Source organism: Lygodium microphyllum, chromosome 11, assembly GCF_053477565.2.
Source record: "Lygodium microphyllum isolate KBCC chromosome 11, Lygodium_microphyllum_v1.1.10, whole genome shotgun sequence".
Taxonomy (NCBI): domain Eukaryota; kingdom Viridiplantae; phylum Streptophyta; class Polypodiopsida; order Schizaeales; family Lygodiaceae; genus Lygodium; species Lygodium microphyllum.
This window is the reverse complement of record NC_141145.1, coordinates 114,116,555-114,404,912: the sequence shown is the minus strand read 5'-3', so window position 1 is coordinate 114,404,912 and position 288,358 is coordinate 114,116,555. Positions and strand designations below refer to the sequence as shown.

The following is a 288,358-nucleotide window of genomic DNA, read 5'->3' as shown; positions in this document are numbered from 1 at the left end:
TATCAACCCGGTAAAGAAAATGTAGTGGCCGATGCATTAAGTAGAAGACCTGCCATTCATAATATTTCTGTTATATCATTTGATTCTTTGATTGCTATGAAAGATACTTATCATCAGGACATTACTTTTCATGCTGATTGGAATAAATTAGTTCAAAATAACTTGATTCTTATTGATTCACTATCTTATAATAATGGATTCATGTTTTATAAAAAGAGATTATGTGTTACAGTTCCATTCAGATCTTTTGTTTTGAATGAGATTCATTGTCCCCCATATCAAGGTCATAGAGGTATGATATCTACTTTACGTACATTAACTGAAGATTTTTATTGGCTGCATATGGACACTGATGTATCTAACTTTGTTTCTGAATGCTTGATTTGTCAAAGAGTTAAGAGACATCATGGTAAACAGTATGGATTACTTATGCCTTTATCCATTCCGTCAAGACCATGGAAAAAAATTTCTATGGATTTTATTACTGGTTTACCTAATACTAAATCTAACCATGATATGATTTGGACAGTAGTAGATAGATTTAGTAAACAAGCATATTTCATTCCATGTAAGAAAACTTTAACAGCATCATAGGCAGCACAATTATTTTTGAAAACTGTTTTCACTAATCATGGATTACCAAAAGTTATTATTTCTAATCGTGATTATAGATTTTGTAACAACTTTTGGATTACTTTGTTTGCTAACCTAGGCACAAAAATTGATTTCTCATCTGCATTTCATCCTGAAACTAATGGACAAACAGAAGCCACTAATAGTACTATTCTAGATCTTTTACGTGCTTACACTATTTCTAAACCACAGACATGGGACACACATTTTCATTTATTACAGTTTGCATATAACAATACACCACACACATCTACAAAGAAAGCACCGTTTGAAGTGATTTATGGTTATAGATTGTCTACACCTGTTGCATCTTTGTCAAATAGAATTCAGAGTGCTGATGATATTGCTAGTATGCACAATACTATTTTTGATGAGGTTAAAGACATGATTGCCAAAGCCCAGCAATCATATACCAAACAAGCCAATAAGAAAAGACAAGCAATGAATTTCAAAGTTGATGACTATGTTTGGTTGAGAATAGAAAAACATAGACTACAAAGTGTAGATAGACACCCAGTTGTGAAATTAGCACCTAGATCCTATGGACCATTTAAGATCATTCACAAAATTAATGACAATGCATTCAAGTTAGAATTACCACCTCACTAGAAAATTCACAACACATTTCACATTAGTTTATTAAGACCCTTTAGAGGCCAATTACATGTACACCCTGTTTATGAAAACCTACCTTTGTTAGAGGAAGAGACTGAACTACTTGAACCTGAAGCTATCATAGATACTGATTTTATGACCACTAGAACTGGCCGAAGAAAATCTAGATATCTAGTTAAATTTAAGAACCATCTTGTAGAAGAAGCCCAATGGATGCACGCTAGAGACTTAAATGCTTTCCCCACTCTGCTAGCTCCACATTGAGCTAATAGCAATTGAGGTCAATTGCTATCCCACCCTAGGGGTATGATGCCAGAAGGCATATTTCACGGTGGATTCCGTGCCACAGTGGATTCTGTGAGTTTTTACGGTGGATTCCATAAACTTTGATGACCGGGACTCATACACAAAGTGGATTCTTTGTGCGACAAGTTGATGGGGATGCCTATCCTTTTCGGGCATTTCATTAATTTAGTATGTACTTGGGTGATTCTATAGCGGGTGATTCTGCAAAATGCATATTAAATTAATAAACATTTATGAGTTTAGAGTGCGCACTCGTAATAAATTAAGGTTAGGATTGATTTACCAGTTGATTTATTTATGTAGCTGAAGACTGCTAGGTATTCACTTTTGTCGGTTTAATTGTATTATTTTACTAACGATTGTGAATGCTTCAGTTGATGTGTAGAGATAGCAGCAGTGGCGGAGGAAAGCATTGGAGGATAGCGAGTATTTGATTTATCATTTATATTTTGATGGGCGCATACCTTAGGCATGGCACCTATATTTTGTCGCGCCTATTTATTGAGGTATTGGATATTTATTTATTATTTTGTATACGCATGGGCGCACGATTATGTTATTTGTACTTGGACATTGTATTGGGCATGCCAGACTCTTTGGGACACCGCCCGTTAGCTTTATTCCTATTTTGTGCTAAAGCAAACTCAAAAACTAAAAGCTTGCTATTTTGTAATTTGGGCTATTATTTGAGCTTGAAGATGATAAATACATAAAAAATACATGCTTTGTGAAGCGCTCACACAAGGCATGGGGGGAGATTGCACCCAATTGGTCTCTTCTTCATGTCGTGCATGCTTTTTACCTTGAGTTTTGTGCAAAAAGTAGAGTTCTTTTGTTCTTGGGGACCTTTCGGCATTCACTACGCAAGCGTACAGCATCCGATCTGCGCACCATTCTCCTAACTTACTGCTTGTGGCACCAAGACCACTAGATCCACTCCCTCGTAAGGGTTTAGCACCGCTGCGCTTAGGGGAATATCTCCTAAAAATTTCAGCACGTCGCCTAGCTCTTTCGTCTCTCTCTTGCTTTTGGATTTCGGCTCGACGATGCTTATCGATGAATAACGGGTCAATCTCAGTATCCTTTGGCATAAACTGCTAACTGGTCCCTAGACAACCAGGATTCGAGGACCGCCACTTCTAAGCGGCTCCCGGCAGACACACCACTGATGGAACCTAAAACGGGCCGACATTGGCTCATGCACTAGCCGGACCTCTATCATGCGCTCAACAACCCCATAGCCTCGCGGCCAGGGCCGTGGATGACACATACATCATCTTCCTAAACATCTTGCGTTTGTATCACGTCTCGTAGTTCAACTCTAACCCAATTAACACTCCTCAGAGGGAGTCCCAGCACATTGCCAAATAGCACGAAGTACAAACACAGGAGGTCCTCCCACGGCTAACTGCCGCTACCTCACTGCGACTCTCCTACACCTTGGGGATTGGCCCCTCGATGCATCGCTAAACATATATAACATAATATCGCACACATTTCCACTCAAGGTACCAATTGATCGTATCCAGGAATGTACCATTCCTCACTTTCTTTCCCCTTTAGACCCAACGCCTAGCCTACAGCTTGGGATATCCTTACTCCCTCAACGTTGGTCATATTTCTCTAGAAAGCAATTGCTATGCATCCGGGAGGTATTGTCTGATACCTTTTATCATTTCTTTATGATTTATGTAAATTGTGAATGTCCATGTGCTCAAACAATTAAGAAAATTAGCATTTGTGCACATGTGGAAAACATTTCTTTCAATGAATTTGACTATTGCTAGCCAATGCTCAGGGGTTCTGGCATTGTTAGCCACACATGCTACCATAAACTCTGCTACATGAAGATCGGGGTCTTCATTGTACTCTCCCTTAAAAACTGGCAATGGAACTACATTCGCTGGCCTATCATCAATATTTCCAGAACGGATCTGGCTTGGAAGTGGACCTCCAGCAGGAGGAGGAAGGGCTTGGTGTGCCATTGGGACTTCTGCAAAGAGTTCCGCAAGGGCGTCAAAGGCGGCTTCTGCTGCGAGCTCGTTCTCGGCTCTGATTTTTGCTTTCTTTCTTCTCACGTACCTTTGGACTCGTTCTAACACTTGCCTCTTTATTGTGTCATTCATCAGGGGGTTGGCTCCACTATGTTGTTAGTGCTCTACAGAGGGTTAACAGAAGGCTTCAGTCTCTAGAGGACTGTCTTGCCAACATTTCTTCTACTTCTTCCTTTTCAACGTCCCTGAATTCTACTTTCATGCCACTACACAGAGGAAGGTATTCGGTTCTGAAGGTGTCAAAATGCATACGTCTGAGCATTGTGGTGGTGCCATCATCATAGTAATGCCAACTTCTGATGGTTTCAACAGTGTATATTGTGAAGAACACTCTGTCTACCAACTTCCAGTGGGTTGCTAATTGAACAAACAGAAGATTATCAGTGCACCAAGCATCCCATGTATCTTGCTGTTGAGCATCCACGAACAAATTCCAACTCTTTTCCTTCTTGTCTTTGTGAACCTCTACAAACCAAGACTCCTGAAGCTTCTTCACAATCTCCCACTTGATGTTGTCTGGAAACTTCTCAATGAATGCCAAATCTTCCATGGATGGTCATTCTCTCTGTTTTTACTCTTCAGTTTATTCCCAAACAGTTTGCCACCAAGATGCAAGTTTCTGCTGCTTCAACAGGAAGAGGAAACTGTCCACTACATAGAGCATGCATCATGATGGTGATGTGTTTCCGCCATTGTGGGATGAACTTCTTGTGGAAAGTGGCTCTGATTATGAGAAATTCCAACTCTTCAGTGGAAGAAGGAACTTTACAAACATCCATTGAATTCTTCTCTTCTTAGCAATGCCGTTTCCTTCATTTTCAGCCTCTTCTGGTGCTTGTTGATGGCAAGTTTCCCCGGCTGCGCACCAAAAACATGGAGCCCCAAGAGGAACACCAAGGAAAAGGGAATTCTCTTGCAAGAAAATCTATCTTGTAACATCAACAAGCTTTTTTATTATGTTTCATATGATCACAATGAAGAAAAGAACACCAGGCACAACAAATCTTCATGCAGCATCATGTAGATCTCCCACGAATTTGATAGAATCAACCATATTATTCAATATCTTCATAAAATCCATCAATAGAACAAAGAAAGCAAAGGAATACACCATCTTTGAATGGAAATACATCACATAGTATTCATCTTCAATATCTTCATTGTCTTCTCTCTCAATCTCTCATATACAATCACTCTGTTTAGTAGAATTGGCTATCTCTGACTCTCTCTCTCTCTCTTTCCATCAATAATACATCATATCCTCACTACAATCTCTCATAATCACTCTCAATAATCCCTCTTAGGTCGTGGACACCCCTCCCAAGAGGTATGTCTGATATGAAGAGTCACCAGAGCCACTACAGTATCTTTTCATAGCTCACTACTGTCACTTCACTCCAGTCTTCACTTGAGTCTTCAGCAGCCACTTCTTTCAGCTCTTTTGCACTTGTATTCACCTCTTTCCAAGGCTAGAAAACTTTCCAAAGCTACACTCTCATCCAACAGAACACATACGGAAGCATACAGAATAGTCTACAGAACAATACCAGAACAGCTACAGTACAGAACAGAACAGAGACAGAAGCTCTACAGAAGACCTACAGAAGGTTACAGAAGGTCATCAAAACCTCATAACTCATACTCAAACCATTCCAAACTCTCAAAAACCATTCAATAAGCTTTCACAAGATCTCAATCTTCATCAATCATCAACCCATACCTCCTACAGAAGACAATCAGAACAAAACAGAACAAAACAGAAGGTATACAGAACCAATCAGAACCTATCAGAACATCATAGAACCTCATATCTCCACTAATAAACATCATGAACTTCCAAAACACAATCCATATCATCCAAAACACTCTCAAACCACTTCCAAACCAATCAATCATCTCATAAAATCAACCATTCAGCTCTCAAAAATAACAAAAATCATCCAAAAAACAAGCCATTTCAACACTCAACATTCTAACATCATTTTTTATCTATGCATGTGACATTTTCAGGATGAGTCGAGGGATGAGTGATGAGGAGTTACAGGACATCTTCGCACGCATGTCTCTAGATTAGATCGCGAGATTCAAAGAGATGGTAGACCAGGAGCTCTCTCGGTCTTCGTCAGGGCGCTCTGCTAGATCTGCTTCAGGGCGATCGGATGCTTTGGCTTCGAGCAGACGAGCTCGACGCTCACGACTTGGGCCAGAGGGAGGGAGTGCATCGGGATCAGGGGGATGCTGCAGAGATACAAAGCCAGTGAGCCCGCAGTCAACACGGGATACAGGTGCGACTCCTCCCTCTCGTGGCCCTTCCAGGGAGCGTGGCTCAGGCTCAGGTGGATGCTGTGGAGACACGGACGCGGTGTCTTCGTCTCATCGTTCAGCTGGAGCTGCATCACCTCAGTGATTTGTCACACCTGTGGGAACGTCTACTCCAATTACTCCGGCTTTTGCTTAGCCGTTAGCAGGTGGCACCCCTGTGGGTGCCACTCCGAGAGATATTACCTTGGTCGGTACACCGGATGCACAGGGGTCTCTTGGATATGCCCAGGAGCGTGGACAAAGATGGGAGAGGACCCATCTTAGGTAGACTCCAAGGGTTATGGATATCTAGTCGATAGTAGATTAGGAGCCATCATCATGAATGATGAGGGGAGGAGGGTGATGGCTCGCATGAGAGAGTTGTGCCAACAAGTTTTTCGGCACAACGTCTTGGATCATTGGAAGAACATACTGGAGAGGATCAAGGACTACATAGTAGCATTCTTGCACGAGGAGTTTCCGATGCCAACCTCAGTAGATAGATTCTCTACGGGCTGGATGATGGATTGCATGCATGCATACATGTCACATAGACGATCCGACACACGCAAGGCAATCAAGAGTAGGGCTGCAAAGTCCGAGTGGTTAGATGCAGACGACTGGCGCCGACTGAGGAAGGAGGCTACAGATTCTCTAGGACGTTGGAGTCAGCAGCGCGAGGCGGGGAGGGCACCACTCGAGGCCGGAGTGGTCCATCATCTTGGGAGTGGCGGCCCCACAGGACATATTTGGAGGACTTTGTAAGTTTTTATTTTGTTTTACTTGTTTATTTTTTTAAAATATTCTTTGTACTGACAATCATATTTCTAACAGTTAGCATTTTGTTTTCTTTGCAACACTCCATTACAAATCGCGATCTGACTGGCCTTGAGACTCGATACGCAGAGAGGCACGGTCTCACTGCATTGATCGACTGATTGTATAGATGCAGCGGTCCTGTAAGTCACTCATCTTTCTTATCCATAGTTACCATGAGATATTTGAATGCATTATTGTGTGGTGGACTGATGTGTTGTTTCTTTTTCTGTAGAGTCCGTTCGATGCTCCTTTGCGGCGGGACGAGCTTTCGGGGGACGAGGATATGTAGCTCGCCATTAGATCCATGGAGCTCACACATCTTTATTTTTGAGTCGCCTAATCTATGTAGACACTTTCTATGTATTACTAATATCCTGTCATGATTGTACCAATCGCTTATTATGTGATCATGTATTTATTTCATGTATCAGTTTTATGATATCAGTATACATTGTTTTTGTTTGCAAGCGCATTGTACACAGTAGTGCAGAAACTATTTTGTATGGCTCTCATAAAGCACACAGTGCTATATCTGCCCTACCACAAATTTTTTTTTCCCTGTTACCGTCGCTATTAGCGTCGCAAATTTTACTGCTCGTGTCGTTATTGGCGTCGTTATTTACGTCGCAAACCGTCGCTATCAGCGACCCTGATACCGATGTCAATATCAACGGTGATATCGACTGTTCTATGGCGTCGCCAACAACGATGCTTTTTGCGACGACGGGGGTAAATTTTTTTATTTGCATTTTCGTCGCTTTAAAGTCGGTATAAGGCCTATATCTTGTAGTGGAATGGGGATATTTTGCCACAAAGAGTTTGAGAGAGAGTGAACAAGATCATGGCTTTGGGAGGGAGAGGGCGAGGAAGAGAGAAACAGAGAAGGTGAGCTTATCATTATTGCCGCCATCGTTCCATGAAGAAGAGGGAGAAGTGCACGAAAAAGAAAGAGGGGACATCGTGAGGAGATGAAGAATCCATCCTCATGCATTTGTTGTAAGTGCATTACCTTCTCTTGGTTTGTTCTTGTTTTTTCTTCTTTTCTTTTGTTTGTTTTTCTTGATAATGAGGTGAATTGAGAGAGAGAGAGAGAGAGACAGAGAGAGAGAGAGAGGGAGAACAAACATGAAAAATAATAAAGAAAGAGAGAAAGAGAGGGAGAAAGGGAAGAAGAGAGGAGAATGAGGTGAGTTTGAGAGAGAGTGAACGAGATCATGGCTTTGGGAGGGAGAGGGCGAGGAAGAGAGAAATAGAGAAGGTGAGCTTATCATTATTTCCGCCATCGTTCCATGAAGAAGAGGGAGAAGTGCACGAAAAAGAAAGAGGGGACATCGTGAGGAGACGAAGAATCCATCCTCATGCATTTGTAGTAAGTGCATTACCTTCTCTTGGTTTGTTCTTGTTTTTTCTTCTTTTCTTTTGTTTGTTTTTCTTGATAATGAGGTGGATTGAGAGAGAGAGAGAGAGAGAGAGAGAGAAAGAGAATAAACATGAAAAATAATAAAGAAAGAGAGAAAGAGAGGGAGAAAGGGAAGGAGAGAGGAGAATGAGTGAGAAAACAACGAGGGAGCAAACATGAAATGAAGAGTGCAGAGAAAGGTGGATAAAAGGGTAACACAAAGAGGAGAAGAATAGTGGAAAGAGAGAGAGAGAGAGAGAGAAAGGAAGGAAAAGAGGAGAATGAGTGAGAAAATAACGAGGAGGCAAAGAGAAACAAAGATAGGGGCAACAAAAGAAAAAGAAAGAGAGGAGAGAGAGAACATGAAACAGAGAATGAAGGGAGAGGTGGATAAAAGGGTGAACTAAAGAGAAGAAGAATAGTGGGGAAAAAAAAGAGAGGTAGAAAGAGAATTGGAAAAAACGAGACAAAAAGAGGCAGGAAAAGAGAGATAGAAAAAAAATAGAGAGTGAGAGAAAGAGAGAGAAAAATGGAAAGAATGAGAGAATTAGAGAGAATAAAATTGTAGAAAGAGAATGGTAGAGGGGGAAGAGAGGCATGAAGAGGGGTGGGGAGACAAAGTCTTTCAATGCCTTGTTTTATGAGTTTTTTATTTTTGATTTTGATTTTAGCGAGATGCATTAAGTATGAATGGAAAGGTAAAGAGAGAAGAAGTGAGAGTGGAGTGGGAATATGGAGGGGATAAAGAAACATTTATAGAAATAGAGGGGGAGAGAGAAGTAAAGAAAGATGAAGGGAGACAAATAAACAAAGAAAAAGTGGATGAGAAAAAAAAGCAATTGTTTGTCGTAAGGTAGAAAAAATGAAAAATGATGATGGTTGTGATGTCCAAGATTGCGAGGATATCTTAGTCAGTGTGTCTCGTGTCCTTGCTCTCAATGCAAGCTGGTAATCAGATGAAAGCATCGCTTCTTTATAGAACATGTTGTCGGTGTGTTTGGGGTCGAAAGTCTGCTGTGGGGGTAAGAGATAGCAGGGTGAAGGGAGATTTCAAGAGAGGAGAAGACAAAAGAGAAGGGGTTGAAAGAAATAGAAGATGTAGAAGAATATTCATAAAGTTGGAGCATGTCAGTTTATTTCTGCATCATGAGAAGACAAATCTCTTGTAGACAAAAACGTACATAAAACAATAACTTCCTCTATGCTGCTCAGACCGACAATCTGATGCTTCCATTGGCTCTGAAAGGGGATAAAATACCATGACACCTAGCCAAAATTTTGCCAAATCACTCCGTTTTCATCTCCCACTTCTTTGGAGTGATGTTCACTGCCTGAAAATAGCGATCACGCATCGTGCGATTTCACAATCCTTCATTTTACATAAAATCCTCTCAAAATGGCTGAAAGCTACCTACTTTCGTTTACATGTCATCCTACTCTAGAAGTTATCTATAGTTCTCTGATTTTTACAATAGATAATATCTAAAATATCAAAAATTGGCTAAACTTGTCCAAAAAGCTAATATTTTTGAACCATCCATACTATGGACATTGACACTAATGTCTAAAATGACATTGGCTCTCTAGATCAATAAGAAAGCCGCACTCCAGCGTTTTTTACACTGTGACCGCGTAGTAACACGATAACGTACGACGCTTCGACGAGTTCCAATTAGAGATCATTGATCACGTGATCTGAGAGTTTGAGTGAACGGTAAAAAAAGTGTGTATCAATCATTTTTTACATTTGCAAACTAATTGCATATCATATACAAAAACATTAGATGTGGCCATAAAATTTATATAGGGAGGTGACATCTCATCCCAAGAAGGAATGCAGATATTGCGGATATTTAGAAGAGTTCGTGGGCATGCAATGGATGGAGTGCCTGAGCCAATCCACCACTTTGAAGGCACGGCTCAGTCTATACAGTCAATATTAGAGGAGAAAGGCACCCTTTCAGACCTTCCTCCAATCTTGAAGCCTAAGATGGAGGCAATGTTCGATGCATTGATGCCCATGGATGTTGAGGCATATGATTCGCTAAGAGAGAAAGCATCCATACCATTATATGATGGGTGTTCATTATCTCACCTGAAGACGCTGCTTACACTCCTAAGTGTGCAAGAAAAATACGTGTGAAGTGATGCAAGTGTGACTGAGTTGTTTAGGTATATTCCACGTATGCTCTCTTGATTTTTTTCGACACCATTATAAAAAATAATTTGTCCTTTTTCAAGGCGTTTTATGACTTTTTTTCAAGTTCTTGAAGTATCATATATTACCACTTGGAAATACCATGCCTGAGTCTCGTGATGATGCACGATATGTTTTACGAAAGCTTGGTATGGACTAGAAGAGCATCCATGCATGTGTCAACGATTGCATGTTCTTTTGAGGAGAGTATGAGACTATGGAGACATGTCCTAATTGTGATGCTCACAGGTATCAATAGGACTTGCAAGGCAAAACCATCCCTCAGAAAGTTCTTAGACACTTTTCACTTATCCCGTGTATACGTCACATGTTTTGTATGTCAGGCATGGCAGGTTTGACAACATGGCATGTGTAGAATAGATCCACAGATGGAGTCCAACGAATATCAGCGGATTCACGCGCATGGAGTCACAAGAATCTTTGGCTCAGTCTTGCTATGGATTTTGTGAACCCATTTGGTCTCCACTCAACTTCTTATAGTGTGTGGCATGTAGTCCTTGTTATCTACAATATGATGCCATGGCTTTCTACGAAGAAAGGACACCTAATCATTAGCTTGCTCGTTCCTAGGCAATACAAAGTCAAAAATATGAACATCTATCTCTGCTCATTAGTTGATGAGCTTAATATTTTGTGGGAGTAGGGGGTCACCGCCGAGGAAAATATGAGGAAGTGTGATGGTCAACGGTCTGCCAATATATGTGCCATTCTCATGTGGACCATGCATGACTTTTTGGGATTCAAGAAGTGCTCAGGTAAGTAGGCTTCTGTTCTTATTGGTGATATCTAACATAGCTCATTCAAGTTTGTGTTGACTAAATAGGGGCGTTGGGATAGGTTTGGTTACCTTAGGTTATCATGCATGTCCATTATGTGGGCCAAAGTTAAGCTCTCGAAGGTCACGAACCATGAAGAAGATAGTATATCAAGGACATACCGCTTTCTTGCTAGAGGGTCATGAACTAAGGGAAGGTTTTCTTAGATGAACTCCAATACGAATGAACACCCAAAGGTGGTAGTAGTTTAAAATGATCCACATGGAATCACATCCAAACATAATGTGACAATTATTAATTTCCTACGAGTTGTCATATTGGACCCACTTATAAATCAACCACTTGTTGGATCCCATGCATATTTTCAAGAATGTGGGCAACTTACTATGGGACCACATCACAAGAAGGAGAGACACTGCAGGGGCATGAATGGATTTGAAGGAGGTAGGCAAGATGGAGGCACTTTAGCCATAGTCGAGCGCTGATGGTCACTTGCAACTACCTTGCACTCCTTGGATTTTGTCCACTAAAGAAGAGTGCATTGTGAAGAAAATTATGAGGTCTATCCGCACCCCAATGAGTGTGATGCGTTCCCTCAGATGCACCTTTTCTAAAGACGACCAACTATCACGGCTAAAATCCCATGATTGTCATAAGATATGTCAGGTTTGTACTGGGCTCAATTGTAAGTGACTTGTGTATTTTGCTATTTAGTGTCTAGTCGATGTTCATAATGCTTCTTCATTTATGGTAGTTTGTACTATATGGATCACGATCGCAGGATACCTCACTCTAGAAACACGTAGGGTGATTTACAAGTTGTTGAATTTAGTGCAATGGATCTCACAAAAGGACATCCTCTATTGAATCCGCAAGGCGGGGAGCAGTGGAGATTGTCTATCTCTTTGAGAAGTACATATCCACTAGCATGCTCATGATACAAACCCACCTCCTAGTGCATCTTGTAGATGAAGTGGAGATTGTGGGATCCATCCATATGCAATGGATGTTCTTCTTGGAGCGCTTCATGGAAACCTTGAAAGGCTTTGTGTGACAATGAGCTCGACCGTGCCAGAAGGTAGCATGACTGAAGGCTGGCTGGTGTTGGAGGTGTTAGTACACATTTCACAGTGGCTACCAATAATGGATTCAGACAACAACAATATGCTATGGTCACTAAAGAACGATGATAGACTGATCGGAGATGCGGTGGTTGGAAATGGGGTATAAAAAAGGATGGATGCTGCAATGGAGGAGAAAGTGGATCATTTTTGTATGTTGCACCATGTATCCATGGAGACGTGGCTTGTTAGGTACAAGTAAGCACCATTATAGATGAGATGGAGTATTTTGGGAGCTTGCAAAGTATTATCTCAATGGATTACCATACCTTCTCCATGATCATATTTGATGTGCAGTGGTTCAAATTGGTATTGGAAGGAGTTGAGAAACCATTTGGCTAGGTCTATCTGGATTTCTTTGAAATAGATTCTAAGAAAAGATAGACGGATCTACGAGACATGTTTGTCTTGCTGGCCCATTGTGAACAGGTACATGAACTATTTTTTAAATTTTTTTAACAATACAGCTATGCCACATATATTGAATCTCTCTTGTATGTGATTTGGAACATGTAAATTTCTATCCAAACCCTTGACAACCTCAATGGTGGTATGTTGTGCCTTCATCTCCTCGAAGTGTGAGAGTATATGATAAAAGCAATGTTCCCAGCATAGATGAGGAGAGTATGCAGGTGCAGTGGTTGATATTGCAAGGGATAGAGATCAAAGATGGTTTGGAGCGTGTAGAGAAGGCAGATTCAGGTAACAATGATGAAAAGACAGGAGGCCAGGAATTCGTTTAGACCAAGGTGGATTCTTCCTTTTGTGGTGACGTCTCTATCGACCTTCCAATGCATGTAGAGTTGCGCTAGGAGATTGATATGGGACCATAGGCTATGTCATACTTGCAGCATTCACCTACTCAATTCGTTGATGAATCGCTAATAAGGATACTCTAGAATATGCATTTTAAGTAACATTTTTTTAAGAGTTATTTTACTGTGCTTTGCTTGAATCTTTATATTGATTATGCTAACATCATTTTTTGTTTATGCAGGTAAACTTGACGATATTTGGAGACATGGATGAGTCGAGGGATGAGTGATGAGGAGTTACAGGAGATATTCACACGTATATATCCAGATCAGATGACCCGATTCAGAGATATGACAGAGTTGTCTCGAGCACCATCATGCCATTTTGTTAGATCTACTTTGTTTCACTCTGATGCTTTAGTTTCTAGTAGACAAGTTCAACGCTCCAAGAATGGGCCTCAACGAAGGGAGTGATTCTAAGGGGTGTTGCGGAGATGTGGATATTGTGAGCCTATAGTCTGCTCGAGATACTGTGCTACTCCTCGTTCTCGTACAGGTTCGAGAGAGAGTGGCTCATGTGGGTATTGTGGAGGCACCGATGCAATGTCTCCATCTCATTGTTCTGGTGGAGGTGTGTCACCTGTAGGATTTATCACACTTGTGGGGATATCTACTCTAGTGACTCCAGTTTTTTCTCACAATTGTCTCTAGAGGTCTTAGCAGGTGGCACCCCTATGGGTGCTACTCTGAGAGATACCACCTCCATGGATACAATAGATGTACAAGGGTCTCCTGTTTATGCCCAGGAGTGTGATCGTAGGTGGGAGAGGACACACCTTAGACATACCCCAGAGGGGTATGGATACCTCATCGATGATAGGACAGGAGCCATGATTATGAATGATGAGGGGAGGAGGTTGATGTCTGATCACATGAGAGAGTTGTGCCAAAAAGTTTTTTGGCACAACGTCTTGGACCATTCGAAGAATATACCTGAGGGAGACTCTATGCATGTGGCGGCCTAGTAAGCCAATCATTTTTCTTCTCCGTAGTTACTATTTTTATTAAAATGCATTATGTATGATGGACTGATGTGTAGTTGTTCATTTTGCAAAGTCCGTTCGATGCTCCTTTGCATCCGAATGATCTTCGGATGGCCAGGATCTATAGCTCACACTTGGATTTGTGGAATGCAGATCCTCTTCTTGTCATGTGATTTATGTAGGCATCTTCAATATACTATATTCTTATCATCATTTGTATATTGCCATAATTCCATGAGTGTTCATCAACGATCTTGTACTTATTCTATGTTGTATCAGTCTTGTGGATTCAAGTACATTTTGTGCTCATCTTGACAACCATCGCACCTAACATGTAATTCATTTATAGAGTATAAAGATATCACATAGTGTTATATCAATTTTTTTTCTTTGTAACCATCGCTATTAGTGTTGCAAATTTATTGCACGCGTCCTTATGGGTGTCGCAATATGCGTCACAAACTGTTGCTATATGCATCAGTATTTGTGTCGCAAAACAATGCAAATACTGACGTATATATCGATGGTTCTATGGAGATGCTAATACCAATGTGTTTAGTGATAACATAGGCAAATTTTTAATGAACATTTCTATCCCTTTGAATGTTGGCATGAGGCATGTATATTGTAGTCTGAGCTATTGAAGTGGCTTACACTCATTTTTGTGGCAAATTACATGGCTAGTATTAACCCAAACCTAAGGATCATATTATCAAGCATCATTCTCAAACTCTTATTCATACACAATTGAAAATGGCAGAAAGCCTCTTGCAATTAACGTGTAGACATTCAACCCATTTTGCAATTAATGTGATTGATAAAAACTACAATATGAACAATTGCTATCTACATTTTGAAATGTAGAAGTAAATAGAAACATTGCACTTTGTTGAAATGAGGCAAATTTTAATTATTTGGGATTAAGATCTATCTCAACCAACTATAACAAAGTGAGTTTATTGAAGTTAGATATCAAAGGACATTGCTATAACTTGCATTGTTGCTATTTTCGTGGGTAGTAGTAGATTATATAATGATACCTCTGTTGGTATATAGTAATCTATATATTGATATGATATTTTTTTCTAAATGAGACCAATTTCAATTATTTGTGATTGGGGTTCATCTTAACCCAGTACAACAAATAAAGAGTTTATTGTAGCCAGATTTCAATGACCATGCTTATCACTTTTGTTATTTTATTTTTATGGCTTTTAACAAATTATATGTCACTAAAAATACTAGTATATAGGGACATGCATATAAAGAAAAAGTTTCACATATATATTGATGGTCATTTGGACGTATTTTCCAATGCATGTGTAGAGCCTTAGATTGGCATTGGTTTGGTAAGAAATACTTATAATCAAAACTTTCACTTTACTCATTTTGGGATGAACAATATACCAAGAGCAATGCGAACATGAAAAAATGATTGAGGTAATATCTTCCTATAATTGTGTCCAAGCCCGGATTATGGTCACCAAGTGCAAGTGAATTGTACCAGATTTGTGAGATGATAGAGCCCTAACATGCTCACACCTGACATAGTGATATGCTTGCATTACATGCATAATAGTCACAACATATTGAAAGAAAGAACACAAAAATGGAAAATTAGATACATTGCTCATATATTCAAATAGCATGAGATGATCATGTGTATAAATAAGACTTAGGAAAGAGAATACATTCCAAAGTGTTACCATTCAAAGCAATACAACTCTTGAATTACTTATGTACTCATACCAACAACAGACAAGTGAGACCCTCATAACTTCCTTTCTAGTCCTTTTATAGCATTTGTTGCATGCAATGTCTTGAAGTTCTTCTACTACTATCTTTGGCTAGACCATTGTCTTTTATTATTATGCCATTTCCATCAGTATTGATTGCTACTTTTAGTTGCTAATCTGCCATGTCCTAGTTTTAGTTGCTAATTTGCCTTGGCGGCTAGAAGTATCATTGATTGCTACTTTTAGCTGTTAATCTATCCCATTTGTTTTGTGCCTAACACATGGTATGCATGTTAGACTTGAAGTCATAGGAGGTTGTTTTTCAATATTTGGGCATCTTCGAAAGTGGGTGTATAGTCCTAGGGTGCAACTATGGTGCTGGTGCTGACCAAGATTGTACAGATCTAGTTGTGGTAGATTCAAAGGGATGGGTAGAGTCATCAAAGAAGAAGGGGGCTAGGGTTTGAAGGGTACTAGTGGTAAGGGAGAAAGTGGGTTGTAGTTTAGATGGCACCACTGGAGCTAGATGTCCATGCACTTCTAGTGTAGCGGCGAGAAAATGTGATGGGTGAAGAGTTTTGCAACTAGGATTTTCATGTACTAGGCTTCCATTCAAATAGCCTATAAAAGATTATCTCACTCCCCAACAATGGTCCCAACCAATTTCCTCAATGCCAAATCAGCAGCAACAGTGGAACCCTACCAACTGGAGCCAACAGCCAACAGTTCAAACAAGAGCTCTGAATCAGAATCAAAACAGAGATCCCTCTGCACCAGCCCAACCTGTTTATGCAGTGATTACAGAGACTCCTCAAAACTCTACTGCCAGTACCTCAGGAGGAGAAAGCTTGAAGGATTACTTATCCAACTCAGTTGTAAATATTAAAAAGGAGCTGATGGATGTGATTACAGAGCAGCTACAGACGCTGAAAGTGAATACCGCTAGCATATCCAACGTTTCAGGAGCAGGAAGAGATGTGATGTGGTCAAATACTTGGTGTGGTAAGTGTCATCAAGCAGGCCATTTAGCCACTGAATGCACACGAAAACCAACCATTCCTGGAGCTTTATGTTCCTACTGTTTGCGGAAGAACCATACAGAGGATATTTGCTCTCTGAAGGAGATGCATGATAGGAGAATGAAGGAAGAAGACGCACGATTCAACTTGCTGGAATCGAAAATGACAACACAGGATATTGGACCCAAGCCTAGAGAGTTTGGTCCTAATTTTGGTCCAAGGAGGTTTCCATCCCAAAGTTATAGAGGAAGACAGTCTGGTGGTGGTCAGAGATCAGAAGTGGAGTGTTACAGATGTGGAGAAAAAGGACACATCTCACCAAATTGTCCAAATCCCAGAAGGTCAGTGGATTACAAGCCCTTATGCAGTCGATGCAAAGGAGAAGGCCACACTGCAAAAGATTGTTCAAGCCCAGCCCCAGTGAAAAACAGTGCTACTGATAATCCGGTCAAGGCCCAAGAGCCTACCTCCAATTTAGTGGAATTGGAAGTTGCTACCATCACGCGTGCAAAGAAGAAGGAACCACCTATCCAGAAAGAAAATAATCCTCCTGCTAGAACAGTGAAGTTCACTCTTCCACCAGAAGAACAGAACAGAACAGAGCGTGACAGTGCCGTACAGAGCACTACAGTGCCACAGAGAGTCACAGAGACAGTTCCAGAGACAGGACCAGAGGTCCAGGAGATAGAAAAGGAGGAAGTGCCACAAGTGGCAGAAGAAGTTCTCATGATTCCTCTGTTGGAAGAAACAAGGAAAATGAAAATGGGTGTTGCCCCATTCCCTAACCGGTTAGAGAAGCCAGTGGATCCTATTAAGGAATACGATCTGGTCAGAGATCTAGATACCTTTAAACCAAACCTCACATTCCAACAATTATTGATGTTGTCTCCCAGTTGCCAAAAACGGTTCAAAAGTATACTGACAAGACGACGTGGCTTAAGGATTGCTCCCTCAACAGCAACAAAGTCCAATAAAGCTCCAGAGCCTATCAAAGAAGTGGACGTAGCTAACGCCTTCCTAGATCCGGGTAACCCAGAGACTGGCATGTGGATAGAAGGCTGCTTCATTGCAAATGCACTGATTGATGGTGGTTCATTAGTAAACATTATGACGGATGTGACAATGAAGGATCTAGGCCTACAAGGTGTGCAACCAACCCAATGGCTCATCAGATTGGCGGATCAGAGCAGAATCAAGCCTTTGGGCATTCTCCCATATGTGAAGACTACAGTGGCTAGAAAAGATTATTGGCTAACCTATCTGGTGGTGAAGCCAAACTCTTATGGTACATCCTACCCTTTGTTACTGGGCAGACCATGGCTTTTTGAAGCCCGAGCAAGGACGGATTGGTTCAAAGGAACCTTGACCTTGGGACGAGGACCCAACAAAGTGGTGCTGAAGCTATATGGTGCTCAAAAAGGGCATGGATCCACCTCCTTGGAATTATCTTCTAACTCCCCTAATGAGGCTACGGATGGAACATCAGCAGATGAAGATGCTGTCAAATAGATCCTTCCCAAGAAAACAGTGACACGTTCCTTAACAGTGAATACTGTAAGCCGACTTCCAAAATATGCAAAGCCATTATCAATGGGTGAATACTTCCTGCCTGAACCAGGAACGATTTCTGAAATCACTTCTGACAGTGAGATAGAAGCATGGATGTACTGCTCTCCCTGTTACATGGCCATAGCAGAGACAGAGACAGAGGCAGAAGAGGAAACAGAGAACCTGTTCTTCTCCTACAGAGCTCCTACAAAGATAGAAGCAGAAACAGAGACAGAGACAGAAGCAGAGCCAGAGACAGAGACAGAGACAGAGACAGAAGAGGAAGGAGATGATATTGAAGAAGAAGGTTATGAAAGCGAGACGGAAGAGTCTATCCCACCTGCAGAGGATACATTTGGAGAAGAAGTTTCAGAAGCATCAGAAGGAGACGAGCTCATGCTATGGGACAGAATGGCGATGGTACCATTTGGTCTGGTAAACGAATCTTCTCATATGCAAAATCTTTTTAAGAAGTGGATTAAGAAGATTAAGCCGTCCTTCAGCAGTGGCTCTTGCCGTCCTCACCCATCCTTGCCAAAGAAAGATGATGATGATGCACCGTGCCAACAAGCACCAGTCTCATAAACCCAACAGAAATCAGAGGGTCCCTGTTATGTGACATTCCTAGATGTGTCATTAGAAAATGAGTCTTCAAGCCAAGAGGTAATTAATTTTGAAACCAAACCCGAAACGGCTCTAATCCCATTCCAACATCTCAAGGAGGACCCTAAGTCTCCACCAATAGAAGAAGTTGGTTCTAGTAGGACATAAAAAGAGGACATCACTCCCTTGAAGGAGTCAGATCTGTACCCAAAAGCAGTCCGTGGGACCTTCATCCGTGAAGTAGAAGGTGAAAGGCAGTTAACCTTTGTGGATGCAGATGGCACTGAATGCCACTTGAAGGTGGGTAGCAGCCTACCAGAAGAGGAGCTGTCAACCTTGTACAACTTGTTGAAAGAAAATTTGGACGTGTTTGTGTGGTCCTACAAAGACCTAAAGGGGATTGATCCCACAATATGTCAGCATCATATTGACTTGGAGCCTGATGCCAAGCCAGTACAGCAACGACAGAGGCGAATGAACCCGAATTATTCCACACTGGTGAAATCAGAGCTACTGAAGCTTCTGGAAGCCGAGTTCATCTATCCAGTGGCAAATAGTGAATGGGTTTCACCCATCGTGGTGGTACCCAAGAAGAATGGAAAATTGCGAATCTGTGTGGATTTCCGCAAGTTGAATTCTAAGATGAAGAAGGATCACTTTCATATCCCTTTCACAGACCAACTGTTGGACACAGTGGGGCAGGACATGAGCTTTACTCCCTTCTAGATGGATTCAGTGGATATCTGACAGCACCCACCAACCTCAAACAGTTGAGGGGATTCCTAGGCCATGTGGGTTACTACAGAAGGTTCATAGCTCATTTCGCAACAAAGGCAACCTCCTTGCACAAGCTTCTGAGGAAAGATACAGAGTTTACTTGGATAGAAGAATGTGACTAAGCCTTCACCACTCTGAAGTAGTGTCTGATTGAGGCACCCATTCTGCAACCTCCTGATTGGACGAAAGAGTTTCATGTACATACTGATGCATCCATTGAAGGCTTAAGCGCAGTCCTATGCCAAAAGGGCTCCTCGAAGCTGGATTAACCCATCTATTACGCAAGCCGAAAAGTCACTGATAGGGAACGGAACTATACAGTGACAGAGCTGGAGTGCTTGGCAATGGTGTTTGCCTTAGAAAAGAATTCGACTTTGAGGTGATTACCAAACCTGGTCGTTCCCATGTTCTGGCAGATCATCTGTCGCGTATCCCACAAATTGCAGATGAGGATCAGGATGATCCAGGCCTCCCTGATGCTTCCCTATTATCTGTTATGAGAGAAAAGGAAGAAATTCCTTGTCATAGCAGGCCTCGTTCCAAGAAAAGGTGGCAAACACCCTTGGGCGGGAAGCTGGCTGTGGAAAAGGTGGCAACACCCAGCAGTCCAGAAAGTGGATTCATTAATTGATATCCCCAGGATCTAGTTCCGAAGCTGCTTCCCTTGGTACGCTGTGTCCTGGGTCTCTGTGCAGAGCATCTAACTTTCCTCTAGCAGACGACATGTCCTATCTAACACAACGTTTGATTTGATGGCTACCTCCCTGGGTATGCCTCTTCAACAACTGATGACGTGATCTTCATCGACAAACAATCGAGTGACGCGAGCTTTCATCCTAACCGGATGGGAAAGTGAGTATGGGTTGCCCTCTGTAACTATCAACAGAGAGTGAGACAGAGGGTGGGCTGAGAGACCAGTCTTTTCCCTTCAAATCAAATGAGAGGTGAGAAGTGTGAATGAAGTGTTGCATGCACGGGATGGGCCTCTCAATGCACAAAGCACAATTTGTTTCTGTGCACTGCACCATAAGGCTCCTTGGCCTTCCTTCTCGCACCGTATGCCGGCACAGGGCGGGATGCACAGTTGCACCATCCAATGCACACAAGGCATACAACCTTTGCACAAGTGATCATGAGGATTACATCAATGGGTTTCAGGACATGGCTGCCCTCCTGTATTTATCAATAGAGCGTGAGACAGAGGGTGGGCTGAGTGTAACTGGAGTTTCTTCAATCAATTACCGAGAGGTGAGATTGAGGGACGTTACGACACTTGGAGTCATGTATGTTCCCGTTTCCCTATGCACCCACGGGAAGGGTCTCTACCGTCGTCAACACAAAACACATCACCTTGTTTTGTACACTGCACTGTAAGGCTCCCTTGCCTTCCTCCTTGCACTTATGCCAGATGGGTTCGACGCACTAATGCACCATCAACTGTGCACCCTGGCATACTCCTTCTGCACCATTCCCCTTTGTCGATTTCTAAACCGGATATGAGAAATGGGTGTCAATCATTCTTCCTCGAGTGATATTAGTTATGGGGCGAGTGACAGTTCTTTCATTCCATTTGAGTGCCTGTGAGTTGAGTGTAGTATCCCTCATCATCGACGAATTTCCTGCGATTCCTTCAACCAGCTACCTCCCTGGGTGCTGCCACCTGGTCCCTGCAATGACGGGCATGTGCTGTGAAGATGGCTTGGTATCTCCAGTAGCCGACAACGATACCGGACGTGCCATCGATAATCAACCTTGATTCTCGACAACATGGGCCAAGTTTTTCTAACCCTACACCTTTTGTTTCTCAGTGACGTTCAGGTTTTAAGTGTGGGAACGTTAGGGGATGGTCTGTGGCGTGGTCCTAGGTCCCTGTTGCTCGGTTAACCCTATCTGTTAAGGTCTTAAGTGTGGGGACGCGTCCCTACGCGTCTACATTGCCTATCCCTCTGCATATGCCTCAACCTGCTAATGCCTCTATGCCATGACTTGTTTTTACCCTGATGGGGTCCCTTCCCGCCCATCCGTCCATTTTCCACCTACCCTTGGGGCTGTTCCCTTGTAGTTTTCCTTCATTCCCTGATTTTGCAGCCCTGCCATGTGAATGCACCCTAAGTTCACCGAAGTCCAAATCCAACCTTATAGCCATGTTCTTCCCTCTTAACTGACCATTTTTTCTTTTTACCTATCCCTATTCTAGTGCATAGTTTTCGAGTTATTAATTTTTGTTTTTCCTCCACCTTCTTTCGCATTCTGGATTTATTATTATTAATTTTTAAATGTGTTTTCGGGTGTACTTTTGGTGTTTTTTGCATATGAACCCCTCCTACTTTCGCCGGACCTGCGTTTTAACATGACAACCCTGTGCCATCCCTTCCTGCGGACATTTTTCCTTCTTACTGCATGTCATTCCGGTGAACGGTTCGTCCCATATTAATTTCTGATCCCATTTTCGGGTCTGTTTTTTGGATTTTTCCCAGGTGAACGCATCTTATCTCAGTCGGAACTATGTTTTGATGTGATAGGATTGTCGGGCACGTCTTTCTGCACATTTTTCCTTTTTCCTGCACCTCGTTCCGACGCACGGATCTTCCGATATTAATTTTTAATTGTGTTTTTTGATCCTTTTTTGTGTTTTTTGCATGTGAACGCCCTGTCTTTCTCCCGGAACTCCCGTTGCACATTTTCCCTGTCTTTCCCTTGCTATTCTGCCCACTTTTTGTTTTTATGCCATTTTGTTTTCACGTCCGGATTGGGAGATATTAATTTTTCTTTATTTTTCTATGTTTTTACGCGCCCCATCTCGCGCGTGAACGCGTCTGTTTTCGATTTTACGCGTCTTAACGCGCCCCCGGTCGCATCCGCATGCCTCGTCCCCGCATCCGAACGCCTTTTCACTCCCGTCACGGCAAATTTTTTTACCCCCGCCCCGCGCACGTGCGCGGGACGGGGGGTACCCCTCCTTTTTGGGCATCCCGCCCACTAACCCCTACCCCACCCCTTGGGCACCCCCCTATGGACCCCCCTGCCCCATCCCTTGGGTACCCTAACCCATGGGCATAACCCTCCCACCCCTTTCCACCCCCCCCCCCCCCATGTCCTTTCCTATCCTCCCCCCTCTCCCGACCCCTCCCCACCCCAACTGCTTCTCTCTCTTCCCGTTCCCTTTGCGTGTCCGCTCCTCCCTCCATCTCCATCTCCCTACTCCTTCCCCTTCATCTTCTTCTTCACTCTCCCCTCCTCCTCCATTTCCTCCATTCTCCCTCTCCACCCTCTTCTCCATCCCCTCCTCCTCTGCTCCTCTCTTCTTCCCCTCCTTCCCCTCCACCTCCTCCTCCCTCTTCTCCTGCCGTCCCCACCCTGTGGGCCGCCCCTCTGCAGCGCCCCGCCGTGCCGCCGCTGAAGTCACCCCCTTCGCCCGTCGGATGCCCTTTGCCACGGTCGTCGCCGCCCCCTACAGCGCCCTCTGCCCGCCGTCCTCCTCCCAGTCGTGACACCAGCTCCCCGCCCGCTCCTCGCCCTGCTCCAGCCCTGTGGCCCGTGACGCCCGTCCGGGACATCCACGCCTGCGCCGCCCCTGGCCCTCCTCTGCAGTGCTCGTCGCCGCCCCCTGCAGCGCCTCGCCCCGCCTCGTCCCACCTGTCACCTGACGTGCAGCTCTGGCCCGCTCGCCCTCCAGCCCGCCTCCTTCGCCCCGCACCATCCTCCAGGTCACCCTGCCGTTGACCTCCTCCCGCCCTGTCCGCGCTGCCACGTGCCACCCTTCAAACACTCTCCCCCCCCACCTCCTACCTAGCCCCCATTCCCCCCCAGAAAACCCACTACCCCCCACCTCCTACCTAGCCCCCATTCCCCCCCAGAAAACCCACTATCCCCCACCTCCTATCTAATCCCCATTCACACCCCCCAGCACACCCACACACCCACCTCACACAAGCCCCCTTTCCCACCATAACCACCCCATCCCCACCCAAGCCCCCAGTTCCACCACCAACCCACCCTACCTCCACACAAGCCCCCCTTTCCCCCCCCAGAAACCCGCAGAACCGCTGAACCGCAGAAAACTCCCCGTAAGCCCCCTGTCACCCGCAGAAAACCCTCTTTACGCCCCCCTTTCATCTGCCGACAACCAGCAGTCCCACGCAGAACCCGCAGATACCATTTTCCGTCCTTTGACATACGCGCGGGTGTGTACGCGCGTGTGGGAGCTTGCGATTGTTCGTGATTGATCGTGCGCGAGTGCGGGACTTTGTTCGTCGGTTGCTGACACGCAGCTGCCACGCAGCTTATTTCTGGGTATTTTCCCTTTTATGAAGAGCTGATACAGTCTAAGGACCAGTTGCATAAGGCAACATCCGAGTTAGCCTCTGCTAAGGATACCCTAGCAGATTTGTTTAAGCAGATGGAACAACAAACCCAACTGGTTGCAACCCAACGAGATGAGATCTCTTCTTTGAAGATTCAGTTACTAGAGGCTCAATCAGAGGTTACTAGCCTTTCAAAGGAGAAGGAGAGGATGTCCAGAGAAGCGCAGGAGTTCCAAACTCTTTTAGATGACAAAATTTCAGCCTTACAGACTGCTCATGACACAGTGGAATCCCAAGCTTCCCAAATCAAGCAGTTGCAAGATCAACTGGCAAAGTCACGATCTGTTCCTCCAAGCCCTAATGTTCCCTTGATTCCTTCTCTCTCATAGCAGGACTTGGCTGCTCTTCAGAGACAGGCTACCTTGTGTCCTCTATTCCAAGATAAAGTGGAAAGATTGCAATCCAGAATGGATTTGTTATGGTCTACATTTGAGCAGTTTCAGGAATATGTTCCTCCAGACCATTCTTTCTTTGTCCACTACCACTTACAGAAGTTGGCCTTCTACATGAAGCTTTCCACGATGGATTTACCTCTTCCTAAGGATGGATGGAGTGGGACTTGGTCTGCTGAGTTGCTGACGGAGGTGGTCAGGATGGTGTTTGAAGATTATGTCACGACAGATACCATGTTGATGTCATACATGTATCTACGAGGGGACTTGTTAATTCCAGATGAGGTGGATATGGCATGGTATGTGGGAGACGTGGTTCTACAAGCTGTTTTGTATGTCAACCATTTGGAGTTGCGCATAGCTGACATGTTCCAAAGTTACTCCTCCAAAGTGACTAATTGTCCTGATAATTCCTGGCATACCATGATTGATTCTGTGGTCCTGAATCAAAGACAGAACACAGCCCCTACCTATGCCCAGAGTACTAATCAACTGAGGGTGGATCTCTTAGCTTATCTTTCAAAACATAATCCATTTGATTCTACCTTTTTTTATGCCTATCATAGAAGATCTCTCTTAGGACCTTTTTGTTCCTACCCTCTTGTATTACCAACAAATGGCTCATCGATACCATATATATCTTTCCCTTTGTCAAACTAATTCCACAACTATTTTACCCATTCTTTTCCAACCTTCATCTTTCCCTCAAATTTCCATTTTTACATACTGCTCCTTTATTGAGGATAGAGTATTTTCCCCTTCTCCACCATGTCCTTCTCCATCCATTCATGTACCTTTCACCTTTCCTATTTATCAGTTAACACCCTTCTTAAGTGATTCCCTACAAATTTCAGCCACTCCTTCTTTAAATCATTATTCTTTTTATGATTTTGCCTACCCCTCACTTCATCCCCTTTTCCTTATTCCACTTCCCTCTCCTAACACTTCTATATCTCAACCACCTCAGTTGGTTAGTGACTATGACGGGTTTGATAATCAGATTTCTAGAAGAAGGGGATGGAGCTCGAATGATTCCCTTACAGGACCTCAGATAAATTGGCCAGTAATTGCAGGAGAATGGACAGCTGCGAGTCAAGCTTATCAGAACTATATTCATTTTGCTTAGTAGTATTCACAGTCTGCAGATCCTTCAGTGTGATTAACTGCTCACTTTGCTTGGTACATAGGCACTCTCATAATGATTCTAAGCCTATTACAAAGTTGTGCATGAATGTCAATGTGAGCATTGATTCCGAGCAGTTGGATATATTGTATTTTCATGCCCTTTGTTTGCCTAGCAGATACCTGCTCATGTTGGAAAGGATGTGCTGTCTTCAGTTTTTTCAAAATCCTCCCAAAACATTTGTAGATGAATCCTTGTCTATGGATCGTTTCCGAAATCATCAATCTTTCAAGAGGGGTCATCTTCATTGATACCTTTCCAATGTATGGTGGATGCTTTTTAATGAAAATATCTCTTTTTGGAGGAGTCATTCAGATGGATGTGTTGTATGTAGTGTTTGTGTTGTGAGTTACTTTATGTAAAAAGAACGTATTGGATTGGATTTCGTGCAATTTGGAGAATTGTGGTGATGGGGTCGTGGTTCGAGGGTTGAGGATGCTGATGTAGAAGATGAAGCAGAAAACTCTTATATCCTTTACAAGTTTGTTATGATTTTTAGTTTGATAAGAAGTGTTAATGTATAAAGGGTTTTCCTTTCGTTGTATTTTTATCTCAGATACAGGTTATAAGTTGGGGTCCTGGTTGGCTGGATTGTTTTTGAAGAGATATTGAATATCAAAGTTGAGCTTTTAAATGACCTTGTATTCCCTTTTTTCTGGGTCGCGAGGACGCTTCCTTATTAAGTGTGGGGATATGTTGAGTGTTGAAATGGTTTGTTTTTTGGATGATTTTTGTTGTTTTTGAGAGCTGAATGGTTGATTTTATGAGATGATTGATTGGTTTGGAAGTGATGCACAACATGAAAGTTGGCACCTTTTGATCCTTTTTTAGTCTCTCCTTCTTTCCTACACAATATGTGTAGGGATCTTGTCTTGGAACTTAATTTCAGCAGAGCTTCTACAGCACTTGCACCTTCTCTTCTCCTCTTGGAACTTGATTTCAGCAGAGCTTCCACACCACTTGCTCCTTCTCTTTTCCTCTTGAATGCATGCAAAGTGATGCTTCCTTCACCTCTCCCACACCCAAGGAGAGCCAGCTCTTTTATAGGCTTCAAGAGCTTCTCTTTTTGGAGAGAGACTTGAGTGCCAAGTTTGGAAAGGTTGATCTTCATGCAAGATGTGGCTGTTCAAGGACCTACTCTGCACCACCAATTTTAAAATATCTCTATGTACATTGATCGGATGGAAAAACGTCCAACACAAAAGTTGTAGATCTCACAGTTTTCGATAACCCTTGCAAGATGTTTTTAGAGATCGACTTTCTATCACGAGATATTTTAAAAATGGATTCACCATGCAACCACCTTGAGCCATAGATAAGGAGAGCTCATTAGATTGCATTGGGCCTCAACCTTAAGATTGACTTCCCACAAAATCTTGTGTCATCTTAGACCTTAGAAAGAGAATATTACTTCTCTCCTCACTTCTAGAGGATGACATCTCTTGTCTTTCTTAGTGAGAGAATTACCTCTCTCATTTTTCTTAGTAAAAGAATTACTTCTCTTCTTAATTCATTAAGAGATAAACCTTGACTTATAAGAGAGAGGATGGCCCCAAATGAATGTAATGCTCATTATACACAAGTAAATGTTCCCAGGTGTCTCCAAATACAAACATAAATACATATACATAATGCTAATGCACTTCTTCTTCTTAGAACTCAATCCATCTTCATTTATGTGCAACTCCTTGGTTCTTGTGTACACTCTTACACTTAGCAGACACTTCCTTCCCCCTTCATAACTTGTACTGCATGTACCAAATATCCCCGTCACAGTACTCTAATCACTCCACTAAGTGATGCACTACAAATACCGCTTTCTAAATGGTCTCATGGCCATGCTAGATCATCATCAACACTTAAAGAAAAGCAACTCATTAGTTTATTGATATAAATTTACTAAATAGAGAATAGAAAAGTGAGTCATTAGTTTATTGATATAAATTTACTAAACAGAGAATGTGTAATAAGTAATCCATTTAGTGACAAAGAGAAAGAGAATTATAGAGGGAGAAAACCCTCTCTTTTAAATTCCTCTCCCCTCTCTCTCTCTCTCATGTGTAAGGCCTAGGTTCTCTCTCTCTCTCTTCTTTAATTAAATCAAACTTCTTTTTAAATCAAAATTTTCTCTCTCTCACACACAATTAGATTAAAATTTTTAATTAAATATTTTTAAAAAAATAATTTAATTTTTTTTAAACATGGTTTTTCACACACTTTGAAATGGAGATAGAAAAGAGAGAGAGAGAGAGAGAGAGAGAGAGAGAGCAGAAGAAGAAGGATAAAAAGAAGAATATGGAGAGAGGAGGGGGGAAAGAGGAAACAAAATAGTCTTTTTTAAATTAAATGTTTTTCTTCTTGAGAGTGTTTTGGATGATATTGATTGTGTTTTGGAAGTTCATGATGTTTATTAGTGGAGATATGAGGTTCTGTGATGTTCTGATAGGTTCTGATTGGTTCTATATACCTTCTGTTTTGTTCTGTTTTGTTCTGATTGTCTTCTGTAAGGAGGGATGGGTTGATGATTGATGAAGATTGAGATCTTGTGAAAGCTTATTGAATGGTTTTTGAGAGTTTGGAATGGTTTGAGTATGAGTTATGAGGTTTTGATGACCTTCTGTAGGTCTTCTGTAGAGCTTCTGTCTCTGTTCTGTTCTGTACTGTAGCTGTTCTGGTACTGTTCTGTAGACTGTTCTGTATGCTTCTGTATGTGTTCTGTTGGATGAGAGTGTAGCTTTGGAAAGTTTTCTAGCCTTGGAAAGAGGTGAATACAAGTGCAAAAGAGCTGAAAGAAGTAAAAGAAGTAGCTGCTGAAGACTCAAGTGAAGACTGGAGTGAAGTGACAGTAGTGAGCTATGAAAAGACACTGTAGTGGCTCTGGTGACTCTTCATATCAGACATACCTCTTGGGAGGGATGTCCACGACCTAAGAGGGATTATTGAGAGTGATTATGAGAGATTGTAGTGAGGATATGATGTATTATTGATGGAGAGAGAGAGAGAGAGTCAGAGGTAGCCAATTCTACTGAACAGAGTGATTGTATATGAGAGATTGAGAGAGAAGACTATGAAGATATTGAAGATAAATACTATGTGATGTATTTCCATTCAAAGATGGTGTATTCCTTTTTTTTCTTTGTTCTATTGATGGATTTTATGAAGATATTGAATAATATGGTTGATTCTATCAAATTCGTGGGAGATCTACATGATGCTGCATGAAGATTTGTTGTGCCTAGTGTTCTTTTCTTCATTGTGATCATATGAAACATAATAAACAAGCTTGTTGATGTTACAAGATAGATTTTCTTGCAAGAGAATTCCCTTTTCCTTGGTGTTCCTCTTGGGGCTCCATAGAATCATCAATTTAAATCATACAAAGCACAGTAATATAAATCATTTTAAAAAAATCTCACTTAAAATGCATATCTTATGTATCCTTATAAGCGATTGGTCAACGAATTGAGTAAGTGGATGCTCCAAGTATGAAGTATCCTATGGTCCCATGTTAATCTATTGACACAACTCTGCATACACTGGAAGGTCGATAGACATGTCACCACAAAAGAATGAGTCCATCTCGTTCTCAAAGAATTCTTGGACTCCTATATTTCCATCATTGTTAGCTTATGCTGGCTCCAAGCTTTCGACAGCCTCCACCCCTTGCAATATCGACCCCTCTATTTGCATATTATCTTCATCTATACTCGGAACATCGCTTTGATCATATACTCTCGCACTTCAGGGATCTGAAGGTATAACATACCACCATTGAGGTTGTCGGGGGTTTGGATAGAAGATTACCTGTTCACAAACACATACAAGAGAGTTCAAACCATTGTGACATAAACCATGTCGTAATACAATTAGCAAGCAAATGAGTCTATGCACATGTTCACAATGGGCCGGCAACACAAAGGTGTCGCGTAAATCCGTCCATTTTTTTTCGGAATCTATTTCGAGAAATCCAGATGGACCTCGTCAAACTGTTGCTCCTGCTCCTCCAAGTACCACTTTGAACCACTGCACATTGAATAGTATCATGGAGAAGCTACAGTAATCCACCGTAACAATACTTTGCAAGTTCCCAAAATACTCCATCTCATCCACAACCGTATTTGGATCCGTTGCTCGTCGCCGGCTCTCTTGCTCAAACCTTGCCATCAGACAATTGTGGATTTTCAGCAAACGGTAATTTGAAGTTAATATCAATCATGCATTGTACTCGTAAGCTAATTGAATACCATATACAATAAGATTGGGTCTCGCTGGCAAATTTTCTATCCAGGGAGGTGATGTCTCGTCCCAAGGGGGAGTGCACCCTTTGCGGCCAATTAGAAGAGTACATGGGCGTGTGATGGATGGAGTACAGGATTAGCCAATCCACCACTCGCAAGGCTAATCTATACCGTGAATGCCAGAGAAGACATGCAACCTTCTAGACCTACCTACAATCTTGGAGCTTGAGATGGAGGCAATGATCGATGCATTGATTCCCATGGATGTCGAGACTTCTAATCCGCTTAGAGAGGAAACATCCATACCATTATATGATGGGTGCCGAGTATCTCGGCTGAAGACAGTGCTTGCACTCTTAAGTGTGCAAGAAAAATATGGGTGGAGCGATACGAGTGTGACCGAGTTGTTCAGGTACCTTGTACATATGCTTCATTGATTATTTTTTTCGACACTATTATTACAAACATTTGTGCTTTTTCAAGGTGTTTTGTGATTTTTTTTGGGTTATTAAAATATCATATATTACCACCTGCAAATACCATGCCTGAGTCTCGTGATGATACACAACATGTTTTACGGAAGCTTGGCATGGACTACAATAACATCCATGAATGTATCAATGATTGCATACTGTTTTGAGGAGAATACGAGACTATAGAGACCACATCACAGGAAAGAGAGACACTATAGGGGCATGAATGGATTTGAAGGAGGTAGGTAAGATGGAGGCGCTTTGGCCGCAGTCGAGTGCTGATGGTCGCGTGCAGCTTCCTCGCGCTCCTTGGGTTGTCCACTAAAGAAGAGCGCATTGTGAAGCAAGTAATCAAGTCTATCCGCACTCCGACGGGTATGATACGTTCTCTCAGGTCCGCATTTTCTAAAGATGACCAATTATTAGGGCTAAAATCCCATGATTGGCATAAGATATGTTAGGTTTGTACTATGAATGGATTGTAATTAGCGTGGGCATTTTGCTGTTTGAAATGTAGCCATTATTCATAATGCTTTCTCATTTGTGGCAGTTTGTAGTACCGATCGCGATCGCAATATGTCTTACTCTAGAAATACGCGGGGCCATTTACAAGTTGTCGACTTTGGTGCAATGGATCTCACAAAAGGAGATTAAGACGTCCTCTATTGAATCCGCGAGGCGGGGAGCAGTGGAGATGGTCTGTCTCTTTGAGAAATACTTGCCCACCAGCATGCTCACGATACAAATCCACCTTCTTGTGCATCTTGTAGATGAAGTGGACATTGCTGGACCTGTCCATACGCGATGGATGTTCTTCTTGGAGCGCTTCATGAAAACCCTGAAAGGCTTTGTGCGACAATGAGCTCGGCCAGAAGGTAGCATGGCCGAAGGTTGGTTGGTGTCTGAGGTGCTAGTGTATATTTCACAATGGCTACCAACAACGGTGGAATCAGACAATGAAATGCTATGGTCGTTAAAGGATGATGATAGACTGACTGGAGATGTGGTGGCTGGAAATGGGGTAGAAAAAAGAATGGATGTCTCAATGGAAGAGAAGGTGAATCACTTTTGTATGTTGCATTATGCCTCTATGGAGACATGGCTCGCCACATACCAGAACGCTAGGCAAGATCGAGAGGAAGCGCGAGCTGAATTCCGACATAATATACGTCATCAACCGATTCAATATCCCGAAGGCATGGAGGAGATGCCGCGGTTTATATCAATGCGATGGTTGCATGGAGCTTTGACCGCAGCGTCTCGCAAAGAGACAGAGGTCTCAATGGAGGAGTGAAAATTCTCGAGGGGATATAGTCCAAAGGTGATGAGGGGTTTAGAATCTGTCGTATCTAAATTTTATATGCGACATCTAATTTGAGTGTTTCAATGTACATGACAAAATATATAGTGCAGCGTGGTCGCGCGAACGGCATTTTCACGTGGAGCGTATTGACAAAATGCGCTCCACAATGGACTTTATTTTCTTTTCTTAGATTGTTATCCTCTCCTTCCATCTCTCTCTTTTTCTATGACCTAGCATATAGTATCATAGAACACTAGTATTTAGTACCTAGTACTTAGTACCTAGCACATAATATTTCGTTTTCTCTCTTCCTCTCCCTCTCTCATTTCCTCTCCCACCCTCGCCCTCACCCTCTCTTTCTCTCTTTCCCTATTAGATTTAATGATATTTCTTTTTTTCTCTCTCCTATCTCTCTCTCATTTCCTTTTCTCTCTCCTCTCTCTCTAATTCCTTTTTCTCTCTCCTCTCCCTCTCTCATTTCCTTTTTCTCTCTCCTCTCCCTCTCTCATTTCCTCTCCCTCCCTCGCCCTCACCCTCTCTTTCTCTCTTTCCCTATTAGGTTTAATGGTTTTTCTCTCTTTTTCTCTCTCCTCTCTCTCTCATTTTTTCTCTCTCCTCTCCCTCTCTCATTTCGTTTTCTCTCTTCCTCTCCCTCTATGATTTCCTCTCCCTCCCTCGCCCTCGCCCTCTCTTTCTCTCTTTCCCTATTAGGTTTAATGATATTTCTCTTTTTCTCTCTCTTCTCTCTCTCATTTCCTTTTCTCTCTCCTCTCCCTCTCATTCCTCTCCCTCCCTCTCTCTTTTTCTCTCTCCTCTCTCTCTCATTCCTCTCCCTCCCTTGCCCTCTCTCATTCCTTTTTCTCTCTCCTCTCTCTCTCATTTCTTTTTCTCTCTCCTATCCCTCTCATTTCCTTTTTCTCTCTCCTCTCCCTCTCTCATTTCCTCTCCCTCCCTGAAAATGATCAAGTATTGAGGTCACAGCAGCTGAAAAACCAGGCCCCTGTCTTAGAAGCCCTAATTCCACAATAGCCAAAATCTCCCAAGCTCATTTTTCTCTCAGTTTCTCACTCCTGCCACTAAACCAAGCTAAAGCCTACTAAATCTGAAGTTCCCAGCATCAAATCAAGGAGGGGAATATTTGGATTTTGAAGATCTTGAAGAATTTTGCAGATTTGGAAGACTCAAGGAAGAAGATACAAACATAGTGTCCATTGACACTCATCTAGTGCTCTTAGCACTTGTGTCTTGTGACACAACCAACTCTTCTGTTGTGCTGAAATCTGAGAAATTGGTGCTGATTTGCTGTTGCCTCAGCCATCCAACATGGAAAAAGACTCTCCAAATGCTCGGTTCAAGGGAGTCGGGTTTCACACTTGGGAAACCCGCATCAAGCTCATTCTGATGAAGAAGGGACTCTGGGCCATCACCAATGGCAAAGAAAAGAAACCTCGAGATGCGGACCTTGCAGTTACTTGGCAGAAGAATGATGACAAGGCACAAGCCATCATTAAGTTGGAATTGGATGACAACTACATCCATCATGTGGATGCCTGTGACACATCCCATGACACTTGGGATAAATTGAATACCTTATTTGGTGCATAGTCAAAGTCGTCTAAGTATGGTCTATTAATTGAATTTTTCCGACTTGATATGAAGCCTCATACATCCCTGGCATCCCATCTGAACTACATGGAAAGCCTCTTACTCAACTTGCAGGGATAAAGCTAAAAATGGATGAAGATGTTTGTATTGGTGTCTTGTTAAAAAGTCTACCTCCTGCGTATGATAATGTATCAACCACTCTAACCAATATGCCTGATCCTCAACTTGTTGACATTAAAGCCTCTCTGCTAGAGGAAGAAAAGAAACTTAAAAGCAAAGAAGAGCCTAGCACTTCAAAGGATGAACAAATGTTATATGTAAAGAACATATACAAAGGTAAAAAGGAACCGCTCTTCTGTGACTTCTGCAAAAGGACCGGACACACTGAGAAGTTCTGTCATGCTAGAAAGAGGTCCCAAAAGGCCTATCTTGCAACTGTGAAAGAAGAAGAAGAACATGGACCAAAAGATGAAGAAGAAGATGAAGATGAAGACCACCAGGATCGAAAGGACAAGACTCATCAGTCCTTCTACTCTCATTACTTTGATAGACTGTTTTAAAAGCCTTGTATTTCCTTGCCCTAATGCTTCCTGCCATAAGCTTTGTAAACTCCTTATGTAACTTGGCATTACAGTCCTTGTACACTTTGTGAGGCCCTTGTTACAGCCTCTGGATGTCCATCATGTTTTGGTGCCCACACTTAGCCTTTTCTGCGACAGCCTCTGGTGTCTTCCATGTTTGTGGTGTGCCCACACTTTGTAGGTGGTTCTCATTACAGCCTCTACACACTTTGTGCCTTTCTAGTTGTGATTGAGGAGGGATGTTGAGATTCAGCAATCACACTCATTGATAGCCTCTTTGTATGGAGCTTCAGGGCCAAGGACATGCAGGCTAACCTATCCCATATGCACAATGGTGCCTACTGCAATTTCCTACTTTCCTATAAAGCATTGTACTTGCTTCCTTTTCTTAATGCAATGATAGTACTCTTTTCTTTTCAGTGAAGTGTCAATGTCATTGTCCACATACACAAGATTGTGTTTATGAGTCCAAGTCTCAATCTTGGAACCTAATTCACTTGTGTAACAAACAATTTCTTTGTCTTCTACATCATGTGATGAGATGAGTTTTTGATGTTGTTTTTGATGAGATGAGTAGCTGGTATAAACCAGTAAATGTGATTGATAATGTAGATGCACAAAACAGTAATGCTACACAGAATTCACAACAGCAGTCACAAGATATAAGTGGACCTGAAGCATCCTCTAGCAATGGTTCACATTCTTCGCCATGGACAGGCAGATTGAGATCAGGAGAATTTTCTCAAAGCAATGCAGATAGTGGTATGCACGTATCACGAAAAGGAAAAGAGAAGGTAGATCAGCCCATGTTTGATGTGAATGCAGGTCACTCTTATGTGGATGGTGAATCCAGTGGCTCAGAATAGAGCATTGATGATGAGTTAGGTATTCCTTCTATTGTTACACCTGGAGTAAGGAAGACCAGGGATGTTTTGAGAGCACCTGGGAGTGAACCTACTTTGTGCAGGTCTACCAGAGCTAGGTATCCTATAGATAGGCTGAAATATGATGGATTTACAACCATTCACTATGCATATATGGTCAAAGTGATACAGGAACCAGAACCCACTTCTTTTGAGCAAGCCATGGGAAAAGAAAAATGGGAGAAAGCCGTGGATGAAGAAATGGATGCCTTGGAAGCAAATGCTACATGGGAATTGGTACCTTTGCCTAAAGATAAGCATGCAATTGGTTGTAAGTGGGTTTATAAGGTGAAACACAATACAGATGGCTCTGTGAATAGATACAAGGCAAGATTAGTAGTCAAGGGGTATGCACAAACATATGGCATTGATTATGAAGAAACATTGCAAGGATGGCAACCGTAAGAGCAGTCATTGCTATGGCTGCATCGAAGGGATGGTATTTACATCAGATGGATGTAAAGAATGCCTTCTTGCATGGTGATTTACAAGAAGAGGTCTATATAGAGCAGCCACCAGGTTATGTGCATGTTGTTCATCCTGAGTTTGTTTGCAGGTTGAAGAAAGCCTTGTATGGCTTGAAGCAAGCATCTAGAGCATGGTATGATAAGATAGGATAGTATCTTGTCACTATTGGCTTTCAGATTTCCAAGGCAGATTTCTCACTTTATGTGAGAAAAACAGAGAAAGGTATTATGCTACTTGTCATTTATGTTGATGATTTGATTATGACAGGTGATAGTGATAAAGATATCCTTCATGTGAAAATGCTATTGAAGCAGAAGTTTGAGATGAAGGTTTTGGGAGAGCTGCGTTATTTCTTGGGCATTGAGGTGATTAGATCACCAAGTGGGATACGGCTCTTGCAGAGGCAGTATGGATTGGACATGCTGTCCAAATATGGGATGACAGGCTGTAAGCCTATTTCAGTTCCTTTGGAGCAGAATGTGAAGCTGAGCGCAGATGCATGTGAGCTTCTGGAAGACCTTACTATGTACAGACGCATAGTAGGAAGTTTGATTTATATGACTATTACCAAGCCAGATTTGAGCTATATTGTTGGATTGGTAAGTCAGTTTATGTAGGCTCCAAGGAAACCGCATTTAGATGCGGCTAGACGCATACTCAGGTATGTGAAGTCCACATTGCAGTATGGACTATTTTATGAGACTGGGGTTCAGATACAGTTGCATGGATACACTGATGCTGATTGGGCTGGTAGTATTTCTGATAGACGATCTACCAGTGGATATGTGTTCTCTTTTGGGAGTACTGCAGTCACTTGGAGTAGCAAGAAACAACCTACAGTTGCCTTGTCGAGCACAGAGGCTGAGTACAGGGGTGCAGCAATGGCTGCATGTGAGGTAGCTTGGTTGCATAAGCTACTTTATGATATGCATCAGCCTACAGATGGGCCAGTTGTCATTTATTGTGACAACATGAGTAGTATATACTTGGCAAATAACCCAGTCTATCATGCTAGAACAAAGCACATTGAGGTGCATTATCACTATGTGCGGGAGAGGGTTTTACTAGGTCTTATTGATCTAGTTTATGTCAGCACAAAGGATCAGGTAGCTGACATATTCACGAAGGCATTGGGCGCAGAGAAGCTGCGCAAGTTCAGAGACCTGCTTGGTGTGCAGGAATTGGGATTGAGCTCGAGGGGGAGTATTGAGATATCGAGCTCCACTCGTGATATGCCAGGGTGACCGTTGTGCATTTATGTCACCGACTTGTCAGTTGCAAATGCGGTTGGTACACCGCCCATGAATAATAGCTAGATGACAACTATCCTTATCTACTCTAGTTCGTGGCTCAGTTAGTATGCCACCTTAGTTAGTTGAGTTTGGTTTGAGACCCATATATAGGATTCTTCTATTTCTATGTACTTGAGTTCTTTTTGGCTTACACAACTAAGAAGAGGAAAACTTTTTTCAGCCTCCACCCTTGTGTGTATTCCCCCATTGTGCAAGCAAGAAAGCTACAAGTGAGACTCCTTCCTTCTCTCCCACAATCTTGACATTGAACACACTGGAGAGTCATCGAAATTTACTCACTATCTACTACTATTATTAAGAGAACATTTTTGGAGGTTGCCACATCTTAGCCTCCTACAGCACCCCACAAACTCTTTAATGGAGTGCTCCTTGGAAGTGCCACATTGCATCATTAGAGCTCTTGCTCTCTGTCTCTCTACTAGGAAAGTGGTTGGATAGTACAACAAACATGGAGGACGGCCTAGACGGACTGGTCATTGGTTAGTGCACAAAGACAATCGTTGGTGCTACGTAGAGAGAGAGAGAGAGAGAGAGAGGGAGGGAGAGAGAGAGAGAGAGAAGCACACACACACACACGGTGTGTGTATATGATGCACACCAAGTTACAATAGCAAACCATCTGATCTCTCTCTCTCTCTCCCTCTCTCTCTCTCTCTCTCTCTCTCTCTCTCTCTCTCTCACGTACCTAAGTTACAATAGCAAAATTGAGTCCTCTCTGGAGCAAGCCAAAAATCACCTAGCACAACCATGAAGCAAAGCGACTGGGCAAGAGAGTAGCAGGCACTAATGTCAATCTCTCTCTCTCTCTCTCTCTCTCTCTCTCTCTCTCTCTCTCTCTCTCTCTCGATAGGCAGGCCGGCCATTGCTAGTTCGAGAGGTTTCATGCCCAACCTTGGTGGGGAAGGCTGTGCATAGGACGGGAGTCAAGGTGTAAGCCACCTTCATCAAGCCACCATGCATAACCCGTACGTAAGAGGTTTACTAAAGCGGTTGCTCATTGAGTCTCTCGAATATCAAACCATGTTCTCCATCCTATTGCGCTTCCTATCAACATCGCCATGGCCTTCAACACTTTACCCTAGCTTCCTCTTTTCTCAAACTTGCCGCAACTGTATCCTTGCCATTACCATCAGGTTTTCAATCTCTAGCGCCATTGTTGTCCTCCAAATTTGGCTCGGTTGCTCGAGTTTATAATCAATAATGATCCCCTTTATCTTTTTTCTGCGTTGCACGCGGTAAGCTCCTTTCTAGAGTACTTTGGTGAAGGACATGTGTCATCAATGGCCTTCATTGTGTAAGCCATTTTGATTTCTTTGACTTCTCTTTTCGAGCAATGGTGTTCATTTCTTCAACCTTTGACTCCAAATCTGATCACAATGTTATAGCTCCTCGTATTAAAGTGTATCGTAAATGTGAGTGTCTTTCATATATTTGCCTTGGAGTCCATAATTCTCTTTTTCAATTCTTTTACCAAAAGTTCATTATGATGCATTCTTTGCAAGTATAATTGCATTTTTACTAAATTTTTATATACACGAATGATGAGTAATGTGTCATTATTTAATACATTAAAGGCAGTTAAACACTTTGTAGAGAACAAAAGAGGAAGACTCTTGATCATGTGACATTATATAAGACCTCAAGAACTTGAGAGAGAGATTGAGAGAGAAAAGATTGCTTTTGCAATCATGAAGCTAAAACTTTAGTTGTTCGTTTTCTATTGTGACTAAGTCATTGGTCGGCCCACCCACTTAATAATTTTGGGATTTGTCCTTTCACACTTAAACTTTGTTTCCCTCCTCTTTGTTTTCATGAAGTCTGAAATATCTTTTGGTGCGGACACACACACACACACTCTCTCTCTCTCTCTCTCTCTCTCTCTCTCTCTCTCTTTGCTTTTCAGTACATGGGCTCTAGAAAGATTCAAAATGTAATGATAGTATGAGATTTTAAACACCTTGATTATTTGTTGGAGTATTTAATTTTCATCGGCACAGGTGAGGTCTCTCTTTGGTGGGTATCACATTGATATTAACTAAAATAAATTCGTTGGCCATGGACAAAGATAGTTGCTCCCACACTTTGACTACGTTTTATAACTCAGTCTAGAATTTTTTTGTGTGTGTAAGCCTCAACATCATGCATAGAGAGAGAACGAGAGAGAGACGCACACTGAAGTCGCAAAATTTCTCAAATGTATTAAGTAGAATGTCTAACTTCAGTGCTAATGCTAGATTCCGGAGCTCCGGAGAACACCGGGGTACCTAGGGAATTAACTTACGTAAGGTGTGAGCGAGTGAAATTTGGCCACAATGTACTTATTTCATCCAAAATACTCGTATCCACGGAAGCTTATGCAAGCAATCAAGCTTTCCCTGGTTTGTCATAGTTGGCGCCGGCAAAGTTGAGAGTGGCCTTATAAAGGGGCAGATCGGTGGTGTAATAATTGTACAAGTATTCCCCGAATGTTATCTCTCTGAATATCGCCGGGTGCTCGTCATCAATCAAGCATGGATGAGGGGCAATCTTGGTATCCTCGCTGGGCCCGAAATTTGCAGCCAAGGAGGTTCTAGGGAGAGTGGTGTTGGTGATCACTCGATGCTCCACACTTTTGTACCTTGCATTTGTAAGTATCTGCGATCGAGAGAAACTGTACTTCAGTATGTCTACAATAATTAAAGTTTTGTCGGGGTCAAAAGTAGTAGCGATGCTATGCGAGGAGAAATGAAGTTCAAATAATCATGGTAACCGAGAGGAACCATGGAGACATTCTGGCCATCACAACAGGTTATGGGAGATAGTAATTACAGAAAATCGGTTACAGTTAAAATGGAATTCATACCTCGATTTGGTCTGCCAGGTTGATGATGAAGGCGTTAGCGATGGGGTCGACGGGGACCCATTTGTCGCCCTTACGGACCTGGAGGCCCGCGATCTCATCGGAAAGAAGGATGGTGAAGCTGCTAATGTCGGAGTGAGCACTGAGGCCGTAGGTGAGGCTGGGGTCCGGGCAGGGCGGGTAGAAGTTGATGGTGAGCACCAGGCTACATATTCTAGCCAGGAATCAGGGTTTTTATATTTACCTTACATTCAGTGCGCCAGCTGAAGCACAGAGAAAATCATTATATGCCAGTCTGATTAAAGGGAGCCTAGAGGCTGGGCCAGAAAGAGTAGTGTTATATACCTGATGACCACTGGAGCTTCCTTGAAGCCATCACAGACGCCCGGGCGGCGGCGGATGATGAGTGCGTCTTTCCAGTCCTGCGCCTTGCCAGAACCCACCCGATAGCCCGTCGTGAAGGTAACCCCTGCGTCCGCGCTGTGCGAAGGGTAGATCTTCTTCTCGGATGCCGGCAGCTCGTAGCACTTGCGGACGGCCGCCTTGATGCGCTGGATGTCCACCCCGTGATTCAGCACCTGCAACAATATCGACCACGACTATGATTCAGCCACCAGATCGTCGTCGTCGTCGACGACGATTTCAGGCTAAGCGCTAGCGTCGCAATGCGTTAATGTTGTAGTGCAACGATGTAAAGAGAGTTAGCTGTGGCGTTAACACAGAATTATGGACGTCTAGAACAGATGAAGCTAATTTACTTGGAAGAATCCCCACTCCTCGCAGGCCTCTCCGATCTGCTTCACGAGCTGCGCCCGCTTCTCCGGATCCTCGACGCCGGCGTGCGCGATCCCGGCCAGGTCCAGCACGGGGATGGCCTGCTCGGTGCAGAGAGGCTCGGCGCTGGGCCGAAGCTCGGGCGTGCACACGTAGTCCTTGGGCACCTCGTTGAGCCCCTCGTCCAACATCTCCTTCACCCCTTTCACCTGCTCTCTCCCGGCCGCGCTCCCTCCCAACGTTGATCTCTTGGCCGCCGCCGCGGCCTGATGTTGCTGCTGCACCCGCCCCGGAGCCATACCAGCCGTCAAATTCTTGACGTAATATCTTCTTTAGATTGATTGGCCGCCCCTCAGCTAAGCCTACCAGCCGTCAAACTCCTGACGTAATATCTTCTTTACATTGATCGGCCGCCCCTCAGCTAATAAGTCTACCTAAGTCGTCCTTACAAAGTTACACCTTCGCCTTTCATCATCTTTCTACGTTGGATATATATATATGTATATATATATATTATATACATATATATGCTTTTCCGACCCGTCACCAGCAGGCCACGATACGGAAGCTTTCCCGAATCCCGATGCGTCCACCGCGCTATCCAGCCCCGGAAGCTTTAAGGCTGGCTCTTGCCCCCCGCATTTGACTTTGGAAAACCGTGGTCCCTGGTGGTTTTTTACTCTTGGACTTGGAAGTTTCAAAAACCTTTCGGTACGATTAAAGAAACCCGACTCCCAATCTACAAAAGTACGGGGGTTCAAATCTGAAGACCACCCTTGGGAGTTGGGGCTCTTTATTTAAACAACATGAAAATCAAGTTTTCGGAAGACTTTTGGTGAAGTGTATCTATTGTCATGTGGGCCTTCTAGTCTTCAAGACTTCAAGACCAAAGCTTACTCTTGATCTTTACGGTCTAAGCATTACCAAGGCAGACTTATTTCCAATGCTACACAACCTTACCCTCATTACAATTTGCACCGCATGATTAGATGAAACTATGTAATCTATATAGTTGACATGCACTATGCTTCTCATGTAGCTCACGATCTCCTTTTTGTCACCATTTTGGATGACCCCACCCATAGCATTGATTTGGTAGTATGATGTTCATCTCAATGTTTGAGGAAAATATAGGGCGCTATGCATTATGAACATCTTAATCTCAATGTTTGAGGTAATATAAATTTTTAAAATATCTTTTTGATCCAATCTAATGGATGTTTCTACAGCTATATCCTTTGACTATAATATCAATGGATGGAGTAGCTTATTCTAGAAACTTCAACTACTAATAGATGTGTGCTTATTTACATATGATATTAATTCTATTGAATTGGATGTAGTTCTAACCATATATAAGAAAAAGGAAATACTTCTTTTAGATTATGCATTGGATGAACAATATTTACAAGTTTTTATTGAAGGGCCTGAAACTGTTGTGGAAAAATACCATGAATGTTTAGAGAGAGGGCATGTAAAGGAAATAGAGAGAGAGAGAGAGAGAGAGAGAGAGAGAGAGAGAGAGAGAGAGAGAGAGAGCCTAAAGGAAGAGTTTGAAGTGAAGGCCAAGGCGAGTGCCAAGAAAATCTCAAGGGAGAAGAAGAAGCCCTAAGGAGAGCTTCAAGATAGCAAGCATGCATCTTTGAGCCTCGAGGTAAGCCCTTTCCTCTCCCTCTTTCCTTTCCACATTGGGGGGAGGGGAGATGGAAATAAAGAAAGGAAAGAAAGAAATATTAACAACTTGTAAGGCCAAAATCAACCTATGAGACAAAATCAAGTACAATTTTGATCCTCACTAGATATCAAAATGTGACATGTTGGAGTATGGTCCGTGATGTAGTGTGAAAGAAGCTAAGGTGGTGTGTAAGAAAAAATAGTGCTCATGTAGGGATACAAAGCGAGGATGAGATAGTACATGTCTAGTTGTTTAGTTGAAAGATACTTGCATATCTAGTTCCAACCAATAAAGATCAGTGGTGGGTAGAGTATGTCATATATCCTGTATTAAATAATTTTAAGATAGCATCTAGTCTAGGCCTTCAACTATGTTAGTTGCCACTCATATTGTTGGCAGATCTCCCTCATCTCTTTACTAATGTATTATTTGTTCCGATACCCCTATATCCATGGACGATACGTTGCTCTAATCTCCTCTCCTCTTTGAACTTTCACCCCTCTTAGTGTACATGTCATGTGTGTGGTCACTATCATGAAGACATATACATATATACTCTATATTTTTGTTTGTGGAGAGAGAAGTTTCCTTTCTACATTGTTGTTTATATATCTCTTTCTTTTCTCTCTCATCTCTCTTTGTGTCTTCTACCCTCCCCTCTCTCTCTCTTCCATGTCCCTCTCCCTCCATTTACTCTCTTTCTTCCCCTTATCCTCTAGTGAACTCTCTTCCTCTCTTTCTTTCACCTATCCTCTCTCTCTCTCTCTCTCTCTCTCTCTCTCTCTCTCTCTCTCTCTCTCTCTCTCTCTCTCTCTCTCTCTCTCTCTCTCTCTCTCTCTCTCTCTCTCTCTCTCTCTCTCTCTCTCTCCCCATGTGTGTGTGTGTGTGTGTGTGTTCATCTCTTTCTCCCCATTCTTCGCAATAGGGTTAACTTGCTATTTAAAAATGGCATTGTAAGGGAGTTTGACCAAAAGATTCCCCCCAAAGTAGAGTTACTGTAAAAATTTTGCAAATAAACTCAAAACTTGACAGACATTGCATTTTCAGAACCTATTCTTCAATAACTTTTTATTTATATATGGGTTTCTAGGGATTGAAAATTAAACAACAAAGTTATACTAAAGATTCATTTTTACCTAGAAAAGATTCACATAGCTCTTGAAGAGTAGGTTTTTAAAATGCAATATCTAACAAGGTTCAAGTTTATTTGCAAAATTTTATTATTGCCCCATTTTTTGAGAGAATGGTTCGGTGAAAGTCTCTTATATGACTATTTTTAACCTCAAATTTTCCTTAATGGGGAGAGAGAGAGAGAGAGAGAGAGAGAGAGAGAGGTGGTTTCTTTATATGTTTTAGTTTATCATTTTTATGCTTTTTAAAAGCCAATTACTATCTCATAAATTGGAAATTTATGAAGTCTATTATTGTATGTACTCAATGAATATATAAAAATATTATAATTTTAAGTTTGAATTTTTTTATTATATTACTTTAAAAAATATCTTGATTTACTTTAATTAATTGATCTTTTATAATATTTTTCCATATTTTGAGAAGATATATACTTTCATGGAAGAAGAAATATATGATTTAGAGACATAATTTAATATGAGAGATATGTTTAAGAGCTTTCATAGCATAAGCAATATATGTACAAGGAAGGAAAGAAGAAAAAGAATAAGATGAATAAGGCTTTCCCTTTTTTTAAAAAAAATTTCCTTTCTTTGAGATGGAAGAATATAGAGTTTTGTTTAGTCCTATTTATAGTTTGTATCTAAAGGTCTTTATTTTAATATCTAGTATGATTAGGTTCTTCTTCTTTGTGTTCTTATTATCTCAGTGCGCTTAGTGTGTACCTCGAGCACTAGATTCATTACAATAGCTAATGCACCCTAATTTTCATTGAAAATGGTGATGGCATATGATTGTGCAACACCCAAATCAGTTAGCAAGCATCTAAGCCAAATACACTCAATGGTAGCTCTGAAAGTTACCCATGTACTTAGTTTCACAAATAAAAGAAGTGAGCATAGAGGGTTGCTTGTTGCTTAACAATAATATATATGAGATGCGAAGCATAAAGTAAAAACCATTTGTGGATACACTAGTGTCATGTAACTAGTCTAGTGAGAATCCAAAAAAGCATGTAAATATGGTGGTAATGATATTCTCTTGGGATCAAATAGCCCAAAATGCTGAGTATCACTCAAGCACTAAAAGATACATGTAATGTGTCCACTTGACTTTCCTGTGGGACACGTCTTAGCAGCCCATCGGGAGGGAAGTCTAGAAAGCGCCACCTAGTACTCGCAAGGAATGTCACAGGGTTTGCGATCTAGGTCTTCCCGAGCCTGCCCCGAAGCGGAAGTATTCGGCCATTCCCACTTAGGATCGACCTGAAGTCAGGGTTTTTTTCCTATCATCCAAGTCTCTAGGTAGTAGCTAGCGTCGAGCTCCAGATGAACCACTTTGCGTGGGAACAACAGAGTCGAAGTGGACTTATGCTGCACTTGGTTCATAGAGAATGGGAAACGAGAGGGATGCGAAGCTCAACCTCTCTGCCCATAAGACATAGTCCCATTCCGCTCTACTGACTCTAGGTCTTCACAGTAACATTTTCACGTCTTTTGAGAAAAGTTCCTAGCTAACCGGGACCATCCTTTTGTAGGACGGACCCAAGTCGCGTCCACCGCACTTTTCTCGGGTTACTTAGTTATCTAATTACCTACCACATTATGTTTGGCATGCAAAGGCAGATTCCTTAATTAATCAATTTAAACATGGGTTTCCTCACGTAAATTAGGCACTAACATAAAAACAATGTCAAGCAAGTTCCTTTTTCAAATATTTGATATTTATTTATCATAGATCTAGAATATATCAAGTATCTTGCCCCCGAGGGCTATCCCAGCAATCAATATGATTGCTCAGCAATCAATATGATTGCTGCTCCAAGTTTCGTGTGTAGACTAGTACACAGGCCTCGAGATCCATCTCGAGTCACGTCAGCCTCTTGTGCGGGATTCGGAGGCAAGGGTTTTACAGCCAGAGCCTCCCCTGGCACCCAAGTGTCCTCCCGATCCAAGCAGCACCCACGGAGAGACCTCTCATGGCAGGTTGGGTCCATATACCTGGCGTGGCTAACAACCCCCTTGGATAGGGCCAAGTAGGCAGTCGGAGGCAACTAAACATGCCTCTCCCTCCAGGCTTTTAACCTGAAGCATTAAGTGTTTTGCCTTGAATTAGTTCCTTGAGCAAAGAAGTTCAAACAATGTACCTAAGTGTTCAATCATGATCATTTCAGTGGTCGTTCGTACGACCAACTGCTAAGGTGTGATTCCTCCTTCCCGAATGCTTCCAGCATTCGATCCTGGATCGTTCGTGGACTTGGCGAGATTCTAGGGGCTTGGCAAGCTAGGTTGCTTGTTTCCCCTTTTCTTTGGGTTAGGGTTTGTAGGCAGTTCAAGATCTCAAGTAGTCTAAGCTAAGGGCAAACAATCCATAGTGTCCTACTTGATTAAGGAGTCTCTTTCAAGTTGAGAGGCCTACATGGTGAGAAGAACCACAAAAAAGAAAAGTGTGCCTTCAAGATAGTCCCAAACAAATATGGGTAAGGAAGAATAGAGATCATATGAGAGCATACGTGTTGGTTGTGTACCCAGAAGAGATGAACTCTCTTCAATTAGTTATTGACTCCTCCTAGGTCTTCTTTCCCTCCTTCAGTGTGAGCAACAACTAGCCTACTACTTCACTCTTCTCCTCTCCTCTCTCTCCTCTCTATTCTCCTCTTGTGTGCAATTTTAATTTATGCAATTGGGTCATCAATTTGTGGTTTAAGGTTCTATTCAACAATGTTGATATTAGAGTAGAGGTTTAATTGGTGGAGTCATCATTATTAGTCCATGGGTTCCATACGTGCATAAGAATCATCATCATCAAAAATTCATTCTTTTATCTACCAATTCAAGTCTTTATCCCTCACTTTGTGGTTCCAAACTTCTCTCTCATATTTAACTCGGGATTGCACTCCTCTTCCCAAGACAGACATCATTTGCATTCATAAAATCAAAGGCTTATCTCAAGCCTAGTAATCAAGTTTATATGGGGGATTGGTTTCATATCTATCCACATAGAAGGGGAAGGTATAAAGTCCCTTTCAATTTTTAAAAAATATTTTTTTTGAAAGTGAGAGCAACCAATGTAGATGTACTCTATGTGATTTAGCCAAATAGGGAGGGGTTTATCATTTTCAAACCCTCTCCTACAACCATCAATACTCGTGCCATCAAACTATTTCTAAATACACAACCTTTCACATAGAGAGTGTGGGAATTATAAGTTGTACCGTGTGATGTGATTTAAAACTTTCCCGAACATTCCTATGATCTTTTTAAAACAAAGCGTTCAATTTTAGTAAATTCTCAATGCGATTAAGACTACCCTATGCGAATTTATACTTATTGCACCCATATCATGTGGAAACGAAAAGGATGAATTTGATGGAACCTGAACTTCCACAAGAGGGGTATTATTGGCTTTCGCGCTTCGGGTGGGGACTCCTACATGTGCCCCTCTTACTCCCGCATGTGCTCCTCTCATGTGGTGCTTTGGGGCCATCGCAATCGGGGCTACGGCAAGTGGAGGATGTGCTGGAATTCCCTGCAACTAGCGATCCTTCCCTCCTGCAAGGGAACTCCCTTCGCAGATGAATTGCAGCCTCTCGTGTTTGCGTGAACACCCCCTAGGAGGCCTTTTCTTTTGGAAGCTTCTAGGAAGCTTAAGAAGCTTATTAAATTTGTTTGTTTTCTGAAAAAAAAGAGGGGGGGCGCTTCTAATCACCGGGGGGAGGCGCTGCTTGAGACGACGAGGGGGGGCAGCTGTATTAGATGACAAGGGGGGGGGATCCCCTTTATAATGGGGAGGAGGTGGTATATGGGGGGGGAGACGATCATCTAACGGCCGCCACCCCTCCACCTAGGGGGCTGCATGCCCCCCTCTCACTCTCTTAACTCCCTCTCTCTGTCTCTCTCTTCTCGACATGCTGTCGGCGGGGAGAGAAAAAATTTCAAAAATTTTGAAAAAAAAGGGGGGCTCTCATGGGGGAGGCATGGGGGCTGAGATATTACATCCTCTCCCCCTTAGAGGAATCAAAATGTCCTCATCTCGAGAAGATCTAGGGGTATTGTTGGTTGAGAGTATTTTCATCCATCCAGGTGGCATCCTCTTCGGGATAATCTTTCCACTGGATGAGGTATTCTCTCAAGGTCCTTGATCTCAAATATCTCTCCTCAACATCTAGGATTCTATCAGGTCGTAGCTCAAGGACTCCTTGTCGAGGCATTACAATTTGCTGATTGTCAAGTACATGATTCAGATTAGGTAGATACTTTTTCAATAGGCTAACGTGGAATACATTATGAATCTTTAGAGTTGCGGGCAGGTGTAGTCTGTAAGCACTAGGCCCTAGGCACTTGGTGATCTTATAAGGTCCACAATACCTCGGACTTAGCTTCTTGTACTCTCCCAAGGACAGTGAACTCTTTTTAGGACGTACACGGATAAAGACCAAATCACCTTCGACGAAGGATCTGTCTTGCTGTTTCAAGTCAACGTAGGCATTCTATCTATCCTTGGTAGCTTGAATGTCTTGTCTTATTGATTTGATTTGATCATCCATGTCTTTCAACATCTGTCTTGAAGCTTCTACCATCAAAGTTGGATCAGAGAAGTTCAAAGGGGTACGACAATCATGCCCATACAATGCTTGGAAAGGGGTCATCTGAATACTCTGTTGGTAAGAAGCATTGTAAGTAAACTCAACCAGTGGTAAGTACTGAATCCACTTTTTGGGTTCGCGACAGTAGTATGCCCTAAGCATATCTTCAATGACTTGATTGACTAGTTCTGTTTGACCATCAGTTTAGGGATGGTAAGCTATACTGAAACAGAGTTGAGTTCCAATAGCCTCAAAGATAGCCCTCCAGAAGTGTGATGTGAAAAGAGAGTCACGATCACTAATGATTCTTCTGGGTAACCCATGAAGTTTGAATATTTCCTTGATGAATAATCTTGCGATGTCCGAAGCTTTATAGTTTGTCTTGACAGGGGGTGAGATGTGCGACCTTGGTGAGCATATCTACTACAACCATAATAGAGTTATATCCTCCCTGAACTTGGGGTAAGCCAACAATAAAGTCCATACTAATGAACTCCCATTTCATTTGTGGAATGTCAAGTGGTTGCAATTTTCCAGGCATTTTAACATGTTCTGCATGAATGCGTGACAAGACAAACATTCCGTGATATATTTGAGTATGCCTCCCTTGAGCCTTTCCCAAAAATAGCTCTTCCTGACCGTGTTAAGGGTCTTGGCATAACCAGGATGTCTTGAGAAAGGGGAGTTATGGGCTTCCCAAAGTATCTTCTGCTTGAGAGTTTGGCTTGAAGGGATACATAATCTTATCCTAAAGTAGACAAGCCCACTACTGTTGGAGAATTCTTGATATTTCGTCTTTAGATTCGGGTCTTGATCCTTGATGGAGATCTCCCTTAGCATTTTCTGATAGACTGGGTCATGATATGCCTCTTCTTTTGCTAGCTCAAGAATCGGGTTGTTTGGCATTGATACCTTTGTGGCTAGAGACCTTGTTGTTGATGGATCTTGCAAAATGAGAGAATTTAGAAATGCCTTGCGACGACTGAGTGCATTGGCAACTACATTCTCTTTTCCAGGCCTATATTTTATTTCAAAATCATATTCTTCCAGCACTTCGATCCATCGACGTTGCCTCATATTGAGCTCATTCTGGGTGAAAATCCATTTAAGACTCTTGTGGTCTGTTACTAAGGAAAATTTGTTACCTAGCAAGTAATGTATCCAAAGTTTGAGAGCATGGACGACAAGTCAACAGCTCCAGGTCGTGGGTAGCATAATTTCTTTCATGGCTCTTCAATTTTCTTAAAGAATATGCTACGAAATGACCTTCTTGCATAAGTACACATCCTAAAGCAAGTGCACTAGCATCAGCTACCACTTCAAACTCCTTACTAAAATCAGGAAGTTTCAAGATGGGTGCTGATACTAAGCTTTGCTTTAGTTTGTCAAAGTTGGTCTGTTCAGCGGTAACCATACAATTGCTACTTGTTTCTTTAGTAGATCAGTCAGAGGTGCTGCCATCAAAGCATAATCTTTGATGAAAATTATGTACCACCCTGTCAACCCAAGAAAACTTTGTATTTCTTTGACAGAAGTTGGCGTTGGCCATTCCATAATGTCTCTGACCTTAGTTGGATCTACTAAAATTCCTTCTGCCGATACAATGAATCCCGCATATTCAATATGTCGCTTGAAAAATGTGCACTTCTTCTTCTTGGCATAAAGCTTGTGTGCTCTCATTGTTTAAAGAACAATGCGAAGCTGGGGTTCATGGTCCTTTCCTTGTTTTGAGTAGACTAGGGTATTATAAAAAAAGACGAGTACGAAGTCATCAAGATAGGGCCTAAAGATATCCTGCATTAACCTCTTGAAGGTAGCAGGAGCATTCGTCAGCCTGAATGACATCATTAGGAATTCGAAGTGTCCATGCCTTGTACTGAATGCAGTCTTCGGGATATCTTTTTCTTTGATCCTTATCTGATAATATCCAGATCTGAGATCTATCTTTGAGAAGATCTTCGCCCCTTGAAGACGGTCGAGTAATTCATCTATTCTTGGAATGGGGTATTTATTTTTTATGGTTGCTTGATTCAACCCTCTGTAGTCAATGCATAGGCGAAGTGTTCCATATTTCTTCTTTTGAAACAACACTAGAGCTGCCCATGGTGAACTGCTAGGACGGATGTAGCCTTGATCTAACAGTTGCTTGAGTTGCTCTTTCAGTTTGATAGCTTTCGGGATGGACATATTATACGGCCTCTTTGCGACCGGTGCAGCTCCTGGCACAAGTTTGATTTCGTGGTCGACTTCCCTTTGGGGAGGAAGTTCCATCAAATCTTCCGGGAATACGTCTGCATATTCCTTTAACCATGAAGGTTCTTCTCCAGATTTCTAATTCTGATCTAGCTTATTCAGTTTAATCAAATAGACAAGTAGACCCTTTTGAACACCTTTTATTATCCGTGTTGCTTTTACCAACTGTATTTTTGGCTTCCCAACCTCACCTTGAGTCATGACTAGTTCTCCTTCAGAATTTTAGAAGGAGACTTGGCCCTTCCCACAGTGAATGTGGGCATCATTGGGCATTAGCCAATCCATTCCAAGTAAACATTCGTGGACACCTAGGTTCATTACCTTGAATCTCACGGAAGTTGGCTTTCCATCCACTAGGAATTTCACCTTAACAGTTTGTCTAGTACAAGTGACCTCACGACCATTCACTAATTCCACAAGTAAAGTAGGTGCATATATTGTGGCTATCCTTAATCTTTTTGCACAGATTGGTGAGATGAAGGAATGTGTACCGCCACAGTCAATCAGGGTTTTGAAGCTTTTACCTTGATGTTCTGATGGAGTTTGAATCATCGAGAATTGGCGATTTGGACCCTTCTTGTAAAGAGTGGCGTGAATCGTTGCCCTCTCAATGTCAGTATCCATGGATGGATCTTCTTCATTATCCAGCTCCTTATTGGAAACACTGGAGGTTCTCCCTCTGGCCATAACAGTGGTTCCTTGGCCATGAGCAGCTTTGTTTTGGCAAGCTTGGGGCACTCCCTCTTGAAGTGCCCGGGCTCGTTGCAATGGAAGCAACGTGGGTTGCGATCATGCTTTGTGTTGGAACAAAGTTGTTGACAGCATTGACCCTAACTTTCTTTCTTTGGCCCTGATTCTAACCCTGTGCTCTCTTAGTCTGCGCCTTAGACATACCCTTATTCTGATCTTTGTAAGGCCAAATCCTGTTGTTCCTTGGTTTAGTCTGCACTTCATGTATTATTGGAGCAGCTGGAATGAGTGCGTCTTGTAGGTCCGTTGGGCGCATTGATTCCAATCGAGTGTTTATGGGTGGATTCAACCCAATACATAATTTTGACACCTGCTGTGTCATATCCATTGGGGGTGCATACTTTAGGAGTGAAATGAACTTTGAATAATATGCTTCAAGGGATAATCCTAGCTACTTCAAGTCATAGAATTCATTCATCTTTTGTGTGCAGTAGGCAAGTGGCAGATACCTCCCTCGTGCAGCTTCCTTAAGCTTATCCCAAGTGACTGTCCCCTCCGAGATTTCTTGGTCTCTGCACCATTGTTTCCACCAAAGTCTCGCTTTGCCTGTAAGCTTAAGTTTGGCGAGCATGGCTTGGTTAGCAGGTGTAGTTCCTGCTGCCTCAAAATAGTCCTCCATGGACTCAATCCAGATCTCGGTGCATCGGCTTGAATAGTCCTTCCCTTGCCATCAAACTCAGGTGGCTTAATTTGTTTGAGAAGGAATCACAGCTGGACTTGGTGCAGGAGTCGAATTTGGAACCTGCGCTTGGGGTTACGTCTGAACAATAAGATTCTTTATGTTAACATCTTATCATACGTTCCCATGTTATGTTAATATGACTAACACAACTTTTTAGCTAAGTGATTTAATCACTTAACACCTTAGTTAACATTTATGATCAAGGTGAACAATGGTAAAAAGTCTTATTTATTCATGAGGGTATAACCCTTTGAGTACATTTATTTGGATAAGTAGGACAGGTTGATTGATACATTAGTTTGGGAAAAATAGGATTGTGTTACAATCGGCTACAGGGACGGAATAATAATATGGAGTGGGATCATAGATTTTCAGGAAACGGTAAGTCATAGGAAGCTTGGGGTATTCCTTCCTTTGATACCCATTCTTCTCATAGTGCCCTAACACTTTGATTCTGTCAACAGAGATCACCTGGGTCGCTTCTTCATAGACATACTTGTTTTGCTTGACTTGCCGACCACTAACATGCGAAGTTGCGTTTATGCAAGCTTTGACAAAGATAAACAGCTTCACGATCTTTAAATCCTTGAATGGAGTGCTTCTTGGAAGTGCCACATGGCAACATTAGAGCTCTTGCTCTCTGTCTCTCTACTACCAGGAAAGTGGATGGATAGTGTAACCAACATGGAGGAGGTCTCGGACGGACTAGTCATTGGTTGGTGCACAAAGACAGCCGGTGCTGCTACGCAGATAGATAGACACACACACTGTGTGTATATGATATGCACTAAGTTACAGTAAGCAAGCCGAAAACCATCTGATCTCTCTCTCTCTCTCTCTCGTGCCTAAATTACAACAGCAAAATTGAGTCCTATCTGGAGTAGGCCAAAAATCACCTAGCACAACCATGAAGCGAAGCGGCTAGCACAACCATGAAGCAAAGCGGCTAGGCAAGAGAGTAGCGGGCACTAATGTCAATCTCTCTCTCTCTCTCTCTCTCTCTCTCTCTCTCTCTCTCTCTCTCTCTCTCTCTCTCTCTCTCTCAATAGGCAGGCCGGCCATTGCTAGTTCAAGAGGTTTCATGGGCCCAACCTTGGTGGGAAAGGCTGTGCATAGGGCGGGGGTCAAGGTGTAAGCCACCTTCATCAAGCCACCATGCATAGCCCGTAGCTCGATCCCTTTCACGTAGGTTTACTAAAGCGGTTGCCTATTGAGTCTCTCAAACATCAAACCATGTTCTCCATCCTATTGCGCCTCCTGTCAACATCGCCATGGCCTTCAGCACTTAACCCTAGCTTCCTCTTTTCTCGAACTTGCCGCAACAGTATCCTTGCCATTACCATCAGATTTTCAACCTCTAGCGCCATTGTCGTCCTCCAGATTTTGGCTCGGTTGCTCAAGTTCATCATCAATAATTATCCCCTTAATCTGTTTTCTGCGTTGCATGCGGTAAGCTCCTTTCTAGGGTACTTTGGTGAAGGACATGTGTCATCAATGGCCTTCATTGTGTAGGCCATTTTGATTTCTTTGACTTCTCTTTTGGAGCAATGGTGTTCATTTCTTCAGTCTTTGACTCCAAATCTGATCACAATGTTATGTCTTCTCATATTAAAGTGTATCGTATATGTGAGTGTCTTTCATATATTTGCCTTAGAGTCCCTAATTCTCTTTTTCAATTATTTTACCAAAAGTGCATTATGATGCATTCGGTTGCGAGTACTATAATTACATTTTTACTAAATGTTTATATACATGAATGATGAGTAATGTGTCATTATTTAATACATTCAATGTAGTTAAACACTTTGTACAAAACAAAAGAGGAAGACTTTAGATCATGTGACATTATATAATACCTCAAGAACTTGAGAGAGAGATTGAGAGACAAAAGGTTGCTTTTGCAATCATGAAGCTAAAACTTTTATTGTTCATTTTCTATTGTGACTAAGTTTTGGGTCGGCCCACCCAATTAGTAATTTTTGGGATTGGTCCTTTCACACTTAGACTTTGTTTCCCTCCTCTTTGTTTACATGAAGAAGTTTGAAATATCTTTTGATGCGGAGACACACACACACACACACTCTCTCTCTCTCTCTCTCTCTCTCTCTCTCTCTCTCTCCGCTTTTGTGGACATGGGCTCTAGGATAAAAATGTAATCATGGTATGAGATTTTAAACACCTTGATTATTTGGTGGAATATTTAATTTTCATAGACACAAGTGCGGTCTCTCTTTGGTGGGTATCACATTGATATTAACTAAAATAAATTCATTGACCATGGACAAAGATAGTTGGTCCCACACTTTTATGTTTCTAAGACTACGTTTTATAACTCCGTCTAGAATATTTTTGTGTGTGTAAGCCTCAACTTCATGCATAGAGAGAGAGAACGAGAAAGAGACACACACATTGAAGTTGCAACATTTCTCAAATGTATTAACTAGAAAGTCTAACTTCAGTGCTAATGCTAGATTCCGGAGCTCTGCAAAACTCAAACCCTTACGCTCCCGAGAACACCGGGGTACCTAGGGAATTAGCTAACGTAAGGTGTGAGCGAGTGAAATTTGGCCACAACGTACTTATTTCATCCAAAATACTCATATCCACGGAAGCTTATGCAAGCAATCAAGCTTTCCCTGGCTTGTCATAATTGGCGCCGGCAAAGTTGAGAGTGGCCTTATAAAGGGGCAGATCGGTGGTGTAATAATTGTACAAGTATTCCCCGAATGTTATCTCTCTGAATATCGCCGGGTGCTCATCATCAATCAAGCATGGATGAGGGGCAATCTTGGTATCCTCACTGGGCCCGAAATTTGCAGCCAAGGAGGTTCTAGGGAGAGTGGTGTTGGTGATCACTCGATGCTCCACACTTTTGTACCTTGCATTTGTAAGTATCTGCGATTGAGAGAAATTGTACTTCAGTATGTCTACAATAATTAAAGTTTTGTCGGGGTCACAAGTAGTAGCGCCGCTACGCGAGGAGAAATGAAGTTCAAATAATCATGGTAACTAAGAGAAACCGTGGTAGAGACATTATGACCATCACAACAGGTTATGGGAGATAGTAATTACAGTAGATTGGTTATAGTTAAAATGGAATTCATACCTCGATTTGGTCTGCCAGGTTGATGATGAAGGCGTTAGAGATGGGGTCGACGCCGGACGGGGACCCATTTGTTGCCCTTACGGACCTGGAGGCCCGCGACCTCATCGGAGAGAAGGATGGTGAAGCTGCTAATGTCGGAGTGAGCACTGAGGCCGTAGGTGAGGCTGGGGTCCGGGCAAGGCGGGTAGAAGTTGATGGTTAGCACCAGGCGCTCGATGCTGGGCAGGGGCTTGCCCGAGACCTCCACTGTATGGGCGTCCAGGCCCAGGCTCTCGAAGATGGCGCCATACAGCCAGCGGGCAAGCCTCTCCAGGGTGGACGCGTACTCCTGCACCTCTTCCCTGCAGAAATACGATTAGAACGCGAAACGACTGATCAAATTCCCGTTGGAGTAAGTGTGTCTCCATTACAGCTGTCTGCGTGCATCTTTGTCCGCGTCGAGCTGAATGGATGATCAGTTCACTGGATGGGATAATTAGAATGTGTCCATATTCTATACGCCAGCTAAAGCACAGAGATAATCATTATAGGCCAGTCTGAGTAAAAGGAGGCGTAGACACTGAGCCAGGAATCAGGGTTCTTATATTTACCTTACATTCAGTGCGCCAGCCGAAGCACAGAGAAAATCATTATATGCCAGCCTGATTAAAGGAGGCCTAGAGGCTGGGCTAGAAAGGGCTCCATCTACTTGATTCTCTTCAAGTTGGTTTGAAAGTACGCAAGTTGGTGGGCTGCTATGTAGTGGTATATTCCTGAGTCTCCCGTCCATCTCCGTTCCTCATATAGAGGCGAAGGATTATAGATGCGGTCCAGAATATTCATCATGCCAAGCCTCTGACGATAATTTGAAGCATGCATTGCAGTCATGAACATGACCTGGAACACCAAGAACTTGCTTCATGCTTCATGACTCCGCAACCCAGTATCCATAAGTGAGTAAAGAAATGTTTTCAACAGAAAACACTGCTCTATTCTACTCACCCTCCCCTGTTTAGCCCCTTATTCCCTTTATTTTCCTCCATTAAGTTCCCTTGTACTCACTGGTTCGCTCTGATACCAACTGTAACGTGTCCGCTTGACTTGCTTGTGGGATACGTCTTAGCAGCCCATGAGGAGGGAAGTTTAGAAAGCGCCACTTGGCACTCACAAGGAATGTCACAGGGTTTGCGATCTAGGGTTTCTTTCCTATTAGCCAAGCCTCTAGGCAGTAGCTAGCATCGAGCCCCAGATGAACCACTTTGCGTGGGAACAATAGAGTCGAAGTGGACTTGTGCTGCACTTGGTTCGTGGAGAATGGGAAACGAGAGGGATGCGAAGCTCAACCTCTCTGCCCATAAGGCATAGTCCCATTTTGCTCCCCTAAAAAAGTATAAATCGAGATTCTAGCTCTACTGACTCTAGGTCTTCACAGTAACATTTTCATGTCTTTTGAGAAAAGTTCCCAGCTAACCGGGACCACCCTTCCATAGGAAAAACCCTATTCGCGTCCACCACACTTTCCTCGGGTTGCATAGTTATCTAATTACCTACCACATTATGTTTGACATGCAAAGGCAGCTTTCTTAATTAATCAATTTAAACACGGGTTCCTTCACGTAACTTAGGCACTGACACAAAAACAATGTCAAGCAAGTTTCTTTTTCAAATATCTGATCTTTATTTATCATAGTCCTGGAATACATCAAGTATCTTGCCCAAGGGATATCCCAGCAATCAACATGATTGCTGCTCCAAGTTTCGCCCATAGACTAGTATACGGGCCTCGAGATCCCATCTCGAGTCACGTCGGCCTCTTGTGCGGGATCTGGAGGCAAGGGTTTTACAGCCAGAGCCTCCCCTGGCACCCAAGCGTCCTCCCGCTCCAAACAACAGCCATGGAGAGACCTCTCGCGGCGGGCTCGGTCCATATACCCAGCGCGGCTAACAACCCCCTTGGATAGGGCCAGGCAAGCAGTCAGAGGTAACTGAACTTGCCTCTCCCTCTAGGCTTTTAACCTGAAGTATTAAGTGTTTTTTCTTGAATTAGTTCCTTGAGCAAAGAAGTTCAAACAATGTACCTAAGTGTACAATCACGATCATTTCAGTTGGTCGTTCGTACGACCAACTGCTAAGGTGCTATTTCTTCTTCCCAAATGCTCCCAGCATTCGGTCCTGGATCAAGATAGTCCCAAACAAATATGGGTAAGGAAGAATAGAGATAATATGAGAGCATACATGTTGGTTGTGTAATCAGTTAGTTATTAACTTCTCCTAGGTCTTCTTTCCCTCCTTCAGTGTGAGTAACAACTAGCCTACTACTTCACTCTTTTCCTCTCCTCTCTCTCCTCTCTATTCTCCTCTTGTGTGCAATTTTAATTTGTGCAATTGGGTCATCAATTTGTGGTTTAAGGTTCTATTCAACAATGTTGATATTAGAGTAGAGGTTTAATTGGTGGAGTCATCATTATTAGTCCATGGGTTCCATACGTGCATAAGAATGATCATCATAAAAAATTCCTTCGTTTATCTACCAATTCAAGTCTTTATCCCTCACTTTGTGGTTCCAAACTTCTCTCTCATATTTAACTCGGGATTGCACTCCTCTTCCCATGACAAACATCCTTTACATTCATAAAATCAAAGGCTTATCTCAAGCCTAGTAATCAAGTTTATATGGGGGATTGGTTTCATATCTATCCACATAGAAGGGGAAGGTATAAAGTCCCTTTCAATTTTTAAAAAATATTTTTTTGAAAGTGAGAGCAACCAATGTAGATGTACTCTATGTGATTTAGTCAAATAGGGAGGGGTTTATCATTTTCAAACCCTCTCCTACAACCATCAATACTCGTGCCATCAAACTATTTCTAAATACACAACCTTTCACATAGAGGGTGCGAGAATTATAAGTACCGTGTGATATGATTTAAAACTTTCCCGAACATTCCTATGATCTTTTTAAAACAAAGCGTTCAATTTTAGTAAATTCTCAATGCCATTAAGACTACCCTATGCGAATTTATACTTATTGCACCCATATCATGTGGAAATGAAAAGGATGAATTTGATGGAACCTGAACTTCCGCAGGAGGGGTATTATTGGCTTTCGCGCTCCGGGTGGGGACTCCTATATGTGTCCCTCTTACTCCTGTGTGTGCTCCTCTCACGTGGCGCTTTGGGGCCATCGCAATGGGGGCTAGGGCAGGTGGAGGGTGTGCTGAAATTCCCTGCAACTGGCGGTCCTTCCCTCCCACAAGGGAACTCCCTTCGCAGACGAATTGTATCCTCTCGTGTCTGTGAATGAACACCCCCTAGGAGGCCTTTTCTTTTGGAAGCTTCTAGGAAGCTTAAAAAGCTTCTTAAATTTGTTTGTTTTCTGAAAAAAAAGGGGGGGCGCTTCTGATCATGGGGGGGAGGCGCTGCGTGAGACGACCGGGGGGGGGGGGCTGCTGTATCAGATGACGGGAGGGGACTCCCCTTTATAATGGGGAGGAGGTGGTATATGGGGGGGGAGAGACGGCTATCTAACAGCCGCCACCCCTCCACTTGGGGGGCTGCATGCCCCCCTCTCACTCTCTTAACTCCCTCTCTCTCTCTCTCTCCCTGACATGCTGTCGGCGGGGAGAGAGAGGGAGAGTTAAAAAAAAATAAAAAATAAAAACAATTGAAAAAAAAGGGGGGTTCTCATGGGGAGGCATGGGGGGGGAGAGAGAGATATTACAATGCACTTCACTACATGCCAATGCTTGGTGTTTGAGCTATGTATAAACGTACTCATCTGGAATACTACAAACTACATATTACGCCTCATAACGCATAAATTAATCAAACATCCAATAGAATACTAATAAAGAAAGAAATCTCTAATATCATGAAGGTTCAAGTTATAACCTATCTCCATAGGAGTAGCAATAGACTTGCAATCGTCAAGAATAAATATGTACAATAATGTCTCAGCACGCTTTGTTTGATACAAAGTAATACTTCCATCATATCACTTGAGAACTAAATGCCCAAATAATCATGTAAGAGGCACAAATCTAACATATTAAAAGCTGAATTCAACTCAACCTTAAAATCAATAATATGTCTCATTAGGACCAATGAGAGTAGCATGTCATTAATATAAACCACAATGATTGGAGGTATATCACCTTCATGCCCAATATATAAAGTGCTCTCTTTTTGGACTATTTTGAAAGCCACATGCACTCAAGTATGTATATATATTCTCATACCAAGCTTGAGGTTCTTATTTTAGACCATACAATACCTTTTTCAATCTACACACGGTTTTCTTACCTATTTTTGCAAATAACCACGAGACTAAAGAACATACACTTACTCATGTAAATCTCCACTTTAAAATGCATTTTAATGTCCAATTGATGTACATTCCAACCATTATGAGTTGCTAATGCACATGTGCTCTGAATAGTTGTTAGAGGGCAAGTGAGAGTAAATATCTCATCAAAACCCTTTTTTCAAGCATAACTATTTTCCAAAGATTACATTTTTTGTTATCAATGCTACCATTTGGTTTGAAGTTTAACTTATAAACCCACTTGGTGCCCATAGCCTTCTTCTAGGGGGCAAATCACATCAAAATCAAGCATTATTTTTAATAATAGAATTATAGTGAGATTGTGTAGCAAGCATCCAATTATTTGAACTTTATGCCTCTTCAAAAGACATAGTCTCTTCCTCATTATGCAAACTAGAAACAACCAATGCATAACAATTTGATTCATCAATGTCCCATAGGACTGCATTTGGTGGGTATACCATTCCAGGCATGGGAGGAGGTAAGACTCCTCTTCCTGGAGTCATTGACAGCCTTGCTTCAACTTCGTCATACAATCTTGCACCTTCCACTACAGCTTGCAGATTGACAGGTCTTCTCAATTCCACCAACTTGCGAACTTCTGGTTGTAGGCCCCTGAGAAACACTCCTTTCTGGATTCCTTCATCCAAATGATGGTTAGTCCATCTCTTCAAGATGGATTCCATTCGCGAGACATAAGCTTCTAGTCTTTCTCTAGAGAACTGACTTAGGTTCATGAACTCCTCTCGCATCCGCTCTTCAAAACCTTCACGCCTGAATTTTTTTCTAATTGTGATGGAGACCACCTCCCAATTTTATACACACCCACACTTTCTTCCCCACACTTAAAACTTCCATAAAATATCATTCATTAGACTCCCAACCCTTTCCCCTCTCTTCTCCTCTCTCTCAAGCTAATAAAACATTAGAATTGCCCTCCTAAATCACTCTCAAATCATCCTTAATTGTAGTAGTAATGTATGAATTCTCACTATTCTCTCTCCATTATTACTAGATATGACCTTATTTTATGAAGATTCTCTATATTTTTTTATAGGAGAGCTCTTGGACTCAAACTATGGGGCGGAGAATGGAGACAACTCACCTATGATGGAACTTGATTAAGTACAAAATTGGTCAACAAAACATCTAGATAGAGCTTCCACATTGGTGGAACCGTCTTAATGCAGCTTTGGGGGTGGACAAGTAATGGGATGGTGTTTTGGCAAGCATAAACCTGTCTTGGAGAATCTAGCAGACTAACTACCAAAGAGGATCACTGATCATGGAAAAAGATACTCCTAAAGTGTTGATCACTTTCTTGACATCCAGAATCTCCTTGGTCTGCTTCTGTAACAGCTTGAAAATCTCATCGTTGGAGAATAATTGTCTAGCTGTAACAAAGGGCTCTCCTTTGTAGGAAAGAGACAAAGCCTTCCCTAACCCTCGGGGTGTTAACACCATGGAAGCACCATGAACCATGCTCGACTTCTTGCTGTATGATGTAAGGAACTCATCACATAGGGATGGATCATCTGGAATCAATGGGAATGAAGCAGCCACAAAAGTCGCAAGTCCTGCTTTCGCTATAGGCTCAAAAGCCAGTAGGGAAGAATAATCCCTACTGATTAGCGGGACATACTGGATAGGAGGAGGAGTGTGAGGTGCCATTCACATGGAAAACACACACACACCAACACAGACAATCACAAAGAATGCTTGCAAAACAACCAAAGGGCTATAAAAAAGGAATCAATCAAAAGAAGGACACACACATAGACTTAGCTAACCAATTTACCACCCTAAACAACCCACATCCTAGAAAAAATTTGGCATAACCTCTACACATATGCGATGGAAAACTTAATGCGATACAACAAACAAGCACCCAAAACCTTGTATTATGCAAGAAAGAAAGAAAAACTACAAACCTTACCTGTAATCGTAGCACATAAGCAAACCATAATACCATAAAAATCTAAATCAGGACCTGACCATAACCTTGACCCACAATGTCAGCTAAGAGGACTTTACACGTCCATCCCATGAAGCGTGTTTATTTAAAGGGAAAAAAAGTGCAGTGAGGGGAAATTATTTTAATGAATGATTCATTTTAAGAAATTATTAACAATGGGTGACATTTTATTAAGTTATAAACCTTAATAAGAAACGGTTCCTTCTTAAAATTTTAATTACAAATTATTAGGGTGAAATGGTGCTTTATCAAAACTCGGACTGCGATTCCCACACTAGGGTCTCTAAATACAAATTCATTAAATAGAAATTAATGGTGATGTGGAGCACTTTTTTCCAACGCGTGCTTATTTTGTGACGGCTGGTTCATTTTTATTAAAAATTAAGGTGCCTCTTAAGCGCACGTAGCGCGTGCAAAGTGAACGGCTGGTTCATTTTTAATTATTAGAAACTGTGTATTTAGCGCAAATGCGCGTGAAAAAGTGGGTGAATATAGTTCATTTTAGCAATTAATTATGGTTAAGGGATAATAAAAATGAATTAAGCTCACAAATAAATACCTGGTAGGGGTGTGCATGCAATAAACTGAAGGCGCACAGAGTAGTCTCTCAAAGGCAAGGAATCCAGTAAAAAAAAAAACAAACACCACTGACTGGAAAAAATAAAACACCTTAGTGTTTTTGTTGATTTTTATTTTATTTTATTTTATTTTTTATTATATATTTATGATGTTTTTAAAAATTATATTTTAGGTTTGTTTGTATTGTGTATAGAGTTTCGTTTGGTTTATTTTTTTGGTTATTTTTTTAAATAATTTAATCAGGATATAAGGCACATGAACATGTTATGAAGTGTAAGTGAAAATTTTCAACAGTCCAACAAGTGTCAACAATGTGTTTGAATTTATTCATGATTTTTCAACTGATTTTTAGAATTTAAAATGAATTTTTATAAGGTGAAGTATTAAAATTAGGGTTTTTGGCTTCAAATAACATTTTTCCATTTATCGAAATATTTTTAATTGAGAAATTATTGATAAAAGAGGCAAGGGGATTTGTGAAATTTTCTAGAATTTTTTTGAATTTATTTTTGAATTTTTACTAAATTTTAATGAATTTTACTCATTTTGCATGTAATTTTGAAGGAATTTTTAATTTTTGAAATTTTTGCAACTTATTTTCTTTAATTTTCTCTTTTAAATAATATTCCAAATAATTTTAGCAATATTTTAAATTTTCAAAAAAAAATTACAATTTTTTTGAATTTTAAATGAATTTTTGGAAATTTTATGGGTTTTATGTTTATTTTTATGTGTTTTGCGGGTTGAAAAATAAAAGGCGGTACCCGATCTGCGTGTGAACAACGAAGGATAACTGCATATGAACGGCTGACTGCAATACTCCACCGCACAGACAAGTTGGAAGCGCATCCTCGCGTGTGAACGCCTGCTAACACACCCGTACACAACGGGAAAATAACGGAGGAGAAAAGGCAGAAACGGGTGCTAACTGAGTAGGTTAACTGAAGTAGGTTAGCTGAGTCTAAGAAAGTTAATTAAGTTAGTTTAGTTGGGTAAAGCAATTAGGTTAGTTAGGTTAGGTTAGTTTGTTAAGTTAGGGTAGTTAGGTCAGTCTAGTTAATTAGGTTAGTCTGGTTAAGTTAATCAGGTTAAATAAGGTTAGTTAGTGTAAGTAATATTAGTTAATTAAGCTAGGGTTAGTCAGTGTAAGTAAGGTTAGGTTAGTCTAACTAGGATTAGGTTAGTCTAACTAGGGTTAGGTTAGTCTAACTAGGATTAGTGTCAATTAACTAGGGTTAGTTGAAAGTAACTAGGGTTAGTTGAAGTGAACTAGGGTTAGTTGAAATTAACTTGGGTTAGTTGAAATTAACTAGGGTTAGTTGAAAGTAACTTGGGTTAGTTGAAATTAACTAGGGTTAGGGAGACTAATTATGGGTAGGTTAGACTAACTATGGGTAAGTTAGACTAACTATGGGTTAGTTGGCTAACTAGGGTTAGGTAAGTTAGGTTAACTAGGGGGTAGTTAATTAACTAGGGTTAGGTTAATTAACTAGGGTTAGTGCAATTAACTATAGTGAGGTTAGGTTAGGCTAACTAGGGGTGAGTTAGTCTAAATGGCGGTTAGGTACTTGAACTAAGGGTGAGTTAGGTTAACTAAGGGTTAGTTAGTGTAACTAAGGGTGAGTGTAACTAAGGGTTAGTTTAATGAACCATGGTTAGTATAACTCACCAGGGTAGTTAGGGTGGAGAGAGAGGGGGGGTGGCCACACACAGCGGAGGAGGAGGAGGAGGAGTAGGAGGAGGAGGAGGAGTAGGAGGAGAAGGAGGAGGACTTACGACTCTCGAGGATGGCGGCGGCAACTGTTGAGGCCGGCGGTGACAGCGAGCGAGGCGAGTGGCAGGGCGTCCACAGCAGATTAGGCAGCCACAGGTGCAAAGACGGGGGGGCAGAGGAGGTTTGGCGGCGGCGCGACGAGATGGGGGAGGAGGTTCGACGGTGGGGAGTCAGCGGGAGGAGGAGGAGGAAGAGGAAGAAGAGGGTGGAGGAAGAAGAGGAAGAAGAAAGTGGAGGAGTAGACGGGGGCGATGGCGGCCACGGCGGGCGATGGCATCCTCGGCGGCGACAGACCGAAGGGAGGAGAGGGGAGGAGGTGGTGAGGGAGAAGAAGGCGGGGGAGGAGAAAGAGGAGAAGAGGGAGAGGACCTGGAGGCAACGTGCAGAAGCGGAGGGAAGAAGAAGGAGAAGGGAGAAAAAGAGGCGCGCGGGAGAAGGTAAACAATTTAAATATATATATATATAAATTTTAATTGTTAATTTTTAAATGTTTAAATGTAGGTGCTCGTTTTTTTGTGTTTTTGTTTTGGTTAAAAATTATGTGTGGGTGGTTTTTGTTATGTGTGTGCCTTTTTTGTTTTTAAAAAAAATTTTGAAATGGTGAAATTTAGGTGTGTTTGTGTGTGTGTTTTTTTTGTTTTTTTAATTTGGAATAAAAATAAATTAAATGTGGGTGTGCAAAAGAATGCACCCCCGTCCCGCGTGCATGCACGGGGTGGGAGTAAACAAAATTGCAGTGACGAGATCAAATGGGGCAGTGACGGCGATATCGAACCACAGACGCCATGGGGGCGTCTCGAGGCGCGTAAAACCAAAAACAGGCATGTTCACGCGCGATACGAGAAACACAGTCTCACGGGAAAAATGAAGAAAATTTAATAAAACCCGAACCGTGTGTCGGATCGAAAAATCGTAAGAAGAAAGAATGTGCTGGGAGATGAGAGGAAGAGGATGGAAACATGCAACATAGGTTCTGGGGCAAAATCAGGGTGTTCACATGGGAAAAACACAAAAAACAAGCCCGAAAACACATACGTATATTAAGATCGAAAAATCTGTGCATTGGAACGAAGTGCGGAAAGAAGAAAAATTGTGCAGAACAATGTGTCCAACAAGCCTATCATGACAAAACACAGTTCTGATCGAGATAGGATTCGTTCACATGGGAAAAATCCCAAAAACAGGCTCGAAAATGAACTCGGAAATTAATACGGGAAGAACCATGCACCGAAATAGAGAACAGTAAAAATGAAAAATGTCTGGGGGGAAGGGATTCACAGGACTGACACATCAAAACTCAGTTTGGGGGAAATAAGGAGGGATTCACGTGGAAAAAACACAAAAAACACACCCGAAAACCCTCGAAAAAATTAATAACTAAAAATCCGGCAATCGAAAGAGGGGGGAGGAAAAAGGAAAATGTGGGGGAAAGGTTGACAGGACACGGCCGTTAAATCAAACTGGAATTCTGATGGAAATAGGGAAGGTTCACATGGAAAAGTATGAAAAATAGACACGAAAAGGGTCCAAAAACCCGCAAAAATTAATAACGGACAAACCGTGCATCGAAATGACAAGGACTAAAAAGGAAAAATCTCAGGGGGAATGGGTATTTGATAGGGCTGGCACATCAAATCAGGGTTTCGAAGCAAGGAAGATGCGTTCACATGGAAAACCGTTCAATTTACGGCAATTGCTTCAAAAATTAATAACTTGAGAACTGTTTTTCGGAACAGGGGTTGGTAAAAAGGAAAAGTAGGCAATTCAAAGGGAGGATCAGGACTGTAAGGTTGGATTGGGATTCCGGTGAACGTAGGATGCGTTCACATGGAAAAGTCACTAAATAAAGAATAAAGGAAAACAACCAAAGAACAGCTCCGAGGACAGGGAAAAATAGAATGGAGGAGTGGGGAAGGGACCCCAGCAGGGTAAAATGAAGTCACGGCATAGATGCATGATCATAATAGGATATATTCATGGGGGTATGCAACATAGACGCGCAGGGACGCATCCCCACACTTAGAACCTTAGCAGGAAGGGAAAACCGAATAACAAGGACCTAGTACCACACATCGCACCAACCACGAACATCCCCATACTTAAGACATGACCATCACTGAAAAACATAAGGTGTAGGGTTAGAAGAACTTGGCCCATATTGCTGAGGAGAAATATCGACTATCGAGGTTGCATCTTGTATCGTTATCGGCTCTGCAGGAGGTAACAAGGTATCTTCACAGCTCACGTCCTTCGTCCGTCATGGCAGGGACCATGCGACAGCACCTAGGTGTTGAACAGTGCGCAAGGGAGACGAGGAATGGAGGAAGAGAGAGGTGAAGAGAGACACGAGACACCGAAAGTGGAACCCCAGAAGTGTGTCAACTGAGCACACATGATAGAAATATATAGAGGGGACTTGGGGTGCTATATATAGACAGACTATATATAGCTAACACCCCCGCTCTATAGACAATATAACACATGTGGGGCCCCATGAACAGAATGTAAATAAAACAATTTGTCATCAGCTGGAATAAAGTGGAACCCTAGAAATGTGTCAACTGAGCACACATGATAAGAATATATAGAGGGGACTTGGGGTATTATATATAGACAGACTATATATAGCTAACACCAGGAAGGTAGTGGGTTGAAGGAATCACAGGAAATTCGTCGATGACGAGGGATATTGCACTCAACTCACAATCACTCAAATGGATTGAAAGAGCAGTCACTCGCCCCATTACTAACGTCACTCAAAGAAAATAATGATGAAAACCCAGAGCTCACGCACGGTTTAGGAATCGACAAGGGGATGGTGCAGAGAGAGTATGCCAGGGTGCACAATTAATGGTGCATCACTGCGCCCAATCCGTCTAGCATAGGTGCAAGGAGAAAGGCTAGGGAGCCTTGCAGTGCAATGTACAGAACAGAATGACGTGTCCTGTGCTGATGGCAGAAACCCCATCCTGTGGGTGCATAGGGAAACATAAACGTACCTGACTCTAAGGGTCGTAACATCCCTCAATCCTCACCTCTCAATAATTGATTGAAGAACCACCTGTCACACTCAACCCACCCTCTGTCTCATGCTCTGTTGAAAGATACAGAGGGTAACCCATTCCTGAAACCCATTGATGTAATCCTCACTGTCACTTGTGCAGAGGTTGTATGTCTTGTGCTCATTTGATGGTACAACTGTGCATCCCGCCCTGTGCCGGCATACAGTGCAAGAAGGAAGACCAAGGAGCCTTATGGTGCAGTGCACAGGAACAGATCGTGCATTGTGCATTGAGAGGCCCATCCCGTGCGTGCAACACTCTGTTCACACATCTCACCTCTCATTTGATTGGAAGGGAAAGACTGGTCACTCACCCCACCCTCTGTCTCACGCTCTGTTGGTAGATACAGAGGGCAGCCCATACTCACATCCCCATCTTGTTAGGATGAAAGCTCGCATCACTCAAGGGGTTGGTGATGAAGATCATGTCAGTTGTTGTTGTCATGAGGATCTTGAAGACGAGGCGTACCCAAGGAGGCAATCTACAAATCTTATACTTCAATGACTTATAAGAAGAGTCATCTGTTAAGAAGGGCAGACGAACTGATATTGCAGGGACAACGCACCAAGGGAGGTGGCTTCAAATTACTTGCTGAAGAGGTTCTGCTGGTGAATTAGCTATCCTGAACTGCGGGATGTTACCACCTTTTCCACAGTCAGCTTCTCGCCCAAGCTTGTTTCCACCTTTTCTTGGAACGAGGCTTGTTATGACAGGGAATTTTTTCATTTTCTCCCATAACAGTTTTTTTTATTGTTGTTTTGTTTTCTTCTTTTTCTTTTTTCTTTTTTTTCATTAAGAAAGAGAATAGTAGAAATACCATGTGTCAGGATCAAGCTCGCCACCGTTGTTGGATCAAACAAGAAGAGAACAAGATTGGGTTGAGAGATTTCTGCGGGGTTAGCAGAACGAGACTGCCTCATGAGGAGAATCATAAGGGCTATCAAAAGCATGATGAGAAGGATAGTGCGACACCTAAAAGGGGAAGGGTAGGTCGACTGTGATTGTCAAGATCCCCAGGGAGGGAAGTACATCTTCAAACGATAGCCATTGATCAGGAAGGGATCATTAGAGGCATCAACAGTCTGCACATGAACAGAGCCGTTAGGATTGACACCAAGTACCTTGTATGGACCCATCCACCGTTGTTGAAGCTTGCCAGGAAACTTACCAAATCTCGAATCATAGGCCAGGACAAGATCACCTTCTTTAAACTCCTTGTGCTTGATGAAACTGTCATGATAGGCCTTGCATCGTACTTGAGTGGTTTCCATGCATTTTAGGGCCATCTGCCGTATCTCATCCAAGCATTCCAAGTATAGGAGACGGCATTGCAGTGACTCATCATCTCCCAAGCATTCTTTAACTGCCACTCACAAAGAGGGCAATTCCAGCTCAACAGGGAAGACGGCTTCTGCACCATACACTAGCTGGAAAGGGGTCTATCCTGTACCTGCCTTATGGGAGGTAGTGTATGCCCAGAGGGCCTCTGTAAGTTGATCGTCCCAGTCGGGAAGATGTGTGGGAATCGTTCTTGTCAAAATCGAGCAAAAGATGCGATTGGTGACTTCAACTTGGCCGTTGGCTCTGGGATAATAAGGAGTGGACTTGCGATGGCGGATCTTATACAGCTTTGTTAGCTCCTCCATGATTTTGTTAAGGAAATGAGTACCTCTGTCACTTACCAGCTCGAGGGGACTACCAAAACGAGTGATAATATTCTCGTACATGAACAGGGATACACTGTTACCATCATCCCGCTTCAGAACTTTAGCTTCACACCACTTTGTGAAATAATCCGTACATACTAGAATGTATCTATTCTGCTTCCGTCTGGTGGGTGGATCAATGGGACCCACAAAATCAATCCCCCACTTCTCAAATGGCTTTAGGGGAAGAATGGGTTCTAGTGGCATGGCACTTGTTTTGGTGGGTTTCCCCATTCGCTGACAAGCATCAGAGAGAGAAAGAGAGCGAGAGAGATAAAACATCTTAGAAATGGAGAGGGGAAAGAGGAGAGAGAAAGAGGAGAAATGGATTATTGAATAAAGTTACCATATGAAGCTACCACGAAGCAGCCTAACGCTCCATGTGTGTGAAGTGTGCACGGAAAACTAGTTAAGAGAATGTTTTTGTGCCACATGTTAGCCTCTTGCAACACACCACAAACACTCTAATGGAGTGCTTTTTGGAAGTGGCACATGGCATCATTAGAGCTCTCTCTCTCTGTCCTCTCTATCTCTCTCTCTCTCTCTCTCTTTCTCTCTCTCTCTCTCTCTCTCTCTCTATACAAGAAAAGTGGTTGAATAGTGCAAGCTATATGGGGGAGGGCATGGATGACTGGTCATTGGTTAGTTCACAAAGACAGTCGTTGGGGCTATGCAGAGAGAGAGAGAGAGAGAGAGAGAGAGACACACAATGTGTGTGTATATGATGCGTGACAAGTTACAGTAAGCAAGCCACAAAGCATCTCTCTCTCTCTCTCTCTCTCTCTCTCTCTCTCTCTCTCTCTCTCTCTCTCTCTCTCTCTCTCTCTCTCTCTCTCTCTCTCTCTCTCTCTCACGTGACTAAGGTCCTAGTCATGAAAAACTTTTTTCCTATCCAATGGAGAAAAGGAAAAGGCTTAATCCCGGCCAGTTTTGGGAGCCAAAAAATTTCTAGTTTTCATCAAGACGAGCTTTAATTTCAACCAATTTTTTGAGAAACTTGCCAAGGAAAAATACACTAAAGTATGGTTTTCTCTTAACATTGCCTAAGGTATAATAGCAAAATCAGGTCCTATTTGGAGGAGGCCAAAAAGCACCTAGCACAACCATGAAACAAAGCGGCTGGGCAAGAGACTAGCGGGCAAATATATATATATAGATATATATATATATATATATATATATATATATATATATATATATATATATATATATCTATATATCTATATATATATATATCTCTCTCTCGATAGGCAATAGGCTGTCCATTGCTAGTTCGAGAGGTTTGATGGGCCTAGCATTAGTGGGGATGGCTATGCACAGGGCAGGGGTCGAGGTGTAAGCCACCTTCATGATTGAAAAATTGCAATCCAACATTGAAAGTAGAAAGATAAGTCATGAGAACAAAAAGCAAAAAAAAAGGTGCATGCTCTTATGGAAAATTATTGTTCTTTTGATTGAGATTAGAACTTTATACTGATATATGTGTTGATCATAATGTGGGGTCTTAGTTCTATCCAAGATTCTGGAAGATCTCATTCTTTGTCACAACACGAAAGAGTTCAATCATCTCATCTTATGACTGCTTCAGTATGTTATAAATGTTTATTAGAATATTTACTTTATAAGTAAGGATTATAACTACTAATTCGATAGATAGAAATTTTAAATTGTTTCTCATTTATACATAATGGTTGTGTAGTATAAGTTTATACTTATACTAGAACATTTATCAATTATAGATTATAAGTGATAATATTGGATTTTATTTCTTACCCTTTATGTCTCTTCAACTTATGTAGGTGGAAACATATGATGATGAAGATCAAGAGACCATACTTATGAAGTTTTTTGACATTCAAAATATTGATGAGTTTTATTTATCATTGAAATCATCTTTCAACATCATAAAGAGAGATGCCACCTTTGTAGGAGATCATAGAGAGAAAAATTCATTTGTGATTAAAAAGCTTATTGTAGAGTGGCTTATTTATACAAAAAATATTGTTGTTATGAGAAGTGCGAACAATGCACTAAGTCTTGATTATGTACTCATATTGGAGTGAAACATTTATATTAAAACCTCTTATGAAAACTTCAATTTATGATATGTAAACTTGTTTGCATCATTCCTCTTCATTGATCCTTTACTATTCATGCCTAATACAACTAATTATATTGTTACATTTAAACTATGATCATTTATGTGGTAATTAATTATTTTCATGAGCTTGAAAAGAGGAGTTTACTAGATAGATAGAGTTATATTTAGTTAAAATTGATGAAAAAATGGTAGTTTTGTTAGTTTACATATCTAGTAAAATTTATTAAGATTTTTTTACTAAATAGAAAAATTATGGTATTCAATTACTATATAGTTATTTTAAAAAGTGATAAATTATAGGGAATTACTAACTAGTAATCTTTGCAATTTCGCTACTCAATCAAATAGCTATATTGTAAATTTTCTAGATTTATTTTGCTATCTAGTAAAGATTTTACTATATACATATCTAACAAAACATCCACTTTTTACTAGTTGAGACTTTTGCTAGACATGCTCTAATTTATCTAGTAAACTTATCTTGTTTTGCTATATAGCAAATGGTTTAGAGTTCCTTATTGCAAGCATGATAAATGCTTATTGGAACTCAAGTTTACTCTCGCCCTCATGGAAGAAATCTATAATCACCTTGGGTCTAAGGCTAAAGCCCACATTGACTAGATAGTTTGTGAATAAGAACTAGTACGGCTTCATTAGTGAAAGGAACTTAGTAGACAATACACTAAACATGATAATGGCCTCGAAGTGGGCAATCTCAACTAACTAGAAGATCGTATTCTTGCAACTTGACATAGAGAGAGCATTTACAAAGTAAGATGGCACTTCATCAAGGATGTGATCCTAAAAATGGGAGTCCATGAGAATGTGGCCAATCTTCTTCTAATGCTATCCATGGACAATGAAGCTTTCATCTCCCTGAATGGTGTGCTCTTGGAACCAATTAGAATAGACAGAGGGGTTCAACAAGAATGTCCCCTTAGGCCTCTTCTATTTTTGCTCCTCGCGACCCATCCATCATTTTGTCTACTTGATAAAGCAGTAGAGTAGGGTGAGATAGTCAGGATCAAATACACAAATAGGCAGCTTACAGGCCAAGGATATGTTGATGACCTTCTTATGAGTCTGGAAGCTAGCAAGCCCAATATTGAGAAATCCTTGCAACTGGTGGAAACTTATGCACATGTAGTAGGGTTTGCCATGAATTACAAGAGATCCTCCCTCATCATAGTGACAGAGGAGGACCCTAAGCAACTAGGTGGAAGGGTAACACATTTAAAAGAGGGAATCTTTTCAGATACCTCAGACACTCTCTAGGGCTCTGAGTACTAGAAAACGAGAGGACTGAATGGATTATGAGTAAAATAAGGGCTAGGGTCAGAAGGTAGAACAGAGCCTACTGGCCCTTGCATGTCAAGCTCAAAATACTTAGCACATTCATACTCCCGGCTCTAAACTTGTACCTGCCTCTAATGTCATGGAATGTAAAGCTGCAAAGGGAGTGGGACTCCCTCATAGGGTGGCTCCTATAGCGATGAACAGACGATTGTAGGTATATGGCCCCCATTTCAACGTGTGTCCTTAAGGTGAAAAGAGAGGTCTACAATTAATGAATCCTCAACTACAACTTGTGAATCTTAGAGCAAAGCTCCTCAAAAGATAACTGGATTCAGAGACCTTCTTGGTACTCTTAATCATGTTTGATTAAATACTAGCGTGCAAAAATGTTAGGTTGTGTATACTTTGGAATCTTGGTGGTGAGGACCTGGTGCAAATGTAGGAAAATCATAAGACCAAAGCCTTAAGAATATTCAAAAATCTCATCTCATGGAATCATGGAAGCACATACTCGAGAGAGTTGAGGGCACAAAGGGAGCCAAATTGTAAGAGTTATTGTTTTGAATCTGATCTAGGAAGCCAGGAATAGCATGTGCTTCAATGGTGGGGAAAGAACAATTTCTAGAGTGAGATAACTGCCAAAGTGCACTAGTAGTGGTCACTTTTTTGTAATTTTGGTCATCTTGATCTGTAAGATCAGGGAAAGCTTCAAAGCTCTTTTGACAGAATCTAGTATGTCTTAGCGTAAGAGAGTTATCTTTAATTCAACACCATACTTTCACGTCCAAATGTAGGTATATCTACACAGATCAATCATTCCTACTAGTCACAGTGTCGGTAGAGTCGAAACATTTAGTTCAAGACATATGGAAAGGGTTAAACATCATATTTGTATCTATTACACCAAGATTTGTTAAATTCTCTCATGGAAAAATAAATTTATTGTTACAGGTTCATATATTTTAGTATTATTTTTTAAAAATAAAGATTTTTTCTTAAAATATGTGATATATAAAACATGCCTTGAATACATGTGATATACAGGATTTATACATAGTGATTCTCCCAAGTACATAGCACACTTGACAATCATACATTGCTTACCTCTTAAGCCATCTCTCTATTACTAGCTTTGATTATGCATTAAACGAGTATTAACTAGGTGCTCCATGCCTAGATTCTCCTAATGCTTCATGCTCGTGTTCTACCAGTGCTTGCTTAGCATGCACTAGGGTTCAAAAGTACGCTACATGTGGTAAGAGGGCTCATGGGAGGTTGATAAATGGAACATAATCCGAACATCAAAAGCTTTGTAAACTTAGACTAATACAATGTTGAATGTACAAAAATACTAGATATAGGGATGTGGTACCTAGCCATTGATATATAGGGAGTGAAAGACCAATATTAACAAGATCAAGCCTAAACTATTTTTCCTTGAAAGAACATTGATGACCATATATCAAAGGCAAACACATTTAATGGTGAAATCTTTTCACATTGAGCTTATCACTACATGTATATTATCCTCCCCACATGAAGCCTACAAGATTACATAAAGTTCACAACCCATAAACTATATTAAAGTATTATTATTATTATTATTATTATTATTATTATTATTATTCTTCTTCTTCTCTCTCTCTCTCTCTCTCTATCTCTCATAATTAATAACTAATAATATATATCCATAAGTATATATGTGTATTAATAATTAATAAATGTATTAATAATCAATCATTTATACTTAATCAATTACATTATTGTATCAAAATATATAATTATTCAATATACACATAATCAAATATATTATACTATTAATCATTATGATACTTATACAATTATTATTATTATATACAATATATAAATGATAAGTATATATAATAATAATAATTTAATACATTAATTAATAATATAGAATATTACTATATTTATTAATTATTATACACATATATATTATATATATTTTATTAATAATTAATTAATTATTAATAGTTAATAAATAATAAGTTAATCATATTTATACATAATATTTAAGTGTTAATACATAATACAAGTATCAATTATAAGTATATATACAGACATATGTATGCAATGAGTATATGGTATTGAGAGAGAGAGAGAGAGAGAGAGAGAGAGAGAGAGAGAGAGAGAGAGAGAGAGAGAGAGAGAGAGAGAGAGAGAGAGAGAGAGAGAGAGAGAGAGAGAGAGAGAGAGAGAGAGAGAGAGAGAGAGCATCCTCCTTATTTATCAAGGAGAGAGGGAAAAATGGAGAAAAATTTTACAAAAAGAAAGAAAAGGAGAAGTTTTGGGGTCACACATATATATTCATATACATATACATATATGTACAAAATATGCATACATATGAGATGAAGAAAGGTGAGAGACATGAGAAACAAAATAAAGGAGAGAATGAAAACGATAAGAACAAGAGAAAGGACATACATTTACAAGATCACATAAATAGATGTTCACGTATTATATGCATATGCACACATATTCATCTATACACACATACATACACACACACACACATACTTTTTACTAGTTGATCTTATGAGATGTTACCACATATTAGATGGATTAAAACACACGTACACATCCATCATTTATGACATTCTATGTGTTGCATCTTTTTTTATGTATTCACACATACATACCTAATACACTTGTCAGTCACATGTGGTTTATCTCTTAAGCTATCTCTCTTGCTAATTTTGATTATACATGCAATCAATATTAACTAGGTGGTTTGTATCTATATTCTCCATGTGCTTTTTGTGATGTTGTTTTGCTAGTGCTTAGCATTGGGATTCAAAAGAAAGCTAAATGTGGCAACATGGTTCATGGGAGGTTAATGTAAGGAACATATTTCAAACTTCGAAAGCTTTGGCAACTAAGACTAATACTATGTTAAATGTGCAAAAATGCCATCTATGGGGATGTGGCACCCATTAATATATAGGGAGTGAAAGATGAGCATTAATAGGATTGAGTCAAAATTATATCCCTAAAGTGCCCTTCTAACCATTTCTTAAAGTTTCTCAAAGGAAAACACATTTAATGGTCAATTCTTTTCACATTGAGCTTATTTTTATTATCCTCCCTATATTGCACTTACAACATTACATAAATTTGACAATCCATTAACTATATTGAGAATATATGCATATACATATTTATATATCTTTCATAATATATAAATGCATATTATGTTAATTAAAATATATTTATACATCTTTTTTAAATGATAAATTGATATATTAATAATTTATAATCTACACCTAATCAATTATATTATTGTAGAAAGACACATATTACTCATTATGTACATAATCAAGAATATTAATTAATCATTATGCTATGTATATTATAATCTTCATTAATACAAATAATTAATAAATCATAAGTGTACATAATAATAACTAGGTAAAATAATAATACAGTAATTAAAATATATAATATATAATATTATATATATATATATATATACTTTTATTAGTAAAACATTAATATAATATATTATTATTATTATTATTATTGTTATACATATAATTATAATTTCATCCATACATATTAGTAATTAGAATGAATCTGAAAAATAAATTAATAATAATTATATATAATAATTAAGTAGTAATACATAATATAATTATCATATATGAGAGAGAGAGAGAGAGAGAGAGCCCGACACCACCGCTGCCATCCATGAAGAGAGAGGAGAGCAGTGTAAAGGAGAAGGAAGGAGCTCGTGAAGGAGAAGAAAAAGGAGGGAAGTACGAAGGGTTCTTCTTCAAGCTTTGAGGTAAGTGCATTATCTATTCTCTCTTTGTTTTCCTCTTTTCTTTACTTCTCTCTTTCTTTTTGTTGATGAAGAGATGTAAAGAGAGAAGTAAGAGAGATCAACTCAAGGGAGAGAGAGAGAGAGAGAGAGAGAGAGAGAGAGAGAGAGAGAGAGAGAGAGAGAGAGAGAGAGAGAGAAAGAGAGGATGTTTCCACTGCCAATTCACCACAAAAAGAGAGGGGACAACTACAAAGGAGAAGGAGGGAACCTGTGAAGGAGAAGAAAAAGAAGGAGAGAAGTGCAAAAGGATTTTTCTTCAAGCTTCGAGGTAAGTGCATTCTCTCTTCTCTCTTTGTTTTTCTCTTCTCTTTACTTCTCTCTTTCTTTTTATTGATGAAGAGATGTATACAGAGAGTAACGTAAAGAGATCAATGTGTGTGTGTGAGAGAGAGAGAGAGAGAGTGTGTGTGTGTGTGTGTGTGCGTGTGTGCCACAGCCACTGTCATTGCCACCACATCCACTAAAAGAGAGGGGAAAACTACAAAGGAGAAGGAGAAAACCCATGAAGGAGAAGAAGAATAAGGAGAGAAGCGCGAAAGAATTCTTCTTCGAGCTTTGAGCTGAGTGCATTCTCTCTTCTCTCTTTGTTTTTCTCTTTTTTTTTAACTTCTCTCTTTCTTTTTGTTAATGAAGAGGTGTATAGAGAGAGGAGAAGGGAGAGAGATCAACACAAATACTATACATGATGTAAGTCCTATCATTCCAATGCGAATTAATCAATCTAGCAAGAGCATTTATGCCTCTTCTCTAAGTGATACTTATCTTTTAGCCTTTCCCTGCTATGCAACATTTTATCTTGGCTTTATCTTCCTTTCTCCTAAGGCAAGGAATCGCATGCCATTGATATAAAGTTCACATAATCTCTCCCATGTATGTACCGTCTATATGCATTTGCAACCCTTAAACAATATCTTCCTCGGTAAAGATTAATCAAAGACTCATCGATACTCAATACTTTAGAGTCCCATATGCTTCTTATGCTATGCATGGATTCATCGCATAGCAACTAGGTGCAATTTAACTCCCCTTGATACAAGCACTTCACAAACTTCATATTTGAATATTTGAGATGTGATTTATCCTTTTCAATGACCTATTCTAGCACAACAAAGTATAGAGCCTAAAGCATCTCATGCGAGAATCCAAGTAAGCATCTATCAATTTAGAAATACATTACTTACGATCGGAACCGCAATTGGATTGACAGTGATGCCTTTGCCCGAAGCGTCATTGCCGGTTGTAGGATTGCCATCCGTACGCGACATTATTCACTTGGAGGCCATCATCCGCAAATAGACTCAAGAGATTAAGAAGGTGGAATAGATTCAAGATGGGAGAGCGTAAGAGAAGATGGCTAAGTCGAGGATCGAGATAGAGGGAATTGTGCAACCTCTCGAGGTAACTCTCTCTCTCTCTCTCTCTCTCTCAAGCTCTCTCTCAGAATCTCTTGGAGGGGTATCCTTCTCTCTACCTCTCTCTCGCAGCCTCTTGGGATCTCCTTATGCCCCCTTGTACATCCCCGTGCCTCATATTTATAATGAATTAGAGAAGAGGGGATAAGGCTAAGAACAAGAGTGGAGGGGCTCTTGGAAGACTCAGTAATCTAATGCTTAGATCATAAATCTGATGGTTGCATTGGCTCCAAAAGGGGGGTAAAACTCCAAGACACTTGTTTAGAAAGCTCTCAGTTCACTCCTTCTTCTTCTTTCTATTCGAAGTGCTGTCTATTGCCTGTAGACTACGATCGCGGTGCGCGCGATTTCACCAATAAGTTTTTTTTTCCTTTTTATAAAATTTCCAAAACTAACTAAAACATCACTTGTCTTTCCTTTTAAATGACTTTCAGCTCTATATTTTCAAGATAATATCTAAAATATACTAGTTTTTTTGCCCAAAAATCTAATATTTTTGGACCATCCAAACTATACGCATTAATATTAGTGATTAATATAGCTCATAAGTCTAGTTCACGTTGCAACTTCCATGAAGGGTGGCTATAGTCCTTGTCACTCCGAGAAAAATATCGGATTACTATTGATGTTAGATTTTATCTTGGATTTACATGCTCCTAATAACTCTAAGCTACCAATCAACCATACATAACTACATAATGGCAAAAATGAGATATGCTACAATCTCTAACTTTTTACTACATACAATAAATTATAAAAATATATATTTTGAGTTGCAAGTTGACTTACAAAGTTATTATCATAGATCGAATAACCTATGTCTTCATATCAAACATGTATTTTGCTGCTCAAAGATTCCATATTCTACCATTTATGCAGAGTCGATAGATATAGAGCTGTCAATAAAACAAACTTGAATGAGAACACTACAAGATTATTAAAAAAAAACTTTGATGCAAAAAAATAAACAATGATAACATTTAGAAACGTACTATTTTGTTTATATTTTGCAATGTAGTTCTCGTTGTATACAAAGATTTGTTTATGAGTATAAGCATGTTGGATCAACACTTATGTTACTGTACTTGTCCCATTAAACACGTTTCTAAACTCTAAAATTCTACCTTTCCAATGTTTATTGGGGTCTACAACATTCTTAGGCTTGACATTGAAACTCCCTCAAGTACTTGAGTACATCAAAATCCAATCTAACTTATATTATTTATCAAAAATCCAATTACTATTACTATCTTTCCTTTTGAAGACCTCCATTGGAAGTTTCATATTGATGTTTTTCCACCATGAAGACATCTCTATTAATAAAATACAAAGGTTACCTATCAGTAAGTTTTTATGTGCTTTGTCATTTCAAACTTGCAATTATAATATTATGCAATGCTATGAGATTACAGCATTGATGCTATCTCATGCTATTCTATGGTTCTAGAATCTAAATAAAATGATCCCAATGAGATCAAAACTAATAAAATCTTTTCTTATTCATCGCATTTTAATTGTTTATTTCTAAATACAAGAATATATTAACTTTGCAAAATTAATATTCAAATCTATACTAGACATTTCTTTCCATCAATTCTAACTAGATGTCAACAATAATAATTCACAAAAAAAACTGAAACAAAATTGTATATCTAATCACTGTAGAGAGCAACGTACCTAAGAAACTTTGTAGCCCTAAACCCGAAGACTATGAGAAAAGAAGTTGAAGTCTGAATAATAGATGTATCTCACTGAGATGGAGGCCTAGGATATAATAGCAAAAGGTAGTTTAACTGAGAATATGCATAATTTACAAATGTTTTTTCCAAATGAAATGAAATTTAACCATCGATAAATTTTAAAAAAAGGGCATTGTACCTGTAATTCTTTTCACAAAGAAGTCCAAAGATATTGAACAAAAAGTTCAGTTATTACAAGAACATTGTTTCTTCATTGTGAGATTCCAGATGCTATATCAATCTTAAACAACAACTCCATATCGCTTCCTTCCACCAAAGTCTCTTTTGGCTCCCATACAAAAACAAAAGAAATCTCAGGTCAAAGCATGCATACAACTTACATAGGCTTTGTCCAAATGAGTTGAAATTTAACCATGGAGCAACAGAAAAAAATAACACTATACATGTGGCTCTCTTTGCTGGGATGCCCAAAGATGTTGAAGAAGATGAGTTTTTAGAAAATCATTATTCTTCAGTATGGGAGATTCTTGGACTACAAAAACAAAGAAAAGCTCGGTATGCATATGACTTGCATAGATTTTGTCCAAAAGAGATGAAAATTAACCATGGAGCAGTTAAAAAATAAGACAACATACCTAATTTTGTTTACAAAGAAACCCAAAGATCTTGAAGAAGAAGCTGAGTGTTTAAAAGATCATTACTCTTGACTATGAGAGACTCCTAGAGTACCAGAACAACAAAAAGTTCATGCCAGAGTGTGCACATAACTTATATAGATTTTGTCCAAACAAGATAAAACTTTACCATAGAACATTCATGGAAGAGAACAATATATCTATAATTTTTTATGAAGAAAAACTCAAGGATTTTTTAGAATAAGCTCCGTAGTCATAAAACAAGTGAATCTCACTCTATGTTTGTGTAGAGGAAATAAAATTTCACGAGGTTATAGATATGGAAAGCAAAAATGAGGTTGTAAAATTTCATTAGGAATAAAGAAGCAGGGAAAGAGAAATGATAAATTTGAGTTCCGCCTAAGAAAGAGGGGGAGATATTTGAGTTCCACCTAAGAAAGAAGGGGAAACTGAAAAGGGGAGATATCAAAAGTCAAACATAAAAAAATAAAAAAAGGAAAAATTGAGTCACAAACTTTCAAGAAGTGATAGTCTTATTTTATTATTGAGGGAAGAATTGGGTCAAGATGTAACATGCCCAACTATCGGTTTTCCAGAATGTTTTTAGTGGTCCATCGAGAGACGAATCTAAGAGATTATGCCCGGCACTCCCATGGAATGTTATTGGATTTGTCGCCTAGGGTTTCTTGAGTCTGCCTCGCAATGGAACGTTTGCGGCCGAACCCACTAGGATCGACCTGAAACTTGGGTCCTGAAAGTAGATGAGAGATTCGATGGGGATGAACAACGAAAGGTGGTTGAGACAAGGAGAGGCTCCAGCTTTCTTCATTCTCTTCTTCTTCAATATTCTCCCACCATATCTCCAACAGTCTACACACTAAAATGGTATCCTCAAAAGATAGATACCCCAAACTTAAGGACACTTTACATAGACTTTGGCTTATTTCTCAACACTCCCCCTCAAGCTTAGAATGAGCTTGCACACATAAGACTCCAAGTGCACTCCTGAAGTACTCAAACTTATCTTTACCTAATGCTTTGGTAAAGATATCAGCAACTTGGTCATTGGTTTTCACATGGACCAAGTCAATCTCTCCATCAATGACTTTTTCTCTAATGAAATGATAGTGCACTTCTATGTGTTTTGTCCTTGCATGGTAGACTGGGTTCTTTGCCAACATAATACTGCTAACATTGTCACAATACATAATAACTCCACCATCAATCTCTATCCCCATGTCATATAGGATCAATCTCAGCCATGTCTGCTCACATGCTGCCAATGCAATGCCTCTATACTCTGCTTCAGTGCTTGATAGAGCAACTGTAGGTTGCTTCTTACTGCTCCAACTTACCATGGCTGATCCAAATGAGAATGCATAGCCACTAGTAGATCTTCTATCCATAGAGCTACTTGCCCAGTCTGCATCTGAGTATCCAAACAATGTAGGCTTGATTCCTTTTTCATAAAACAACCCAAATCCAGCTGTCTTCTTCACATATCTAAGAACTCTTCTTACTACATCCAAATGTGATTTGCATGATTTCTGCATAAATTGACTTACCAATCCAACATCGTAACTCAAGTCTGGTCTTGTAATGGTCAAGTAGATAAGACTACCAACCATCTTTCTGAACATAGTAACATCCTCAACATAAGATCCATCATCCATCAACTTAGCATTTTGATCCAATGGTGTATCAACCGGTTTGCATCCTATCATGCCATATTTTTCCAACATCTCCAATGCATATTGCCTTTGTATCAGCCATATAACATGATGTGTGTCAATAACCTCAATACCCAAGAAGTATCTCAACAAACCAAGATCCTTTATATCAAACTCTTTATGTAACCCATGCTTGACTTCAGTAATCTCCTTCTCAAGTGTACATGTAATAATGAGATCATCAACATAGATGACCACAACAACCATACCATCTTCTATATGCCTCACATAAAGTGAATAATCAGCTTTGCTCTGCTGAAATCCCATATTGCATAAGAATTTGTTGATTCTATCACACCATGCCCTTGGTGCTTGCTTTAGTCCATATAAAGCCTTCTTCAACCTGCATACATAATGTGGGTACTTTGGATCCACATAGCCCTCTGGTTGATCCACGTACACTTCCTCTTCTAAGTTGCCATTCAAAAATGCATTTTTCACATCCATTTGATAAAGCCTCCAACCATAGATAGAAGCCAAAGCAATTATCGATCTTACTGTCATCATTTTAGCTACTGGACTGAATGTTTCTTCATAGTCCAAACCATAAGTTTGTGCATATCCTTTTGCAACTAGCCTTGCTTTACACCTTTCAAGAGAACCATCCAACTTACATTTGACCTTGTAAACCCATTTACATCCAATGGATTTCTTGCCATAACGTAGTTTCACCAAATCCTAAGTCTTGTTTTTCCTTAGTGCATTCATCTCTTCATCCATTGCTTGTCTCCACTCTTTGCTCTCTACTGCTTCTTCAAAGCAAGTAGGCTCCACATGTTGTACATAAGAAACCATGTATGCATAATGCATCTTCATGAACCCATTATAAGTCAATCTATCAACTGGATACCTTACTCTTTTTGACCTTCTCAATTGAGGTGCACTACCATGTGTCTCATCTGATCTAGCATGTGGTGGCACATACTTTCCTGCACTTCTAGTGCCAGGTGTTTTAACATGCGGAATGCCATACTCATCATCTATAGATTCATCTTCTGAACTTTCAGTCATTGGTCTCTTACCTTTTTTAATTTCTGCACTCCTTTGTGCATTTCTCAATCTACCACTCCATGGACGGTAGCTACCACTGCTTTCCACATTCTCTTAAGGTCCTGAAGCATCTTCCACATGCTGATTTTCAGCCTTGCTATTTGTTGAAATTTTCCTTCCATAGCCATTATCATCATTGCTTTCATAGGAATCAACATCCACTGCAATTTTTGGCTTGTACCATGATTCATATTCACTGAATTTGACATCCCTGCTTATGTATACTTCCTTACTCACTGGATCATAGCATTTGTATCCCTTCTTCTCATCAAGATATCCAAGGAAAATGCATTTTATAGCCTTAGGTTCCATCTTCTTCCTCAAATCATCCAGAACATGAACATAACAGACACATCCAAAGACTCTAAAGTATGCAATAGTGGGTTTCATGCCATACATTCTCTCATATGGTGACATATTATGAATCAAGGATGTAGGTTGTTCTATTCATAATGTGAACTACAGTATGCACTGCTTCTGCCCAATATGACAATGGCATGTTCATTTGGTTCATCATTGCCCTTGCAACCTCTGCAATAATCCGATTCTTCCTTTCAGCCACACCATTTTGCTGAGGTGTATACCTGCATGTCAATTGCCTTTTGATACCATGATCTCTCAAGAAGTCACAAAACTCATATGACATGTACTCTCCATCATTACCTGACCTCAAACATTTTATGTAGCATCCAAACTGCTTTTCAGCCATAGATTTAAATTCCAAGAACTTTTCAAATGCTTCACTTTTATGCTGCATAAAGTACACCCAAGTCATCCTGTTGAAATCATCAACGAAAGTGATATAGAATCTACATTTTCCGCTCATGGAAACATTTTGACATGGGCCCCAAATATCTGAGTGTATTATTTTCAAAGGATAGCTGCTTATTCTCCCCCTCTTTGGAAATGGCAATCTGGACTGCTTGCCAAATTGACAAGCCTCACATACATGATCAAAATTTACATATCCTAAATGTGGTAGACCACGGACTATTTGTTTTGATTGCATTTGCTTCAATCTTTTCAAATTAACATGACCAATCCGTCTATGCCATAATTCCACATCCTTATCTTTCCCATGTCCTCTCTCAACATACATAGAGTTTTGAATCACTGGAGTACCTGCATCCAAAGCAAACAATCTCCCTTTCTTTCTACCATGAGCAATCACCCTGCCAGTTCTCCCATTATGGAACTCTTCAATGAAACATCCAAACTTATTGAATCTCACCTGCAATCCTTGATCTATCACTTGACCAACCGATCCTAGGTTCTTAGTTAGTGTGGGCACATAAAGTACATCACCAAGCTTGTTCTCAATCCCATCTTTAGTAACAAGCGGCACACTACCAATATGAGTAATTTTGTGTAAAGTATCATCACCAGTGGCAACATATTCATCATTCTGTACTTGCTCCTTGCTATCAAACCACTCAGCATGATGAGTCATGTGGTTTGTAGCTCCTAAATCCAAAAACCAGTCATTCTCACAAGGAGGATGAGTCATGCTCCCAAGCACATGCTCCATAGCAAATAAATGACCTCTAGGCGATCCACCTCTAGGTCCATAACCTGTACCACCATAAGTGCCTGCATAGTGGCCATATTGGGTCCTTCCACGACCCCTAGACATAGCATTCTGTTTTTGATAACAATCCCTCTCAAAGTGACCAAAATGCCCACAATAATGAAAAGTGCCATCTCTTTGTGAAGAAGGACTAGACCATCCTCTAACTCTAGGGAAAGATCTCCCCCTGCATCTATGCATGAAGTCACCACGACCAAAGTTACCTCTTGCACGAGCAAAACCATAATTACTATGACCAGGTGAAGAGCCTCTAGCTCTAGATGAGCTGCCACGACCTCTCTGGTGATAGAAAACACTATCTTCACCTGCATTTTTGCCATTGCTAGATGCTTTCAATCCCAACTTGATTTCTTCTGTAAAGTAGCAATCCAATAAGCTCCTCAAAGTCAGGCATAGAGCCTCCCCTAACAGAAATAGAGGTATCCAAAGATTTAAAAGCTGGTCCAAGCCCATTTAGTGTCACTGACACTAAATCATCATCATCAACATGTGCATTAATGGATGTAAGGTCTTCTGCAATTTGCTTGATTTCTGCCACATAGTCACTGATACTACGATTGCCTCTCCATGCACCATGTAATCTCTGCTTAAGTTGTATCTTACGAGCCTCTGTACATGTTCCATACATTTTTTCTATGATTTCCCATGCCTCCTTACAAGTACTTGCCTTTTTGATATGAGGAATCAATGTTTCTGAAATACATATGGAGATCCAATGCAAAACGTTCCTGTTCTTCCCAGTCCAATCCTTGTATGCTTTCTTTTTCTCTTCAGTTGGATGTTCGGGAAGTTCTGGACATTCATCATCACCTGTTATGAGATCCCATAGACCTCTACCCATCAAAAAATTCTCCATCCTATAGGACCAAACACTATAGTTGTCTTTGGTCAATTTGTCCCCCATGATCTGAGTGATCTGTGCCATGTCAGACATTATGACTGCTGCAAATTCAGAAGAAAACAACAATACAATCTGTTTAGAAATGGTATTCAGCAATATGACTATCATACATGTGTCCAAAAACTGTCATATACATCCATCTGCTATAAGATCAAGTAAGAGCCTCAAAAGTTAAAGAGTGAGAGTAGGCCAGCCAATGCTTTGGCTGTGTGACTGTTCACAACATGAAAATTATGTCACTACGTCTTTCTCTTGCATTTCCTCTACTTCTGCCACCCACAGAAATCTTCTCAAATTCTGCAACCAACTCAGCTGCAACATTCTCAAAAGGCTCCCATGTAGGTTTTTCTGTATCAGCCCATCTCACCAAATACTCCACTTTACCATTCTCTTCTCTCTTCTCCAATTTTTTTTTTGTAATGCCATACTCCAATCCTACAAACGCTATGCCCAGACCACTGCTGTAAAGGCCTCTGAAGATAACTCAGCACTAGTAGTTGCAACCTTGCATGAAGTAGTTCCCTCAGCTATAAACCCTTCTTTGACATCTGGACATTCCTTTAGAAGTACAGCAACCTGCATTTGGAGATCAGAAGACTCTTTGTTTGTAATTGCCAGATCATGCGCTTTTTTCCTCAGCTTAGCCTTCAATTTTGTAAGTGTATTTCCTAACATTGCGCAAATCCTCTCCACGAGCTTCAGCTATCGCTGGTCCATTATTTAACTGGAATAGACCTCGAGCCTTGATCTCCTCTGCATAAAGTCGTTTCTACATACCAACCATCCCTTGAAGTGATGTTATGAGCTCAGTCTGTTCCTCAGACTTTTTTAGAATTGCAGAAACTTTTTGAGTAGCCTCTTCCACTCGCTTTTTAAGTTCTGAATCAAATGCAGCCTTTAGCTCCTTCTCACACTCCTCATTTTGACGACTAAGAGACCTGACAAGGGTACGAAGTTGACTGTTTTGCTCAACCAATCCTCGAATATCAAGATGATCCGATATAACAGCATCTGAAGCTGTAGTTGCTGAGAAGGAAGAAGTGGAGACTTCTTGGTAGGATGATGATGATGACGATGACTGTACTGGCCGCAAGAAGAAGGAGGCACTCTCTTTCCTCGTCATTTGAATCGGTTGTATCCATCATAACCATCACCACAAAGCCCGAATGAATCAATTATGCTGGCAACAAGGTCATGTAGGCCCGTCTGAACGGGATTTTCTTCCTGAAAGGCTATTTGGTTAAAAGCTTCTTATGCCAGTCTTCAAAGCACGGTCGGATTAGACATCAGGAAGCTAAACGATCTCCAGCTATCGCGTTCTGAATCAGTAATCAAAATGTGTTTTCTATATGTGCATTCGTCTATTTTAGAACCGTTTTGTGAACATCACAAGTGAAACCTCTCTACCAATAGGGCATAGTCCCATTCCAGTCCCCTAAAATTGCATGAATCGGGGTTCTAACCCAACAATTTCCAAGGGTCAGATGTGGTAAAATCTTGTGAGAAGCCTCCCAGTCCTTTGGGACCACCCTGTTGTAGGACAAACCTATAAGGGGGTCTGCCCACCTGCTTCCCTTGATAAATTTAGTTTTCTTATTAAGTTGTATCACATTTATGTGTGACATTTAAAATTAGCTTTCTTAATTAAGCCCTTTAGGGAACATGGTTCATTCACGTAACTTATAGCATCGACATGAAAACAGAGGGAGCAGTCCTTTTAACAAACAAGCCACATACATTGGGGCCATGGTAGTCTTCAACTCCATTCTCGACGGGCAAGGGATGTCCAGAGTTCCACCTGACGAGCAAGGGGTGTCCAGAGCTCCACATGTGCAAAATATCTTTTTCTTAATTAATCCATTTAAGAATCAAGCACAGACAAGGCAATCAGCCCTAGTATCATCTTTCAAGAAAACATTCCTTTATCCTCATGGCAATTTGTCATCACAGACCCTTGCCATGAATTTACCATCAATTACAAGCACTTAGAATAATCGTCCAATGACAATCCAAGAAGCAGTTGAATATAAAAGCATTTAGGAAGTTTTTTGATCAACCAAAAAACCCAATTGTATTTCCAAATAATGCAAGAATAGACACGATAACAATTGGATTGCATATTCACTCTCCCCCTTGGGATCAAAGAGTGATACTATGCACAATTTTACTTAACACTCCCTTCCGTCAGCTAGCATATATGTCAAGGTTTCAAACAGTGTACAAGATGTAAGTTCTATAGATCACTTACATTGATCGATAACCCAACCTTCTTCTCAAATAAGTATAAAAGTATTGGTCTCTTCTTTGACTTAGGGTTTCCTATTCCTAGAGCTCTCTACTTGCCTTTGAGACCTAGAGTTGTTGTTTGTACCTAGCCTCACCATGAATTGGATTGACAAACATAGTAGTTATCCGCCGACAGATCTCAAGGCATCTTAATTTTAATTCTTACGACCATTGTTGTACTAATTACGCACATCATCAAGATCCCAATGAACTAGTAGTTCATGATATTAGCAAGAGCTTGGCCAAGGATCTTAGAGTTTTGAGATTGAATTTCTTTTAGACTAGGTTGCTTGCTATGCAATGCATCAGGTGTGCAAGTTGTAGCATATACCTTCAAAGTGATGAAAACGCACCTACTATTGTGAGGACGAGAGGTTGACAATGCTTGAAGCCTTTATATGTTGTTTATGAATTTAGCGCATAGCATATAAATGCAATTAACTTCTCTTGATACATGCATTAGGGAAACCCATTCCTTGGAATAATCGAGACGAAGTTTATCTGTTTTGACAAACTATTCTCATGTGGTATAGTTTGGAACCTAACATATCGCATGAGTGAATCAAGCAAGCATCTATCAACTTGGAGATTTATCACTTATGATTGATACCATAGTTGGATTGAGCGTGATGCCCTCACCCAAAGTTTCATTGTCGGTTGTAGAATTTCCACCCGCACTTGATATTCTTTGCTTGGGAGACCATTCTCGTGCTTCCTCTTTAAATGTGATCCCCACAAGATATCATCTGCCTCTTTCTCAAATAGCAGGAAGAGGGGGGGGGATTAGGCTTGCGGATAACCTCGCGGGAGAGGGGAGAAGAACAAGTGTGTGTGGTCACCCTCTAAGCAGGGGAAGAAAAGGATAACCTTCTAGAAGGTTCTCTCCTCCCTCTCTCTCTCTCCCTCTCTGTTAGTGTGTCAAGGCCTTTCTTCCTTTGCCATTGGGAGAGGGATGGATTTATATGGGAGAGGTGAGAGGAGGTGGAGTGGTGAATGGTGGCAGGAGTTCTGGGGCCTTCAAGCTAGCACTGTCCGTTATGCCCAAAGGGGGGTATTTGGCCGCGTGGCCTCCCTCCTCCATCATTGTCATCATCAACTCCTCATTCTTTGTCATGTCATCTACTCCCTCTCCTTTGTTGGCATCGTCTTCTTCCTTCCCCCGGACCAGCTGTTCGATGCGACTACGAGGGGAAGCTAAAAATTTTTGATTGTTTTAAATAAAAATGGAGAGTGGTGTTCTTATGCGGGAGTGGGGATATTAAATCCCTTCTCCCTTAGAGAAGTCGAGATGTCCTCATCTCGAAAGAACTGGGGATTTCATTTTGGAACCTATGGGATAGGACCGCATTCGTTGCAACACTCTGACCACTCATAAGCATGCAGTCTTTTAAAACAACAATTTATTGTATTTGATATATCCGAGTTTGGATTACAAAAGTTTATTGTAGTTACATCTCATGAATATCTTGTAGTTTTTTCCTAAGTCTCTTATAATTTCCTTGTAGATTCTAGATCACTGAAGCTTGTACAAGTTTATTTCTTGTAAGTACAAGTTCTCCTTGAGTCATGTTGGGACAATTAGCGTGGATGAGAGCGGAGTTTTGATGCCGAGAAGTGCTTAAAAATAGCTAAAAATTACGAATATCAAGGGAAAAATATTCAACGTCGAAGGCGGCGGCTCAACCTAGGACGATTTTAAGCGTCAAGTGCTTTAAAGGTGCCCGAGCGACACTAGTTGATTTTTGATAATTTTTCATACTGCCGTGCGGGTTGTCAGGAGTTGCTAGCCGATGCGGGATGTCAAGCCGGACGCCCAAGATTTTTCAGAGCTCGATTCGGAGTCCGGACGGGAAAATGGCCAAGGAAACGGTCAAGATGCGAAGAGGTGGGCAAAACTTTGGTCAAATGGGCAATTGACCCTTGGGAGCCCAAATTTTAGATGTAGCATGAAACTTCACATAAAAAAGAAGCATGAAATCGTGATGTAGGCATGGAGGAACAGGGCGCTGATTTTTGCGCCCCATTCTTGGGGAATCCATCTTCCTGCCTGCAAACAACCCCCCCAATGATCATGGGAATTCATTCCCCTCTGGATGCTGACTCTATCGCCGTGCTTCGCCCGTCAAATGGTGGCCTCAATGGAGATCTCTGATTTCAGTCTTTCTCTCTCCTCCCTCTCTCTCCCTTAAGGGGCTATTCTTGTGTGGAAGAAGACAATGAAGAATGATGGAGGAAAGCTTGTCCGGATGAGACCGAATTGCTTCCCGGTGGATGAAGACATGAAGATTGCTATTCTTGAAGATGTTGGACATTGAATGAGGGCTGACACGCAGTCTCATAGCAATACCGAGATCCCGAGACACAAAGCCTAAGCAGTAATTCAATTTTTATAAAGGAAAAATGAGTTTTTATGCTATTTGGGTGATGAAATATTGTTCCCATGGGCTGATTATGCATTATGTTTTTGTTTGTTATGAGTTTGATCAGTTTATGCTTAGAAAATCAGAAAATCATAAGTGTTATGGCTGAAATTAATGGTATAAAACCCGTAAAACACGCGTTTAAGAGGCAAAAATGGGGATTTTTTTACAAAATAAAGGGGAAACATGAGATATAACATCAATAAAACCTGAAATTTTGTTGTCAAGAAACCTAAGGGCCACAGCCCACAATCAATCTCAATTTCTAGTCATTTTTTATTGAAGATAATAGAAATACACATAAAACGACTCTTACACCTATCAACGATTGCAAAACATTAAACGGTAGGGTGAGAGGGGAGTTTGAGCTTCAAAGTACAATCTTAAATCTGATTTATGTGTTGCATCATGGCTATAGGACATTGTTTTAAAATAAAGGAAAAGGTAGCATGAGCGTAAGGCTCGGTGTCTCTCCTCGTTTCAATACATAAACGTTAGCATGGAAATCATGAAAAGATTGGTTTCGCACGATGCACAATGCTGATTTTCTATTGTTTGTGCACTAAACCATTCACATTATGCACTATGCATGGTTCATGGTATCGAAGGCAAATCTCCTGGACTGCATAGCAATTGTTTTCTTAGGAATTTGACCCACGATTGAGAGTGTGAGGTTATCCCTTGCCGTAGGGTAGAGGGTCGGTTGCAGCAGCGAGGCTCCGACTATTAGTCAGTGGAGTGCCTCCTAAATGTGTGTGATCATGGCATTGCCAATGTGTAAGGGTTCTCCCTTTGAGGAGTTTAAGGAAAATGTTGGACTGTAAACTATAAACGCAGGAATTAAGCTTTAGGGCGGTTTGTCCTTCAGCCTTATATTGACACTCCTGGTCCGCGAGGCCGAGGTCCGGCTAGTGCTATAGCCAGTGCCGGCCCATTTTAGGTCCCATCAGTGGTGCGTCTGCCGGGAGCCACTTATAAGTGGTGGCTTTCGGATCTAGGGTTTCTAGGGACCAAAAGAAAGTTGGTTTATGTCCTCTGACAAGGACCGTCAAGCCGAAATCCAAAAAGCAGAATGTGCTGGGAGGGCTAGACGGCGGTTAGAGATTGTAAGCCGTTATTCTCCTCAAAGGAGTAGCCCAGTACGTATACGAAGCAGTGGTCTCAGTCATTTAACTACTCCACCTATTCCATTAGGTGCAGGAGGAAGCATAATTTCTTCCTCTTCTCCACCAAGTTTACCCACTTCAAGTGGGGGGGGGTGAATTCACCCATTCAAGCTCCTATTGCTAATCTGATTGTCACCATGGCACAACCTATTGCGATTCCTGCAGGGACGTCGGATTTACCAGCCTTAGGAGTTCCCTTACCCATTTTTAATGGGTTAGCGGAAGAGGATGCAGAATTTCACATTTGTGATTTTCAGAGATTGATGTTCAATTATCGCATCCAAGATGAGGGACATCTCATGATGTTCTTCAATATGACGTTAAAAGGAAGGGCTGCGGTATGGTATCACAGCATAGAGTCTGGAACCATAACCACCATTGATCAATTCTATGCAGCTTTCTGAGTGGAATATGCCCCTGAAAGAGGTGGCCAATATTGGTTGTGGGCCTTGAATGTAACACATCAAGATCCTCATGAGAATGTAAAAGCATATACCAAGAAGTTGAAGGAAGTATTCCGTAAGTTGAAAACTTACATTCCCATTCTGCCGGTTGCCCAATTGCAATACTTTTTGCATGGGTTGGATTTTAATATCCAAGTACAATTGAGCAGTGTGGCCTTGGCAGACATAGACACCGCTATTACGCGGGCACAGGGAGTAGAAGCACGATTGCAAACGGCCTACTCCTCTCGAATGAATGTTAATGGGGGTTTAGTACCTAGCAGCAATCCATCATTGACGAATCGAAGTCAAGGGATGCCTACGACTAAACCCTATTGGGAGAGGGAGTATGGTTTCGAATGTACCTTTATTACCAGCTCCCCCCAATGTGACTATGCCTATGGCAAGTCAGTTGGCTCCATCAAATGTTGGAGGCCAAGTTTCGAATTCTAATGTTGTTCCTGTGGGTCAACAGCCAATGCCATAACAGATTGTTAGGCCAATGGAATGATGAGTTGACGATCGAGGCTATGAGTCGAGTGCATCTAATGTCCTTGGAAAAGCTAAGGACATGATGAAGCAATATACCGATATGATTTCTGAACAATATCGACAAATAGCCGTCGACGTTAATTACTTGAAGAAGCAACAAAATTTGATAGGGAGTTGATGCCCTGAAGAGGGTGAACCCTCTAGATTCAGTTGTAAATGGTGTGGTGGACAGCACTTCCCTAGAAACTGTCCAAATGTGAAATGTGACATTTGTGGGAAGTCGGACCATCTAGCTGCTACCTGTTGGAGTAAGATTAGTTCTCTCCAACAAGGGAGTAAACAACTGGGCCCAGTGAATCATAGAGCACAAGGAAATAACTTGCAATAGAATGATACTCCAAGATAAATATTACAGAGGGGAAAAACAAATATAGAAGAGTTGCCACAAGGCAACGGAGTCAGCCTTATTGAGGCTGTGCGAGTCAATGATACTGAAACCTCTAACTTGAGAGCCATGACAAGAGGCCAAAAGGCTAAAGAGGTTGACAAAGATAATACAAAACTGGTCGAGGAAAACCCTAAACAAGGGGATAAGGGGACGCAAGTCCAAAATCCTAGCATAGAAGGGGGACCGCTAAGGCCGGTTGACATAAAAGGTGACCCTAAGAAGGATGAGGTAGTACCAAGAAAGAAGGAAAGAGCCAAGAAAGAAGCACCAAAACCGGTCCAAAGACCAAAAGAGAGGATGGTTTGGCGAGAAAAGAGAGCTTTGGCTACTTATCGTGACTTTGATTTAGCAAGTTCTCTTTGCGAAGTTAAACCAGATGTAAACCTTCTACAATTGATCAAATTCTCTCCAGGAGTACGCAAGGAATTTAAGAAGATCTTGCATATTGGGTATATTGTAGAACCCTTGGACATAGCATGAGTAGGGGAAGATTGGTTTGACCATGCTGAAAAGAACTGCCCTAGGGTTCCAGCTTATGTGGATGGAATATTAGTGGAACATGCCATTGTAGACACTGGATTCTCCGTCAATATCATGAGTTCAGAGTTGATGGAGAGGTTGGGTCTAGGCGTCCAGAAAGACAACTCCACCCTTCTGAGAATGGCTGATGATAGTCTAAGACAACCAGAAGGTTGCATTACTAAGGTCCATGCTATAGTTACAAGTGTAGAATGTTTTTGGAATTTAGGGTGATAAGATTTGCAGGACGTCCTAGTATCGAGTTTTGCTAGGTAGGCCTTGGATCTTACGAACAGACTGTCAAGTTGATATACCCGTCGGTCGAGTGGTTCTAGGTAGAGGTGCTAATCTAGGATTCACTAACAATATGGCAGAGTATAAAGCCTTGATTATGGGACTGCATATTGCCAAACAAGGTGGTATTCGTCGCTTGTTAGTAAAAGGGGATTCCCAGTTGATCCTGAATCAACTAGATGGGACATACACAGTGCAGAATCCCATTCTCTGTATGTATCATCGATTTGCGATGACCCTACTTGAAGAGTTTGAGAGAGTGTCTTTTCAGCTGATTCCACGTTATTGGAATCAGTTTGCAGATTCATTGGCAAATCTTGCTTATGAGGAAGACCTTTTCTTTAACTGTGGTCCTAGTTTGGATATTGTTATCAATGATGAAACAGGACCCGGCCGCTTGTGGGGAATGTTATCAGAGCATGCAATATATGGCAGATGATGGTTGATATGGGTGATGCAAAGAGTAGCCGAGACCAATCTACCGTTATTATCCTGGACCCATAGGTTGATTAGACAACATGTTATGCGTATGCCTCTTGCTATATATGCAGGAGGGATGGGTCATAACCTTATGCATTTAGTTTAGGGCTACGAGCTATTTTTTCTCCTTGGAAAGGAGCTTATTATTGTATATCTGTGCTATTCCAGGGAAGGATGTGTAGGTGTTATTCTGTTTGATCTCGTTAGGCCAAGAGGGCCAATTTTGCGAGGTTTTACTGTTTTATTTCATTAGGCCAAGAGGGCTAGTTGTCTGTTTAGTGTAGGTACAGTTAATGGTTTCTTGTTTTAGTTTTGTGCTATACAGGTTCGGAAGAAGAGCTTGGAAGGAGCCTTTTGTTGCGTGGAAGCTTCTCGTGGCCCTATCCAGGTGATATCACTCCTTTATGAGTACTGTGGTTTTTATGTTATATGTGTCTATGTACTTGTTGGGGGATTTTTCATTTCTTGTTGGGGACCGGTGTCCAAGGCATGAAGTCCCAGGTTTAGGTTAAGTATGTTTGAGGGAGGTCTAAGTAGTCGTTGCCTCCTGTAAAGACTTTGTCAAGCATCAAAAGACCTGTTTTAGACGGGAGTCCTAATGACCCTATTCTACTAGCCGGCTAGGCAGCCGTTCTAGGAGTTCTTATTAGTTGTGAGGTAGTTAGAGAAGCCTGCCAGAAGAAAAATAATGATGATAAGGGAAATAAAATCCTGAATATTTGAAAAGACCATAAATAAATACAAAGGTGTGTAAAAAGGGGTTCTAACCCCCTATAAAAAATAAAAATAGAAAAGAAAGTAAAATTTATAAGTAGTTGATCATTGCCTTGCGACGGCCTGGTAGGTTCCTGGAGACAAGTCAGACCCAGGGCCGATGCCTTGTCTTCCTAGGGGTGGCATCTTGCTGGAAAAGACGAAAGTTAGGAAAGTTGGAGCGAAAATAAAAGTGAGCGTCAGAAAAGGATTAAGTGTTGCCTTGCGAGGGCTTGGTAGGTTCTTGGGTACCGAGACAGGACCTGAGGCCGATGCCCTATTCTCCTTGGGTCACTACGCTCAGCTCCCTCCTTTTTACATGCCCAAGTATGTCAATAAAATAAAAACCCTAAAAGAAGAAATGTGCTAGAAGAAAATACTTCTTGATTAGGCTATAGGAGTCCTCGCCTAGTAGGAGCTCCTAGTTGTGTTGTCCTTAGTTAGGTAGGTAGTTCAGACCACCACTTAGGGCAACCTCTTTGACAGTTCTTTTTAGTTTGGCCGTGTTGGAGCAGTGGGTCAGTGATGACTAGCTTCGGACCTTCTATCAGATTATGCTAGGCCTACCCCTTGTGGATATCATGCCTTGGTTCTGTCTCAAGGGGTAGGGTGAGCATTGTGCTGTGTTTTAATATGTATCTATTTTGTATCCGCTTGATGCTTCCTTTGGTTGTTTTGTGCAGATCTACTGTGGGATTTGACGGGCTGAGCCGCCCTATCCCGTGGTCGCTAATGAGAGCGGAATTTTGATTCGAAGAAGTGCTTAAAAATAGCTAAAAATTATGAATATCAAGGGAAAAATATTCAACGTCGAAGGCGGCGGCTCGCCCTAGGACGATTTTAAGCGTCAAGTGCTTTAAAGGCGCTCGAGCGACACTTGTTGATTTTTGATAATTTTTCATACTGCCGTGTGGGTTTTCAGGAGTTGCTAGTCGATGCGGGATGTCAAGCCGGATGCCCAGGATTTTTCAAAGCTCGATTCGGAGTCCGGACAGGGAAATGGCCAAGGAAACGGTCAAGATGCGAAGAGGTGGACAAAACTTTGGTCAAATTGGCAAGTGACCCTTGGGAGCCCAAATTTTAGATGTAGCATGAAACTTCACATAAAAAAGAAGCATGAAATCATGATGTAGGCATGGAGGAACAGGGCGCCAATTTTTGCGCCCCATTCTTGGGGAATCCATCTTCCTGCCTGCAAACAACCCCCCCAATGATCATGGGCATTCATTCCCCTCTGGATGCTAACTCTATCGCCGTGCTTCGCCCGTCAAATGGTGGCCTCAATGGAGATCTCTGATTTCAGTATTTCTCTCTCCTCCCTCTCTCTCCCTTAAGGGGCTGTTCTTGTATGGAAGAAGACAATGAAGAATGATGGAGGAAAGCTTGTCCGGATGAGACCGGATTGCTTCCCGGTGGATGAAGACATGAAGATTGCTGTTCTTGAAGATGATGGACATTGAATGAGGGCTGACACGCAGTCCCATAGCAAAACTGAGATCCCGAGACACAAAGCCTAAGCGGTAATTCAATTTTTATGAAGGAAAAATGAGTTTTTATGCTATTTGGGTGATGAAATATTGTTCCCATGGGCTGATTATACATTATGTTGTTGTTTGTTATGAGTTTGATCAGTTTATGCTCAGAAAATAAAAAAATCATAAGTGTTATGGCTGAAATTAATGGTATAAAACCCGTAAAACACGCGTTTAAGAGGCAAAATGGGGGTTTTTTGCAAAATAAAGGGGAAACATGAGATATAACATCAATAAAACCTGAAATTTTGCTATCAAGAAACCTAAGGCCACAGCCCACAATCAATCTCAATTTCTAGTCATTTTTTATTGAAGATAATAGAGGAAAAATACCAAAAAAGGTGGAAAATGGGTTTTAAATGGGAGAAAATTAGGAAACGATAAAAAGAAAATTCCAAAAAATCACATAAGTGTTTGTGCAATGTATAATGAAGGTAGAGCACGAGGTTAGCCTCGGTTTACCCTCGTTTTTATGTTTCTGTTCATGTTTATTGCTTTCTCTACAAAGAAATACACATAAAACGACTCTTACACCTATCAACGATTGCAAAACATTAAACGGTAGGGTGAGAGGGGAGTTTGAGCGTCAAAGTACAATCTTAAATCTGATTTATGTGTTGCATCATGGCTATAGGACGTTGTTTTAAAATAAAGGAAAAGGCAGCATGAGCGTAAGGCTCGGTGTCTCTCCTCGTTTCAATACATAAACGTTAGCATGGAAATCATGAAAAGATTGGTTTCGCACAATGCACAATGCTGATTTTCTATTGTTTGTGCACTAAACCATTCACATTATGCACTATGCAAGGTTCATGGTATCGAAGGCAAATCTCCTGGACTGCATAGCAATTGTTTTCTTAGGAATTTGACCCACGATTGAGAGTGTGAGGTTATCCCTTGCCGTAGGGTAGAGGGTCGGTTTCCTAAGGGACTGTGAAGTGAGGAAGCATGGCATATCTCCTGGAAATATGAGAAATATAAAAGAGAGGAGTTTGTGCTCGTATGTGTTATATGTTTAGCAGTGCATCAAAGGGCCAATCCCTGAGATGTAGGAGAGCGGCAGTGGGGCTCCGACTATTAGTCGGTGGAGTGCCTCCTAAATGTGTGTGATCGTGGCATTGCCAATGTGTTAGGGTTCTCCCTTTGAGGAGTTTAAGGGAAATGTTGGACTATAAACTATAAACGCAGGAATTAAGCTTTAGGGCGGTTTGTCCTTCAGCCTTATATTGACGCTCCTGGTCCGCGAGGCCGTGAGGGTGTTTGTGTGTCATGAGCATGAGGTCCGGCTAGTGCTATAGCCAGTGCCGGTCCATTTTAGGTCCCATCAGTGGATATGTCCAATGTTGTGGCACTAGGAGCATCGTTGTTTAGGGTTCTTTGGACATTTCCTTTTAAAATGACCTAACTCCTTACAATAGAAACATCGCAGAGCTTTATCACTTGGGGTCACAATATTCTTGGTTGTCCTTGGCAGTATTTTCTTCTTTAGACCAAATTGTCCTAGGATCCTTTTAGCGAACCAAAGTGGTTCCTTGTCTTGGAAACTCTATTTCCAAATTTTCCTCTTTTTAGATCTGAACTGAGCTCCATGGACGATCAGCTTTGCTTGTAATACCAAAGAATACTCCCAAGCTTCGACATTCTGGTAAGACCCAATCTATATTAGTTGAGAAGAATACAACTTAAGGGAAATTCATTGCAAGTTTTAATTGTCATTCCTTGCTAAATTATCTCTGATCACTTATAAGTTCTAGGTTCAAAATTGAGGCAACTCATTTTACTCGGTTAATTGTAGTTACGAGAGTCAGGTTTATTCTGATAGAAGTTGTATTACATGTCAACAAAATTTCTAGGACTTCTAATCATTCTAAAGAGGTATGGTGGGTTCTAAGTCTTCATCTTCATCTGATTCCTCTATATATTTGAAGATTGCAATTGTGTAGCTTCATTTTCTTGGAGGCTTAGTATCTTTTAGACTTAAGTTAGGGCAGTCTTCTTAGATGTGCCCTAGCTCATTGCAATGGAAGCATTGATGGTTGGGACATCTCGTACGGATGTGCCCTATCTCTCCACACGTGTAGCATCTTTTGTCCTGATCTTAGGAAAATCATATTTGTCACAATTTCCTAAATTAAGTTCTTGGATGATTGGCTTTGGTCAAAGTAATGCATCTTGTAAGTCTATTGAACACATTGCTTCAAGAGGGTGGTTGAAAGGAGGGTTCAGGCCATGGCAAAACTTGGATACTTGTTGTGCAATATCCATAGGTGATGCGTGTTTTAATAGGGTTACAAACTTTGAGTAGTAAGCTTCCAAGGTTAATTCTAGTTGCTTAAGCTTGAATAACTCATTCATCCTCAAAGTCTGGTAGGTTGGCGAAAGGTATGATCTGCGTACAACATCTTTAAGATGAACCCAAGTGGCAGTAGCTTAAAAAATACCTTGATCTTTGTACCATTGCTTCCACCATATCTGAGCCTCTGGACAACTATGGCTATCATTACTTGATTGGCAAAAGTAGTTCTTGCGGTAGAGAAATAATCATTCATCGACTCAATCCATATCTCCACCTCTGCTACGACCTCTATCCCTTTTCCACCAAACTCAAGTGCCTTAATCTGCTTGAGAAGGAATTTGTTCTCTTGCATGTCAATATTGGTGGATGCAGAAGGTGCCTGAAAATCAAGTCATACCACTTAGATTATTCTGTTTAGGATATGTCTACGAACCATACACTAATCAATCACATATCGTTACGAAGTTTCGCTCTCATACAAATTCTAACGTGCCTTGTCCAGGCACATTTAGCGGTCCATCACGAATCTAAGTGATGATACCCGGCACTCCCATGGAATGTTACGGGGTTTGTCACCTAGGGTTTCTTGAGTCTGCCTTGCAATGGAATGTTTGTGGCTGAACCCACCAGGATCGACCTAAAACTTGGGTTTCTAGTGGTGAAGGTCTCTTGACAGCATTCTAGCATTAGGTCCTCCACATCCTACTTTATGCAGAGATACCCAAGCCAAATTAGATCCATGCCACACTAGGTTCAAAGGGAATGGGAAATGAGAGGGATGTGCCGCTCAATCTCTCTACTCGTAGGGCGTAGTCCCATTTTGATCCCCTAAAATTGCATGAATCGAGGGTCTAACCTAACAATTTCCAAGGGTTGGACATTGGTAAAATCTTGTGAGAAGAATCCTAGTTCTTTGGGAGACCACCCTACTGTAGGACAAACCCGTCAGGGGTTCTGCCCGCCCACTTCCCTTGATAGCTTTGGTTTTCTAATTAGGTCCTATCACATTTATGTGTGACATTTAAGATCATCTTCCTTAATTAATCCTTTTAGGGAATAGGGTTTGTTTGTGTAACTTATAGCACTGACACAAAAATAGAGCAAGTAGTTCTTTTGATATAAAAGTTCCTTAACTTATCTTCAAGTTAATCGTTGTCTCATGCTCATACAGGAGAATTATATATCCCTTCTGCCCTGCAGAAGTAACTAGTCCAAATCACATGGCACCACAAATTCCATCCTCTATCTAGAATATGATCTTCCAACGTCACAAACATTGGGGCCACAACAATCTTCAACTCTGTTCGGAATGGGCAAGGGGTATCTAGAGCTTCACCTGACCCACAAGCTGCCTAGGAGTGAAACACCATTACCATGGTTGGCCTTTTCACCACTCGACCTTCGGCTCGTGAATCAAGCAGTGCCCTTCTTGAGTTAATCCATAGTATGATCTTGGAGGTGATCCACATGTGCAAAATATCATTTCCTTAATTAATCCATTTAAGAATCAGGAATACTCACTACAATCAGCCCTAATATCATCTTTCAAGAAAACATTCATTTATCCTCATGGCAATTTGTCATCATAGAACCCTACCATGAATTTACCATCAATCACAAGCACTTAGAATAATCATCCAATGACAATCCAAGAAGTAGTTGAATGTAAAAGCATTTAGAAATTTGTTTGATCAACCACACAACAAGCCGAATTGTATTTCCAAACAATGCAAGAATAGACGCAATAATAATTCCATCACATATTTGCTCTCCCCCTTGGGATCAAAGAGTGATACTATGCAAAATTTTACTTAATACTCGTCAGCTAGGGCATATGTCAAGGTTTCAAACATTGTACAAGACGTAAGTTCTATAGATTACTTACATTGATCGATAACCCAACCTTCTTCTCAAACAAGTATAAAAGTATCGGTATTTCCTTTGACTTAGGGTTTCCTATTCCTAAGGCTCTCTACTTGCCTTTGAGGCCTGGAGTTGTTGTTTGTACCTAGCCTCACCCCGAATTGGATTGAGAAACATAGTTATTCGATGGATCTCAAGGCATCTTAGTTTTAAATCTTACGATCATTGTTGTACTAACTATGCACATAATCAAGATCCCAATAATGAACTAACAATTTGTGATATTAGCAAGAGCTTGGCCAAGGATCTTAGAGTTTGGAGATTGAATTTCTTTTAGACTAGGTTGCTTGCTACGCAAACCATCAGGTGTGCAAGTTGCAGCATATGCCTTCAAAGTGATGAAAACGCATCTACTATTGCGAGGACGGGAAGTCGACAAATGATTGAAGCCTTTATATGCTATTTATGAATTTAGTGCATAGTATCTAAATACAATTAACTTCTCTTGATACATGCTTTTGGGAAACTCATTCCTTCGAATAATCGAGATGAAGTTTATCTTTTTCAACGAACTATTCTCACATGGTATAGTTTAGAACCTAACGTATCGCATGCGAGAATCAAGCAAGAATCTATCAACTTGGAGATTTATCACTTATGACTGTTGTTGTGCCACTACGCGAACACTGTGTGAAAAACTTTGGATTGCATCATTATCCAAATTTCTTATTGATCAAGAGAGTCAATGTCATATGAGTCATTAGTGCTAGTGTGAGTAGCATGGATGGTCCAAAAATAGTAGATTTTTGGACAATTTTAGCCTATTTTGGATATGTTGGATATTAAGTATTGTAAAGATCCTAAAAGTCTAGAAAACTTCTAGATTAGGGTAGCATACAAAGTAAGTTGATTTTTAAACTAGTTTTGGGATTTTTTATAAAAAATAAAGATGGGCAAATTTGTGCATGTTGCGATCACAGTTAATAGTCAAAAAAACACTTTGAACAGGAAGAGGAAGAAGGAGTGATATGGGAGATCCCTAAACAAGTATCCTAGAGTTTTACCCCCCTTTCGGAGCCAACGGAGCCATCACATTTGGGTTTTGAGCAACAGAGAGGAAGCTATTGTTTGATACATGTTGTTGGTCTACAAGGAAGCTCCACAAGATCTAATGCTTGGAGATTGCTTCTGAGTAGTGCTAGACAAGGGATTTCAGGTTCTATCAATACATATTGATTCAATTCAGCAGCTAGTGTAAAATATAAAAATGCTTATGCGGGTACAACAACAACAACAGGTGATGCATGCTTCTACTCAAATAGAAAGTGTTGCGATGAATGCTTTGCAAGCAATTGAGCATGAGATGAAGTTGTTCAATGGCAAGAATGTATCTGTATATGTACATACCTATGCTCAAAAGATGGAATTGTTTGGAGTTGCTCAACTTGCATGGATCACTCTACATGAACTAAAAGTGCAAATTACTGAACTGTACATGCAGGATGCTGACTGGGTAGCTTTCAAGAAGATACTAAGGGAAGAGTTTTACATTGAAGATACCAGTTTGATTATGCACAAGACTTTTGAGGAGTGGGTTATACAACCCAATAAGGGTCTTATGGTGGCTACAAAATTGTTAAGAGAATTTGAAAGTCAATTTGAGCAGTTAGATCTTGCAGAACAGCAAGCTCTTGCAAGTTAGAAAATTGAATTGTTTCTACAAGTAGCAGATCTTGAGCTTCGAGAGAAGCTTGATGATTTGCTAGAGGATCAGACTACAGAGACAGGTCTTAAAACAGAGTGGAGACATGTCAAGGAAGCTGCTACTGCACTTGTGAAAAAGCATAGAAGAAGAGAGTGATTCTTGAATGTGAGTCCTAGTATGTTCAATGAAAGTTATTTTGCAATTTATCATGCATTTTGATCTTAACAAGAAAAGTTAGGGTTATTGAGAATCTAGTGGTACGTAGAAGCAATGAATCGTGTGTTTACATGAATTGTGACATGTTGCAACTAGTTTTCTCCTTTAGATCAAGTTAACATCTCTAGGAATGGTTCGTCCTTGTCGCAAGACAAGTAGATCGAATTATCTAAATCACCTAACCCGCAAGGGATTCGCATAGGCATGGTTCAAATGATATGATAAATACCCCAAGCACTAGCTAAGGTCTAGCTCGTTAAGGATTTAGCCTAGCTTCGAACTTGTTGCCAAATCAAAAACCCCTCATACCCAAAGGTCCTACCCACATTCACGGAATGTAGGGTCAAGAGGACGCTTATGCAAGTAACGATCTAGGGTTTCTACCCTAAGGATAATTCGTTCAAATGTTAAATCTCGGTTTGAGTTTGGAATCCCAAGGACCATTGTTGGCCTAGTGCAATTAGGAATGGGTTGGATAAGAAGACACCCTAAACCCTGCTTCTCGTCTAGAGATAATTCCATGACCAGAAAATGCCGTTCAATGGGTGAAATGATCCCATGGAATAGATGCGACACTTGTGCAACAAGTTGCAACGTCGCATGGACTTGTGATTTGATCACAAGAGAGTTTTGTGTAACGTGTCCACTAGTATCATCCAGGACACGTCTTAGCAGTCCATCGGAAAGAATGTCTAGAAAGCTCCGCCCGGCACTCCCATGGAATGATACGGGGTTTGCGATCTAGGGCTTTCCGCGTCTGCCACGTAGCGGAAGAATTCTGGCCGTTCCCACTTAGGATCGACCGAAATTAGGGTTTTCCTGATTGGTCGTTCCCTAACAACAACTAGCGTCGGACCCAAGCGAACTACTTTACACAGAAATGCCAGGTCCGAAGCGGATTCACGCTGCACTTGGTTCAAGGAGAATGGGAAACGAGAGGGATGCAAAGCTCAACCTCTCTGCCATAAGGCATAGTCCCATTCTGTTCCCCTAAAACAGCGTAAATCGGGTAATACATAACTCTAGGTCATCGCTTTCGTTGTTCCTGTCCTTTGACAATCATCCCGCTGTTCTTCGAGATTTGAGAAAAGTTTTCGGCCAACCAGGACCACCCAACCGTAGGACGGACCCATGGCCCATCCTCCGCACTTTCCTCGGTTTGTTTTAGTTATGTAATTATCTAACACATTAGTTGGACATATAACAATCAGCTTCTTTAATTAATCCGTTAAGCACTGGTTTCTTCATGTAATCTTCTCACATGACATAGAAAAACAATATCAGACAAGTTCTTTATTAACATGTCATCATATTTATCTTTGAATTACAAGGAGTTCCGCCCATAGGCTTGTTCACAATTAGCCCGAAGGCAATCCACAACAATCCACAGGGATCACTAGTCCAAGTTTATGCCCGTAGACTAGTATGCGGGCCTCGAGATCCAATCCCGAGTCACGTTAGCCTCTTGCGCAGGACCCGGAAGGCGAGGGATTTACGACCAGAGCCCCCCCTGGCACCCAAGCATCCTCCTGCTCCAAGTAGTGCTCAACGGAGAGACCTCTCACGGCAGGTTCGGTCCACGTTCCTGGCGTGGTCAACAACCCCCTTGGTTAGGGTCAGGCAGGCAGTCGAGGGTAATTGAAGCTGCCTCTCCCTTCAGGCCTTCAACCTGAAGTATAGATATTCATTTAATTTGTAATTCATAAAATCAAATAGTGCTCTAAAATCTCTAGCAAGCACAAACATTTCCATTAACGATCTTGTTGTTGGCAAACTGCTAAGGAAGGAGTCTTTCCTTTTGAATGCATCTAGCACTCGATCTGGGGTACCTTGCAACTTGGCAAGATCCCTTATATTCTGGGTTAGGGCGTACCCTATTAACCCAACTTGGTCAACCCTAAAGTTCATTGGTTACTTTAGTTTCTGGTTTTTAACCTTCCTTATTTAGAAGGATATCAAAGAATACATCCTTTTGCAAGATAACTTGCATAAGGATCCGCTATCCTTTTTGAGGGTATTCAACCTTTCTTCTTATGAATCAATCACAAGACCATATGACTTTGTACTTGCAGCGCAAGTCCTGCATCATATTATGCGATAATGGAGTTACAAAAACAATCCGTTTCAGTTTCTTTAAACTGATGTTTGTCAGTCCTAGGGTTTCTTAGCTTGTATTATTTTCTTTAAGAACCTCAGGGACAAACCCTAGTTCTTTTACGTTTACGATTTATTGACCCTAAAATCAGGGAAGGTGGGCAAGTATTTAAGGTATAAACGTTTCTTGGATTTTAAATCATTCCCTGTGCATATTTTGCAGCATAGGTATTTCTAAGTTTATATTAATTCGGTTAACTTTTAGAAGGTAATATCGAGATCACCTCGGCACGATTTGTTATCTATGTGACAATTGATTTTTCAGTCCTAAACTTTATTGCTTTGAGGTTAGATAAATTCAATTAATCTTCCTTTTTCCTTGCGAACAAAACTCATGCCAACTAAAAACTCTTTTCCTTGCTAAGATATGCAGTTAGCAATGATAACTTCCTAGAGTTTAAGCAACATAAGAAACCTTTCATGAATTTCACCTTCTATGATGATTCGTTGCAAAAAAGAATAGGGGTTAATGGTGCAAGATGCAATTTTTATACCTTCACGATTTAACCGAAATATACTACTATAGTGGGTAGATAATCTTGCTCGTAATTCGTTTCAATGCATAATGCTATTTGAAGGAAAACTATGTTTTATACTTTATCCATTTTGCATGTTCAACTAAACTAAATTCCTTCATCGTAAATAACTAGGACAAAATATATCTTGTCCCTAACAATTCATCTAGCATGATTGAATTTAAACCGATATAAAACCAAGAAGGGAAAACCTGGTTTTGGGGTGAGATATCCACATGGATACTGGGAGATGACCCTTCCGCAGCTACTCCTTGGACTTTCTTAGGTGGCATCGCAGTTGTAATCCTTTGAACGTGAAGGCAGCTTTACACTCCTTTTCGGAATTCACCATCGCTTCAATATTCCTCTTCTCTCTTTCGAATCAAGGAACCGTCAAGGGATTGACCACGAGAAAGGGGTAACAAGACCTTTAAGGTCTTAGCTTCTTTGGAGAGGGAAAGGTTTATAAAGCCTAAAAGAAAAAGGCCCTATAGGGATTTATACGCGGTGAAAATGGTGTGTGTGAGTGTGGTTTCAAAAAACATATAAAGGCCTTGGGAGATCTTTGGCCTTGAGGTAAAAGGTATAGAAGGGGGATTTTTGGAGAGGTTTTGGGACATGGAGTAGTAAAGGTGTTAGGGATTTTAACCCGGGGTGAAAGGGGAAAGGTGAAGGGTGAAGGATTATAGCACGGGGGAGAGGGAAAAGGCTGTGTAAGGAAAAGGGGACACGGGGGTTAAAAAGGGGCTTAGGGGGGTGTGTTTAAAAAAAAAATATGAGGGGGTGAAACACGGGGTTTCAAAAAACACAAGAAGGGACTTATAGATTTAAGCACCGGGGGGGGGTTAATGGTTTTTGAGGCCGAGGGGAGTGGGGGCTATGGTGGCTTAGACACGGGTTGGGGTTTAATGGCTCCACGGGAAGGGGTTAAGGGTTAAAAAAAAACCCGCAGGGGGGGGGATTAATGTAAAAAAGGATATGAGGGGGTGAAAGGGGGCTTAATTAGCCCCCCCTTAAGAAGCTTCCTAGAGAAGCTTCTGGGCAGCACGTGGCGGCGTGGAGACGGTGACTTGGAGGTGTGATGGCGGCTGAAAACTCCCTGACAGCAGGTGGCGGTGCTCTAAACCAATGTCTCCCTTCCCTCTACGGCGCATCATGGCGTCCCGTCACTCCCCCCTCCTTCCTCCACACACATTACAGTCGGCACAGCACATCAAATCGTCCTCCACACGGAGGTAGTTGTCGCGATGTAGCTCTCTTCTTCTTCCCTCCACATGGGCAGCAGCACCGTTCACTCTCTCCCTTCCTCCACACAATGGTCCTCCCACTGTCGTCGTCACAGTCTTCTTCTCTCCCTCACGGTCTATCAACGTCACGACCTCCTCACGGCGAAACCCGATTATCACAGCCTTCCTCCTCCTTCACAGTCCCCATAGTCCTGGTTTTATAGGGAGAGGGAGAGGTACCTCCCCTCCCCCACGCGGTGTGAATGCATGGCCGTGAAGCCAAGCAAGCTCCAGCGAGGAGCTTGGTGGCTCCTCTATCCCCTTCCCTCCTTCCAGCACGACGCGCCGCTGAGAAAGGAAAAAAAAGATAATATCTGAAATATTACATTTTGCCATTCCTTGGAATGAGGTTGGCAAGTTCTTGCGCAAGTTTATCTTGCACGAGAATGAGTAGTCATCTTGTTACATCACCTTTCTTGGGGAAAATTTGCCAAGTTAAGGGAAATTAGGTATCTGCTTGGAAGCAAAGGATCAGTCAACAATTTGGAGTGACATGGTCACCAGGATTTATTGTTAATGTATGAAACCTAAGGTATTGGTTAAGTTGGGTTAACATTGTATGGCCCTAACCGAAGGACAAAATGGTGAACAAACAAACCCTTGGGGGGGATCTTACCAAGTCGCAATTGATCCCGGATCGAATGCTGGATGCGTTGAGAGAGAAGGATTCACTCCTTAGCAGTTGGCCAAATAAACAATTGATTGTGCTTGTAGCAGTTTAGGAGCACTGTTTGCATTGTTTTCTCAAGGAACTAAAGGATGGAAATATATTTAATGCTTCAGCTTGAAGGCCTGAAGGGAGAGGCAGTTTCAGTTACCCCCAAATGTCTGCCTGACCCTAACCAAGGGGGTTGTTAGCCGTGCTAGGAATGTGGACTGAACCCGCCATGTGAGGTCTCTCCGTTGAGCACTTCTTGGAGTAGGAGGATGCTTGGGTGCCAGGGGGGCTCTGGCCCTAAATCCCTTGCCTTCGGGGCCCTGAACAAGAGGCCAACGTGACTCGGGATTGGATCTCGAGGTCCGCATACTAGTCTACGGGCGGAATCTTGGATTAGTAATCCTTGTGGATTGCTGGATAGACTTCGGGCTAATTGCCTTCGGGCGGATTATGGATTAGCTTGTGGGCTGGACTTTATGGATGTATTCCAAAGATAAATATGATAACCTGTTGAAAAGGAACTTGTTTGAGATTGTTTTTCTATGTCAAGTGCTAAGATTATGTGAAGGAACCAGTGTCTAACTAGCTAATTAATAAAGTTGTTTGATACGTGTCCAACTAAATGTGGTAGGTAATTAGACAACTAAAGCAACCTTGAGAAAAGTGCGGTGGATGTGGCCATGGGTCCGTCCTACGGATGGGTGGTCCCGGTTGGCCGGGAACTTTTCTCAATCAAAATGGACAGAAAGGAGCTCTTCTCAAAGGAAATGAATAACAAGGGCGTTGAACTAGGGTTTAGGTTACCAGAATCCCGATTTATGCTGTTTTAGGGGAACGGAATGGGACTATGCCCTATGGGTAGAGAGGTTGAGCCTTGCATCCCTCTCGTTTCCCATTCTCCTTGAACCAAGTGCAGCATGAATCCGCTTTGTCCTTGGCATTTTTGCGTAAAGTAGTCTGCGCTAGCTACCGTTTAGGAAAGTGATCATTAGGGGAAACCCTGATTGAGGTCGGTCCTAAGTGGGAATGGTCTGAATACTTCCACTACGTGGCAGACTCGGGAAGTCCTAGATCACAAACCCCGTAACATTCCATGGGAATGCCGGGCAGAGCTTTCTAGACTCTCTTTCCGATGGACTGCTAAGACGTGTCCTGAAAGGGAATAGGTGGAGACGTTACATGTATCGTCTTCACGATAAAATGAAGACAAAAATGAGCGTCTGTTTGGTATGTGGCATATGATGAATGCAGTTACAGGAAAGGGGACACATGATGATGTATGGCATATCGATTCAGGTGCATCTAATCATATGACCAGTCATGTTGAATGGTTTGGAGAGATGCAAGACTTACAAAATCCAGGTTATGTGCAGACCAGTAATGATTCATGCCACCTAATTTCACAAATTGGAAAGGTTCCCTTGTCCTTGTATGATGGCTAGACGAAGAGTCTAATAAATGTATTACATGTGCCATCAATCACAAAGAATCTAGTGTCTATTGTCCAAATGGTAGAGCAAGGGTTGCAGGTCTGATTCAATGAAAAAGGTTGTTTTGTAGAAGACTTTAATGAAGTGCAGGTTGGTCGCAAAAGGAAGTAGAGTTGGCCGTATGTTCACTTTAGATGCTGGAATTCTTGCAATGGATGTTGCTATGTATGCTAAAGGAAAAGGAGTAGTTACAGATATTGAAATATGGCATAAACATATTGGATATGCAAATGTGCAAAGGCTGAAATTAATGCAGTCTAGAGGATTGGCTACAAGGTTGCCTTCTTTTAGAGTTGCAGAATTGCATAAAGTTTGTGAAGCATGCCAGTTTGGTAATAAGCAGACAAGACATCCCTTCTCGTATGATAGAGAAGTGAGTAGAAAAATACTTCATATAGTGCATAGAGATGTTTGGGGGCCTACACAGAATGTATCTCTTAGTGGGCAATAAATACTTTATCACATTTATTGATGACTGTTCAAGGAAGCTATGGGTATACTTCATGAAGAAAAAGGGTGATGTGTTTGAGCACTTCAAATCTTTTAAGGCAGTTGTTGAAATAGAAATATACTTAAAAGTGGTGCTTGAGATCAGATGGAGGGGGAGAGTACCTCTCTGATGAGTTTAGTGGCTTCTTGAGGACTCATGGGATAAAGAGCCAATTTACTTGCAGGTATACCCCATAGCAAAATGGGGTTGCAAAAAGAAAAAATAGGTATATTGCAGAAGTTGCATGGGCATTAATGGATGAAAAGAATATGCCAAAACATTTTTGGTTTGAAGCTGTCCATACTACTGTCTATATTATGAACAAAACCCCCAGAGCTGTAGTTCATGGGATGACTCTTGAAGAATGCTTTACTGGCAAGAAGCCCGATGTATCACACTTGAAGGTATTTGGATGTGTTGCATATGTTAATGTGCGAAATGAGTTATGAAAAAAGCTTGATCCAAAGGCAGAAAAATGTATTTTTATTCGATACTCTTTAGAGTAAAAAGGGTATCGATGTTATAACCCTGTCCACAGGTGAGTTGAGAGTGAGTAGGGATGTTATCTTTGATGAGATGGGCAGTTGGTATGCACCTGCTAGTGATATATTAGATGATGATAATGATTAGGACAGCTATGTGCAGAAAGAAAAACAAGAATCAAAGAGTCTTAGTGGACCATAAACATCATCTAGTACTATACCTACAGTGAGCCCTTAGTCTGGGAGACTAAGGAGTAGCCCCACATCTTCAGGTGGATCTATAAGTGTTGCAGGGAAGGACAAAGGAAATAAGAAAGTGCTCGATGGTAATGATGCATCTACCAGTCATTTGGGATTTTATGGAGATTCTAGTGGTTCAGAGAGTTTGGATGATGAGCTTGGTATTCCTTCAATCATGACATCAGGTGTATAGAGAGCTCATAGTAATGTAAAGACTCAATTGAGTGATCCGATGGTACTCAGATCTAGTAGGATCAGATACCCTGCTCAAAGATTTGGTTTTGAATGTTATACAACTCACCATTATACTTATATGGTGAAACTAGTTGAGGATGGTGAGCCCACTTGTTTTGAGGATGTTGTTGCTCATGCTCATTGGGATGCAGCAATGGATGGGGAGATGGCTGCATTAGAAGCCAATAAGACTTGGGATTTGGTACCCTTACCTAAGGGTTAGAAAGATATTGGCTGTAAGTGGGTTTAAAAAGTCAAGCATAATGCAGATGGTTCAGTTAGCAAGTATAAGGCTAGGCTGGTTACAAAAGGCTATGCTCAAACATATGGCATAGATTATGAAGAGACATTCAGTCTAGTTACTAGGATGGCAACTATGAGGTGTGTAATTGCCTTGGCAAAGCTAAAGGTTTCAGGGAATGGATATTAAGAATGCCTTCTTGCATGGTAAATTGCAAGAAGAAGTGTATATGGAACATCCAGCAAGTTATGAGGATTTAGAGCATCCCACATATGTGTGCAAAGTTAAAGAAGGTGCTCTATGGGCTGAAACAAGCACCTAGAGCATAGTCTGACAAGATTGGAGAGTATCTTGTCAATATTGAATTTTGTATTTCTGATGTTGATCACTCACTTTATGTAAGAAAGGGAGATGCAGGTTTGGTCATTATAGTCATCTATGTGGATGACTTGATTATTACAGGTGACAATGACAATGGGATTGCTGAAGTTAAGGACTTCTTGAAGAAGAAGTTTGAGATGAAAGATTTGGGTGAGCTAAGATACTTTCTTGGTATTGAGGTGATCAGATGTGATAATGGTATATGGCTATCCCAAAGGTAGTATGGCTTGGATATGTTATCCAAGTATGGTATGATAGCATGTAAGCCTCTTTCAGTACCATTGGAGCAAAATGTAAAGTTGAGTGCCGATGTTGGGGATGAGATAGAAGACCCTACTATGTTCAGGAGGATAGTAGGGAGTTTGATTTACATAACTATCACAAGGCCAGGCTTGAGCTACGTTGTTGGCCTTGTCAGTTAGTTTATGCAGATGCCTAGAAAGCCTCATTTGGATGCAGTTAGACGTATATTGAGATATGTGAAGTCCACTTTACATTATGGACTTTTTTATGAGACAGGTTAGGATGTACATGTTCTTCAAGAACCTTCTTGAGATCCGTGGTTGTCTCAATATCAAACCACACCTTATATCCTATTTCTTTTTCTACCCAAACTCTTTCATTACATGCTCAGGAGGTGGCAGATTCATAGCTTTTGGTTGATCCACACTTCTTCTTATCACTCTCTTAGATGTCCCTTCACTATCTTCATCTCTCTTCCATTTCTCTTCCACAAGTATAGCTTTGTTGGGTTCCTAGCATTGAGCTCTACTACTTAGGAAAACTCCATCTCGCGACCATCTGCACTCGTTCCATTTTTCATGAGAAATTTGTATTTTATGTCTCCCAGCCACTTTTGAGCTTCAAAACGGGTCCCAAAATTTAGCTCTCACCAGTTATCCGAGTAGCTACTGCAAGTATAGCAAGGAGTACTACAGTTAGCATGTAGCTTTCATAAAGACAAGCAAGAACTATGGTTGGAGTTCTTGACATATCTAGAGGTAAAAATATTAAATTAGCAGGTCATCACCCTTCCTTATGCAAATTTTGGGGGTTCTAGGACAAATTTGGAGCCTCTCACGAGTTAGATAAGGAATTTGTTCAAGATGCCATGGATACTAAGTAGGAAAAACTCAATTTCTTTTCAAGGGTAGCCCTCAAGGTCAATCAATGAGCTCATAGGAGCCTTGCTCTCTTGCCCAAGACCAATCCAAGCACCATTATGAAGTGTTGCAATTGAAGGAGTTCCCCAAGATGTTGTCCACATTTTTTGTCACATTTTGCACTGGTCATTCCTCCCTAGTCTCTTCTTGCTCCTCTCCCTTTTTGTTGATGCCTAAATCTTGCTCTTGTAGCTCCAATGGCCTCTAGAATTATTTTGATCTCTCTATTATCTACTCTTGGCATTTGTCCACATGCTTGAAGGACCTGTTGTGGACAATGAGGCAACCATAGCCACTCAACCAAAGCTCTCATACCCTCAAAAATCTCTAAAATCTTAGTCCTTATTATCTTCTTCAACCATCTTTTGCCAAGTTGAATGGGATTGAAGACATGGATCTTCAAATGCAAAGGTTTCTCATGGGCAGCTATGGAAGCTTTACCTAAAGCTTTTAACTCTAGAAGGATAAGCAGGTCCAAGGTCACAAGAGCCTCAACCATTAAGGCATGCATCAATTAATTGAAGATTACAACTCATGAAGATATTTATCTTTCTTGAGTTGTACTAATGGAGGATCTAGGCCTCATTAATCATTCAAGCCTCATTTATCTACTCCAAGCATTGAAGAGATATGCTAATTGAATCTTTTTCTCTCATTTTAATCCATTTGTTGAGCTAAATCCTCTTATTGGAGAGATTTAAGGATTGCATGTTGCCTTGTATTTAGAGTCCTTCATTGAGTGCATGGTGTCCAATTGAAATTAGTAGCTTGATTGTCTTTCCTGCTGCATAAGAAATGCAATTAGTCATGGAAACTTTTATCACTTGGTTGATGCTTACCCTAAGCCCCTTTCCACCCAAACTATTGTACATTCCTTGCACTTCATAAAAAGGCCCAATGTTTCTTTTTTTCACATGCATCTCATGCTAGTTGAGTAATTGTAAATTTCTACCATGTATACTCCAACCGAGAAAAACGGCTGATGTTAGGCAAGGTGGTAATCCAAAAGAGAGGTGACCCTCCCTTATCACTTAAGACCTTGAAGCAGTGCACCACCTCACCTAGGGGGAAATTTCCCCATCTCTTGATGAACCAAAGCTTGATACTTGTATGCAAGTGTGTAGGTACACTCTATGATTACTCCACTTTATTTGGCAAATACCCCAACATGAGACACATCCATTGATAGAGACATTCTTTCATGGCACTTGACATATATGCAATCAATGTGGGATGTATGGCACAAGGCATCCATATGTAGTGTTGGTAGAGTAAATTGATGCTTAAATGTACTCATGATCATGCTCATTGTCCTATGTATTCTAGTTACCCTGATACTTAGTCTTCTCAACCCTTGAGCTACTAAAACAATGGAAAATTGGGCCAAGACAAATAGTGTTCTAGTTACAAGAAAGGATAGTCACAAAAAGCTTGATAAGTAATACCTTCTATACTAAATCTATGAAGAAAAGCTATAGCTCACAATCAAAGAGTAGAATGTCCCCTTGTTGGGTGTAAAGGACTTTTACCCTCTCCCTAGTATCTCCCATGTATATATTACTTCACACATGTGAACTCACCCTAGCAAGTGTAAGTGTACGATACCCTAAGTATAAATACATTCTTTTATTCTTTGTGTGTACCACACTTGTACACACCTATCCGTCAACTCTCACTCTCACACTCTCTCACTATTTAGCATCTTGACTCGTGTGTGCTCTCTATGCTTCCGCTTGTACCCATCAAACTGGTATCAAAGCATGACGGTGTCGTGCGGCTACACACACACCATGTAAAAAGATCTAGAGTGTGGCTTTCTTATTGATTTAGAGAGCCAATGTCATCTTAGACATTAGTGCTAGTGTCCATGGTTCAAAAATATTAGATTTGTGGACAAATTTTACTCAATTTTTGATATTTTAGCTATTATCTCTGATAAAAATCCATAAAACTATAGATAACTTCTAGATTAGGATGACATGTAAAAGAAATCATGTAGCTTTTAGCCAAATTGAGAGGATTTTATGTAAAAAGAGAGATTGACGAAATAGCGCGACGCGTAATCGTTATTTTCAGGTAGTGAACGACACTCCAAAGAGGGAGATGAAGGAGTTATCTGGCTGAATTCTGGCCACGTATCCTGGTATTTTACCCCTCTTTCGGAGCCAATGGAAGAATCACATTGGAGATTTGAGCAACATAGAGGAAGGTATTATTTTATATACGTTTTTGTCTATTAGAGTTTTGTCTTCTCATAATGCTGAAATAAACTGTCAAGCTTCATCTTTGTTAGTATTCTTCTTCATTTTCTATTTATTTTTGGGACTATTCATCTACGTCTTCTATTTATTCAAGCCCCTTCTCTTCCGTCTACTCATCTCCTTGAATCTCCCTTCACCCTGCTGTCTCTTACCCCTGTGGTGGACTTTTGACACCAAACGCTTCGACACCGTGTTAAGGGATGTTTATGCTATCATCAGAGGTGAATTCCAAAAGATATTTGGGCTGATTTGGGGTTGAAATATTTAGCCATATTCAGATAATTAGCTATAGCATTGTTCTTTTAATTCATTTCTTACTCTACAGAAGACATCTTGTCAAAATATGCAAGTATTATGTGCTCCTATGGCATGGAAATGTTTGTAGATCATTCATGATAGATGCTTTGAGTTGAATTAACATGAGGTTTTTCTCTTATTCCTTGGCTATGGTAACATATCCTTATCAGGAACTCAATTTAAAGCTCTCTTGAAGCAAGTCTCTTTGCCCTACAAGCCTTGTAATTGACTCATAAGCTTTTGTCCCTAATAGTCTACATTGAATGTAATCATGCAAAGTAGATTCATGCTATGGCATCATGTATGAATGAAGGGATGCAGAGTTGTTTATGATACATGATAGTATATTGTACTTGATTTTATAAATTTTGATTGTTCTTACACTCAAGAAAACAAGCTTGATTTGAGTTAGAACTTATGAGATAATACTCTTGTGATCTTTGCTAAGAACATGCAGTTGGAAGCTCTATCAACATCTTCAAGAACTTGGCTTGAAATCTTCAACCCTTCTCTTATCTCTACCATATCCGGAGTCTAAGATCTTGAAACCCCATACATTCTTCTCTCTCAAACCCCTTTGATTGACCGTGAAGTACCTCTTAAACCTTTAAACATTCATTGTGCTCTACTTATCTCTTGAAGACACATCTCCATCTATCTTGTCCAGTTTTCTTGCCAAACCCCTGTGGTGACCTTCAACCCTACACACTGCGACATTAATGAATCCAATGTGAAGGTCGGTGTAAGAGAATTCCAAGGTGGGGGATTCTTCAAGAGATACTCTACAACAGTTGGTGCGTATACTGCAGTAGACTCAGCAACAACAAATCCAAATGATACAACAACAACAACAAAGGCAAGATGAAGAGAAGATTGATTCCACAGCTATCAAGGCCCTAGAGGAAGTTGAGTGGGAATTAAAACAATTTAATGGTCAAAATGTTTCTGTTTTCATTCGCTTGTATGTTGAGAAAATGCTATTCTTTGGTGTACCGCAACATGCATGGAGTCACTATTTTGCCAAACTAGCCAAGCATGGTCTTCAAGAAAGAATCCATGGTCTTTTTCAGCGAGATGCGGATTGGGCTGCATTCAAAAAAGTCCTACGCAAAGAATTCTTCTTAGAAGTCTCTGGCCTAATGACGAAGAAAAGTTTCACTGATTGGGTTGAGAAACTCAACAAAGGTTTAGCTGCAACAGCTTTATACCATGAGTTTGAAAGTAAATTTGGACAACTTGATGCTAAATGTTGAGATATTTGCAATCACACCTACTTTAGTCCCTTTGTATAGGAAATCTAGGCTAGGAAGATGCAGTCCATTCTAGGAAGAGAGACAAAAATCCCATATGCACAGTGGATGTTAAGTGCTACCAAAGAACTCTATATAATGATGTACTTGAACTATTACTTCTATATAATGATATACTTGAACTATCACTTTTATATGATGATAATGCAATAGTACTTGTCTCTTTTGTCAAGTGTTTGTGTCATTGTTGTCCATACACAAGATTGTGTTTATGAGTTCAAGTCTCAATCTTGAAACCTAATTCACTTGTGTAACAATTGTCTACATTTTCATTCAACATGAGTTGTGTCTTTATCTTCCATCCTCCATAGCTTGCGCCTTTGCCATGCTCTAGATCCTGCATCTTTGACATGGTATCAGAGCACAATCAGGCATGGCACTGCTCCTCCAACTCCATTGTACTCTCATCTAGCTTAGCTTGAGCTCAGTCTAGCTCAAGTTAAGTCTAGGAGCTCATCTTCTACTCCTTCTCCATTTGACCTTGTGGCAGCCATAGCCAGCAGCACCCTGTCAACTTGAAGCTCCTGGATCTCTCTCCACAGGTCATATTTGGACCTGCTCTCTTCTAGATATTTGTTCCTTGACTCCAAGGCTTCTCTGTATCACTTAAGAGCATGACATTGGCCACTCCATAGCTCAGAATTGTGAGTTTACACAGTTGCTACTCTATGTGTTTGCCATAGCCAGATAGACCCTGCCAACTTTGAGGAGTTGGATCTTGCAATAGAGGGCATAACTCTCCCTGCTGTCTGCAAACTTTTTTCCCAACATCAGGCGAATCATTGTGGCACAACATAGCTCGAGATTGGCCAATGTATGCAACGACATTGCTGAAATTTGTCGCTGCTGTCAAGACTACGCCTGTTGATGTTCGAGCTGCCGCCGCCATCGCTACATGCCACGATCTGGACCTGATAGGCCTTGAAAAGAGCTACATTTCCATAAAAAAGTTTTGAAAATGATTAACCATAGCTCCTGCAATCAACAAAAAACCAGGCCCCTATCATGAAACCCTAAAATCCACCATAGCCAATTTTCCACTCAAGCTCAAAAATCTCATTATTTTCTCTCCTGCCACTTGGAGCAACACACTGCCACTCTGATCTATTGTCCCAGCATCAAATCAAGGAGGGGAAGAACTGTAAAAATTACACAGCGCAGCAAGCAGAATCTAAGAAAGAGATAGAGAGTACACAACAGATAAGAGGAGAATCAGTAAATTCTTTAGCTCCAAACAACTGATACAAAGATGGCTCTGTCCACCCATGCGCTTCCACTATGTGAAGATTAGATGGTGATCTAGACAGAAGATAGGTGAAGAGCTTACGGCTAGCTGGAACAAGAACTTTGACTGGGTGAAAGATGAATGATCGATGGCTGTGAAGGGATTTAGCTTTTATAGCCCACGAAGGCCGTTAGGTCGGCCTGATTGACCTACCATATGAGCCTCCACTAGCTGGCCAGGGAATATTCCCTTTATCATCGGGCTGGGGGCACTTTCGTAGCCCCTGGACCCCAAAATAGGAGCCCCTTTTAACTCCCTTACCCCGCAACTCGATGCAATGAGCCTCGCGTTGCTACCAACTTAACCACTCCGTCTAACCCAAAGATTAGACCCACAACGGTCACCTTTTTGCCATCCGGTCACATAGACCTCATCTGATATACAAGTCACGACTCAACCAATGTACGGGCTCACATTTAGCTTCTCCTCATAATGGGGGCCTTACAACTTTGAGCACCATGGATCATTGGTGGCACCTAATGAGGGTGGGGGCATTGATCATATCTAACAAGAACCTGGAAAGATTGAAGAAGGATCTACGACCCCAAACAAAGAAGATTCAAGGTCAACATCAACACAGACATAGTCTCTGCATAGTGTGTCTTCACACTGTCATTAGTTGTGTCTCTTGACACATTGTAATCTGCTCTTCCACTGATAAATCTCAAAATTATGAAGTTGATTTGCTACTGTTCCCGTAAGTCTAACACGGGCAAAGACTCTCCAACTGCTCAATTCAAAGGAGTCGGGTTTCACACCTGGCAGACCTGCATCAAACTCATCCTAATGAAGAAGGGCCTCTGGGCCATTACCACTGGAAAAGAAAAGAAGTCTCGTGATGCGGATCTTGCTGTAACTTGGCAAAAGAATGATGATAAGGTCCATGCCATTATCAAACTGGAGCTAGATGACAGCTATATCCACCATGTGGATAATTGTGAGACCTCACAGGATACATGGAAGATACTTGACACCTTGTTCAGTGCACAGTCTAAATCATCAAAGTATGGTCTCCTGATTGAGTTTTTCAGGCTTGAAATGAAGTCTAGGACATCACTTGCCACACATCTAAATTACATGGAAGGACTTCTAACCCAACTTGCAGGAATCATTATTAAAATGGAAGAAGATGTTTGCATCGCTGTTCTACTTAAGAGTTTGCCTCCTGAATATAATAATGTATCAACAAATTTAATCAACATGCCAAATCTTGAACTTGTTGATATCGAGGCATCACTATTAGAAGAGGAAAAGAAGCTAAAAACTAAGGAAGAACCAAGTATCTCTAGAGATGAGCATGCATTATATGTTGGCAACATGTACAAAGGCAAGAAGGATCAACTCTTCTGTGACTTCTGCAAAAGGACCGAACACACTGAGAAGTTCTGCCATGCAAGAAAGAGGTCCCAAAAGGCCTATCTAGTTGCAGTCCAAGAAGAAGAAGAAAATGGAGCAAAGGAAGAAGAAGAAGAAGATCACCAGGAGAAGGATAAACCTCATCAGTCCTTCTATTCAGATAGACTTTTTTAGTTTTGTGTTTCCTAGCTCTAATATCTCAAACATAAACTTGTAAAAATCCTTAGTTATCCTTGTCCTACAGCCTCTGTACACTTTGTAAGGCCCCTGCTATAGCCTCTGGATGCCCATCATGTTTGTGGTACCCACACTTAGCCTTTTCTGTGACAGCATATGGTGTTTTGCCATGTTTATGGTGTGCCCACACTTTGCAGGTGTTGCTTTCACTAAAGCCTCTACACACTTTGTACTTTTGGTTGTGATTGAGGAGGGATGTTGAGATATTTGCAATCACACCTACTTTAGTCCCTTTGTATAGGACAGCTAGGCTAGGAAGATGCAGTCCATTCTAGGAAGAGAGACAAAATCCCATATGCACAGTGGATGTTAAGTGCTACCAAAGAACTCTATATAATGATGTACTTGAACTATCACTTTTATATGATGATAATGCAATAGTACTTGTCTCTTCTGTCAAGTGTCTGTGTCATTGTTGTCCATACACAAGGTTGTGTTTATGAGTTCAAGTCTCAATCTTGAAACCTAATTCACTTGTGTAACATTTGTCTACATTGTCATGTCAACATGAGTTGTGTCTTTATCTTCCATCCTCCATAGCTTCCGCCTTTGCCATGCTCTAGATCCCGCATCTTTGAAACTAAAGACCAATAAAGTATGGAGGTTCAGAAGATTGAATTATTCCTTAAGGCTGCAGATCCCATTCTGCAAGAGAAGCCTGCTGATCACCTAGAAGATGCTACCTTCAAATTAGGAGTCAAGACTGCATGGACAGATGTTACTGTGATGCAGTTAACATGATTGCTTGAAGAGAGTGGATGCAACTAAGATTGGGCTCTACTTCAACTTCAAAAAATCCATTTTGATGGAGCTTGTTCCACCTTCAAAATCCCCTATTCCTTTGAATAATCAACCAACTCCTTTTTCTTCTATTTCTTCTAAAAATGATATCATGGATGAATTAGTTAAAAGCATGTGTGACCTTCATCTAAATCGGTCACTACTCCCATACACATTGGGCAAGAGCAACAATGGAGGCATTCATCAAAATTTGAGAAAAAGAAACACCATGTATTGAACTCTTAGACCATGGTTTTGAGATAAACGTCATGGCAAGGAGTCTCTATGAAAGCGGCGGATGGTCCATAGATGTTGATCTAGGTTGGTGAATGAGAGCTGCAAACATCTCTTTTGGAGAGTTATATACTGCATGTCCTAATGTGCAGGTAACTATTGGAGACATAAAATACAATTTTCACTTTTGTGTTCAAGACTCTTATAGTTACCTTATCTTTATTGGGAAACCTTACATTTCTGAAGCCTTCTTGGAAACAAAAGCTCTTGATGATGGTTCATCCTATGCTTGAATCCGAAGCAAGGATAATGAATGAGCTGTCCAATTTCTTACTGTGTGTGTTAACCATCATCAAAATAGAGATCGACTACGTGATTATCATGTGCCTCCTAATGCTCGAGAATTCAAGGGTTTTCGGGCTACACTGCTGTAAAAGAAGGCTATGGCATAGTGTCATGTAAAAAGATTGAACCTCCTAATGCTACAGAAACTCTGTCTTTAACAAATCTGTATGTATGTACATCCAATAGTATGGGGTGTTATAAGTCTCTTCCAGCCATGACTAAAGCTGAAAGAAAATATTTATGTCATGTAAAAAGGGTGCTGAAAACTTATGACATGATGGCTGAAAATAAAGATATTTCGAGAATTTTTTTGGACTGATTACTACTGACACATTGGCTGAAATATATGCAGCTGAATTTGTTGAGCAGGAAGACATTAGTTTTACTCAACAAGGTTGAAGCGCAAGTGGAGACAAAATACATGATGGTGGATAAGAAAGTCAATCCTGTGGCAGTCCCACTGCCTCCTGAAACTGAAGGGCTACTGGCTAATAAGGCAGCAAATTAGCCAAGTCTTCATAATCCTTTCAACATTGGTCACAAGTTCACATCTGAAAGTATAAAAGAGCTCAAAAAAGGTGAAAATTATTTCTTTTCACTAGCTGAAAAACACTCTTTTATGCAAATGCTACTGAAACATGGAAAAGTTTTTGTATTTTAGCCAAGTGAAATAGGCTCTGTGGATCCAAATATTGTGCCTCCTATGGTCATTTTATGGTGTCACATGTGCCTTGGAACCTCAAGCCTATTCTTGTTCCAAGGGCGCATTTGTCCAAATTATTGGAACTTCTAAATGAGAAGATCAGAATGAAGATTTTAGAACCTTCTTCAACACCTTACTCAAATTGATGGTTTACCGTGCCCAAGAAAAATGGATCTTTACGATTCATTCAAGATTTGTAGCCTCTTAATCATGTCACAATTCGAAATGTTGGTTCGGGTCCAATTGTTGACGAGTTTCCTGAAGCTTTTGTAGGTAGAGCAATTTATTCTATGGACGACCTATATTCAGGATATGACCAATTTCAGCTTTCATTAGAAAGCCGAGACATTACCACAAAAATGAAGACAGCTCTTGGATTGGTCCGCATTGTGCACTCTACCACAAAGTGCAACAAACTCTGTAGCCCATATGATGAATGCCATGCACAAAGTCTTAAAGGGAGTTTATTCCACAACTTACTCTTCCATTTCTTTATGATGTACCTATCAAGGGATGTGAAGTCAATCAAAAGAATGAGGAGCTTGAAGAAGATGGCTGTAGGACATTTGTAGTTAACCATATTCATGATTGTGACATGATTTTGATAGGCTAGAAGAGGTATATCTTACCTTTCTGGAGCTAAGTTGATTTTTGGAGTAGAAGAAGTTCTTAATGGCCAGACATCTGTGTGGCCCCTATGGATGTAAATCTTCACCAATCAAGATATATGCCATTAAAAAATACAATAAAAATACAAAGATATTTCAAAGGTGAGAAGATTTCTTGGTGGTGCTGCATTTGTATTCTATCTCATATGGATACCACATTTTTCTCATGTAGTCGAAAATCTCTATCAATTATTAAGAAAATGCCAAAGATTCTCTTAGGGGAAAGAGCATACTCTCACTGTACGCAAACTAAAGAAGTTGTTAATTTTAGCCCCCACTCTCAAAAGGGCTAATTATTCAAATGGTGAACCCATCATTCTTACTGTGGATACAAGTCCCATTGGGATAGGATGGATTGTTGGCCAAGAAGACCTTGAAGGTAACAGGTATGCAATTCGTTGTGGAGCAAAGGTTCTCAATGATTGTCAAAGAAGGTATGCACAAGTAAAAAGGTAATTGTGGGGAGTTGTAACAGCATTAAAGTGTGATCGTGAATACTTTATAGGTGCTTTTTTAGTGGTAAAAACTGATTGTCTTCCACTCTTAGGCATGACTACCAACTACTCTACACCCGACATTGCAATGCTAAGATGGATTGCATATATTAAATCTCTCAACCCCGCATTGAAGCATATTGTAGGAAAGGTGAATCTAGTTGCCGATATGCTGTCACGTGCAAGATATGACAATGAAGAAGAGCTAATGGAAGAAGATGAAGCTGAAGAATCTATAGTTGCTGAATTTCATTCCATGGCTGCTGAAAGTACCTTTTTAGTTGTTGTTGCATATACAAACCCAAAGCTGAATCTTGTAGGTGAAGCTGATCTTTTTAATGGTATAGCATTAAGTACAGTAAGAACAAGAAAAGCTATTGCTGTAAATCAACATACAACAACAAAGATCAAAGATTTATCTATGGAAGAAGGGTGGTCAACTAGAAGCCAGCACGCTCATTGCATTGCTCAAGTTCTAGTTCATTTCCTTGAAGAAGATTGACTGAAGATTGCCAATATTTGAGCACAATGAAGAAGGAGGAGTATTGGACTAAAGAAGAGTTCAAGCATATTAAGAAGAAAGCTGATGGATTGTTTCTTAAAGAAGGGCATCTGTGGAAGCACGCAAAGAAGAAGAAAGGAGTGCATGTCCAAGTTTTAGATAACAAAAGATTGCAACAAGAGGTAATGAAGGAATTTCATGAAAGCTTGTGGGCCTACCATAGAGGTATATGGGGAACCTTTAGTAAAGTCAAAGAAAAATATTGGTGGAAAAACATGTATCGGGACATAGCACATTTTGTTGAAACCTCTTATGTGTGTCAGATGTATTCTATGGTCAAGCATCGAGATGGGTTACAACCAATTTATCCTTTGTCTATACATTATAGATGGGTTATTGATCTTATGACTATGCCTACAGGAATATGGAATATGCAATATTTAGTACTTGCAAGAGAGGATCTAACCAATCAAGTTGAAGGAAAAGCCTTAATAACCACCAAGACCACTCAAGCTGCTTGTCATTTTTTTCTTAAAGAAGTGTTTTGCAGATATGATTGTGTGGGTAAAGTAAGTGCAGATAGAGGAGAGTTGAATGTTGATGAGGCATGAAACTTCTTTGCTCAATTGGGTATTAAGTTGGCTTTAACATCAGAGTACAACCCTGAAGGCAATGGGAAAAGTGAGAGAGGGCACCATCCTATTCTCAAAGCTCTAGCAAATTCTTGTAGAGGAAAGATCAAAGAATGGCCTAAAATGCTACCTTTTGCATTATGGGCTGACTGGACTACTCACAGTACAGTGAGTGGCTATATGCCAGCTAAACTTATGCATGGACAATAAGCAATTATACCAATTGAAGAATCTATTCTCACATGGAGTCTTCCACCTTGGGAGAAAGGCATCATAGAGAAGAGTTGCTGACTTTGTGCATATGGTAGCTAGAAAGAAGGCGTGAAGATGTTCAAGCAGCTATTGAGAAGATAAAGGCAGCAAGATTAAAGAGCAAGAGAAAATTTTATCAACGACATCAACTTTTGCCAAGAGCAATTCAAGAAAATGATTAGGTGCTTGCCTATGACAGCAACCTAGACAATCAATACAGTGCTTCTAGGAATATGGTAAAGCGTTGGTTTGGCCCGTATGTGGTAAGGTCATTCATGACAATGCCACATATTCATTGGTTGAATTGGATGGGACCAGCATAAAGATAACCATAGCTGGAAAAAGAATCATGCTCTTCAAATGAAGAGAAAGTTCAACATATGAGTTAGAAGACTTGGATATAATTTAAAAGCATGAAGATATAGAGGAAGAAGAGACTGAAGATGAAGACATTGACATGGTAGAAGATACTTCTTCTGACATTGCAAATCTGTAGTAAGACTTTGGAACATGCCAGAGGATGTGCAAATTAGGAGGGGGTGGATGTCGTGCCGCTACGCACACACTAAGTAAAAAATTTTAGAGTGTGGCTTTCTTATTGATTTAGAGAGCCAATGCCATTTTAAACATTAGTGTTAGTGTCCATGGTTCCAAAATATTAGATTTTTGGACAAGTTTTAGTCAATTTTAGATATTGTAGATATTATCTCTTGTAAAAATCCATAAAACTATAGATAACTTCTAGATTAGGATGACATGTAAAAGAAATCATGTAGCTTTCAACCAAATTGAGAGGATTCTATGTAAAAGGAGAGATTGATGAAATCGCGCAATGCACGATCGCTGTTTTCAGGCACTGAACAACACTCAAAAAAGTGGGAGATGAAGAAGGAATGATCTAGCAAAATTCTAGTCACGTGTCCTATTATTTTACCCCCCTTTCAGAGCCAATGGAAGCATCAGATTGGTGATTTGAAAAGCATAGAGGAAGGTATTATTTTATATACATTTTTGTCAATTAGAGTTTTATCTTCTCATAATGCTGAAATAAACTGTCAAGCTTCATCTCTATTAGTATTCTTCTTCATTTTCTATTTCTTTTTTGGAGTATTCTTCTACATCTTCTATTTCTTCAAACCCCTTCTCTTCCATCTACTTCTCTCCTTGAATCTCCCTTCACCTTGCTGTCTCTTACCCCCGTGGTGGACTTTCGACACCAAACACTCTGACACTGTGTTAAGGGAAGCTTATGCTATTATTAGATGTGAATTCCAAAAGATATTTGGGCTGATTTGGGGATGAAATATTAAGTCATATTCAGATAATTAGCTACAGCATTGTTCTTTTAATTCATTTCTTACTCTACAGAAGACATCTTGTCAAAATATGCAAGTATTATGTGCCCCTATGGTAGGGAAATGTTTGCAGATCATTCATAGATGCTTTGAGTTGAATTAACATGAGCTTTTTCTCTTATTCCTTGGCTATTGTAACTTATTATTATCAGGAACTCAATTTGAAGCTCTCTTGAAGCAAGTCTCTTTTCCCTACAAGCCTTGTAATTGACTCATAATCTTTTGTCCCTAATAGTCTACATTGAATGTAATCATGCAAAGTTGATTCATGCTATGGCATCATGTATGAATGATGGGATGCAGAGTTGTTTATGATACATGACAACATATTGTACTGGATTTTATAATTTTTGATTGTTCTTACATTCAAGAAAACAAGCTTGATTTGAGTTAGAACTTATGAGATAATACTCTTGTGATCTTTGCTAAGAACATGCACTTGGAAGTTCTATCAACATCTTCAAGAACTTGGCTTGAAACCTTCAACCCTTCTCTTATCTCTACCATCTCTGGAGTCTAAGCTCTTGAACCCCCATACATTCTTCTTTCTCAAACCCTTGTGATTGACTATGAAGTACCTCTTGAACCTTCAAACATTCATTGTAATCTACTTATCTCTTGAAGACACATCTCCATCTATCTTGTCCAATTTTCCTGCCAAACCCCTGTGGTGTCCTTCAACCCTACACGCTATGTCAACGGTTGAAGCTGGTAGTCATGATAGGCAGCTCCAATAACACCTTGCTATAGGCATGTCAGACTAGCGAGCTCTATGACCAACAAGCGGCAGCTATGATAACACCTGCTACTATAGATGCAATAGACTTGCAGGCTTGTCGAGGCTGGTCAAGTCAACCACTAATAGACTAAACAATGGGGAGAAAACACATTGTACAACGAGTGACAGGCAGTCGTCATCTAGCTTAGGCAACTTGTAGGCTATTCGTACCACCATGTGATGACCAACATCTGTGCATCAACGCACGCGGCATCACACGATGGCCAAATGGGCAGGTGCAGTGCTAACAGAAAACCATCATTTAGTGTATTTTTTCTAGGCATGATTCTCAAAAAACCGGTTGAAATTCAAGCTTGTCTTCATGAAAACTAGCTATGTTTTTAGTATTTTAGTTATAAAGTCGACTATTTTCCTCCCAAAAGCGGCTGGGGTTAAGTTGGTCCTTTTTTCCATTGGATGGGAAAAACGTTTTTCGTGAGCACTAGGCGGGTAGGCGCAAGGTGACCAGCACACATTGTGTCGGGTGTCAAATGGAAGGAGGCCAGGTGGCACACGATAGGAAAGGTAGGTCAATCTTTTTCTTAAACCCGAAATTTTTGTTTTCTCTCCCTTTCTCTACTGGACGTTCGCACATTGTCAAAGAGTTTTCTATTCATGATATAAATCATAGAGTTCTTATGTTTGCAGAAGAACTTCATTAGGATTCACATGAGGAACTTTTATACATAATTTAGTCAATGTTACCCAACATCTGACTTAGATATCACTTAATTTCATGCAATTTTCAGTTGTACCATGTATATCGACAAAAATTAAGTCTATGGGAACCCACAACTTGATCAACTGGAGGTAATTGACAGTTTGTAGGCTAAGTCACATTGGTTCAAGAGGAAAATTTGCCTGGAAATTAAGAGAAGTGCCAAAAGTCCACTAGGTTTGTATGGGACCTGGAATAATGGACTTATATGACTTATAAGTGACCTAAATGGTCAAATTGAAGTGTGGGAGCTGAAGGGAGTGCAGCCCGCATTTTTCGGTGCAAAAATCGGGCCTGCATACCTGTGGTGGCAGATGGAGGGTGAGCTGAAGGCTATGGTGCATGCTCCAAAGCATGCAAACTCAAGGCAAACTGAAGCTAAAGAAGGAGATACAAACAAAGAAGGTGAGACCTCTTCTTGCCCATCCATTTGGTATGACAAAAATGAGTGGTATGAGAGTCTATAAAAGGGGGAAACATGAGAAAAAGTATTTAGCCTGCTCTTATGTACGTCTTCTTCCATTCTTTTACCATATTCATGGTCCAATGAAGCCGGTCTTGTACCCAAGTACTTGAGTGAATTTGGGGCAAGCAAAGGGGAGGATTTTGAAGGTATATGGGCTGTTTTGGACTGAAAAAACCAGTCATAAATAGGGCAACCCACTGTTCTTGTCTATTTTGATGAGAAAGCAAGTGATCTATGTGGTTGTAAGAGAAGGAATTGACCTCTTAACATCAGGGCTTCATTTGTGAATGATTAGAGAAGCTTATTCTTGGGATTATGAGCATTTTTGGAGCTTGTTTATGGGCTGAAAATTGCTGCTTTAAAACAAGGCTGAAGTAAATTTTATGCTTTGACAATGCATTTCATGAGTTTTTGATCTATGTCGTGGATGTAGTAGAGTCTACCACCAAAATAATTGTATCTTGGAGTTGTTGTCCATTAATCTTCATGAAATAGAAACCATTTGAGCTTGCATTTGAAGTATGCATTTGGATTAAATCTAAGATAATCCCTAGATGTATTGGCTTATTATCCGCATATGTATTTGATGTAATCAAGACAAAATCTTTCATTCCATTCATGTATGCTAAGTAAAAGAAAAAGCTTGAGGTCTTCTTGTTCAACTAAGTCATCTCCAAAACCCAAATCTTAACAAACCCCAATCTTTTCTCCCTTTCCTAACCTTGAATCCCACACTCCTCTTCTGCTCTAAACCCCGGTGGAAGACCTTCAACCCCCAACATGACGACAGTGGTGAACCCAATGTGAAGGTCAAAGTACAATGGGAGAATCATCAAGTTCGAGAGGAGATGCCTTGCAGCAGTTGGTTTGTCTGATGCAAGAGAGCCAACAACAACAATTGCAATTTCAGTAGTAGTTGCAACTGCAACAACAACGGAGACAAGATGAAGAGCGGAATGATGCCACTGCCATTAAGGCTTTGGAAGCAGTTGGGCAGGAGCTCAAGCAATTTAATGGGCAAAATGTATCCTCTTTTATCCGCCTCTATACTGACAAGATGGTCTTCTTTAGAGTTCCTCATCATGCTTGGAGCTGATACTTTGCCCGTTTGGCCATGCATGGCCTCCAGGACCGGATTCATGGTCTTTTTCAAAAAGATGCGGGATGGTCTGCATTCAAGAAGGCTCTTCGAGAAGAATTTTTTCTTGAAGATTCTGGCCTCATGACGAAGAAAGTCTTCACTGAATGGGTTGAAAGGCCCAATAAGGGACTAACCGCCACTGCTCTTCACGGCGAATTTGAAAGAAAATTTGCTCAATTAGATCTAGACAATCAACATGGTATGGAAAGCCAGAAGATTGAATTGTTTCTGAAGGATGTGGATCCTTTTCTTCAAGAGAAGCTAACTGATCGGCTTGAAGATCCTGACTCTGAGACGGGATTGAAGACTGCTTGGGGTGATGTCACTGAAGCAGTTAATATGATTGCTTGAAGAGAGCGGATGCGCCTAGGGTGGGAGTCTACCTTTGCACCAACTGAATCCATGAAGGAGACTATTCATGTATCTCGACCTCCTGTCTCTATGGCCGAGCAACCAAGAAATCCTGTTGTTCCACCTCCAAAGAAGGATGTTATGGATGAGCTAATCAAGAGTATGTGGGATCTCCATCTTAATATAATGGAGATTAATTCCAAGGTGGAAAGGCTTGATGTGAAAGTGGAAGAAAGAGGACGGACAACTGCCCAAAGGCCCGTACGAGAAGGCTTCAAAAGACGTTGTATCTGGTGTGATAGCCTACAACATGATAAGAGGGAGTGCAGTGCATTTCGTGAAGCTGAAGCACAAAAAATAGTCTTTTGGAAGGATGGTAAAATTCATGCAACCAAAACCGGGCTTCCTCTTGAGCCAAATTTCGGTAACGGTGGCATGAAGAAAAGACTGGAGGATTTGGTAACAAGAACAACCTATGCAGCTGTTGATGCAACTACCTATGGGCTGCAAATTGAGCCAACTAATGAAATTGTTAAAGCATGTAAAGCTGATGCAAAATCTAAAGTGTGGATGCATGCCTTAGATCGCATGGAGCAAGGCAAGGCAACCAAAGATGATGTAACTACTGCCAGTCAATGCATCCAAGGAAGAACCAGATGGACCGAGCCAGTTGATTCATTTTCAGCTTTCGCTCGGTTGGCTGAAATTAATAATCATGAAGCTATGATAGAAAAAAAGAGAAGAAGAGATGAAGATGTTGCCGGTCCCTCCTCTTCGGGGCCAACTAAACGTGTGACAAGAAGTAAACCGGATCAGCAGAAGGCTGCTGAAAATCCACCACCGCCAGAGATTGATATGGGAAATGCCCCACAAGCAAAGAAGACGGAAGGAAAGAGAAAAGGTAAACATCCCGGCTACAAGCTGCAGTCTGACATAGAGACTGCGTCGGATCTCAAGCGGATCCTAGAAGAAAGGATTCTAGGAAGCAGAATTAAATTTACATTGTGTGAAATTCTCAGAATTGCAAAACGAGGATTTCCTGATGTAATAATTGATGTAATTAAATGGAAAAGACAATATGTTGGTGAGAAAATTGAAGAATCCGTGCATGCTTTTTTGCAAGCACTTCATGTGTATTTGCAGGATGAAGAGAAGCTAAATACTCAAGGGATTCGATTGGAGGCAATCAAAGAATTGATTGCAGCCATAGATGCCAAAGATGAAGACATCTATGAAACAAAAATTGAAGAAGCTATTGCAGAGAATGATATGGTAGGGTCTTCTCAATCTAAAGAGCAATCCATGCAAAAGAAAGAAGCTCGTCTTCACAACATGCAAGAAGAGATTGATGCTCATTTTATTCCTAGTAGTCGCTACTCCCATACCCATTGGGCAAGCGCCCTTATAGACCATGGCTCGGAGATCAACATCATGTCAAGAAGTCTCTACGAGAATGGTGGATGGCCCATAGATGTGGACCCGGGATGGTACATGAAAGCATCCAATAATTCCTCTGGCGACCTCTATGCGGCATGTCCTTATGTATGGGTTACTATTGGTAATGTAAAAGATGAATTTCATTTCTTTGTTCAAGATTCCTGCATCTATCCTATCATTCTTGGTCAACCTTTTATTGCTGAGTCTTGTTTGGAGACAAAGGCCCTTGATGATGGTTCATCATATGCTCGGATAAGAAGTAAGGACAATGACAAAGCTGTCCAATTTCTGACTGTATGTGTAAATCATCACTGGAATAGAGATCGACTGAGAGATCATCCTGTACCTCCTAATGCCTGAGAATTTAAGGGTTTTCGGGTAGCACTGCTATAGGTGGAGGCTATGGCGGTGCTTCATGTCATAAAAATTTGCCTCCACATGTAAAGGGGGCTATGCCAAAAGCTGACTTGCAGGTATTTACGGCTAGCAGTGTGGGCTGTTATAAACAATTTTCAGCCATGAATAGGGCTGAAAGAAAGCATTTATGTCGTATGGAACAAGAGCTAAAGCAAGTTGATGTTTTGGCTGAAAATGAAGAAATTTCAGGGCTATTTCATGGGCTGATTTATAATGATACATTGGTTGAAATACATGCAGTTGTTCATGCAAAAAATCAGGCTGGAAATCAGTCCATACAGGTATGCACAATGGATATTTATGACATAATTCAAGAATTTGCAGATCATGAAGCTTTTGGACAGCCAAACAAGGTTGAGGTAAGAATGGAGCGAAGTATAAGACGATTGACAAGAAGTTCAAGCCGGTGGCAACTCCACTACCTCCCGAAAGTGAAGGACTGGGGGCAGAAAGGGCATCCAAATAGCCAAGCCTTCGTGACCCCAAAAATATTGGTCACCAATTTACAACTGAAAGTTTACAAGAGCTAAAAATTGGTGAAGACTCTTTTCTCTTGCCAGAGCTGAAAAGCAAGCCTTCATGCAGATATTAAAGAAATATGGAAAAGCTTTTTCATTTCAGCCTCATGAAATTGGCTCTGTGGATCCAAGTGTTGTGGCACGTTATTTTGTGTCCTTTATTAATGACCATTCTAGAAAGCTATGGGTTTACTTGCTTAGGCAAAAAAGTGAAACATTGGATGCTTTTAAAAATTTATATGCATTTGTTAATACTCAAAAGGGTTTAAAATTAGATTGCATAAGAACAAATAATGGGGGAGAGTATGTATCTAAAGAATTCAACAAATTTTGTGATAAAAATGGGATTAAGAGGGAGCTTATCGCTCCTTATAAGCTGTCATCTAGTGGTGTGGCTAAGGGAATGAATCATACATTATGTGAGAAGATTCGGTGCATGTTGTCCATAGCTAATCTCTCGCAATTTTTTTGGGGAGAGGCACTTAAAACCATGGTGTATATCTACAACCAATCTCCACATCGTGCATTTGAAAGTGGCATCCCTAAAAAGGTTTGGTCTGGCAAACCTACTTCATACGACCACTTAAGAGTCTTTGGCTATGAATGCTATGTATATGTATCTGTTGATAGTAGAACCAAACTTGACATGAAATTTCATAAAGGCATATTCAATGGGTTATGGAGATGAGGGTGAAATGGGCTATAGAGTTTGGGTTGCAAGCATAAAAAAGGTGTTACACAGTCAATATGTGGTATTTAATGAGTGAAATTTGTTGAAAAATGTCACATCTAATGACTTAGACAAAAAGAAAGATAAATTTCAACATGATCAATCACTTGAGCAGCCACCATCAGCCACCACTGAAAATACAACTCCTTTTGATGCTGATTATGACAATCAGCATATCATTATTGAGCCAGATGAAAATGGGCAACAAGGGGATGTTGAACATCAGCTAGAGCACCAAAATCAACATGTTGAGAATGAATCACAACAACCTAAAATTGTATTACAACAACCAGAACATGCAGTTTAGCAGCCAAACAGTGAGGTCATTGACATTCCCTTGGATGTGGATCCATTACCTGATAACACATATCATTGGGTGAGAAGGTATATATGTGTTAGAAGACCTATACAAAGATTTGATCCTTCTTTGGACTACATTTTTCTCACAGTTGAAGGTGAGCCTCTTATGTATAAAGAGGTTTTATCTGTGAATTTAAGAAAAAGTGGAAACAAGCTATGTAGGAAGAAATGAAGTCTATATATTAGAGTGATAGTTGGGATTTGGTTACATTGCTCAAGGATAGGAAAGCCATTCCTAACAAATGGGTCTATAAAATCAAATGTGTGGATGGTAAACCCAAACACAAAGCTAGACTTGTGGCTAATGACTATACACAAAAGGAGGGGATTGATTTTCAAGAGGTGTTTTCTCCTGTTGTCAAAATGGCCACTCTTCGAGTGTTATTTGCCATTGTAGTTGAACTCTTTTGCCCAAGCTGAAATATTGTAAAAGGGTAAGTACTAAAGCAATCAGTGAGTCACTAAATTGCATTGGTAAGACTCTTTCCTTATCAAAATTTTCCAGATTCCAATCAATTGCATCTCATGAAAGGGGTTGAATGAATATTTCAGCAATGCATTACATGCTGGTTGATTAGAATAGAATGCCATTGCCATGTTGATATACCCACCAAGGAAAAAGGTGGATGCCAAGGGAGATAGTGGGACAAAAGAGAGGTGACCCTCCCTCACTATTAAAGATCCCGAAGGGCTGTAACCAATCGACCCGGGAGAAACTTGGGCCACCTCCCAGTGATTCGGAGCCCGTGTGGGGAGCTTGTCATGTCATTTTATCCCTCACACAGGTACAACGAGTGGAGAATTGAATATTGAAGAGTTTTCAAAGGCTCAAGTATCTTCAAGGACCAAAACAGGGTAAAATAGGGATTTTACAGGGCACTACAGGGCATTTACAGGTTGTTACAGGTACACCCTTCATTAGTGAAGTACAGGTGTAGATACTAAGGGTACCCACAGGTCCTATTCAGTCTTCTACAAGGTTTGGTAACCATTTGGGGTTGTTTTACCTTATAGGGTCAAAACAGGGCATTTACAGGTCAAAACAAGGTGCATGCCTGGATAGTTCAGACTCAGAGATTGAGTTGCAGAGTTTTTTATCCTAAATTTGTTATAGCATTATATAGCTCATCTCAAAGAGGGAATTCTTGGCTTCTATTTGAACTAAAAAAATTTTAACTTGGAGTTCTCTAGCAAAAGTTATAGCCATTTTTTTGATAGGGGGTATTGCAAGACTGCACTATTATGACAGGGCATAAGGGTAAAAATAAGGTCCAGGATGATTATGCTCAGAAAATTAGAGATTCCATGTTGGATAATGTACTTCAAGAGAGCCGTGAAGAGCCTCAACAACAAGGGGAAATTAGTATACTCAATGATACCTTGTGCATACATGAACAACCGCATAGAGAACGTCATGAGGCCCTACTATCACTACAAGATATGGGCCTTATACCGATGTTTAAAGCGATGAAAATGCAAATAACAAAATTTTCCCCCATCATCACAAAAAGTGTCGTTATTGGCGATGCCATAGAACAGTTGGTATTACCGTCGCTATCAGTGTCGGTATTGGCGTCAGTATGAGCGTCGCCAATATTGACGCTGATAGTGATGGGACCTAAAACGGGCCGGCACTGGCTCATGCACTAGCCAGACCTCTATCATGCGCTCAACAACCCCACGGCCTCAGGCCAGGAGCATTGATGACACATACATCATACACTGCCTTCCTAAACATCTTGCGTTTGTATCACGTCTCGTAGTCCAACTCTAACCGAATGAACACTCCTCAGAGGGAGTCCCAACACATTGCCAAATGGCACGAAGTACAAACATAGGAGGTCCTCCCACGGCTGATTGCCGCTACCTCACTACGACTCTCCTATACCTTGGGGATTGGCCCCTCAATGCGCCTCTAAACATATATAACACTTTGCACATAGTTCTCTCAAGGTACCAATTATTTCATTCCAGGATGTACCATACCTCACTTTCTTTCCCTTAGACCCAACGCCTAGCCTACAGCTTGGACAACCTTACTCACTCAACGTTGGTCATGATCTAGAGAATACAGGTGCTATGCATCTAGGAGATATTGTCTGATACCTTTTATCATTTTATGCTTCATGCAAATTGTGAATGTCCACGTGCTCAAACAATTAAGAAAATCAGCATTTGTGCTAAGTGTAAAAGCATTCTTTCAATGATTTTGACTATCGCTCGTATGCGGCGTTGCATGAACCTAGCACCGAGAAACCCTCGTGCTACTAGGTTCTTAATTCTTAAGTATCGACCAACCTAAATGGTATGCATAAAAACCAGCAATCTTTTCATCATTTCATTCAGCATTTAAACACCTTTTATACACTCTACCCCCTCATCCGTTTAGGTAGTGCATTATTGACCAGTTTAGGGTTCATTTCCATGTTTTTTGTTGTATGAGAAGCAATAAAAACTCACTAAAACATATAGGTAGGGTTCTTTCAATGATTTTGACTATCGCTCGTATGTGGGGTTGCATGAACCTAGCACCGAGAAACCCTCGTGCTACTAGGTTCTTAATTCTTAAGTATCGACCAACCTAAATGGTATGCATAAAAACCAGCAAGCTTTTCATCATTTCATTTAGCATTTAAACACCTTTTATACACTCTACCCCCTCACCCGTTTAGGTTGTGCATTATTGACCGGTTTAGGGTTCATTTCCATGTTTTTTGTTGAATGAAAAGCAATAAAAACTCACTAAAACATACAGGTAGGGATAAACTGAGGCTAAACCTCATACTTCAGACCCCCCATACATATACAAACATGAATCTTATTTTTCCTTAATTTTCGGCACTCAAAATCTATTTTTTCCCTTGTTTTTCTCCATTTTCCCTATTTTTCTTGTATTTTTTGCAATATTAAATAACTGAAAATACAAAATGAGTTGTGGGCTGTGGCCCTTAGGTTCATTTGCAGCAAAAACACAAATTTAGTTGGTGTGTCTCATTATATTTTCCATTTATATATCAAAAACACCAAATTTTCCCATATTTTGCATGTTTTACGGGTTTTACACCATTAATTTCAGTCACAACACTTATGATTTTCTGATTTTCTGAGCATAAACTGATCAAACTCATAGCAAACAACAACATAATGCATAATCATCCCATGGGAACAAATATTCATGAAGCAAATTGCATAAAACATCAATTTCCTTTGTAAAAATGAAATTACCGTTCTTTGCGGGTTGCGGGTTTTTATTTGCCATGTCTCGGGATTGATTTCCAGCATCCATTAATGCTTATCACAGTCCACAATCAACAATCTTCATTCCTCTTGAACCACGGAGCAATCCGGTCTTCATTGGACAAGCATCTGTCATCCATTCTTCTTCTTCTTCTTCACCACATGAATCTGCCCATAGAGGAGAGAGAGGAAGGAGAGACAAAGACTGATTTCTGTCCTCTCTCTACAGTCCACCATTCTTCGTGTGAGAGGAGGCGATGCGGAGCGGAGAAGGAGTGGATGAGCCTTGCCTTGCCATTGATATGGCTTGCTTTCAACAAAAAAACTCATCCATGGGAGGGGGGGGCGTTTTTTCTGCGCGCTGTCTGCACACCACCCTCCTCCCATTGCGTTTGATTTTTGAGGGGTGGGGGGTCCCAAGAGGCATCCCCCTTTGGCCCCCTACTTGGCTACCCTTTCATTCTTGGCGCTTTTTTGGGTACCCTCCCGGGTTTTCCATATCTCCCGTGTCCGGCGTCCGATTCGAGCCCGAAAAAATCATGCGCGACCGTCTTGAGACCACGAACTGACCGGCAACTTCCCTCACTTGCACAGGTGTACGAAAAAATTACTAAAAATCTGCAAGTGTTGCATGGGTGTCTTTAGAGCACTTTGACGCTTAAAATCGTCCTAGATTGAGCCGCCGCCTTCGACTTTGAATATTTTTCCCTTGGTATTCGTAATTTTTAACTATTTTTAAACACTTATCGGCATCAAAATTCCGATCTCAGATAGCGACGGTTTGTGACGTACATAAAGACGCCAATAACGATGCGAGCAGTAAAATTTGCGACGCTAATAGCGATGGTAATAGGGAAATTTTTTTTTTAATGGAAGGGCAAGCTGCCCTGCCACATATAGCACTGTGTACTTTATGAGAGCCATACAAAATAGTTTCTGCACTACTGTGTACAATGCGCATGCAAACAAAAACAATGTATACTGAAATCATAAAACTGATACATGAAATAAATACATGATCGCATAAAAAGCGATTGATACAATCATGACAGGATATCACTAATACATAGAAAATGTCTACATAGATCAGGCGACTCAAAAATAAAGGTGTGTGAGCTCCAGGGATCCAAGGGCGAGCTACAAATCCTCATCCCCCGAAAGCTCGTCCTGCCGCAAAGGAGTATCAAACAGACTTTGCAGAAAAAGAAACAACACATCAATCCACCATACAATAATGCATTCAAATATCTCATGGTAACTATGGACAAGAAAGATGAGTGACTTACAGGGCCACCGCGTCTATACAATCGGTCGATCAATGCAGTGAGACCGTGCCTCTCTGCATATCGAGTCTCAAGGCCAGTCGGATCGCGATTTGTAATGGAGTGCTGCAAAGAAAACAAAATGCTAACTGTTAGAAACATGATTGTCAGTACAAAGAATATTTCAAAAAAATAAACAAGCAAAAAAAAAGAAAAACTTACAAAGTCCTCCAAATATGTCCTATGGCCACCACTCCCAAGATGATGGACCACTGCGGCCTCGAGTCGTGCCCTCGCCGCCTCGCGCTGGTAACTCCAACATCCTAGAGAATCTGTAGCCTCCTCCCTCAGTCGGGGCTAGTCATCTGCATCTAACCACTTGGGCTTTGCAGCCCCACTCTTGATTGCCTTGCGTGCATCGGATCGTCTATGTGCATGTATGCATGCATGCAATCCATCATCTAGTCCGTAGAGAATCTATCTACTACGGCTCACACCGGAAACTCCTCGTGCAAGGATGCTACTATGTAGTCCTTGCTCCCCTCTGGTATGTTCTTCCAATGATCCAAGACGTTCTGCCGAAAAACTCGTTGGCACAATTCTCTCATGCGAGCCATCACCCTCCTCCCCTCATCATTCATGATGATGGCTCCTGTGTCAATATTATGGGAGAGAAGGAAGGAGTCTCGCTTGAAGCTTTCTTGCTTGCACAATGGGGGAAGACACCCAAGGGTGGAGGCTGAAAACAGTTTTCCTCTTCTTAGTTGTGTAAGCCAAAAGAACTCAATTACAAAGAAATAGAAGAACCCTAAATATGGGTCTCAAACCAAACTCAACTAACTAAGGTGGCATACTAACTGAGCCACGAACTAGAGTAGATAAGGATAGCTATCATGTAGCTATTATTCATGGGCGGTGTACCAACCGCGTCTGCAACTGACAAGTCGGTGACATAAATACACAACGGTCACCCTGGCGTATCACGAGTGGAGCTCGATATCTCAACACTCCCCCTCGAGCTCAATCCCAATTTCTGCACACCAAGCAGGTCTCTGAACTTGCGCAGCTTCTCTGCGCCCAATGCCTTCGTGAATATGTCAGCTACCTGATCCTCTGTGCTGACATAAACTAGATCAATAAGACCTAGTAAAACCCTCTCTCGCACATAGTGATAGTGCACCTCAATGTGCTTTGTTCTAGCATGATAGACTGGGTTATTTGCCAAGTGTATACTACTCATGTTGTCACAATAAATGACAACTGGCCCATCTGTAGACTAATGCATATCATAAAGTAGCTTATGCAACCAAGCTACCTCACATGCAGCCATTGCTGCACCCCTGTACTCAGCCTCTGTGCTCGACAAGGCAACTGTAGGCTGTTTCTTGCTGCTCCAAGTGACTGCAGCACTCCCAAAAGAGAACACATATCCACTGGTAGATCGTCTATCAGAAATACTACCAGCCCAATCAGCATCAGTGTATCCATGCAGCTGTATCTGAATCCCAGTCTCAAAAAATAGTCCATACTGCAATGTGGACTTCACATACCTGAGTATGCGTCTAGCCGCATCCAAATGTGGTTTCCTTGGAGCCTGCATAAACTGACTTACCAATCCAACAGCATAGCTCAAATCTGGCCTGGTAATAGTCATATAAATCAAACTTCCTACTATGCGTCTGTACATAGTAGGGTCTTCTAGAAGCTCACCTGTATCTGTGCTCAGCTTCACATTCTGCTCCAAAGGAACTGAAATAGGCTTACAGCCTGTCATCCCATATTTGGACAACATGTCCAATCCATATTGCCTCTGCAAGAGCTGTATCCCACTTGGTGATCTAATCACCTCAATGCCCAAGAAATAACGCAGCTCTCCCAAATCCTTCATCTCAAACTTCTGCTTCAATAGCATTTTCACATGAAGGATATCTTCATCACTGTCACCTATCATAATCAAATCATCAACATAAATGACAAGTAGCATAATACCTTTCTCTGTTTTTCTCACATAAAGTGAGAAATCTGCCTTGGAAATCTTAAAGCCAATAGTGACAAGATACTGTCCTATCTTGTCAGACCATGCTCTAGGTGCTTGCTTCAAGCCATACAAGGCTTTCTTCAACCTGCAAACAGACTCAGGATGAACAGCATGCACATAACCTGGTGGCTGCTCCATATAGACCTCTTCTTGCAAATCACCATGCAAGAAGGCATTCTTTACATCCATCTGATGTAAAGACCATCCCTTTGATGCAGCCATAGCAATGACCGCTCTTACGGTTGCCATCCTTGCAACCGGACTGAATGTTTCTTCATAGTCAATACCATATGTTTGTGCATACCCCTTGACTACTAATCTTGCCTTGTATCTGTTCACAGAACCATCTGCATTGTGCTTCACCTTATAAACCCACTTACAGCCAATTGCATTTTTACCTTTAGGCAAAGGTACCAATTCCCATGTAGCATTTGCTTCCAAGGCATCCATTTCTTCATCCATGGCTTTCTCCCATTTTTCTTTTCCCATGGCTTCCTCAAAAGAAGTGGGTTCTGGTTCATGTATCACTTTAACCATATATGCATAGTGAATGGCTGTAAATCCATCATATTTCAGCCTATCCACAGGATACCTAACTCTGGTAGACCTGCGCAAAGTGGGTTCACTCCCAGGTGCCCTCAAAACATCCCTGGTCTTCCTTACTCCAGGTGTAACAATAGAAGGAATACCCAACTCATCACCAATGCTCTGTTCTGAGCCACTGGATTCACCATCCACATAAGAGTGACCTGCATTCACATCAAACATGGGCTGATCAACCTTCTCTTTTCCTTTTCGTGATACCTGCATACCACTATCTGCATTGCTTTGAGAAGATTCTCCTGATCTCAATCTGCCTGTCCATGGCGAAGAATGTGAACCACTGCTAGAGGACGCTCCAGGTCCACTAATATTTTGTGACTGCTGCTGTGAATTCTGTGCAGCATTACCATTTTGTGCATCTACATCATCAATCACATTTACTGGTTTATACCAGCTACTCATCTCATCAAAAACAACATCTCTGCTCACTGTAAACTTACGAGTAGAAGGGTTATAGCATCTATACCCTTTTTGCTGCAGAGAGTAACCAATAAAGATGCACTTCTCAGCTTTTGGATCCAACTTGGATCTCAGCTCATCTGGCACATGTACATAGGCAATGCAACCAAAAATTTTCAAATGAGAAATATCTGGCTTCCTACCAGTATACCTCTCCTCTGGAGTCATTCCATGTATTGCTGCAGTGGGAGTCCTGTTCATTATGTAGACTGCTGTAGCAACTGCTTCAGCCCAATAAAAATCTGGCAAGTCTTTTTCATTGAGCATGGCACGAGATACCTCTCCAATATGCCTGTTTTTCCTTTCTGCAATTCCATTCTGTTGTGGGGTATAAGTGCATGAATATTGCTGCTTTATGCCATGCTCCTGCAGGAACCTTGCAAACTCATTTGAGAGGTACTCTCCCCCTCCATCTGACCTTAGGCATTTTATTTGCAGGCCTGTTTCTTTTTCAACCATAGCTTTAAGAGTTTTGAAATGCCCAAAAACTTCACTTTTCTTTTTCATAAAATACACCCAAACTTTTCTGCTATAGTCATCAATAAAAGTGACAAAATAATGACAGCCTCCAAGAGATGCAGCTTTAGTAGTCCACACATCAGAGTGGATTAATTCCAATGGCTTCTCACTCTCTTGAACATGTCTAGGAAATGGTTTCCTTGCCTGTTTTCCAAACTGATAGGCTTCACATACCTTATGCATTTCTGCAACCTTGAATTTAGGCAATCCTGCAACAATATTTTGGGCTTGCATTGATTTAAGTCGCTGTACATTAACATGACCAATGCGTTTATGCCAGATATCAATATCTGCAACTACACCGGTCCCATGTGCAAACATTGCTGCACTCAATTCAGACATGTCTGCATCCAACGTAAACATTCTGCCCTTCTTCTTTCCTTTTGCTATCAAGCGACCTTTATTTTTCATATCCTCAACAAAGCATCCATGAGGATTAAATCTGACCTGCAAGCCCTGCTCAACCATTTGACCAGCAGAAACCAGATTCTTGGTGATATTCGGGACATGAAATACATCAGACAGGTATTTCTTTTTCCCATCCTGCATAGACAAGGGAATTTTTCCAATCTGCACAATAGGATGTGCAGTATCATCACCAGTCTCCACAAATCCTGGTTTTTCCATTTTCCTTGCATCCTCCATCCATTCTGCATGACCTGTCATGTGGTTTGATGCACCTGAGTCAACATACCATACATCATTGCTTTCTTCTGCACTTGTCATAGAATTGTTCATGTGCTGCACCATGAACAAATGCTCATTTCTGTCATCACCCTGTCTGCTAGAAGATGCATAATTCCCTTGTTGCAGTTTTCCATTCATGATGTCATTCTGCTTTTTATAGCAGTCTTTAGCCATATGACCCATTTTACCACAGTAGTAGCATTCAACATTACTGTTTGCATTTTGGCCTCTTTGCCATCCACCACGACTTCTTTGGCTCCCCCTGCCTCTAGAGTTACCACGTCCTCCTCCATAGGACTGGTTTTCTTGAGTTTGCTGCATATTCTGATTTCTGCCACGGCCTCCAAATCGGCCTCCTCTACCTCTGCCTCTACCTCTTCCAGCATTTGAGTAGAAGACAGCTTCTTTTGAAGTTCCTCCTGAAGAAGATGCACCACCATTTCTTTGCTCCTCAGAAATTAGAAGAGCAATCAACTCCTCAAAATCAGGAAATCTTTCACGAACTGAAATGGATGTCCAAAACTGTGCATAATCCTTTCCTAGACCATTCAAGGTCACAGAAACTAAATCATCATCTTCCACTGGCGACCCAATGGAAGCAAGTGCATCTGCAATCTTCTTCACCTTCATGTGGTAGTCGTTGATGCTCATATTTTCTCTTTGCACATTATGCAACTCTTGCTTGAGCTGTATTTTCCTGGCTTGAGTATTTGTGCTGTACATTTTTGACAAAGTATCCCATGCCTCCTTTGGCGTACTTGCATCCTGAATATGCACAATCATAGAGTCTGAAATGCTGATAGACAGCCAATACATAACTTTCCTGGCTCTCTCATGCCATGCTTTGAATGCCTGCATTTGCTGTTGATTGGGAACATCAGGAAGAACTGGTTCTTCTTCATTTCCTGCAACAAATTTCCAATATCCTTTTCCCATAAGGAAATTCGTCATTCTAAACTTCCATGCCTGGAAGTTGTTCTTGTCAAGCTTTTCAGTGACAATCTGTGAGAGAGAATCAGATGCCATTATAGAACATTGCGAAAAATTCTGTCACTGCAAAAACTCAGCTTCACCCTCACAAGGGCAAATCTGCAAAACTGGCGAAAGTGGTATTTAACCACACAGTCACTTCCTAGTGACGATTTTGCATCAACAAGCAACAGGGATGATTCTGTAACTCCCAATGTCTCTGCGCACAAGCATACGATGCGATTTCTACAGTAACTTTTCACTGACCTGTAGAACAGTGGTTGCACAGCATAAAACTAGGCCTTTTTCTGAGTGCGTGCAGAGAACTTCCGCCTCCAAAACAGGCCCCGAAATGACCTCAAATCAAAAAAACAAGGTCGCCAAGAGCTAAAGCTCTTGCCCGCAGCATATACTGCCCTCTTGCTTCACCGCGAAGGGCGTCTCAACCTGAGACAATGCACTCTTGCAATTTTCGGCTGTGCTACCTGCAGAGATCTGCTCCCAAAACAGAAAATGAAAGCAACACTGCTCCTCTTACCAGAACACCGCGAGCTTGGCTTGCTTTCTTGAGCTCCTTACCACGAACAAGGCTCTGATACCATGTCAATATTATGGGAGAGAAGGAAGGAGTCTCGCTTGAAGCTTTCTTGCTTGCACAATGGGGGAAGACACCCAAGGGTGGAGGCTGAAAACAGTTTTCCTCTTCTTAGTTGTGTAAGCCAAAAAAACTCAATTACAAAGAAATAGAAGAACCCTAAATATGGGTCTCAAACCAAACTCAACTAACTAAGGTGGCATACTAACTAAGCCACGAACTAGAGTAGATAAGGATAGCTATCATGTAGCTATTATTCATGGGTGGTGTACCAACCGCGTCTGCAACTGACAAGTCGGTGACATAAATACACAACGGTCACCCTGGCGTATCACGAGTGGAGCTCGATATCTCAACATCCTGACCTACTATCGACTAGATATCCATAACCCCCTGGATTCTACCTAAGATGGGTCCTCTTCCATCTACGTCCATGCTCCTGGGCATATCCAGGAGACCCCTGTGCATCCGGTGTATCGATGGGGGTAGTATCTCTCGGAGTGGCACCCACCACAGAGGGTGCCACCTGCTGACGGCTGCTCAAAAGCCAGAGTAACTGGAGTAGACGTCCACACAGGTGTGACAAATCCTAGAGGTGATACAGCTCCTGCTGAACAACAAGAGGAGACACTGCGTCCGTGTCTCCACAGCATCCACCTGAGCCTGAGGCATGCTCCTTGGAAGGGCCACGAGAGCGAGGAGTCGCACCTGTATCCCGTGTCGATCACGAGCTCACTGCCTCTGTATCTCTGCATCATCCCCCTGATCCTGATGCACTAACATTGAATGAGCCGATAGAGCCTCAAGATTGAATAAGAGACGCGGACGTAATTGAGTTGGACCTTGGTACGCCTAATGATTCGTAGCCAATCAAATTAGATTTCATGCTCAGTATGGAAGAGAGAGAGGACTATGTGTCCTTGATTCAGGAGTTCTGTGACATCTTCACTTGGAGCTATGACAAACTTAGGGGCATTTCCCCCAGTCTGGCTGTGCATACTATTCCTGTAAAGGAAGGAACCCACCTTGTACGTCAGAAAGTAAGGCGTATGTCTTTTGAACTAAGGGTCAGGTTGTTTGAGGAGCTACAGAAGTTGCGAAAACCGGGTAGATACGGTGTTCTGATATGTTTTGATGATGTCTTGATCGCGCTGAAGTAGATCTAGCAGAGTGCCCTGACAAAGATCGAGATAGCTCCTGGTCTGCCATCTCTTTGAATCTGGCGATCTGGTCAGGAGACATGCGTGCGAAGATGTCTTGTAACTCCTCATCGCTCATCCCTCGACTCATCCTGAAAATGTCACCTGCACAAACAAAAAATGATGTTAGAATCATCAATTTAAATCATACAAAGCACAATAATATAAATCATTTAAAAAAAGATCACTTAAAATGCATATCTTATGTACCCTTATAAGCGATTGGTCAACGAATTGAGTAAGTGGATGCTCCAAGTATGAAGTATCCTATGGTCCCATGTTAATCTCCTGATATAACTCCGCATACACTGGAAGGTCGATAGACATGTCACCACAAAAGAATGAGTCTGCCTCGTTCTCAAAGAATTCTTGGACTCCTATATTTCCATCATTGTTAGCCGATGCTGGCTCCAAGCTTTCGACGGCCTCCACCCCTTGCAATATTGACCCCTCTATTTGCATATTATCTTCATCTATGCTCGGAACATCGCTTTGATCATATACTCTCGCACTTCGGGGAGTTGAAGGTATAACATACCACCATCGAGGTTGTCGGGGGTTTGGATAGAAGATTACCTGTTCACAAATACGTACAAGAGAGTTCAAACCATTGTGACATAAACCATGTCGTAATACAATTAGCAAGTAAATGAGTCCATGCACCTGTTCACCATGGCCCGGCAACACAAAGGTGTCATGCAAATCCGTCCATTTTTTTTTCAGAATCTATTTCTTGAAATCGAGATGGACCTCATCGAACTGTTGCTCCAGCTCCTCCAAGTACCACTTTGAACCATTGCACATCGAATAGTATCATGGAGAAGCTACGGTAATCCACCATAACAATACTTTGCAAGTTTCCAAAATACTGCATCTCATCCGCAACCGCGTTTGGATCCGTTGCTCATCGCCGGCTCTCTTGCTCGAACCTTGCCATGATACCACAGTCCATTGTGGAGCGCATTTTGTCAATACGCTCCACGCGAAAATGCCGTCCATGCGACCATGCTGCACTATATATTTTGTACTGTACATTGAAACACTCAAATTAGATGTCTTATATAAAATTTAGATACGACAGATTCTAAACCCCTCATCACCTTTGGACTACATCCCCTCGAGAATTCCCACTCCATTGAGACCTCTGTCCCTTCGCGAGACGTTGCGGTCAAAGCTCCATGCAACCATCGCGTTGATATAAACCGCGGCATCTCCTCCATGCCTTCGGGATATCGAATCGGTCGATGATGCGTACTACGTCGGAATTCAGCTCGCGCTTCCTCTCGATCTTGCCTAGCGATCTGGTACTTGGCGAGCCACGTCTCCATAGAGGCATGGTGCAACATACAAAAGCGATTCACCTTCTCTTCCATTGAGGCATCTATTCTTTTTTCTACCCCATTTTCAACCACCACATCTCTAGTCAGTCTATCATCATCCTTCAGCGACCATAGCATTTCATTGTCTGGTTCCACCGTTGGTAGCCATTGTGAAATATGCACTAGCGCCTTAGACACCAACCAAACTTCGGCCATGCTACCTTTTGGCCGAGCTCGTTGTCGCACAAAGCATTTCAGGGTTTTCATGAAGCGCTCTAAGAAGAACATCCATTGCGTATGGATAGGTCCAGCAATCTCCACTTCATCCACAAGATGCACAAGAAGGTGGATTTGTATCGTGAGCATGCTGGTGGGCAGGCATTTCTCAAAGAGACAGACCGTCTCCACTGCTCCCCGCCTCGCGGATTTAATAGAGGACATCTTAATCTCCTTCCATTGCACCAAAGTCGACAACCTATAAATGGCCCTGCATATTTCTGGAGTAAGACATCCTGGGATCGCGATCGGTAGTACAAACTGCTACAAATAAGAAAGCATTATGAATAATGGCTACATTCCAAATAGCAAAATGCCCACGCTAATTACAATCCATTCGTAGTACAAACCTGTCATATCTTATGCCAATCATGGGATTTTAGCCCTAATAATTGGTCGTTTTTAGAAAATGTGGACTTGAGAGAACGCATCATACCCATCGGAGTGCGGATAGACTTGATTACTTGCTTCACAATGCGCTCTTATTTAGTGGACAAAACCCAAGGAGCGCGAGGAAGCTGCATGCGACTATCAGCACTTGACTGCGGCTAAAGCGCCTCCATCTTACCTACCTCCTTCAAATCCATTCGTCCCCCTACAGTGTCTCTCTTTCCTGTGATGTGGTCCCATAATAAGCTGCCCACATTCTTGAAAATATGCATGGGATCCAACAAGTGGTTGACCTGTAAGTAGGTCCAATATGGCAACTCGTAGAAAACTGACAACCGCCGCATTCCATTTGGATGTGATTCTGCGTGGACCATTTTCAGCTCGTACTAGCTTGCGGCGTTCATACGTGTTGGAGGTCGTCCAAGGAAACCTTCCCTAAGTTCATGATCCTCCGGCAAGAAAGCAGCGTGTCCTTGATATACCATCTTCTTCATGGTTCGTGACCTTCGAGAGTCTAACTATGGCTCGCACAATGGACATGCATGATAACCTAAGGTAACCAGACGTGTTCCAACACCACGACCTAGTGAATACTTGATTGAATGAGATAAAATATAGATATTACTAGCGAGAACGGAGGCTTGCTCACCTGAGCACTCTCCCAATCCCGAAAAGTCATGCATCGTCCACATGAGAATGGCTTGAATATTGGCTGACCGCTGACCATCGTGCCTGCTCAGATCTTGCATGGTGACCCCCTCCTCCCATAAAATCTTAAGCTGATCGACTAATGGATGAAGATACACATCTATATTTTTTACTTTGTAGCGGCCTGGGATAAGCAAGCTAAGGATGAGATGTCCTCTCTTCGTAGAAAGCCATGGAGGGATATTGTAGTTGACAAGGACTATATGCCACACACTGTAAGAAGTTGAGCGCAGACCGAATGGGTTCACGCCATCCATTGCAAGACCAAGCTGAAGATTCCTTGGCTCTCGGGCAAAGCCTGGGAAGGTAGAGTCATTGTGGCTCCATGCGCCCGAATCCACTGATATTCGTTGAACTCCATCCATGGACCTATTCTGCGCATGCCACGTTGTCAAGCTCGCCATGCCGGATGTACGAAACATGTGGTTTATGCGGGGGATAAGCGAAAAGTGTCTGAGAACTTTTTGAGGGATGGTTTGTCCTTGCAAGTCCTATTGATACCTGTGAGCACCACACTTTCGACATGTCTCCATAGTCTCATATTCTCCTTGAAACAGTATGCAATCGTTGATACATGCATGAATGTTATTGTGGTCCATGCCAAGCTTCCGTAAAACATGTCGTGCATCATCACGAGACTCAGGCATGGTATTTGTAGGTGGTAATATATGATATTTCAATAACCTAAAAAAAATCATAAAACACCTTGAAAAAGCACAAATGTTTGTAATAATAGTGTCGAAAAAAAAATCAATGAAGCGTATGTACAAGGTACCTGAACAACTCGGTCACACTCGTATCGCTCCACCGTATTTTGCTTGCACACTTAAGAGTGCAAGCAGTGTCTTCAGTCGAGATACTCAGCACCCATCATATAATGGTATGGATGCTTCCTCTCTAAGTGGATCAGAGCTCTCGACATCCATGGGAATCAATGCATCGATCATTGCCTCCATCTCAGGCTCCAAGGTTGTAGGTAGGTCTGGAAGGTTGCCTGTCTCCTCTGGCATTGATGGTATAGATTGGCCTTGCGAGTGGTGGATTGGCTCCTGCAGTCCATCCATCGCATGCCCACATACTCTTATAATTGGCCGCAAAGGGTGCACTCCCCCTTGGGATGAGACATCACCTCCCTGGATAGAAAATTTACCAGCAAGACCCAATCTTATTGTATATGGTATTCAATTAGCTTGCGAGTACAATGCATGATTGATATTAACTTCAAATTACCGTTTGCTAAAAATCCGCAATCTCCTGATCAATGATCTCAGATTGAAACTCGCCAAATCATCATACGTGTTCTATAGACAATCGGCATTTTCGTCTAATTGCCAACTTGCATTGAGAGCAAGGACATGGGACACGCTGATTAAGATACGCCTCGCAATCTTGAACAACAGGACCTTCTTCATTTTCCATTTTGTCTATGTTACAACAAACAATTTGTCTTTGTTATCATTCTTTTCTTTTCTTAGATTGTTATCCTCTCCTTCCATCTCTCTCTTTTTCTATGACCTAGCATATAGTATCATAGACACTAGTATTTAGTACCTGGTACTCAGTACCTAGCACATAATATTTCGTTTTCTCTCTTCCTCTCCCTCTCTGATTTCCTCTCCCTCCCTCGCCCTCACCCTCTCTTTCTCTCTTTCCCTATTAGGTTTAATGATATTTCTCTTTTTATCTCTCCTCTCTCTCTCTCATTTCCTTTTCTCTCTCCTCTCTCTCTCTCATTTTTTTCTCTCTCCTCTCCCTCTCTCATTTCCTCTCCCTCCCTCGCCCTCACCCTCTCTTTCTCTCTTTCCCTATTAGGTTTAATGATATTTCTCTTTTTTCTCTCTCCTCTCTCTCTCATTTCTTTTTCTCTCTCCTCTCCCTCTCATTCCTCTCCCTCCCTCTCTCTTTTTCTCTCTCCTCTCTCTCTCATTCCTCACCCTCCCTTGCCCTCTCTCATTCCTTTTTCTCTCTCCTCTCTCCCTTATTCCTTTTTCTCTCTCCTCTCCCTCTCTCATTTCCTTTTCTCTCTCCTCTCTCTCTCATTCCTCTCCTCCCTCTCTCTTTTTCTCTCTCCTCTCTCTCTCATTCATCTCCCTCCCTTGCCCTCTCTCATTCCTTTTTCTCTCTCCTCTCTCTCTCTCATTTTCTTTTTCTCTCTCCTCTCCCTCTCTCATTTCCTCTCCCTCCCTCGCCCTCACCTTCTCTTTCTCTCTTTCCCTATTAGGTTTAATGGTTTTTCTCTCTTTTTCTCTCTCCTCTTCCTCTCTCATTTCGTTTTCTCTCTACCTCTCCCTCTCTCATTTCATTTTCTCTCTTTCTCTCCCTCTCTCATTTCCTCTCCCTCTCTCGCCCTCATCCTCTCTTTCTATCTCTCTTTCCCTATTAGGTTTAATGATTTTTCTCTCTTTTTCTCTCTCCTCTCTCTCTCATTTTTTCTTCTCTCTCCTCTCCCTCTCTCATTTACCTTTCTCTCTTTCTCTCCCTCTCATTTCCTGTCCCTTCTTCACCCTGACCCTCTCTTTTTCTCTTTCTCTATTATTTTAATAAATTTTTCTCTTTTTCTCTCTCCTCTCCCTCATTTTTTTCTCTCTTCCTCTCCCTCTCTCATTTCCTCTCCCTCCCTTGCCCTCACCCTCACGCATACCCTCTCTTGCTCTATTTGCCTATTATTTTTAATATCTTATCTCTTTTTCTCTCTCCTATCATTCTTTCTTTTTTTTCTCTCTCCTCTCCCTCTCTCATTTCCTTTTGCTCTCTTCCTCTCCTCTCATTTCTTCTCCCTTCCTCTCCCTCTCTCATTTCCCTATTATGTTTTCGTCTCTCCCCCCTCTCTCTCTCTCTCTCCCTCTCCCTCTCCCTCTCCCTCTCTCATTTTCTCTCTCTTCCTCCCCCTCCCTCTCTCATTCCCTCTCCCTCTCCCTCTCCCTCTCCCTCTCTCATTTTCTCTCTCTTCCTACCCCTCCCTCTCTCATTTCCTCTCCCCCTCACTCTCCCTCTCTTTAATTTCCCTCTCTTTCTCCCTCTCCCACTCCCTCATTTCTTCTCCCTCTCTCATTACATACAAATTATACAAAAAATAAATAAAAAAGAGAGAGAATACACTCTCCCTCTCTCATTCCCTCTCTCCCTCTCTCTCTTCCTCTTTCTCTCTCTCATTTCCTCCCCCTCCCCCTCCCTCTCCCATTTCCTCCCTCTCCCTCTCTTTAATTTCACTCTCTTTCTCCCTCTCCCTCTCCCTCATTTCTTCTCCCTCTCACATTATATACAAATTATACAAAAATTAAATAAATAAGAGAGAGAATACACTCTCCCTCTCTGTCATTCTCTCATTTCATCCCTCTCCCTCTTCCATTTCGTCCCTCTCCCTCCCTCTCCCTCTCCCTCCCTCCCCCTCCCCCTCCCTCTCCCTCTCTTTCTCTTTCTCTCTCATTTCCTCTCCCTCTCTCAATATATATACACAAATTATAAAAGCAAAAGGGAGAGGGAGAGAGAGAATGCACTCTCCCTCCCTCTCCCTCTCTCATTTCCTCCCTCTCCCTCTCCCTCTCCCTCTCTTTCTCTTTCTCTTTCTCTTCCTCTCTCATTTCCTCCCCCTCCCTCTCCCTCTCTTTCTCTTTCTCTTTCTCTTTCTCTCCCTCTCTCTTTCTCTTTCTCTCTCTCCCTCTCCCTCTCCCTCTCCCTCTCTTTCTCTCTCATTTCCTCTCCTAAACAAGCAAAAGAGAAAGAGAATTAAACCCTAAAAAAGCAAAATAAGGAGAGAATGGACTCACCGATGAGATATGGCGACGGTTTGGCGGCTCCTCTTCGCGATGAAGGCTCCTCCTCTCCTTTGTGAATGACGGTGGCGGCGGCGGTGGCGCAAGCCTTTTTCCTCTCCCTCTCTCACGACGGTCACTCTCTTTCTCTCGCTCTCCCTCTCAAAACGATGGACGAAAATGTGTGAAATGAACCCGCGCTCAGTTTCGGCCTGTTTTTTTCCCTGTGGGGCATCGCTATTTGCGTCGCAAATGCGACGCGAATAGCGACGCAAATAGTGACGCTGCTACCTGCGTCACTACCTGCCGTTGCTATAGGTTTAAATCCTTGTAGTGTATTAAGAATGAAGCAAATGGTTTTGTCTACTGATCAAACGAAGTCTTCCATTGAGAAGTTAGTAGATTCAACGACTCAAATAAAGGCTTCTATTGACAAGTTGGTGGAATCCAATGCTCAAATTATGGCTTAATTCTCCCAATGGATGCAAATGCAAATGGGATCTAAAGAAGCTAAGGAGAAAACCTATTCAAACAGTGAGCCTTCAGTCCCACTTCAGCCATCTAACCAAAATGGTCATGGTCATGGAATTATTGAACGAAGAGGCATTTCAAATAGCCAATATGAAGTAGGTGAGACTTTACAAAGGCATGATGACCATTTGGGTAGTTTGAATGGAACCAACTCTCAAGCTTTTAGGCTAAATACTCAACTTCCTAGGGGTCCTCTACCAATGGGAATATTGCATAGTGGTTCTTAGCCACCTATTGGGAGATTTCCATATCAATTTGGGGGTTCAATGCATGGTACTCATGATCAGTCTATTTTGGGACAACAACCATTCCATGAAAGAGAGCTGAAGGAGAAGATCATTTTAGCCAAGCTTAATGGTCATTCATCTTCACCATCTAATTTAGAGGAGTAGACCTCTAAGATGGAATCTTACTTTGACATATTCCCCAAAACTGATGACATGAATATTCATTTTACTTCTTTGAATTTGGAGGGATTTGCCCATACTTGGTGGCGATATATAAAAATGGAAAACATACTTGTAGAGAATCGGGAAGCTTTCAAGGAACTTATGGCTGAAGTATTTGTCTTCCCTCTTGAAAAAGAGAAATTAGCATGGAGATGGTATGGTTTGGAATAAAAAGGCCTAAGTGTAAGAGAGTACACTAACCAATTTCTCAACCTAATCGTGTATATAGAAAGTATCAGTGAGATGAGGCTAAGCTCCACAAGAACATGCATGGTTTAGAGCAATCTTTATCAACTAATGTCAGGGCGAAAAACCCTACTTATCTCTTTAAGGCTATTGACCTTACAGAGCACTATGGAACAAAATATAGAAGAGAATCTTCATTTAAGTCTGGTTTTGGATAGCCAAGGACTGTTTTTAAATAGGGGCAAGTTGGTAACACTTATGGTAGCAATCATGTGACAAATGGGAGCTTAAGGGTACCAACTTATCCACCATTCAATGCTTCTAGACCTCAAAGTAATTTCAGGACAGCAAACAGCCCTAGAGTTGACTTCAAACAAGGGGACAGCAAGCCTAAATCCATTTCAGCCAACATGAATCCTAAGTCTATTTGTATGGATCTTTATAAAGAAATAAAGGAGAAAGGCTTATGTTTCAAGTGTGGGGAAAAGTATACACCTAATCATGCCTCAATGTGTGTATATAAAAATGTCAAACCCAAGCTTCAGAATAGTCTTTGAGGATCTTGAAGATGAGATGGATGAAGCTAATGCAATTGCACTTAATGCTGAAAATGAAGATCTTGAGAAAGAAGTTGGGCAAGAGTATTTCTGTGATCCAGCCGACTCTTTTCCTTTTATCCAGGTGGAAGTGTTCCTTTTGATCCAGGTGGGACTTGTTGAGCCACTTGCTGTGCCACTAGTTGCTCTATCTCCATGGATTCTTGGACAGGTTCTAAGAGTCCTAATGCATCTGATATTTTCTCCTATGTTAGGACCTTTGAACATAGAGGAAGTAAATATGGAAAATATGGAATTGCCTCTTCTAGAAATTACTTTGAAAAAAAAAAGGATATTCTTGAGCATAATTTGAACAAGGTTACTAAAGTACTTCAAGAGTGTGAATGGCAACAAAATCCTACCATGCAAGATGAAGATGATTATATTACCCAAATTTGAAAGCTGTACTTGATGCACAATAGATCACGAAGGACCAAAAAATATATACCATAAGTCTTTTCAATTTTCTAAATTTGATGGAAAAAATGATGAATTTTTTGTTTTCTCTTGGTTGAGCTAGTTTGATGATTGTTTTGATAGAGAAACTTTTCTAGAGAAGGATAAAATCAAGTGCACAACTTATTATTTGATCAATAAAGTATCACTTTGGTGGAACCTTTTTTACCAAAGACATGGACAAGTTTTGAAGAAAATTCTAAAAAATATTTCCAACTTCCTTAGTTTTATCATTAAGTGAGGCAAAATTTGTCTAATTTATCTTGGCAAGAAGGTGATAATGTGACTATCTATATGAAAAGATGTTGACAAAGACTTTTGTTGTTGCACATACAAAAAGAAGGTTTTGAGAGCACATTCTAATGAAATTATAAATATGGTCTTCAATCATGCATCCAAGCTAAACTAAAATTTCTCAAATCTTCTTCTCTTCATGAAGTTATTTCCTTTGCCCATGATGAAAAAATTGAATTGCAATCCATTGCCTAAATGCTTCTCATAGTCAACAATTTCATTTATTAGGGCCTGTTAACAATAATTACAACCAGAAGAAACCTTTTATGCCTTATTGTCCTAATTCTTTCCACCCAATATGTCTTCCAACGTTCAACCATGAAGTAGCAATGCGCAAAAGTATGCAAATAACAATGTGAATATCAAGGCAAAACCTTAAATTGCAAATATTAATGTTCAAAATAAAAATCCCAAGTTTACTTGTCATAATTGTGGAAATCTGAGACATTTTTGATTGGATTGTTGAGTTTAACTTCCATTCAATAACAATCAAAACACGTCTTAGACAATATCAAGGAGGTACTTGACTATGTTCCCAATTGGACTACGTATACATTGTAGTAAGAAAAAATGATTGAAGAAAAATAAACTATGCATATTTTTAAATATGCTTTGCTAAAAATGAAAGAATTTATGAATTATTTGGATGTTATAATTTTGCATAATGATGGTAGTTCTTATGATTTTATTTCAAGAAAATTGGTTAGGAAATTGCAACTAGAAATTAGTCTTTTGTTGTACAATGTTAAATCTACATTTCAAGGCATTAGATATAATTCTAGTTGAACCTCTTCAATCATCAAATATTGTCCTTAGTATGCCATTTAGACATTAGCTTAATCATATCATTAATTATCATACCCACACGATAACTTTTAAATTCTAAGGACAAACAATTTCTTTGATTAATGATCCTAAGATTGAATTGTTTCCACTCATTTATCACATTTAGGCTAAGAGAGCACTTAGAAAGAAGTATAACTATGCATGATTTTTATAACTAAAGTTAAAAAATTTTAATATTCTACATAGACACCTATACAAAAAAAAGTTAGTTTCATGTAAGCATTGTTTCTTGGATGATTATAGGCCTAAATTGCTACCATCTCAAGGAGAATTATATAAAAATGTAAAATTTTCCTAGATTTTCTCTGTCATGCAAAGCTCCATATAGCTCAGTCCTTTGCATCAAAACAAAATCCAAAGACAAGTAATTATATTGTTAAATAAGTGTTTGATTCATCCCACTTCTTCTATTACTTGACTTCACCATACAATTGCCAATAATTAAGAAAAAAGATAAAGAAGAACAAATTGCACAAGAGAAGGGAATTTCAAAACTTGCAAGACATAAGAATGGGTACAATCTCTCCCATTGCATAGTAGAGTGCCTCCTCTATGCATGTATTTATAATATTTGATTAAGCTTTTGTACTCAAAGCACATTGAAAGCATGTTTTTTGAGTTCTTGCTTTTCCCCACCTTGCACAACTTGCTTTTGTGCAAATAAATCAAATATACTCTATTCTAATAGCTTTAAAATAGAAATAATATTTTTCCTCTCTAATAAATACATCAAAATAGATCTATTATGCATGTGGACACATAAAGTCCCTATGCTATACTACAAGATACGAGCCGTATATTGACATTTAAAGCAAGAGAATTATTCATCCAAAAATTATCATTGTCATCGCTAAAACTGTTGATATACAAGTCTCTACGAAATCATTGCAATATGTGTCGCAAACTATGTCACAAAAATAACAACGCATATTGTGATGCATATAGTAACACAATGTGTGACACATATAGTGATGCGTGGAAGTTTATTTGTGACACTAATAGCAATCATTATAGAGGGGGAAAAAATGGATGGCAAGGTTGTAGCCACATGTGTTGAAAAATGTTCCATAAATCATTTATAGATTGAGCATATAGCTTTTGTCAAAGCACATGCATTGTGAGATGCTAGAAGAAAAGTGTTTGTTGACTTCATTTTCAAATAAGTACAACATCGACAAGTGACATCTCATAAAATTATGTGGATTGATAGGAAGGAGAATCCAAAATGCAAAATGTGAGTCCATACGAAAGATAAGAAATATATCAAAGGATGTCTACATAGAAATAAGTTGCATAGACTATAGGGCCAAAAAAGGAAGGGATATGTGCTCCATGAATCCAAGCAATTGCTACAACTCCTCACCATTTAAGAGCTTGTCCTAATGGAATGAAGGGTCAAATGGACTCTATAATATAAAATAGCCAAAGATTAATATATATAGCATAATGTATCACAAAAAAACTAGAAATTGAAAATGGAAAAAAGACATAACTAACCAGATTACCACACATATATAATCTATTGATAAGAGAAGTGAGACCATACTTCTTTGCATATCAAGTCTCTAACCTTGTGAAATTGTGATTTGTGATTGACTCTTGCAAGGAAAACAAAGTACCATTGTTAGAAATAAAGTTATTAGTACAAGTACTATACCAAATAAGAAATTGAACATAACCAAAATAAAACTTACAAAATCCTTCAAATAAGTTATATATCCATCACTCCCAAGATGATGCATGATCCTTATCTCCATTCATTTCCTTGCCTCCTCCCAATTGCTATTGCCATCATTGTGGAGAGTATGCGGCTTCCTCCCTAAGTCTCTGCCAATCCTTTGCATCCAACCACTCAGGCTTTAGAGTACGACTCTTGATTGCCTTGCGTGATTCTGATTGTTTATGTGATACATATGCATACATACAGTCTATCATCCATCTAGTGGAGAACCGATCAACCACTCTAGGTATGGAGAACTTCTCATGAGGATGCAACCACATACTTCTTGGCTCCCTCTGGCATATTTTTCTATTCATCTAGAATATTGTGCCTAAATATTTATTGGTACAACTCCCTCATGCATGCCATCACCCTCCTCCCCTCAACATTGATGATTACGACACCATTTTTCTCATCCACTAAGTACCTATACCTTGGTGGGATGTTTCTAAGATGTGCCCTCTCCCATCTACGACCATACTTTTGGGCATAACTAGGAGAGGCATATCCGTTTAGTGTACCTACAGGGGTGGTATCTCTTGGAGTAGCATCCATAAGGATACCACCTTTGTACAACTAATCAGTGAAACTTGGAGTCAGGGAGTAGACATTCCTATAGGTGTAGCAAATTCTGGAGGTGATAAGCATCCACTCGACCAATGAGATGGGTACATTGCATTGGTGTCTCCACAACACATACATGAGCCATCCTCTCTAGAATCAATACAAAAGAGAAGAGTAGCAACTGACCACGGAGTCATAGTTTCTATATATCCACAATAACCCCCATAACCACTCCTAAAATGAGAAGAATAGAAAGTTTGTGGCTCTCCGAGGCATCCACCACAATCAGCACCTCCAATTGAGTGAGACATCCTTGAGTCTCCCTCTATGTCTAGCCTTAGATCATCTAGAGTGACCTACACAACCAAATTAAAGATATTAGCATAATCAATATAAGGGTTGAGGCAAAGCATAATAATATATATTTGTAAAGAAGAATCTTAGTTAAAAAATAGGTATTAAAATACCGATAAAAGTAAATAGTCGATGAGTTTGACAAGCAAACACAAATACAATCAATCCTGTGGCTCCATAACAAGCTATTGGTATAGCTCAGCATACACTAGATGTTCTATGTATAGGTCCCCCCACAGAAAAAGGAGTCTACTTCATCCTTGAAGTACTCTTGTACTCTAGACTATTTTCTTTAATTGCTCATGATTTTCTCATCCGTATGTTGCAAGTCCTCCTCTTCCTTCACCCCTTATAATAGTGACTCCTCTATCTACATACTTTTCTCCTCTACGCTAGAACTATTTCTTTAATCATACACTCAAGCACTCCTAGGTGTCGATGGCACAACATACCACCAACAAGGCTATTGTGGGTTTGGATAGAATATGACTTATTTAATAATATCAAATGAGAGCTTGCCACAAAGAAAAAAAAAGCATTTGTGATTATTTTGTATTGTAAAAATTTTAACAAAAAAGATCATGCACCTGTTCATAGTGATCTAACAAGACAAATGCGCCGTGTAGATCATTCCATCTTTTCTTCGAGTCTACCACTAAGAATCTAGAGGATCCTCATCATGAAGAGTTGTCCTTGCTCCTTCTAATACTACTTTAAACCATTGTACGTCAAACATAATCATGGAGAAGCTATGGTAATCTACTAAAAGAACACTATGTAAGTTGCTATACTCCATCTCATCCAGTATAATGTTCAAATGCATGGCCACTATCAACTTTCTTGCTCAAAATTCACCATGACTCCACTGTCAGTCCTAGAGTGCATTTTGTCAATACTCTCAACTCAAAAAATGTCGCCCATGTAACTAGTCACGCTATAGATTTTGTACTATACAGTGAAATGCCTGGGTTAGTTTCTCCATACAATTACTAGATACAACAACAAAAACAGCATGTGGTTACCTTTAGGTTGCATCCCCTCGAGAACTCCCATTACTCCCCAAAGACTTCCACCACTTAGCATGAAGCTATGGTCAAGGCATCATGCAACCATTTTATAGGCATGAATCATAGCATCTCCTCCATGCCCTTGGGATATTAGCAAATTGGCCATTAGCATGTACTATGCCAATATTCTGATCGTGCTACTTCTGCATGGATACATGATGAACTATAAAAAAGCAATTCACTTTCTCCTCCATGGCACGATCGATTCTCTTTTCTATTCCATTTTTAATCACCTCTTATTAGTCAATTGTCATCCTTCAACGTCCATAGCATCCTGTTATCTGAATCCATCATTATTGATAACTACTCCAAAATATACACCAGTACCTCCAACAATAGCCAACCTTTAGGCTTGCTGCCCTTTGGATGAGCCCATTGTCACACAAAGTCTTTCCCAGTTTTCATGAAGCACTTTAAGAAGAACATACATTTGGTATAGGCTTCTCTTGCAATATCCACTTCGCCCACGAGATGTACTAAAAAGGTGAGTCTATATCATGAACATACTTGTGGGTAAGTATTTCTCAAAGAGACAAATTGTCTCCCCACTACTCCTTGCCTTATGCACTCAATGGATGATTTCTTCATCTCCTTCTGTGAGATCCACTAAACAAAATTCAATAACTTATAAATTGCCAAACATACCTCTAGAGTGAAACACCCCACAATCACGATCAATAGTATGAACTACCAAAAATTCAATGCATTGAAAACTATATATCAACACAAGGTAATGGAGTATTGGATGTACTTATTATCAAGGCCGAGATATCTTATGCCAATCATGGGAATTTAGTATTATTAGTTTGTCATCTTTAGAAAATGAGGACCTAAGAGAATGCATCATACCCATTGATGTGAAAATAAATTTGATAAATTACTTCACCATGCATTCCTTTTTATTGGATAGGACCCAAGGAGCACGAGGTAGTTACACGTGACTATCAAAGTATGTTTATGGCCAAAGCATCTCCATCTTTCCTACCTCCTTCAAATCCATTCATGCCTATAGAGCTCGTAGACTGTAGAGTATCTCTCTTTCCTATTATATGGTTCCATAGCAAGCTGCCCACATTCTTGAAAATGTGCATGGGATCCAACAAATGGTTGATCTATAAATGGGTCCAATATGGCAACTCATAGATAACTAAAAATTATCACATTTTTCTTTGGAAGTGACTCTTCGTGGACCATCTTCCACTCATACTAGCTTTGGGTATTCAGTCATGTGGGAGGTCATTCAGAAGAAATCATACTCTCAAAGACTCTTATGTGGATGGTGAATCCAGTGGCTCAGAACAGAGCATTGATGATGAGTTGGGTATTCCTTCTATTGTTACACCTGGAGTAAGGAAGACCAGGGATGTTTTGAGAGCACCTGGGAGTGAACCTACTTTGCGCAGGTCTACGAGAGCTAGGTATCCTGTGGATAGGCTGAAATATGATGGATTTACAGCCATTCACTATGCATATATGGTTAAAGTGATGTGCCCCTAATAGACCATCTTCTTCATCGTCCATGACCTTCAAGAGTCCAACTTTCGTCCAAAGAATGGACACACATAGTACCTTGATGTGACAAGGTCTGTCACAATATCTATATCTAGCCAATACAAACATAAATGAGCCATATGAGATGCCAAGGATGAGAATGAAAGCAAGCCTACTTGAGTGTTGTTGAATTTTGAAAATTCATGCATGGTCCATATAAGAATGACTCATATATTAACGAGTCGCATCTCAATATGCTTGCTCATGTCTTTCACAATACTCCCCTCCTCCCACAATATCTTGAGCTCTTTAACTAATTGATGGAGATAGATGTCCATATTCTTGATTGTGTAGCATCCAAGAATAAGGACAAGCTAAGGATTTGGTATCCCTTCTTTGTAGAAAGCCGTGGTGGGATGTTGTAGTTCACAAGGACTGTTGGTCACACACTATAAGAATTTGACTAGAATCCAAATGGATTCACACCATCTATAGCAAGACCAAGCCAAGTACGATACACACTTTTCTCACCATTAACTCAAATTCTAAGACCACTAGATTGATAATCTTTTATTGAAACTTGCTAAAGTGTTGCACATGGTCTATACATAAGTGATGTTTTCATCGAATTGCAAGCTTGAATTGACGAACATGCGACACACTAATTGAGATATACCTCTTGAACTCAAACGTCACGGCCCTCATCGTTATCCATTTTCTCTGTGTCATGGTAGACAATACACTTCTCTCTCTTCTTCTCTTGTCCCCTCTCTGATCTCTACCTCTTTATTCCTCTACCTTCCTAATCCCTTCCTCTTTGTTTCTCTTTGTCTATCTCATTCTCTCTCTTCTTCTCTTCTTCTTTATTTCTTTCCTTCTTTCTCTCTTTCGCCCTCTATCCCCTCTCTTTGTTTCTATTTCTTTCTCTTCCTCTTTATTTCTACACATTCTCTCTATTTTTTTTTCTCTCTCTCCCACCGTCTCTCTCTCTCTCTCATCTTTGTTTCTCCCTCCACTCTCTCTTTATCTCTGTTTTTCCTCTCTTTCTTCACATCGTTATTTCTCTCTCTCCCCATCTGTCTTTTTTCTCTCCCCTCCCTCTCTTTATCTCTCTCTTCCCCCTCTTTCTTTGTTTCTCTATCTCTATTTTCTATTCTTATTTGTTTATTTTTTACTTTTTTTATTTATCTTTTTTTTGTTTCTTTCCCTCCCTCCCTCTATTTCTTTATTTTTCTCCCCCCTTCCATCTCTTTGTTTCTATTTTTTTCTCTATCTCTTTGTTTCTACATCCTCGATCTATTTTTTTCTTTCTCTCTTCCTCCCCTTTCTTTATTTCTCTCCCTCTATTTTTATATTTTTATTTGTTTATTTTTTATTTCTTTAATTTATATTTATGTGTATTATTTCTTATTTTTCTCTCCCTCTATTTCTTTATTTTTCACTCTCCCCTATCTCTTTGTTTCTATTTATTTCTCTCCCTCCTTTATCTCTCTATTTTTTCCTCTCCCCCCTCTCTCTACCACCTTGTTTCTCTATCCCTATCCCTTTTCTTTTGGATTATCTCCCCCTCTTTCTCTCTCCTCCTTCCCTTCTCTCTCTCCTCCTCTCTCTCTCTCTTCTTATTTCTCTCCCTATCCTTGCTCTCTCTCTATTTCTCTCTCCCCCTCTCTCGCTCTCTCTTTCTCTCCCTCCATCTCTATTTTTCTCTCTCTGATCTCTTTTCCTCTTTACTTCTCTCCTACTTTCTCTCATTCTCTCTCTCTCTCTCTCTCTCTCTCTCTCTCTCTCTCTCTCTCTCTCTTTAAATTCCTCTCTTCCCCCTCTCTTTCCCTCTTTGTTTCTCTCTCTTCTTATTTCTTTGTTTTTGTTTTTGTTTCTTTCTCTCCCTCTCTCTATTTCTTTATTTTTCTTTGTCCCCTCTATATTTCTATTTCTCTCTCTTCCCTCTCTATTTTTTCTATTTCTTTCTCTCCCTCTCTCCCTCTCTCTATTTTTCTATTTTTCCCTCTCTCTACCTCTTTGTTTCTCTACCCCATCCCTTTCTCTTAGCTTCTCTCCCCTTCTCTCATTCTCTCTCTTGTTCCCTCTTTCTTTTTTTCTCTCTTGATCTTCCCCCTTTCTATTTTTCTCTCTCCCTCCCTCTATTTATCTCTATCCCTCCCTCTCTTTTGTCCCTCGCTTAATATCTTTATTTCTCTCTTTTTACCTCCCTTTATCTCACACTCTCTTCACCCTCTCTTTGTCTCTCTCTCCCCATCCCTTCTCTCTTTATTTCTCTCCCTCTCTCTCTTTCTTTCCCTCCCTCTCCATTTTTCTCTCTTCTACCCTCTTTGCTTCTCTTTCACTTTCTCTCCTCTCCCTTTCTCTCTCTCTCCCTCCCCTCTCTTTCTTTTCGCCTCTCTCTATATATTTCTCTCTCCCTCTCTTTTCCTCTTTATTTCTCTCCCTCCCTTCCTCTCTCTATTTCTCAATCTCTCTCCCTCTCTCCTAATGCATCTCTTCACAAACAAGAAGATAAAGGAAATAGAATAAAACATAAAAACAAAGAGGGAAAAAACAATGCACTCACCTCAAGGGATTGAAGAACCCTTCACTTTTATGGCTTCCTTCCTTTTCTCCTTTGCACTCCTCTCCTCGTTCCTTGAAATGGTGGTAGTGATGGCAACGATGATGGTGGCTCTCTGTCTCTCTCTCTGTCTCTCATATAAACAAAGCTTCGAGCTCTCTCTCTCTCTTTCTTTCACATTTCATTGTACTAAAGATGTCGTGCTTAGGTTTTCATCCCTATTTTTTTTCTCAAAAAGCTATCGCTATTGGCATTGCTATTTGGGTCACAAAATGGATCACAAAGCATATCACAAAACATGTCGCAAAAAGCATCACTATTAGCGTCCCAAATTGCATCACTAATAGTGCTATTTGTGTCACTATTAGCATCACAATTTGTTTTGCTAATAATGATGTAGATAGTGACACGTTTTGTGATGCTTTTAGCAACACCATCAATTTATGTAAAAAATGATCATCGGTATATATTCATGCCCTTGTAGTGCTAATAGATGTATACAAAATATAATACTTTCAATAATATGTGTTCACACTATGAAGTGTAAAAATTCCACTCATTAAAATATGCACTCCAAAATAATAATGTTGCTTAACTCCATCCAAATATCTGCTCACAACAACACAATACATATTAGTATCATCTCATTTATCTACCTAGCATAATGCGACTAGTATCATATGCACATATTTGCACGATAAGTCACAAATTATATGGTAAATAGATAGAAATTAGAATAAATATAGATCAATAAATATAAATTCATAATAGTTTTTAGGGTTAAAAATAATTATCCCTGGTTGATAACTCAAAGAAAATATACTCAAGGGTGGCCACTCACACATACAAGTGCTATCTACTACTGCGGGGAATCTATACCATATAGAGAAAGTCTTCATTTTCTTCTACAAGCTTGCTTCAGCTTTAATGGTGGATTTTCTTCAAGGTCTTTCTCCATATGCATCAAGGGTATCAACCATTGCTTCCTCTTGATTGTGCTCCATCAAATATCATGTTGATAATCATTGATGGGGGATAAAATGGCCGCGTGGATAATAGCAGCCACTTAGTGCAAATTGTGCTAGATTTCTTGGTCTTCATCTCCTGTTTCTTACTCCAAAGAGTCTCAAGCTTCATTCTACCATGCTTTCTCCTCTTGATTCTTACTCTAATGCAACTCTAATTTCTCATCAATAAGGAAGTCTATTTTCATCCTTTTACTCTCTTGGAAAAACCCTAGTTGTCATAAATAGGGCAACCATTAAAGGCTCACCTAAGCTCACCTAAGCTTTCATTAAAGAAGAGCTTTTTGGTTCTTCATCAAGCAAGATACTTCTTTGTTTCTAAAGCTTACAAAGATCTAAAGCCTTTTAATCTTAGGGATTTTTAGTTGTTTTTCTTCTTCATAGATAACATTGGAGCGTTATGAATAAAAATGAAGCATTATTGAGCTATGGAATTCAACCTTGAGCTAAGATTTGGGGAAAATATGATTAAGCTTTAATCTATGTCTCTTATGCTTTAAGATTACCTTCAAGTGTTAAAATATGCGGGATCTAGAGCATGGCTATGGCAGCTTGTTAGCATAGACTAAACTCATGATGACATTGACTGAAGACCACAACTGTTACACAAGTGAATTAGGTTCCAAGATGGAAGCTTGGACTCATAAACACAATCTTGTGTAGGACTGACAAGTACAAGACTAACGATAACTAATAAAGAAAAGCATCATCATGTATTCATTCATCTCTCTAAAGTGGTAGTCAAGTACAATGCTTTATAGTTGTTGGATGGCTAGAGTTTTCCTCTCTGTGCATATGGGATTTAGTCTGTCTACATGTCCTAAGCCCAGAACTGCATCATACAAAGAGGCTACGTTACGTGTGATTGCTAATATCTCAACACTCCTCCTCAATCACAACCAGAAAGTACAAAGTGTGTAGAGGCTTTAGTGAAAGTAACACCTGCAAAGTGTGGGCACACCAAAAATGTGGCAAAACACCAGAGGCTATCGCAAAAAAAGCTAAATGTGGGTACCACAAACATGATGGTCATCCAGAGGTTGTAACAGGGGCCTTAAAGAGGATGTAGTACAAGGCTACATGAGGAGTTTACAAGCTTATGAAAAAGACATTTGGGCTAGACATTAAATGGCTAAAAAAGTCAGTAAAAAATAGGATCAAGGACTGGCAGGCCCTTGCAGTTTTCAACATTACTTTTGACATAGATCTTCAATTCATTGTAGGTCTTCTTGTCGGAATAGTCCAGCTTGGTCTTTTTGATCATGTACTTACTGTTCACTTTACTTGGCTGCTTCAGAGTCTTTATGATTTTTATGCTTCTTCTTCTTATTCTTTTTCTCTTTGATCTTTCCTTCATAGACTTTGCTTGCATTAGTCATATGGTTCTTTTCTTTATGGTCCCCCTCAAGCAAAGGTATAATCTTTGAGGTAGCAGAAATGTCTTCAAAATCTTCAAATAAATTCATCGATTGCTCTTCAAAACAAGTAAATCCATCCATCCCTGCAAGCGAAATAAACAAGTCTTCCATGTAGTTGAATTGAGCAAATAAGAGTAATGTTACTCTTCATGAGAAGCATCTTCATAAAAGACTTGATTTTGGTCATTTCCATGATGGAAATCAACTTCAAATGACTGAGAATAAGCAACAATGAGTTGATCTTTGTATGTGTCAAAAGACACAAGCAATGGCACTAAAGTATCAAAAGATACTAGTTTGAAACACTACAAGGGAATGGGGCAATAGCGACGCCGATTAGCGACGGCGGATATCGGCGTCGCTATAGGCGTCGCTATTGACGTCGCAATTGGCGTCGCTATATGCGTCGCTATTTGCGTCGCATTTGCGACGCATATAGCGACGCCGCAGGGAAAAAAAAGCGCAGCCGAAACCAGAGCGCCGTTTTCATTTTCTTTTCTTCGCCTTTTAGGAGCGAGAGCAAGGGAGAGAGCGAGGGAGAGAGCCAAGGCTTTGTGAGAGAAGAGGAGGAAGAGACTTGCTACCACCGCCGCTGCCGCCACCGCCACCGCCATTGTTCGCGAAGGAGAGGAGGAGCCCTCGTTGCAAAGAGAAGCCGCCCACGCTCGCTATATCTCATTGGTGAGTCTCCCTCTCTCTTTCTTTTACTTGTTGAAGGTTTAAATCGTTCTCTTTTGTTTGTTTAGGAGAGGAAATGAAAGAGAAGGAGAGAGAGAGGGAGAGAGAGGGAGAGAAAGAGAGGGAGAGGGAGAGGGAGAGGGAGAGAAAGAGAGGGAGAGTGCATTCTCTCTCTCTCTCTCTCCCTTTTGCTTGTTTAATGTTTAAATTACTTTCTTTTTTGCTTGTTTAGGAGAGGAAACGAGAGAGTAAGAGAGAAAGAGAGGGAGAGGGAGAGGGAGAGGGAAAGAAAGAGAAAGAGAAAGAAAGAGAAAGAGAAATAGAGGGAGAGGGAGAGGGAGGAGGAGGAAATAGGAGAGGGAGAGAAAGAGAAAGAGAGGGAGAAGGAGGGAGAGTGCATTCTCTCTCTCCCTCCCTCTCCCTTTTGCTTGTTTAATGTTTGAATCACTTTATTTTTTGCTTGTTTAGGAGAGGAAATGAGAGAGAAAGAGAATGAGAGGGAGAGGAAGGGGAAGGAAATGAGAGAGGGATAGAAAGAGAAAGAGAGGGAGAGTGCATTGTATCTCTCCCTCTCCCTTTTGCTTGGAGGATGTTTAAATCACTTTATTTTTTGTTTGTTTAGGAAATGAGAGAGAAAGAGAGATAGAGAGGGAGAGGGAGAAAAAGAGAAAGAGAGGGAGAGGGAGGGGGAGAGGGAGGGGGAGGGGAAGGAAATGAGAGAGGGAGAGAAAGAGGGAGGGGGAGGGAGAGGGAGCGAGGGAGAGGGAGAGGGAGAAAGAGGGAGGGAGAAGGAGAGGGAGGGGGAGGGAGGAAATGAGAGAGGGAGAGAAAGAGAACGAGAGGGAGAGGGAGAGGGTGAGAGAAAGAGAGGAAGAGAGGGAGAGGGAGAGAAAGAGAGGGAGAGGGAAGGGAAGGAAATTTAAGATAATATACGTATTGATAATGGTATGCAATGTGCTTTGCATACGGCCACGTACTTCATCAAAATGAACCCAAAATTATTGTTATAGAAGAAGAAACCCTTAAATTGAGTATAGGATAATTTCTCTCAGGTCTTATGACTATGAGTAGAATTGATTGAAATAAATTTTATTACTATAGTTATAAAATTTCATAGATGACGCGCATTAATTTTAAAATGGATTACTTATACTCAAAGCCGAGATATAACAAAAAATTATCTATCGGGACAAACAAATCGTTGAGCATGATACAAGGCCGAGATATAACATCGGAAAATCTCTCGACTACTATATACAATGCAAGGTTTATGGTCAACTTGCAACTTGACGTACATCTCCATAAAGCTATCCATTTAAGCCTCGTTTGCTGTAATGTAGATAAGATGGCAAACGAAGAAGGTCCTATTGTTCAAGACCGCGAGTCGTATCTTAATCAGCGTGTCCCATGTCCTTGCTCTCAATGCAAGTTGGCAATTAGACGAAAACGCCGATTGTCTATAGAACACGTACGACGATTTGGCGAGTTTCAATCTGAGATCATTGATCAGGCGATTGCAGATTTTCAGCAAACGGTAATTTGAAGTTAGCATTTTTCATGCATTGTACTCTCAAGCTAATTGAAAACCATACACAATAAGATTGGGTCTTGTTGGCAAATTTTGTATCCAGGGGGGTGATGTCTCGACCCAAGGGGGAGTGCACCCTTTGCGGCCAATTAGAAGAGTTCGTGGACGTGCGATGGATGGATTGCAGGAGCCAATCGACCACTCGCACGGCCCATCTATACCGTCAATGCCAGAGGAGACAGACAACCTTCCCGACTTGCCTACAATCTTGGAGCCTGAGATGGAGGCAATGATCGATGCATTGATTCCCATGGATGTTGAGACATCTGACCCGCTTAGAGAGGAAGCATCCATACCATTATATGATGGGTGCCGAGTATCTCGGTTGAAGACATTGCTTACACTCTTAAGTGTGCAAGCAAAATACGGTTGGAGCGATACGAGTGTGACTGAGTTATTCAGGTACCTTGCACACAGACTTCATTGTTTTTTTTTTAAACAATATTATTGCAAACATGGATGGATTTTTCAAGGTGTTTTATGATTTTTTCAGGTTATTGAAATATCATATATTGCCACCTGCAAACACCATGCCTGAGTCTCGTGATGATGCACGACATGTTTTACGGAAGCTTGGCATGGACTACAATAACATCCATGCGTGTATCAACGACTGCATATTGTTTCGAGATGAATACGAGACTATGGAGACATGTCCAAAGTGTGGTGCTCATAGGTATCGACAGGACTTGCAAGGGCAGACCATCCCTCAAAAAGTCCTCAGACACTTTTCGCTCATCCCCCGCATAAACCACATGTTTCGCACGTCTGCCATGGCAAGCTTGACAACGTGGCATGTGCAGAATAGGTCCACGGATGGAGTGCAACGAATATCAGCAGATTCGCGCGCATGGAGCCACATTGACTCTACCTTCCTAGGCTTTGCACGAGAGCCAAGGAATCTTTGGCTCAGTCTCGCCATGGATGGTGTGAACCCATTCGGTCTGTGCTCGACTTCTTACAGTGTGTGGCCTATAGTGCTTGTCAACTACAACATTCCTCCATGGCTTTCTACAAAGAAATGACATCTCATCCTTAGCTTGCTCATCCCGGGCCGCTATAAAGTAAAAAATATGGACGTGTATCTTCGTCCATTAGTCGATGAGCTTAAGATTTTGTGGGAGGAGGGGGTCACGGTGCAAGATATGAGCAGGCGCGATGGTCGGCGGTCAGCCAACATTCGAGCCATTCTCATGTGGACGATGCATGACTTTCCGAGATTGGGAGACTGCTCAGGTGAGCAGACCTTTGTTCTCGCCGGTAATATCTATATTTTATTTCATTCAATCAAGTATTCACTAGGTCGTGGATCGCCTTGCAGGTCTCGTTACCTCAGGTTATCATGCATGTCCATTGTGTGGGCCATAGTTAGACTCCCGAAGGTCACGAACCATGAAGAAGATGGTATATCAAGGACACGCCGCTTTCTTGCCGGAGGATCATGAACTCCGGGAAGGTTTTCTTGGACGACCTCCAGCACGTATGAACGCTGCAAGCTGGTATGAGCTGAAAATGGTAAACCCGGAATCACATCCAAATGGAATGCGACGGTTCTCAGTTTTCTACGAGTTGCCATATTGGACCCACTTACAGGTCAACCACTTGTTGGATCCCATGCATATTTTCAAAAATGTGGGCAGCTTGCTATGGGACCACATCACAGGAAAGAGAGACACTATAGGGTCACGAATGGATTTAAAGGAGGTAGGTAAGATGGAGGCGCTTTGGTCGCAGTCGAGTGCTGAAGGGGGAGTGCAGCTTCCTTGCGCTCCCTGGGTTTTGTCTACCAAAGAAGAGTGCATTGTGAAGCAAGTAATCAAGTCTATCCGCACTCCGACGGGTATGGTGCGTTCTCTCAGGTCCGCATTTTCTAAAGATGACCAAATGTCTGGGCTAAAATCCCATGATTGACATAAGATATGTCAGGTTTGTGAACAGAATGGATTTTAATTAGCGTGGACATTTTGAAATTTGAAAAGTGACCATTATTCTTAATGCTTTCTCATTTGTGGCAGTTTGTCCTACCGATTGCAATCGCGGGATGCCTAACTCCAGAAATTCGCGGGGCCATTTACAAGCTGTCGACTTTGGTGCAATGGATCTCACAGAAAGAGATTAAGACGTCCTCTATTGAATCCGCAAGGCGGGGAGCAGTTGAGACGGTGTGTCTCTTTGAGAAATACCTGCCCACTAGCATGCTCACGATACAAGTTCACCTTCTTGTGCATCTTGTGGATGAAGTGGAGATTGCTGGACCTGTCCATACGCGATGGATGTTCTTCCTGGAGCGCTTCATGAAAACCCTGAAAGGCTTTGTGCGACAACGAGCTCGTCCGGAAGGTAGCATGGTGGAAGGTTGGTTGGTATCAGAGGCGTTAGTGTATATCTCACAATGGCTACCAACGGTGGAACCAGACAATGAAATGCTATGGACGCTGAAGGACGATGACAGGCTGACTGGAGATGTGGTGGTTGGAAATGGGGTAGAAAAAAGAATGGATGCCTCAATGGAAGAGAATGTGAATCGCTTTTGTATGTTGCACCATGCCTCCATGGAGACGTGGCTCGCCAAGTACCAGATTGCAAGGCAAGATCGAGAGGAAGCGCGAGCTGAATTCCGACGCAGTATGCGTCATCGACCGATTCGATATCCCGAAGGCATGGAGGAGATGCCACGGTTTATGTCAACACGATGGTTGCATGGAGCCTTGACCGCAGCATCCAGCGAAGGGACAGAGGTCTCAATGGAGGAGTGGGAGTTCTCGAGGGGATGTAGTCCAAAGGTAATGAGGGGTTTAGAATGTGTCGTGTCTAAATTTGCTTGCTACATCTAATTTGAGTGTTTCAATGTGTAGTACAAAATATATAGTGCAGCGTGGTCGCGCAGACGGCATTTTCGGGTGGAGCGTATTGACAAAATGCGCTCCACAATGGACTGTGGTGTCATGGCAAGGTTTGAGCAAGAGAGCCAGCGACGAGCAAGGGATCCAAACACGGTTGTGGATGAGATGGAGTATTTTGGGAATTTCCAAAGTATTATTATGGTGGATTACCGTAGCTTCTCCATGATAATATTCGATGTGCAGTGGTTCAAAGTGGTACTTGGAGGAGTTGGCGCAACAGTTCGACGAGGTCCATCTGGATTTCTCGAAATAGATTCCGAAAAAAAATGGATGGATTTGCGTGACACCTTTGTGTTGCCGGCCCATTGTGAACAGGTACAACTAGTCATTTGCTTGCTAATTGTAATACAACATGGTTTATGTCACAATGGTTTGAAGACGGTTTGTAAGTGTTTGTGAACAGGTAATCTTCTATCCAAATCCCCGACAACCTCGATGGTGGTATGTTATACCTTCAACTCCTCGAGGTGCGAGAGTATACGATCAAAGCGATGTTCCAGGCATAGATGAAGAAAATATGCAAATAGAGGGATCGAAATTACAAGGGGTGGAGGCCACCGCAAGCTTGGAGCCCGCATCGGCTAACAATGATGGAAATACAGAAGTCGTAGAATTTTTTGAGAACGAGGCAGACTCGTTCTTTTGTGGTGACATGTCTATCGACCTTCCAGTGTATGCAGAGTTGTGTCAGGAGATTAACATGGGACCATAGAATACTTCATTCTTGGAGAATTGTATTACTCAATTCGTTGTTTAGATCTTCCATAAAGGTAGATAAGATATGCATTTTAAGAGGGATTTTTCAAAAATGATTTATATTAATGTGCTTTGTATAGTTTAAATTGATTATTCTAACATTATTTTTTATCTGTGGAGGTATCGACATTTTCAGGATGAGTCGAGGAATGAGCGATGAGGAGTTTTAGGAGATGATGGCACGTATGTCTCCAGATCAGCTCGCGAGATTCAGAGAGATGGCAGATCAGGAGCTATCTCGTTCTTTGTTAGGGCGCTCTGCTAGATCAGCTTCAGCGCAATCAAATGCTTCAACTTCGAGCAGACGATCTCGACGCTCGCGACTTGGGCCAGAGGGAGGGACTGCGACTGTAGGAGGATCAGGGGGGTGCTGCTGTGGAGACACAGATGCGGTGTCTCCGTCTCGTCGTTCAGCTGGAGCTCGGTCACCTCCAGGATTTGTCACACCTGTGGGGATGTCCACTCCAGTTACTCCGGCTTTTGCGCAGCCGTTGGCAGATGTCACGCCTTTTGGTGGCACTCCTTTTGGTGGCACCCCCTCTGGTGGCACCCCTTTGAGTGGCACTCCGGGAGAGGGTACCCCCGTCGGTACACCGGATGTTTAGGGGTCTCCTGGATATGCCCAGGAGCGTGGACGGAGATGGGAGAGGGCCCATACAAGGCACACTCCTAGGGATTATGGATACCTAGTGGATGGCAGGTCAGGAGCCATCATCATGAATGATGAGGGGAGGAGGGTGATGGCTCGCATGAGGGAGTTGTGCCAACAAGTTTTTCGGCACAACGTCCTGGATCATTGGAGGAACATACCGGAGGGGAGCAAGGAGTACATAGTAGCATCCTTGCACGAGGAGTTCCCGGTGCCAGCCGCAGTGGATAGATTCTCTACGGGCTGGATGATGGATTGCATGCGTGCATACATGTCACATAGACGATCTGACGCACACAAGGCAATCAAGAGTGGGGCTCCAAAGCCCGAGTGGTTAGATGCAGATGACTGGCGCCGACTGAGGGAGGAGGCTAAAATTCGCCAGGACGTTGGAGTCAGCAGCGGGAGGCGGCGAGGGCACGAATCGAGGCCGGATCGGTACATCATCTTGGGAGTGGCGGACACAGGACATATTTGGAGGACTTTGTAAGATTCTCTTTTGTTTTGCTTATTTGTTTTTTTGAGATATTCTTTGTATTGACAATCATGTTTCTAACAGTTAGCATTTTGTTTTCTTTGCAGCACTCCATTACAAATAGCGATCCGCAAGGCCTTGAGACTCGATATGCAGAGAGGTACGGTCTCAGATCATTGATCGACCGATTGTATAGACGCGGCGGCCCAGTAAGTCACTCATCTTTCTTGTCCATAGTTACCATGAGATATTTGAATGCATTATTGTATGGTGGATTGATATATTGTTTCTTTTTCTGCAGAATCCGTTTGATGCTCCTTTACAGCGGGAAGAGCTTTCGGGGGACGACGATTTGTAGCTCGCCCTTGGATCCTTAGAGCTCACATACCTTTAGTTTTTAGTCGCCCGATCTATGTAGACATTTTCTATGTATTAGTGATATTGTTTTATGATTGTACCAATCACATTTTATGCGATATCATGTATTTATTTCATCTATCAGTTTTATGATTTCAGTATACATTCTTTTTGTTTGCAACGCTTTGTATGCAGCAGTGCAGAATCTATTTTGTATGGCTCTCATACAGCACACAGTGCTATATGTGGCAGGGCAGCTTGCTGCCCTGCCACAATTTTTTTTTTCTCTTTTACCGTCGCTATTTGCGTCGCAAATTTACTGCATGCGTCGCTATTGTCGTCGCTATCAGCGTCGCAAATTCTCTGTAACCGTCGCTATATAGTGACGATTCTATGGCATCGTCAATAACAACGCTTTTTACGACGACGGGGGCAAATTTTGTTGTTTGTATTTTCATCGCTTTAAACGTCGCTATAAGGTCTATATCTTGTAGTGAAATTTGATGTTTGTTGCTTGAGTTTGACTTGATGATCTTCAAAAACTCTTCATAGCTTCCCCTCCTTGCTGATTTGATGGTTGAATACTTGCTGAAAAATTCATATTAGAGTGGCCTTGGCTTGGTTTAAGTGGTAGGAGAGAGAAAATGAAGGAAAAATGAGCTTGAAGGTAAGTGCCTATGGCTGTCTTGTCAAAATAGGGACCAACGAATGAGCTCCCACGAGCTGCACAGGTGGAATCTGCTCAAACCCTTTAAGATGCAAGACCCTCACTAATGGATCTAACTCCCCCTAAGAGGGTTTGTACTCGTTTTATCTGAGTTGAGAGATATAAGCCTTCAAAGTGGTCGCTGTCAAAACTACGCCCAGATTTGGAAAAATGCAAATGCCGGGCATGGTGTGCATCAATCTCCTTGATTTATGTGCCAATAAGTTGCGGCTTGACCTAAAGAAAAACTCTTGAGAAGAAATCTCGAAGAGATATGGCCTAATTGATGAGATATGGATGCTCCAACAGATGTAGGTATGTGCTGTCCACAAACACAATTATGGCAATGACTCTGAAAAGAGGCAATGCTAAAGCTATAATTGCCCAATATCAATGATTGACGTACCAGGGAGGAGCTCTGAAAGTAGAGAAACACTTCTCTAGAAGGAAATTCAGAGATATTTGGCTTGTGGAGAGAGATATGAAAGCTTCAATCTGATAGGGTGCTGCTGGCTATGGCTGCCATGGAAGCTTCATTGAAGGTAGGAATGCAAATGAAGTTGGAGATAGGGTCCAGTACTAAAATTGAGCTGAGTTGTAAATTATCCTATGATCTCATATTATACGTATTTGACAGATGATTTTTTATGCCAAAAAGTGCTTAAAAATAGCCAAAAATTACGAATTTCAAGGAAAAAATAGACTTCGACGAAGGCGGCAGTGGCAATCAGTATGATTTTAAGCGGCAATGCCCGGAAAGTGCTTAAAAGAGCCACTGAATGGCGGTCGGAGAATTTTCAAAATTTTTTGGCATGAAAAATGAGACCCTGGGAGATGCCCGGCAGTGGAAGACTTCAAGATGAACGCCCAGGATTTTTTGGACCACGATTCGGGTACCAGACGTGGAAGAGGGAGTGCCCGAAAGGCCAAAAGCCAAAATGCCAAGTGGGAAAGGACTTTAGGAGAGTCCAAAGGGTGTCACCCCCAAAAATAAAAAATCGTGGGGGGGGGATTTGTTTTTTCTTCCACGCAGAGAAGAAAGAGGGTGCCATGAATTGAAATGGAGAAGAGATGGGTTATGGGGGCAAAGAACAACCCCCCCAACTGATCTTCGACCTGTTGTTCTTTCTATCTTTGCTCTCCATCGCTCCAATCTGCTCCTCCAATGGCTGCCTGGTTGTGGAGATGTAGATCTAGTCTTTCTCTCTCCTCTAAGCGGTGGTTTGCATACAAGAAATCAAGAAGAAGAGGGCCTGAAGGATGCTTGTCCGACTGTGATCGGATTGCTTCAAGATGAAGAGGAGGCTGAGGAAAGAGGTTTAGCACTGAAGAATGGTTGCTGGTTGGTTTGTGGGCTGCCCAGAATAATTGTTAAAAAACCCACAACATGCAAAACACGCGGTATGCTCCAATTTTACAAAGAAATTTGCTTGTTTCTGTTGTTTCATGGTCCAAATGTTGTTCATATGCGATGAATGTTTGTTTGAATCTTGTTTGCATCATGTTTGAGGGCTGCAACTACAAAAATGCAGAACCATTATAAATTTTTTAAAACCCGCAAAATGTCATTTTCAATGGAAATTTGTGGTTTTTCCCGATTTTGAGTTGGAGAAAAGGAGTGAAAATGGTTTAAAATTAGAGAAAATATTAAGTTTCAGTAAAAATAATAAGCCAACACAAATACATCAGAAAATACCTATTTTCCATGAATAATAAATAGGAAAAATAGTAAAAAATAAAGAAAATTAGGGTTTGTGCACTCAAAAAATATGGAAAAATAAGATTTATATGTGTGAATGTTTGGCGAGGTTAAAGCATGAGGTCAAGGCCATCCTTTGTGTTATAGTACGCGTTTATTATTTTTTACATACAAAAATGACACAAGACAACCATTTACACCTATACAACGCAGCAACACCTAAACGGTAAGGGGGAGATAAAGTTTGTGCAACGATCTAATTGCTGAAAAGATACAAATTATGATTTCCCTCTTTTTGCATAGCATTTAGGGATTGTTCCATAATTAAATATAGGCGACTAGTAGGACGGAAGTTCTAGTGCTAGTCCCTAAAGCAGCACAGTACGTAACACTTAGTTAAAATTTATGAAAGGGTTGTTTTTCGCACCTCACATGGCTGGTTTTTTTAATCATAAAATGGTTGTGCACAATCATCATACACCTTGCATCAAGCATGTCGCGTGGTATCTCCTGGAATGCATTGCAATTGATTGATAAACTTTGACCAACGCTGAGAGGACAAGAAACCTAAGTCGTCGGTTAGACGGGGCACTTCCGTGGGGAAAGTTTTGTGAGGCAAATCAAAATCTCCTAGAACGTTGAATTATGAAAGAGTGGAGTTTGTGTGTTATGTTTTATATGTTGGAGCAACGCATCTTGGGGCCAATCCTCGAGTTGTAGGAGAGTCGTAGTGGAGCTGCCGCAATCAGTCGAGAGGTGCTTCAGTATGTGTGTATTATGAGGCATTATGCCTATATGTTATGGGTGTGAAATATGGGAGATCTAGAGCATGGCATATGTAAAAGTGATGGAGGTTGAAAGAGGAAAAAGAAAGTCATAAAGACATTGACCCTGACTAGGACAAATTGTTGCACAAGTGAATTAGGTTCCAAGATTGAGACTTGGACTCATAAACACAATCTTCTGTATTGACAGTGACATGACACTTTACTGGAAAGAAAAGAGTACTATCATTGCATTAGAAAAAGAGTGCAAGTACAATGCTTTATAGGAATTGAGTGGTGGTACTTTCTCCTATTGTGCATATGGGATTTTGGTCCTGAGCCCTCACTACTTCTCACCAAGGGGCTAAAGTAGGTGTGATTGCAAATATCTCAACACCCTCCTCAATCACAACCAAAAGTACAAAGTGTGTAGAGGCTTTAGTGAAAGCAACACCTGCAATGTGTGGGCACACCATAAACATGGAAAAAACACCAGAGGATATCGCAGAAAAGGCTAAGTGTGGGTACTATATATTTAGCAGGGACCTCACAAAGTGTACAGAGGCTATAGTAAAAGGATAACTGAGGAGTTTACAGGTTTAAGTTTGAGACATTAGGGCTAGGAAATACAAAACTAAGAAAGTCTATCTGAATAGAAGGATTAATGAGGTTTGTCCTTCTCCTGGTGGTCTTCTTCTTCTTCTTCTTCCTTTGCTCCATTTTCTTCTTCTTCTTTGACTGCAACTAGATAGGCCTTTTGGGACCTCTTTCTGGTGTGGTAGAACTTCTCGGTCTGTTCGGTCCTTTTGCACAAGTCACAGAAGAGCTAATCCGTCTTGCCTTTGTACCTGTTGCCAACACATAATGCATACTCATCTATAGAGGTACTTGGTTCTTCCTTAGTTTTTAGCTTCTTTTCCTCCTCTAACAGTGATGCATGGATATCAACAAGCTTAGGATTTGGCTTGTTGATTAAAGTTGTTGATACATTATTATATTCAAGAGGAAAACTCTTAAGTAGAACACCGATGCAAACATCTTCTTCCATTTTAATGTTGATTCCTGCAAGTTGGGTTAGAAGTCCTTCCATATAATTTAGATGTGTGGCAAGTGATGCGCTGGACTTCATTTCAAGCCTGAAAAACTCTATCAGGAGACCATACTTTGATGATTTTGAGTGTGCACCGAACAAAGTGTCAAGTCTCTTCCATGTATCCTGTGAGGTATCACGATTATCCACATGGTGGATATAGCTGTTGTCTAGCTCCAGTTTGATAATGGCATGAGCCTTATCATCGTTCTTTTGCCAAGTGACAGCAAGATCCGCATCACAAGGCTTCTTTTATTTTCCAGTGGTAATGGTCCAGAGGCCCTTCTTCATCAGGATCATTTTGATGCGGGTCTGCCAGGTATGAAACCCAACTCCTTTGAAACGGGTAGTTGGAGAACATTTGCCAATGTTTGACCTGAGAGTCCAGTAGTAAATCAGCTTTAGAATGATCAAATTTAAGCAGCAGAAGAGTTGGTTGAGATGTGTCAAGAGACATAAGTGTTTAGATCACTAAAAATAAGTGTCAATAGACACTATGTTTCTTTTCTGAGTCTTCCAAACCTGCAAAAATCCTTCAAGTTCTTTCAGATCCAGATATTTCCCTTATTGATTTGATGTTGGGACCTTCAGTTCTGAGTGGCAGTGGGTTGTTCTAGTGGCAGAAGAGAGAAAATGATGAGTTTTTTAAGCTTGGTGAAGTTTGGCTATGACTGTCCTATCAAAATAGGGACTAGCGGACCGGTAAATGAGCTCCTACTGGATCTAACTTCCCCTAAGAGGATTTATACTCATTTTTCCCGAGTTGAGAGATCTAAGCCTTCAAAGTGATCGATGTCAAAACTGTACCCAGATTTGGGAAAATGCAAATGCCGGGTCGTGTGCATCAATCTCCTTGATTTTTGTTCCAAGAAGTTGTGTCTTGACCTGAAGAACAAATCTCAAGAAGAAACCTTGAAGAGATATGGTGTGGTTGATGAGATATGGCTGCTCCAATAGAGGTAGATAGGTGCTGTCTACAAACACAGTTATGGCAGCAACTCTGAAAAGAGGCAATGTTGAAGCTATAGTTTCCCAATATCAATGATTGAGGTGCCAAGGAAGAGCTCTAGAATTAGATAAACACTTTTCGAGAAGGAAGTTCAAAGAGATTTGGCCTGTGGAGAGAGATATGAAAGCTTCAAGCTGACAGGGTGCTGCTGGCTATGGCTGCCATGGAAGCTTGATTGAAGGTAGGAATGCAAATGAAGTTGGAGATAGGGTCCAATACTCAAACTGAGCTAAGCAAAGATGGAAAGGAGATGGTCCATGCTTAACTGAGCTCTGATACCATGTGAAATATGCGGGATCTAGAGCATGGCAGATACGGAAGCTATGGAGGTTGAAAGAGGAAAAAGAAACTCATGAAGACATTGACCCTTTAAACGGATAAATTGTTACACAAGTGAATTAGGTTCCAAGATTGAGACTTGGACTCATAAACACAATCTTGTGTATTGACAGTGACATGATACTTTACTGGAAAGAAAAAAGTACTATCATTGCATTAGAAAAAGAGTGCAAGTACAATGCTTTATAGGAATTAAGTGGTGGTACTTTCTCCTATTGTGCATATGGGATTCTGGTCCTGAGTCCTCACTGCTTCTCACAAAGGGACTGTTAGCCGTTAGACAAACAAGGTGGAAAATCTGGAAAAGCTAAAGCAGAAGAAAAAGGCCAAGGAAAAGTGAAATGGAAGACAAAGGCGCACAAGGAAAATCTAGAAACACAAGAAGTGTAGAAAAGTCCCAAATAAGGGAGAAAGACGCACAAGGAAAAGCGCAAGTCAATACTTTTGTAAAAGAGCGCAAGCGCATCATGATTTAATTTAAGGAGCGCTGCAATTTGTAAAGGTAGATGGGCAGTAGGAAGGAAGCTAGGAAGATAGGAGGACAATGGGAAAAAGGGCCTAGGCCACGGCCAGCCATGTAAAAAGGGGATAAGGGGATGACCGCCCAAAAAGGATTTAGGGTTTTCTTTATAAAGTTGAAAAGTGAATGAGAAGCTCATTCTTGTGTGTGACCAAAAGTGGCTCTCCTCTTCTTGTTCTTCTTGTTCTTCTTGCTTGCTTGAGCTTGTGCTTGAGAGAGGGAGTGTGAGAGTGTGAGGGAGTGAGTGTGTGAGGGTGAGGGACCGGGGAGGAGAAGCTCTCCATCTTCTCCTCTCTTCTTCTCTTCCCTTCTCTTCTCTTGTCTTGCTTGCGGCGATGGAGCTTGGAGCGTGGAGCTTGAGGATGGAGCTTGCTTGAAGCTTGCACTTGGATCATGGAGCTACCGGAGTGCGTGAGAGAGGAGGTAACTTGATTGGCATGGAGGTAAGCTCACTACACCCATAGATATGGATGGTGCATTAGCTATGTGAGAGGTAGCCATTAGTGCTCGGCTTGGAACGCTTGAACAATAAGCGGTCCGTGGGTCTTGGCGGTTGAGTGAAAGCTCCCACATTTTGGTTCTGTTGGCTGGGACCAACGGATTCAAGCCTTGAGCACTTGCGCGCTTCGAATCAAGCATCGAAGTAAGGGTTTTTCCCGAACCAGTGCTTGAGGTAGATAGGTAGGAAGCAAGCGAGTTTGAAGAGATATTCGATCTCCTTAGCAAGTAGGTTTTTGGTTTTTTGGATTTGGAAAAGCATGTTGGAGTAGGATAGTTATTTGCTTTGTGATTTGGGTGCATTAGGGTAGGAAAAAACAAAGAAAAATAAGAAAAACAAGCATCATGGTTTTTGCTGTCATAACAGGGCATGAGGGTTTGATTCGGTGGCTGATTTGCATTTTGGAGTTTATTGGCTATTCCAAGTATATACAACTCTTCCCCTCCATTGATAGCTTTGATCTGGAGGTGTGTGTGATAGGGCGTGACCTAAATCCTGTGATTCGAGTGATTTATCTTTGCGCCGGCAAAAAACGCACCGTGCTCGGCGTGTCCGAGTGCCGGCGATTTTGGGCCGAGTCCCAAAATCGGCCCTCGGACCGCTCAGTCATTCGCCCCTCAGTCCACTACCACTCGAACCACTTGACTCGGCCCACTCAACTCGGACACCCACCGCTTGACCCTCGGCCCACTACCACTCAGACCACTTGACTCAACCGACTCAACTCGGACACCCACCACTCGGCCCGTCGGAATTGGGCATTCGGACCACCTTCGAAATTCGCCCTCAGCCCACTTGACTTGGCCCACCGGATTCGGCCCTCGGCCCACCGGATTTGGCCCTCTTCCCACCTGACTCGGCTCTCTGCCCACACGGCCACTTGGCCCTCGGACAACCCCACTCGGACCAGTTACATTCGGCCCTTTCTACTCGGCCCTCGGACGGGCCGAATCGGGCACTCGACCCCTGCAATTCGAACCTGTTGGGCTAAATTTTGATTTTTTCAAATTTTAACCTGAAGACAGTGAAACTGACTGAGAGACCATATACAGCCGACAACATATCATAGATTGATCACTGGGCTGAAACTTAGAGCAAGTAGTTCAAAATTTGGCTATAAACAGTCTTTCAAATCACGTATGACATTTACCGTAACGGCCCTGTGGGCCGGGGGGGACTGCCCCCCTCAGACCTCCCCTAAGTAGGTTGGAGAGAAAACGTACGCCGTGACAGGTCCTTCAAATTGGACCCTGGTGTAGTAATGGCTCTACACGACCATGGATTCTCACTTGCAAAAGAGCGACCAGAAGCCCGTACCCGAACAGAGACAAACATAGACCCTAGAACCTCAATGGGCCAATCTAGCCAACAAGGGCAAAAAGGCCACACTACAAAAACACATACGTGTTACATTCGGACTGCATCTAGTCAAAGCAAAAATCAACAACATCAAGCTACAACAGCCACTATAGAAAGAGAATGCTGAGGCCCAACCAAGCACATCAACAGAGCTGACCTAGTTCAGGGTCATGAGTCATTAAGTTATGCACCTTCACTGACCAAGAAAAAGAGGAGAAAACAACGAAAACAACAGCATCTACAGGTGGCTGTAGACCCCAAGAAGATTGAAACCAAGAGTGCCAAAGAGATGAGGAATAAAGCATCAAATCCATCCACCAATGAACCCATTGATGTCTCTCCTAATAGTGGTGAAACCTCAGACACATCTGTGTGCTCTGAAAAATCAAAGTAGTCGTTACCATCAACGGTTGCTTGCAACACTCAATCCACCGACAACAGACTTCACATTGACTAATCAAAAATGGATACAACACTATCACAACAGGGTGACAAATCTATACCAGTCACATCCGAGGAGAACCATTACAAAATAGCAGCAAAACCTTAGGAAAAACACACAACCCCCGAGAGCATAAGCAATCCTAGCATTGACCAATCTTCCTCATCTAGGCCTTGAAAAAGATGTGGGATCTAGAGCATGGCAAAGGCGGAAGCTATGGAGGATGGAAGATAAAGACACAACTCATGTTGACATGACAATGTAGACAATTGTTACACAAGTGAATTAGGTTTCAAGATTGAGACTTGACACAATCTTGTGTATGGGCAACAATGACACAGACACTTGACAGAAGAGACAAGTACTAATGCATTATCATCATATGAAAGTGATAGTTCAAGTACATCATTATATAGAGTTCTTTGGTGGCACTTAACATCCACTGTGTATATGGGATTTTGTCTCTCTTCATAGAACGGATTGGCATCTTCCTAGCCTAGCTGTCCTATACAAAGGGACTAAAGTAGGTGTGATTGCAAATATCTCAACACCCCTCCTCAATCAGAACCAAAAGTACAAAGTGTGTAGAAGAGGCTTTAGTGAAGGCAACACCTGCAAAGTGTAGGCACACCATAAACATGGCAAAACACAAGAGGCTGTTGCAGAAAAGTCTAAGTGTGGGTACCACAAACATGATGGACATCCAGAGGCTGTAACAGGGGCCTTACAAAGTGTACATAGGCTGTAGTACAAGGATAACTGAGGAGTTTTACAAGTTTATGTTTAAGACATTAAGGCTAGGAAATACAAAACTAAAAAAGTCTATCTGAATAGAAGGATTGAAGGTTTGTCCTTCTCCTGGTGGTCTTCTTCTTCTTCTTCCTTTGCTCCATTTTCTTCTTCTTCTTGGACTGCAACTAGTTAGGCCTTTTGGGACCTCTTTCTTTAGTGCAGAACTTCTCAGTGTATTCGGTCCTTTTGCAAAAGTCACAGAAGAGCTAATCCTTCTTGCCTTTGTACCTGTTGCCAACATATAATGCATGCTCATCTCTAGAGGTACTTGGTTCTTCCTTAGTTTTTAGCTTCTTTTCCTCTTCCAATAGTGATGTCTGGATATCAACAAGTTCAGGATTTGGCATGTTGATTAAAGTTGTTGATACATTATTATATTCAGGAGGCAAACTCTTAAGTAGAACACCGATGTAAACATCTTCTTCCATTTTAATGTTGATTCCTGCAAGTTGGGTTAGAAGTCCTTCCATGTAATTTAGATGTGTGGCAAGTGATGTGCTGGATTTCATTTCAAGCCTGAAAAACTCAATCAGGAGACCATACTTTGATGATTTAGACTGTGCACCAAACAAGGTGTCAAGTCTCTTCCATGTATCCTGTGAGGTCTCACAGTTATCCACATGGTGGATATAGCTGTCGTCTAGCTCCAGTTTGATAATGGCCTGCCCTTATCATCGTTCTTTTGCCAAGTTATAGTAAGATCGGCATCACAAGGCTTCTTTTCTTTTCCAGTGGTAATGGCCCAGAGGCCCTTCTTCATCAAGATGAGTTTAATGCGGGTCTGCCAGGTGTGAAACCCGATTCCTTTGAAACGAGCAGAGTTGGAGAGTCTTTGCCCATGTTAGACTTACGGAAACAGTAGAAAATCAACTTCAAAATTTTGAGATTTATCAGTGGAAGAGCAGATTACAATGTGTCAAGAGACACAAGTAATGACAGTGTGAAAAGACACTATGCAGAGACTATGTTTGTGTTGATGTTGAGCTTGAATCTTCTTTGTTCGGTTTTGTTGATCCTTCTTCAATCTTTCCAGGTTGTTCCCCTCCTTGATTTGATTCTGGGACAATAGATCAGAGTGGCAGTGTGTTTCTCCAGGTGGTAGAAAAGAGAAAATAAAGAGATTTTTGAGCTTGAGTGGAAAATTGGCTATGGTGGATTTTAGGGTTTCATGACAGGGGCCTGGTTTTTTGCTGATTGCAAGAGCTATGGTTGATCATTTTCAAAAAAAAATTATGAAAATGTAGCTATTTTCAATGCCTATCAAAGCCCTATGATCCTCGTCCAAATCATGGCCTGTAGCGATGGCGGCAGCAGCTCAATCGTCAGCAGGCACAGTTCAGCCAAGTCCTCGCAATTTCGTGAATGCTGGAGTAGAGGGTAATCAATGTGACGTTGGTTTGTGCCATGATGAAACGCCTTGATATAAGGAATGATTCCTTAGAAGAAATCAAGAGAAGATATGCTCTGTGTTGGGAGATCCAAGGACTCCAATCAAGGTATGTCCTGCAGGTCACAGATTTAGGCTATGGCAGTGACTGACAATTTGAGCAATGCTCAGCTATGGAGTGGCCAATGTCAAGATCTTAAGTGATATAGAGAAGCCTTGGGAGTCAAGGAAAAAATGTCTAGAAGATATCAGGTTTAGATATGACCTGTGGAGAGAGATCCAAGAGTTTCAAGTTTACAAGGTGCTGCTGGCTATGGCTACCACAAGGTCAAATGGAGAAGGAGTAGAAGATGAGCTCCTAGACTTAGCTTGAGCTAGACTGAGCTCAAGCTGAGCTAGATGAGAGTACAATGGAGTTGGAGGAGCATTGCCATGCCCGAATGTGCTCTGATACCATGTAAAAGATGCGGGATCTAGAGCATGGCAAAGGCGGAAGCTATGGAAGATGGAAGATAAAGACACAACTCATGTTGACATGACAATGTAGACAACTATTACACAAGTGAATTAGGTTTCAAGATTGAGAATTGAACTCATAAACACAATCTTCTGTATGGACAACAATGACACAGACACTTGACAGAAGAGATAAGTACTATTGCATTATCATCATATGAAAGTGATAGTTCAAGTACGTCATTATATAGAGTTCTTTGGTAGCACTTAACATCCACTGTGCATATGGGATTTTGTCTCTCTTCATAGAACGGATTGCATCTTCCTAGCCTAGCTGTCCTATACAAAGGGACTAAAGTAGGTGTGATTGCAAATATCTCAACAAGCCTGAGCCCCCAGCTATGCTAAAGCCTAGGTAAACTCCTAGAACCTTGCATGAGATAGCAACCGAGCAAGCCCTCGTTGAACATAGAAGTGTCGTAGAATGCTTAACTGAGTTGGATGGTAAGCTCAAGGTGTTTGCACGTGTCTACGTCCTTGCAGACATGGGCACATTCCCTAAGGAGCATCTTGGAGAATACTTGCCATTTTCCCTATCATGGGAAGAGCAAGAACATCTTAACGAGCACTATGACAGGCTCCTACATGAACGCATGCAACTCATCTCTAATGAGGAAGCCGACGAACTACGCTTAACTGTAACATTCAATGATGTTCTCTACCAACCAAATCTCTTAGAGATAGAGCAACTAAAGCGACAATCCGAGGGTCAAAGTCAATTTGAGAAACGTTGGTTTGAAAACCGTGTTGCAATGGCTGAACTAGGAGCCCAAATCATGACAGTCTCAGAAGAGCGATTGGCCAAATGGCGATCTCAAAGAGACCCAACCTATATGGCGTCAATTTCCTTTCGAGTGCTAACTGCCATTCGGGGTACGGACTTAGCTGGAACTAGCCAAGAGAACTCTTTGGCTGATAAGGTTCTCACTGAGGAGGAGCTACATGTTGTAAGTAGACTCGGACAAGGTACCATGATACTTGACGTTGTAAAATACCTGATGTTATTAAGAAGGCTACCACGAGTACTGGATGCATGTGCCACACTCCAGTACAATCCCGAGTTCTACAATTGGTTTTTATCCTCATGAAGTGACATGGATTTGTAAACATGTACATAAATAAACAATGAAATTTTTGACCTTGTATAGATAATATCAACACACACAAGCAATGATAGTCAAGCGCTGGGAGAAGAGTTGGGTTTGACAAACTAAGCTCCTCAGGTCCTCCTCTCACCACACATTTAGAAGTCGTGTGACCATTTCCACCTCCAATTGGAGGGCATGCGACCCTCATTATCGCCATAGGAAGCCTTGACCAACATCTTTGATGGTGTAGATGGGGCACCGTCCCTTTCTATACACCTTTTTCCTTTTTTCGGTCTATCCTTCCAGGGATAAGCCCTGCTCCACTCTCTGTGCAACTTAGCATAAGCCAAGATCTACTAATGGCTGGAGGCAAAATGAACATCATCATGGGGGCCATCCCTTTACAACAAACACTGCATGCCTCACCTCTCCCCTCCTCATCATATGCACTTGATAACCCACTGTATAATCCCTTCCATGAGAATAGTTTTATCCTGTCTCAAGGCTTAATCCTTGGTTCGCATTTTGAAGGTCCCCCTACGGTAGCCGACATGGAGCACCTAGTGCAGCTAGCTTGCAAGGATGCTATCCACCATCGAAGGGAGCATGCAGCACAAGCTCCTCCGTCGGAACGCTACGTACCTAGCCTTAAAAGGTATGCAAAGAAACGTGGCCCCAAGCGACACCGCCCCAGAGTAGGCCAAAAAATCCCCAGGCGAGGGGAATAGAACCTCAAGGGAGCACACAGGGCGTGGCAACACCAGCCGTGCAGGCTCCTACCAGACGCTCGGGACCAGGTGCTTGAAAGAGGAGAGGGCAGCTCGAGACAAGCAAGAATTTGACGCATTGTTTAAAAGCATTCAGGAAATAGTTGCGGCCAGGGACTACACCATCCGGGTCCCAACCGACATTTTCCCTACCAACCTCATAGGATCCCCGCACCAGCACAGCCTCGGTCGCCCGACCACCCAGACTCGCCCCGCCTCGTACAAATAGAGTAGCCCCATATTGTATAAAAGGCTTATCAAATGCTACCTGGCTATGAATTTTTGTCTTTAAATGGTTAAGTGCTTACATGTTTTCCAATTGTACAAACTTTTTATATTTGCATTTAATATATTTCACATCTTTAGCAAAAGAAAAAGCTAATCAAGCGCAGGTGATAAGTATCCAAGCCAACACCATGGAATTCAGATAAGTGATGCCTCCTTGCATTGCACTGGTTTATTATAGTTGCGGCATATGCCGTGCACGTACTGTCATGAAGTGACAAGCGGATGCAGAATGATGCAGGTCTTTGTGTGAAAGTGTTCAATGCCCAAGTCACCGCAAGACCACCGACCCCACAAAGAGCTGCGACAAAGCCACGCTGTGCTGAAAGCAAAAATCACCCATGCGAGTGCCCACGCCGCATGGCCCAAAGCATGATCTTAACCACTTCCTCTTTCTGGGTTACACTCTACGCTGGGCACTCACAGCAGCTATTACCCCAGTTGCACCAATATCGCACGTTCCAAAGAGGGTTGCAATATCTCATGTGTATCTCCCTATCTCAACAACTACTTATCTAATAACGAGGCTAGGACACACTCATCACTGTAATATCCATTTCCTGAGCCTTTGAAGCTTGACGTTTCCCAATCCATTGAAAGGGTGATAGCCTCAACATATTGCAATGGTTGTGCTCAGGCAAGTCCACAAAAGAAAAAAGAACAAGAAAAAGAAACAAAAAAGAAAACGAAAAAGGAAAAAAGAAAAATTAAAAAAAGAAAAGAATGAAAATATACAAAATACCCATGATCACAGCGTAGCACCTAGGGGTCCTCAAATTAGGTACGTCCAGTGACCTTGGTCGGCTGGGTCCATCCCTAGTCCCCTAGCCCCTTAGTATCAACCACAATTGTTTAAGGCACATCAAGGGCAGGACATACCTAGGGAGCTTGTATCGCCTATGGTTAGACCTGTCACCCTGACCCACTCGCACGATTCCCTCTTGCACTCTACCTTAATATCATTGCAATCAATTGTGGTAAGCACTGCACGAATGGCCATGAAAAGTATACCGTCCTCATCAAGCAAGTCCAATAGCTCCTAGCTACCAAAAGTGCGGTGTCCTTGAGTTCAATTAGGCTATGTCGTGCAGTCACAACGCAAAGGATGTCTCATACACCTTCACGTGTACTTCTTCTCAACATGGACAACTTTGCTTCATCCACACATTATTATGAGAAACTAGCCCATGGTCTTCTAACTACGTAATATCTAAGTATGCACGAGCACTCACATAATATCTGCACTGCAGTATATACACAGTTTGGGTCCTCAAGTGCAGGACAATACTCTCAGCTTGCTTAAAGTTTGACCTGTCTCCCAAACTAATTGAACTATATCTTGTGCACGATAGAAAAGACTAGCACTACCCCTAGGGAGAGACCACCTATGAGAGGTTTTCAATTGCAGATATTGAAGATTCCAAGGACAGTGTCATTCGCTCTTCATCGACACCCAACTCTGAATTCTTATCCTTTATCGTCCTGCAAGCCCACCAAGAATCATCATGTGCCGAATCCCCAACAAACCAACACTTGAGCTGGCCATCAGTGCAATCCCCAACAATGAATAGCCCTACCACCAACTCCAACAACCCTACCACCAGCTACCTAGGCCACCAACGTGCCCCCAATGACCTTCCTCCACACCACCACCAATACTCCTCCACGACAGCCACCAATGTCCCTTCCACCCACGTCTTCAGTGCATACCAAAGCCTGCTACCTGCCATGGTGAGTGCCATGGGACTGGCACTCGTCTAAGAGGGGGTAATGTTAACCGTCAGACAAACAAGGTGGAAAATCTGGAAAAGCTAAAATAGAAGAAAAAGGCCAAGGAAAAGTGAAACGGAAGAAAAGGTGCACAAGGAAAATCTAAAAACACAAGAAGCACAGAAAAGCCCCAAATAAGGGAGAAAGATGCACAAGGAAAAGCGCGAGTCAATACTTTTGTAAAAGAGAGCAAACGCATCATTATTTAATTTAAGGAGCGCCGAGCTCTCACCCATGCAATTTGTAAAGGTAGATGGGCAGTAGGAAGGAAGCTAGGAAGATAGGAGGACAATGGGAAAAAGGGCCTAGGCTAGGGCCGGCCATGTAAAAAAGGGGATAAGGGGATGACTGCCCAAAAGGGATTTAGGATTTTGTATATAAAGTTGAAAAGTGAATGAGAAGCTCATTCTTGTGTGTGGCCAAAAGTGGCTCTCTTCTTCTTCTTCTTCTTCTTCTTCTTCTTCTTCTTCTTCTTCTTCTTCTTGCTTGCTTGAGCTTGTGCTTGAGAGAGGGAGTGTGAGAGTGTGAGGGAGTAAGTGTGTGAGGGTGAGGAACCAAAGAGGAGAAGCTCTCCATCTTCTCCTCTCTTCTTCTCTTCCCTTCTCTTCTCTTGTCTTGCTTGCAGAGATGGAGCTTGAAGCGTGGAGCTTGAGGATGGAGCTTGCTTGAAGCTTGCACTTGGATCTTGGAGCTACCGGAGTGCACGAGAGAGGAAGAGGGAATAAAGTAGGTGTGATTGCAAATATCTCAACAATGGGATCTCCCTCTGAGGAGAAGGGAAGGTGAACTTTGGACTACATATTGGATATAAACGCAAAATTGTCATAAGTATTTAGTGCAAAGTGAGTTTTAGATGCTCCTGGCCCGCAAGGCCGTGTGGTGGGGTTGCCTATCGTATGCATGAGGTCCGGCTAGTACCATAGCCAATGCTAGTCCATTTTAGGTCCCATCAGTGGTGCATCTGCCGAGAGCCGCCAACAAGTGGTTGTTCTCAAATCTAGGGTTTTTAGGGACCAAATAATTGGTCCTCTGACAATGACCGTCAAGCCAAAATACAAAAAGCAGAACGTGCTGAGAGGGCTAGACAATGGTTGGAGATTGTAAGACGCTACTCTCCTCAAAGGAGCAGCCCATTACGCATAAGTGGCAGTGGTTCTAGTAACCTAGGTGTTACGAGTAGCTCTTTGAGTGCAAGTGGAAGTCTTGATACTTCCCTATTTCCAGTTAGTTAACCCATAACAAGTGGGAGTGTAGTGTTGCCTACACAAACTCCTGTTGTCAATCCAGTTGTAGCCATGGCACAACCTATCACAATTCCAGCAGGTACACCAGATTTACTGGCATTAGGAGTACAATTTTCCATTTTCCATGGGTTAGCAGAAGAAGATGGAGAACTCCACATTAAGGAGTTTCAAACACTCATGTTCAACTATCCAATCCAAGACGAAGGACACCTAATGATGTTCTTCAACATGACGTTAAAAGGAAGAGCGGCAATGTGGTATCACGGTCTAGAAGTCGGAACCATAACTAGCAGTGCCCAATTCTTTACGGCTTACCATAGAGAGTTTGCCCCTAAGAAGGGTGGGCAATATTGGTTGCATGTTCTGAATGTAACACGCCAAGATCCAAATGAGAATGTCGAGGCATATGCCAAGAAACTAAAGCAAGTTCTTCGCAAACTTAACGTTTATATTCCTATTCCACTGGCTGCACAGTTGCAATATTTCCTACATGGATTGGATTTTAATATCTAGGTGCAGCTGAGTAGTGCTGCTTTGGCCGATATTGACACTGCCATTACCCAAGCAGAAGGAGTAGAGTCGCACTTGCAAGCATCTTATATAGCAAGGATAAATTGGAATGGTAATAATTTGGCCTTGATCAATGGGAGTCAAGGGGACCCCATGTTAAGTATGAGGGGCAGAGGGAAGATTATGTCGAATTTGCCTATGTTACCAAATCCTCCTAGCATGACTATGCCTATGGCTAGTCAGACGGCCTCACTAAATAGTGGTGGAAACCAAACAATGAATCCTAATGTTTTCCTAGTTGGTCAACAGCTAATTCCTAATCAAGTGGTTAGGCCCATCATGGGGCGACAGACTGACAATCGCGGCTATGAGTCGAGTGCTTCTAATGTCTTTGGTGAAGTTAAGGATATGATAAAGCACTACACCAATATGATCTTTGAACAGTATCGACAAATAGTTGTGGATGTCAATTTTCTTAAGAAGCAACAGAATTTGATAGGGAGCCGACGCCCTGAAGAGGGAGGCCCCTCAAGATTCAGCTGTAAGCGGTGTGGCGACCAACATTTCCCTAGGAATTGCCCGAATGTCAAATGTGATATTTGCAAGAAGTCTGGCCACTTAGATGCTATCTGTTGGAGTAAGATCAGTTCTCTCCAACAAGGGAGTAAACAACCAGGTCCAGTTAACCATCGCGCACAAGGGAATAATTTCCAGCAAGATGATGGACCAAGGCAAATACTACAAAGAGGAAAGGCTGTTGTAGAGGAGTTACCTCATGGTAGTGGAGTCAGCCTTATTGAGGCTGTATGTGTCAATGATGCTAAAACTTCTAATCTATGAGCTGTAACAAGAGGTTAAAATATTAAAGAGGGTGACAAAGGAATTGTAAAACATGTCGAGGGAAGCCCTAAGCAAGATGATAGAGAAAAGCAAGTCCCGAATCCTGATAAGGAAGGTGGACCGTTAAGACCTGTTGGTAGTAAAGTCGATCTCGAGGAGGATAAAGGATTGCCAAGAAAGAAGGTAAAGGCTAAAAAAGAGGCACCAAAGCCGATTGAAAGACCAAAGGAGAGAATGGTTTGGCGCGAGAAGAGAACTTTGGCTAATTACCACGACTTTGATCTAGCAAGTTCCCTTTGCGAAGTCAAACCAGACGTGAATCTCTTGCAATTGATTAAACTTTCTCTAGGAGTACATAAGGAATTCAAGAAAATCCTACGTATAGGGTATATATTAGAATCTTTGGGCATAGCTAGAGTGGGGGAAGATTGATTCGATCATGCTAAAAAGCATTGCCCTAGGGTTCCAGCATATGTGGATGGAATATTAGTGGAGCATGCTATTGTGGACACTAGATCCTCCATCAATATCATAAGTTTAGACTTGATGGAGAGATTAGGTCTAGAGATCCAAAAAGATGGCTCCACACTTCTTAGGATGGCTGATGATAGTCTAAGACAACCAGAAGGTTTCATTACTAAGGTCCACGTTATACTTGCGAGCATGGAATGCTATCTAGACTTTAGGTCATAAGATTTGCAGGATGTCCTAGCTATTGGGTTTTGCTAGGCAGGCCATGGATTCTACGGACAGACTGTCAAGTCAATATACTCGCTGGTCGAGTGATTCTAGGTCGAGGTGCCCATCGTGTAATAGTGGGTGCTTACCCTGAGTCTCCTCAAAGTGAGAGAGCTCCACTATCCTCCATTGAACTAGAAACAGTAGATGATCCATTTGGTACTGAGATGTCATCGAGCGATGGATCTAAGGAAGGGTCCACTATAGAGGATACTTATAAGATAACCTTGAATGAGCCGATAGAGCCTCATGATCAAATAAGAGACGCGGACGTTATTGAGCTAGATCTTGGTATGCTAAATGATTCATGGCCAATTTAATTAGGGTCCATGCTTAGTTCAGAAGAAAGAGAGGATTATGTGTCCTTAATTCGAGAGTTTCGTGATATCTTTGCTTGGAGCTATGACAAACTTCGGGGTATTCCTCCCAGTCTAGCTCTACATACTATTCCTGTAAAGGAAGGTACCCACCCTGTACGTCAAAAAGTAAGGCGTATGCCTTTTGAATTAAGGGACGGGTTGTACGAGGAACTACAGAAGTTGCGTAAAGCAGGTTTGATCTTCCTTGTTCAACATACAGAATGGCGTTCACCAGTAGTGATCAGGAAGAAGAATAATAATCAAATCCATCTTTGTGTAGATTTTAGAGAGTTGAATAAGCAGACTGCTAAAGATTACTACCCATTACCATTTATTGACCAAATTTTGGATCAAGTAGCAAGTAGGGAAATCTACTCGTTTATGGACTACTTTGCAGGGTATAACCAAATGGCGACCGCTGAGCAAGACAAGCTAAAAACAATGTTTATTACACTCTTCGGTACCTTTGCGTACCATGTGATGGCATTTGGGTTGTGTAATGCACCTGGTTCATGGCAAAGAACAGCCGACAAGACCTTTGGTGACATCTCCCCAGAGAAGCTGAAAGTATTCATTGACGATTTGGGGGTAGCCACCATAAGGGATAGACAGTTGATCATTTTGCGCAAGTGTTTTGAGTGTTGCAGACAATTTTGCATAGCTCTTAACCCACGAAAGTGTGTCTTCGGAGTCCCTTATGGGCTCTTGTTAGGCCATGTGGTCAGTTCTGTAGGGATTGCAATTGATCCTGAAAAGATCAAGGTCATAATCGCCATGAGTCCACCACGAACTCCAAATGAAGTGCATAGCTTTCTCTCATTACTAGGGTATTATCGCAGGTTTATCAATGCCTTGGCAGAAAGAACGTTGCCTCTGACAAACCTATTGTCCTTTAACTGTCAGTTTACATGGAGTGATGCTTGCAAAGTGTCTTTTGATGATGTGAAGTAGGAGCTTGCCAAAGCACCTATTTTAAAAGCACAAAAAAGGGGAAAAATGTTCTATATATTTTCAACAGCAACCATGCACAGTATCAGCTGCTATTTAGCTCAAATCTAGGAGGAAAAGTGGTATCATCCGATAGCTTTTGCTAGTCGGACGTTGGGCATATCAGAAATTAACTACACTTATATGGAGAAGTTGTGCCTTGCGATGGTATTTGCGACCAAAAAGTTCAGGCACTACATTCTTTATGAGAGGGTGGTTTTTTATATGAAGGCGGAAGGGCTTCGATTGTTTTTGAATAAGTTACAGTCGCCTGACCATTTAGCAAAGTGGTTAATCACTTTGCAAGAATTTGATTATGAGATTAAGAGCAAGCCCCCAAAGCTTCAGGGCATTGTAGAGTGTCTTCTGGATTTCGAAGAGCCAAAAGAGGTCGTGGTTGAAGGAAGTGACATGGAAACTTTGTTCAAGATTGATACGGCATCTATTCCCTCCTGGTATGCTGCTATAACACACTATCTTTCTATGGGAGATACTGGGGCTACTTTATCAAAATTGGAGAAGAGGAAAATTAAACAGCAGGCATTGAAATTTTCTTGATCGCAAGCACATTATATCGGCAGGGTGTTGATGATATCTATCATCGATGTGTGATGCTTGACCAGGCTCCTTTCATCTTGGAAGAGTGCCATGACTCCGGGTGTGCAGGGCACTTCGCTGGGCGGTTGACGGCACAGAAAGCTTTAAGAGCTGGATATTGGTGGCCGTCCATCTTCCAAGATTCCTTTGAGTACGTTAAGAGATGTGATACCTGTCAAAGGCATGACAGCAGAGAGAATAGGAAATGCCCACTTACGCCTATCATGGATATCCTTCCATTTGAGAAGTGGGGCATTGACTTTGTGGATCATATCACCCCGTTGTCTAGTACTCAAAAGAGGTACATTCTAGTAGCAACTAATTCTTTTACAAAATGGTCATAAGCACGGGTGATGAGGCTGGAGAATGCAAAAGAGACTGCCAGTTTCGCAGCACAATCATTTCTCTCATGTTGCAAACTATCACACCACATACATATTTTTCATGGCTTAAGAGATGATTCCCATCCCCTTTCATCTTGTCCTTTTTCACCCAATTTTGCAACCTTTAACTGAAGCTCCTGCATGCCTTTGACCATTTCATCTAAGACATCTTCCCTAACAGTGGGAACAATAGCAGGTATAGCCATAGGGTTACCCACAGAAGTAGGTAGCTTACTGGATACATCATTTGTTTTGCCCATAATAGTGGGCAAGCTAGAGACATACAATCTGCCGATTTGGTCCGCTAAAAGAAATAGTATCGGATGTTTAGAACCCATTTTTTAAACAAGGTAATTAGAAGCCTGACTAAAGCATGGAAAATTAAGCATAACAAGATGACCCCTTATAATCCGCAAGCTAATGGACAAGTTGAAAGTACCAATAAGCAGCTTGTGGGTATCCTATCCAAGATAGTCACCCCATTCAAATTAGTTTATGGGGAGGAGTGTGTACTGCCCTTATAAATTGAGTTTTCGACCATTAGATTCGCAATCAATCATTCTCTGGGTGATGAAGATGCCCTATTTGAGCAGTTTACAACTATAGCCTACTTAGACGAGCTCAAATTGCATAGTTTGTTGCACCAGGAGGTAGCTAAACATCGAATGAAACAGTTGTATGATCTGAAAGTGAAGAAATATACTTTTAAAAAATGGCAATTAGTTCTATATTTACGATGCATGTAGGGAGCTATTTTTAGGAAAGTTGGAACCTCGATGGGATGGCCCTTACAAGATAGTTCGGATAGGTCAAAATAAGTCCACAGTTCTATTAGCTGATCTACAAGGAGTGGAATTTAAGAATAAGGTTAATCTTAATAAGATTGAACCTTATTATTTCTTAGTATGCTAACGCGGAAAAAAATGCATTGTAGATCCATGCTGGGGTTGATTGAGACCTGCAGGAGAGCTTAAATTGGTTGATGGGGTAGCTAATCCCTTATTTGGAGCACCCATATCTCGAGCAAAGATATCATCAGGGGAGGCTTATCTGGTGGAGCAAGGGATATAAAGTGATTGAGCAAGAAGATGGTACCTTTGTGTGGGAAATTAAAGTTTTCTACCATCACTGCTTACAAATCTTGACAAGCATCCCTGTTGAGTTTAATGAAGAAGGTGCAATGGAGTATTTAGAGGTTCCTCTAAATATGTTGAACTTTGACTATCATAATTACAAATAGGGATGCTCTTGATGGCTGGTTGTGTAAACCCATTATGGACGTATACATTATACTTTAATGGAGCGTCCAGGGGCCCTAATAGAAAAGGAAGTGTTTGAGTAGTTATCCGCGATCCCCGACGTAGAGTGACAATGAAATTAGCTGCTTATCTCGGGGTAGGATTCACTAACAACATGGCAGAGTATAAAGCCCTGATTATGGGATTGAATATTGCTAAGAAAGGTGGTATTAGGCGGGTGTTAATAAAAGGGGATTCCCAGCTGATCTTCAATTAACTCAATGGGACATATACAGTCCGGAATCCTCTCCTTTGTATGTATCATCGAACTGCTATAACCCTACTTGATGAATTTGAGAGCATATCTCTTCAGCTGATTCCACATTATTGGAATCAGTTTTTGCGGATTCCTTAGCTGATTTTGCTTATGAAGAGGACCTTTTTTTCAACTGTGGTCCTAGTCCGGACGTCGTTATTGATACTGAGACACGACCTGGTCGCTTGTGGGGAATGTTATTAGACCACGCGTTATATGGCAGGCGATGATTGATATGGATAATGCAAAGAGTAGCCCAGACCCATCTACCGTTGTTATCCTGGACTCATAAGCTGATTAGACACCATGTTATGCATACCCCTCTTGCTAGATATGCAGGAGGGATGGGTCATAATCTTATGCATTTAGTTTAGGGTTGTCAGCCTTATTTTTCCCCTTGGAATGGAGTGTATTTGCGTATATCTGCCTTCTTCCAAGGAGAGATCTCTATGAGGTGGTTTGTTTGTTTCATTAGGCCAAGAGGGCCAGTAGCTTTAAGTAGTTAATGTCTGATTTCTTTAGGCCAAGAGGGCCAGTTGTTTTTGGGTTTTAATAATCTATCTCTTTAGGCCAAGAGGGCCACTTAGTTTGCAGTGAAATGTGCTATTTCTTTAGGCCAAGAGGGCCCTATCTCTATTTGGTGCAGGTACGTTTAATGCTTTGTTGTTTTAGTGATTGCACCATATAGGTTGACGAAGTCACTGGAGGGAGGCTTTGCTAACAAAGGAGCTTCTTGTGGCCATTCTAGGTGGTTTCGTCCCCTTTTTGAGTTTTTTCCCTTAAGAAATTAATGATATATGTGCCGGTGAGGGTTACTTTCTTTTGTTTGTTGGGGACCGGCACTTGAGGCATGAAGTCCTAGGTTTAGATTCTATATGTATGAGGGAGGTCTGAGTAGTCCTTGCCTCCTAGGCATTGTCAGGCATTGAAAGACCAATGACAGATTTCTTTGTGGGATTCGATGGGCTGAGTCACCCTATCCCGTGGTCACCAATGACAGATGATTTTTGATACCGAAAAGTGCTTAAAAATAGCAAAAAATTATGAATTTCAAGGGAAAAATAGACTTCGACGAAGGCAATGATGGCAATCAGTATGATTTTACGGAAAGTGCTTAAAAGAGCCACTAGACGGTGGTCGGAGAATTTTCATAAATTTTTGGCATGACAGACGAGACTCTGGGAGATGCCCCGCAGTGGAAGACTTCAAGACGGACGCCTAGGATTTTTTGGACCATGATTTGGGTACCGGATGTGGAAGAGGGTGCCCAGAAAGCCAAAGGCCAAAATGCCAAGTGGGAAAGGACTTTAGGAGAGTCCAAAGGGTATGCGGGGGGTTCGTTTTTTTTTCCACGCAAAGAAGAAAGAGGGCGCCATGAATTGAAATGGAGGAGAGATGGGTTATGGGGGCAAAGAACAACCCCCCAACTGATCTTGGGCATGTTCTTCTTCCTATCTTCGCTCTCTATCGCTCCAATTTTCTCCTCCAATGGCTGCCTGATTGTGGAGATGCAAATCTAGTCTTTCTCTCTCCTCCATCTCTCTCCTCTAAGTAGTGGTTTGCATGCAAGAAATTAAGAAAAAGGGGGCTGAAGGATGCTTGTCCGATTGTGATCGGATTGCTTCAAGATGAAGAGGAGGCTGAGGAAAGAGGTTGAGCACTGAAGAATGGTTTGTTGGTCGATCTGTGGGCTACCCGAAATAATCGTTAAAAAACCCGCAACACGCAAAACACTGTAACATTCTAAATTCTATCTTTCGCATGAACCCCCTTTTGAGTAAAGGGGATAATGAGATAGAATTTTTTTGAGGATAATGCAAATTTTTTTCCTTATTCCCCCCCCAGCCCCGACAGTTCTGCTAGAAGGGGAGAGGAATAGAAATGGCACGGAAGCTCCTCGGTTGAGCCCGCGGAAAGACACGACCATGCACGCTGACGCGATGGAGAGGGAGGATCCCCCTCCCCTCCCCTATTTAAACAAGAGGAGGTGCTGCCATAGGGGGTAGCTGGATATGAGAGGAGAGATCGAAAAGAGAGGGCTGCTGCTAACCATGAGGGAGAGAAGAATCTGATACGCAACAAGTGGTGAGCTGGGTGGGTGTCACTATGAGAGGGAGCAAACAAGGCGCTGAAGTATGCCGGGCCTAGACGACGTCGCCTTATTGTGGTTGTGCCAGCCGTCAGAATGCCAATACGGCGTTGAATTTCACCCCCTCCTGCCACGTAAGAAGCTTTCGAAGCTTCTGAGGGGATGTTGAGTGTTGAAATAACTTGTTTTTTGGATGATTTTTGTTGTTTTTGAGAGCTGAATGGTTGATTTTATGGGAGGATTGATTGATTTGGAAGTGGTTTGAGAGTGTTTTGGATGATATTGATTGTGTTTTGGAAGTTCATGATGTTTGTTGGTGGTTTTGTGATGTTCTGATAGGTTCTGAATGGTTCTGTATACCTTCTGTTTTGCTCTGTTTTGCTCTGTTTTGGTCTGATTGTCTTCTGTAAGGAGGGATGAAGTATTGATTGATGAAGAATGAGATATTGTGAAAGCTTATTGAATGGTTTGTGAGAGTTTGGAATGGTTTGAGAATGAGTTATGAGGTTTTGTTGACCTTCTGTAACCTTCTGTAGGTCTTCTGTAGAGCTTCTGCTTCTGTTCTGTTTCTGTTCTGTTCTGTACTGTAGCTGTTCTGGTACTGTTCTGTAAGTGTTCTGTGGAATGTATGTGTGATTTTGGGAAAGTTTTCTAGCCTTGGAAAGAGATGAATACAAGTGCAAAAGAGCTGAAAGAAGTGGAAGAAGTAGCTGCTGAAGACTCAAGAGAAGACTAGAGTGAAGTGACAGTAGTGAGCTGTGAAGAGACACTGTAGTGGCTCTGGTGACCCTTCATATCAGACATACCTCTTGGGAGGGGTATCCACGACCTAAGAGTGATTATTGAGAGTAATTTTGAGAGATTGTAGTGAGGATATGATGTATTATTGATGGAGAGAGAGAGAGAGAGTCAGAGATAGCCAATTCTACTGAAACAGAGTGATTGTATATGAGAGATTGAGAGAGAAGACTATGAAGATATTGAAGATGAATACTATGTGATGTATTTCCATTCAAAGATGGTGTGTTCCTTTGCTTTCTTTGTTCTATTGATGGATTTTGTGAGGATGTTGAAGAATATGGTTGATTCTATTAAAAACCGTGGGAGATTTACATGATGCTGCATGAAGATTTGTTGTGCCTGGTGTTCTTTTCTTCATTGTGATCATATGAAACATGATAAACAAGCTTGTTGATGTTACAAGATAGATTTTCTTGCAAGAGAATTCCCTTTTCCTTGGTGTTCCTCTCGGGGCTCCATGTTTTTGGTGCGCAGCCGGGGAAACTTGCCATCAACAAGCACCAAAAGAGGCTGAAAATGAAGGAAATGGCATTTCCAAGAAGAGAAGAATTCAATGGATGTTTATAAAGTTCCTTCTTCCACTGAAGAGTTGGAATTTCTCATAATCAAAGCCACTTTCCACAAGAAGTTCATCCCACAATGGCGGAAACACATCACCATCATGATGCATGCTCTATGTGGTGGACAGTTTCCTCTTCCTATTGAAGCAGCAGAAACTTGCATCTTGGTGGCAAACTGTTTGGGAACAAACTGAAGAACAGAAACAGAGAGAATGAACATCCATGGAAGATTTGGCATTCATTGAGAAGTTTCCAGACAACATCAAGTGGGAGATTGTGAAGAAGCTTCAGGAGTCTTGGTCTGTAGAGGTTCACAGGGACAAGAAGGAAAAGAGTTGGAATTTGTTCGTGGATGCTCAACAGCAAGATACATGGGATGCTTGGTGTACTGATAATCTTCTGTTTGTTCAATTAGCAACCCACTGGAAGTTGGTAGACAGAGTGTTTTTCACAACATACACTAGTGAAACCATCAGAAGCTGGCATTACTATAATGATGGCACCACCACAATGCTCAGACGTATGCATTTTGACACCTTCAGAACCGAATACCTTCCTCTGTGCAGTGGCATGAAAGCAGAATTCAGGGACGTTGAAAAGAAAGAAGTAGAAGAAATGTTGGCAAGAGAGTCCTCGAGAGACTGAAGTCTTCTGTTAACCCTCTGTGGAGCACTAACAACATAGTGCAGCCAACCCCCTGATGAATGACGCAATAAAAAGGCAAGCGTTAGAACGAGTCCAGAGGTACGTGAGAAGAGAGAAAGCAAGAATCAGAGCCGAGAGCGAGCTCGCAGCAGAATCCGCCTTTGACACCCTTGCGGAACTCTTTACAGAAGTCCCAATGGCACATCAAGCCCTTCCTCCTCCTGCTGGAGGTCCACTTCCAAGCCAGATCCGTCCTGGAAATATTGATGACAGACCAGCGAATGTAGTCCCATTGCCAGTTTTTAAGGGAGAGTACAATGAAGACCCCGATCTTCATGTAGCAGAGTTTATGGTAGCATGTGTGGCTAACAATGCCAGAACCCCTGAGCATTGGTTAGCAATATTCCCCGCCACTTTTAAGGGCGCGGCGTTTCAGTGGTATGAGAGACAAGCAGCAGGAACTTTTGGCACATGGGACGACCTGAAGTTGGCCTTCCTCACTAAATTCAGGCGTGAAGGTTTTGAAGAGCGGATGAGAGAGGAATTTATGAACCTAAGTCAGTCCTCTGGAGAAAGAGTAGAAGCCTATGTCTCACGAATGGAATCCATCCTGAAGAGATGGACTAACCATAATCTAGATGATGGCATTCAAAAGGGGGTATTTCTCAGAGGATTACAACCAGAAGTCCGTAAGTTTGTGGAGCTACAAAGACCAGCCACACTGCAAGCTGCAACAGAAGGTGCAAGACTGTATGATGAAGTGGAAGCTCGATTAGCGATGAATACAGGAAGAGGAGTCTTACCTCCTCTGATGCCAGGAATGATGTACCCACCCAATGCAGTTCCAGGGACTGTTCCCTACCCCTACCAACAGATGCCCCCGGTATCACAGTACAGTGCACCAAATCCACAGTGGCCACAATCCATGCCTCAAATGGTGGTTCACCCACAACAACAATGGTCCCAACCAATTTCCTCAATGCCAAATCAGCAGCAACAGTGGAACCCTACCAACTGGAGTCAACAGCCAACAGTTCAAACAGGAGCTCTGAATCAGAACCAGAACAGAGACCCCTCTGTACCAGCCCAACCAGTTTATGCAGTGATTACAGAGACTCCTCAAAACCCTCCTACCAGTACGTCCGGAGGAGAAAGCTTGAAGGATTATTTATCCAACTCAGTTGCAAACATCAAAAAGGAGTTGATGGATGTGATTACAGAACAACTACAGACGTTGAAAGTGAATACCGCTAGCATATCCAACGTTGCAGGAGCAGGAAGAGATGTGATGCGGTCAAATACTTGGTGTGGTAAGTGTCATCAAGCAGGTCATTTAGCCACTGAATGTACACGGAAACCAACCATCCCTGGAGCCTTCTGTTCCTACTGTTTGTGGAAGAACCATACAGAGGACATTTGCTCTCTGAAGGAGATGCATGATAGGAGAAGAAAGGAAGAAGACGCAAGATTTAACTTGCTGGAATCCAAAATGACAACACAAGATATTGGACCCAAGCCTAGAGAGTTTGGTCCTAATTTCGGACCCAGAAGATTTCCTTCTCAAAGTTACAGAGGCAGACAGTCTGGCGGTGGTCAGAGATCAGAAGTGGAGTGTTACAGATGCGGAGAAAAGGGACACATCTCACCAAATTGTCCAAATCCTCGAAGGTCAGTGGATTACAAGCCCTTATGCAGTCGATGCAAAGGAGAAGGCCACACTGCAAAAGACTGTCCAAGCCCAGCCCCAGTGAAAAACAGTGCTACTGATAGTCCGTCCAAGGCCCAAGAGCCTACCTCCAATTTGGTAGAATTGGAAGTTGCTGCCATCACGCGTGCAAAGCAGAAGGAACCACCTACCCAGAAAGAAAATAACCCTCCTGCCAGAACAGTGAAGTTCAATCTTCCACCAGAAGAACAGAACAGAACAGAGCCTAACAGTGCCGTACAGAGCCCTACAGTGCCACAGAGAGTTACAGAGACAGTTACAGAGACAGGACCAGAGGTCCAGGATACAGAAGAAGAGGAAGTGCCACAAGTGGCAGAAGAAGTCCCTGTAATTCCTCTGTTGGAAGAAAGAGGGAAAATGAAAATGGGTGTTGCCCCATTCCCTAACCGATTAGAAAAGTCAGTGGATCCTATTAAGGAATACGATCTAGTTAGAGATCTAGATACCTTTAAACCAAACCTCACATTCCGAAAATTATTGATGTTGTCCCCCAGTTGCCGGAAAAGATTTAAAAGTATACTGACAAAAAGACGTGGTTTAAGGATTGCTCCCTCAACAGTGACAAAGTCCAACAAGGCTCCAGAGCCTGTCAAAGAAGTGGACGTGGCTAACGCTTTCCTAGATCCGGGTACTCCAGAGACTGGCGTATGGATAGAAGGTTGTTTTATTTCAAATGCACTGATTGATGGTGGTTCATCAGTGAACATTATGACGGATGTGACAATGAAGGATCTAGGCCTACAAGGTGTGCAACCAACCCAATGGCTCATCAGACTGGCGGATCAGAGTAGAATCAAGCCTTTGGGCATTCTTCCATATGTGAAGACTACAGTGGCTGGAAAAGATTATTGGCTAACCTATCTGGTGGTGAAGCCAAACTCTTATGGTACATCCTATCCTCTGTTACTAGGCAGACCATGGCTTTTTGAAGCCCGAGCAAGGACGGATTGGTTTAAAGGAACCTTGACCTTGGGTAGAGGACCCAACAAAGTGGTGCTGAAACTGTATGGTTCTCAAAAAGGACATGGATCCACCTCCTTGGAATTATCTTCTGATTCCCCTAAAGAGGCTACAGATGGAACATCAGCAGACGAAGATGCTGTCAAACAGATCCTTCCCAAGAAAACAATGGCACATTCTTTAACAGTGGATACTGTAAGCCGACTTCCAAAAGATGCAAAGCCATTATCAATGGGTGAATACTTCTTGCCTGAACCAAAAATGACTTCGGAAATCACTTCTGACAGTGAGATAGAAGCATGGATGTACTGCTCTCCTTGTTATATGGCCACAGCAGAGCCAGAGACAGAGGCAGAAGAGGAGACAGAGAATCTATTCTTCTGTTACAGAGCTCCTACAGAAGCAGAAGCAGAAGCAGAAACAGAAGCAGAAGCAGAAGCAGAGACAGAGACAGAAGAGGATGGATATGATATGGACGAAGAGGATTATGAAAGTGAAATGGAAGAATCTATCCCACCTAAAGAGGATACAATTGAAGAAGAAGTTCCAGAAGTATCAGAAGCGGATGAGCTCATGCTATGGGACAGAATGGCAATGGTACCATTTGGTCTGGTAAATGGATCTTCTCATATGCAAAACCATTATAAGAAATGGATTAAGAAGAGCAAGCCGTCTTTTAAGTGTGGCTCATGCCGTCCTAACCCATCCTTGCCAAAGAAAGATGATGATGATGCACCGTGCCAACAAGCACCAGTCCGACAAACCCAACAGAAATTAGAGGGTCCCTGCTATGTGACGTTCCTGGATGTATCATCGGAAGATGAGTCTTCAAGCCAAGAGGTAATTACTCTTGAAACCAAACCCGAAACGGCGCTTATCCCATTCCAATGTCTTAAGGAGCAACCTAAGTCTCCACCAAAAGAAGAAGTTGGTTCTAGTGGGACATCAGAAGAGGACATCACTCCCTTGAAGGAGTCGGATCTATATCCAGAAGTAGTCCGTGGAACCTTCATCCGTGAAGTAGAAGGTGAAAGGCAGTTAACCTTCGTGGATGCAGAAGGCACTGAACGCCACTTGAAGGTGGGTAGCAGTCTCCCAGAAGAGGAGTTGTCAACCTTGTACAACTTGTTGAAAGAAAATTTGGACGTGTTTGCGTGGTCTTACAAAGACCTAAAGGGGATTGATCCCACAATATGTCAACATCATATTGATTTGGAGCCTGATGCCAGGCCAGCACGGCAACGACAGAGGCGAATGAACCCGAATTATTCCACATTGGTGAAAGCGGAGCTACTGAAGCTTCTGGAAGCCGAGTTCATCTATCCAGTGGCAAATAGTGAATGGGTTTCACCCATCGTGGTTGTACCCAAGAAGAATGGCAAATTGCGAATATGTGTGGATTTTCAAAAGCTTAATTCCAAAACAAAGAAGGATCACTTTCCAATCCCTTTCATAGACCAACTGTTGGACACAGTGGCAGGACATGAACTTTATTCTCTTCTGGATGGATTCAGCGGATACAACCAAGTCCAAATCGCAGAAGAAGACCAATCCAAAACAACCTTCACCACAGAATGGGGGACCTACGCTTACGAGTGATGCCATTTGGGCTCTGCAATGCCCCTGCTACTTTCCAACGAGTCATGATGGCTGCATTTCAAAATCATCTGCACAACTTCATTGAGGTATATTTGGATGATTTCTGTGTCTATAGCTTGATCCGTGAACACTGGGAACATCTGGAACAATGCTTTGACCGATGCCGGGAGTATGGGATTTCCCTCAACCCCGACAAATGCATCTTTGGGGTCTCTTCTGGAGTTCTGTTGGGCCACATTGTCTCAGCACAAGGGATATCAACAGACCCTGCAAAGATCGAAAAGATTGCAGCTCTGACAGCACCCACCAACCTCAAACAGTTGAGGGGATTCCTAGGCCATGTGGGTTACTACAGAAGGTTCATAGCCCATTTTGCGACAAAGGCAACCTCCTTGCACAAGCTTCTGAGGAAAGATGCAGAGTTTACTTGGACGGAAGAATGTGACAAAGCCTTCCATACTCTGAAGCAGTGTCTGATAGAGGCACCCATACTGCAACCTCCTGATTGGACGAAAGAGTTCCACGTACACACTGATGCATCAATTGAAGGCTTAGGTGCTGTCCTCTGCCAAAAGGGCTCCTCGAAGCTGGATCAACCGATCTATTATGCAGCCGAAAAGTCACTGATAGGGAACGAAACTATACAGTGACAGAGCTGGAGTGCTTGGCAATGGTGTTTGCCCTGGAGAAGTTTCGCCATTACCTCCTATCTACCCACTTTAAATTTTATGTGGATCATGAGGCCCTGTCCTTCTTGATGAACAAAGCAGATGTGAAAGGACGAATGATGAGATGGCTCCTTTTATTCCAGGAGTTCGACTTTGAGGTGATTACTAAGCCCGGTCGTTCCCATGTTCTGGCTGATCATCTGTCGCGTATCCCACAAACTGCAGACGAGGAGCAGGATGATCCAGACCTCCCTGATGCTTCCCTATTCTTGGTAGAAACTGTAACTCCCTGGTATGCAGACATTGCTAATCTGTTGGCAACCCAACAGTACCCTCCTGGTATTTCTAGTCGGGAAAGGAAGAAGCTCATGCTAGAATCAGCCCCATACACCCTGCTAGGCGGTGCACTGTACAAGAAAGGCAAAGATGAAATGCTCAGATGATGTGTTGCAGGAGATGAGATTGGGATTGTTCTGAAGGCTTGCCACGACGAGCCATGTGGAGGTCACTTTGCAGGAGAAGCTACGGCCAGGAAGGCTCTGCTAGCAGGATATTGGTGGCCTACCATTCATAAGGATGCCTATGATTACTGTAAAAGATGTGATGCTTGTCAAAGAATGGGGAAACCCACGAACACAAGTGCCATGCCATTGCAACCTATCCTTCCGTTGAAGCCGTTTGAGAAGTGGGGCATTGACTTCGTAGGTCCAATCAATCCTCCTACCAGAAGGAAACAGAACCGATACATCCTCGTATGTACGGATTATATCACAAAGTGGTGTGAAGCTAAAGCCCTAAAGCGGGACGATGGTAACAGCGTGGCCCTGTTCATGTACGAGAATATCATCACCCGTTTTGACAGTCCCTTAGAGCTGGTAAGTGATAGAGGCACTCATTTCCTTAACAAAGTCATGGAAGAGTTGACAGAGTTGTATAAGATCCGCCATCGCAAGTCCACTCCTTATTACCCCAGAGCCAACAGCCAAGTCGAAGTCACCAATCGCATCCTCTGCTCGATTCTGACAAGAACAATTGCTGCACATCGTCGTGATTGGGATGATCGACTTACAGAGGCCCTCTGGGCGTACAGAACCTCCCATAAAGCAGCAACAGGACAAACACCCTTCCAGTTGGTGTATGGTACAGAAGCAGTTTTTCCTGTTGAACTGGAACTACCCTCTTTGAGAGTGGCGATCAAAGAGCGTTTGGGGGATGATGATTCATTGCAACGCCGTCTCCTGCACTTGGAATGTTTGGACGAAATTCGTCGGATGGCTCTACAGTGCATGGAAGCCACGCAAGCTCGACGCAAGGCTCACCATGATAGCTTCATCAAGCACAAGGAGTTCAAAGAAGGTGATTTGGTCCTAGCCTATGATTCACGCTTTGGCAAGTTTCCTGGCAAGCTCCAACAGCGGTGGATGGGCCCCTATAAGGTACTTGCAGTCAACCCTAATGGCTCTGTCCAAGTGCAGACCGTTGATGCCTCTGATGATCCCTTTCTGATCAATGGATATCGCCTGAAGAAGTACTTCCCTCCTTGGGGATCTTGACAATTACGGACACTTGATCCTTTCCCTCATTCGCGCGGCACTGTAATTGTTATGATGCTACTTCTGATAGCCGTTCTTCAATCACTCCTGATGAAGTGGACGCAACCCTCTGTCCCCTCAAACTCCCCTTCTAGCCTTGATCTCTTATCCTCTATTTTCCACTAGCATCAGTGGCGAGGTGGGTTTTGACAAATGGTCTTTCTACCATTCCCTTGTTCAATATAGAAAAAAAAAAGAGAAAAAAAAAACAAAAAACAAAATATATCGGTCATGGGAGAAAAGGACTTAGGTCCCTGTCATGCCGACTTATTCTTCGAGAAAAGGTGGAAACACCCTCGGGAATAGAAAAAAAAAAAGAAAAGAAGAAAAAAAAAACAAATAAACAAATATGTTATGAGAGAAAAGGAGGCAATTCCCTGTCATAGCGGGCCTCATTCCAAGAAAAGGTGGTAAACACCCTTGGGCGGGAAGCTGGCTGTGGAAAAGGTGGTAACACCCAGCAGTCCAGAAAGTGGATTCATTGATTGATATCCCTCGGATCCAATTCCGATGCTGCCTCCCTTGGTACGCTGTGTCATGGATCTCTTTGCAAAGTGACTAACTGTCCTCTAGCAGACAACATGTTTCTATCCAACACAATATTCGATTTGATGGCTACCTCCCTGGGTATGCCTCTTTAACAATTGATGACGCGATCTTCATCGACAAACAATTGAGTGATGTGAGCTTTCATCCTAACCGGATGGGGAAGAGAGTATGGTTGCCCTCTGTATCTATCAACAGAGAGTAAGACAGAGGGTGGGGCGAGAGACCAGTCTTTTCCCTTCAAATCGAATGAGAGGTGAGAAGTGTGAATGAAGTGTTGCACGCACGGGATGGGCCTCTCAAAGCACAAAGCACGATTTGTTCTGTGCACTGCACCATAAGGCTCCCTGGCCTTCCTTCTCGCACCGTATGCCGGCACAGGGCGGGATGCACTGTTGCACCATCAACTGCGCACAAGGCATACACCCTTTGCACAAGTGATTGTGAGGATTACATCAATGGGTTTCAGGAAAAGGCTGCCCTCTTATATCTATCAACAGAGAGTGAGACAGAGGGTGGGTTGAGTGTGACTGGAGTTTCTTCAATCAATTACCGAGAGGTGAGATTGAGGGACGTTACGACACTTGGAGTCAGGTATGTTCCCGTTTCCCTATGCACCCACGAGATGGGTTTTTGCCGTCATCACAAGACACATCACCCTGTTCTGTACACGGCACTGTAAGGCTCCCTTGCCTTCCTCCTTGCACCTATGCCAGACGGGTTGGACGCACTAATGCACCATCAACTGTGCACCCTCGCATACTCTTTTTACACCATTCCCCCCTTGTCGATTCCTCAACCGGGTATGAGATACGGGTTTCAATCCTTTTTCCTTAAGTGATATTAGTCATGGGGCGAGTGACTGATCTTTCATTTCATTTGAGTGACTGTGAGTTGAGTGCAATATCCCTCATCGACAACGAATTTCCTGCGATTCCTTCCATCAGCTACCTCCCTGGGTGCTGCCGCATGGTCCCTTCCATGACGGACGTGTGCCGAGAAGATGCCTTGGTCCCTCCAGCGCCGACAACCACACTGGACGTGCCGTCGACACTCAACCTTGATTCTTGACGAAACGGGCCAAGTTTTTCTAACCCTACAACTTATGTTTCTTAGTGATGTTCATGTTTTAAGTGTGGGGAAGTTAGTGGATGGTCTGTGGCATGGTCCTAGGTCCCTGTTGCTTGGTTAACCCTATCCGTTAAGGTCTTAAGTGTGGGGACGCGTCCCTGCGCGTCTACCGTGCATATCCTTTGCATATGCCTTACCCTGCTCATGCATATATACCATGACTTGCTTTTACCCTCCTGGGGTCCCTTCCCACCCACCCGGTTATGTTCCACCCACCCTTGGGGCTGTTCCCTTGCAGTTTTCCTTCATTCCCTGATTTTGAGGTCCTGCCATGTGAATGCACCCTACGTTCACCAACGTCCCCATCCAACCTTATAGCCCTGTTCCTCCCATTGAACTGACCATTTTTTGTTTTTACCTACCCCTATTCCGGTGCACGGTTTTTGAGTTATTAATTTTTGAAGCATTTTACGCAATTTAGACGGTTTTTCCATGTGAATACGCTTTTCTTGCTTCCGAATCATGCTCTGACGTCATAGCCCTGACTAGAGCTTTTTCCCTAACATTTTTCCTTTTTATTCCGCATCATTCCGATACACGGTTTGTCCGTTATTAATTTTTCGGGGTTTTCAAGACTTTTTCGTGCGTATTTTTGACATTTTTCCATGTGAACCTGCCCTGTTTGCATCGGAATTCCAATTTGATCTGACAACCGTGTCCCCCATGCCTTCCCCTACCTTTTTCCTTTTTCCTCCACACTTTTTCGACTTTTGGATTTTTACTTATTAAATTTTAAATGAGTTTTCGGGAGTATTTTTAGAGTTTTTCACATATGAACCCCTCCTACTTCCATCGGAACTACAGTTTAATGTGATAACCCTGTGCCACCACTTCCTGCGGACCTTTTTCCTTCTTACTGCATGTCATTCCAGTGACCGGTTCGTCCGATATTAATTTCCAATCCCATTTTTGGGTTTGTTTTTTGGGTTTTTCCCATGTGAACGTGTCTTATCTCAGTCGGGATTATGTTTTGACGTGATAAGATTGTCGGGCACATCTTTCTGCACCGTTTTCCCTTTTTTGGAACTTCATTCCGATGCACGGATCTTTCGATATTAATTTTTAAATTGCGTTTTTGGTTCATTTTTTGTGTTTTTTGCACGTGACCGCCCTTTACCCCTCCCAGAACCCCCGTCCCGTATTTTCCTTGTTTCCCCCCTGCCGTCCTGCCCACTTTTCATTTTTACGATATTTCGTTTTGACGTCCGGATTGGGAGTTATTAATTTTTCTTTATTTTTCCGTTTTTCTCGCGCTCGTTTTGCGCGTGAACGCGCCCGTTTTCGATTTTACGCGTTTTAACGCGCCCCGGTCATGTCCGCGTGCTCCGTCCCTGTATCCGAGTGCCCTTTCCCTTCCGTCACCGCAAATTTTTTTACCCCCGCCCCGTGCATGCGCGCGGGACAGGGGCGTCTCACCTTGCCCTCTTTTCTTTTTTAAAAAATTAATTAATTACCTTTTTTAAAAATAAAAAAAAAATTACCCCACCCATGCCCCCAACGGACACCCTCCCCCCCCCCCGAATCTCAACCACCTTCCTCTCTCTCTCTCTCTCTCTCTCTCTCTCTCTCTCTCTCTCTCTCTCTGTGCGTACTCTCTCCTTCCTCTCCCTCCTCCCTCTTCTCCCTCCATCTCCACCTTCTCTCCTTCTCTCTCCTTCCTCCCCCCACTCCATCTCCTCCCTCCACTTCTCCCTCCCCTCTGCGACCACCTCCCTCCCGACGATCTCCTCTCTGCGCCTTCCCCACTCCTTCTTTCTCCTTCACCTCCACCCTCTCTGCCCGCGACCTCCTCCTCCCCAGCGCGTCCTTCTCCCTCCATCCTCGCCTTCCTACTACCCCCCCCCCCCGCCCTCCTGCCCTTCACCTTCCTCCCTCCTCCTTCGTCTCCTCCACTCCCTCCTTCCCCCAGTCCGCCACCTCCTCCACCTCTCCTTCCCTTCTTCACCCTCCTTCTTCTCGCCCCCGTCCGCCTGGTCGACGCCACCTCCAGACCGCCTGGTCGCCCGCGCCGCCGTCGCAGTCGGATCGCCAGCCGCCGCCCCGCCTGGCCCGCGTTCGCCGCCACGACCGCCATCGCCTGCGCCTCCTCGCCTGGTCGCCGCCGACAGCGCCGCGTGGACCACCGCCACTGCCGCCGACCTCCATCGTCCACCACTCCCTCCTCCCTTCTCCTCCATCACCCCCACCTCCTCCTCCTCCTACCCTAAGGTTAGAAACTAACCTTAGTTAACCTAAGTTCAATTAATCATTAACACTAACCTACCTAATCAAATTTAACTAACCTGACTAGGTTAGTTAGAACCTACCTAATCAAATTTAACTAACTTGACTAGGTTAGTTAGAACCTACCTAATCAAATTTAACTAACCTGACTAGGTTAGTTAGAACCTACCTAATCAAATTTAACTAACCTGACTAGGTTAGTTAGAACTTACCTAATCAAACTTAACTAACCTGACTAGCCTTAGGTAGACTAACCTGACTAACCTGACTAGCCTTAGGTAGACTAACCTGACTAGCCTTAGGTAGACTAACCTGACTAACCTGACTAACCTGACTTATGTCTCATTGACTAATGTGATTAATGTGACTTACTTAATCACTACATTAATTTTTCCCTAAAAAAATTTCAGAAAAATTTCTAAAAATTCCTTTTGTCTGTTGTCCATTTTAGGAACTTTTTCTGCTGGAAATTGCCTTCCCTATAATTTTTGAAAAATCCATCTTTCCTAAAAATTACCCCTAAATTGCAAAAAAATATGGAAAAATCATTTAAAAATTTGTAACAAATTCTAAAAAATTCTAAAAACATTCTTAAAAATTTCCCTCACCTCCCTTGCTCATTTTCCATTTATTCCAACATAAAAAATCACAACTCAAAATAAAATAAAATAAATAAAAATAAAAACACCAACATAAACCAAATTAACACATCTGCTAAGGTGTTCTCATTGTTGTTTCATCAGTGCTTTTTGCTTTTCCTTTACTGGGACTCTTCCGTGCGCATTCCTGCATTACATACACACCCTTCCAGGTATTTATTTTCTGTGATTTATTTATTTATTTTCCCCCTTAATCACAATTAATTGTTAAAATAAACCCTTTAATCCACCCACCGTTTCCACGCGCATTCGCGCTAAACACACATATCTTTTTTAATTAAAATAAACCAGCCGTTCACTTAGCACGCGCTACGTGCGCTAAAGAGGCACTTAAAATTTTTTAATTAAAATCAACCAGCCGTCACATGAGCACGCGCTGGCAAAAAAGCGCTCCACATTACCTTAAATTATAATCAATGAATTGCATTTAGAGACCCAGTCGGGAATCGAAGTCCGGGAATCGCATAACTGCACCGTTTAACCTAATAATTGGTAAATAAATTTATAATAAGGAACCGCCGTTTTCTTATTAAGGTTTATCACTTAATAAAACTTCACCCATTTTTAATAATTGATTAAAATCAACCCTTCATTAAAATAATTCCCCCCTCACTGCACTTAATCCCCTTTTTAATGAACCGTTTCGTGGGATGGGTATACGCAGTTCTTAGTGTTATTTTCCATGGTCCAGTCTTGGTTCTATCATAGATGTCGTATTGATATGTGTCGGATATGGTATGGTTTTGGTTTCTTGTCTTAGTTACGGTTACGGGTACGGTATGTAGTTTTTTCTTTTATTGCCTGATACGGGGTTCAGGGTGTTTGTTTGATGCATCGCATGAAGCTTTCGGTCGCATTTGTCTCAAGGTCATGTCAAATTTTTTCTAGGATGTGGTTTGCTTGGGGTTAGTAGGTCGAGTCACGTCTTATTTGGTAATTCTCTTATCCTTGGTTTTTTGTCTGTTGCTTTGCAGGCATTCTCCTTGATTGTCTATGTTTGTGGTGTGTGTGTAACCATCTGAATGGCGCCTTCTCATGCTCCTCCCCCTATCCAGTACGTCCCACTAGTTAGTAGGGATTACTCGTCCCTACTTACTTTTGAGCCCCTCACGAAGGCAGGACTTGCTGCTTTTGTGGCCACTCCTTTTCCATTACTTCCAGAGGATCCGTCCGTATGTGATGAGTTCCTGGCCTCTTACAGCAAGAAGACAAGAGTAGTCCACGGCATGTCTATGACATTGACGTCTCGAGGCTTAGGGAAGGCTCTGTCCTTACCCTCCAAAGGAGAACCTTTTGTGACCACTCGTCAGCTCTTCTCTAATGAAGAGATTCTCAAACTATTGCAGAAGCAGACACGGGAAGTCCTTGATGTTAAGAAAGTGATAAACTCTTCAGGAGTTTCGTTTTCTATGATTACTGATCCCGTATGGAAGACCATGTGCCAGTTCCTTCAGGACAGGTTCATGCCTGCCAAAACGCCATCCCACTATTTGTCCAAAGAGCTTTTCACAGCTTCCAGGATGGTGCTAAAAGGAGTTGCCATTGATTGGAGCACATACCTCCTTACTAAAATGGATCAGCATTTTGTAAAAGTCACGAGGGGTAATGTTACCAATGTTACCTACGGATCATATTTGTCTGCCTTCTTGACCTATTCAGGTTTACAGAAGACTGCACCTCCACCTCCTCCATCAGATCCAGTACCTCCTCCTCCACCTTCAGAAGAGTCAACACCTATTGACATTGAGGATGATGATTCTCCGCCTCCCTTGGTCATACAGCACAAACGCTTGAAGAGGGTAGCGGACAAAGCCCCTGCTGTACTTCCCTCAGTGCCTATCCCTGCTACTTCTGGCAGTGAACTCCCTGGGTATCTCACTTGCAATAATCTGTTCCGAGCACATAGAGAAGGATCCTTGGAGATCTCAGTTCCTTCCCTGAACAGTCTCGTCTCAGGAGATGCCATTCCTTTCCTCTGCAAGGATATTCAAAGTTCCATTGAGTTGACAGTGACAGCCTGTGTTCAGCAGCTGTATGCATCTTTCTATGAGGAGCTCATGCAGTCCAAAGACCAGTTGCATAAGGCAACATCTGAGTTAGCTTCTGCTAAGGATACCCTAGCAGATCTATTTAAGCAAATGGAACAGCAAACCCAACTGGTTGCCATTCAAAGTGATGAGATTTCTTCATTGAAGATCCAGTTATTCGAGGCTCAGTCACAGGTTACTAGCCTTTCAGCAGAGAAGGAGAGGATGTCCAGTGAAGCGAAAGAATTCCAAGTTCTTTTAGATGACAAGCTTTCAGCTTTACAGATGGCTAATGACACAGTGGCCAACCAAGCTTCCCAAATCCAGCAGTTGCAAGATCAGCTTGCAAAGTCCCGCTCTGTTCCTCCAAGCCCTCCTGTTCCATTAATTCCTTCTCTTTCACAGCAGGACTTGGCTGCCTTACAGAGACAGGCTACTTTGTGCCCTTTATTCCAAGACAAAGTGGAAAGATTGCAGTCCAGAATGGACTTGTTATGGTCTACCTTTGAACAGTTTCAGGACTTTGTCTTACCAGACCATTCTTTCTTTGTCCACTACCACTTGCAGAAGTTGGTCTTCTATATGAAGCTTTCCACGATGGATTTACCTTTTCCAGAGGATGGCTGGAGTGGGGCTTGGTCTGCTGAGTTGTTGACAGAGGTAGTCAGAATGCTCTTTGAAGATTCTGTCACGCCAGACACCATGCTGATGTCATACATGTATCTCCGAGGAGATTTGTTAATTCCAGATGAGGTAGATATGGCATGGTATGTGGGGGATGTGGTCTTACAGGCTGTTCTATATGTCAATCATTTGGAGTTGCGCATAGCTGATATGTTTCAAAGTTATTCCTCCAAAGTAGCTGATTGTCAGGATAATTCGTGGCATCCCATGATTGATTTGGTGGTCCTCAATCAAAGACAAAACACAGCTCCTACCTTTGTACAGAGTACTAACCAACTGAGGATGGATCTCTTAACCTATCTTTCCAAACATAATCCATTTGATGCTACTTTCTTTGATGCCTATCATCGACGATCTCTTTTAGGACCTTCTGTTCCTACCCTCCTTTATTACCAACAATTGGCTCACCGCTATGCTATATATTTTTCCCTTTGTCAAACAAATTCCACAGTAATTTTACCCCTTCTTTTCCAACCTTCCAATTTCCCTCAAATTCCTATTTTCACTTACTGTTCCTTTATTGAGGATAGGGTATTTTCCCCTTCTCCACCCTGTCCTTCACCCCTCCTAAATGTACCCTCCACATTTCCTATTTATCAATTAACACATTTCCGTAGTGATTCCTTACAAATTTCTGCCACTCCTTCTTTAACCTTTTCTTCCTTTTATGATTTTTCCTATCCTTCCCTACATCCACTTTCCCTTATTCCATTACCCTCTCCTAACACTTCCATATCTCAACCACCTCAGTTGGTTAGTGACTGTGACGGTTTTGATACTCAGATTTCCAGAAGAAGGGGATGGAGTTCGGATGATTGCCTTACCGGACCGCAAATTAATTGGCCGGTAATTCCAGGGGAATGGACAGCTTCAAGTCAAGCTTATCAAAACTATGTTCATTTTGCCCAACAATATTCAAAGTCTGCAGATCCCTCAGTGAGATTAACCGCTCACTTTGCTTGGTACATGGCGTATATGCATAGGCACTCTCATACTGATTCAAAGCCTATCCCAAAGTTGTGCATGAATGTCAATGTTAGCATTGATTCTCAACAGCTGGAGATACTATATTTTCATGCCCTCTGTTTGCCTAGCAGATACTTGGTCCTATTGGAAAGGATGTGCTGTCTCCAATTTTTCCAAAATCCTCCTAAAAACTTTGTAGATGAATCCTTATCTATGGATCGATTCCGACAACATCAATCTTTTAAGAGGGATCATCTTCATTGATACCTTTCCAATGTATGGTGCAAGCTTTTTAATGCCAAACTCTTCTTTTTGAAGAAGTCATTCAGATGGTTGTGTTGTGTATTAGTGTTTGTGTTGTGAGTTCATTTATGTCAAACGAACGTGGTGGTTTCCTATTGGATTTTGTGTACGAGCTATATTTTGGACATTTGTCGAGATGGAGTCGTGGCTGGAGAGTTGAAGCAAATGAAGATGATGATGAAGAAGCAAACTTTTATATCCTTTACAAATTTGTGGTGATTTTTAGTTTGATAAGAGGTGTTAATGTATAAAAGAGTTTTCCTTTCTTTGTATTTTTATATCAGAAACAGGTTATAAGTTGGGGTCGTGGTGGATGGATTCTTTGTGAAAAGATAATGAAGATCAAAGTAAAGCTTTTCAATGCCTTGTATTCCTTTTTTCCTGGGTCGCGAGGACGCTTCCTTATTAAGTGTGGGGATATGTTGAGTGTTGAAATGATTTGTTTTTTGGATGATTTTTGTTGTTTTTGAGAGCTGAATGGTTGATTTTATGGGAGGATTGATTGATTTGGAAGTGGTTTGAGAGTGTTTTGGATGATATTGATTGTGTTTTGGAAGTTCATGATGTTTGTTGGTGGTTTTGTGATGTTCTGATAGGTTCTGAATGGTTCTGTATACCTTCTGTTTTGCTCTGTTTTGCTCTGTTTTGGTCTGATTGTCTTCTGTAAGGAGGGATGAAGTATTGATTGATGAAGAATGAGATATTGTGAAAGCTTATTGAATGGTTTGTGAGAGTTTGGAATGGTTTGAGAATGAGTTATGAGGTTTTGTTGACCTTCTGTAACCTTCTGTAGGTCTTCTGTAGAGCTTCTGCTTCTGTTCTGTTTCTGTTCTGTTCTGTACTGTAGCTGTTCTGGTACTGTTCTGTAAGTGTTCTGTGGAATGTATGTGTGATTTTGGGAAAGTTTTCTAGCCTTGGAAAGAGATGAATACAAGTGCAAAAGAGCTGAAAGAAGTGGAAGAAGTAGCTGCTGAAGACTCAAGAGAAGACTAGAGTGAAGTGACAGTAGTGAGCTGTGAAGAGACACTGTAGTGGCTCTGGTGACCCTTCATATCAGACATACCTCTTGGGAGGGGTATCCACGACCTAAGAGTGATTATTGAGAGTAATTTTGAGAGATTGTAGTGAGGATATGATGTATTATTGATGGAGAGAGAGAGAGAGAGTCAGAGATAGCCAATTCTACTGAAACAGAGTGATTGTATATGAGAGATTGAGAGAGAAGACTATGAAGATATTGAAGATGAATACTATGTGATGTATTTCCATTCAAAGATGGTGTGTTCCTTTGCTTTCTTTGTTCTATTGATGGATTTTGTGAGGATGTTGAAGAATATGGTTGATTCTATTAAAAACCGTGGGAGATTTACATGATGCTGCATGAAGATTTGTTGTGCCTGGTGTTCTTTTCTTCATTGTGATCATATGAAACATGATAAACAAGCTTGTTGATGTTACAAGATAGATTTTCTTGCAAGAGAATTCCCTTTTCCTTGGTGTTCCTCTCGGGGCTCCATGTTTTTGGTGCGCAGCCGGGGAAACTTGCCATCAACAAGCACCAAAAGAGGCTGAAAATGAAGGAAATGGCATTTCCAAGAAGAGAAGAATTCAATGGATGTTTATAAAGTTCCTTCTTCCACTGAAGAGTTGGAATTTCTCATAATCAAAGCCACTTTCCACAAGAAGTTCATCCCACAATGGCGGAAACACATCACCATCATGATGCATGCTCTATGTGGTGGACAGTTTCCTCTTCCTATTGAAGCAGCAGAAACTTGCATCTTGGTGGCAAACTGTTTGGGAACAAACTGAAGAACAGAAACAGAGAGAATGAACATCCATGGAAGATTTGGCATTCATTGAGAAGTTTCCAGACAACATCAAGTGGGAGATTGTGAAGAAGCTTCAGGAGTCTTGGTCTGTAGAGGTTCACAGGGACAAGAAGGAAAAGAGTTGGAATTTGTTCGTGGATGCTCAACAGCAAGATACATGGGATGCTTGGTGTACTGATAATCTTCTGTTTGTTCAATTAGCAACCCACTGGAAGTTGGTAGACAGAGTGTTTTTCACAACATACACTAGTGAAACCATCAGAAGCTGGCATTACTATAATGATGGCACCACCACAATGCTCAGACGTATGCATTTTGACACCTTCAGAACCGAATACCTTCCTCTGTGCAGTGGCATGAAAGCAGAATTCAGGGACGTTGAAAAGAAAGAAGTAGAAGAAATGTTGGCAAGAGAGTCCTCGAGAGACTGAAGTCTTCTGTTAACCCTCTGTGGAGCACTAACAACATAGTGCAGCCAACCCCCTGATGAATGACGCAATAAAAAGGCAAGCGTTAGAACGAGTCCAGAGGTACGTGAGAAGAGAGAAAGCAAGAATCAGAGCCGAGAGCGAGCTCGCAGCAGAATCCGCCTTTGACACCCTTGCGGAACTCTTTACAGAAGTCCCAATGGCACATCAAGCCCTTCCTCCTCCTGCTGGAGGTCCACTTCCAAGCCAGATCCGTCCTGGAAATATTGATGACAGACCAGCGAATGTAGTCCCATTGCCAGTTTTTAAGGGAGAGTACAATGAAGACCCCGATCTTCATGTAGCAGAGTTTATGGTAGCATGTGTGGCTAACAATGCCAGAACCCCTGAGCATTGGTTAGCAATATTCCCCGCCACTTTTAAGGGCGCGGCGTTTCAGTGGTATGAGAGACAAGCAGCAGGAACTTTTGGCACATGGGACGACCTGAAGTTGGCCTTCCTCACTAAATTCAGGCGTGAAGGTTTTGAAGAGCGGATGAGAGAGGAATTTATGAACCTAAGTCAGTCCTCTGGAGAAAGAGTAGAAGCCTATGTCTCACGAATGGAATCCATCCTGAAGAGATGGACTAACCATAATCTAGATGATGGCATTCAAAAGGGGGTATTTCTCAGAGGATTACAACCAGAAGTCCGTAAGTTTGTGGAGCTACAAAGACCAGCCACACTGCAAGCTGCAACAGAAGGTGCAAGACTGTATGATGAAGTGGAAGCTCGATTAGCGATGAATACAGGAAGAGGAGTCTTACCTCCTCTGATGCCAGGAATGATGTACCCACCCAATGCAGTTCCAGGGACTGTTCCCTACCCCTACCAACAGATGCCCCCGGTATCACAGTACAGTGCACCAAATCCACAGTGGCCACAATCCATGCCTCAAATGGTGGTTCACCCACAACAACAATGGTCCCAACCAATTTCCTCAATGCCAAATCAGCAGCAACAGTGGAACCCTACCAACTGGAGTCAACAGCCAACAGTTCAAACAGGAGCTCTGAATCAGAACCAGAACAGAGACCCCTCTGTACCAGCCCAACCAGTTTATGCAGTGATTACAGAGACTCCTCAAAACCCTCCTACCAGTACGTCCGGAGGAGAAAGCTTGAAGGATTATTTATCCAACTCAGTTGCAAACATCAAAAAGGAGTTGATGGATGTGATTACAGAACAACTACAGACGTTGAAAGTGAATACCGCTAGCATATCCAACGTTGCAGGAGCAGGAAGAGATGTGATGCGGTCAAATACTTGGTGTGGTAAGTGTCATCAAGCAGGTCATTTAGCCACTGAATGTACACGGAAACCAACCATCCCTGGAGCCTTCTGTTCCTACTGTTTGTGGAAGAACCATACAGAGGACATTTGCTCTCTGAAGGAGATGCATGATAGGAGAAGAAAGGAAGAAGACGCAAGATTTAACTTGCTGGAATCCAAAATGACAACACAAGATATTGGACCCAAGCCTAGAGAGTTTGGTCCTAATTTCGGACCCAGAAGATTTCCTTCTCAAAGTTACAGAGGCAGACAGTCTGGCGGTGGTCAGAGATCAGAAGTGGAGTGTTACAGATGCGGAGAAAAGGGACACATCTCACCAAATTGTCCAAATCCTCGAAGGTCAGTGGATTACAAGCCCTTATGCAGTCGATGCAAAGGAGAAGGCCACACTGCAAAAGACTGTCCAAGCCCAGCCCCAGTGAAAAACAGTGCTACTGATAGTCCGTCCAAGGCCCAAGAGCCTACCTCCAATTTGGTAGAATTGGAAGTTGCTGCCATCACGCGTGCAAAGCAGAAGGAACCACCTACCCAGAAAGAAAATAACCCTCCTGCCAGAACAGTGAAGTTCAATCTTCCACCAGAAGAACAGAACAGAACAGAGCCTAACAGTGCCGTACAGAGCCCTACAGTGCCACAGAGAGTTACAGAGACAGTTACAGAGACAGGACCAGAGGTCCAGGATACAGAAGAAGAGGAAGTGCCACAAGTGGCAGAAGAAGTCCCTGTAATTCCTCTGTTGGAAGAAAGAGGGAAAATGAAAATGGGTGTTGCCCCATTCCCTAACCGATTAGAAAAGTCAGTGGATCCTATTAAGGAATACGATCTAGTTAGAGATCTAGATACCTTTAAACCAAACCTCACATTCCGAAAATTATTGATGTTGTCCCCCAGTTGCCGGAAAAGATTTAAAAGTATACTGACAAAAAGACGTGGTTTAAGGATTGCTCCCTCAACAGTGACAAAGTCCAACAAGGCTCCAGAGCCTGTCAAAGAAGTGGACGTGGCTAACGCTTTCCTAGATCCGGGTACTCCAGAGACTGGCGTATGGATAGAAGGTTGTTTTATTTCAAATGCACTGATTGATGGTGGTTCATCAGTGAACATTATGACGGATGTGACAATGAAGGATCTAGGCCTACAAGGTGTGCAACCAACCCAATGGCTCATCAGACTGGCGGATCAGAGTAGAATCAAGCCTTTGGGCATTCTTCCATATGTGAAGACTACAGTGGCTGGAAAAGATTATTGGCTAACCTATCTGGTGGTGAAGCCAAACTCTTATGGTACATCCTATCCTCTGTTACTAGGCAGACCATGGCTTTTTGAAGCCCGAGCAAGGACGGATTGGTTTAAAGGAACCTTGACCTTGGGTAGAGGACCCAACAAAGTGGTGCTGAAACTGTATGGTTCTCAAAAAGGACATGGATCCACCTCCTTGGAATTATCTTCTGATTCCCCTAAAGAGGCTACAGATGGAACATCAGCAGACGAAGATGCTGTCAAACAGATCCTTCCCAAGAAAACAATGGCACATTCTTTAACAGTGGATACTGTAAGCCGACTTCCAAAAGATGCAAAGCCATTATCAATGGGTGAATACTTCTTGCCTGAACCAAAAATGACTTCGGAAATCACTTCTGACAGTGAGATAGAAGCATGGATGTACTGCTCTCCTTGTTATATGGCCACAGCAGAGCCAGAGACAGAGGCAGAAGAGGAGACAGAGAATCTATTCTTCTGTTACAGAGCTCCTACAGAAGCAGAAGCAGAAGCAGAAACAGAAGCAGAAGCAGAAGCAGAGACAGAGACAGAAGAGGATGGATATGATATGGACGAAGAGGATTATGAAAGTGAAATGGAAGAATCTATCCCACCTAAAGAGGATACAATTGAAGAAGAAGTTCCAGAAGTATCAGAAGCGGATGAGCTCATGCTATGGGACAGAATGGCAATGGTACCATTTGGTCTGGTAAATGGATCTTCTCATATGCAAAACCATTATAAGAAATGGATTAAGAAGAGCAAGCCGTCTTTTAAGTGTGGCTCATGCCGTCCTAACCCATCCTTGCCAAAGAAAGATGATGATGATGCACCGTGCCAACAAGCACCAGTCCGACAAACCCAACAGAAATTAGAGGGTCCCTGCTATGTGACGTTCCTGGATGTATCATCGGAAGATGAGTCTTCAAGCCAAGAGGTAATTACTCTTGAAACCAAACCCGAAACGGCGCTTATCCCATTCCAATGTCTTAAGGAGCAACCTAAGTCTCCACCAAAAGAAGAAGTTGGTTCTAGTGGGACATCAGAAGAGGACATCACTCCCTTGAAGGAGTCGGATCTATATCCAGAAGTAGTCCGTGGAACCTTCATCCGTGAAGTAGAAGGTGAAAGGCAGTTAACCTTCGTGGATGCAGAAGGCACTGAACGCCACTTGAAGGTGGGTAGCAGTCTCCCAGAAGAGGAGTTGTCAACCTTGTACAACTTGTTGAAAGAAAATTTGGACGTGTTTGCGTGGTCTTACAAAGACCTAAAGGGGATTGATCCCACAATATGTCAACATCATATTGATTTGGAGCCTGATGCCAGGCCAGCACGGCAACGACAGAGGCGAATGAACCCGAATTATTCCACATTGGTGAAAGCGGAGCTACTGAAGCTTCTGGAAGCCGAGTTCATCTATCCAGTGGCAAATAGTGAATGGGTTTCACCCATCGTGGTTGTACCCAAGAAGAATGGCAAATTGCGAATATGTGTGGATTTTCAAAAGCTTAATTCCAAAACAAAGAAGGATCACTTTCCAATCCCTTTCATAGACCAACTGTTGGACACAGTGGCAGGACATGAACTTTATTCTCTTCTGGATGGATTCAGCGGATACAACCAAGTCCAAATCGCAGAAGAAGACCAATCCAAAACAACCTTCACCACAGAATGGGGGACCTACGCTTACGAGTGATGCCATTTGGGCTCTGCAATGCCCCTGCTACTTTCCAACGAGTCATGATGGCTGCATTTCAAAATCATCTGCACAACTTCATTGAGGTATATTTGGATGACTTCTGTGTCTATAGCTTGATCCGTGAACACTGGGAACATCTGGAACAATGCTTTGACCGATGCCGGGAGTATGGGATTTCCCTCAACCCCGACAAATGCATCTTTGGGGTCTCTTCTGGAGTTCTGTTGGGCCACATTGTCTCAGCACAAGGGATATCAACAGACCCTGCAAAGATCGAAAAGATTGCAGCTCTGACAGCACCCACCAACCTCAAACAGTTGAGGGGATTCCTAGGCCATGTGGGTTACTACAGAAGGTTCATAGCCCATTTTGCGACAAAGGCAACCTCCTTGCACAAGCTTCTGAGGAAAGATGCAGAGTTTACTTGGACGGAAGAATGTGACAAAGCCTTCCATACTCTGAAGCAGTGTCTGATAGAGGCACCCATACTGCAACCTCCTGATTGGACGAAAGAGTTCCACGTACACACTGATGCATCAATTGAAGGCTTAGGTGCTGTCCTCTGCCAAAAGGGCTCCTCGAAGCTGGATCAACCGATCTATTATGCAGCCGAAAAGTCACTGATAGGGAACGAAACTATACAGTGACAGAGCTGGAGTGCTTGGCAATGGTGTTTGCCCTGGAGAAGTTTCGCCATTACCTCCTATCTACCCACTTTAAATTTTATGTGGATCATGAGGCCCTGTCCTTCTTGATGAACAAAGCAGATGTGAAAGGACGAATGATGAGATGGCTCCTTTTATTCCAGGAGTTCGACTTTGAGGTGATTACTAAGCCCGGTCGTTCCCATGTTCTGGCTGATCATCTGTCGCGTATCCCACAAACTGCAGACGAGGAGCAGGATGATCCAGACCTCCCTGATGCTTCCCTATTCTTGGTAGAAACTGTAACTCCCTGGTATGCAGACATTGCTAATCTGTTGGCAACCCAACAGTACCCTCCTGGTATTTCTAGTCGGGAAAGGAAGAAGCTCATGCTAGAATCAGCCCCATACACCCTGCTAGGCGGTGCACTGTACAAGAAAGGCAAAGATGAAATGCTCAGATGATGTGTTGCAGGAGATGAGATTGGGATTGTTCTGAAGGCTTGCCACGACGAGCCATGTGGAGGTCACTTTGCAGGAGAAGCTACGGCCAGGAAGGCTCTGCTAGCAGGATATTGGTGGCCTACCATTCATAAGGATGCCTATGATTACTGTAAAAGATGTGATGCTTGTCAAAGAATGGGGAAACCCACGAACACAAGTGCCATGCCATTGCAACCTATCCTTCCGTTGAAGCCGTTTGAGAAGTGGGGCATTGACTTCGTAGGTCCAATCAATCCTCCTACCAGAAGGAAACAGAACCGATACATCCTCGTATGTACGGATTATATCACAAAGTGGTGTGAAGCTAAAGCCCTAAAGCGGGACGATGGTAACAGCGTGGCCCTGTTCATGTACGAGAATATCATCACCCGTTTTGACAGTCCCTTAGAGCTGGTAAGTGATAGAGGCACTCATTTCCTTAACAAAGTCATGGAAGAGTTGACAGAGTTGTATAAGATCCGCCATCGCAAGTCCACTCCTTATTACCCCAGAGCCAACGGCCAAGTCGAAGTCACCAATCGCATCCTCTGCTCGATTCTGACAAGAACAATTGCTGCACATCGTCGTGATTGGGATGATCGACTTACAGAGGCCCTCTGGGCGTACAGAACCTCCCATAAAGCAGCAACAGGACAAACACCCTTCCAGTTGGTGTATGGTACAGAAGCAGTTTTTCCTGTTGAACTGGAACTACCCTCTTTGAGAGTGGCGATCAAAGAGCGTTTGGGGGATGATGATTCATTGCAACGCCGTCTCCTGCACTTGGAATGTTTGGACGAAATTCGTCGGATGGCTCTACAGTGCATGGAAGCCATGCAAGCTCGACGCAAGGCTCACCATGATAGCTTCATCAAGCACAAGGAGTTCAAAGAAGGTGATTTGGTCCTAGCCTATGATTCACGCTTTGGCAAGTTTCCTGGCAAGCTCCAACAGCGGTGGATGGGCCCCTATAAGGTACTTGCAGTCAACCCTAATGGCTCTGTCCAAGTGCAGACCGTTGATGCCTCTGATGATCCCTTTCTGATCAATGGATATCGCCTGAAGAAGTACTTCCCTCCTTGGGGATCTTGACAATTACGGACACTTGATCCTTTCCCTCATTCGCGCGGCACTGTAATTTTTATGATGCTACTTCTGATAGCCGTTCTTCAATCACTCCTGATGAAGTGGACGCAACCCTCTGTCCCCTCAAACTCCCCTTCTAGCCTTGATCTCTTATCCTCTATTTTCCACTAGCATCAGTGGCGAGGTGGGTTTTGACAAATGGTCTTTCTACCATTCCCTTGTTCAATATAGAAAAAAAAAAGAGAAAAGAAAAACAAAAAACAAAATATATCGGTCATGGGAGAAAAGGACTTAGGTCCCTGTCATGCCGACTTATTCTTCGAGAAAAGGTGGAAACACCCTCGGGAATAGGAAAAAAAAAAAGAAAAGAAGAAAAAAAAAACAAATAAACAAATATGTTATGAGAGAAAAGGAAGCAATTCCCTGTCATAGCGGGCCTCATTCCAAGAAAAGGTGGTAAACACCCTTGGGCGGGAAGCTGGCTGTGGAAAAGGTGGTAACACCCAGCAGTCCAGAAAGTGGATTCATTGATTGATATCCCTCGGATCCAATTCCGATGCTGCCTCCCTTGGTACGCTGTGTCATGGATCTCTTTGCAAAGTGACTAACTGTCCTCTAGCAGACAACATGTTTCTATCCAACACAATATTCGATTTGATGGCTACCTCCCTGGGTATGCCTCTTTAACAATTGATGACGCGATCTTCATCGACAAACAATTGAGTGATGTGAGCTTTCATCCTAACCGGATGGGGAAGAGAGTATGGTTGCCCTCTGTATCTATCAACAGAGAGTAAGACAGAGGGTGGGGCGAGAGACCAGTCTTTTCCCTTCAAATCGAATGAGAGGTGAGAAGTGTGAATGAAGTGTTGCACGCACGGGATGGGCCTCTCAAAGCACAAAGCACGATTTGTTCTGTGCACTGCACCATAAGGCTCCCTGGCCTTCCTTCTCGCACCGTATGCCGGCACAGGGCGGGATGCACTGTTGCACCATCAACTGCGCACAAGGCATACACCCTTTGCACAAGTGATTGTGAGGATTACATCAATGGGTTTCAGGAAAAGGCTGCCCTCTTATATCTATCAACAGAGAGTGAGACAGAGGGTGGGTTGAGTGTGACTGGAGTTTCTTCAATCAATTACCGAGAGGTGAGATTGAGGGACGTTACGACACTTGGAGTCAGGTATGTTCCCGTTTCCCTATGCACCCACGAGATGGGTTTTTGCCGTCATCACAAGACACATCACCCTGTTCTGTACACGGCACTGTAAGGCTCCCTTGCCTTCCTCCTTGCACCTATGCCAGACGGGTTGGACGCACTAATGCACCATCAACTGTGCACCCTCGCATACTCTTTTTACACCATTCCCCCCTTGTCGATTCCTCAACCGGGTATGAGATACGGGTTTCAATCCTTTTTCCTTAAGTGATATTAGTCATGGGGCGAGTGACTGATCTTTCATTTCATTTGAGTGACTGTGAGTTGAGTGCAATATCCCTCATCGACAACGAATTTCCTGCGATTCCTTCCATCAGCTACCTCCCTGGGTGCTGCCGCATGGTCCCTTCCATGACGGACGTGTGCCGAGAAGATGCCTTGGTCCCTCCAGCGCCGACAACCACACTGGACGTGCCGTCGACACTCAACCTTGATTCTTGACGAAACGGGCCAAGTTTTTCTAACCCTACAACTTATGTTTCTTAGTGATGTTCATGTTTTAAGTGTGGGGAAGTTAGTGGATGGTCTGTGGCATGGTCCTAGGTCCCTGTTGCTTGGTTAACCCTATCCGTTAAGGTCTTAAGTGTGGGGACGCGTCCCTGCGCGTCTACCGTGCATATCCTTTGCATATGCCTTACCCTGCTCATGCATATATACCATGACTTGCTTTTACCCTCCTGGGGTCCCTTCCCACCCACCCGGTTATGTTCCACCCACCCTTGGGGCTGTTCCCTTGCAGTTTTCCTTCATTCCCTGATTTTGAGGTCCTGCCATGTGAATGCACCCTACGTTCACCAACGTCCCCATCCAACCTTATAGCCCTGTTCCTCCCATTGAACTGACCATTTTTTGTTTTTACCTACCCCTATTCCGGTGCACGGTTTTTGAGTTCTTAATTTTTGAAGCATTTTACGCAATTTAGACGGTTTTTCCATGTGAACACGCTTTTCTTGCTTCCGAATCATGCTCTGACGTCATAGCCCTGACTAGAGCTTTTTCCCTAACATTTTTCCTTTTTATTCCGCATCATTCCGATACACGGTTTGTCCGTTATTAATTTTTCGGGGTTTTCAAGACTTTTTCGTGCGTATTTTTGACATTTTTCCATGTGAACCTGCCCTGTTTGCATCGGAATTCCAATTTGATCTGACAACCGTGTCCCCCATGCCTTCCCCTACCTTTTTCCTTTTTCCTCCACACTTTTTCGACTTTTGGATTTTTACTTATTAAATTTTAAATGAGTTTTCGGGAGTATTTTTAGAGTTTTTCACATATGAACCCCTCCTACTTCCATCGGAACTACAGTTTAATGTGATAACCCTGTGCCACCACTTCCTGCGGACCTTTTTCCTTCTTACTGCATGTCATTCCAGTGACCGGTTCGTCCGATATTAATTTCCAATCCCATTTTTGGGTTTGTTTTTTGGGTTTTTCCCATGTGAACGTGTCTTATCTCAGTCGGGATTATGTTTTGACGTGATAAGATTGTCGGGCACATCTTTCTGCACCGTTTTCCCTTTTTTGGAACTTCATTCCGATGCACGGATCTTTCGATATTAATTTTTAAATTGCGTTTTTGGTTCATTTTTTGTGTTTTTTGCACGTGACCGCCCTTTACCCCTCCCAGAACCCCCGTCCCGTATTTTCCTTGTTTCCCCCCTGCCGTCCTGCCCACTTTTCATTTTTACGATATTTCGTTTTGACGTCCGGATTGGGAGTTATTAATTTTTCTTTATTTTTCCGTTTTTCTCGCGCTCGTTTTGCGCGTGAACGCGCCCGTTTTCGATTTTACGCGTTTTAACGCGCCCCGGTCATGTCCGCGTGCTCCGTCCCTGTATCCGAGTGCCCTTTCCCTTCCGTCACCGCAAATTTTTTTACCCCCGCCCCGTGCATGCGCGCGGGACAGGGGCGTCTCACCTTGCCCTCTTTTCTTTTTTAAAAAATTAATTAATTACCTTTTTTAAAAATAAAAAAAAAATTACCCCACCCATGCCCCCAACGGACACCCTCCCCCCCCCCCGAATCTCAACCACCTTCCTCTCTCTCTCTCTCTCTCTCTCTCTCTCTCTCTCTCTCTCTCTCTCTCTGTGCGTACTCTCTCCTTCCTCTCCCTCCTCCCTCTTCTCCCTCCATCTCCACCTTCTCTCCTTCTCTCTCCTTCCTCCCCCCACTCCATCTCCTCCCTCCACTTCTCCCTCCCCTCTGCGACCACCTCCCTCCCGACGATCTCCTCTCTGCGCCTTCCCCACTCCTTCTTTCTCCTTCACCTCCACCCTCTCTGCCCGCGACCTCCTCCTCCCCAGCGCGTCCTTCTCCCTCCATCCTCGCCTTCCTACTACCCCCCCCCCCCCGCCCTCCTGCCCTTCACCTTCCTCCCTCCTCCTTCGTCTCCTCCACTCCCTCCTTCCCCCAGTCCGCCACCTCCTCCACCTCTCCTTCCCTTCTTCACCCTCCTTCTTCTCGCCCCCGTCCGCCTGGTCGACGCCACCTCCAGACCGCCTGGTCGCCCGCGCCGCCGTCGCAGTCGGATCGCCAGCCGCCGCCCCGCCTGGCCCGCGTTCGCCGCCACGACCGCCATCGCCTGCGCCTCCTCGCCTGGTCGCCGCCGACAGCGCCGCGTGGACCACCGCCACTGCCGCCGACCTCCATCGTCCACCACTCCCTCCTCCCTTCTCCTCCATCACCCCCACCTCCTCCTCCTCCTACCCTAAGGTTAGAAACTAACCTTAGTTAACCTAAGTTCAATTAATCATTAACACTAACCTACCTAATCAAATTTAACTAACCTGACTAGGTTAGTTAGAACCTACCTAATCAAATTTAACTAACTTGACTAGGTTAGTTAGAACCTACCTAATCAAATTTAACTAACCTGACTAGGTTAGTTAGAACCTACCTAATCAAATTTAACTAACCTGACTAGGTTAGTTAGAACTTACCTAATCAAACTTAACTAACCTGACTAGCCTTAGGTAGACTAACCTGACTAACCTGACTAGCCTTAGGTAGACTAACCTGACTAGCCTTAGGTAGACTAACCTGACTAACCTGACTAACCTGACTTATGTCTCATTGACTAATGTGATTAATGTGACTTACTTAATCACTACATTAATTTTTCCCTAAAAAAATTTCAGAAAAATTTCTAAAAATTCCTTTTGTCTGTTGTCCATTTTAGGAACTTTTTCTGCTGGAAATTGCCTTCCCTATAATTTTTGAAAAATCCATCTTTCCTAAAAATTACCCCTAAATTGCAAAAAAATATGGAAAAATCATTTAAAAATTTGTAACAAATTCTAAAAAATTCTAAAAACATTCTAAAAAATTTCCCTCACCTCCCTTGCTCATTTTCCATTTATTCCAACATAAAAAATCACAACTCAAAATAAAATAAAATAAATAAAAATAAAAACACCAACATAAACCAAATTAACACATCTGCTAAGGTGTTCTCATTGTTGTTTCATCAGTGCTTTTTGCTTTTCCTTTACTGGGACTCTTCCGTGCGCATTCCTGCATTACATACACACCCTTCCAGGTATTTATTTTCTGTGATTTATTTATTTATTTTCCCCCTTAATCACAATTAATTGTTAAAATAAACCCTTTAATCCACCCACCGTTTCCACGCGCATTCGCGCTAAACACACATATCTTTTTTAATTAAAATAAACCAGCCGTTCACTTAGCACGCGCTACGTGCGCTAAAGAGGCACTTAAAATTTTTTAATTAAAATCAACCAGCCGTCACATGAGCACGCGCTGGCAAAAAAGCGCTCCACATTACCTTAAATTATAATCAATGAATTGCATTTAGAGACCCAGTCGGGAATCGAAGTCCGGGAATCGCATAACTGCACCGTTTAACCTAATAATTGGTAAATAAATTTATAATAAGGAACCGCCGTTTTCTTATTAAGGTTTATCACTTAATAAAACTTCACCCATTTTTAATAATTGATTAAAATCAACCCTTCATTAAAATAATTCCCCCCTCACTGCACTTAATCCCCTTTTTAATGAACCGTTTCGTGGGATGGGTATACGCAGTTCTTAGTGTTATTTTCCATGGTCCAGTCTTGGTTCTATCATAGATGTCGTATTGATATGTGTCGGATATGGTATGGTTTTGGTTTCTTGTCTTAGTTACGGTTACGGGTACGGTATGTAGTTTTTTCTTTTATTGCCTGATACGGGGTTCAGGGTGTTTGTTTGATGCATCGCATGAAGCTTTCGGTCGCATTTGTCTCAAGGTCATGTCAAATTTTTTCTAGGATGTGGTTTGCTTGGGGTTAGTAGGTCGAGTCACGTCTTATTTGGTAATTCTCTTATCCTTGGTTTTTTGTCTGTTGCTTTGCAGGCATTCTCCTTGATTGTCTATGTTTGTGGTGTGTGTGTAACCATCTGAATGGCGCCTTCTCATGCTCCTCCCCCTATCCAGTACGTCCCACTAGTTAGTAGGGATTACTCGTCCCTACTTACTTTTGAGCCCCTCACGAAGGCAGGACTTGCTGCTTTTGTGGCCACTCCTTTTCCATTACTTCCAGAGGATCCGTCCGTATGTGATGAGTTCCTGGCCTCTTACAGCAAGAAGACAAGAGTAGTCCACGGCATGTCTATGACATTGACGTCTCGAGGCTTAGGGAAGGCTCTGTCCTTACCCTCCAAAGGAGAACCTTTTGTGACCACTCGTCAGCTCTTCTCTAATGAAGAGATTCTCAAACTATTGCAGAAGCAGACACGGGAAGTCCTTGATGTTAAGAAAGTGATAAACTCTTCAGGAGTTTCGTTTTCTATGATTACTGATCCCGTATGGAAGACCATGTGCCAGTTCCTTCAGGACAGGTTCATGCCTGCCAAAACGCCATCCCACTATTTGTCCAAAGAGCTTTTCACAGCTTCCAGGATGGTGCTAAAAGGAGTTGCCATTGATTGGAGCACATACCTCCTTACTAAAATGGATCAGCATTTTGTAAAAGTCACGAGGGGTAATGTTACCAATGTTACCTACGGATCATATTTGTCTGCCTTCTTGACCTATTCAGGTTTACAGAAGACTGCACCTCCACCTCCTCCATCAGATCCAGTACCTCCTCCTCCACCTTCAGAAGAGTCAACACCTATTGACATTGAGGATGATGATTCTCCGCCTCCCTTGGTCATACAGCACAAACGCTTGAAGAGGGTAGCGGACAAAGCCCCTGCTGTACTTCCCTCAGTGCCTATCCCTGATACTTCTGGCAGTGAACTCCCTGGGTATCTCACTTGCAATAATCTGTTCCGAGCACATAGAGAAGGATCCTTGGAGATCTCAGTTCCTTCCCTGAACAGTCTCGTCTCAGGAGATGCCATTCCTTTCCTCTGCAAGGATATTCAAAGTTCCATTGAGTTGACAGTGACAGCCTGTGTTCAGCAGCTGTATGCATCTTTCTATGAGGAGCTCATGCAGTCCAAAGACCAGTTGCATAAGGCAACATCTGAGTTAGCTTCTGCTAAGGATACCCTAGCAGATCTATTTAAGCAAATGGAACAGCAAACCCAACTGGTTGCCATTCAAAGTGATGAGATTTCTTCATTGAAGATCCAGTTATTCGAGGCTCAGTCACAGGTTACTAGCCTTTCAGCAGAGAAGGAGAGGATGTCCAGTGAAGCGAAAGAATTCCAAGTTCTTTTAGATGACAAGCTTTCAGCTTTACAGATGGCTAATGACACAGTGGCCAACCAAGCTTCCCAAATCGAGCAGTTGCAAGATCAGCTTGCAAAGTCCCGCTCTGTTCCTCCAAGCCCTCCTGTTCCATTAATTCCTTCTCTTTCACAGCAGGACTTGGCTGCCTTACAGAGACAGGCTACTTTGTGCCCTTTATTCCAAGACAAAGTGGAAAGATTGCAGTCCAGAATGGACTTGTTATGGTCTACCTTTGAACAGTTTCAGGACTTTGTCTTACCAGACCATTCTTTCTTTGTCCACTACCACTTGCAGAAGTTGGTCTTCTATATGAAGCTTTCCACGATGGATTTACCTTTTCCAGAGGATGGCTGGAGTGGGGCTTGGTCTGCTAAGTTGTTGACAGAGGTAGTCAGAATGCTCTTTGAAGATTTTGTCACGCCAGACACCATGCTGATGTCATACATGTATCTCCGAGGAGATTTGTTAATTCCAGATGAGGTAGATATGGCATGGTATGTGGGGGATGTGGTCTTACAGGCTGTTCTATATGTCAATCATTTGGAGTTGCGCATAGCTGATATGTTTCAAAGTTATTCCTCCAAAGTAGCTGATTGTCAGGATAATTCGTGGCATCCCATGATTGATTTGGTGGTCCTCAATCAAAGACAAAACACAGCTCCTACCTTTGTACAGAGTACTAACCAACTGAGGATGGATCTCTTAACCTATCTTTCCAAACATAATCCATTTGATGCTACTTTCTTTGATGCCTATCATCGACGATCTCTTTTAGGACCTTCTGTTCCTACCCTCCTTTATTACCAACAATTGGCTCACCGCTATGCTATATATTTTTCCCTTTGTCAAACAAATTCCACAGTAATTTTACCCCTTCTTTTCCAACCTTCCAATTTCCCTCAAATTCCTATTTTCACTTACTGTTCCTTTATTGAGGATAGGGTATTTTCCCCTTCTCCACCCTGTCCTTCACCCCTCCTAAATGTACCCTCCACATTTCCTATTTATCAATTAACACATTTCCGTAGTGATTCCTTACAAATTTCTGCCACTCCTTCTTTAACCTTTTCTTCCTTTTATGATTTTTCCTATCCTTCCCTACATCCACTTTCCCTTATTCCATTACCCTCTCCTAACACTTCCATATCTCAACCACCTCAGTTGGTTAGTGACTGTGACGGTTTTGATACTCAGATTTCCAGAAGAAGGGGATGGAGTTCGGATGATTGCCTTACCGGACCGCAAATTAATTGGCCGGTAATTCCAAGGGAATGGACAGCTTCAAGTCAAGCTTATCAAAACTATGTTCATTTTGCCCAACAATATTCAAAGTCTGCAGATCCCTCAGTGAGATTAACCGCTCACTTTGCTTGGTACATGGCATATATGCATAGGCACTCTCATACTGATTCAAAGCCTATCCCAAAGTTGTGCATGAATGTCAATGTTAGCATTGATTCTCAACAGCTGGAGATACTATATTTTCATGCCCTCTGTTTGCCTAGCAGATACTTGGTCCTATTGGAAAGGATGTGCTGTCTCCAATTTTTCCAAAATCCTCCTAAAAACTTTGTAGATGAATCCTTATCTATGGATCGATTCCGACAACATCAATCTTTTAAGAGGGATCATCTTCATTGATACCTTTCCAATGTATGGTGCAAGCTTTTTAATGCCAAACTCTTCTTTTTGAAGAAGTCATTCAGATGGTTGTGTTGTGTATTAGTGTTTGTGTTGTGAGTTCATTTATGTCAAACGAACGTGGTGGTTTCCTATTGGATTTTGTGTACGAGCTATATTTTGGACATTTGTCGAGATGGAGTCGTGGCTGGAGAGTTGAAGCAAATGAAGATGATGAAGAAGAAGCAAACTTTTATATCCTTTACAAATTTGTGGTGATTTTTAGTTTGATAAGAGGTGTTAATGTATAAAAGAGTTTTCCTTTCTTTGTATTTTTATATCAGAAACAGGTTATAAGTTGGGGTCGTGGTGGATGGATTCTTTGTGAAAAGATAATGAAGATCAAAGTAAAGCTTTTCAATGCCTTGTATTCCTTTTTTCCTGGGTCGCGAGGACGCTTCCTTATTAAGTGTGGGGATATGTTGAGTGTTGAAATGACTTGTTTTTTGGATGATTTTTGTTGTTTTTGAGAGCTGAATGGTTGATTTTATGGGAGGATTGATTGATTTGGAAGTGGTTTGAGAGTGTTTTGGATGATATTGATTGTGTTTTGGAAGTTCATGATGTTTGTTTGTGGTTTTGTGATGTTCTGATAGGTTCTGAATGGTTCTGTATACCTTCTGTTTTGCTCTGTTTTGCTCTGTTTTGGTCTGATTGTCTTCTGTAAGGAGGGATGAAGTATTGATTGATGAAGAATGAGATATTGTGAAAGCTTATTGAATGGTTTGTGAGAGTTTGGAATGGTTTGAGAATGAGTTATGAGGTTTTGTTGACCTTCTGTAACCTTCTGTAGGTCTTCTGTAGAGCTTCTGCTTCTGTTCTGTTTCTGTTCTGTTCTGTACTGTAGCTGTTCTGGTACTGTTCTGTAAGTGTTCTGTGGAATGTATGTGTGATTTTGGGAAAGTTTTCTAGCCTTGGAAAGAGATGAATACAAGTGCAAAAGAGCTGAAAGAAGTGGAAGAAGTAGCTGCTGAAGACTCAAGAGAAGACTAGAGTGAAGTGACAGTAGTGAGCTGTGAAGAGACACTGTAGTGGCTCTGGTGACCCTTCATATCAGACATACCTCTTGGGAGGGGTATCCACGACCTAAGAGTGATTATTGAGAGTAATTTTGAGAGATTGTAGTGAGGATATGATGTATTATTGATGGAGAGAGAGAGAGAGAGTCAGAGATAGCCAATTCTACTGAAACAGAGTGATTGTATATGAGAGATTGAGAGAGAAGACTATGAAGATATTGAAGATGAATACTATGTGATGTATTTCCATTCAAAGATGGTGTATTCCTTTGCTTTCTTTGTTCTATTGATGGATTTTGTGAGGATGTTGAAGAATATGGTTGATTCTATTAAAAACCGTGGGAGATTTACATGATGCTGCATGAAGATTTGTTGTGCCTGGTGTTCTTTTCTTCATTGTGATCATATGAAACATGATAAACAAGCTTGTTGATGTTACAAGATAGATTTTCTTGCAAGAGAATTCCCTTTTCCTTGGTGTTCCTCTCGGGGCTCCAGGGGAAGCTTCCAAGGGGGGGGGCTCCTTAACCCCCCTTCCTAAGCCTCATCAAATCCCCTCCCCCTTCCCGGGTTTAAAATCCCTTAAGCCCCCTTTCACCCCCCCCCCCCCCCCCCGGGTGCTTAAACCCCTTTTCCTTTCCCTTGAAATCACCCTCCCCCTCCCTTTCAACCCCTATAATCCCTTTTCCATGGCAATTTGGAATCCCCCCTAGTGTTTTTAATTTTCCTTTAGCCCCTTACTTTTGGCTTGGGAATCATTCCCCCCTCGTGTCTGTGTTTTAACCCTTAAGCCCTCCCCCTTTGGGCTTGAAACCCCCTTGTATTTAAAGTTCATAAGCCCCCTTTCTTTTGGGTTTATCACCTTTTCTCCCCCCCCCCCCCCCCCATGTTTAAAGCTCATAAACCCTTTTTTCCCTTAGCCTTCCCATGCTTCCCATGGGCTTTGAAAACCCCGTGCTTTATAAATTTCCTTAAGCACTTTCCCTTGGACTTAGGATTACTCCCCATTCCCCCCCCCCTCCCCCCCGCCCGTGGTTAAACCCCTTAGGACGTTCCTTGCCCTATGCAAAATACCTTTGGGCCTTTGTTCTTTTTCCCCACTTGTAAAAGAGAAGAAGAGTGTTGAAGGTTTTTCCTTTAACACCTCCCTTTCCCACTCAAAAACCCTCGTAAGGGATTCAACACTTTATTTAATTCCCGTTTGTGTGAGCCATTATAAGGCCATTTAAGCCCCTCCCATGGCTTTCATGGGTCTTATCAGCAAAAGATTTTGAAACACCCCTTCGTTCGAAATCCCTACTTTAAGGAGGGGGCCTTCTAAAACTACTTCCGACGGACGGTGCAACAGAGCGACGGTGGAATTCCAAAGAGGAATTGTAAAGCTACTTTCACGTCCGAAGACTACAATTGCGATGCCTCCTAAGAAAGTCCAAGGCGTAGCCATAGGAGGGTCATCTCTGGGCATCCACGTGGATATCTCACCCCAAGCCCAGGTTTTCCTTCCTAATTTTTATTTGATATTGTTGTAATTCAATCATGCAAGGTTAATTGTTAGGAATAGGATATATTTTTGTCCTAGTTGTTCACAACGAAGGAACTTAGTCATTAATACATTTAATGGAACATGCAAAATAAAGAAAGAATAAATGCATTTCTAGCAAATAGCTTTATGCATTGAAATGAATTATAAGCTAGATTATTATCCATTAAAATAGTATACTTCAGTTAAGCCTAGAAGTATAAACTGCATCTCGCACTATTAACCCATATCGCAATGAATCATCATGGAAAGTGCAAAGCATGAAATGATTCCTACGACGCATAAACTCTATGAAATTATCGTTGTCAATTGCATAAATTATCAAGTAAAAGGTTGCTTGTTTAGCATGAATTTTGTTCACAAAGTGTAGGAAGATTATTTGGAATTAACCTAACCTCAAATCGATAAAATTTAGGGTTGAAAAATCAATTTAACGCATTGACAATAAGTCATGTAGAAATGATCCCGTAATTATTCTCTAGAGTTAAACAAATTGGCATAAACCTAAAAAACCTAAACCGCGGAGTACTCGTTCGGAATAAGTTAAATTCCAAGAAACGCCTATACCTTAAATACAGGGTTTGTCTCTAAGAATCTTACAAGATGAAACTTGGAAACCCTAGGTCTAATGATGTCAGCCTAGTAACCTGAAACAGATTGTTTCGTGACTCCATAGACTCATAGTTCGATGCAGCACTTGTGTAATAAATGCGGAGTCATTTGATCTTATGATTGGATCACAAGGGGATGGCCAAGTTCTCGCAATGAAGTTGGCATGTCCTTACGCAAGTTATCTTGCAAGAGGATGAATAATCATCCTAATTTAGTGGTCTTTCTTGAGTAAAGAAGATTGATTGGAAACTAAAGACAAGCCGATAAACTGAAGTACCCAATGAACTTAAGGTTTGACCAAGTTGGGTTAAGAGGGTACGCCCTAACCCAGGATATAGGGGATCTTGCCAAGTTGTAAGTCATCTCGGATCGAGTGCTGGTTGCATTCGAAAGGAAGGATTCATTCCTTAGCAGTTTGCCAACAAAAACGATCAATGGAAATGTTTGTGCTTGCTACAGATTTTAGAGCACTATTTGGCTTTGTTTCATCAATGAATTAAAAAATAAAAGGATATCTATACTTCAGGTTGTAACCGCGCCGGGCAAGTAGACCGAACCTGCCGCGAGAGGTATCTCCGTTGAGCGCTACTTGGAGAGCAGGAGGACACTTGGGTGCCAGGGGGGGCTCTGGCTGTAAATCCCTCGCCTTCGAGGCCATACACAAGAGGCTAATGTAACTCGGGATTGGATCCTGAGGCCCGCATACTAGTCTACAAGTGGAAACTTGGATTAGTGATCCCTCTGGATTGCTGGATAGCCTTCGGGCGGATTGTGGATAAGCCTACGGGCTGGACTCTTTGTATTTCAAAGATAATTATGATAACTTGTTAATAAGGAACTTGTCTGATATTGTTTTTCTATGTCAAGTGATAAAATTACGTGAAGGAACCAGTGCCTAACGGGTTAATTAAAGAAGCTGGCTACTATATGTCCAACTAATGTGATAGGTAATTAAGTACTAAAACAAACCGAGGAAAGTGCAGAGGATGGGCCATAGGTCCGTCCTACGGTTGGGTGGTCCCAATTGGCCGAGAACTTTTCTCAAATCACGATGGACAGCTGGAAGATCGTCAAAGAACACGAACAAACAAAAGCGTTGACCTAGAGTTATGATTAAACCTGATTTACGTTGTTTTAGGGGAACGGAATGAGACTATGCCTTATGGCAGAGAGGTTGAGCTTTGCATCCCTCTCGTTCCCATTCTCCTTGAACCAAGTGCAACGTGAATCCGCTTCGGACCTGGCATTTCTGCGTAAAGTAGTTCGCTTGGGTTTGACGCTAGTTGCCGTTAGGAAATGACCAATAAGGAAAACCCTAATTTAGGTCGATCGTAAGTGGAAACGGCCAGAATACTTCCGCTACGTGGCAGATGCGGAAAGCCCTAGATCGCAAACCCCGTAACATTCCATGGGAGTGCCGGACGGAGCTTTCTAGACATCCTTTCTGATGGACTGCTAAGATGTGTCCTGAAGATACAAACAGACACGTTACAGTTGGTATCAGAGCCGACCAACAATGGAATTGTTTTTATGAAATCTTAATAAGATGAAGTAAAGCAAATGTTGGTGTCCAAACATTTCCTTATCTTCAATGCTGTCTTGCAGAATCAGGAAGCGTGGAACAAGTTCCTAGTATTTCGAATCATGTTTATGACTGCAATGCATTCTCCGCATTATAGACAAAGGATTGAGATGATGAACATCCTGGAGCAAATCTATAATCCATCACCCTTGTACATGGAACAAAGATGGACGGGTGCTTCAAGAATCTACTATATAGCCGCCCACCGGTTTGCTTACCTACAAACCAACCTAAAGAGGATCAAGTGGTTGGAAGACCTGAAAGTTGTGAAGCTGTTCATTTTTGTGGAAGCTCACGTAAATTAAACTTTACATATTCGAGGTCGAAGGGTTGAGATGAACTCATATGTATATGAGGAAGTAACCCGTGTAATCCTTGCCGACAGGATTAAAGTGTTGGGCTGCCATGAGAAGATCGCCAAGCTAAAGCTCACTGGCGAAGCCAGGCTTTGGTGGAAGCAATGGTGCAGGGATCAAGGGATCGCAGAGGGATCTATGACCTGGGAGAAGTTGAAGAAAGCCATGCAAGGAAGATATATTACCACCTGCTTATCACACGTAGAAAATGAATGAGTTCTACGAGCTAAAATAGCTGGGGCTCACGCTTGATGCATACTATTCTAAATTTGTCTCACTTCTTAAGTATGCACCGTAGATAGACATGACACAACAGGTGTCCAAATTTTATGCGGGTTTAAATCCACCAGTTAATACCCATCTCGAATCTATGCATCCATCAGATCTTCAGGACGCACTCATTCGAGTGGCACCTATAATTCAGGAGGTGCAGGCTAGACCAAGGGGTAACAAAACTTGGTCTTATAGTGAACCGAACAGAGGAGCATTCAGACCTCAGATAAAGAGAGTTCAAGGTCATAATTAGGGAAAAAGAAAGAAATCAAGGACAAATAACATCAACAACTTTGTTCCTACTCAAGGCAATGACCGAAACCTCTGTTGTTTCCACTGCAACGAGCCCAATCATTTCAAGAGGCAATGTCCCAAACTTGGAGGAGGACACCACCAAGCGCCTTTCCAAGGAACGGGCCATGGTCAAGGAGCCGCTACCCGAGATAGAGGAAGAACCACCTGCATTGCTAATAGGCAAATGTGCGAAGAAGATGAAGAAGATCCGACCATGGAAGCAGAGTTTGAAAGGGCGACAGTCCATGCCGCTCTACACAAGAAAGGGCCAAATCGCCAGTTCTCGATGATTCAGACACCGTCGGGCTATCAAGGTAAAAGTTTCAAGACCTTGATTGATTGTGGAAGTACACATTCCTTTATCTCACCAGCTTGTGCAAAAAGATTAGGAATAGCCATAGTAGAAGCACCTACCTTGCTTGTGGAATTGGCAAATGGTCGTGAGGTTACTTGTACCAGGAAAACTGCTAAGGTGGAATTCTTTTTGGGAGGAAAGAAGACTTCAGTCAAATTCAGAGTCATGAATTTAGGTATCCACAAGTGTCTACTCGAAATGGATTGGCTTAAGCCTAATGACGCCCATATTCATTGTGGAAAGGGTCAAGTTTCCTTTCGAAACTCTGAAAGGGAATTAGTCACAATTCAAGGTGAGGCTGGAGTGCCAAGAATCCAATTGGCCAAAGTATCTCGTATCATAAAAGGAGTCAGAAAAGGATTACCTGTCTACTTAATCAAACTCAACAAGTTAGATCAGAAACAAGAGTCTAATGAAGGACCTTCTTGGCTAAAGGAATACGCAGACGTATTCCCTGAAGAGTTGACAGAACTCCCGTCTCAAAGAGAAGTGGATCATGAGATTAAGTTAGTACCAGGAGCTGCGCCAATTGCAAAGAGACCTTATAGAATGTCCATACCAAAAGCAATTGAGCTGAAAGAACAACTCAAGCAACTACTAGATTAGGGCTACATCCGGCCTAGCAGTTCACCATGGGGAGCTTCAATACTATTCTAGAAAAAGAAAGATGGGACACTTCGACTATGTATTGATTACCGAGGGTTGAATCAATCAACAGTCAAGAACAAGTACCCTATTCCTAGAATAGATGAGCTTCTTGATCGTCTTCAAGGTGCAAAGATCTTCTCCAAGATTGATCTCAGGTCAGGTTACTATTAGATAAGGATCAAGGAAGAAGATATCCCCAAGACGGCCTTCAATACAAGATATGGGCACTTTGAGTTCCTAGTTATGTCATTCGGACTTACGAATGCACCTGCCACCTTCAATAGGTTAATGCAGGATATCTTTAGGCCATATCTTGATGATTTCGTGCTTGTCTTCTTCGATGACACTTTAGTCTATTCTAAACAGGAAGAAGATCATGAACCCCAACTTCGGATTGTCCTTGAGACAATGAGGTCGCATAAGCTGTATGCTAAGATGAAGAAGTGTGCATTCTTCAAACGTCAGATTGAATACCTGGGATTCATAGTATCAGCGGAAGGAATCCCAGTGGACCTAGCCAAGGTCAGAGATGTGCTTGAATGGTCAATACCAAAATCTGTCAAAGAGATATGCAGTTTTCTTGGATTGACAGGATGGTATAGGGTCTTTATCAAAAACTATGCTTTGATTGCAGCACCTTTGACAGACTTACTAAAGAAGCAAACAGCCATTGCATGGTCAACTCCCAAACAAAATAGCTTCGATAGATTGCAGCAAAGTTTGGTATTAGCACCTATTCTAAAACTTCCAGACCTCAATAAAGAGTTTGAGGTAGTAATTGATGCTAGCATAGTTGCCTTGGGGTGTGTACTCACGCAGGAAGGTCATCCAGTAGCATACTCCTCAAGGAAATTGAAGAGTCATGAAAAGAATTATGCTACGCATGATCTAGAATTGCTAGCTGTCATCCATGCTCTAAAGCTTTGGAGACACTACCTGTTGGGTAATAAGTTTACACTAGTAACTGACCATAAGAATCTCAAATGGATCTTTACCCAGAACGAGCTCAACATGAGGCAACGTCGATGGATTGAAGTGTTGGAGGAATATGACTTTGAAATCAAGTACCGACAAGGGAAAGAAAATGTAGTTGCCGATGCACTTAGTCGCAAAGCATTCCTTAATTCCCTAATCTTGCAAAAACCATCAACATCTAGATCTCTAGCTACAAAAGTATCTATGCCAAACAACCCTATACTTGAGCTAGCTAGAGAGGATGCATGCCATGATCCAGCCTACCAAACAATGCTAAGGGAGATCTCTATCAAGGATCAGAATCAAATGCTGCAGGCTAAGTATCATGAATTCTCCATTAATAATGGACTTGTCTACTACAGAACGAGGCTTTGTATACCAGCAAGCCAGCCACTTAAGCAGAAGATATTGTGGGAAGCTCATGATTCTGCTTTCGCAGGACATCCTGGCTATGCCAAAACTCTTAATGCAGTTAGGAAGAGCTACCATTGGGAGAGGCTTAAAGGTGACGTTCTCAAATATGTCACCGAGTGTTTGTGTTGTCAACGTATCAAAGCCATTTCAAGATGCTAGGGAAACTGAAACCCCTTGACATCCCCCAAATGAAATGGGAATTCATCAGTATGGATTTTATTGTAGGCCTACCCCAAGTCCAGGGAGAATACAACTCCATCATGGTTGTGGTTGACATGCTTACTAAGGTTGCACACCTTATTCCAGTAAAGACAAACTATAAAGCCTCAGACATTGCAAGATTGTTTATCAAGGAGATATTCAAGCTACATGGTTTACCCAGAAGAATCATTAGTGATCGTGATTCTCTCTTCACGTCACACTTCTGGAGAGCTATCTTTGAAGCTATTGGGACTCAACTCTGTTTTAGCACCACCTACCATCCCCAAATGGATGGTCAAAGAGAGCAAGTAAATCAAGTCATCGAGGATATGCTTAGGGCATACTGTTGTCCTGAGCCGAAGAGGTAGATTCAATACTTGCCTTTGGTTGAATTTTCCTACAATGCTTCTTACCAACAAAGCATTCAGATGACCCCTTTCCAAGCATTGTATGTTCATGACTGTTGAAGTCCCCTAAACTTCTCAGATCCAACCTTAAGGGTTGAAGCTTCAAGGCAGATGTTGGAAGAGATGGATGACCAAATAAAGTCAATAAGACAGGACATCCAAGCTGCCAAGGATAGACAGAAGGCATATGCAGATTTGAAGCATCAAGATAGAATCTTCAAAGAAGGAGACATGGTCTTCATTCGCGTATGCCCTAAGAAGAGTTCCCTATCCTTCGGAGATTGCAAGAAGCTAAGTCCAAGATATTGTGGACCATACAAGATCCTCAAATGCCTAGGGCCTAATTCTTATAGATTGCAACTCCCTGAGAACCTAAAGGTTCACAATGTATTCCATATCAGCCTATTGAAGAAATATGTACCTAATCCTAACCATGTACTCGATGACCAACAAGTTGTAATGCCTAGTCAAGGAGTCCTTGAACTAAGGCCTGATAGGATCTTAGATGTTAGGGAGAGACAATTAAGATCCAGAACCTTGAGAGAATTCCTTGTCCAGTGGAAAGATTATCCCGAAGAGGATGCCACTTGCGTAGATAAAGGCACTCTCAACCATCAATATTCCCAGTTTATCTCGAGATGAGGACGTCTCAATTCCTCTAAGGGGGAGAGAATGTAACATTCTAAATTCTATCTTTCGCATGAACTCCCTTTTGAGTAAAGGGGATAATGAGATAGAAATTTTTTCCATATTCCCCCCAGCTGACAGTTGTGCTGGAAGGGGAGGGGAATAGAAACGACACGGAAGCTCCTCGGTGGAGCCCGCAGAAAGACACGACCATGCATGCTGACACGATGGAGAGGGAGGATCCCCCTCCCCTCCCCTATCTAAATAGGAGGAGGCGCTGCCATAGGGGGTAGCTAGATACGAGAGGAGAGATCGAAAAGAGAGAGCTGTTGCTAACCGTGAGGGAGAGAAGAATCTGATACACAGCAAGTGGTGAGCTGGGTGGGCGTCGCTGTGAGAGGGAAGGGACGAGGCGCTGAAGTACGCCAGGCCTGGATGACGTCGCCTTGCTGTGGCCGTGCCAGCCGTCAGAACACCAATACGAACAATACTTGAACCAGAAGCCATTATAGACACTGACTACATGACCACTAGAACTGGCCGAAGGTATTCTAGATATCTAGTGAAATTTAAGAACCATCCTGTAGAGGAAGCACAATGGATGCACGCTAGAGACTTAAATGCTTTCCCCACTCTGTTAGCTCCACATTGAGCTAATAGCAATTGAGGTCAATTGCTATCCCACCCCGGGGGTATGATGCCAGGAGGCATATTCCACGGTGGATTCCGTGCCACGGTGGATTCCGTGAGGTTTTACGGTGGATTCCGTAAACCTAGATGACCGGGGCTCATACACAAAGAGGATTCTTTGTGCGAGAAGTTGATGGGGACGCCTGTCCTTTTCGGGCGTTTCATTAATTTAGTGTGTACATGGGTGATTTCATAGCGGGTGATTCCGCAAAATGCATATTAAATTAATAAACGTTTATGAGTTTAGAGTGCGTACTCGTAATAAATTAAGGTTAGGATTTATTTCTAACCAGTTGATTTATTTATGTAGCTGAAGACTGCTAGGTATTCACTTTTGTCGATTTAATTGTATTATTTTACTAACGATTGTGAATGCTTCAGTTGATGTGTAGAGATAGCAGCAGTGGCGGAGGAAAGCATTGGAGTCTAGCGGGTATTCGACATTTGGACTATATTTTGATAGGCGCCATGCCTATATTTTGTTATGTCTATTGAGACATTGATTATTGATTATTATTTTGTATGCACTTATGCGCCCGGATATGTTATTTCTATTTGGACATTGAGATTGGGCGTGCCAGACTCTATGGGCACCGTCCATTAGCTTTATTTTCCTATTTTTGTAGAAAGCAAACTCAAAAGCTAAAAAGCTTGTTATATTTTTGTAATTGGGCTATTATTTAGCATGAAGATTGGAAATATACATAAAATACATGCTTTGTGAAGCGCTCACACAAGGCATGGGGGAGATTGGACCCAATTTGTCTCTTGTCTCTTGTCGTGCATGCTTTTACATGGTTTTTTGTGCAAAAAGGTAGAGTTCTTTGTTCTTGGGGACCTTCCGGGTTTCACCACGTGAGCTATCTGCGACCGATTTGCGCACCAGAACTAGGGTTAGCACGTTGAAGACATTTACGTAGTCGCACGTATTGCCAAAAACTGAAACTCCTATACCCTAAATACTTGCCCACATTCATGGAATGTAGGGACAGTAGGACATACTTGCGAGAAAAGATCTAGGGTTTTTCCTAACAATCTCTCGCTAAAAAGATGAAACTTGGAACCCTAGGATCGACAATGTCGACCTAATGCAATCAGGAATGGATTGTTATATCTAATCATGATACCGTGATTAGAAGATACCGTTGATGGATAGAATATCCCCATAGTTTGATGTGACACTTGTGCAACAAGTTGCAGAGTCGCATGATCTTGTGATTGGATCACAAGGGAATGGCCAATTCCTCGAAATGAGGTTGGCAGATTCTTACGCAAGTTATCTTGCAAGAGGATGAATAATCGTCCTAATATAGTATCTTTCTTGGATAAAGATAATTGCTTGGAAGCAAAAGACCAACCAATAAATTGGAATAACATATGAACTTAAGGTATTGATCAAGTCGGGTTAATAGGGTACGGCCCTAACCCAGGATATAGGGGATCTTGCCAAGTCGAAATTAATCCCGGATCGAGTGCTAGGATGCATTCGGAAAGAAGGATTCACTCCTTAGCAGTTGGCCAAAAATAACGACCAATGGAAATGATTGTGCTTGTAATAGTTTTTAGAGCATTGTTTTGCTTTGTTTGCTCAAAGAATTAAAGGATAAATGGATATCTAATGCTTCAGGTTGAAGGCCTGAAGAGAGAGGCAGCTTCACTTACCCCCGACTACCTGCTTGACCCTAACCAAGGGGGTTGTTAACTGCGTCGGCGAGAGGTCTCTCCATTGAGCGCTACTTGGAGCAAGAGGACGCTTGGCTGCCAGGGGGGCTCTGGCCGTAAATCCTTCACCTTCTGGGCCCTGCACAAGAGGCCAACGTGACTCAGGATTGGATCTCGAGGGCCGTATACTAGTTTACGGGTGGAATCTTGGATTAGTAATTCCCTGTGGATTGCTGGATAGCCTTCGGGCGGATTATGGATAAGCCTACGGGCTGAACTTTATGTATTTCAAAGATAAATATGATAACCTGTTGAAAAGAAACTTGTTTGACATTGTTTTTCTATGTCAAGTGCTATGATTACGTGAAGGAACCAGTGCGTAACGGGTTAATTAAGGAAGCTGATTGATACATGTCCAACTAAATGTACTAGGTAATTAAATAATTAAAACAACCTGAGGAAAGTGCGGAGGATGGGCCATGGGTCCGTCCTACGGATGGGTGGTCCTGGTTGGCCGGGAACTTTTCTCAATCATGATGGACACCTAGAGGATCGTTCAAAGAATACGAACAGCAAGAGCGTTGACCTAGAGTCTAAGTTATAGATGATCCTGATTTATGATGTTCTAGGGGAGCGGAATGGGACTATGCCTTATGGCAGAGAGGTTGAGCTTCACATCCCTCTCGTTTCCCATTCTCCTTGAACCAAGTGCAGCGTGAATCCGCTTCAGACCTGGCGTTTCTGCGTAAAGTAGTTCGTTGGGGTTTGACGCTAGTTGCCGTAAGGAAATGACCAATAGGGAAAACCCTAATTCGGGTCGGTCCTAAGTGGAAAATAGCCAGAATACTTCCGCTACGTGGCAGACGCGAAAAGTCCTAGATCGCAAACCCCATAACATTCCATGGGAGTGCCGAATGGAGCTTTCTAGACATCCTTTTCCAATGGACTGCTAAGACGTGCCCTGAAGATAACAAGTGGACACGTTACAATTGGTATCAGAGCAAACCAACGAAGGATTTGTTTTTATGAAATCTTAATAAGATGAAGTAAATGTTGATGTTCTGAACATTTCCTTACTTTCAATGCTGTCTTGCAGAATTACGAAGCATGGAACAAGTTCTTAGTGTTCCGAGTCATGTTTATGACTGCGATGCATTCCCTGGATTATCGAAAAAGGGTTGAGATGATGAACATCCTAGAGCGTATCTATAATCCATCACCTTTGTACATGGAACAAAGATGGACGGATGCCTCAGGAATCTATTATATAGCTGCCCACCCGTTTGCATACCTTCAAACCAACCTAAAGAGGATCAAGTGGTTGGAAGACCTGAAAGTCATGAAGCTGTTCATTTTTGTGGAAGCTCACGTAAATTCAACTCTACATATTCGAGGTTGGAGGGTTGAGCTGAACTCATATGTATATGAGGAAGTGACCCATGTAATCCCCGCCGACAGGATTAAAGTGTTGGGGCGCCATGAGAAGATTGGGTTCCAAAGGAAAGGATACCCTGAACTTCCAATGATTTACCGATTCCTGAAGATCCATGACCCGAAACCATACTATTATCCAGTTCCTATAGATAAATGCAATACAACATTATTCTCCCCAAACTAAATGTAAAGAGTTAATCTATCATCTCTAGAAATGTTGTATTCCGAAAGGGCTATGCCCATATCAATACAATAAGACTTCTTTTTATCAAATGTCTGTTTGTTCATGAGAATTGATAAGAAGTTAAGTGGTTAGATTGCTTGGTTGATAGCTAAAAGGGAGATGAAATATAAATCGTAATGATTGACGAGTAATAACGTTAAGAAACCTTTATCCAGGCACAACCCCAGGTACGTACAGGTTCCCAATTTGCCTCCTACATCAAGTACTGCTATAATCCAGGAGAAGAAGTTTCTTCTCAAGCAGATTAAGCCGCCCAAATTTGACAGGAGAGGCAGGTCCATACAAGCAGATGCTAAAATTTGGATTGAATCCATGGAGGATTACTTTGAAGCAGCCGGTACTGCACCCGCCAATTAGGCTATGCTCGCCAAGCTGAAGCTCACCGGCAAAGCCAGGCTTTGGTGGAAGCAATGGTGCAGCGATCAAGGGATCGCGGAAGGATCCGTTACCTGGGAGAAGCTGAAGAAAGCCATGCAGGGAAGATACTTACCACCTGCATATCGCACGCAGAAAATGATTGAGTTCTACGAGCTAAAACAGCTGGGACTCACTCTTGACGCATACTATTCTAAATTCGTCTCACTTCTTAAGTATGCACCACAAATGGACATGACACAGTAGGTGTCAAAATTTTGTGCCAGCTTAAATCCACCAGTGAATACCTGTCTCGAATCTATGCGCCCATCGGATCTACAGGACACACTCATTCAAGCTGCCCCTATAATTCAAGAGGTGCAGGCTAGACCAAGAGGTAACAAAACTTGGTCTTATAATGACCCAAACAGAGGAGCATTCAGGCCTCAAATGAAGAGAGTTCAAGGTCAAAATCAGGGACAAAGAAAGAAAGCAAGGACTAATAATGTCAACAACTTTGTTCCTACTCAAAGCAATGGCCGAAACCTCCACTATTTCCACTGCAACGAGCCCGGTCATTTCAAGAGGCAATGTCCCAAGCTTGGAGGAGGACATCGCCAAGTACCTTTTCAAGGAACTGGCCATGGTCAGGGAGCCGCTACTCGAGTTAGAGGAAGAACCGCCTGCGTTGCCAATAGGCAAATGTGCGAAGAAGAAGAAAATCCGACCATGGAAGCAGAGTTTGAAAGGGCGACAGTCCATGCCGCTCTATACAAGAAAGGTTCGAATCGCCAGTTCTCGGTGATTCAGACACCATCGGACTATCAAGGTAAAAGTTTCAAGACCTTGATTGATTGTGGCAGTACACATTCCTTTATCTCACCAGTTTGTGGAAAAAGATTAGGGATAGCCACAGTAGAACCACCTATCTTGCTTGTGGAATTGGCAAATGGTCATGAGGTTACTTGTACCAGGCAAACTACTAAGGTGGAATTATTTCTGGGAGGAAAGACAACTTCGGTCAAATTCAGAGTCATGAGCCTAGGTATCCATGAGTGTCTACTCGAAATGGATTGGCTTAAACCCAATGACGCCCACATTCATTGTGGAAAGGGCCAAATTTCCTTTCGAAACTTTGAAGGGGATTTGGTCACAACTCAAGGTGAGGCTAGAGTGCCAAAAAATCAATTGGCCAAGGTATCTCGAATTATAAAGGGAGTCAGAAAAGGATACCTGTCTACCTAATTAAGCTCAACAAGTTAGATCAGAAGCAAGAGTCTAGTGAAGGACCTTCTTAGCTAAAGGATGAGAGCAGAATTTTGGGTGCCGAGAAGTGCTTAAAAATAGCTAAAAATTATGAATATCAAGGGAAAAATACTCAACGTCGAAGGCAGCGGCTCGATCTAGGACGATTTTAAGCGCCAAAGTGCTTTAAAGGCGCCCGAGCGACACTTGTTGATTTTTCATAATTTTTCAGAAAGTCGTGCGGGTTGACATGAGTTACCGGCCAATGTGGGATGTCGAGCCGGATGCCCAGGATTTTTCAGAGCTCAATTCCGAGTCCGGACAGGGAAATGGCCAAGAATTGGTCAAGATTTGAAAAGGTGGACATGAGTTGGGCCAAATGGTAAGTGACCTTTGGGGTCTTGGGAGGCATTTTATGCCACAAAAAATCGTGGCATGAAAGAGAAGACCAAAAAACGTGAAGAGAGGGAGAGATAGGCTACGCCCGAAAATCACACCATGTGGGAGGATGAGGGTGATGGGGGGCTGCAAGCAACCCACCCAACTGATCATTGGCCTTGTCTTCCTTCTCCCTGCTAGTCATATCGCTGCCTGTCACCCGTCAAATGGTGGCCTGAATGCTGAGATAGAAATCTAGTCTTTCTCTCTCCTCCCTCTCTCTCCCCTAATGGCAGATTCATGTGGTGAAGAGGAAGAAGAAGAATGGATGATGGATGCTTGTCCAATGAAGACCGGATTGCTCCATAGTGCAAGAAGATTGAAGATTGCTGATTGTGGACTGTCATGAGCATTAATGGTGGCTAGAAATTAGTCCCGAGATATGGCAAATAAAAACCCGCAACCCGCAAAGAACGGTAATCTCATTTTTACAAAGGAAAATGGTGTTTTTATGCAATTTGTTTCATGAATTCTTGTTCCCATGAGATGATTATGCATTATAATGTTGTTTGCAATGTCTTTCAACTGTTTATACTCAGAAAATCAGAAAATCATAAGTGTTGTGGATGAAATTAGTAGTGGAAAAACCCGTAAATATGCAAAATAGGGGAAAATTGGGTGTTTTTGAGATATCAATGGAAAATATCATAAGACACACCAACTAAACTTGTCTTTTTGCTGCAAATGAATGTAAGGGCCAGAGCCCACAACTCATTTTGAATTTTCAGTCATTAATTATTGTAAAAAATACAAGAAAAATAGAGAAAATAAGGAAAAAATAGGGGAAAAATGGATTTTGAGTGCCGAAAATTAAGGAAAAATAAGATTCATGTTTGTGGATGTATGGGGGGTCTGAAGTATGAGGTTTAGCCTCAGTTCAGCCCTACCTCTATGTTTTAGTGAGTTTTATGGCTTTTTATGCAATAAAAATGTGAAAAATGAACCCTAAACCTATGCAATATGCACAACCTAAACAGGTGAGGGGGTAGAGTGTATAAAAAGTGTGTAAATGTTGAATGAAATGATGAAAAGCTTGCTGTTTTTTTATGCATATCATATAGATCGGTTGATAATTAAAAATTAAGAATCTAGTAGCACGAGGGCTTCTCGGTGCTAGGTTCATGCAACGCCGCATGCGAGCGATAGTCAAAATCATTGAAAGAAATGTTTTCCATATGTGCACCAATGCTGATTTTATTAATTGTTTGAGCACGTGGACATTCACCATTTGCATGAAGCATGAAGTTTAAAAGGTGTCGGACAATACCTCGTGGATGCATAGCAATTGCTTTTTAGAGGAATATGACCAACGTTGAGTGAGTAAGGTTGCTCAAGCTGTAGGCTAGGCATTGGGTCTAAGGGAAAGTAAAGTGAGGAAGCATGGCATATCTCCTAGAAATATGTGAATCATAAAAGAGAGAAGTTTGTGTTCGTATGTTATATATATGTTTAGCGACGCATCGAGGGGCCAATCCCCAAGGTGTAGGAGAGTCGCAGTGAGGTAGCGGCATTCAGCTGTTGGAGGACCTCCTATGTTTATACTTCGTGCTATTTGGCAGTGTGCTCAGACTCCCTTTGAGGAGTGTTAATTGGGTTAGAGTTGGACTATAAAAGGTAGTACAAACGCAATATGTTTAGGAAGATGATGTATGTGTCATCCACGCTCCTGGCCGCGAGGCCGTGGGGTTGTTGAGCGCATGATAGAGGTCCCCCTAGTGCATGAGCCAGTGCCGGCCCATTTTAGGTCCCATCAAAGGAATACGCGGATGTATTTCTTGAAGAATTAATAGAACTCCCGCCTCAAAGAGAAGAGGATCATGAGATTAAGCTAGTACCAGGAGCTGTGGCAATTGCAAAGAGACCTTATAGGATGTCTATACCAGAAGCAATTGAGTTGAAGGAACAACTCAAGCAACTACTAGATCAGGGCTACATCCATCCTAGCAGTTCACCCTGGGGAGCTCCAGTACTGTTCCAGAAAAAGAAAGATGGAACACTTCGACTATATATTGATTACAGAGTGTTGAATCAATCAACTGTCAAAAACAAGTACCCTATTCCTAGAATAGATGAGCTTCTTGATCATCTTCAGGGTGCAAAGATCTTCTCCAAGATTGATCTCAGGTCGGTTTACTATCAGATAAGAATCAAGGAAGAAGATATCCCTAAGACCGCCTTCAATACAAGATATGGACACTTTGAGTTCCTAGTTATGTCATTTGGGTTTACGAATGTGCCTGCCACCTTCAATAGGTTAATGCACGATATCTTTAGGCCATATCTTGATGACTTCGTGCTCGTCGTCTTTTACGACACTTTAGTCTATTCCAAATAGGAGGAAGATCATGAGACCCAACTTTGGATTGTCCTTGAGACAATGAGGTCACATAAGTTATATGCTAAGATGAAGAAGTGTGCATTCTTCAAACGTCAGATTGAATATCTGGGATTCATCGTATCAGCAGAAGGAATCTCAGTGGACCTAGTCAAGGTCAGAGATGTGCTAGAATGGCCAATACCAACAACTGTCAAACAAATACGTAGTTTTCTTGGATTGACAAGATGGTATAGGGTCTTCATAAAAAACTATGCCTTGATTGCAGCACCTCTGATGGACTTACTGAAGAAGCAAACATCCATTGCATGGTCAACTCCCAAACAAACCAGCTTTGATAGATTGCAGCAAAGTTTGGTATCACCACCTATCCTAAAACTTCCAGACCTCAGCAACAAGGAGTTCGAGGTAGTAACTGGTGCTAGCGCACTTGCCTTAGGATGTGTGCTCATGAAGGAAGGTCACCCAGTAGCCTACTCTTCAAGGAAACTGAAGATTCATGAGAAAAATTATGCTACCCATGATCTAGAATTGTTAGCTCTCATCCATGCTCTAAAGCTTTGGAGACACTACCTGTTGGGTAACAAGTTTACTCTAGTAACTGACCATAAGAGTCTGAAGTGGATCTTTACCCAGAACGAGCTCAACATGAGGCAATGTTAGTGGATTGAAGTGCTGGAGGAGTATGACTTTGAAATCAAGTACCGACCACGAAAAGAGAATGTAGTTGTCGATGCACTCAGTCGCAAGGCATTCCTTAATTCTCTAATCTTGCAAAATCCATCAACAGCTAGATCTCTAGCCACAAAGGTACCCATGCCAAACAACCCAATACTTGAGTTAGCTAGAGAGGAAGCATGCCATGATCCAGCCTATCAAAAGATGCTAAGGGAGATCTCTATCAAGGATCAGGACCAAAAGCTGTAGGCTAAGTATCATGAATTCTTTGTCAATAGTGGACTTGTCTACTATAGAACGAGGCTATGTATACCGGCAAGCCAGCCACTTAAGCAGAAGATATTGTGGGAAGCTCATGATTCCCCTTTCTCAGGACATCCTGGCTATGCCAAAACTCTCAATGCAGTTAGGAAGAGCTACCATTGGGAGAGGCTTAAAGGTGATGTTCTCAAATATGTCACTGAGTGTTTGCCTTGTCAACGTATCAAAGCCAAACATGTCAAAATGCCAGGGAAGTTACAACCACTTGACATTCCCCAAATGAAATGGGAATTCATCAGTATGGATTTTGTTGTTGGCCTACCCCAGTCCAGGGAGGATACAACTCCATCACGGTTGTGGTTGACATGCTTAGTAAGATTGCACACCTTATTCTAGTAAAGACAAACTATAAAGCATCAGACATTGCAAGATTGTTTATCAAGGAGATATTCAAGCTACATGGGCTACCCAGAAGAATCATTAGTGATCGTGATTCTCTCTTCACATCGCACTTCTGGAGAGCTATCTTTGAAGCCATTGGGACTCAACTTTGCTTTAGCACAGCTTACCATCCCCAAACAGATGGCCAAACAGAGCGAGTCAATCAAGTCATTTAGGATATGCTTCGGGCACACTGCTGTCGTGAGCCAAAAAGGTGGATTCAATACTTGCCTTTGGTTGAATTTGCCTATAATGCTTCTTACCAACAAAGCATTCAGATGACCCCTTTCCAAGCATTATATGGTCATGATTGTCAAAGCCCCCTAAACTTCTCAAATCCAACCTTGAGGGTTGAAGCTTCAAGGCAGATGTTGGAAGAGATGGATGACCAAATAAAGTCAATAAGACAGGACATCCAAGCTACCAAGGATAGACAGAAGGCATACGCAGATTTGAAGCATCAAGATAGAATCTTCAAGGAAGGGGATATGGTCTTCATTCGCGTACGTCCAAAGAAGAGTTCTCTATCCTTAGAAGATTGCAAAAAGCTAAGTCCAAGGTACTTTGGACCATACAAGATCCTTAAGTGCCTAGGACCTAATGCTTATAGACTGCAACTCCCTGAGAACCTAAAGGTTCATAATGTATTCCATATTAGCCTATTGAAGAAGTATGTACCTAATCCTAACCATGTACTCGATGACCAACAAGTTGTAATGCCTAGTCCAGGAATCCTTGAACTAAGGCCTGACAGGATCTTAGATGTTAGGGAGAGACAACTGAGATCCAGAACCTTGAGAGAATGCCTCATCCAGTGGAAAGATTATCCCAAAGAGGTTGCCACTTGGATAGATGAAAGCACTCTCAACCATCAATATCCCCTTTTTGTCTTGAGATGAGGACATCTTGATTCCTCCAAGGGGGAGAGAATGTAACATTCCCGAATCTAAACCATGCATTCTACATACAATTCTCCTCTTAGGAGGCTAAAAGGTTAGGATAATAGCATTTTTTTTAAAAATTAATTATCCCTCTCTCCTCCAGTCGACTGTCATGGTGGAGGAGAAGGGAATAGCAAGAGGCATGAAGCTCCTTGCTGGAGCTTGCAGGGGGGAGAACCCATGCGTATTGACGCGTGGGGGAGGGAGGATCCCATCCCCTCACCTATTTAATTCGTGCCATGAGCTGGGAGAGGCTACAGAGCCTAATGCTGTAAATGGAAGGGTGGTCATGAGAGGAGAGAAAGAAGCCGGTCGTCACTGTCACGGAGAAGAAGAAGAGTCGCTACAGCCGCCCTACCACCAACCATCCGCCAGTGCTGCACGAATCGCCATCTGCCCTCCATCACATCGCCATTTGCCGCTGCAGTCCGCCCTGGTCTGTCAGCATGCCGCCATTGATCCACTGTTTCCTTCCTCCCACGTGGCCCCCAGAAGCTTTAGAAGGTTCTTGGGGAAGCTTCTAAAGCCCCTATGAAGCCCCCCTTCATGTGCCTCTTTCATACTTCCCCCCCCCCCCCCCCCCCCACACAAGACCTCCTCCTAAGGGCTCTTTAAGCCCCTTTTCCCCTTCCCACACAAAATCCCCTATTTCCTATGGGTCTTAAACAAAAAGAAAATGCCTTTCAAAGTGGGTTTGATGAAGCCCCCTCCCCGAGACTTAAAACCCTCCTCGTGGGTTTACCCCACCCCCGCAATCCAAAGCCCCTTAATCCTTTTTTCTGGGCCTTTCCCAAAAGCCCCTATCATGGTTCTTATACCCCCTGCCCTTCGGGATTTTTCCACCCATTTCCATGTGAATTCCACCTAATCCCCTTCCCGTGAGATTCCCCACAAGTCCTCAAAGCCTTCTTGTGTGTTTCTTTTTCCTCCCCTAGTCGGTTTTAAGGCCTTCTAAGGCCAACTCACAAAGGGAGTTTGCGTACGAAGGAGACGGACAAGATCATAACTCTGCGTCCAAGGCAAAAAGGCTGAATTCGCAATGGCTCCTAAGAAACCACAAGGCGCAGCCGCAGGAGGATCGTCTCCTAACATCCATGTGGACATCTCACCACAAGTCCAGGTTTTTCTTCCTCATTTTTATTTTACGTCATTATAATTCAATCATGTATGGATGATTTTTGGAGATAGGATGCATTTTTCGTCTTAAATACTTTAGTTAATTTAAAAGAATTAGCTCACGACAGAAGAGTTCGGTCATTAGTATTTTCAATAAAATGAACAAAATAAAGTGAGCAGAAGATTGATATGCATTTCTAGCAAGTAATTTATGCATTGCGATGAATTGAAATTAGATTAATGTCCATTTTTACATAATGGAATTATGATAGTACACGTCGATTAAGCATGGAAGAAATAAACCGCATATTGCATTATTAAACATCTTTTCCAAAGTGATTCCTAAAGAAAGTTGCTAGAAACCGTAGGAAATAGCTAGGGTTGCACGAAGAATATTTAACTCTAGGCAAGTGGACTAAAAACTTTAAATCAACGAAAGAGTGTGTAAGTTCAGCATACGACAAATTCCTTTGGAAAAGAAAGTAGAAAAAGGCTGCATGTTTTAAGCATGAATCTTGTTTGCATGTTATAGGATGATCAATTGGAATTAGCCTATAACTAAAACTATGCTTTGACCTTAAACCGAAAAGTTAGGGTTGTAAATCAACTTACACATAGACAATGAATCATGTGGTGGCGGAAATGATAGTGTATTTATCTTCAAGAATACACAAATTAAATAGGTTTAGACCTAAACACCTAAAACTACGAAGTACTCGTTTAGAAAGGGTTAATTCAATGCAATGTATCCCAAAGAATGAACTAGGGTTAGCACGTTGAAGACATTTACCTAGTCGCACGTATTGCCAAAAACTGAAACTCCTATACCCTAAATACTTGCCCACATTCATGGAATGTAGGGACAATAGAACATACTTGCGAGAAAAGATCTAGGGTTTTTCCTAACAATCTCTCGCTAAAAAGATGAAACTCGGAACCCTAGGACCGACAATGTCGACTTAATGCAATCAGGAATGGATTGTTATATCTAATCATGATACCATGATTAGAAGATACCGTTGATGGATAGAATAGTCCCATAGTTTGATGCGACACTTGTGCAACAAGTTGCAGAGTTGCATGATCTTGTGATTGGATCACAAGGGAATGGCCAATTCCACGGAATGAGATTGGCAGATTCTTACACAAGTTATCTTGCAAGAGGATGAATAATCATCCTAATATAGTATCTTTCTTGGGTAAAGATAATTGCTTGGAAGAAAATGACCAACCAATAAATTGGAATAACATATGAACTTAAGGTATTGATCAAGTCGGGTTAATAGGGTACGGACCTAACCCAGGATATAGGGGATCTTGCCAAGTCGAAATTAATCCCGGATCGAGTGTTGGGATGCATTTGAAAAGAAGGATTCACTCCTTAGCAGTTGGCCAAAAATAATGACCAATGGAAATGATTGTGCTTGTAATAGTTTTTAGAGCACTGTTTTTCTTTGTTTGCTCAAAGAATTAAAGGATAAATGGATATCTAATGCTTTAGGTTGAAGGCCTGAAGGGAGAGGCAGCTTCAGTTACCCCCGACTGCCTGCCTGACCCTAACCAAGGGGGTTGTTAACCGCGTCGGGAAGGTGGACCGAACCTGCCGCGAGAGGTCTCTCCATTGAGCGCTACTTGGAGCAGGAGGACGCTTCGGTGCCATAGGGCTCTGGCCGTAAATCCCTCACCTTCCGGGCCCTGCACAAGAGTCCAACATGACTCGGGACTGGATCTCAAGGCTCGCATACTAGTTTACGGGCAGAATCTTGGATTAGTAATCCCTGTGGATTACTGGATAGCCTTCGGGTAGATTATGGATAAGCCTACGGGCTGGACTTTATGTATTTCAAAGATAAATATGATAACATGTTGAAAAGGAACTTGTTTGACATTGTTTTTCTATGTCAAGTGCTATGATGACGTGAAGGAACCAGTGTGTAACGGGTTAATTAAGAAAGCTAATTGATACATGTCCAACTAAATGTACTAGGTAATTAAATAACTAAAACAACATGAGGAAAGTGCGGAGGATGGGCCATGGGTTCGTCCTATGGATGGGTGGTCCCGGTTGGCCGAGAACTTTTCTCAATCATGATGGACAGCCAGAGGATCATTCAAAGAATATGAACAGCAAGAGCGTTGACCTAGAGTCTAAGTTATAGATGATCCCGATTTACGCTGTTTTAGGGGAACCGAATGGGACTATGCCTTATGGCAGAGAGGTTGAGCTTCACATCCATCTCGTTTCCCATTCTCCTTGAACTAAGTGTAGCATGAATCCGCTTCGGACCTGGCGTTTCTGGGTAAAGTAGTTTACTCGGGTTCGACACTAGTTGCCATAAGGAAATGACCAATAGGGAAAACCCTAATTCAGGTCGGTCCTAAGTGGGAACAGCCGGAATACTTCCGCTACGTGGCAGACGTGGAAAGTCCTAGATCGCAAACCCCGTAACATTCCATGGGAGTGTCGGGCGAAGCTTTCTAGATATCCTTTTCCAATGGACTGGTAAGACGTGCCCTGAAGATAACAAGTGGACACGTTACACCACCCGTATTTTTCTTGCACACTTAGAAGTGCAAGCAACGTCTTTAGGCAAAATACTCGGCATTCATCATATAATGAAATGGATGCTTCCTCTCTTAATGGATCAGATGCCTTGATATCCATGGGCATCAATGCATCAAACATTGCCTCATTCTTAGGCTCCAATATTGGAGGAATGTTTGAAAAACTGCCTTTGTCCTCTAGTATTGACGGTATAGACTAAGTCATGCCTTCCAAGTGGTGGATTAGCTCAGGCACTCCATCCATTGTATGCCCATAAACTCTTCAAACTGGCTGCAATATGTGCATTTCTTCTTGGGATGAGACGTCACCTCCCTGTATAAATTTTACGGCCATGTTTAATGTTTTTATATATGATATGCAATTATTTTGTGAATGTAAAGCATGATTGACACACATTGATTAAGATACGCTTCATGATCTTGGACATCACGACTATCATCATTTTCCATTTTGTCTACCTTACGACAAACACTGGGGATTCACTAGTAGTAATAAGGAGATGTCACCTGTGTGCAAGAAATATATAAAAATACCCCCTATTTATGGGACCTTATCTTATAAAATGTACCTTCCTTTCCTTAAATAACCCCCTCCCTTATACTCATGTGGTACCATACGGTCAACCCTAGTGGACCCCCCCCTCGCGGACGATAAACAATAGCTTTTTGTTCTCATTCTTTTTTTATTTGCCTCTCTTCATCCTTCTTTGCTCTCTCCCTATATTTCTATAAATGTTTCTTTATCCCCCCATCTTCCTTTCCCACTCTCACTTATTCTCCCTTTACCTTTCCATTTGTACTTAACGCAACTCGTTAAAATCAAAATCAAATATCAAAAATAAAAAACTCATAAAACAAGATATTAAAAGACTTTCTCTCCCCACTCCTCTCCGTGCCTCTCTTCCCCCTCTACCATTCTCTTTCTATAATTTTATTCTCTCTAATTGTGTCGTTGTTTCCAATTTTCTCTCTCTTTCTCTCGCTCTCTATTTATTGTTTTTTCTATCTCTCTTTTTCTCCCTCTTTTTATCTCTTTTTCTCCAATTCTCTTTCTAGCTCTCCTTTTTTTTTCCAACTATCCTTCTTCTCTTTACTTCACTATTTTATTCACCTCTCCCTTCACTCTCCATTGTATGTTCTCTCTCTCCTCTCTTTCTTTTTCTTTTGTTGCCCCTCTCTTTGTTTCTCTTTGCCCCCTCGTTATTTTCTCACTCATTCTCCTCTCTTCCTTCCTTTCTCTCTCTTTTTTTTCCACTATCCTTCTTCTCTTTACTTTACCCTTTTATCCATTGTTGAGAGTGGAAAAAGATTGAATTTTTTTATTGATTTTTGTTGTTTTTGAGGTCTGAATGGTTGATTTTTTATGGATTTAGAGTGATGTATGGTTGTTAATGGAAGTGTTTGAGAGTGTTTTGGATGATATTGATTATGTTTTGGAAGTGTGTGGGAGCTTTCGCTCAACCGCCAAGACCCACGGACCGCTTATTGTTTCAAGCGTTCCAAGCGAGCTCTAATGGCTATCTCTCACCTAGCCGACGCGCCGTCGATCTTACAAATGCAGTGAACTTACCTTGATGCTCGATCGAGTACCCTCCTCTCTCTTGCACTCCGGTAGCTCCACGATTCTAGATGCTAGCTCAAGCATCCTCAAGCCTCCTCCATCTCCAAGCTCCATCCTCCATAGCCGCGCACGCAAAAGAAGAGAAGAGAAGAGAAGAGAAGTAGAGGAGAGGAGATGGTGAAGAGCTTCACCCTCTTGATCCCTCACTCTCACACACACTCACTCCCTCACACTCTCACACTCCCTCTCTCAAGAGCACACACAAGCAAGAAGGAGAGAGGAAGAAGAAGACTAGTTTTGCCACACACCAAAGAATGAGCTCTTCATTCACTTTTCAACCTTATATATAAAACCCTACTTCCCTTTTGGGCGGTCATCCCCTTTTCCCTTTTTTACATAGCCGGTCATAGCCTAGGCCCTGTTTTCCATTGTCCTTTTATCTTCCTCGTTTCCTTTTCACCGCCCTTCTACATTTACAAATTGCACGGGTGAGAGCCCGGCACTCTTTTACAAGATTTTAGGGTGCGCTTTTTTATTCAAAAATGTGCCTTTCCCTTTTTGTGTTTGCCTTGGACTTTTAAGGTTGTCCTTGCACTTTTGGCCTTTTCTCCTTTTCTTTCTTCAGTCGGGCTACCTTTTTTCCGCCTTTGCCCTGCGTCTTTTCCATTTTCTTTTGCTTTCTTTGTGTTGGGGTTAACATTACCCCCTCCTAGACGAGTGCCACTCCCATGGCACTCATTGTCGTAGGTAGCAGGTGGTAGCATGCACCGAAGACTTGGGGGACAAGGATGCCTGGGGTGTGTACTGGTGATCGGTACACGTGGGGGTTTGTTGGGGATGCTTCCTAGGATGATTCTTGTCAGGCTTGTCAGATGTTGAGGGGGCAATTAGCGTTGGGGGTTGATGAAGAACGAATGCAACTTCGTTGTGGTCGTCAACACCTGCAATTGAAAACCTCTCAGGTGGTCTCTCCCTAAGGGTAGTGCTAGTCTTTTGTATTGTGCACAAGACATATTTTATTAGTTTGGGAGACAGGTCGAACTCTAAGCAAGCTGAGAGTATTGTCCTGCACTTGAGGACCCAAACTGTGAATATAGTTCAGTGTAGGCATTATGTGAGTACGGTGCTTGTGCATACTTAGATATTACTTAGTTAGAAGACTGGTCGGCATGGGGCCTTGTAGAGCAAGGAGCTATGTTGGTGAAAAAATGTGTTAATGAGAAGATGGAGTACACTTTTGACGACTGCTTGGAGACGTCGTTATGGGTTTTCCATTGTCGTCGAAGCTTGCTTTCTTTCTTTCTTTCTTTCTTTCTCTCTTTTTTTTTTTTTTGCCATGATGAGGCGTGTACATGGAGGTAGCGGTATAAGGCATAATGGGAGTTCTACTCCTCATTATCCGAATGGTGGGTAAGGGTGGGTGGGGGGCGGGGGGCCTTGTTAAGGAATTTTCGGCTTAGCAAGTAGCCCTTAATGTGGAGGCGGGTTTTGAGGGTGGTGGTAGAGAGAAAGGGGTGGTTGCACTAGGTGAATTTGCTGTAATTCATGTCTTCCAGCAGTGCACCACAGAAGGATGGCAAAAGAGCAGCACGCATCATGAGACGAGTCATGGTGGTGCTGTCTATGGCATTGGGGTCAAAATAGAGGGGTGGAAGGTGGCGTTCTTGGGGTGCGGGTTCCTGGTGTACTAGGATCCTAATTAACCTAAGATAGTTACAGGTGGTGATGAATGCTGGGTTGGGGCAAGAGGTGAATTCGTTAAGGAATTTATCTATAGAGCTGTACAAGTCGGGAAGGGTGAAGAGAAGAGCGTTCCTATGGGAAGTGGTATTGGCATTATAAATGACGAGGAAGTCAAACCTGCCGTGGATGGACGGGTTGAAGTCTACTCCTACCCTTCAAGGATACGGCATAAAGGTGGGGTCGTTCCTCTCTGAAGGGAGGGTGTTGCAAAATGCCATCCACGCTTCCAGGTTGATGTCAAAAATGCACATCCTCCAGGTGGGTTGGCAATTATAGCCTTCCAGTGTGCGAGGTACCTGGAGGACTTTGTCTTGCCAAAACTCGTAGTCCTCAGCTCCCCAAGCAGTTGGGTGGGCCTCACGCTCTGGTAACCATTTGGCCTAGAGCCTGGCCCCCATGGCAATGACATCCTCCACCAACTGAATGGGAAGCACCCTATTCAAGGCGGTGGGAAACTCGAAGCGCAGATCGAAGGAGTCTCAGCTATACTCCTGTTGTTCCCAGATAATCATTTCGGCGTGATATTCAGCAGGGGAGTCTTGGGTGCGCAGTGGAAGAGGGGCAGGCTATTTCTGGACAGGTCTGGCCTTCAGCTTTCTTCTTGCCTTCTCCACCATCTCCTTTCTTCGGTTGGTATGGGCCGCTCTTCGCTCAGCAGATGTGTCAGGGGGTGGCACTTCGGTTTGTTGTTGTTGAGGGGGTGGTTGGACATATTCCTCTTCCTGAGGCCCCAGGTCAAGCTCCGGTTCACCCCCTCCTGCTTGCTCATCTTCCTGTGTTTTCTCCTCAGTGAACCCAAGGTCGTCCATCTCCTGTGCCGTCAGTCCTACTTGTGCTAGATATTTTCTCTGTTCTTCTAGGCTCTGCGGCGGGCCTCCTAGCTGCAGCGGTACGTGCAGGCCCACTATGAGGGCTCTGCGCGCAATGGTTAGCTTTCTCTGCAGCTGATCATTGGCCTCATCTGCTTCTGATTGGGTGACGTGGAGCAGCGTGTTGATAAAAGTGCGCTGCTGAGCTATCATAGAGAGCTGGGCTGCCTCTGCCTGGTTTTCAGCCAGCACCCTGTCTCCTTCGGCCTTGGCTAGCCGGCATGCTAAATCACTCTCTGCTCGTTATGATTGGACCATTCTTTTGCCCTTCTCTCCATATCTTCCAGGCTTTCCCCCTGATGGAGGGTCATTGCCATAAATTGTTGTTGCCGGGCTTCGAGCTCATGGTGTAGGCGGGACTGCTCTTGATGTTCCTCCGCGATTTGCGCATTGAGTTGGTCCAGCTTTGCCTGTAACCTGCACACCTGCTCTGCCCTTAACTGATCCAGCTCTGCAGCCTCCTGTCTAATTTTCTCAAGCTGACTTTGCGCTTCCAGGTTTGCTGCAGATAACTGGTCATTCTTGCACTGAAGGTGGGCAGTTGTCTCCCTCTCCCTGGTGAGACGCTCCATTAGGATTTTCCTTCTTCCCTCCCAGGTAGCGTCATGCTCCTTCAGGGCTCTTAGCTTCTCTGCCTCCTTAGTGCTGGCCTCCTCCCTAAGCATAACGATTTCCTTTTGATATTCTGTTATCTACTTCACCTTGTCCAGCTGGAGGGCGGCTTGTGATTCGCGTTTCGCTGCCAGCTCCTCCACCGCTATCCTCCTTTCTTGCCTGGCCGTTTGCAATTGTGCGAGCAGCTCCTTCACGTAGTCATCGTAGTGGCCTGCTGGAGGTAGGGAGTGGGACATGGTTGTAGTGGTGGCAATCTCTTTCACTTTTTGTCTTTTCACTTCCGGCCCTGGCTCCAGCTCGGCCATTGCTGCCCTTTTGGCACCTGAAACTGGGGTGGCCCCGGCCGCTTCCCTTGCCAACTCCCTTTCCACCAAAAACTGCAACCAGGCGACCACGTTGCTTTCATCGATTTTTGGGGTGTGCCCCTGGGTGGCGGTGGTAGGGGGTGTCACCATGAGGGGGTGGCTTGCATGGGTGGCACGAGGAGAGGGGAGACTGGCCTGACTGGGTCTTTTCCTTTCCCTTCTGCATGAGGCAGGTGCACAGTTTCCAGCACACTAGTGCTGGGATCGGGTGCTTCAGGTTGGTATGGACTTCCTGCTCCTTCCACATCTTTTCTTCGCTGTTCCTCGATGGAGCGACGGGTCGCCAACTCCAAATCTTCTTCTTCCCTCCTTCTCAGCTCCTCCTCAGCCCTCTTTCTTCTTTCCTCCTCTTCCTTTATCGACTCTCTTTGGGCCCATTCGAGCTCTTCCTTCTCTTTTCTCCTTCGCTCCTCCTCTCTTTTTCCGTGCAGGGCTTTAGTCCGTTGCTCCGCCTTCCTTTTTGGTGCAGCCTGGGGTTCTCCCTCCTCGTCAGTGTCCGTTTCTGTTTCATCAGACTGCTCTTTCGCTTGAGGCTGGGACTGCGCGACAGTGATTCGCCACCTTTCTCATCATCTCCCTATTTGTCTTCTCCCACTCCTCCCTGCCCTAATGCCTCGTGGATGATCGCAGTGAGGGCACCTCCAAAACCTATGGTGGAGGCCTTGGAGGATGAGGCTTTGCGGGTTGATCAGGGTGAAGGGGATTCTCTTGCTACGGCCCTTCCTCCTGTTGCCAGGGCCTTTGCTGAGGCCTCAATTGTCTTTCTTACGAACCCGTTGAGGTTCACCTCATCCGGTGCTTAAGCAGCGATGCTTTCGAGTAGAGGCACATTGATTCTGGACATGATGCTATTGTACCGCTGACTTGAAAATAGGGTATGCATCATCTTCGCCTGCAGTTGAATCTCTTGATCAGGGATGTCTGCCAGGCTAACTCCATCGTTGGTGTGGACCTTCACTTTGTCCATTCCCAACATGGCATAGACGTCCCTTTTTGGTTTCTTCTCCACCTTGTTCGGAAGCCCTAGTGCCCTTTCTATCAGTTCAGGGGTCAGTTCGACCTGCACTTGTCTGGTGGCTTCCCTGTCCCGCACCATGACAGTGCCCCTGTTTTTGTTGAAGGTGCGCAGGAACTCGGCGCACAGGGTGTAGTTTATCCTCTGGCCCACTGCGTCCAGGTACCTTTGTAAGTGGCATTGCTCTATAATCCGTTGTACCGCTGGTTCCTCAATAACCACGTCTTCCAAGTTGAATATGTGGCGGAACTTCAGCTGATTGAACGCTCTGGTTTCCACAGTGAGGCCATACCGCACCTGTTCTTCCTCCGAGAAGGGGAGTTTGCCAACTTTGTCTTGACCTGCCATGGTCGCCACCTGTACATTCAGTCAATTAACTTTTTAGTATTTTTGGCAACCAATTTGCTGGATGACCATAATCATAGCAGATTTTAACGTTCATAACTGTAATTTTTCCTTTCAAACTTCTATCACCTATTTTTGTATGGCATTTCAATTTTGAGCCTTTTCATGCTTGGTTTACTTTTTAGTTTTAACCCCGTTTACTGCCCCATCCCCCTCATGGAAAAGAAAAATCCGTCCCAGGATTGGAGGTTGTGGGCCCAAGGCGTTCATGTTTATTTGTGGAGGAGCCAATTGTAGAAGTTGGGGTTATATTCCAAGTGTGCAGCGCAGTCTAGGTCACAGGGTCGGATGCCTACATGGGTGATGTATGTGAGGACATCTGTGAGCAAATCACCAGAGTTGACCCGACTTGCAATGTGGAGCTCTTCTTCTGTCAAGATGCGGTCGAGATAGGGGTGCCCTAAGATATGATCGTCCATGGTCCGACCTCGAAGAGTGGTTAACACTCGATACGAGGTAGGCGCGACGTATATGGGATCATACTCAGCCGTTTTGATGGCTCGGCATTGTTCGGTGTTGGTCATTATGCGGCATCCATCAACTTCCCATTTCAATCTAAGAGCGTACCACTGCTTCAAGAAGGGTGATTCCGTGTCCGCCAAGTGGGACAACCTTGCTTTCTCTTGGCTAGTGATGTCGGACGTCGTGCATGGGTCAAATGATGGGATGAGGCGTTGCTTAATGGCTTGCTCTTTGGAGACCTCGCGAGCGAGCAGCTCAGCGGCGGCAGAGCAAGAAGCTTGTGCAAAGGCGAATTCAAAAGTCTCCCAAGAGCAAGGCATATTGCGCACGTCAGTTGTGCAAGGGGTTCTGCTAATAGTCCCAAGTCCAGGCGGTCATAGCTGAGGGCCAGTGCAACAAAGGTGGCATCGAGCTGTTTGATGCAGTCCACCACATCATCCCCCGTGTCCTCTGCGAGGTCAGCGGCCAGCGTTAGAAATGACTTCCGTTCATAGGAAGGCTTAAGGCCGGCGGGTGGTTGGGGTTTGCTGGAGCTGGAGGTTCTGACAGTACAGAGCTGCAGCTGGGGGCTTGTTTGAGTCGGCAACCCGGGCGTTGGTTGGACAGATGGGTTGGGTTTGATCTTAGGGGCTATGCTACTGCGGTCAGCGAGGTTGCTGAGATGCGGGTTTGGTTGGTTGGGTAATGCCTCCTATGGTGATGGCCGTTGCTTGGGTCGTTGGGCGTGGGTTGACTCGCAGAGGAGTCGGATGACTGGGGTGGGCCCTGCGATTCGTGGTTTTGAGGTGTCGGGGGATAGGGCCTTGAGGTTACATAGAACTAGGGCCTGTGACAGTTGGGATTTTGGGGATCCACAGTGAGGCATTCCCCTCATAGGAGCCTTGTGCACGCAGGAGGACTTTAGGGACCCATATTTGTTTAATCACGTGGCGCTTGCGATGATGGCGTCTTGGTTTCTTAGGTTTAGGTTTGTAGATGTTCCGCAGACACGCGCGTCTGGTTCTAGGCAGGTCTCGAGGCTTCTTAGGCACCCATTGCAAGCAAGTCTGTTGGGGTTTTGCTTTGGGTGCGGCGGGCCATGGTACGTGAGGATCTGGGTGTGGTAGATATGCACGGCCCCCCTCCTTAGTCCTAGGTGTGACTGTTTCTATCGGTGGCCCCGTGATGGGTGATGGGGTTACGAGGCCCTTGCTGAAAGTCGTGACAATAGGCACGCTCCCGATTGTTAGATGGATGCGTTGCGACTCATAATCAACATTGCAACGGGTCTTCTTTTTAAAAGTTCGCCCAAGCAATGACTCTGTGCTTGCATCCCTGGCATTGGGTAAGACATAAAACAGCATGGGAATAGTTTCAGTCTCGATAGAAACGGCAACTCTACACGTGCCGAGGATCGGGTAGGATTGGGCCCCATATGGGTTCAATCTGGCTGTTGTGGGATGAAGTATTGGTGCGCCAAGTTGGGTCCAATGCTCATGCGTCGAAATGTTAAAATCCGCCCCCTCATCAATCAGGGCGTTGAAGGAGCACGTCTGCTTGGCAATGACCATGATGCGGAGGTAGGCGGGTTCTACAGGCTCCTCCTCATTCTCACAGATTTCCGTAAGTGTGGCTACTCGTATTCTGATGGGCGGTTCCACCATTGGTGGTTCATGCAGCGGATGAGTGGGTGGATAGTACTTCTTGATTCGACTGCCATTGAAGAAGCCCATTCCCTCACCATCCAGTGTTTCCAGCTTGACATTACCAGTTCAGCTGATTGTGCGGACCTTAAAGGGTCTGAGACCTCTGAATTTCATCTTTTGCTTATGTCCTTTAACTGAGTAGAGGAGCACTAGGTCACCCTGCTCAAACTCTAGTTGCTTGACATGTTTGTCAAACCAGCTTTTGCGTCGGGCTTTCTCACAGATAAGTGCGTGGGTGGCTAGGAGATGAACCTCTGACAGGCGTTCTAGCTCAACCAAGCATTGCGTCCATGCTTCCTTCCCTTCCCATCATTCTTGGAGTGCTATCCTCAGGCTAGGGATGAAGAATTCTAATGGGAGAATAGCTTCAGTCCCATAGTTTAGCCTAAAAGGCGTTTGACCGACGGCCGTCTTATAAGCTGTTCGGTAGGCCCACAAGGCTGCCATCAACTTGTTATCCCAGTCACTTCGTGAGGCTAAGACTACTTTGGTTAGGACAGTGATGAGAATTTTGTTGGTTGATTCAGTCTGGCCATTAGCCTGAGGGTAGTATGGTGAGGATTTGCGATGGATGATGAGAAAGGTGGATAGGAGATGGGCTATCACTTCGTTGATGAAGTGCATTCCCTGGTCGCTAACCAGTTCGATGGGGCAACCAAAATGCGAGATTACTTGCTCCCATAAAAACTTGGCAGTCGTCCTAGCGTCGTTTTTCCACGTGGCTCTCGCCTCTGCCCATTTGGTGAGGTAATCCGTGGCCACCACGATGTACCTAGCGATAACAGGGGTTAACTCCATCTGATCTTTACGAAACGGGACCTTTGTCCATTGGCACTCATCACAATGCTTGACAAATTATGTGGCATCGCGGAAGAGTGTGGGCCACCATAGCTGGGACTGCAACACCTTTCGTGCTGTAGTGTCCCCACTGAAGTGTCCTCCTGCAATACCGTTGTGCACCTCTGAGAGTACATCGTGCATCTCATGCTCACACACGCATCTACGTAGCAATCCGTCTTGCCCCAGCCTATAGAGCTGGCCTGCAATCAGCTGATAGGGCTGGATTTTTAACATTAAGTGCCTAAGCCGTGCCCGTTCTATTGGTCGTTTGGGCAGCCCATGCTCGAGCACTTGGACTATGTCGTTTGCCCAGTATGGTGTCAAATCGGCCCTGAATAGGCCTCTTTCGCTGGACACATGGAATAAGTGGTTGTTTGGTAACTCGTCCACGATGCCTTGTCCAGTAGCTTCTCCTGTGGGTATACGGGACAGATGGTCAGCCATATAATGTTGTTTTCCCTTCCACACCACCACTGAGAAGTCAAACTCTAGGAGCAGGAGAAGCCATCGAGCTATACGTTCTGTAGCGCAAGGTTTGTTGACTAAATAGAGCAGGGCTTGATGGTCTACGAAGAAGGTGAAGGGGGTGGCCAGTAGGTAATGCCGGAACTTCTTCACGGCGAATACCATGGCTAATCCCTCCCTTTCGGTTGTCGAATAATTCATGTTTGTCTCAGTGAGTTGCCTGCTAGCAAAACTCACTGGGTAATCTAAGTTATGCTCACCAGGTTGGCACAGCACTGCCCCCACAACAAACTTAGAGGTGTCGATGTGTACGTGAAAAGTCATAGTCCAATCTGGGGCTCGTAGGATAGGTGTCGTTGTTAGGGCTTTTTTCAGTTCCTCGTAGGCTCGTTGGCACGCTGCAGTCCACTCGAAGACAATTAGCAGTTTGTACAATGGCCTAGCGATCAGCGCGTAGTTCAGTACAAACCGTCGATAGTATCCTGTGTGACCTAAGAAGCATTGAACTCCCCTGTAATTACTTGGGGGTGGAAGGTCCACGATGACCTTGACCTTCGAGAAGTCCGTGGCAATGCCATTCTTGGACACCACGTGTCCCAAGATGCATCCGTGCTTCACCCAAAACTGACATTTCAGGGGGTTGAGGGAGAGCCACACCGTTCAAAGACCGCGCGGAGTTTTTGGAGATGTTTGGTCTAGGCCGAATGGACACACAGGTCATCAACAAAGACCTTTAACTCCTTGCGAAGCATGTCCTTGAATATGGTGCACATGAGGCGTTGAAAGGTGGCACGGGCATTGGTTAGCCCGAAGGGCATGACTACGTATGCAAAGATGCCCCATTCAGTGGCGAAGGCGGTCTTGTGCCTATCTACAGGATGCACTTGCACTTGATTGTACCCCGAGAAGCCATCCAGGAAACTGTAGGCTTCCTTACCTGCCACCCTCTCAAGCATGTGCTCGGTGTATGGTAAGGGGTAGTTGTCTCTCTTTGTAGCGGCGTTCACTTTCTTGTAATTGAGGCACACTCGAATCTTGCCGTTTCTCTTCATCACAATGACTATGGGTGACACCCAGTCTATGTGCTCAATTTTGTAAATGAATCTGCTCTCATCAGCTTGTCAATTTCCTCCTTGATAGCATGAGCGTGCTTTGGATTCATGGGGTATGGTTGCTGCTTGACCGGCGTTGCATCCGTCATCATGGGTATGTTGTGAATCACAACACTCGGATCTACCCCTCGTAGCTCATCTAAAGACCAAGCAAATACATCCCGGTACTCCCACAAAAGAGTGACAAGACTGGACTCTTCTTCCGTGGTCAAGTCCTCGGCAATGAACATTGGTCGGGGTACTTTCCCTTCCAGGGCTAGGTTTACCTCCTTGACCTTGGCTGGCCCTTCGATTGGTTCGTGGGTTTGCCCTTGGCGCTTGGCACTTAGCAGAACCACCATCGTGTCCCCTCTTTTGAATTTCGAAAAGTGCTTAGGGAGGTCTTGTGGCTTCCTTTGTTCCTCTGATCATGCATCGCTGGGACGCTTAGCCTCATTCTACCGTAACCGTCTGCGCCTCAGGTGGACAGGTAAGTCTCCCTTGGTGCGTCTAGTCATGGGTGGCCTAGGGATTTCTGGGTCACCATCTGAAGTAACTTTAGATTCAGAGTCGAATTCCCCATTTTCACTAGAGGAGGTGGTCTCCCCTGGCGGCTGCAGTTCGGATGGCGATTCGATTCTAAGCATTGCTGCCATTCCTGGTTGGGCCAGGTCGGCTTGCTCAAAATCCACAGCTCCCATCTGTTCCAACCAAGCACGATCGCATTTCGTACACATGACTCCTTGGTCCATTCTAAGGGCCGGTCTCGTCTGCGGCTTAGCATCTGCCCGGATTTGCTCAATTTCTCGCCCTTTGGTGTCGTATTCTACGGTGTCCACCTCACCCTCACTTCCTTCATCGAAGTATTGGCAATCTTCGTATTCGTCACAGGAATCTGCATCGCTAGATTGCTTGTCGTCCCCCAAGGCCTGCTCTGCCTTGTCTTCTTGGTCGGGAACCAACGCCCAGTTGTACCTGAGGTTCAGTTCATGTACCCTGGTCCACTTCCACTCGGGTTCCTCCAAGAGGTCCTGGAGAGGCTTGAGATTGGTGGTTGTGTTGCCTGCCAGTCGGTCCGTTAAGTGCCCCAGTATTCCCTGGAGTTCTTTCCTGTTGGCAAGCACTTGGAAAGCGACAGGCTTAGGCCCTTCATGGAGGCTTGCTGCCATCATGTAGACAGGTGTAGGAAGTATTTCTTTTGGCTTGCCAATTGTTTTGACGGCCTGCTCGTGTGCCTCATAATCTGAGAATGGCAGGTCAAGTGTAGCAAGAACGTGTATCCAATCCCGCTCGTCCTCTGGGCATGGGATATACCTAGTTAAGGACCCATAGGGTTCCTTGTCCTGGGTGTTTCCCTTGAGTAGAGTAGAGATGGCGTCTAGGTCGACTGGCGAGGTCTTCCAAGTGTCCATCTCTATTCTCACAGCGTTAGTTCGGTTGCCCAGGAAGATCAGGCTGTTACCCCAGTCTTCGATCACTCTAGCATTGCGCATCCAGGGTCGATCCAATAAGATATCATAGTCCACTCCCTTCATGACGATAAAGTCGACAGAGAACTGGACTCTTGCAATCTTCACTGGCCAATTCTTCAAGACCTCGAATGGTTTCACTCACATACCGTTTGCTAGCGTGACGTTAAATCGAGCAACTTCGACAGGCGGGTTTCTCCACTTCTGTAACACTGCGTGGCTAAGCACACTAACCCCAGCTCCTGTGTCTACAATCCCCTTTCTCATTGTGTCTCCCAGGGCTAGGACTGGCAGGACTGCGTGCATCTCCGAGCCCTCCCAGAAGGCGTTGACATGCAAGGATTTAGGCCCGGCGTGTAGCGTCAAACTTGGCAAGTGCGTTTCCACATCCTGGTCTTGAGTATCTACCGGAGCTTGCTCGTGTGGTCTCTCGACCCAATGCTTGAGGTCCTACCATAGGGCAGAGTGCTGCCTAAGCAGCTCTCCCAGGCCAACCGTTACAGGGGTGGTCACTAATGTGGTCAGGAGATTGCTAAACACTCGTCCTTCCCTTAGTTCAGACTGTCCGGGCCAATGGCTGCGGCTGACCTGCGGGTCTGTTATGTCTAGGCTTGGCCTTGACGGCACTGCTTGTGGCGTAGGACACTGGGTCGGACGTCCGATTCCGCCGGTCCGATGAGCTTGCGCACATGGATTTGCTCGATTTTCTCCAGATATTTTATCCTATTGACCATGCGATTAACCAGCGACGGAGTTGAAGTGGTGCGGAGGAGATCGGTTACCTGGGAGTCGCCGAATGCGATGTCCTCTGTGCCCTGGTCGATCGGACGGCTGCCAAGCTCGCTCACTCTCTCACTCTCTATCTCTCTCGCTCTCCGTTGGTTGGAAATGGGGTTCTCTTGCCCTCCCACAGTTTATACCCTGCTAGTTCTGCCCTGAACACTACAGATTCCTTCCCTGGCGTTTCCTATGCAGTTACCTTTGCATTTACTCCATTTTTCCTTTCCTTTCCTGTGGTTTTTCCCCTGTTTCACAGCAGCAGCCCTCTGCCTCTTCGTGTGTGATTTCCTACTGCTAATCTATCCTAAAAACAACCTGAATCGAAAGCAAAACACTGAACTAGTTTCTCCATGTTTTCCAATCATTAATAACCAGATTATTCCAAAATACTTACCTATTCTGAAGATCGAAAACACCCAACTTCCTACCTATCTCAAGCTCCATTTTGGGGATGAATACCCTACTTCGATGCTCGATATGAGGCGTGCAAGTGCTCAAGCTTGAATCCGTTGGTCCCGGCAACGGAACCAAAATGTGGTAGCTTTCGCTCAACCGCCAAGACCCACGGACCGCTTATTGTTTCAAGCGTTCCAAGCGAGCTCTAATGGCTATCTCTCACCTAGCCGACGCGTCGTCGATCCTACAAATGCAGTGAACTTACCTTGATGCTCGATCGAGTACCCTCCTCTCTCTTGCACTCCGGTAGCTCCACGATTCTAGATGCTAGCTCAAGCATCCTCAAGCCTCCTCCATCTCCAAGCTCCATCCTCCATAGCCGCGCGCGCAAAAGAAGAGAAGAGAAGAGAAGTAGAGGAGAGGAGATGGTGAAGAGCTTCACCCTCTTGATCCCTCACTCTCACACACACTCACTCCCTCACACTCTCACACTCCCTCTCTCAAGAGCACACACAAGCAAGAAGGAGAGAAGAAGAGAGGAAGAAGAAGACTAGTTTTGCCACACACCAAAGAATGAGCTCTTCATTCACTTTTCAACCTTATATACAAAACCCTACTTCACTTTTGGGCGTTCATCCCCTTTTCCCTTTTTTACATGGCCGGTCATAGCCCAGGCTCTGTTTTCCATTGTCCTTTTATCTTCCTCGTTTCCTTTTCACCGCCCTTCTACATTTATAAATTGCACGGGTGAGAGCCCGGCACTCTTTTACAAGATTTTAGGGTGCGCTTTTTTATTCAAAAATGCGCCTTTCCCTTTTTGTGTTTGCCTTGGACTTTTAAGGTTGTCCTTGCGCTTTTGGCCTTTTCTCCTTTTCTTTCTTCAATCGGGCTACCTTTTTTCCGCCTTTGCCCTGCGTCTTTTCCATTTTCTTTTGCTTTCTTCGTGTTGGGGTTAACAAAGTGTATGATTTTTTTTAGTGGAAATATGAAGCTCTGTGATGATCTGATAGGTTCCGTTGAGGTTCTGATTGGTTTTGATGCCCTCTGTATAGCTTTTGTTTTGTTCTGATTTTCTTCTGTATGAAGCATGGATTGATGATTGATGAAGGTTGAAATCTTTTGAAAGCATAGTTTTTGATAGTTTGGAATGGTTTTAGTATGAGTTATGAGGATTTGATATTCTCTGATGACCTTCTATAGACCTTCTGTAGAGCCTCTGTCTTTGCTCTGTCCCTGTTCTGTATCTGCTCTGTTCCTGTTCTGTTCTGTTCTGTAGATTTTCTGTAAGTGTTCTGTAGAATGTATGTGTGACTTTGGGAAAGTTTTCTAACTTTTGGAAAGGATGAATCTAAGTTCAAAAGAGCTAAAACAAATGGAAGAAGCAATTGCTGAAGATTGAAGAGAAGATTAGAGTGACAATGACAGTAGTGAGCTATGAAGAGACACTGTAGTGGCTCTGGTGCCTCTTCGCATCAAACATACCTCTTGGAAGGTGCATCCACGACATAAGAAGGATTATTGAGATTCATTATTGAGTATTGTAGTGAGGAGATGATGTACTATAGAGAGAGAGAGAGAGAGAGCCAGAGATAGCCAATTCTATCAAAACACTGTATCTATATATGAGAGATCGAGAGAGAGAACTATGAAGACATTGAAGATGAATACTATGTGATTTATTTCCATTCAAAAATGGTGTATTCCTTTATGTTCATTGTTCTATTGATGGATTCTATGAAGATGTTGAAGATTATGTTTGATTCTATTAAATCCGTGGGAGATATTTACTATGATACTGCGTGAAGATTTGCCATTTTCTTTGTTTCGATCATCAAAAGAATGAAATAAAAGCTTGTTGATGGTACAAGATAGATTTTCTTGTAGTAGAATCCCCTTTTCCTTGGTGTTCCTCTTGGGGCTCCATGTTTTTGATGCGCAGTTGGGGAAACTTGCCATCAACAAGCATCAAAAGAGGCTGAAAATGAAGGAAATGGCATTGCCAAGAAGAGAAGAATTCAATGGATGTTTGCAAAGTTCCTTCTTCCACTGAAGAGTTGGAGCTTCTTATTACCAAAGCCACTTTCCACAAGAAGTTTATCCCACAATGGCGAAAATATATTACCATCATGATGCATGCTCTATGTGGTGGACTATTTTCTCTTCATGTTGAAGCAGCAAAAACTTGCATCTTGGTGGCAAATTGTTTGGGAACAAACTGAAGAATAGAGAAGCAGAGACAATGACTATCCATGGAAGATTTAGCATTCATTGAGAAGTTTCCATACATCATCAAGTGGGAGATTGTGAAGAAGCCTCAGGAGTCTTGGTCAGCGGAGGTTCACGAAAACAAGAAGGAAAAGAGTTGGAATTTGTTCATGGATGCTCAACAGCAAGGTACGTGGGATGCTTGGTGCACTGACAATCTTCTGTTTTTCCAATCAGCAACCCACTAAAAGTTGGTAGACAGAGCACAACATACACTGTTGGAACCCTCAAAAGCTATCATTATTATAATGGCACAACAACGATCCTAAGAAGAATGAGTTTTGATACTTTCAAAATGGAATATCTCCCCCTCTGTAGTGGTTTGAAAGCCGAATTCAGAGATGTTGAAAAGAATGAAGTAGAAGAGATGTTGGCCAGAGAATCCCCCAGAGATTAAAGCCCCTATTTGATTTTATTCTATTGAGTACAGACCAACTAGTTGGAGCCAACCCCCTGATGAATGACGCAAGCAAGAGGCAAGCGTTAGAACGAGTCCAGAGGTACATAAGAAGAGAGAAGGCAAGAATCAAGGCTGAGAATGGCTCACAGCAGAAGCCTCCTTTGACGCCCTAAAAGCACTCTTTACAAAAGTCCCCATGGAAACTCAAGGTCCCCTTCCTAGTCAGATTCGTCCTGGAAATATTGATGACAGGCCAGCAAATGTAGTCCCATTGCCAATTTTTAAGAGAGAGTACAATGAAGACCCTAATCTTCATGTAGCAGAGTTTATGGTAGCATGTGTGGCTAACAATGCCAAAACCCCTGAGCACTGGTTAGCAATATTCCCCGCTACTTTCAAAGGTGCGGCGTTTCAGTGGTATGAGAGACAAACAACAGGAATTGTTGGCACATGGGACGACCTGAAGTTGGCCTTCCTCACTAAATTCAGGCGTGAAGGTTTTGAAGAGTGGATGCGAGAGGAGTTCATGAACCTAAGTCAGTCCTCTGAAGAAAGAGTAGAAGCTTATGTCTCGTGAATGGAATCCATCTTGAAGAGATGGACTAACCATCGTTTGGAAAAAGGTATCCAGAAAGGAGTGTTTCTCAGAGGCCTACAACCAAAAGCTCGCAAGTTTGTGGAATTGAGAAGACCAGCCAATCTGCAAGCTACAGTGAAAGGTGCAAGATTATGATGAAGTTGAAGCAAGATTGTCAATGACTCCAGGAAGAGGAGTCTTATCTCCTCCCATGCCAGGAATGGTATACCCACCAAATGCAGTCCCAAGGACAGTTTCCTACTCCTATCCCCAGATGCAAACAGTGCCGCAGTATAGTGCACCTAATCCACTGTGGTTACCATAGATGACATTGCCTCAAATGATGTTTCAATCGCAACAATAGTGGCCTCAAACAGTTCCTCCAATGGCGACTCAACAACAATGGAACCCTACCAACTGGAATCAACAATCCCAAGTCTCAACATGAGCTCTAAATTAGAACCAGAACAGAGGACCTTCTGGATCAACCCAACTAGTGTATGTAGTAATTACAGAGGCTTCCCAAAACTCTACTACAGGTACTTCAAGAGGTGAAAATTTGAAGGACTACTTATCCAACTCAGTTGCAAGTATCAAGAAAGAGCTTATGGATGTGATTACAGAGCAGCTACAGATGTTGAAGGTGAATACCGCCAATATATCCACTCCTGCGGGAGCTGGAAGAGATGTGATCCGCTCTAATACATGGTGCAGAAAGTGTCATCAAGCGGGACATTTAGCCACTGAATGTACTCGAAAACTAACCATTCCTGGAGCCTTCTGTTCCTACTGTTTGCGGGAGAACCATATAGAGGATATTGGCCCTTTGAAAGAGATGCATGAATGAAGACAGAAGGATTAAAATGCAAGATTCAACTTGCTAGAATCCAAAATAACAACACAAGATATTGGACCAAAGCCTAGGGAGTTTGGTCCTAATTTCGATCCAAGGAGGTTTCCCTCTCAAAGTTACAGAGGACAACAGTCTAGCGGTGGTCAGAGATCAGAGGTGGAATGTTATAGGTGTGGAGAAAAGGGTCATATCTTCCCGAATTGTCCAAATCCTAGACGATCTATGGATTACAAGCCCTTATGCAGCAGATGCAAAGGATAAGGCCACACTGCAAAGGACTGTCCAAGTCCAGCCCCTATCAAGGCCAATGCCACTGATAGCCAACAGAAGGAAGAGAAGTCTGCCTTCAATTTGGTAGAGTTGGAAGTAGCCGCTGTCACGCGCACCAAAAAGAAGGAACCAGTTGTTCAGAAAAAATATAATTCCTTTGCCAAGATTGTGAAGTTCGACCTAGTAGCAAAGGGACAGAGCAATACAGGATAGAACAGTGCAGTACAGAGCACTGTAGTGCCACAGAGAGTCACAGACACAGTCCCAAAAACAGGACCAGAGGTCCAGGAGATAGACGATACAGAAGCACCTCCGGAAACAGAGGAAGTGCCAATGCTACCATTGTTAGAAGAAAAAGGAAAGATGAAAATGGGTGTAGTAAAAATAACCCTTGCAGGAAGATACTATTGGCTGACATATTTGGTGGTCAAACCAAATTCTTATGGGACCTTATACCCTCTGTTGTTGGAAAGACCCTCTGTTGTTGGAAGACCCTCTGTTGTTGAAAGACCCTCTGTTGTTGGAAGACCATGGCTTTTTGAAGTGAGAGCCAGGACGGACTGGTTCAAAGGAACCCTAACCCTAGGCAGAGGACCCAACAAAGTGGTGTTGAAGTTGTATAGATTGCAAAAAGGCAATGGATCCACATCCATCGAAGTCATAACTGACTCCTCCAACGAGGTAATTGATGGTACATCAAGAGACAAGGAGACAGTTAAGCAGATCTTTTCCAAGAAAACAGAGGTATATTCCCTAACACTGGGCTCTGTAAGCCAACTACCAAAGGAAGCAAAGTCATCGTCCATGGGAGAATACCTCCTACCTCAACTAGAAGCCTCAACTAGAATTGACTTCTGAAATCACCTCTGACAGTGAAATAGAAGCATGGATGTACTATTCTCCCTGTTACATGTCACTCACAGAGACAGTAATAGAGATAGAGCCAGAGACAGAAGCAAAAGCAGAACCAGACATAGAGGCAAAAAATCTATTCTTCTCCTAACAGAGCCTCTACAGAAGCAGAGACAGAGCCTCCAGAGGAAGAGAATGAAAATGATAAGGAAGAAAACGAAGTAGGATATGAAAGTGTAGATGAAAAATTTCCTCTGGTAGTGGATGACCCTACAGAGACCTCAAAAGATCTCGAGGTGTTGGATGGAATGACCATGGTTCCATTTGGGTTGACCAATGGACCACAAAGCATGTAGAATCTGCATAAGCAATGGATCAAAGGCATAAAAATTAAGTTCGCCACCAGTGGCTCCTGTTGCCCTGACCATTCAGTCTAGAGAAAAGATGATGATAATGCCCCTTGCCAATAGAAGCCAGAGCTATCAAAGCCTCCGCTTCTAGAAGGTCCGTGCTATGTGACATTCCTAGATGCATCTAAAGATAAATCCCAAACTCCAGAAGAAATCACCATTCACACAGAAGCAAACAAAGCTCTGATACCCTTCCAACAATCTAAACAAGCAAATGAGTCATCTGTTTTGAAGGAGGACACTAGTTCTAATGGAACATCAGATGATGACACTACTCCCTTGAAAGAATCAGACCTCTATCTAGAAGCAATCCGTGGGACATTTATCCGTGAAGTGGAAGGTGAAAGAAAAGTGACGTTCCTGGATACTGATGTTACTAAACATCACCTGAAAGTGGGTCTCAATCTTCTAGAAGAAGAACTAGTGGTCCTGCGAGACCTACTTAAAGAGAACTTAGACATGTTTGCCAACATCACATTGACTTAGAGCCGGATGCCAAACCTGTAAGACAAAGACAAAGGCGTATGAATCCTAATTATTCTGCTTTGGTGAAGGATGAATTATTGAAACTTCTTGAAGCCGAGTTCATTTATCCCGTGGCTAACAATGAATGGGTTTCACCCATTGTGGTAGTACCCAAGAAGAACGGAAAACTTTGAATATGTGTAGACTTTCAAAAGCTCAATTCAAAGACGAAGAAGAATCATTTCTCTATCCCTTTTACAGACCAATTGTTGGAGACAGTGGCAGGCCATGAGCTGTATTTCCTCTTGGATGGATTTAGCGGATATAACCAAGTCCAAATTGTAGAAGAGGACCAATCCAAAACAACCTTCACCACAGAATGGGGAACCTATGCCTATAGAGTGATGCCATTTGGGCTCTGTAATGCTCCTGCCACCTTCCAACGAGTAATGATGGCTGTCTTCCAGAATCATCTTCATGATTTCATTGAGGTGTATCTTGATGACTTTTGTGTCTATAGCTTAGTCCATGAGCACTGCGGGACACCTACAGCAGTGTTTTGACAGATGTTGAGAGTATGGGATTTCTCTCAATCCCGAAAAATGTGTCTTTGGCATCTCATCATGAGTTTTTCTGGGCCATATTGTCTCTACACAAGGGATTGCAATAGACCTGGCGAAGATTGAGAAGATTTCCGCCTTGATAGCACCAACAAACCTCAAGCAATTGAGAGGATTTCTTGGCCATGTGGGCTACTACATAAGATTTATTGCACATTTTGCAGCCAAGGCAGCCCCTCTTCACAAGCTCCTAAGAAAAGATGCTGATTTCCTTTGGACTGATAACTGTGAAGGAGCCTTTAATACCCTAAAACAGTGCCTTATCCAAGCACCTATCTTACAGCCTCCTGATTGGACGAAGGAGTTTCATGTGCACACAGATGCATCAGTTGAAGGGCTAGGTGTTGTCCTATGTCAAAAGGGCCCCTCTAAATTAGATCAAGTGATATATTCTGCCAGTCAAAAGGTCAGCGTTAGGGAACGGAACTATACAATGACATAGCTTGAGTGCTTGGCAATGGTGCTTGCACTAGAGAAGTTTAGACACTATCTACGCATTTCAAGTTCTACGTGGATCATGAAGCCCTGTCCTTCTTGATGAACAAAGCAGATGTTAAAGGACGATTGATGAGATGGTTGCTCCTATTCTAGGAGTTCGATTTTGAAGTGGTCACTAAGTCTGGCCGTTCCCATGTCCTAGCCAATCATCTATCACGGATCCCTCAAACTGCAAAAGAGGAACAGGATGATCCAGACATTCCTAATGCTTCCTTGTTTCTAATTGAAACTGTTACTCCCTGGTATGCAGACATAGCCAACCTCCTGGCAACTCAACAGTATCCTCCGGGCATCTCAAGTCATGAGAAGAAGAAGCTTCTGTTAGAATCATCCCCCTACACCTTGCTAGGCGGTGTACTGTACAAGAAAGGAAAAGATGAAGTGCTACGAAGATGTGTTGCAGGGGATGAAATCGGCATAGTATTAAAAGCATACCATGACGAACCATGTGGTGGATACTTCATAGGAGAAGCGATAGCCAGGAAGGCTCTGTTGGTGGGATACTAGTGGCAGACCCTCCACAAGGATGCATATGAATACTACAAGAGATGTGACTTGTCAATGAATGGGGAAACCCACCAAAACAAGTGCCATACCACTGCAACCTATTCTTCCCCTAAAGCCATTCAAGAAGTGGGGGATTGATTTTGTGGGTCCCATTGATCCACATACCAGATGGAAGCAGAACAGATACATCTTAGTATGTACGGATTATATCACAAAGTGGTGTGAAGCAAAAGCTCTGAAGAAGAGGGACGATGGTAATAGCATAGCTCTGTTCATGTACGAGAATATTATCACCCATTTTAGCAGTCCCCTCGAGCTTGTAAGTGACAGAGGTACTCATTTCCTTAACAAAATCATGGAGGAGCTGACAGAGTTGTATAAGTTCCACCATCGCAAGTCCACTCCTTACTACCCCAGAGCCAACGGCCAAGTTGAAGTCACCAATCACATCCTTTGCTCGATCCTAACAAGAACGATGGCCGCACATCCTCGCGACTAGGATGATCGACTTACAGAGGCCCTCTAGGCATACAGAACCTCCCATAAGGCAGCTACAGGACAGACATCTTTCCAGTCAGTTAGTGTATGGTACAGAAGCCGTCTTCCCTGTTGAACTGGAATTTCCCTCTTTGCGAGTGGCAATTAAAGAACGCTTGGGAGATGATGAGTCACTGCAACGCCACCTCCTACACTTGGAATGTTTGGATGAGATTCGGTGGATGGCCCTACAGTGCATGGAAACCACTCAAGCATGACGCAAGGCCTATCATGATAGTTTCATCAAGCACAAGGAGTTCAAAGAAGGTGATCTTGTCCTAGCCTATGATTCGAGATTTGGCAAGTTTCCTAGCAACCTTCAACAATAGTGGATGGGCCCATACAAGGTACTTGCTATCAATCCTAATGGCTCTCTTCAGGTGCACACCGTTGATGCTTCTGATGATTCTTTCCTGATCAATGGCTATCGCCTAAAGAAGTACTTCCCTCCCTCGGGATTGTGACAATCACAGTCGACCTACCCTCTCCCTTTTGGGCATCGCACTGTCTTTCTCTTCGTGCTTCTCATAGCCCTTATGATTCTTCTCATGAGGCAGTCTCGCTCTACTACCCCTCATAGATACCTCTCAACCCGACCTTGTTCTCTTCTCGTCTAATTCAACAACAGTGGCGAGGGTAGTCCTGACACATGGTATTTCTACCATTCTCTTTCTTAACGAAAAAAAAGGGAAAAAAAAGAAACAAAAAAAACTGTTATGAGAGAAAAGGAAAAAATTCCTTGTCATAACAGGCCTCATTCCAAGAAAAGATGGAAACACCATTGGGCACTATGGAAAAGGTGGTAATACCTCGCAGTTCAGGATAGTTGACTCACCAACAGAACCTTTCCAGCAAGTAATTTGAAGCCACCTCCCTTGGTGCACAGTCTTTGCAATATCAGTCTGTATGTCCTTCTTAACAGGCGATCTTTCTTACAAATCATTGAAGTATGAGACTTACTGGCTGCCTCCCTGGGTACGCCTCTTCTAGATCTTGATGACAATAGCCAACATGGTCTTCATCACCAACCCCTTGAGTAATGTGAGCTTTCATCCTAACAGGATGGGGACGTAAGTATAAGCTGCCCTCTGTATCTATCAATGAGCGTGAGACAGAGGGTGGGGTGAGTGACCAGTCTTTTCCTTCAAATCAAATGAGAGGTGAGATATGTGAATGGAGTGTTGCACGTACGGGATGGGCCTCTCAATGCACAACGCACGATCTGTTCCTGTGCACTGGACCATAAGGCTCCCTGGCCTTCCTTCTTGCACTGTATGTCGGCACAGGGCGAGATGCATTGTTGCACCATCAAATACGCACAAGGATACAAGTTCTGCACACGTGATAGTGAGGATTACATTAGTGGGTTTCAGGAATGGGCTACCCTCTATATCTTTCAACAGAGCGTGAGACAGAGGATGGGCTGAGTGTGACAGATGTTTCTTCAATAAAGTATTGAGAGGTGAGGATTGAGGGACATTACGACAATTGGAGTCAGGTACGTTCCTGTTTTCCTATGCACCCACGGGATGGGCCTCTGCTATCAGCACACGACAGGTCACTCTGTTCTGTACACTGCACTGCAAGGCTCCCTGGCCTCCCTGCTTGCACCTATGCTAGACGGGGTTGGACGCACTAATGCACCATCAATTGTGCACCCTGGTATACTCCCTCTGCACCATCTCCTTGTCAATTCCTAAACCGGGTGTGAGATCTCGGTTTCCATAAATATTACTTCGAGTGATGTAAGTTATGGGGCGAGTGACTGTTCTCTCATCCCATCTGAGTGCCAGTGAGCTAAGTGACTCTCCTTCGTCACCTACCCTAACGGGCTTTCTCAACCAACTACCTCCTTGGGTGCTGCTACATGGTCCTTGCCAGGCTGGTTGAATGCTGGAGCAAGCCGTGGTACCTCTCCTATAGCCGACTCTAACCCTTCTGTAGCAGTGACGGTTCCTTCGACCATACGCGAAATGGGTCAAGTGTTTCTAACCCTACTTTTCTTTTTGCAAGTGTATGTGATGTCTTAAGTGTGGGAATGCCAGAGTTTAGTCAGTTGACGAGTCCTAGGTTATGTTGCTGCATCTACCCCTGCCCGGTAAGGTCTTAAGTGTGGGGACGCGTCCCTATGCATCTGTTCTGCATATCATCATGGAAATACATCTATCCACCTTCAAATGTGGAAATTCCTTTTTTATGTTCTAATGGGGTCCCTTCCCCACTCATCCGTTATATTTCACCCTGTCCCCGGGGCACTTCATTGTTTGTTTGTCTTTATCCTTTGTTTTGCCATTTTTATATGTGAACGCACCCTACGTTCACTGAGACTCACATCCAACCTTACAACCCTCTTTGTCCCTTTGAACTGCCCATTTTTCCTTTTTATCAACCCCTGTTCCGACCAATGGTTCTTAAGTTATTAATTTTTAAAGCATTTCCTGTAATTTGATCGATTTTCCATGTGAACGCCCCTTTATTGCTTCCGAACAACAATCTCACATGATAGCCTTGTCCTCCATCTTCCTCTTGACATTTTTTCTTTTTTCTCCTTGTCTTTCCGATACACGGTTGGTCCGCTATTAATTTTTGCAGGTTTTCAAGACCTTTCGTGCATAATTTTCACATTTTTCCCATGTGCACACATCCTGTTTGAACCAGATGTCCCGTTTAATTTGACAACCGTGTCCCGCCAGCCTTTCTCCCATTTTTTCCTTCTTCCTCCCCCCTCTTCTGACTACTGGATTTTTAGTTATTCATTTTTCCATGTGTTTTCGGGTGTCTTTTTTGTGTTTTTTTGCATCAGTGAGTTTTGATGTGACAGTCCTATGAAGTCCCTTCCTCCAAACTTTTTTTTTTAAATTTTCTTCTATTTCGGTGCACGGATCCTTCCATATTAATTTCCGAATCTCTTTTTGGGTATGATTTTTGGGTTTTTTCCATGTGAACGCATCCTCTCTCGGTCAAAACCGTGTATTGATGTGATAGATTTGTCAGACACATTATTTGGCACATTTTTCCTTCTTTTCTCTCTGCATTGCGGCGAGCGGATTTTTCCATATTACTCCCCGTATGTATTTTTGGAGCCATTTTTCGTGTTTTTTTCATGTGAACACCCTGATTTTTCCCCGGAACCCGTGTCACATTTTTCTATCATCTTTCTCTCATCTCCCAGCACATTTTTTCTTTTTACGTTTTTTCGATCCGGTGTACGGTTTGGGTTTTATTAATTTTTCTTCCTCTTGACGTGTGGCCGCATTTCTCGTGTCACACGTGAACACGCATGTTTTTGGTTTTAAGTGCCTCGGGACACTCCTGTGCCTCACGTGTCACCATCTTCGTCCACTCTGATCCCGCCGATGCAATTTTTTTTCTTCTCTTCCGCCCCGCGTATGCGCACGCGACACGGGTGTGTTCCCTTTTTTATGGTTTTCCAAACACATATTAAACAACCCCACACCCACACTTAAAAAAAAAAACAATAATAATAATAATAAATAAATAAATAAATAACACATAAAAACCACTCATAAAAAATAAAAAACAACAAAAAAACCAAAAAACAAAAAAAAGCAATCACAAAAAAAACCAAACACAAAAACAGAGAAAAAAAACAAAAAAAACAAAAAAAGACAAAAAAAACAAAAACAACAATCGAAATTGAAAATTAAAAATCAACAACACAAAACTAAAAAAGCAAATTGTCACAAAAAAAACAAAAAAAATCTACCTTACCTGTTTCTTTCGGCCGCCAACCTGTTCGATTCCCCCATCTTCCTCCTCCCTTCACGCCCCGTCGTGCCTCCCTTCTCCACCATTCGCACCTCTGCCTCCTTCCTCTCCCTCTCCTCTTCGCCACGTCGCGGTCCACCCTCCGCCTCCTCCCTCTCCCTCTCCTCTTCGCCACGTCGTAGTCCACCCTCCGCCGCCTCCCTCTCCCTCCACCCTGCCACGTCGCTCCTCCCTCTCCCTCCACCTTGCCAAGTCGCACCTCCTTCTCCTCCCTCTCGCGCGATGCTACGCCCTCCCCTCCTCCTTCTCGCCTACGCCCTCCTCCTCCCCGCCAGCCTCCAACCTCTTCTCCTTTTCCTCTGCTAACTAACTTAGTTAGTTACCTAACTTAATTACGTTAATTAACTTCATTACACTAACTCACTTGCATAACCTAACTAACTTAATTAACCTACTTCACCTAGCTAACTTAATTCACTTAATTAACTTAATTTCCTTAACTCACCTAATTAACTTAACCTCACCTAACCTAACTTAACTCACCTAATTAACTTACCTACCTGTACTTAGTTAACCTACATGCTTAGCGCACTAACCTAACCCCCGTTTCCCCCCTTCTAGCCCCCTTTCCTACCCCTACACCACTCTACCCCCACCCTCCACACGCTCCGCGGGCATCCAGGTGTGCCTGTGCGTACGGGAGTGTCAGCAGGTGTTCACGCGCGAGGACGCGCGTTTGGTCTTCTCCGTGCAGTGGTGCGTGCCATCCCTGAGCACACACAGCTGTTCACACACAGCCCGGGTATCTCTTTTGATTTTCCACAAACCCAAGAAAAATACCTAATAAATACCTAAAAACACTTAAAAACATTTAAAAATCATAAAAATTTAATTAAAAAACAAAAAAATTATTGAAATTTTCCTTCCTCAATTGGATAATTTTCTAGTTGTTCTTTCTAATTATAATATAGGAATTAATTGCAAAAAATTAATAATATTTAAAATCCTTTTAAAATTCACTAAAATTTGGAAAAAAATAATTAAAAATCCCTAAAAATCAGGATTTAATTTGACAAAAATCACAAAAAAATCCATCACTACATTTGATTGCTTTTGGAATATTTTAAAATAAAAAATATATCCAAAAATATATATTTAATAAAAATATACCTAAATTAAAATAAATAGTAATAATAATAATAACAATCTCATCCAAACACTAATCAATATTAATTAAACCAAATGTCATCCCCCTAATATTGTTTTGATATTTATTTATTTTTTACAAAAAAAACTAATGCGCTTTATTTTTTCCAGTCATCAGTGGTTTTTGCTTTTTTTATTGGATTCCTTGCATTTGGAACTACTCAGTCCTCAGTCTCTTGCATGCACACCCCTACCAAGTATCTATTTTTTGTATTTTATTTAGTTTGGTCATCCCTTAACCACAGTTAATTGTTAAAATAAACTTTATTCACCCCCTTTTTCACGCGCGCTCGCGCTAAACACACATTTTTCTAATAACTTAAAATCAACCCGCCGTTCACTTTGCATGCGCTACTTATGCTTCAGAGGCACTTTAATTTTAAATAAAAACAAACCAGTCGTGATAAAAATGCACAAGCTGAAAAAGAAGAGCGCTTCAGACACATTAAATTTTTAATCAATGAATATGCATTTAGAGACCTGAGTCTGGGGATCGTAGTCCGGGTTTCGTTAAAAGCACTGTTTCACATAAACAAATTGTAACTAACAATTTAAAAATGAACCGTTGTTTTTTTATTAAGGTTTACAACCTAATAAAATTTCAACCATTGTTAATAATTTATTAAAATAAATCCTTCATTAAAATCATTTTCCTCACTGCATTTTTTCTCTCTTTTCAAATAAATACGCTTCGTGGGATGGGCAGGTATAGTCCTTTCAGCTGATATTGTTTATCAAAGTTCTAGTTATGTCCTGATTAGGTTTTTGAGATATTATGGTTTGATTGTGTGATACGATTACAGGTGCGGTCTGTAGTTTTCTTTTTTGCCTGATACGGGATCTTGGGTAACTACTTGTTTCATAGCATGAAGCTTTCGATCGCATATGTATAGAGGTAATGCCGAATTTTTTCTAGGATGTGGGTTGTCTGGGGTGGTCAATTGGTTAGTTACGTCTGTGTGTGCTTCTTTTGATTGATTTCTTTTTTATAGCTATTTTATTGTTTTGTAGGTATTCTCTGTGATTGTCTGTGTTTGTGGTATGTGTACATTCCATCTGAATGGCACCTCAAGCTCCTCCTTTTATTTAGTATGTCCCATTGATCAGTAGGGATTATTCTTCCCTACTGACTTTTGAGCCTATCTCGAAAGCTGGTCTTGCAACTTTTGTGGCTGCTTCACTCCCTTTGATTCTAGATGATCCAACCCTATGTGATGAGTTTCTTGCATCATACAGTAAGAAATCAGGCTTGGTTCATGGTACTTCCATGGTTTTGACACCTAGAGGGTTAGGGAAGGCTTTGTCTCTTCCCTACAAAGGAGAACCCTTTGTTATAGCCAGAGAGTTATTCTCAAATGACGAGATTCTCAAGCTGTTACAGAAGCAAACCAAAGAGATCCTCAATGTCAAGAAGGTGATTAACACTTCAGGAATGTCTTTCTCAATGATCATTGATCCTCTCTAGAAGCTAGTCTGCCAATTTCTCCAAGACAGGTTCATGCCTGCCAAAACACCATCCCACTATTTGTCCAAGGAGCTCTTCACAGCTTCCAGGATGGTGTTAAAAGGGGTTGCCATTGACTGGAGTACTTAACATTTTGTCAAAGTGACTAGAGAGAATGTTACCAATGTAACTTATGGTTCATATTTATATGCTTTCTTGGCATATTCAGGCTTTAAGAAGGGTATGCTACCCCCTTCTCCATCTAATCAAGTCCCTCCCCCTCCACCTTCTGAAGATTCAGAACCCATTGACATAGAGGTTCTTGATTCCCCTCCTCCATTGGTCATTCAGTGAAAGCGCTTGAAGCGTGTAGCAGAGAAAATTCCCCCAGTTATTCCTTCAGTAACAGTTCCTGCTACCTCTAGAAGTGACCTACGTGATTACCTCACATGCAACAACTTATTTAGGGCACATCGAGAGGGTTCTTTGAACAGTTTAGTGTCAGGGGATGCTATTTCTTTCCTTTGTAATGACATCCAAAGTTCTATTAAACTCTCAGTGACAGCCTATGTTCAACAATTATATGCCTCCTTCTATGAAAAATTGATGCAATCCAAAGACCAGATGCATAAGGCAACTACAGAGTTAGGCTCTGCTAAAGACACTATTGCCGATCTGTTTAAGCAGATGGAGTAGCAGACACAAATGAATGAGACCTAGAGATAGATTTATTATGGTCTATATTTGAGGAATTTCAGGAGTATGTTCCTCCAGACCATTCCTTTTTTGTCCACTATCAGCTGCAGAAGTTGGCCTTCTATATTAAGCTCTCAACGATGGATCTCCCTCTTCTAGAGGATGGTTAGAGTGGAGCTTGGTCTTTTGATTTGGTGATAGAAGTTGTCCGTATGGTCTTTGAAGATTCTGTGACGACGGATACCATATTGCTGTCTTATATGTATCTACGAGGTGATCTGTTAATTTTTGATGATGTAGATCTAGCTTGGTATTTGGGGGATGTGGTTTTACAAGCTGCCTTATATGTCAATTATTTGGAGTTGAGGATAGATGACATGTTCTAGTTCTATTCTTCTAAAGTGGCTACTTGCCCTGACACTTCATGGCATTCAATGATTGATTGTGTAATCCTGAACCAACGTCAAAATACAACTTCTACTTATGTGCAGACCACTAACCAACTGAGGGTGGATCTCCTAGCTTATCTTTCCAAGAACCACCCATTTGATTCATCCTTCTTTGATGCTTACCATAGACGATCTGTTTTAGGTCCCTCTTGTTCCTAGCTTATTGTACTATCAACAAATGGCCCATCGCTATGATGCTTATTTTTCCCTTTATCAATCCAACCTAGTAGTTATCTTACCTTTCCTTTTTCAACCTCAAGGTTTTTCTCAGATTCCAATCTTTACCTATTGTTCTTTCATTGAAGATCGAGTCTTTTCCCCTTCTCCACCATGTCCTTCTCCATCTATCCATATACCTTCTACTTTTCCTGCTTATCAATTGACACCTTTCCTAACTAATTCGCTTAAATTTTCATCCACTCCTTCTTTAGCTTATTCCTCATTTTATGATTTTTCCTACCCATCTCTTCATCCTCTTTTACTTATTTCACTTCCATCTCCTTCCACTTCTATTTCTCAACCGCCTCAGTTGGTTAGTGTGTACAAAGGATTTGATCAGCAGATTCCGAGAAGAAGAGGATAGAGCTCAACTGATTCTCTCACAGGACCACATATTAATTGGCCATTAATTCCAACAATTGCTAGTCAAGCATACCAAAATTACCTCCATTTTTCTCAACAATATTCACAATCTCTAGATCCTTCAGTGAGATTGACAGCCCATTTTGCTTGGTACCTAGCATATATGCATAAGCATTCCCATAACAATCAAAAGGCCATTCCAAAGCTTTGTATGAATGTTAATGTGAACATTGATTCCCAACAGTTGGATGTCCTATATTTTCATGCCCTTTGTCTACCTAGTAGATACCTTATTTTGCTAGAATGGATGTGCTACCTTCAATTCTTACAGAATCCTCCAAAATCCTTTGTAGATGAGTCTTTATCCCTTGATCGCTTTCGAAATCATCAAGCCTTCAAAAGGGATCATCTTCATTGATACCCCTGGATGTATCTTTTGTGCTTCTTAATGAGACATCTTTTGGAGGTGCCATTCAAATGGTTGTGTTTGTGTTTGTGTTGTATTAATTTGTATGTGATGAGTTCGTGCTGGTTGAATACTTTGTTCGAGAGCTCTCTTTTCAACTATTGATGGTGATGGTGGATGGTAAGCCTACGATAGAAAGCTGAAGAACCTCTTATATCATTTACAAATTTGTCATGACTTTTTATTGTTTATCAGATGTGTTAATGAATAACGAAGTTTTCCTTTAGTAGTATTCTTTTCTAGAGATACAGCTGATAAGTTGGGGTTGTGGTGGAGTGATTGTTGAAGATACTACAAAAGATTAAATTGAGCTCTTTAGTGAACTTATATTCTTCTTTTCCTTAGGTCATGAGGATGCTTCCCTTCAAGTGTGGGGATATGTTGAAAGTGGAAAAAGACTGAATTTTTTATTGATTTTTGTTGTTTTTGAGGTCTGAATGGTTGATTTTTTATGAATTTAGAGTGATGTATGGTTGTTAATGGAAGTGTTTGAGAGTGTTTTGGATGATATTGATTATGTTTTGGAAGTTTATGATGATTTTTAGTGAAAATATTAAGATTTGTGATTATTTGATAGGTTTTTTGAGGTTTTGATTGATTCTGATACCCTCTGTATAGCTTCTGTTTTATTCAGATTTTCTTCTATATGAAGCATGGATTGATGATTGATGAAGGTTGAAATCTTTTGAAAGCTTATTGAATAGTTTTTTATACTTTGGAATGGTTTTAGTATGATTTATGAGGATTTTATATTCTTTGATGACCTTCTGTAGACCTTTTGTAGAGCCTCTGTCTCTGCTCTGTCTCTGTTCTGTATCTGCTCTATTCCTGTTTTATTCTATTCTGTAGATTTTCTGTAAGTGTTCTGTAAAATGTATGTGTGACTTTGGAAAATTTTTCTAACTTTTGGAAATGATGAATCTAAGTTCAAAAGAGCTAAAACAAATGGAAGAAGCAACTGTTATACCTGATTATCACTGGAGCTTCCTTGAAGCCATCACAGATGCCCAGGCGGCGGCGGATGATGAGTGCGTCTTTCCAGTCCTGCGCCTTGCCAGAGCCCACCCGATAGCCCGTCGTGAAGGTGACCCCTGCGTCCGTGCTGTGCGAAGGGTAGATCTTCTTCTCGGATGCCGGCAGCTCGTAGAACTTGCAGATGACCACCTTGATGCGCTAGATGTCCACCCCGTGATTCAGCACCTGCAACAATATCGACAACGACTCTGATTCAGCCACCAGATCATCGTCGTCGAGGATTTCAAGCTAAGCGCTAGCGTCGCAATGCATTAATGTCATAGTGTAATGATGCAAAGAGAAATAGCTGTGGCGTTAACACAGAATTATGGACATCTAGAACAGATGAAGCTGTGGTTGTGAACATAGTGCATGCTAATTTACTTGGAAGAATCCCCACTCCTTGCGCAGGCCTCTCTGATCTGCTTCACGAGCTGCGCCCGCTTCTCCGGATCCTCGACGCCGGCGTGCGTGATCCGGGCCAGGTCCAGCACGGGGATGGCCTGCTCGGTGCAGAGAGGCTCGGCACTGGGCCAAAGCTCTGGCGCACACACGTAGTCCTTGGGCACCTCGTTGAGCCTCTCGTCCAACATCTCCTTCACCCCTTTCACCTGCTCTCTCCCGGCCGCACTCCTTCCCAACGTTGATCTCTTGGCCGCCGCCGCGGCCTAATCTTGTTGCTGCGCCCGCTTGGGAGCCATAGCAGCTGCCAAATTCTTGACGTAATATCTTCTTTAGATTGATCGTCGGCCGTCCCTCAACTAAGCCTACCTAAGTCGTCCTTACACCTTCGCCTTTCATCATCTTTCTATGTTGGCTATACATATGTATATTATATATATATATATATATATGCTCTTTCGACCCGTCACCAGAAGCAATAGGGAAGCGTTCCCGATGCGTCACCACGCTATCCACCCCCGAAAGCTTTAAGTGCCTCACTGCCGGCCCCCCTTTATCTCACTGTTAATGTGGAGTCGTGGCCCTTGCCTCTCGCATTTGACTTTGGAAAACCGTTGTCCGTGCCAATCCCGGTGGGCCGGTGGTTCTTTACTCTTGGAAGTTTCAAAAACCTTTCTTTTTTTTGGGTATGAAGAGTTAAAATATATTAAAAAACAGAGTGAATTTTACAGCTGCTAGTGAAGAGGGGCTTCAATACAGGGAAGCTGCCTTATGCACCAGCCTTAGATTACAACACGAATCAACTTAAATCACATTAAGATCCTCTTAGAATTCACAACTTTCTTCTTAAAATCTAGCATCATGGTAGCAACTTCATCCTTTGATCCTCCAAGTTAAGCTTCCTCATGGAGACTTTGTAGCTTCTCGGTATCTTTATCCACCTGCAACAAAAAATCTGTCTTAAATCCATGAATAGGATCAATAGAAACATTTTCAAATACTTTTTTATTATTGCATATCCATATATTCCAAAGAAAGAGGCTTCTAATCCAATTCCAAACTATTGGAGATATGCCATATATTTCACCCAAGATTATCTCTTTCCAAGTGAACTTAGTTGGGTGGACTGGTATTAACAGCACCTACAAGAAACAAAAAAAATTAGTGTTATGATGACAGTTATAAAAAATATGCGATACTGACTCTACATTTGTATTACATCTTGGGTAGAGTCAGTTTCAAATTCCAATCTTTAAAGCCCTTTCATTAGTCCATAGACCTTTAAGGGTTATGAACCACATTAGACAGGACATCTTAGGCTAAAGAACTTTCATCCAAATATTAGTAAATCTATAATTCTATTTTTTATTACTCCAATTAATGTGCCACCTTTCATTGAGTTTAGCACATAAATCTTTATTGCATACTTGAAGATTTGGAAGGGGCAGAAGAGGCTTGTCTCCGATTAGACGTACTCCTCTGGGATTGAAAGGCTGTTTTAGACTGATGAGAGGTGTGGATCGCATAGTTGCATTCTGAGGTTACCATGTTGACTTCAGTGGGAAGTAGGCCAAATTTAGTCGTGAGTTGTACATTGCTTAGCTAATCTTTTATATTGAGATCCCATATATCCCCCCAAGTTCTAATCCCCTTTCGATATATTTTTTGGGCTTTATTCAGATCGCTCTTTGAAATAGATTGGTGAAAAACTAAACCATACAGAGTCAACTGCAGCCCAAGGTAAGGTTAAGTTGGAATGTGAAGATGGAACTAACATTTTTTTATATTTAAACTAGGCCTGCCATATCCCCTTCATCAATGATGAGCACCCTGCTGTCTTGATTTCTACTGGGCCTAGGATAACAGTGAGCAAATCTAAGTTTTTCCATCTTGGACAGCCAATTACTTGAAATTGACTGATAGAGGAGTGTAACAAGGTAGTCCAATCCTCTTCCTCCCTATCAATACTCCTAAGATTTTTGGGTTTTGTACAAACAACCCATGAGACTTTGGGGATCTTAAATTTATCTCCATCCCCACTCCACAAGAAATTTCTGGCTAGCTGCTCCAATTGTTTTAATCCTGTTTTGGTTGGCTGCGAGCATGCTAAAAAATAGATTGTGGAGGGGATAAGGATATGTTTGAGCATTAGGCACCTGCCAACCATATTAAGCTGAAGCCCTTGTCAAGATTGTGGGAGAGAAGGAAGGAGTCTCACTTGTAGCTTTCTTGCTTGCACAATGGGGAAATACACACAAAGGTGGAGGCTGAAAACAATTTTACTCTTCTTAGTTGTGTAAGCCAAAAAAGCTCAAGTACATAGAAATAGAAGAACCCTATATATGGGTCTCAAACCAAACTCAACTAACTAAGGTGGCATACTAACTGAGCCACGAACTAGAGTAGATAAGGATAGCTATCATCTAGCTATTATTCATGGGCGGTGTACCAACCGCATCTGCACTGACAAGTCGGTGACATAAATGCACAACGGTCACCCTGGCATATCACGAGTGGAGCTCCATATCTCAACACTCCCCCTCGAGCTCAATCCCAATTCCTGCACACCAAGCAGGTCTCTGAACCTGCGCAGCTTCTCTGTGCCCAATGCCTTCGTAAATATGTCAGCTACCTGATCCTCTGTGCTGATATAAACTAGATCAATAAGACCTAGTAAAACCCTCTCCCGCACATAGTGATAATGCACCTTAATGTGCTTTGTTCTAGCATGATAAGACTGGGTTATTTGCCAAGTGTATACTACTCATGTTGTCACAATAAATGACAACTGGCCCATCTGTAGGCTGATGCATATCATAAAGTAGCTTATGCAACCAAGCTACCTCACATGCAGCCATTGCTGCGCCCCTGTACTACTCAGCCTTTGTGCTCAACAAGGCAACTGTAGGCTATTTCTTTCTGTTCCAAGTGACTGCAGCACTCCCAAAAGAGAACACATATCCAATGGTAGATCTTCTATCAGAAATACTACCAGTCCAATTAGCATCAGTGTATCCATGCAACTATATCTGAACCCCAGTCTCATAAAGTAGTCCATACTGCAATGTGGACTTCCCATACCTGAGTATGCATCTAGCCGCATCCAAATGCGGTTTCCTTAGAGCCTGCATAAACTGACTTACCAATCCAGCAGCATAGATCAAATCTGGCCTGGTAATAGTCATATAAATCAAACTTCCTACTTTGCGTCTGTACATAGTAGGGTTGTTGAGTGTTGAAATGACTTGTTTTTTGGCTGATTTTTGTTGTTTTTGGAGAGCTGAAGGGTTGATTTTATGGGATGATTGGTTGATTTGGAAGTGGATTGAGAGTGTTTTGGATGTTATTGATTGTGTTTTGGAAGTTCATGATGTTTGTTGATGGTTCTGTGATGTTCTGATAGGTTCTGAATGGTTCTGTATACCTTCTGTTTTGTTCTGTTTTGGTCTGTTTTGTTCTGATTGTCTTCTTTAAGGAGGGATGAAGTATTGATTAATGAAGATTGAGATATTGTGAAAGTTTATTGAATGGTTTGTGAGAGTTTGAAATGATTTGAGAATGAGTTATGAGGTTTTGATAACCTTCTGTAACCTTCTGTAGGTCTTCTGTAGAGCTTCTGTTCTGTTCTGTTCTGCTTCTGTTCTGCTTCTGTACTGTAACTGTTCTGGTACTGTTCTGTAGACTGTTCTGTATGCTTCTGTAAGTGTTCTGTGGAATGTATGTGTGACTTTGGAAAAGTTTTCTAGCCTTGGAAAGAGGTGAATACAAGTGCAAAAGAGCTGAAAGAAGTGGAAGAAGTAGCTGCTGAAGACTCAAGAGAAGACTAGAGTGAAGTGACAGTAGTGAGCTGTGAAGAGACACTGTAGTGGCTCTGGTGACCCTTCATATCAGACATACCTCTTGGGAGGGGTATCCACGACCTAAGAGTGATGATTGAGAGTAATTTTTGAGAGATTGTAGTGAGGACATGATGTATTATTGATGGAGTGAGATAGAGAGAGTCAGAGATAGCCAATTCTACTCAAACAGAGTGATTGTATAAGAGAGATTGAGAGAGAAGACTATGAAGATATTGAAGATGGATACTATGTGATGTTTTTCCATTCAAAGATGGTGTACTTCTTTGCTTTCTTTGTTCTATTGATGGATTTTATGAAGATGTTGAAGAATATGGTTGATTCTATTAAAACCGTGGGAGATTTACATGATGCTGCATGAAGATTTGTTGTGCCTGGTGTTCTTTTCTTCATTGTGATAATATAAAACATGATAAACAAGCTTGTTGATATTACAAGATAGATTTTCTTGCAAGATAATTCCCTTTTCCTTGGTGTTCCTCTCGGGGCTCCATGTTTTTGGTGCGCAGCCGGGGAAACTTGCCATCAACAAGCACCAAAAGAGGCTGAAAATGAAGGAATTGGCATTGCCAAGAAGAGAAGAATTCAATGGATGATTGTAAAGTTCCTTCTTCCACTGAAGAGTTGGAATTCCTCATAATCAAAGCCACTTTCCACAAGAAGTTCATCCCACAATGGCGGAAACACATCACCATTATGATGCATGCTCTATGTAGTGGACAGTTTCCTCTTCCTATTGAAGCAGCAGAAACTTGCATCTTGGTGGCAAACTGTTTGGGAACAAACTGAAGAGCAGAAACAGAGAGAATGAACATCCATGGAAGATTTGGCATTCATTGAGAAGTTTCCAGACAACATCAAGTGGGAGATTGTGAAGAAGCTTCAGGAGTCTTGGTCTGTAGAGGTTCACAGGGACAAGAAGGAAAAGAGTTGGAATTTGTTCGTGGATGCTCAACAGCAAGATACATGGGATGCTTGGTGTACTGATAATCTTCTGTTTGTTCAATTAGCAACCCACTGGAAGTTGGTAGACAGAGTGTTTTTCACAACATACACTATTGAAACCATTAGAAGCTGGCATTACTATAATGATGGCACCACCAGAATGCTCAGACGTATGCATTTTGACACCTTCAGAACC

General features: G+C 42.3%; 1 protein-coding gene and 1 pseudogene across 1 annotated transcript; both read right to left on the bottom strand.

The window, feature by feature from the left end:
• Positions 1 to 38,639: 38,639 nt before the first annotated feature.
• Positions 38,640 to 40,655, bottom strand: LOC148029257 (feruloyl CoA ortho-hydroxylase F6H1-2-like). Its single transcript, XM_087688683.1, has 4 exons — positions 40,164 to 40,655; positions 39,751 to 39,983; positions 39,409 to 39,668; positions 38,640 to 39,200 (listed from the first exon to the last, which is right to left on the bottom strand). Exons 1-3 carry the CDS (start codon positions 40,476 to 40,478, stop codon positions 39,620 to 39,622), a joined length of 597 nt encoding a protein of 198 aa, XP_087544809.1. The 5' UTR covers positions 40,479 to 40,655; the 3' UTR covers positions 38,640 to 39,200; positions 39,409 to 39,619.
• Positions 40,656 to 53,849: 13,194 nt separating this feature from the next.
• Positions 53,850 to 286,545, bottom strand: LOC148029256 (fe(II)/2-oxoglutarate-dependent dioxygenase 4-like; annotated as a pseudogene).
• Positions 286,546 to 288,358: the final 1,813 nt, after the last annotated feature.

What these genes read in the sequence shown, in the direction of transcription:
- LOC148029257 (XM_087688683.1), bottom strand. Translation starts at nt 40,478, where the DNA reads ATGGCTCCGGGGCGGGTGCAGCAGCAACATCAGGCCGCGGCGGCGGCC. An exon ending in AGGAGTGGGGATTCTTCCAA is followed by an intron (nt 39,984 to 40,163) that starts GTAAATTAGCTT and finishes ATATTGTTGCAG; the next exon opens with GTGCTGAATCACGGGGTGGA. An exon ending in GAAGCTCCAGTGGTCATCAG is followed by an intron (nt 39,669 to 39,750) that starts GTATATAACACT and finishes TCTGTGCTTCAG; the next exon opens with CTGGCGCACTGAATGTAAGG.